The sequence below is a fragment of the Phocoena phocoena genome, chromosome 12, assembly GCF_963924675.1.
Source record: "Phocoena phocoena chromosome 12, mPhoPho1.1, whole genome shotgun sequence".
NCBI classification, from domain to species: domain Eukaryota; kingdom Metazoa; phylum Chordata; class Mammalia; order Artiodactyla; family Phocoenidae; genus Phocoena; species Phocoena phocoena.
The window spans coordinates 27,099,916-27,388,273 of NC_089230.1; the positions used below are offsets into that span (position 1 = coordinate 27,099,916).

The following is a 288,358-nucleotide window of genomic DNA, read 5'->3' on the forward strand; positions in this document are numbered from 1 at the left end:
ATGATGAAGGGAACATGATCGGGTAGGAGATACTTGAAACAGGAGCTGGAGTTACAATTCTGCTCCCAAGTGTTGGTTTACAGGTTGCTCTGCCCACTCCTTGGTTGGCCGCTCCTGGATATTTCCTTTTTTTTTTTTTTTGCACCCTTTCTCCTTTTGATAGCCTAAGTCTTCTATGACTATTTTGTCTGAGGTTCCATTTAGCTGAACAATCATTCTTGGAGGACCTATTATCTGCTAGACATTTTGATCTATTCTGGGTTTGAAGAGATCAATCAGACAGTTTCAGGGAAGACAGGTATCTGGAAGCATCGACCCCAAAGTTAAGACAGTAATCTTGCAACCTCTACCATGGAAGCAAAAACTGAAATATATACTGAAAACATTGCATACAGTAACCCTCCCTCCTTAAGCTCCGATCAAGGTGAGAAGGTCAGGAGAGCATGTTTTCATGTTTCCTGTTCATGTGACCATTTAACAATGAAAAAACTTACTAAGCTGCTGGTATGTGATCCACACTCCCTTGATCCTTGTAACAAACCCATGTGTGGTACTGTTATTACCCCATTGATGTAACAGGGACACAGAGGGATTAAGAAACCCTTCAAGGGGTAAACAGCTAGTAAGTGGCTGAGCCAGAATTCCAGTTCAGGCAATCTGCCTGTAACCCCTCCTCTATGCTGCGTCTCCACTGATCACCACTAGAAATCACTGGAGTGGTACACAACTGCTCATTAATCATTAATCATGGGGGGATGGGGGAAGGGAAGAGTTACATCTCAAATGTTGCATTCTTTGGGTGCGTGAGAAACGGTAGTAGCCATCTAAAGCCATCCTCTATTTTTCTACCAACGCTTTTTTGGACTAATCCAACGTCCTAGTATAACTTCAATACATTGTATTTCAGTGTAATGATTACCGACTTGGGTCTTGATTTGGAAATTACACTGTAGTTGAAATTGGTGCTTGTTGTTGGTAGTAGAATTACCATATAACCTTTTCATTTCTAGAGAATATTGGATTATAGACCCTGTGATTCTAGGAGGAAGAGGGCCTCTGCACATAATGTTAGCAGAAGATGTGGTTGCATTGGAAAATCTTGACTGAACTCTCTGGGATTCTAAATAAAAATTCCAGGAAGGCTTGAAGGCTTCTGGGCAGCAAGATCACTTCCAGGGAAAAAGAGATATTTTCTAGCAAGTTCTCAAATTTCAAGAATGGCCTCTTTCTTAAATTAAATGTTAATAAGAAATCACTGTACACGGGGTTGCTGTCTAAGCAATCTCTTTCTCTTCATGTTCTCCATTGCTTTTTGAGAGCCAACTCTGATTAAACGTAAGAGGGCTTGGGTGGAGCCATTTTTTCCTAGCTATGAGCTGGGGCTCTTTTTCTCCCTGAACTGAATGTGGCCGGGCACAGGACCCTGAACTTAGATTAAAATATGGATGTTGCTTGATTTATACTTTACAAAGGGATTACATGCATTTCCAATGTAAGTATTTATCAAAAATCATTTACTTATTAGTATCCTCTTTAGTCTTTGCTGCTACATGATGTTCTCCATCATTAAAGAGTGGCCCACTTGCTTGGTCAGGGGTAAATTTCTTTCAATTTTTCAGACTTACTATACCTTTCCATTTCATCCAGAAAACTGACAGGTCTGATGACCCTTCCTATTACAGCAAGCTGCCTGGGCTCACAGTTGATCTCTGGAGACACAGTACAAAGGAGACTTAAAAAGTGTTAGCTACAGACCCTATCTCTGCCTCCAGACTACACACAGAATCTATAACAGTAGTATTGCTGGGCTTGGAGTCCCCAGAGAAGAAGCAGAGCTGGTTGTATGCCAAGATCTCCAGGTCATTGCTGTTTCTTAAAGAGCCTGATCCCACCACCCCTGCCTAGCCTAGGTTCTCTGGGTTTGGAGCCCCTAACCACTCTCTGGGTAACTGCATGTAAATTGCTGATGCCCAGAACCTCCCTGGGACCATCACAGTCAATCCAGACCATAAGTCACCTCGTCCAAGAGCTCCGGGCTCCCCTTTCCCCTAAGGCTTGGAAGTGGATCTAGGAGGACTCTGTAAATCCCTGAGGGTCTCCTTTCAGCCACAGAGGGAATGTTTGGACCAGTTCTCTGGGCAGTTGAATGTCTGGCTTAACCCACCCTCCCCCACCTGTTTTACCACCTAAGAATAATGCTTCCTCCATTCATTATCTTCTTCCATTGCCTCATACCCCATGTTATTCTGATCTAACCTTCTTTTACCAGAGTCCTCCTTCCTGACCCTTATATTATGTTCTCTGGAGCTCCCAGAATAGGATAAACACACAATTATGCACTCTATCTCTGCACCTGACATTCCTTTATCCTTTATGCTTCAATGGGAAAACTGTCCCACCCCCAAGACTCTGCTTTCAAGATGCCTCTCAAATGGAGGCCATTCGTTGCCAACTGTCCTTCATGTCAGTGTTGGGAAATAGGATCAGTTCCCCCTTACATCTTACTGCCACTTCTCGACCATTAGTTCTCTACCCTCATCAAGGGATCAAAAACTCTAAAACTCTTCCTCCTGGGGTTCTTGACATGTAGCAGTACCACCCCCTTGTCTCTGCCATCACTGATGTTCCATATTCTCTATTTCAGTTACTGGAGAGGTCCCAGGCTTCTCACCCCAAGTCCTGCCATCATCCTGTGTGTCACGATTTTATTACCAAGTCGATAACTCATCTGCCACCAGGTCCTTTTTTTTCTTATCTACATTAACTTTCTCCTCCATGTCCTGAAGCTACCCACTCCTGTGGCCAACGCTCCTGGATCTGTCCTTACATCTAATTGCTTTGCTTCCAAAAGAATAAATGAATAAATAGATTGGAGTATCTGGAACATTAATGATGTTGAGAGTGAAGAAGCTGAAATGTGGAATAAGAATAACATTGTCATCTCCAGATGGCAGACGCTAGAGGGATTTTCAAGACTTTTTTTTTTTTTCTAAGACAGATCTGAATTAGTAAGGGAAGAATATAGGAGAAAGAAACAAAGATGTGCTTTCGATCTTCCTTCCTGTAAGACTTCTCCAGACTTTCCCCCCAAATATGCAAAAACAACCATATCTCAAACCTGAAGCAATCTGTCCCAGTAGCCTCACTCAGGGGAAATCTGGAAGACGTGTAGGTGCTGTGTGTGTGTTGGGGACGATGCCATGGGAGGTAAAGCACAGGGTGGATGGGTGAGGAGTGTCAAGGCTGAGCAGCAGCCCCCTTCCCCACAACATTCATGTCCACCTAGAACCTCAGAATGTGACCTTCCTTGGAAATAAGGGCTTGTAGATGTAATTGGTTAAGATGAGGTCAGACTAGATTAGGGTGGATCCTGATCCCATGACTGGTTTCCCAAGGAACACCTGGAAACCACCAGAAGCTAGAAGAGACAAGAAAGGATTCTTTTCTGGAGCCTTTAGAGCACGCAGGCTCCGACAACACCTTGGTTTCAGGCTTCGGCCTCCAGATCTGTGAGAGAATAAATTTCTGTTGTATTAAGCCACCCGGCTTGTGGTAATTTGCTACAGCAGCCCTAGGACACTGATACAGCAGGGGAGTAGTAATTTTGTTTCTGCTTGGTTATTCTTCCTTAAATGCTTATTTTCCTTCACATGTTAAAGAACAGTCAATACAAGCTCACTCAACTTGCCATTTCTCCTCCTTGCCTCCTGTCTCCATCGACAGCCTCATTTGAGTTAAAAGAATTGAATAACCTCTTGCAGCAAACGGAGCATAGCTCCACCAGTGTTTTTAGTTGATAAAAGCTACTAAGTGGCAATAGTATACAAAATAGTGTGCAAAGCACTCCGAGTACATTAGCTCTAATTCTCCAAAGCTGCAAAATTCTCCAAAGCTGCAAAATAGGCTCTATTATTATTGTTTCTGAAGCGAAATTAAGCCTCAAAGATCACTTTTTACAAGTGATTTGTTTTATATGGACAAAGTTGAATGATATACTTGCCATCTGGTCAGAGCCTTTGCCAACCATGTGTAAAAATTTGTGTCCCTAAAACAGCTCTAAATATAACAAGGAAGAAACAAGGACTATGTCCAGTCATTGCTTGCTCCGTGCTTTGTTTTCTGGCCCCAATAAAACTTTATTAACATATTCAAGTCAGGTGTCCTCCCCTTCCCCCTTAATCCCAAGGCAATTTTCCATGACACTCGCACAGACCCAAACTCTCCGCAGACTGAGGCCGGCACACAGCCCTTGCTCTGTGGGCTGCTTCCCCCATTGGAGGCTCTTCTCATCTCATCTTGCTCAGAGGCTGGTACTGGGGCCTCCGGGATTCACTGTGTAGAGACTGCGATCACCATCAGGGCAATGGCCTTTGGCTGTCTGCCTGGCTCTTATGTAGGTGGTTGGTAGAGTTAAATGTTCCCTCAATCATGCTAAGAACTGGAAACCTGCTGTTAAAGTGAAAGTTGACCAGAGTGAAAAAAAAATCTCAGCCTTCCCATTAGAGTTTAAGATCAAGAAAGCTTCAGTTGCAAAAAGTTATTTTTTGGTAAACTTTTAGTGGGATGATTGATACATTTTTAGTAACTAAAGTCAGTAGAAGCATCTAAGAACTATTTCACATCATGTTACATAACCTGAGAATTGAAAGATCTATCAGAACTTTTTGTTCTTCCCCAAGTCAGTCAGGTTAACACTTGAAAATTCGTCTGTAATTCTAGAATATATTTCTCACTTATGCTAGTATGTGATACCGTTGGTATTTTGTTTGCATTTATAAGTTATTTTTCTTCAAGTGTGGATGAAAGTCCATTGATATGTTAAGTCTGACTCTGGTTAGAAAGGTCCAAACAAACATGTAACAGTGGGAAGTGGAAAGGGATAAATAACCCCAAGAACTGACCCTTCATTTTGATCCCTTAGGCATACTTTGCTGACAACTTAAAAAATGCACATGTAGTTGCTTCCTGGGAAAAAAAAAAAGCAGGAGTCAGTTATGTGTGATTGCAAGTGCTTGAAACAAAGATAAAATAGGAGATTCATCTGCTGCTCTCATGTTCCTTTGTAAAGATGAGGGTTGGGATTTATCTCTGTCTTTTCTTGGATTGTGTATTACTTTTATTAGCTCTGCAAAGCTTATTAGCTCTGCAAAGGAAGTAATTTAGTGGTCCTTCTGTAGGTTTTTTTCTATTTGGATGGGAAAAAACTAGAAATCTTTGGGCATCAAGTTTTTTCAGGGGAATTATCTTTGCCCTCACCACTCAGAAGAGTAGGCTCATAAACTGGGAGGAGAAAACCTGTTGTCTTCCTAAATCATGTTCCTAGAAACAAAGCAAGTCTACTGGATAGAAATCAGCAAAATCAAAAAACATCTGCATTCAAATTATCGGGACATTTATTGTTACAATAGGAGCTTGTTTGTTTGGATTTAAATGTTAACATATTTTTCTGATATGATTTTCAATTTATCAGTCAAAAATGTGTTTTTTCATTTAAGAAACATTTGTACTTTCTGTACTACACTGTGGCGAGTATATTAAAAAGGATAGTTATTCCTGTTATCAAGGAACTTGTAGATCAGGGGGCGAGGGAGATGTTGGGTTTTGCTAATACTTAATTGAGTGCTTTCTGTGTGCCAGGCACTGTTCCAAGTGCTTTATATGCATGAAATCTTTCAATCTTCAGAAACTCTATGAAATAGGTATTATTTTTTATCATCATTTTACTGATAAAGAAACTGAGGCACAAAAAGTTTGGAAGCTTGCCCAAGGTCAGACACCTAGTAAGTGGTAAATTCAAGCCACAAACTCAAGCAAGTTAACCACAATGTTATATTAAATCTCAAGTTGGGCAGAAAATACACACACATATCAATAATAAATAACTAATAATCACTGACAAAACTAAAGCAAATGATAAACAGGGAGATCATTGTGGGTTGTGGTCAAGGAATCCTTCATGATATGAAACCGAAATTAGATCCAAACAATATCATTTATATTGTCTTCTTGGAACTGTGCATTAGCATATGGGAGGTTCAGAGAAGCATGCTGGAGAGGAGCCTGGGTGTTTAATCCATTGTTTCTCAAATATCTTTGGCTATGAAGCCATTTTTTTTCAAGGAATACTTAGCATCTTTTAGCATATGCATTATCAAGCATAGTTTGGGAGAAGAGAATCTATTTTAGGATCATCTATTTACAGAGACTCCCCTGGATTCTCCACCTCTGCTGTCAGTGGCCAGAATCTAATACTACAAGAGGAAGGGCCACTGGAAATTTCTATGGATAGAATTTATAGGATATAAATGGAATTCATGAAAAACTTGACAGTGTATCAAGTTTTGTTTGTTAACTAAATAACCGGGTTGTATTATCATTACCTCTAGGAAAGGCTTGACAGACTGTTTCTCTCTGGTTGGGCTGAGGAGTACTTACTTTACAGTCAGAAAAGACAGTTCCTTATTTGTCCCTGGTCTTATTAGTGTATCCTTAGCACCCAAGGGACACTGTCTTCCTCTATAATCATTTTTTACAATATTTTGTCCATATTATAAGGATTTTTTTTTAAAGGATTGTTTTATAGTCAAACTGGTCAGCTGTATATATAATCATGCTCAATGTCTAGTAATGGGTCTTGTGTTTTCTTTTGTACAAAAAAGTACAACCTAGAGAAAGCAAAAGTCATATCCCAACTCCCACTTTGTAGATTTTTGTTCTTTAAATGATGTAAGAATTTATATTTGCTGAGTACCCTCTTTCTGCTAGAACCCATGCTATATGTTTATCTATGTCCTCTAATTTTGACCTCACACTGCCCTGGGAGGTAGGTGTTCCTCTCGATTTATACATTTGGAAATGGAGGCACAGAGAAGTTAAACTGACTGCCTGGGGTTAAACAGCATGTGATAATGAGGGATTTGAATTCTGGTCTGTCTGACTCCAAAGCCTTCATTTTTGAAACTCTACCGTACCACTTCCTTAAAAGGAAAAAATTATTGGAGATTAAATCAGCACTTGCAATACTAGAATTTAAAGTATTTCAGGCAATTGAATCCAAAAATACACTGTTGCTTAGATGACTAACTAAGCAAGGCAATCACGCATCTGCAAACCATATCAGCTAAAACTTAAAATTTGTCTAATAATCTCTCTGGTTTACTTAAAAAAAATATCATGGACTGTTTCACAGCTAAAAGCTCCCCATTTAGTCATTATTCAAATGTTTGTCTATTACATTCCCACGGAGGCAGGACGGAGTCTTCTCCCTCCTCGGACACGTTGTTAGGAAATGCCTCTGCATTCCGTCCTGCTCTAGGGCAGGCAGTAAGCTTTAGCTGAGAACACATTTGGAGATGTGTGAATGACTGAACCAAGTGTATCCTGGAAGCACCAGCCCATGCCTGCTCCTGCAGAGCCTGTGAAAGCCCAGCAAACTTTTTGGGGACTGACGCAGAGGACCAGAGCTATCACCAGCTGGATTTGGGGCTTTGGTGGCATAGATGAAAGGGAGATAAATGCCTCATATTTTGTTCTTAGGAGCTGTTTCCTTCACAGAAATTTCTGACAAAACTGATAACAAAAGATACACTATCTTCTACTCTAAAATATAGAGGACTAAACAGAAAAGTAGGCTGTAGTTGAGGCAAGAGTTTTCATTGAGTAATCTTTTTACCCAGTCTTGCCAATAAATGAGTACATAAACTAATCAATCTGTTTTAAAAAAATATATAGAACTGAGTTTGTCTTCCCAGTGTAAGATCACTAGCATCTCTTTACTACATTATTCTCCATATATTCTCCACATTCTTACCACGTGTGAATGGCTATTTGTAAAGCATCTTATAATTTACCAGGAGGGAACTTGTGTCTCTGAAAAGCCTACCATGTACCGGACAGAGTGCTAGGTGCTTTTTGTATGCAATCTCCTTTAATTGCCGTAACAAAACCAGAAACAACACCAAAACCATAACAAAACCATTACTGTCTAGAAATAATTTTGTAGAGGTTCAGTAACTTGCCTGAAGTCACAGAATATATTAGTGACAGAACCAAGACTGGGACCACTTTTGTCTCCACATCTTATCTGCACTATATTACATTGTTCTCCAGGAGGTAAGCCCTCACAGATGTCCTCATGAAATCTCTAAGAAGAGTTCACTGGTAGTGCCAATCTCTGACACAAGTCTGAACACTGTGGAGGGATTGGGTCTTTTTATATCCCAAGTATCTAGCCCAACCTCTGGCACATAGTAGATCCTCAATCAGTATTTGTTGATTTACATTATTCCAATTTCCAATGCGGAAAAGGCAATTGTGGCTTGCTGATCTCACAAGGTTACTGACTTTGGTTGTGATAGTCCTAATTTTTCCAATCCTGTTTTCATTGGGGTAAGGCTACACAGTTATGGAATCACTCTGACTGCCCAGATGGCATTTGCTTTTACTTATCCCTGTATAGTTCATGTGTGTGTTACAATCCTAGGTCAACACCTTTTACACAATAAATAGATTCTTTTTTCCCTTGAATTTCCTACTTTATGGCAGTGACCAATATTGCAACCATGACAAAGTTTAAATCAAGCAATGTTGCAGTAAGCTGAAAGGAATATAGACTCTTGACTTGAAAGACCATGGTCTCATAAGAGTCCACAGGAGTTAACAATTGTCAAACAGAAATTTCTTTTTAGTGAATTCTGTTTTCCAAATTTTTGACTGTGTGACGTAGCAAAACAGCTTGTACAAATACACTTACTTGCTTACGTTTCTACATGTAAATAAAAAGGTATTTTGTGAGAGACTGAGAGCAACAAATATTGTTTGTTGAAATTTATAGTTTTACACAAATGAACATACATTACCAAAGGGAAGAACGAATGCCAGTGTTTTTCTGTATTATGGAAATTCACACACACACACACACATACATACACACAAGACAGATTAAAGGACACTACAAAATATTTTGCTTATTGGCACCACGTAGATTTTCACACTTAAGACATTTTCTGTCATTTTTAATATTAATATTTGATTAGATAATAAAAATTTGCCAATTGAACTATTCTTTAAAAATATACTTTAAATATAAATACGAATAAATAGCTCTATTTTGCCTCTTTGGTATGAAACAGCATATACTATATTGCAATAAAAGATTTTTCTTTAAAAAAAATTCATTGATTTAAATTCAGTTGCTTACATAGGCTTGGCCTATTTGACGATGTGTCTGCTTAGGTTCCTGGGTACATTTGAAAGTCATGTCTGACCTTTACTTGGGAAACCACTGGGGGGGGGTCCCACTTTTTTTTTTTTTTTTTTTTTTTTGCAGTACGCGGGCCTCTCACTGCTGTGGCTTCTCCCGTTGCGGAGCACGGGCTCCGGACGCGCAGGTTCAGTGGCCATGGCTCACGGGCCCAGCCACTCCGCGGGCATGTGGGATCCTCCCGGACCGGGGCACGAACCCGTGTCTCCCGCATCGGCAGGCGACCTCAACCACTGCGCCACCAGGGAAGCCCTGGGGTCCCACTTTTGATTTTGATTGGATGATATGGAGTGTGGACAAATGAAAAAAGTGACTTTGCATTCAGACATGGAGAAGCATTAGGGTATCAGTGAGATTCTGAATACAAATCTTAACAAAATGAACATGGGGAGACTATGTAAAGATATAAGACTGTTCCTGGGAACCATGGGTGGTGGTTTTTTTTTTTTTTCTCCTCTATTTCCAGATAGATTTAGACACTCAGTTGTCCTGCCTAAACTATTCTATTGTTCTTGCTGGCTTTCAATCCTGAAATGCAAGACCATAGTTTTCACAAGTAAGTCCACTATGTTTCCACAACCTAAAACATTGTACCTCATTCTCATTCATATATGAATTTGACAAATGTGGATCAGAAAAATATCAGAACTCAGGGGAAATGCAGAGCTGAATGGTGGCCCTTTTTCCCTATCTTGGTACTAACTGGCAAATGATGGCTTCACGGACATGGCTGTTTCTGCAGCCCCTGGTGGAATGAGTCCCGTGGATCATGGCTGCATCTGTGCTCTTGACCTTGACCTTGAATCTGATTGGTTGGCTGGTAACATGTTACCTGGTGAGAATCAGAATATTTTCATATTGCAGTATTTTTAAGAAATTATCTTTATTTTTAATTGTTTATCTAGACATGCCAATGGATATTTCGGCCACATTTTGAGCAAAAATTCACAAGGTGTGTTTTTTTTCCCCAAACCTCACGTGTGTACACAAAACAACACAATTGTAAGGGTTTGCGTAAAAGAACAAAGCATAAGAAATACAGTGAGATACAAGCTCATAACCAATGTTCAAATCAGTGAGCAGATCTGATTCAACATGAGAAAAGGTTACAAAACAAGTCTGTGGCTTGTAGGAAGCACTACCTGGTGACAGCTTTGCAGGACACGCTCCACATCCCATTGCGGGAAGCCTTAGGCAGGTAGAAACAGAGCAGGATTTTCACTCAGCCTAGCAGGGAGTTATGGGGAGGTCAGCGTTCCAGGAACAAGGTTCTGACTGTTCACAGGTGCTGTAAAAAGAAAAAGGCTTTGCCTATCAGGCCTGGCAGTGATATCTATTCTCTCTCTCTTAATTTGATTTTAACTTTAGCTTTCACTTACTAAAAATAGCTTTTTGATTCCTTTCTTCTCAAGCATTGAAGGAATTAAACTCGGAAATTCAGCTCGTAATGGTCCAGGGACTAAGAGAAAAAGAATGTGAAGATAAAGCCCACGGATAATCCAACAGCTGTGTCTTAACTAGTAATTGGAAACTGGACACCTTCTATTGAAATATTGCTAGAGAGCCACCAGTAGGCAGGAAAAAAAAGAGTTTTCATATTCTTTTCCTTTTTTTTTTTTTTTTGGTCAAAAAGTGAGAAACTCAAGAAATCTCCAGATGGTTGAAAGAAGGAGACAAATGTATCTAGTTTATGCATCACATCTCATTTTACTTCAAATTTGTATTGTACTAGTAGCTGCTTCATAGGCTCAACTGTTAGATAGTTGGTAGTTTTCTCTGTGAGCTCTTCTTCAAGACCTAATACACTTTTGTCCTATAAATTTGGAACTACTAAAACCACGTCCAGTCTTATTTATTTAAATTATTATATAAATATAGTTTAAACAAAGTCCATTTCCTAAACTCAAAGTAGAGGCTCCATTAGCTAAAATAGCATCTTCTTTCTTATCTCTACTGTATCTTCCCCAGTAATTGCTTTCCTTGATTTGATCTCATGTACATTAAAAATAGACTACTCAAAAGCCCAAACCAAACCAAAATAAGAGAGGTTTGGAAGCAGAAATACATTCAATACATTCTCTTCCGGGGCTTCACCAAGCTGAGAGCTTCAGAGTATTAAAGCAATAAAAAATCATGTGTCAGTTCATAGTTATTACAGGAAAAAACCCAAAGTTAGTGTTAAGTTTTCACAACTTCCTTTCTTACCCATATCAATAATTTCAACTTATCATCCACCCATTTCATGAAGTTTTCACACTTTCTTTAGTACCATCTGACAATCTCTTCTGCTTTAATGAAAGTACGACTAACTTTCCAAATTTCCTCTAAACCTTTATTCTGCAAGCCTCAGTCTTTCTGCAGGAACTTAATGCAATCCAGTCAAGTTTCTAACATTTCATTTGTACGTTAGGAGGAAAGGAAAAAAAAAAAAGAGTTGCACTTAGGAAATGAGAGTTAGCTGACATTCTATCAGCTTGCGAAACACCTTGATAGTGGCAGAAACAATCATAGTATCATTCTCCCACTACCACATTGTTTAAGGTAAAAAGAAAGGGGGCATTGCCAATTTTCATCTAACATTAGTTATGCTAGAACTTATAAAGAAAATGTTCAATGCACAGAGTTTAGCTGACTAGAGAAGAATGCTGTAATAAATTGATTTTCCGTCCAAGTATATGCAGAAAAAATGGCAACAAAAACCTACCCAGGAAGGTAAATTCTATCAGACAACTGAAATATTTTCTTTCCTTAAGTTATGTTAACGTCTGCTAAACAGTTGCGTAGTTGTTCACATGAAATGAAGGAAAAAGGAAAATCCAGTTACTATTGACACCAAAGAAATGCACGCCAACCATAAACCAAAGAAATGCACGCCAACCATAAACCAGAGATGCTTTGGTACTGTAGCCAGAACAGACGACAGCATGCTAGGGGAGCAGGGAAGTCCCTGATGGATAGATGACGGGGTCACGGAAGGTTTGTGAGACCTGCTACGTGTCCCGCGAGGCTGACACACTGCCATGTCCATGACAAGAGTCGTATAAACACAAGCTTATCAGCTGGCTTGTTAAAACAGAGTGCAACATCGCTGTGTTGAAAGTGACTTCAGGCTTGCTGAAGGGTCTCGTTCATCTGAGGAAACAATGCTTGGTGCCACAGATTAAACACTATGGTCTCAAGCGGAATGCATGTGAAGTTTCCAAAATATTTCCTCAAAGACTTTATTCAGTTTTGCTTTGTGACCTTAGCTGGAAAGCATAAAGATGGACATGGGAAGGCAGTTCAGAAGGACATCTGTGAGGATTTAAGTTGGGCAGCTTTCAGAAGATGAAAGATGTTTAAAGTTAAGGCCTTTATCTGCAAACAATAGTATATTAATAAACTCTATACCATATTTACAAATGCATTCTCTTGTATTAAAACTAACAGTATTCTGTTCACAGTGCCATTGTTTATACAGGTAGCAATCCCATAATACTCATGTATTTTGGCATGGGAATCAGTAGCGCTTGATATTTACAGAGAATGTACAGGTGTGAATATAAACATGTCACTGAATCTGAGTTATCAATAAAAGACAGATTGGCAAATGGTGCAAAGGAATGAACTGTACAGCACCTTCCCCTTGGATCGGATAGGAAACGTGGTTTCTTAATTGAGAAGATGCCAAATCTCTGACCCAAAGTGGCATAAAGTCCGTAAGAAAACAGTGAACCCCCTGTTCGAGTTTGGGTACATTGAGTAATGTTTGCCCATAGTCTTAGATCCATTGTCTAGTGCATAAAATAGAAAAGTTAAAAAGATTTATTATTATTTTTATAATAATAATTATTATTAAAATAGAAGGTACTTTCTCTCACGCTCGCATCTGTGCTCTTGCACCTGAAACCAATATCCTTGGAGTTCCAAATATGCTGGTGTTTTTGTCATGCAGATCAGCAGTCCGAGGGCCAACGCTAAAAATGCTCTGGACTTAGGAAGTGCCGCCTGTCTCAGTGTGACCCCGAGGGGCCCACGGCAGGAGCACCTCTTTCTTACTCCCCAGTCTTCACCTCGAGGGCCAAGCCGGCCCCTGGAATCAGCTCCCTCATGGCGGAATGGAGCTGCTTATTTCGGCAGCTAATGCTGAGGTGACGGATGGCTTCTGTACACTTGGAAAAAGGAGGGAGGCAGGAGAGCGGGAGGAGGGTGGCGTTCCAAAGAGCCCCAGGACGACACCCAGAGAGGGGCTGGGTTTACCGGCAAGAGCCCCTCAGAGCATCTGCCCTCCCAGAGGCCTCTGCGCGAGGAGGCTGGCACTCTCAGTGTGCAGAGCAGGGGGCAGGCCTGGCTGGCACTACGGGGCGTCGCCTTCGGTCACGGTCTGCCCCTCAGCCTCGGTCCCTGGGCCGGTGTGGTCTGGGCCGCCGCTGCCACCGCCACTGCTGCTGCTTCTGCGCTGGTTGGGCAACAGCCTCTTCCACTGGGCTTTGTTGTGTGCCAGGTGGCTTAGCATGCTCTCAGACAGGGCGCTGTGTCCCGTGAAACGGGCCCATTCACGGAAGAGGGGCTCCACGATGTAGGTCATGAAACCTGGAACAGGCAAGGCCAAGCTCATCACCAGCAGGGCAGTAAGACCTACTTCTTCCTCCCTAACAAATATGACTGGGCCCACGATGTGCTGGGCCCGTGCGTAGGAAGGCCACCAAGATGCAGTCCTTGCCCTCAGTGTCGAAGCATAAGATATGTCACCTTGGGCTTGGCATCTAACCTCTCAGTGCCTCAGTTTCTGCAGTTGTAAAAAGGCGTTAAGAAGGGTACCAGACCCATAGGGTTGTTATGACAATCAAATGACTTAACACATGTGAAGATGCTTAGAAAGCTCCTGGCACATAATAAACACTCAATAAATATTGGCTATTATTATTTGAAGAAGGGAGAAGACATATAAAGAAAAGTGTAAAAAAAAGTTTGTGCTAGAACTAAGGAGGGTGGGTGGGGGATGGGAGGAAAGATCAAATGATACCAGGAAGGGGCACCTCGTTGATTTAGACCATCTGAAGAATTGATACATCTACTCCGTAGGGTATTTTTTCAGGATTATCATTTCACAGTTTTGTCTTACTTTCAGTTATGTTAAACAACTAGGTGTAGGTAACAGAAGTTCATTCGTCTTCACTACAGATTTTTACCTGCATAAATGTTCTGCTTGAATGACTAGATAAGATGGATTGATATGAGACTTCTTTGTTTGCATGTCTGTTCTCTTAATTATTTTAGCCTTGTTGCTTTCTAACCATGTTTCACTGTTAATGTGCCTTCCATATTAAACATGATTTATTAAAGGCAAAGATAACTTCCAGTCTAGGCTGGAATAACTGGACTCATCACAAATTTGGATATATTTAGGTTTTATTGTATTTCCCTGAAATGTAGGTATGGGGAGAAAAGGCAAGTGTTTTTCAGCTAATGAAATCTTCCAACAACTAACCCTGTATGTTTACAGGCATGTGAATTATAAGGCTTGATTTGATTATCCTTTTATTGGACGAACAGCAGATACTTGGCCTTTGAGGATGCTATAGAGATGAAAAAAGAATGCAGCAAAGCAAAATGTTATTGTACATGCCTGCATCATCTCATCAGATGTGAAATACGATTTGAGTAGTATAAGATTATTTTAGATTACCTGAACCTGAGGAGGAAGGTTAAGCCAGTGACTTACTGTCTACATCTTGATAAGGTCATACAGGGAGTCAGCAAGAAAGGATTTCATTTTGGAATGTCCTTGCTTGCTATTCTTGAATTTTCTTCACCTCCTTCACAATCTCCATATCTAATTTTGATATCTTTCATCTTAAGAGAGATTAGATATTAGGTATCTAAAAAGACAGTGTGTAATATTATACTATTCTAAAGTTTAAGTTGTGAATATTTATCAGGTTTACCTTAAGTATAAAAAAAGTTACAAATCCCACATTTAAAAATCCAGTACTTAAAAATCAACTCATTTTCTTCCTGAAATTACTCTGGAATTACACCTCTGTATTTCTACTCGTCAGATATAAAGACGTCTTATAGGAGATAGAAGAGTGATTTTAAAATCTGAAGAAACACCATGAGGCAGTTTTTCACATGAAGCAAGGCTTCTGCACTTGGGCGCCTGCCCCATAGGTTCCTTGTGTATTTGTGCAAACCTCCCTCTTCTATTCAAGTGATGTAGAGCCTGACTTTGCGGGGATATTGTCTTCCTGGAGTGGTGGCAGTGGGGCAGGGGAGAAATGATGGCTTCAGAGTACACAGGGATTGAAGGAAAGCCTCTTTCTCCTCATCTTTCTATAGGCTGCACCAATTAGAGATTCATTTGATTTAATGCCTTCTCTTTTTTTTTGCGGTACGCGGGCCTCTCACTGCTGTGGCCTCTCCCGTTGCGGAGCACAGGCTCCGGACGCGCAGGCTCAGCGGCCATGGCTCACGGGCCCAGCCGCTCCGCGGCATGTGCGATCTTCCCGGACCGGGGCACAAACCCGCGCCCCCTGCATCGGCAGGCGGACTTCCAACCACTGCGCCCTGATTTAATGCCTTCTTTTTAAAATGTAGAGTTTGATGGGGAGAGGGGAGGAATATGGGTGTGTGTGGGGGGTGGATATTAAATCGCTGTCTCACTTGGGTAAATATGAATTACTTAAACAGAAAATCAGGTCTAAGCCTGAGATGGCTCTCAGGAAATCCTCACTGTGGATTGGGAAAGGAAAAAGAGAGGGGACATTTTCAATCCCAGGGTAATCAGAACGGAGGAACTAGCTGCATTATTTAGCACCCACTGGAAAAATCCTTGTCTGGGAGCCTGGAGCCCACAGTTCCCATTAGATTCTGTTGATCTGGTTGGGTTTTTCCAGTTTAGTCTGATCTACCTATGGACACCACACCTCCCAGCCTTGAACCTTCAGAGCTGGGAGATGTAGAACAGAGACAGAAAGAATTATCTACTAAGGGTTGTTTTATAATCACTTCTTTCTCTTTATTGGTGTGCTGGTGTAGCATCCATGGGATTTTCCTTTTCATTCAATCCCCATCCCATTTTAAAAACAGGTATCTATGGTAACCACATTTTCCTGAGCTGAAAATCAGGACATATGATCTGACAAAATAAGTGTGTTCTCATGACAACAAGAGAATAGAATCTCCGAAATCAAGTCTGTCTTGCAAATCTAGGTTGTGTGCTTAATAATGTGAACGCTTTTCTCTGGGGGCTCAAAATGTCTTTAACAGGTGCCTGGCAAATTTCTTTCTAGCCAGAATTTAGCAAGCTGGGTCCCAGGATTAGGATTTTGGTTGGGGGCCTATTCCTTTTGAATCGCATCTGCAGAATTTCCTACTTGATAGGGCATTGGATCCAAAGAGGCTGAGGCTGCATTTCTGTTGATGTTGATGCCCTTCCCCCTCCCCTTCAATTCTGTAGCTTCATCTGCTCTGGATTCTTGCAGGCTTCTATTTTTTATAACAACACCCCTCTCCCTTTTTCAGGTGGATGAATCGGTTTAATTGTAAAAAGAACGTAACGATATTAAGGGCATTTTGGAAAAAAAAAATCACCAGTAATCTCAGAGTTCCAACACATCTATTTTAACATTTGTATATTCCCTTCAAATTTTTTAAACTAGATAAATTTTATTCCCATTTCCTTAGGTTGACTTTGTGACTCTTTTGTGGGACTGTGGGTTCAACTTGACCCTCAGTAATTGGAAGCATATCTTTCTAACTGGCTCTGGTTTTCTCAGTTTTCAACTGATGTTTTCAGGTGACCCTTTCACTCCCAATCTCCAGGCATTAAGCCTTGAGCTTGCAGAGGTTTGCAACACTGTGAATGTGTTAAGCTGTCTGAGGTCTATGGGAACTGGTGAAAAACATGAAATGGTACATGTCAGGGCCATAGTTTATAAGTAAAGAGTTAAAGTTCTGAGTTTTTTTTTTTTTTTGTAAGTTTATTATCTCTGCTCTAACAAATCTTGAAATTAACATGCAGCCTTTAACAGCTATATTTCACTTATGTGGCAACATGTTTTTATTTTTTAAATTTTATTTATTTTTTATACAGCAGGTTCTTATTAGTTATCTATTTCATTTATTTATTTTTTTACATTACCCAAAGCAATCTATAGATTCAATGGAATCCCTGTCAAACTATCAATGGTATTTTTCACAGAACTATAACAAAAAATTTTACAATTTGTATGCAAACACAAAAGACCCCGAATAGCCAAAGCAATCTTGAGAAAGAAAAACGGAGCTGGAGGAATCAGGCTCCTGGACTTCAGACTATACTACAAAGATACAGTAATCAAGACAGTATGGTACTGGCACAAAAACAGAAATATAGATCAATGGAACAGGACAGAAAGCCCAGAGATAAACCCACACACATATGGCCACCTTATCTTTGATAAAGGAGGCAAGAATATACAACGGAGAAAAGACAGCCTCTTCAATAAGTGGTGCTGGGAAAACTGGATAGCTACATGTAAAAGAATGAAATTAGAACACTCCCTAACACCATACACAAAAATAAACTCAAAATGGATTAAAGACCTAAATGGAAGGCCAGACACTATAAAACTCTTAGAGGAAAACATAGGCAGAACACTCTATGACATAAATCACAGCAAGATCTTTCTGACCCACCTCCTAGAGAAATGGAAATAAAAACAAAAAGAAACAAATGGGACCTAATGAAACTTAAAAACTTTTGCACAGCAAAGGAAACTACAAACAAGACGAAAAGACAACCCTCAGAATGGGAGAAAATGTTTGTAAATGAAGCAACTGATAAAGGATTAATCTCCAAAATATACAAGCAGCTCATGCAGCTCAGTGTCAAAAAAACAACCCAATCCAAAAATGGGCATAATACCTAAACAGACGTTTCTCCAAAGAAGATATACAGATTGCCAACAAACACATGAAAGGATGCTCAACATCACTAATCATTAGAGAAATGCAACTCAGAACTACAATGAGGTATTACCTCACACTGGTCAGAATGGCCATCATCAAAAATCTACAAACAATAAATGTTGGAGAGGGTATGGAGAAAAGGGAACCCTCTTGCATTGTTGGTGGGAATGTAAATTGATACAACCACTATGGAAAACAGTATGGAGGTTCCTTCAAAAACTAAAAATAGAGCTACCATATGACCCAGCAATCCCACTACTGGGCATATACCCTGAGAAAACCATAATTCAAAAAGAGTCATGTACCACAATGTTCATTGCAGCTCTATTTACAATAGCCAGGACATGGAAGCAACCTAAGTGTCCATCAACTGAGTTTGGTTTTAATTGGAGGGAACTGCAAGGAACAGAAACACTTGCTTTAAACGTAGATGGAATTGGTAGAGTGTTTCAAGGAGTGATAGAAACAAACAATTACTTTAGAGGCATTAACATCACCGTTTAACATTTTAGTGCAATTGACACTTGAGAGTGTGGTCCTAAGAGAATGAGACTGAAAATCCATTTTGAAGTGAAGACTAGAGAAGCATGGGATCCCATGTCACATGGCTGGTGGGGCCTGGGCCTGGGGACCAAGCCCCTAGTATTGAGCATTGAGGATGAAGGGTAATGACCAAATTGGAAGGATCCTGAACTGCAGATTTCCCACCCTTCATGTCCTAAAGAGAGTGCGAGCTAATCCGATCTTCAGCAGCCAATAGTTGATTCTTGTTACTTTCCTCTACTCATTTGGTTTTGATTCAATTCTGAACTACAAAGTTAATACAGGTTAGTTATTAAGGGTCTGTAACAAAGCCTTTACCCTATTTTTCATCTCAGTTGGTAATTAGTCATGACTAGAGTGTTCATTTGGACTCAGCCATTCAAAGGGCCATTGATTAAACCTCTCGTTTGGATCTTGAGAAAGCTGTGTGTAGATCTTCTTAGTGACTCTTAGCAGAGGTGCTGAAACTGTTGATTTAAAATTAAAATTGAATTCGACTCACCAATTTGTATACTAGGGATTGAATCTTTCTGTTGATTGCAAAGAGGACTGATTTCCAGTTCAAATTTCTGTTCAAGGTCACCTAAGAAGAAAAAAGAAGAAACACATTGGTAATCGAGAACCTATAAGAATGAGTGTTGATAGTTTTAATGATCTAGTTGGAAGAAGTTATCTGGGAATTACTGTTCCCTGCCTTATCACTAGGAACCCTTTAGCAACAACTGGCTCTGCCCTGCTCTGGTAGCTTCTGCGAAAATTTAAAATATCAGAGTATCGACGATCATTTACAATAGGCTCATTGTAAATAGGTATGCTCTGGGATTAGAATAAGCTTTTGAACAAAAATCTATAAAAACAAGAAAACGAATGGCCAGTTTCCTAATATGAGATGGAAGTTCTGGTTTTAAGTTGCAGATGAAGAAAACAGGTTTTATGCTTTTTCCCTCCTTTCACTCTGCCTGACCCTCATCTGGTTTCACCTGAACAACCGGGAATAATTAGTAGGCAGGAAATCGGGAAGAGGAAGTAGAAAGATCTCATTTGAAGAGCATCTCTGTAGCTACAAAATGAATCCAAAATAAGGGTCTGGTATCTTTCATTCTTACTCCTTAGAGTTTTACTTAGTGTAAATGAAGGTTAAAGAAAGTATAAAGCTCAGGATGATCTTTCTTTTTAATGTCTCCATCAGCCAGAGCAAAAAAGAAATACATCATGCAAAGCTTTATCAGAGTATTTTATCAATTCTTCCTGAAGGTGAAAAATTGTGAATAATTACTTCATTGGGAAAAACAATCTGGTTAATCAGTACAGAAGCTGGGTCTCAGAAACACTTAGCTGAGTTCAGTTGTGAGTGCACTCCTCTAAACTAGAGGAGAGAAACACATAACATTTATATCATGCTTACTGTGTGTCAGGCACGTTCTAAGCATTTTACCTATTTAATTAATTTAATCCTCATAACAACCTCACTATAACCCCCATTTTACAGATGCGGAAATTGAGATGAAGCGTAGGGAAATATGTTGACCTGAGGTCCTTCTGCCAGTGAAGAGGGGAGCCTGGATTCCAACCCAGAAAGTCTGGCTTCAGAGGGTCTGCACTTAACCATTAAGCTAGGATCTTTTGAGATGCCACATGTCTGTCATTTTCCCTAAGACTTTAGCCATGGCTCCCATGGTCTCTCGGGCCCTCGTGATTCTCAAAACTGATGTGAGGAAATCACTTTGGCTTAACTGAGGAGTTCAGGGAAGTCAGATGATAATAGCCTTCTGAGGACAGAGCATGACACCATTTAATATTAAAATGAATTCTCCTAAAGTTGGTTTTACTCCTCACCTCCATAGTTCTGTTAATAGTGATTTTTCAGTTAAGTCTGACACTTTGGAGGAGTTGTCTTTGATTTTTCCCTTCCCTCTACCCTCTGTATTGAGGAAGCAAATCCTGTTTACTCCTTTGTTGAAACATCTATTTTCCCTACTTTCACTCTGCCTGACTCTGGTCTGGTTTCTTTCTTTCTTTTTTTTAATTGAAAAATAGTTGATTTACAATATTATATTCATTTTAGGTGTACAACACAGTGATTCAATATTTTTATAGATTATACTCCATTTAAAGTTATTATAAAATATTGGCTATATTCCCTGTGCTGTACATTACATCCTTGTACCTTTTTTAAAAAATTTAATATTTATCTTTATTTTATTGTTTTTTTTGGCTGCACGGCATGTGGGATCTCAGTTCCCTGACCAGGGATCAAACCTGCGCCCCCTGCAGTGGAAGCACGGAGTCTTAACCACTGGACCACCAGGGAAGTCCCACATCCTTGTACCTTATTTATTTTATACCTAGAAGTTTGTACCTCTTAATCCCCTATCCCTATCTTGCCCCTCCCCCTTCCCTCTCCCCGCTAGTAGCCTCTAGTTTGTTCTCTGTACCTGTGAGTCTGTTTCTGTTTTGTTATATTCATTCATTTGTTTTACTTTTTAGATTCTACAGATAAGTGAAAACATACAGTGTTTGTCTCTCTCTGTCTGACTTATTTCACTAAGAATAACACCCTCCAGGTCTATCCATGTTGTTGCAAATGGCAAAATTTCATTCTTTTTTATGGCTGAGTAGTATTCCATTGTACACATACACCACATTTTCTTTATCTGGTTTCTTTATAACTCATTCCGATTTTTGCTTCATAGCTAGTTTCTTTCGTACTTCTTCTGCTTCAGTTATACATGTTGCCCTAATTGTACTTTCTAAGATGACTCCCACTGCCATGTTCTCTACTTTTAGCATGGTGTACAGGGGCCTCAACGGATCCTCATATTCTCACCTTCTATGGGATCAAGCTGGTCTATGAGGCAGGGGGATGGTCTGCAGTGCTTCTGTCCATTTCTGCTCCTCTCTATCTAGACCACTGGGACTGTCTGCAATGATGGAAATGTTCTCTGCACTGCCCACTATAGTAGCCCCTTGAAATCAGATCAAGAAAACTGAGGAACTAAATTTTCCATTTTATTTAACCTAATTAATTTAAATTTAACTAGCTACATGTGCCTCATGTTTATCCTGTTGGAAAGTGCAGTCACTACACATCCTTGAATACCCAGCTCAGATTCTGCCATCCTCAGCACTAGGTCTTCTCCTGTGACCTCTACCACAATTGGTCTTCCAATTGGATCATTTAGTCATTCACTTATTTCAACATATATTTACAAAGCACTGCACATTTCAGACACTTTGTTAATCAATGTAGAGAATACAAAGAGGAAGATTGGAGTTTCTCTCCTCTAGGAACTCTACTGGTTAGTATTTTGAGCTTATGAAACATTAACTATAATTCTTTGCCTCCTTCATGACACCCCCAGTGGGTCTTTGCACATAGGAAAATCACAGCTTTGCTGAGGATTAGACAAGGCTGGAAGCAGATGTTCGATGAAAACTTCTGGGAATCTTGGTTCATTGAGAAATACCAATCTGCAGTTACAATAGGACAGAAATTCTACTTTTTTAAGGCACTGAGGGGACGAGGGTGAATGATGTTTGAATCCTAATGTCTGTTCTGAGGATTTAACACTGTCTTCCTAATTCATGGGATCTCATCTTCCTTTCCCCTTCTGTCCCTGACCTTGATTTTAGGGTTTTTCCTTTGCTCAACATCACAAATCATTAAATATACTTTGGCTGGGACTGTTAGCAGTCTGTGGAAGCCCAAATCCTAAACTGAAAGCCAGAAGAAGATTAATCAAAGTGATTACAGAATTTCTAAAAAAATAATTCAGTATGGAGGACAAGAAGTTTGGATAACCCGAGAGTCTGGTCTCCTCTTAAATAAGCTGAACTTCTGCTAGACCATAAGGCTATTAAATAAAAAGGACCCGACATACCCTCTGAATTCTCCTTTCTCTGCTAGGAAACATGCCACAGCAGTGTTTGAAAGCTCACCTTTAGTGATCAGAGTTACAGATATTCTAGGTTGTTCTGTCTTATGATGCTGCACATGCATATTATTATGAGGACAAGTTTTTGCCAAGACGTCTTACAGATTACCTTTATTGGTAGACCCCACCGATTCCACTTAGTTAACAACTGCCCAGGGGACATGGTCCAGGCCCCAAACTGCTCATAATCCAAATAGGGCTCAAGATAAGCAAATGAAAGGGTTAAACTTCAATCAATGCCAACAAGAACGCATGACTGAGTCAAAACCAAGAGGGACAGAGTAGAATCACTGCTTGATCAGGGATGAAGATCCCAGCCCTTTTCTCGCTATGCTATTTCCATATTTTCTGTATCTTATAGTAAAGAAAGTATTTATCTTATCTAACCTGAAACCTCCTTGCTCTAAGTTCATCATATTTCCTTTTGTTTTTCTCTCAGTGGAGATTTTATATCATGGGCAAGTAGAACTGGCCTTTTGTTTTCTAACCACTCACACTCATTTGAAGTGAAAGTACACAGAGAGGGAGCTCCATGCGTGCTTTTTACTCAAAGAAAAGAGATGCAGAGCACAGCCTGCTGGTCCCACATGAACCCTATCCGTTCTGCTTTGTCTTCTGTCTTTGGGACCATCTCAGTGTCACTGACACATCTTTCTACGGAGGCTTCTCCAAAAGGCTCACTGTTGCTACTTGACCTCCCCACAGAACTGGTATGTGGGACACTTCAGGCTTTATTTGTTCTCAGCCTCTCAGGCCTGATCCTGTCACTAACATCAGGGCACTGTTGTGCCTGAAAAAACATCCCGAGCACTGAAACCGGGCCTGAAGAAACAAGCTGTGTTTAAAGGCCAAGATCCCACCCGACATCAAGATCCTGCTGTTAATTCACTGCTTTACTTCTGAATGAGGTTAATCTCTTAAAATTTATACCCTAACTTGGGGCCACTTGTCTTTTCACTGTATATATTTGAGAGGACGAACACTGGCCAGCTGTGCTCTATTTCATTATTCACTTTATTTAAGAAAGTGAGGGAAAGGAATACAAAAAAAAAGTCTAAGTCCTTCTGTCAGAGTGGAAAACATTGATCCCAAATGGCATTTAGCCTTTAGGCTGTGCTCAGCTCATAAAAATGGAGGTCAGAGTAAAAATCAAACAGTCCTGCACATTCTTATATCCACAGAGAAAAACCATTAACAAATTATATATATATAAATGTATCCCCCTTTTGCTCATTTTTACTGTACCTCATTATTACCTGTTTCCATGGTAAATCAGTGTTATTTATTAATATTTTCAAATTATTTCCAGAAAAGGGCTGGATGGTTCGCAAGAGGGTTAAAAGAGAAAGGCTGGGATAATACGAGTTGATGAAAGAACAAATGTCATGATAGATGATCCATTCCCTGTTTTCTTAGGATAAATGCCTGAAAGGAGAAGGGGCAATGAAAAGTCAGCTGTCGGGTCACTACTAACCTTGCCTGTAGAATTCTTCACAGACCCTTTCACTCCATTGCTTGCTCATCTCCCAGATTCTACAAGGATTGCAAATGTCAGCACACTTCAAGGCAATCTGAGAAATGACAGGGCAGGGAGAGAGGGTCAGAGGATGATCTTTGAGCAGCAAATGCACCCCAAGCCCAAGGGGCCATCAGACCTGCCAGTCGGCCTCATGGTACCAGGCCTGTATTTATAGAGGCTTCCCTGACGTGCCTCTTCAGGAAAACAGCACTTATTCATCACGGCACAAAACCTTCATTCAGAACTCCCACTTTATAGCAGCGAGAAGGAGAGAAGAGCCATCGTCCAAGGACACGGAGCTACCTGGAGGAGACTTGGGGCAGGCAGGCCAAGGAAAGCCGTGGCCTGCCCTGTTCCTGCTGCTCCACTCCTTGTGGGCAGGGAGGCCGCAGGGGCCCCAGCCAGGCTCAAGTGAGATCACTGGGACCTCACTCACTCTCACAGTGGCCACACTGACCGACTCCATACATTAAATTATTTGTGTTTGCATTTATATGCCCGTGTCTGTGTGAACAAGCTCAGACTGCCAGCCAGGGAGCTGAGTCATATCAAGCCTAGGAGTGTTTGGTTTGCAGAGATACATCTGGGCCTTCTTGGCTTTGCTCACACTGTTCTGCATCTGGGATACCAGCTTTTGTCAGAGATGCTGACCCTAGGAGGGTTTCCTTGGATTTCCAGAGAAATAAGTTCTCCCCCTTAACTACCAACTGCCAAGAGCCCACTGCCCAGATGGGCTTTTGGTGGCATGCCCGTCCATCAGCAAGGTCTGTTGGTTTGGACCGAGTTCTTTGGGATCATAGAACTGCTAGCAGCGCTGGGGTCTGGGAGAGCCTGAATCATATTAAGTTGCAAACCTGGTTGGTTCTTTATTTCCTGGTGAATGGGGACACCAGTACATGTTGGAGTAGGTCAGGGGCAGACTTCCTCTCCAGGTTCCGCCCTTGAGGGATTCGTGTGTGTTAGCAAGTTTTCCTTTTGAAGTGCAAGTGTACAGGCCAAATCTTTCAGCTAGTCACAACTAGGCTTGAGTCTCTAAAATCAGGCGTCTGTGGCACTCAGGGACGAGAAGACTAGTTTGGGAAGAAAGAAGGAGGGAGATACAGTTTTACAGCTGGGAGGAGGGTATTTCCTTAAAAGGATGGAGCAGTTGGACAGCTTCCGAAGGCAGCCTGAAGGCATGGAAGGGAAGAAACAGTATGGTTCAGTCTCCCACGTGCAGGTCCACGTACGTGGTTAAAGCTGGCCTATCTACATGCATCCAGGATTCACCCATTCAGTCTTTTGTGCCAGAAGGAAAGAAGGAAAATGAGAGAAAATGAAAGATCAAGCAAAAGGCTCTGGTTTGGATACAGCAGGTCAGACTTCTGCTTCCAAGGTCCACTTCCCATCTTGTTCTTTCTTAACTTTCACAAATGGCTTTTTGCCATGGAAGGAAGCAGAAAGGGTTGGGCTTGATATGATTCAATTCATTCAATTAAACTTAAAATCATTTATTTATTGGTGCCTAAAAATGGTAAGACTAGGTAAACACGTCTGAGCCTCAGATGAAAATATGAGTTAAGGTAGTAAAAGGAAGGAAAGCAGGGTTTAATTAAATAGGCTTTAGGTAAAGGAAGGATACTCGTTTTTCAATTTTCGTTAGTACTATAGTTAACATAATATACTTTTGTATTAAAGAAACAGTTTTCTACATTGCACAGGTATGATAGTGATCAGCTTTATATCAAGGCAGAAAATGTGGTAGATTCTTACTGCATGCAACTACACAGCAGGGCTACGTTGTGGTGAAGCAGTTACCAAACAAGGAAAAATGAGATATTATCAACTTACTGACGTGAAACCCAGATTTTACTTGCTTGGAAACCACTTAAAAATTTCATGTCTCAAAGTTTTTAATAAAGTAGGTCACCGCTCTAGCTTATACCATTGGGAGACATTTCTTCTCAGATGCGTTAAAATGATGGATCGTGTCCTTAAGTGTTATTCCCAGTGAGGGTAATGACTTCTTTTTGTTGTTGTTGTTTACCTGAAGCATAAAGTGCCTGTCGTGTACATCCTCCAGGCTTAAGTCTTTATTGTGGAGGTGAGCTTTCAATCTGGTCAAAAATTCATTCTGTCTGTTGATGTCTGTTGCCAAGATCAAGGAGCCCAGCTGCTGTTCAATATCCTGTCTGCATCCACAAGAATGAAAGAGAAAACACACACACAAAGCAAATTCCTTTGAGGGGGGTGATGGACTCTGTCATCATCAGGTGGCTTGTACTCTCATTTCTGCCTCTGATTCTGTTTATTACACAGAATCCCAGTCCTTGCAGCCCGAGAGTGATTCTTTCACCCACCATCATTTCTGTCCTTGGATGGGATGTATGTCAAGGACTGGACAAGAGATTGAAACCATGGGTGAACAGAGTTGTGGCAGTTTATACATTCCCATGGTTCCTATGGGTGGGAAGATCGAAAGCCAACGAGAAATGTATGCTTTAAGGAGGACCCAGAAAGACTCACAGAATCACAGGCATTTGAATTGTGCTTTTTATAGAGTTCAAACCAACTCAAACTTTAAGATTTGCATGGGGAGAGAAATGGGCATGATGATAGTAACAGTAATGAAGACAATAATAGTGACTGATTCTGTGGAATGGAAAGACCCATCAAGGGAACAAAACTGATAGGTTGGAAAGAGATACTGGAACTTAAAAAAGAATCACAGTTGATTAAGGCACCATTAAAAAGCAGTGGTCAAGCAATATATTGGTCAACAGATGATATATGGAAAATGGGATATTTTGGAAAAATAAAACAAATCAGAGCTTATCCTCACATATGGAAAGTAATCAATGGGAGGAATATCCGTACCTATTTTTAAAATTCACCTTTAAAAGTGAAGTATACTTAAGTAGAGAGCATAGAGTACACATATACAATTTAATGAATAAATATCAAATAAACATCTTACAATCACCATCCAGGTCAAGATCGTTGCCTGCCAGTACCCCAGAAGGTCCTCATTGTGTCTCTCATCCAACCCCACCTCCCCTCAACCCCTGAAGTAACCACTCTCTTGACCTTTGTTTTAATAATTTCCTTGCTACTTATAACAATTTTACCACCTGTGTATGCATGTTTAAATAATACGGTTTAACTTTAACTGCTTTTGCACGTTAAGTTATGTGATAAGTATCAGTTTGTGACTTGCTTCTTTAGCCTGACATGTTTTTGAAAGTCACCTAAGTTGATGTGTGAGCTGTCGTTCATCCATTTTCTTGATTATATTGTATCCTATTGTAGGACTATACTTCAATGTATTTATCTGTTCTACTTTTGATGGTAACTTGAGTAGTTTCTAGCTTTTGACTACTATGGAAAAAATGACACAATAAACACCCTCATGTACCTCCAGTTACACATGTGCAAAGTTTCTCTAGGGACTATATCCAGGAATAAAACTTTTGGATCACAGAGATGTTCATCTTCAATTTCTTAGATATTGCTGATTATTTCCAAAACAGTTGTATAAATTTACACTCCACAGTAATAGATGAGGTTCTCATTGCTTTATAGTCTTACACTTTACATTTTTTTTGCCCATTTACCAATGTCGCGCAACTCATTATAATCTTACTATGAATTTCCTTGATAACTCATGAGGTTGGACATATTTTCATGTGTTTATTGGCCATTTCTATTTTTTTGGTGAAGTTTCTATTCTAGTCGTTACCTACTATTCTATAGGGTGGTTTCTGTTTTGTTTATTGCTTCTAAGAGTTTTTAATATATTTTCAATAATGGTCTTTTGTCACTTATGTGTTGCAAATATCTTCTCTCACTCTGTGGCTGGTCTTTCTGTTTTATTTATGATGTCTTTTGATGAAAGGAAGTCTTAATTTTTAATATAGCTTAACCTATAAATATTTTAATTTAGGTTAATGTTTTTCTCCTATTTAAGAAATCCTTCCTACCTCTGATGATCCCCTACATTATATTCTAAAAGCTTTATAGTTTCATCATTAACATTTTTGTTTTTAAGCCACATACACATCTTTAATCTACTCCTGGACATTAGAAATAATCTCAGAAAACAGGCAATTCACAAAAGAAATTTAAAATGTTCCCAAAATATGGAAAGATATTAAATATTCTTAGTATAACAAAAAATATTAAAACAGCGATGTGATACTATTTCCCACACTTTTATTGGCGCGGATTAAAAGTAACTGCTAAATAATATGATGAATTAATTAATGATTGTGATACTTAATGCTGTTGACGATATGGGGAAATCTTCCTTCTTATTCTCTGTTAGCCAGAGTGTAAACTGGTGCAGTGTTCCTGAAGGGTAGTTTAGGAATTAGTGTTAAAAGCAATAAATATAAATAATTTGACCAACAGTTCATCTACAAATTTACTATGAACATGTTAGTAAAGATACAGTTAGTAAATATATATAAGAATGTTTATCCTATTGTTGTTTAAATAATGAAACATTCTAGGGAGAAAAATATCACAAGAATTCATGAATAGGAGATTGGTTAAATGAACCATGTTACAGGCATACTATGCAGTTATTTCATATGATGATGTATAACTATATTTATTGACATGGAAAAATACCATGTTTTATTGTTATGTTAAAAAACAGGATACAAAGTATGTAAGACATGATCTCTATGGTCATAGAGAAGAATTTGGAAAGACATATAATAGGGGAATTATGAATGATTTTCACTTAAAAATAGTTTTCAATATTGTATGAATTCTTTTAAAATATGAATTAAATTTATAACCAGGAAACATAACTATTTTAGTTAGGTGAAATGTTTCATGAACCAGGTTAAAAGGCAAACTAAAAGCTTCAAATAATATTTACAACATATAACAAATGGTTACTGTAGTTAAAATACAAAAACTTCTTACAAATGAATAACAACACTCATAAGAAAATAAGAAAAGAACAAATGCAAAATTTTGTTCTCTAAAGAAATAACAGTGGCCAGTAAATGCATGAAAAATTTTTAGTTTCATTTGTTATCAATGAATCTCTCTCTCTCTCTCTCCTTCTCTTTCTTTCTCTCTCTCTCTCTGTCAAATCTGCAAATATTTTAAAAAGGTAATGGAGATAAAACTCAATTTTGGTGATGGTACATTGGTAGATTTTCTCATAATCTACCAGTGGGAATACAGGTAGATGCAGCTTTTTGTAAAAGCAATTTGATAGTATACAACAAGAACCTTAAAAATTCACACCTTTCTTTCTGATCAATAACTCCTAACCACAAACAGTTTCTGAGAAAATAGAATATCGTAGTTTGGGATAAAAATATATGTTTAAGGATGCTTGTTAAGCATTATTTGTAATGACATAAATTTGGAAATCATCTAAATTCCCAACAATAGGCAATAGTCAATACAATTTGATGCAATGGAATGCAGTACTTTATTTTAGCAGCAGGTTTAATGATATGGAAAAAGACCTTTACAGTAAGTGAAAAATAACAGGACATACACTGTATGAGATAACTTCCCCATTTCTTTAAAATATAGTTGTACTGAAAAAAAGACTAAAAGGAAACAAACCAGCCAGGTTAACATTTGCTATTCCTGGACTGCCGGATTACCAGTAATCTCATTTTTCTTCTTCCTGTTAGGTTGAATCATATGAAACTGCCAATATTCTACTGTTCTGGGCTCTCAAAAACAGCAACTTCATATGGTGCAAACTAATACTTTTCTGGTTTTTTCCTTAGTGTGTATGATTAACCTGTCTTTCAGAATCAGAAAAATGATTTGAAGGCATTTACATGAGGATAGGATACTCTCTATGAGTAGGATGACCGTAAATTTCATTATAAAGTCCTTTCACGTATATTATTGCATAACAGTTTTTCTTCTAGCAAAAGCAATTTATAACACTATGTTCCACAAAACGTATAAAAATATAGTATTTTTATTTGGAATCCATAGGGATGAGTAGAAGTATCTTAGGAAATGAATATTAATTGAGCAACGAGCAGGATTAAGGAGGGCGTTACAGGGACAAATCTGGTCCCAGGTTCCTCCTCCCTTTTTCCTGTTGTTTTATTCCTTCCTGTCTCCTTCTCCTTCCTTCCCTTCTTCTCTCTTTCTTTGGCTTCCTTACCATTCACCTCTTCCTTCCTCCTCCTTCTTACTTGATTTTTTGCTCTAGTTTTTAGTTCTTTTTGCACTTAATTCTTTCGATCTTTGCAATGTATTGTTTCAGTAAGAGGCACGGGTTTTTATTCCATGTGTGAGGATTGGTTTTATTTGGTTTTGGGGGTAAAATTTTATCAGAATTGAAGTTCCTTCCACAAATTCCACTTTCTTCTGGGTGCTAGGGAACAGCCTGAGATAGAATCAGCGTGCCAGGGGTAAACGTGCGAGCCCAGAGCATCCTGCCTGCTTTACCGAGAGACCCCACGTGGTCCTTGACCTTAAGTTGTGTGCCCTTCAGAAAGATGGTACAGGGATCTATTTACTTTTTCCCTCCTAGCTACCCTGGGTTCTGTGCATTTGAATTAAACAGATAGGAATTAGCGGTGACCTTGGAAGACACTGCAGCAGCTAAATTAAGGCCAATATGGTACAGCAGCTAAACTGAGGCCAGGTGGAAATGAGGCCATGGTCTTGGATTTAGTAGGACTCGACCTAAATACCCGGGCTAACGAACAGTGGACCAGGAAACTAGTATTTCCCTTTCTGTTTAAAATGCAAGAGATATAGGTAAATTCCTGGTGAAAAAAATTGCTGGGGCCAATTCAGTTACTTAACAAAAGACATTTTAGAAAAGAATTCCTGACTTCTCCTTTTGCTAAGACTGGCAATAACAAAACACGCTTTATTGAACTAGGCTTCAATCTAGCTTGGGAACTCCTGTGTTCCTTCTTGATAAATATTTATTATTTGGATCTACACAGGAGGACAATTTTGCTAACATAAAAGACAGGAATTTGGCAAAGCACAGCGTTGATGCTGAAGAGTGTGAAAGCTGAGAGCTGTTTATTATCTCTTTTCCTGACGTTAGGTCCTACACTCTCCAGGCCCTTTCAGAGTTCACAGAGGGATTCTGGTTTCTGGGTTGCTGTAACTGACACTGCATCTCCTCTGATAGGCAACCAAGGCAGCACGGGCCGGAAGCACAGCGGGCTGGCTCCCTGCCATTAACCCTGGCGGTCTCAAGCCCAAGAGAAAGTGGCTTATCTCTAATGTGTGGACATCGGTATGTTTCATCTCTACGCCACTTACGTCATTTCCTTTGGCAAGTGAGCCAGAAGTCTTGATTCTCGAAGCATGCCGATCGTAGATCGCCAGTGGTGATTCTCCAGCACAGACATATTCTAGAAGGAAAGAAAATTAAAACTATAAATGGGGGAGAAGCCAGATACCGATCTCTCACTGAACACAGCTCCGTGGAGGCCAGTATTTTCCCTCTGGCCAGTTGGTACCTGATGACATAGAGGCAGAGCAGAAATACAAAATAAAACAACCGCAGGCCTATTCTCAAGGCTATAATAATAGTGTGTGTGTGGGTCAAGGCCCCGCTGACCTTCCACCAGAGGGCTGAATGCGGGTCTATTTCTAGCAGCCGCAGTCCTGTCTCTGTCTGGTTTTGAAAGCTCATTCAGGTAACAGTGTAGAAGAAAGAAAGTGAGGCAGTAAAAGTAGGTAGTAATGGATACCGTAGGGCTATGTGCATAATATAATCCAAAATCACACTACTCGACAGAACAGAGGCAGGCCTCACAACCTCTGGTGTGATATGTGCCCCAGTCAATGCAGTCTTGTTTTGGTGGCTTTGTGGTGATTTATTATTGTGGACACTAAAGTCTGAGAACCACTGTCAATAATCTTCGTGATCAGTATATCGGCACTTAGCCCATTAGGTCTGGGTTTGAATCTACAGTTGCTTCCTTGTTCAACTGTCTTGATATTTCTTCCTTTGTGGAAACCTCTACTACATCCAATCTCTCCTTTGACCTTAAGTATGCTGCCTGTCTGAACATTAGCTAACCATTTAAATAATGAATATTTCTTACAACCTATTGTGTTTTGTTCTATATTAGCAAACATTATGGCCTTACCACTGACTTCATTTACAGAGAATAGAACTCTTCTAGTCCCCAAGAAATCTTTTCCCTTTATTTTCTTATTTATTTATTCACTCTCCATTTTGTTTCAAGAGGTGTTATAAACTTACAAAAAATACGGGAAGATAGCATTTATTAAAAGTGAGGCTAAATTGTCAAGGCATGGAAGCAGCCTAAGTTTCCATCGACAGATGAATGGACAAAGAAGATGTGGTGTATATACATACATATATATGTGGTGTATACACACACACACACACACACACACACACACAATGGAATACTACTCAGCCACAGAAAATAATGAAATTGTGCCATTTTCAGCAACATGGATGGACTTGGAGGGCATTATGCTAAGTGAAATTAGTCAGACAGAGAAAGACAAGGACAGAGATATCACTTTTATGTGGAATCTAAAAAAAAATACAACAAACTGGTGAATAAAACGAAAAAGAAACAGACTCACAGATGTAGAGAATAAACTAGTGGTTACCAATGGGGAGAGGGAAGCGGGGAGGGGAAATGTAAGGGAAAGGGATTAAGAGGTACAAACTGTTATGTCTAAAATAAGCTACAAGATATATTGTACAGCACAGGGAATATAGCCAGTATTTTGTAATTGGCTATACTGGAGTATAACCTTTAAAAACTGTGAATCACTATAGTGTACACCTGTAACATACAATATTGTATATCAACTATACTTAAGTTGAAAAAAGTAGGGGGCAATTGTGGGATTCTGCTTATATGAGGTACCTGAAATAGTCAGATTCAGATTCATGTAGACAGAAACAATGGAAGTTCCCAGGGGAGCTGAGTGAATAGGGAGTTATTGGGTTGGCCAAAAGGTTCGTTCGGGTTGTTCCACACCATCTTCCGGACAAACCCGAACGAATATTTTGGCCAACACAACATGGTTTTGTGGGTACAGAGTTTCCGCTTTGCAAGATGAATTCTAGAGCTTGATTGGGGTGATGATTGCACAACAGTGCGAATGTACTTAGTACACTGAATTGTACACTGAAAAAGGGTTAAGATGGTAAATTTTATATTATGTGTATTTTGCCACAATTAAAAAAAAGTGAGGGGGCTTCCCTGGTGGAGCAGTGGTTGAGAGTCCGCGTGCCGATGCAGGGGACACGGGTTCGTGACCCGGTCCGGAAAGATCCCACATGCCGTGGAGCGGCTGGGCCCGTGAGCCATGGCCACTGAGCCTGTGCGGCCGGAGCCTGTGCTCCACAACGGGAGAGGCAACAACAGTGAGAGGCCTGCGTACCGCAAAAAAATTAAAAAAAAAAAAGTGAGGGGAAAGAAGCAAGGAAAATAATACGGAGACTGATGGAGCCAGGACAGACACTGAAAACTACTCCATCATTATGCAACCCCACTCTTCTTGCCACTATATCTGTGCCATCTGTGTAATGCTCAACTTCTTCAGCAAATGGGAAAAGAGAATCCCCCAGGAGTGACACAAGCTAGGGTCTATTAGGAAAAAAGAAGTTCAAGAAAACTGCAACTATTCTTGGTTCTAAAACCAGGTTATGATTTCTCCCCAGGACTTTGTAGAATGAGTTTCACGAGGTGGAGTCTTATTCCAACTCTCTGTACAGGCTGCTCTATTGCCATTCATTTCTCTTTGCCAAGGAGTCATTATTCCTTACGCACCACTTGACCAGGTTTGAACCTGTGATGAGATTTTGTTACTTTTATCAACCAGTCTATCATCTCCTTTTGGGCATGAGCTACACACAGCAAAAGACAATGTTTATGAGAAATAACATACTAGACTAATTTGTTTTGATTGTAAAGATTTATGAGAGCAGAGAGTGATAGGTTAGTGTGATGTAACAGATGTTCTATCCCTGCTGTGACCTTTAATTCAGTCACTCATGAGCGTTCACTTGCAAGACTAATTCAAGTGGATGTGACATGAGTGCCCTCACGTGAGTTTTTCAAGGGGCCGGAAAACTGTAACAAGACTTAATGATAAATGACGCCATATCCCTGTTGAGTGGAACAAAAGCGTCTGGAGAATTGCCTTAAGCATTGTTATTTATGCCAGCCTGACTTAATATCTTCATTAATAATCTTCCTGAAGACAGAATAAACGGATACTTGGGAAATTTGCCGGTGAAACCATATTTGGAGGTTAGCACCAGAAAAATGGGAGGAAATGGAGGGGGCCTGGACGCTGGCACAGAATAAAAGAAAATAGCATACATATTACAAACACAACCTTTCATGGAGCTGTCATTATAAATAAAGTATGTTTTGGCCAGAATTGTGTTGGAGGTAGGGGTACTCCACTGGATGCAGAAGAAGAAAAGAAGAGAAGTTTAGGGAGGGGGGATTAACATTTCTGAAGCACCCACTGTGTGCCAGGCCCTTTACATGATCTCATTGAATTCTCACATAACTGTCTACTGTTTTAATCATTAACTCACAGCAAATGAAACCCCAGGTTTCTCTGACAGGCCACATAGCTTAGTCAGTAACTGAGAAAGGCCTTCAACCCAGGTCTGCCAGGCATCAAGACCTAAGCTTTGCACACCTCCACTTGCTGTCTCCTAAGAATTACCTCTGTTCACCCACATCCAAGCATTCAGAGGCCTGACATTTATAAACTGATGAATGCCTACAGTTATACTTAATTTTTCCCCAAATCATCTATAGTTGCTGCTTTAAAAGTCAATGGTTGATTGTTTTAATTAGATGTTAGTTTCTAACTCCACACTGGAATCTTTGCACATACCTCCAAATTTGGTGTCACTTCAAAAAATCTTGTAGTTTGTGTGTGTTATGAGTTGAGGAGATTTAGATTGTCTTGGGGGAGATTTCATCCTTCAGCCACTCTCGACCCTCACATCTGACCAGTCTCCGAGTTCTGTTGGTTCTTCCTTCATGGCGTCTCTTATACCCATCCCTTCCTTTCACTGAAGTGACCATATTTTAGTGCTTTATTATCCTTAATTATCCTTCCTTCTATTCATCCTCCCTACAACTTCCAGAATGTGACTTGTTTATTTGACAAAATTTTTTACCATCTCCCTAATCATTGGTTGGAATGTAAACTAATATTTTTTTGAACACCTCCTAATATGCCAGGTGCCATGGCAGGCACTGGGGGTCTAAAGGTGAGTAAGACAAAATTGCAGCCCTCAAGGAGCTCCCCTAAATTCAATATGATTGTGCCATCTGCCTTCTCCCATGCCCTGCTCCAAACTCTACCTTGGTGTCCTATCAGATAAATTAAGCTTAACTCCTTAGCTCAGCATTCAATGCTCCCTAAAAATTGTCCCAACTATCATTCTGCTCCTATATGTTGGAGATAATTGAATACCTTTACCTTTCCTTTCCTACAAAGGTCTTATAGTCCAAGTAAATGACACCATATTAATAAAACTATAACTTATTATTGACATTATTAAATTATTAATACATGAAAATGTCCTTTCCTTTTGCCACTTTCATGCCTTTCAAGGTAGTTTATGTTCCTCAAACTCCTCTATGTTTCCTTATCAAACTAAAACCGGTCTTCCAAAGTCCAATTCAAACACTCCATCCACAAAGCCACCTGGAATGAGTCCAGTTAGAGGCGAACTTGCTCTCCTCTGAGTCCTATAGCTCTTTTTCTCGGCATTCCTCAAGTCCTGAGGCCAGTTGGTCTCAGTCCCGTTGATGTGTGTGTCAGTTGTGTATGTACTTCCTGTTCTTCTTACTAGATTATAAACTGTATGTGAGCAGGAACCCTGCCTCGTTCCTTTTGTATCCACTCAACTGTGTGCCTTCCACGGAGAAAGTGCTTTCTATTAATTTGCTAAGTATATAACTGAACAAATTACTTGATTTCATTCGGCAAACATATTGAACACTTACTATGTTCCAGGCACTGTAATATGTGCTTGGAATATATCAGTGAACAAAAGAGACAGAGAACTAGAGGTAGCAGGGATAGAGAGAGGTAGATAGTAAACAATAAGCACAAGAAATACTTTGGGAAAAAAAGTATAGCATCCAGAAGACAGCAAATGCATGGAAAGAAGGAAAAGTAGAGCAGAATAATGGGGATTTGAGAGTCTTTGGAGGGGTGGGATGGGGAAGGTAAAGTAGTCAGGGTAAGAGGTGAGATTAGAGCGAAAACTTGAAGGTAGGAGGAAGCTCACCATGCTGATGAGGGAAGACTGTTCCAGAGAAAACAGCTGAAGTAAAGGCCCCCAAAGGGGAGCAAACAGCTGTGAGGTCCATGTGCAGCGAGGGAAGAGAAGTATCGGTACAAGGAGTTAGAGAGGTAATTCGATACCAGATCATGTGAGGTCTTCCGGCCATTGTAAGGATTCTGATATTTACTCTGAGAGAAATAAGGATCCACTGCAGAAGTCTGGGAGGAATGAAATTATATGACTTAACCGTAAGTAAGATCACTTTGGTTGCTATGTTGAAAATAGACTTTGGTAGGGGATAAGGGTAGAAATAGGTGTAGAAGGTGGGGGGAGGGCAGTTATCCAGGCAAAAGCTGATAAAGGCTTGGACGAGGAAAGTGGAGGTGGTGAGATGGTTGATTTCTAGATCTGCTAGGATGGCTCAGTGTTTAGAGGAGTCTCATCATTGTCCAGAATAAAGATAACATTTCCCAATCTCCTTTACAGCTAAGTGGAATCATCAGGCTAAATTCTGACCTATTAAATGTAAGCAGAAATGTTGTGTGGGATTTTAAGGAAAGTTGTTTGAAGGGAACTGTTTCATCTGGGAGAGGCTTCTTTTGCTTTATCCCTTCCTTCCTTCTCACTGTCTGGAATGCAGCAGGAATGGCTAGAGCTCCAGCAGCTAGCTGGGCAATGAGGACAAGTGTCATACCCCAGTGATAGCAGATTGAAGAACTGAAAGGATCTTGGGTCACTCATTCTTAATTTTGTGAAGCCACCACGCCTGCCCTGGACTGCCAGTATCCAAACTTCTTTTATAAAGGATAGAAACAAACTTCTACCCTTGTTTAAGTCACTAACACACCAAATTATTTAAAGTTGCTTTATTATCTTCCATATCATCCCAAAAGAGTTGATAAAAAGACCTTTTCAAGGTCTTAATCTAGAATAATGCTTGGTTTTTACATAAGAATCTTAATAAAGAATTTTATAACTCTAAAAAAGAGTGAGGTGAAATCACCTTAGTAAAGTCTGAAACGCACGCGTGGGCTCATGCGCGTCTGTGCAAGGGCACACGCACACAAACACACACTTCTTATTTCTGAGATCAAACATTGCCATCTACTAGGAAAGACTTTCCTGGCTCTCCAAACAGAACCGACAGCTCCCTCTTCTAGCTCCCCATTCCCAACCCAAGCTTCTATCCTACTGTCCAAAACACCTTATAACAACTTTGTTCACTGGCCTTGCTCCTACATACAAGTAATTTTCACATGTTTTGTTCATTTACTCTTAAAATAGTCTTGAAAAATTATGGTTTCCCTATGCTTTTAAAAATTGATATCTGAAATCCCAAATTTCTATGGTAACAAAAGATGTAATAATGTCTTGCATTTTTGTGAATATCGGTGTTTTAATATAAAATCATTACGTAACTCTTTTATGCATTAAATGTATCTAAGGGAATCAAAATACCAATGGCATTTAATACCTATTAATCACATGTTTAAGAAAACACATGAATAATTTATTTTTTAAGTCAAAAATTTTAAATTGATGTTTTTCCCTCTAGAACTTACATTTCCATTCTATTTCCCCATAGAATTTTATTTTAATGTAATATATTTTGATGTGTGAAATTCTTTCATCATCACCCTATCATATCTCTCCGAAACAAAAATAAGTATTGATATATAAATTGAATCTTTAACAAATTTACTTAACATCAGGCTCTAAGTAGTAAATATTTTTCCAGCTTGGGTTTACAATGCAATTGCTATTGGTAACTAATTGATGAAAATACACGTATACTGCAAATTTGGAAAACATTATGCTTAAGAATAAAAATGTTTTGGGACTTCCCTGGCGGCGCAGTGGTTAAGAATCTGCCTGCCAATGCAGGAGACACGGGTTCAAGCCCAGGTTTGGGAAGATCCCACATGCCGCAGAGCAACTAAGCCTGTGTGCCACAACTACTGAGCCTGAGCTCTAGAGCCCGCCCACCACAACTACTGAAGCCCGTGTGCCTAGAACCTGTGCTCCACAGCAAGAGAAGCCACCGTAATGCACACTGCAACGAACAGTAGTCAGAAATAAATAAATAAATAAAAAGAATAAAAATGTTCTGACAATGCATTTATTCATGAGATGGCTGGGAGCATTATAGTACCTCAGTTATAGGAGATTTCCTTGAATATTTTTAGTTGTTCCTTTGGTATTTTTTCACACTGGGGCAATATACAATATTAGTGCAATTGGAGCAAGATGCAATACGCAGAATGGATAAGAGATATGTCTTTCTTTTGTACGGTGGGAACAGGGTAACTGTGAAAGAGGAGTGGAAAGTAGAACTGGCTTGACTGTCCTGCAAGCACATTCCAGGTAGTTCAGTTTGAGGAGCTGAAAATGAATTCTGTTAGCACTATTCATGCCTGTGTACTCCTGGGAAAGTCTTCGCGTATCCTCATGGGCACACATGCCTGGTTTGAAGCTGCTGCCATACATGATTGCCACTGAGAACAAGGAGCATATCTTATTCATCTTTGTGCACCAGTATGTGGCACAGTGCCATCTAAATAAATATTTGTTGAATGGATACTAAGTCATTAACCTCCAAACCCCCAAAGTTCCGTAACTGCATGCAAAAGTTTAAGTAATTGTATAAGTAACAGAGTCCTGTTAACTTTTTGGTCAACAGCTGATAATAGCCAGATTTGGAATCTTCTGCTGTGAAATCCTTAGACTCAGGTAAAAGTCAAAGAGCTTTTACAATTATTATAGCAATGGGCTCTCTCACTATTCCCTCACAGATGACCAGGATCAGGTAAACGACTCCAGAAATAACATATATCAGATAGCATTTGTCAATTGCAAGATAAACAAATAGGAAGATCATTATAAAGAATTTTCCACGATGCTTCTCAGTCTGCATGGTGTACTGTTGATGTAGGGAAGTAATAATGCAATAATTAGCACAAGTACCTACTAAGTGGACAGTACGGGGATATGCTTTCTCATCTGTGTGCTGCTGTCTCTCAGATTTCCCCTCTGGGTCCCTGTGTGTGCTCACTGTGGCCAATATTCCTCATTTTTCAGTGTTACTCAGGTTCTGTCTTTCTTGCTGCATGGGTCCAAACTGTGCATCCATCCGTCTCTCCATCCATCTATCCATCCACTTACTCATCCAGCAAACGTCCCACCACCCAACGAATATTCACTAAACGCGAGGACTGTGCCAGATGCTGAGGATACAGCAGCGGACGAGGTAGATGCCTAGAAGCTTGCAGGCTATGGGGGATATGGACGTCTAATCAGGAAATGGCAGTTTAGAGAGATAAACGCCGTGATAGGGGAAGTAAGAGAGGGCTGTGAAATCATATAGCAGGGGCGTGGAAGATGGATTTTTAAAGGAAAAGAGGGCTTTCAGGAGGAAGATCTGTCCAAGTTGGGATCAAAAGGATGAGTAAGTTAGAGAGGAGTCCGAGAATGCAGGCAGTACAGAAACTATAGCACTGCCATGGTTACATTTCATTAAAACAGGCGGAAGGAAGAAGAGCACGTATGTGAAGACCTGGAGCGTGAGGGACACTTTATACCTTCCCTCCCTGTTTTATTTATTTTTTAATCATCAGAAATGATCACTTTCAAACATACTACATATTTCACTTATTTTCTGATTCCCCTAGTAGAAAGCAGGGATTTCTATTTGTTTTGTTTATCTTCTGTACTGCCAGCACTTGGCACATATGTCGGCTCTGGGATTCTGAAAGCGGTTCAGACTGGATGATGCATAGAGCCTGGGAGAGTAACGGTGGGAAGTGGAACTGGAAAGCGTAGTGAGGGTCAGATCATAACGAGGCTTGTAAACTGGGTTAAGATATTTGGACTTAACCCTGAGGGCAATGGGATTTTAAGCGGGCATCTAAGTGTCACAGTTGAGTTTCAGGAAACTCATTCTGGCTGCACAGTGGCGGAAGGGTTGGAGACAGGCAAGGCTGAGTGTAGGTGACAGGATGAAAGATGTTGGTGCCCTGCTCTAGGGGAGGATCTGGCATGAGCAGGCTGGGAGGTACTGGTATTTCATAGGCAATGGCCAGATTATCTTTGTCTTTCTTAAGAGGGAGGTGGCTCTGCTCCTACAGACTCACTGGCTTTCACAGCAGCTCAAAGACCAATGTCAGCAAAAGGTAGATTGAAAAAAAGAAGATGCTCATCAGAAATGCTCATGGAGATCTGAACATAGGATGAGATGATATTGCTTTAATAGCCATTTAAATCCCAGCACTGTTTTGGAATCCCACAGTAGGTACAACATCCCTCTACCTTCAGAAGCAGCAGCTCAGCAATCTCACATCATTCCAATGAGAATGTGTTCTAGTGTCACAAACTCTTCATACCTGTAGTTTTATTAATAAGAACAATCTTCACTGTAAAGTTGAGAGAGTAAGCATCCACCTTTGTAGCAACAAAACCTACCAGAATTTATATTGAACAAAATAAAACTCTTCAAATCGCTGCTGCAAAACCTTTATTTCCCCTTTTATCTGAATAATCAAGTATTATCCACCCTAAGAAAAAAACAATCTCTTTGTTCTAGAATAACAACACATGTGGCATTTAAGAAACCACCAACACAGGTTTTCAAGTTAAACCGAGAGTCTCTTTGTCAAAGAGAATCTGGCAGAGCAGATCTGCTATCATACAGAGCAGCTTTAAACTGTTGTTGTATTTTTCTCCTATTTACTGGACACTTTCTTTGATTAAAATACATAGAATGACGTTGATAAACTGAGTCTGGGGTACAACAAGACTCAGAGTCAATTATACCTTTTAAACCAGTGGAGGCAGGAAGAAAAACAACAACAGGAACATAGTCTGTGTTTTCATTTTTAATTGCTCACGAAACCGGGAGGCAAGACTCCAGAAGATAATGAAGTCACTGAGTTCTTCCCTAACAAGCCCAGTGGTCTCCTTGGTAACGCTGCAAGGGCCCCAGCCCAGGAGGTCTCAGAGGAACAGAAGCTCCTTGAGTCCTAAACAAGAGCTTGGCCCTTGAAGAAACTATAGCACTGCCATGTTTCCTGCCTGTTGGAAGATGTCTTTCTCTTGTTTGATCTGCATCTGCCGAAGACACTGCTCTCACAGGGAGCCCGAACACTGATTGCTGTCCACGGAGCGGGCCTGTGTTCAGATCAGGGCCATGGATGTGCCACATGCCAGCTACCTCACTATGAACAGTGGAAACTTTATGAAACAGAAAATCAAATTTGAACCTCCTTTTTACAATTTTCACTCCACCTTTCATGAGACAGAAATCATGAGGTTACATATAATCTTTGCAATTGCTTGTTTGAGTAGAGGTTATAGGACCATATGGAAGGAACATGTCTTCTGGCTCTAACTTCATATTTATGGTGCAGAGTCATTAAGAATAAAAAGTGGTTTAAAATGCTGGCCTCTTCTAAGTGCTTGTGATAAGTGACCAAGAAAAATGATTATAAACTTCTGCAAGACAAATAGAGAATGTAATAAATACAATGTTTCATGGAACAACTAATTATTAATTATTTTATTCATTAGGTTGTTCTGTCACTAGTTAATATGTAGTTGGACTCTATCAAAAGGAATTAACTTTTTTATATGGTTTATTACAAGATATTGAATATAGTTCCCTGTGCTATACAGTAGGTCCTTGTTTATCTGTTTTATATATAATAGTTTGTATCTGCTAATCCCAAACTCCTAATTTATCCGTTCCACCCGGTTCCTCTTTGGTAACCATAAGTTTGTTTTCTATGTCTGTGAGTCTGTTTCTGTTTTGTAAATAAGTTCATTTGTGTCATATTCTAGACTTTAAATTGAACTGAAAGCAGTTCCTTTTGCAATTGTAATAAGCAATATCATGTCTGATTTAACGGTTACTTTGCAAAACTGCTGAACCCACATGTTGGAGGATTGGAGGGTGGAGGGACAGAAAATAAATTCTCAGCTGTATCTCTCACATCCTGTTAGGTACCCTCAGTCCACCACGGACACCTGGACTGCTTCCAGTCTGATGAGAGTGGTGCCAGGTGGAAATGCCTTTATGGTCTTCATGTTGAACTTGGGTTGGCAGTTCAGCTAGTGAGTCTGGCCCAGACAGAGGACAATGGGAGAGAGCCCTTTAACTTGGCCTTCACTTCAGCTGCCCTGGCTCTCTCTTTATCTCAGGGCAGAAGCACAGGCTGGGTCTTATGCAATGATCTTATTTATTAGAACTAAAAGAGCACAGCCAACAAAAGGAGGGAGAGGAAGCCCTCTTCCATTTTATCTCATTTAGAGTAAGTCTGGATTGTACAAAGTCACGCACAGGGTGTTCTCAAAGCCCCATAATTCCTGGCACATCTTCTTGGCTATTCTCGACCAAATGTGTGTTCATGTGCCTGTACAGTTTTTGTGTATATACACACACACATATATTACACAATATATGTATATGTATTGTGTAATATATATGTATATATATGATGTATATATATTTTTTCACTCATTATCACAGTTCTTAATATATTCTGGATCTATAACTCATTTTAAAATATAAGTCATGGATCCTCTCCCTAGAAAAATGTGTAAAGGTACGTCGTCTGAAAATCTGCATATAGTTTCCTGAAAGCTTATTTATGTCTCAACCAACAGGCCCTTGGTAGGCTAAAAGGCTGTATTTCCAAAGATTTTAAAGCATCATGTGTTGTTAGTGATCTTGCTGAGTTGATATTTTATGTAACACGATTTTTTTTTCTTGAAATTGAAAACCTAAAGAGTTATGCCAGTTCTTCAGTGACAATGCGAAATGATTTTCTGACCCAGATCACATTCTGTACAGCTAATCTACAGTGTCTACAAAAGGGAGAATATACACTTCATCATAACATGCCCAAGTCATTGAACAGAGAGCAGGGGCCATTCATGACAGGACTATATTCAGCTCAAGGACACAGAAACAGTCCATTTGCAGTTACTCTGGAGTTGTGGGTTTTCATCCCCAAAGTACACCAGTTTATGCTGCCTTTGGTGTCACACTCTCTGCCCTGCTACTCAAAATGTTACTCACACTTCAAGGCCCAGTTTATATTGCTCTCCCTCCATGAGGTTTATTTTTGTTTTAATTTTTTTTATTTCCAGAAACCATCTGCAGAATCAATTTCTCTTTCGGCTCTGTTTTCCCATCACATTTTGTTTGTAGCTAACTACCGTAGAGCACTTAGCAAAGGCTCTCCCACCTTAAGCTATTGATACATGTCTACAACCCTCCTGTCTCCCTCACTGCGATAGGAGAACCTGGAGGAGAGCTCTTACTTTCCTGCACAGCACAGGTGATCAATATGAATTTCAGAGGCAGTATGTACGGTGCTTAGGCACATTTGGCTCTGGAGATAAAAGTCTTGAGTTCTAATCCACCTCTGCCATTAATTAGCTGTTTATTTTCAGGAAAACCCACTTGGATTTCCTAATAACAATTTTCCTCTTTCTGGAAAATAGGTATGATGATAGTACCCACCTAACTGGGCTATTGTGAAGATTAAATAATATAATAGATAAAATCACTTAGCCCAGTGTTTAAATCATAGTTAAGTGTTGAATAAAGGTTAGTTATACAATTCATTGAACTGAATTTTAAAGGGAATTTTCTTTATCTTTTTGGAGCTCCTTCATATAGTTAATAAGAACGGTATATAGCCAAATGTAAAAGCCATCATATATATATTTTTGGACAAAATTAAAATCTCATATTATTTTTAGGTCCTCTTAACAATTTTTACTTTAATATGTAAAGTCCCAAGTTGGCTGATAAAATTTCATCTTTTATACTAGCCAGCTCTAGGATATTAGAAGTATCTTTATGACATTAAGTGATACTGGTTTGCCCTCAACACTGTTCCTAAAACTTAGAGACATGGATCTCTAGCCTCCAAGAGAGCCTAAGACCATTTGAGCAGGGGACTGATGAAGATAGTCTCTTCAATGCGGTTTTGAGTCCTATATGCCAACTTCTGTCTAGTCATTATCAAGAGGATCCTTCTCTTTCCTATCGAGCATCAGGCCAGACAATTCAGATGGATAAAGTCACTGCTAGAAAAAAAATAATAGCTCACTTTATTGTTGTAACATCTTTGGATACAAAGAACAGCATGGGTAAATTTTGTCTTCAGAGGCTTTAAAGAAAAGTTGTTTCTAGGTATGTATACAGAGATACACATGCATATCTTTGGCTAACTCCTCTAAACTTTTTTAAACTGGGATTAAGTTTTCTTGGATTTTGCACATTTTGAGCATCTGAGTTTGAACCAATGTCCAAGGGCTGGGATTATATTTTATTTATCTTTGTACTCCTAGATCCTAGTATATCATCTGATGCATGCAATCAATAGTTGCTAGTTCAAAATATACAAGACTGTATGTTGTGTTGAAAAGGCTGCAGAATTTGGTTATATAGGAATGTTTACTTTTAACAAAGAGATTAAATATTATCAAAAATTATCTGTACTTCAAAAGTTTGAGTAAGGAATCCATTTATTTGAGAACATTTTTAGTATATGAAAAAGTAATTGCAGTATGTTTCTTTTGAGAATCAATTTTTGTTAATTAGCAGTGAGTAGTTAATGAAATTCTACATTCTTCGTTTTTACATCTTTAACATCTGGCATATTTCTTTCTGACTTTCTGTCTAAATGTGCAGTCATTACGTGTTTTATATACACTACATGTCAAAGCACAGCTTTATGATCCTTATTTTCATGTACAAATCAGTCAGTAGCAGTACATACTCTCTTAAACTCCATTGATGTGATCTATTTGATGATAAGAAATTAGAATTAGGTAAGCATTTACATTATATGGAAGCAGATCAAGTAGCCAGTCTTGTTGCTTGATTTTCTTTATTTAATTAAAGACATTTGAAAAGTCAGAATTAAAATATGACAGGAATAGAAAATCTATTTGGGAGCTCTCAGTTCAGTCATTCATTTTTTTTCCCCTGGTCAAATTTTTAATGTTTTCCCCAAGCAATAAATTTAGCTTCTGAGACTGTTTAGAAAGTTTAGTTTTCATTTTATTTGTTTAGTTTTCAGCTCATCATCAAAAGTTTTTCTAAATTATGTCACCCTGTCCCCTCATTATGGTCATTTCTATCCCAGCTCCAGGTGCTGGCTGACAGACCAAGAGAGCCGAGTGCTGAATTATGTCCCAGGGGATCCATAAACCTTGGAATGACAATTCCTACCTGGACCAAAAGCTAATCAACTGGATGGAAAAAAGCTCTGTTTCATGTTTCAGTTGTACTTTATCCTCAAGCTGCACTGTTTTGTATAACGCAACTGTTTTACGGGAATCCTTTAGAAATTCTTCTCATACTGAATTTTTTCAAAAGATGCACTAAAATTGAGATCAATGACTCCTTTGAATGCAATGATTTTGTTAATGACAACCAAAGGTCTCCCCCAAACCATGTTGAAAATTCTGGGAATAATTCATTTATGATATAGGGTTATAATATCTGAAGTAATATCATAGATAAGAGTTCTTTGGGCCAATCTACTCGTGCTGTTGAACAATTTTATAACAACAAAGTACGCCTATTGTCTTCGATAACATACCTCTGACTCAGAGGCCAAAATGTTCAGAAATGGCCCTGGAGAATATAGCCAATATTTTATAATAACTATAAATGAAGTATAATCTGTAAAATCTCTGAATCACTATATTGTATACCTGAGACTAGCATAATATTGTAAGTCAACTATACTTCAATAAAAAAATAAAAACATGATTAAAAAAAGAAATGGCCCTAGAGACGTAAATCTGAATTAGGATTGCACCTGGTAGTATCATTTATAGAAGTTCTACAAGGACTGGCTTCAACTGGCCATTATATACTAGATGGTTCCTATGGAGACAGATAGTCTCAGACCATGAGACAGTAGACTCAGGAATCCTGTTTGACTTAGAACAATTTCAGACCTGCTTCAGAGCAAATTGAATTCCTTGGATATCCTTGTAAACCAATTTAATCTTCCCTGGGGGACACTCTGAACCTATTTCAAACCCATGCTCTTTGGCTGTGGTCATCATTGAGGCTGACCCTGAATGAAGGCTATCTCCAAGGGTGAGATTCAGGCTACAGCACTGGGCCTAAAGCAGTTAACCATACTGTATCATGTTGGCTCCCTTACCTGATATAGGTTGGCAAGGTGGTGGTTTGTTTTGATCAAAAATGGCTGGTTTACCCCTGGATGGTCAACATCGTGGGCTGCGGCAGCCAGCAGTCCAAGCATGATGTCCAGAGGTGTGAGGGAGCTGGCGAGCTGTTAAAGAGTTGAATGGGGAGATTGACTGGTGTGTTTCCAAAAATAGGTTAGCATTTGTTTTGGCTAAATCGCACTGAATGAATCATCATAGTATCGTTCAGGCCTTTCATCCAGACCTTAACCTTCTGAAGCTGTCAATAAGGTAATAAACCCATGGAATCGCAGCAATAAAGAAAGGGCTGTGAGGAAAGGAATTAAGCAACTCAAATTGTGTAGCTCATCCAGGTGGCCTCCCCTTCCTGCTGCTACTGTCTTGTTTTGTTGTTGTAGTAGTATTACCTGTTGGCAACACTGCTCTATAGTGGGCGGGGAGAAGGCAGAGTCTAAAATCAGCCTTGCTCCTAGGAAAGCTGTAAGTGAAGGAAAAAGCTGAAGCCAAAGCGATGGAAAAAATCTCTTGTGTATTTCAACCATCCAATATATCATTGCCACTTCTTCGAATATGAAATCCACAGTGGGCTGAATTGCAAAATTTGCATATTTCTTCAATGTGTAATAAATAAAGTGGGGGAATGTGTGAGAATCTGTCTTTTTTTTTTTGGCTAGCTAGGAAAACAAGCAGGAAAATGGGAATCTAGTGTTAGCTTTAAATATACAACTGTGCAATCTATACAATTTTCAAATTACTTAGGGAATAAATAACAAAACCTTTAATGTCTTTGGGATATTTTATAAGGATGAGGCATACCAGTTTTGTCTTGGGAATGCCTATCTGGCATCTGTATATTTAGTGGTTGATGTTAAAACTGATTGAGCTAAACAGAGTCTTGGACTGAGATATCATTTTCCTTGGATATCCAGGGTTGGATAACCCTAAGAAAACCTCATCCTGTATGTTTTAAGAGCTAGGTTTTATACGGCTAAGAGAGGCCTAGGTTTTGAGTAGCGAGCATTACTATCGTTTTAAATTTTGGATTAATACATTGCATCTAGGCATATTTTTAAAGAGGCTTTTGATGTTCACAATTTCTCTTGGGCCCGAATCAGGATGCCTAGTTGCCTCAGTAGGAAATGCAGCTGAGTCTTGAGGAGTTTTAATTCTATTTGTTGATCAAAAACCACGAGGTGGGAGACTTCCTAGAAAAGTTCAGTTCTGGTACTGTTTGTGGCAAAGGTTCAAGGCAAAAGCAGCTAACTTTTGTGATGGTTGAAGATATCTAGGACGTAGATTGTCATAGAGAGGGTTGTTTTCATCCTAACGCAGCCTTGAAAATATATAAATTATGAAACAGAACCTCTGAAAACTTACATCCTCTTTCATGACTATTATACAGTTTTCAGAGCTGATACTGAAACCTTAATATAAGCAATTTGTATTCATGCTATAAATTGGCCCATAACCCAGTCGCTCTGATATGTCAGGTGATTTGGGACCCGGCAGGTAGTTTACATGGCATTTCCAGATGGCCGAGGAGGCAGCGGGTCTTGCCTTACCTTTGACTCCTTTAGGTAGCAGTGCATGGCCTGGGTGACGTCGGCCGCGTGAACAGCATTGTGATAAGGGTTTTGGCTGTGGTAATCTTCTTGAACCATGACTAGGAGGTAAACAGATAACTCAATCAGCTAAAAACAAAACACAAAGGACATACTAGCTCAGACTTATTGAGGGTCCCTTTTGCTTAAAAATCAGTGTCTCCAAAATGTGCAGCCTGGGGATGCTTTAGAAATGGACACGATTTGCCAGCTTGGCAGTTCTACTGGGTTGATTTCAGTGGAGAAGGAGGGGGAGGGAAGAGGGAAGAAAGGCTAAAAGGATTTGTGAGGCCCTTGGGATTCCTCACCACCTTCATAAATCACCCCTCTCTGGCATTCATGAAGGCTCTCATTCATTGGAAAAATAAATATGTAGGAAAAGGGCAACTTTATTTAATTATTTAAGTTTGCTGCCATTTAAGAATAATGTGCCAATAAAAGAGGTTTCCTTTTAAAGAGACCTACTCTCATCCAAAGGTTGCTTTATCACTTAAGTAACAAATACTGACCAAAGCAAATCTGGGGATTCTTCAGGCAGAAATTCATAGATCCAGCTGAGGAATCCTTGGATTTATTTCTATCTTATTCAGATTAAATGATCATCTTTCTTGCCCTTCCAATCTAGGGACCAGAGTGTTCTTGGAACCAAATAGAGACACAAGGAAGGCAATTTGAATTTGCTATTTACAGACGCTACCTGCCTGCTTCAGCTAATAACTAAGGCAATGTCTAGGATGCAATATATTCAGTGTGTATAGATGTCCTGGCTTTCAAGTGTGGCTTTGTTCTCTCAGCCCAGCTATGACTCTGGCTCTGGATTCCAGTGTTATTTCTGTCACTGAATCTTTGCCTTTCCCCCATGTACTCTGGGTGCATACACACGTCCAGAGTATCTGTGCTCTCCCTCTTCAGACAAATCAAGATTATTTGGCTCTATTCACGGCCATTACTTTGCTCAATCAATCTGAACACAATTAGCTTGAGGTTATCTGTGTTTCTGGAATGAGCCATGCTCTGGCTTGTTTCCAGTATTTCTGTTGTGCCACATGTACCTTTTAATCAGCAGGTTTATTTGACTATTATATGAACCCTGGCTCTATTACTTATCTGTATTGGGCAAGTTACTTAACCGAAAGATTCCTCCCTTTCCTTCTCTATAAAATAGGGATAACAACAGCTCTGATCTCAAAGAGGTGCTGTAAGGATTAGATGTGTTAATATATGCAAGTTCTTAGAAGACTTTCCAGCATATGTAAACACTATATAAGCCTGGTGGTTGCTGCTTCTGTTGTTATCACCATCACCATTATTTTATCCTTGATGCATGAAGTCAGCTTCCAAATGCAAAGCACTGCCATGTGCCAAGTCAAAGAAGCCAGGAACACACTAAGAGGCAGAGGAAAGTCATTTGATGACTAGAAATGTGCCCTGGATAATTCACTGGAAGATAAATAAGAATACGCATGAAGTCAGATGAGATCTGGGGCTGCTGCTTGATGCGGAGAGATGGTGGAGTTGAGTGGGAAGACGGTAGGCTTTCAAATCAGACAGACCTGGGCTTGGACTGCAGCTCTGCCAATTATATGTTGTTGACATTGAGCAAGTTACAAAACCTCTTTGTACTTCTCCTTACTTATGGGCCAAATGGTGATAATGGCCAACTTGCAGGGTTGTTGACGCTGTTAGAAATAACATACCAAAAGCCCCCTGCATACAGTGGGTGCTACACACGTGGTAGTTCTTATCATTAAAAAAAAGCCTGTTGAATATTTCAACAACTCATATCCAGAGTGGCATTATTTGAGGAATATTTTCCGGGATTTTGTTCATACGTGAGCAGATCAGTAACTTCTGTGACAGTTATTTGCTCTTGAAGGTTGTCTTTACATAGCCTTTATCTCTTTTAAACATAACTAATCAGGTAAGCATTTTTTCCAGTGATTTAAATAAGTAAACTTATTTTAAAATTAAGATGAGATAATTTAAGACTAATATGAGGTCTTCATCTACCAGGCTATGGCTCTTGCCAATTTATGTTAAAGAATATTGTAGACTGCCATTTTTCAGGGGCAAGGGGGTAGAAATAAGGAAAAACGGACTTACCTAAAAACCTGTGTAAGGTCACCATATCTAACTTGAAGTGGTGAATGAGCCCATGCGCGTTGAAGAGGTGGCACAGCAGTGTTACCAGGCTGTTTCCTATAGGGGAACAGCCACCTGTTTTAATCCATTTTCATCACCATTAAAATATCAAGACTAGCAATAGGAGCCAAAGTTTCTGTAATGAAAGTTCTCTGATAGGATCATTTCTTTTCCCCTTTAGATTTAAAATTATTCAAGTATAAAAATACTATTACTATGATCTGGTCCCATATTTTCTCTTACTGTACAAGTAAAATTAACTCAGACCTTCTCCCTATACCAAAGGCAATGAAAACATTAAGAGTTAAAAGGAGTCTGCCTACTGCAGTATCAGGGACACGTACACGTGTGTGTGTGTGTGTGTGTGTGTGTGTGTGTGTGTGTATGGTTATTTTTTTAAAGACATAGTTTAATGGTCACTTGAAATGTGTCTTAAGTTGCTTCCAATTGACTCTTACATTTACAGGGGTATCTAAGCCACCACAGTGCCTATTCTTCTTTTGGAAAATCACCCAAGATGAAATTTGACTGTGAGATATTTTATAACTCAAGCCAACAGAGGCACAAAATTGAAGCTACAATAACTTGTAAGCATTCAAGAAATACTGTTCATTAGAGATAAGGATTTTAAATATTAAAAGCATTACAAAGTTTATGAAAGACTTTGAAATGTACCAAGAAGATGACTGGCTGTCTCAATTGGAAAACTAGGTGTTGCCCAAGCACACTCTTCCAGGGTACCTGGTTCTATGTGTTTCTGTAGATTTCATCATCTTTGAGCTATTTCACAACAATCAAAGTTGTAGATAACTTATATTATTGCAGATGATTCTTGGCTGTATACATGCAAATGAAATTAGTGAGGTGGAAATACAATTGATTTCCCCCTCCCAGTTTCTCACCTATTTACAAATTCATTTTGGCATTTCTTACTGCTTTTATATGTATGGCTCTTTGAATATTCCTTTGGACTAGCTGTAACATTTTACTGGATCTCTAATTAATTGAGTTTAATAAAATCATTGATGTGATCACTTCATATCTTTATGAGAGTCGTGATTATACTCTCTTTTTAACAAATACCGTTGAACAAATTCTTTTGTTCATGGTTAATTTCATATACTGGTCCCCATCTCTCAACTGATTTGAGCAAAGTGAAATGCAAGATTATGAGATACAGCCCTATATGGTCTAGTTATCTTTCCACAGTGTAAAGCCCAGTTTCATGGTCTTAGGCCGTATCTCCACTGTGTGTTGTTTGTCAAGAAACAGAATGGTGAGAAAACCATCTGTAATGACTTAAAACACAAGCCTGTAGATGATAGGACATGTGACGGTCAGCATTAAACGTGACGTCTTTCATTGGCTCCCTATTAGCAGCATTCGTTTAATGGGCAGATGAAAATATTATAGGATTTTGTTGTTTTCTTAAGGGAAGCCTCTATAGGCACAAAAATTTAAAAAGTGGAAACAATAAGAAGGTCTACTTTTCCCTTCAGCTGCAGCCTAAGTGTTGACACTCTATCCTCAGGAGTTGTTTTCTTCTCATGATGCCAAACATATCTGAACAATACCTGTAATGGGGCAGACTCGCTCACTTAATAAACCATTGGCCCAGTAAGAGTCAGGACTGATCAGATGTGTTTTTATGTTTCTAGTTTTCATTGACTCACAACAAACTCCTTCCTTTTGCATGTGGCCAAAGTATTCTGCAAGGAAGGAATCTAATCTGTGGTTTCTAAATTGCTTTGGAAACAGCAAGACCAGAAGGAAACTGTCTTAAGATTTGAGGTCCAAATTCAACCCTTCTTCTTCATTTGAACTAATTTTCCCTTGCCCTGGTCCTTCTTGAGTGGCTGTAGATTTATGAATGTGGGAAAAGAAAGAAAAAAGAATAACAGTGTTTAAAAATATATTTTGTTTTTCACAAAATTAATCCCACTTTAATGGTGTGTACTTTAGTGAGAATTCTTTTGGGTGACTTACCATTTGTCAAGCGATCAAACAAGAAAATGTCAAAATCCCACATTCCCACTTTGGAGAGCATATGCTGAAAAGACAAACAAAAGCCAGCACTCTCATGAATCATATCGGAGACTCAAATATTTACTTTGAGACATCGTGAATTAAACAATTAAACAGTTGAAAATAGCATACTACTATCTATGTACAACTGGTTTGTAGTAAGACAGATCTTACTCTGCAGCCTAATAACAACAGTGTTAAAGGGACAGGCTCCGGAATCAGACCGCCACATCCTATGTCGGCTGCATCGCTTACTGGCTGTGATACCTTGGGCAAGTTCCTTAACTCTCTGTACCTCGGTTTCCTAATTTGAAAAATGTAGCTGATAATGCTATTGCTTCAGAGGGTTGTCGTGAAGATTAAATAAGGTAAAACACGTAAAAGTGCCTAGAGCGGTGCGAGTACATAGTAAGCACACGATAGATACCTTTTAAAATTGTAGTTCCGTTAAGTCTCTACATCACAAACTACAATGCACTTAGGGGAGGCGGTTTACAGTGAACTTAAAAAAAAAGAAACCTAGACGATGATGAGCACACCACTCTGCTCCATGTGGACGAAATGTGAAATTAACCCCTGTAACAGACAGGAAACTGAAGTGTGGGCAATTGAAAATACTGGGTACTTTAAAGACCTACTGTTCAATGTAGACTTACTGTGCTATTTTTCTTTTTAGTAATGCCCCCTGATTGGAATTAGATGGTGTTAACTCTCGGACACAAAGTTGCAGTTGCTGATTCTATCCTCACTGTAGCTCCTGCGACTGCTTTCCTCTCCTCTCACAGGCCCTGCTTCCCGTAAGGACCAGCTCACTCTCCTCTACCTGCCCTTGAATGGCCTCCCTGTGTCTTTTGATAAAATCCAACGGCCTCATCATGGCACACAAAGGCCTTCAGAGCAGCATCAGAAAAATGAAGGGATAGTAGGGTTTTGGTGAAGTCTAGTTTGAGTGAGTTTTTATCCAAAAGTCACACAATTCTAAAGGCGGAGCCCAAATTTGATCTCTGATATCCTGACCTCCTGGTCTGTTGTTCTTTCTACATCTCACCGTTGTCTTTCTTGAGAGGTCCCCACAGAGAGTGCTCTGTCATGGATGCTCCAGCACTGGGAGCTTAGCCTTGCTTTCTCCTCCTCTCACCAAATGAAACAACCAACCAACCAACCGTTCACTCAATCTCAGACCTTGGGCTGTTAGGAGGAGTGATATTTGCTTCCTTTTTGTAGACCTAATGTGGGGAATTAGTTCTTCTAACATTACTTGCTGCTTATTTCTTAATAGTATATACCGTTAGAATGTATTTCTTAATTGCATATAGACAGCGTAATATTCCTTATCATAGGAACTATAAGATATTACCTTTGACTTCTGTTTAAACTGAGGTGGTTTATTCCTGAAATTTAAATTCCTTTGGGAGTTTGGGCTAGCGATAACCTCTGAACTTTCTTTAGATTGTCACACATTAGATTTCTACCCTCTGTTGGATCAATGCTTTGCAAAAATAGTTGTCAAATTAGTAAAATTTCTTTGAATAAATGAAAAATTATAAAAAGGACAGTGCACTGTATTGATAGCCTGAAGCGGAATTAAGAGCTGGCAATTACTGGGTTAATCTCAGGGTAGCTGTTATGGTGAGATAATTCAACGGGTTAAAAAATATATTCCTTCACTGGTAATCGGCCAGTCCAAAACTTCGTTTTATTTAGTGTTGTGCAAATGTGTTTTGCACATTTATAAAAATCAAAATAGCTAGCATGTGCTAGACATGAGTATATTAAGCATACAAACAAGCTTTACCTTGTTTAATCCTTGTACCACCCCTATGAGGTGAGCGTTTCTATTACTTCACTTTATACTTAAGGAAAAAGTCCAGATGTGTTGAATAACTGTCCAGAGGCACGGAGCTCTTCAGTGACAGAAGTAAAGACTCAAACCTAGGTGCTATTGGGGGGTAGGGGTGGGAGGGATGGGGAGTAGAGGGGGGCATGCTCTCAGCCACTGGCCTGGTATGAGGCGACAGAGGGGTAACTAGCTCACCCTTGCTTGTCCAAGGTAGTCTTCATCCAGCAGGTGGAGCGGGGCTTGCGGTATAATTCCACGGAGCAGCCTTGATGCATGGAAGTATCTTTGAAAGCTTAACAGTCTTTTCACCTTTTTCTTGGTGCCAATTTCCCCTGAGTGTGTTGTATCTGTGGAAAGTAATCAAATCCAGAAGTTATATATTTAAAAAGCCCCATTTTTCTCCACTATGTAAAACTACAATGTACTATATAAAGGAGAGAAATCCAAGAGATGCTCTCACAGTGCTTTCTTAATACAGACCATTTAACTCTGCATTTGCAATTTTTCTAGAAAAAATGATATTTCGGATATGTTACATTCATTAAAATGAGATATTTCTGACTAATTTTGGAAGACATGAAATACATGAATTAAAAACTTCATTTTCTTGTTAATGATGCTGGTAAACTTAGTGAGTGAATTCACATACTTCTGCATGCATTTAGGGAACAGTTATGCTTTTTTTCTGCTATACTGGAGCTGAGGTTCCAAAATTTAGAACACGTTCTCATCCTATCCTCTCTCTAGTCTGATGAAATCCTTCACCTGAATTAGAAGAGTTGAGAATACAGTAGCTAAGACATGAGGAGATGTTTCCTAATGTCCCAGGAACATCAGCGGTAAAGGAATTAAAAATCTCAGCCCAAGAGTGACCTAGATTGCCATGACATGAAGCAGAGTGGGTGTTTATTTCTTGATGGAGTATATTCTCTTTTACTGGTGGCCATAAAAATCTGATCCTGTCAGTACAGATATTTTAATACTCCTGTCACATGTGCCTTTTAAAACTTGACTGTTGATTGTCCAGAAATACCCCAAGCACATTATTTGAATGTCTGTCAAGGTATGTCTCATCTCAGCTGAAATTCTATGAATCATTCAGCTACATAAGTGACGTCTGCTGCCAATTTTAGATCTGGAGTCAACCGAACAGTCCTAGTAGGAAAACGTACAGTTCATATACAAAGAAATTTGGGGTTCTCTCGTGCCTCCTCCCATGTCTCCTTTTCCCTTATAGAACTCAAAATCACAGTGGATATTAGAAGCCCAGGAATCAATGGGCAAGGGTCTCCTTAGCAATGTGGCACTCCCCAAGGGCAGGGAATGACCAAACTCAGTTCGTTACTTGGATTAATTATGCACGCAAGGACTTAATTCAGGGCAGACAACACCTACTACTTTCTGAAAATGCCACCTGATTAAAATTCTTTTTATTTTAAAATGGTTCTAGATTTCATGTGTGGGGAGATGTAAACAAAAACATAAGGAGATAAGAGGCGTAAACTGAAGTTGGGTGCTTAGGCTCACATCAATATTAAAAATGGCATATATAGACTCAATTCTACTGATGGATTCTCACTCATTTCTATTTGTTTATCAAGTTAAGGTACAGGATAAAGTGGTTCATTCATTAAAAAAATGTTTTGAGGGGGGACTTCCCTGGTGGTGCAGTGGTTAAGAATCTGCCTGCCAATGCAGGGGACACGGGTTTGATCTCTGGTCCAGGAAGATCCCACAGGCCACAGAGCAACTAAGCCCGTGCGCCACAACTACTGAGCCTGTGTTCTAGAGCCCCTGAGCCACAACTACTGAAGCCCGCGTGCCTAGAGCCCATGCTCCACAACAAGAGAAGCCACCACAATGAGAAGCCCGTGCATGACAACGAAGACTAGCCCCCGCTCGCTGCAAGGAGAGAAAGCCCGTGCACAGCAAGGAAGACCCAATGCAGCCAAAAAAAAAATGTTTGAGGGAATTCCCTGATGGTCCAGTGGTTAGGACTCGGCACTTTCACTGCTGGGGCCCAGGTTTAAACCCTTGTCGGGGAACTAAGATCCTGCAAGCCGCATGCCATGGCCAAAAAAAAAAAAAAAAAAAAAGTTTTGAGTGCTACTAAGGAACAGGCACTGTTCTGATGCTTGGTGAGATCCCTCAGTTCTAGATCCTCCAGTGAGCAAAACAAAGATCCCTGTCCTCAAGAAGCTTGCATTCTAACATAGAGAGATAGACAATAAACAACAAAAAAGAAGTAATGTATAAAAACGTATTAGAAGCTGGTATGTGCAAAGGGTGAAGGAAGAAACGCAGGGAATGAGGGATCCAGGGTTCTGTGTTAGGGTAGTCAGGGTTGGCCTCATTAGAGGCTACGATTTGATCAAAATTGAAGGAGATGAAGGAGCTGGCCGAGCAGATATCTGGGGAAATGCCTTCCTTACAGAGGGACCAGCTTGAATACCCCTAGAGTGGGAACGTGCTTGGTTGGCTGGCATGTGGGGTGAACAGCAGTTCAGTGTGGATGGCGAGGAAAGGAAAAGGAAGGAGGAAGAGATGTGGTCATAGAGCAAAGTGGGTGTGTGTGTGAGGATTATGCCCTGAAAGCTATTGTGATGGCTTGGGCTCTACTGTCAGTGAAATGTGAAACCACCACAAAGTTTTGAGAGGAAGAGTAATATGGAAACACTTAACATTTAAAAAGGGTCACTGTGGGGTTTCTGTGTTGAGAAGAGATTGTAGCAGCAAGCTTTGACGCAGTGAGATCTGTTATGAAGCTATTGGAATAATCCAGGCAAGAAACGACGGCTGGTTAGATCATGGGGGGAACAGTGGAGAGTAGAAGTGGAGGGATTCTGAATATACTTTGAGTGCCTTCAAGTTTTTGGCCTAAATAACTGGGGGAATGGAGCTACCATCACCTGAGATGGGGAAGGCTACGGGTGGAGCAGGTGTGGGGTGGATTTCAGTTTTGTACATGTTGCATTTGGATGTCAATTGGAGATTCAGTTGAAGATGTCAAGTAGAAATAAGTGGATATAAAAATCCAGGGCTTGGGGGAGAAGACTGGGTTTGAGATACAAATTTGGGAGTTGTCAGATGAGATTAACCTAGGGAGGGAGTGTAACTACAGATGAGAAAAGCATCAGAATCTGAGTTCTGGAGTACTTCAACTTAAAAGGGTGTGGAGAAGAGTAGAGAGAACCAAAGGAGACTGAGAAGAAGTTATCCTGCGGGGATGGATGAAAACCAAGAGTATCACTTCCTGGAGGCCTAGTGAAGACAATATTGCAAGGAGGCAATATTTGATCCTCAGTTTCAAATGCTGCTAATAGAGCAAGTATAATGAAGACTGAGAATTGACCATGGGTGTACACATCTGTCAAAATTCATTGAACTATGCCCTTAAAAGAGCACGTTTCACTGTGTTTAGAAGCAACGACACCCAGTAGCTACAGGCACATCTACCACTCAAATTTTGTTATTTAAATACAAGTTATCACTAAAATGAACCAGATAACCTTGGAGAAATGGCCAAGTCTAGGACTCGGGCAGGCAGAATCAAGATGAACTGTAACTTCTTGTAATGCCAGAAAATAAGGGAGAGCTCAAAAAATGGTGGGCTCATAGAAAAATGACAGAGGAGACAATGTGAAGGGGGTCTCTCTGAACAAATATGGGAAAAGCTGAAACAACATGGATAATAGAAGAGTGGATTATAAACCATCGGCTGAAAGAAGACTCCAGCAGTCCATACTGTTAGTAAGCAAGCGAGTAAATAAATAAGGGAAAGCTCTTCCTTGCAGTGAGTGCTGACCAATAAGGTAGAAGAAACAATAAGAGTTAGTTACCACTTTGCAACCTTTATAGTAATAACTGATTCAGGCCAAGATCATTAATGGACAATAAAATTGTTAAGTGAAAGCTTAAAAAGCAACAGGATAATTACATAGCATCAAAGTATCTCTTCACAGATAACTTATTAATCGGAAAAGAAAAAATGGACAAATATAGAGGCGGCACCATCTTCACTAACTATTCAAAGTTAACATCACCGGTCATAGGAAAATCTGGCATCTTACTCTTCCTGATGTAATTCACTGAGGACACAACATCACCTGTTCAGTGTTCCTGCCCCAAATGCACATCCCATCCCCCAAAAGAGAAAACATTAGAAAAACCCAAGCTGAAGCATACTCTGTAAGTAAACAATCGGCCTGTACTCTTAAAAAAAAGTCAATGTCATAAAAGGCAAAGAGAACCTCAGGTATTGTTTCATAATAATGGATACCGGATATAGTGCGCTAAATGCAATGCACGGCTCCAAACTGGATCCTGGATCAGAAAAAAATTTCCATAAATGACATTATTAGGACAATTTGTAAAATTTGGATATGGACTTGTGTATGAGATAATAATATCCTATCTATAAATGTCTTGAATTGGATAGCTGAACTGTGGTTACATGAAAGAATCCCTTGTTCTTAGAAAATACATGCTGAAATATTTAGGGATAAAGGGGCATGCTGTGTACAACAAACTCTCAAGTGGTTACGAAGAAAGTAGCAGCAAGGCAAATTGGGCAAAATACAATAATTGGTGCATCTGGGTAAAGGGTATATGAATGTTCTTCGCTCCGTTTTTGCAAATTTTCTATAAATCTGAAGTTATTTTGTAATAAAGAGTCTAAGAAGAGAGGGAATGGGAAGGGAGAAATCTGAGGCAATGACATGGAGTATATTCAGCTCTCAAGGAGTTTTGCTACGTAGGGGAGCAAAGAAACTTGGCGATATTTCTGTATAGAACTATATAGAATGAAATCAAGTGTGTCAGTAAAGAAATGAAATTAATTATTCCTGTGTTATGTAAACCTAAAAGGAAATATCCATACAATGATTTATTCCTTTTTTTTTTATAGTCTATGAAAATCGCCCAATTTTAAAATACTAAAAGAGAATCTCCTATGTGGCTGAGAGCATGCTGTGTTTACATAATAGAATGTAAAGCAAGCAACTTAAGACTGGATTATGGAAATATGCCACGAACATAGCAAATTGAAATTATGGATTATTTCTTTGTCAACTTCCATTCAGCTTTGCAGGTGGTATAATATTTTAAGCAGAGTCATAGTTAAGATAATGACACTTGTCATATACAGTAAGTATAGCTGATAGGAAACAATGGTTTTTAGCCACTAAAATTATCATTTTGACTCAAATATTGCTAATCTAATGATGCTGTGAGCTGGAGATATCAAGTTGAGAGCCATTTTTTTTCCTTAATCAAAGAGGAAAACAGCAAGATTCTCTCCTTCCCTACTTATTATTTTCACCTTGTCAAATAGATGATAGTCTACCAACATGATAATGTACATCTCTTTCAATCTTTATTTCATTTTTTGATATTTTTTGTCCTAATTTTTATTTTTAAAATATTATGTTAAAAAATGAAATATTTTAATTACTGAATTATTTGGTACCTTCTAAAATTTTGAGCCTGAGACAAGTGCCTCACTTCTCCCAACCTAGTTTTGGCCCTGTCTTGCATCTTTGCAGCAGAAGCTCAGATAATGTAAAATATATTTAATATTGAAATAAATCTATGTATAGATAGATTTATTTATAAAAACTTCTCATACTTAATTTTTTATGGTAGTGTGTAGGTTAAAAAAATGTAGCATATAATGTCATTCACCGTGAGAGTTTCGGAACCAATTAGCTGTAATGATGTGTATTGTTATTTGTACAATTTCAAACTTACTGTCTGAGATGAGCAGGTAGATATCTGCCAAGTTACAGTATTCACGGGTGGCCAATATTTTCTAAAATACCAAGGCAAGTCATGACTATGCCATTTAGTCCTGCTATCTGGGTTATTCCTTAATACACAAGAAAATAATTCAGAAGTGATGCTGGGTGACCATTTATAAAAACAATAGGGCTTAATTTTCTTATGTGAGGACGTTCATAAAGCTAAATGAAAAATAAAATCCTCAAGGGTAGCTCTCTAAGAAGAAGAGCATTCCATAATGAAAGAAAAATAAATTCATTTGAAAACAATACTGATAACTAATTTATCAACTGTCATTTAGGGAGCATTTTGTGCTGTGAGATAACGGAAAAGTAGGATATAAACTGAAGGTATAGTTGGGAGAAAAAATCCATATAAAGAACAAATTGTGAATAAATCACCGTGCTGTATAATAATCCTAAGTATTACTTTTCGAAGTGCCAAAATGTTTTATACAGTTATTGAATAAGACCTAACACATTTGTTTCCAAAAGGACTTTCAGTGAATAACTAGCATATTTTTGCTTTTATTATTAGGGGTAAGTGATAGGCATTTCTGGAAAGAAATTTAAATGATTAGCTAAGCTAAATTTTGCAGATAGCTCAGTTAAAATCAGCTTGCAAAAATTTAAAGAATCTTAACAGTGTGCGTAATAATAAAATACTGGTTTATTTAATACTTTTATATAATTAAAAACTTATTATTTGAAGGCATTCACAGCTATCTTAATGGTGTTTTTTGTTTGGATTTTGTTGTTTTATAGGCTATGGGTCTCCATAGTCTCATTTGGAACAGTTATAAAATGGTGCTCCAGAATGTTTCATTGCCTAATCTATATGCACATGGATCCTGATTGTGAAATTCATTTTCTGTTTACTTGTTCTTTTACAGATTTCACAAATTGTGCATATTAACACATTTCTGCACTATTTAGAAACTAATTTTAGGGTTATGAAGTTTATATTGGCACTGCTGATATGGTAAGTTTTAAGTTTCACAAGTTGGGGTCGGCTTAAATGCAAAAAATGTTAATAAAAATTATTTTCATTTTGAGTATCTTCTCTATGGCATATTCTCTATACGGGGGGCTGATAAATTTTGGTACTTGGAGAAATCTTAAACCTAGAATAAGTATCTGGGATAAAAAAAGTTATAAGCACACTTATATGATGAGGCTGTTCCTGTCGACTGTATACATAGTTCTCCAGCAATGTCTATATCTACTGTTCCCAGAATTTGAATAGTTAGTAATTGGTGCAGAAGTAGCTCAGGTGATAGTAAAAACAAAAAGCGCTTTTAGGTTGAAATGAGCAGAATTTGCTTCAAGCAAACATGGAGACCCAACTCCACAAACCTAATATCAATACTTTCAGAGCATTAATTCTACTGAATACTTAAAATAATGTTATTAATAAATGCCCCAGGGCTTCCCTGGTGGTGCAGTGGTTGAGAGTCCGCCTGCCGATGCAGGGGACACGGGTTCGTGCCCCGGTCCGGGAAGGTCCCACATGCCGCGGAGCGGCTAGGCCTGTGAGCCATGGCCGCTGAGCCTGCGCGTCCGGAGCCTGTGCTCCGCAACGGGAGAGACCACAACAGTGAGAGGCCCGCGTACCGCAAAATAAATAAATAAATGCCCTAATCTGATAATTATTGTACTAATAATTATAATACTTATATATTATGTATTATATAATTATATATAATTATTATATCATAATAATTATAATGAAATTCCTTGCTGGGTTAGTGGCTATTCATATGCTTTCTATATTCTTACAGGATTTTAAATATGTCGTACTATAGAGATACTGGTATAAATAACTTATTACTCCTCTAGGTCAGAAACCATCTTATCAAACTTTGTAACCCTTTGTATCTAGTGCATAATCTTGCTCATAATGGAAGCTCCATACAAAATTTGTTTCTTTAATCTGAATCAGTTCTCTTAATTAGTTTATAGAAAAATCATTATTGAATGTCATTTTAAAATAATAAGCCAATTTGTAAAGTGTGATTCTAAAACTTACACTTGTACGTTAGATTTTTTTGGATAAATTTATTTATTTATTTATTTTTGGCTGCATTGGGTCTTCATTGTTGGGTCTTAGTTGCTTAGTTGCTGTGCGCGGATTTTCTCTAGCTGCCGCGAGCGGGGGCAGTGCGCGGGCTTCTAATTGCGGTGGCTTCTCTTGTTGCAGAGCTTGGGCTCTGGGTGCGTGGGCTTCAGTAGTTGTGGCTCGAGGGCTCTAGAGCGCAGGCTCAATAGTTGTGGCGCACGGGTTTAGTTGCTCCGCGGCATGTGGGATCTTCCCTGACCAGGGCTCAAACCCGTGTTCCCTGCATTGGCAGGCAGATTCTCAACCACTGTGACACCAGGGAAGTCCCTGTACCTTAGTTTTTAAAATCATTTTCTCAATCCCCCTAACGGAGTTCCAGGGACCATGTCCTCCTGCTACTGCCATTTCCTGTGAGTGACCTCCACTATAACATTGTGCCCCGTGTGACTGCAAATTTACTCTTATTTACACATCTTACTTTCTTATTAGGCTGTAAGCTCTCAGAGGCCAGATTCCTGCTAGTTTTCTTTGAATTTCCACAACATACTGCAAGATATAGGTGTTAAATATATGATGATGGAATTAAATAACTTTCCTGTGTCTGTGCTCCAGTTTTAAGTTCAAGAATGATGAGTCTTGGAGAAATCAGGTTGAGATTCTAGTTTTAAATACGTAGTTTTAAAAAAAGATGAAAAAAGTTAGTTAGTGTGATTTTAGGGGCCCTGAAGCACAAATAGCAGATTTACAGTATAGCTCTTTCTCTTTTATTGCCAATTCTACTAGTTTAGGATTCAGGATTCCTGCAAAGTTGGAAGGTTAGTGGAGTTATCCAGGATGGCAGTTTTCTTGAAAACATTCATGAGGGTTTTAAGATTGAAACAACCACATGCTAAGATGCAGTTTCCCTGTAGATATAACTTTTAAGTAGACTACTTTAAAAAAAATGAAAAAAAAACCTAGTAAAGAGGTTATGTGTAGAAAACAACATCAGTGGATTGCAAAGGTGTATAGTGTGGACTTCTAGTTTTTTTGACGAGGCGCTGAATGAGACTAGTGCTCATTTCAACATGTATTAAAGACTTCAGTTTCATGTGCTTCAGTCAAATCCCAGCTTTCACAGATTAGTATCTCTAGACAATAAAGTCTCCATTTCTTCCTAAAATAACCAGATGCTTTAAAATATAGAAATGATATTATGATTTTGATACATGATATATATAGAAAGCCCTAAAGACTCCATCAGAAAACTCTTAGAATAATTGAATTCAGTAAAGTTGCCAGATAAAAAATCAATACACAGAGATCTGTTGCCATTCTGTACGCTAATAACAAACTATCAGAATGAGAAATTAAGGAAACAATCCCATATACAATTGCATTAAAAAGAATAAAATGCCGAGCAATAGATTTAACGAGGGAGGTGAAAAATCTGTATACTAAAAATTGCAAGACGTTAATAAAGAAATTTGGAGACAAATAAATGGAAGGATATTCTGTGCTCATCAACTGGAAGAATTAATAGTGTTACAATTTACATACTACCTAAAGCATCCTACAGATTCAATGCAATTCCTATCAAAATTCTAATGACATCCTTCACAGAAATAGAACAAACAATCTGAAAACCATAAAAGATCCTGGATAGGAAAAAACAACCTTGAGAAAGAAGAACAAAGCTGGGGGCATCACACTTGCTGATTTCAAACTATTTTACAAAGCTATAGTAATTACACAGTATGGTATTGGCATAAAAACAGACAAATAGACCAATGGAACATAACAGAGAACCTAGAAATAAACCCTTAACATATATGGTCAATTAATTTATGACAAAGGAGCCAAAGTTATACAATGGGGAAAAGATTCTCTTCAATAAATGGTGTTGCCATTTGTGACAGTATGGATGGACCTCGGGGGCATTATGCTAAGTGGAACAAATCAGTCAGAGAAAGACAAAGCCGTGTAATCTCCCTTATATGTGGAATCCAAAAAAAAATCAAGCTCATAAATATAAGGAACAGATTGGTGGTTGCCAGAGGTGGTGGGTGGGGGTGAGAGAAATGGGTGAAGGGGGTATTAAATGTTAAAAAGAAAAGAAAAGAAAATACTATGTCTAGCCCGATCTTTCAAAAATCATCAGTGCTCATAAATGACCATATTTGTTTATTTTTCCTGTACATATTGCCAGCAGTCAGAAAATGGTGCATAGAAACTAATAATGACCAAAGATATTATTTGTCCTGTAACATCAAGTGTGGAGACTGTTCTCACGTGGGTCAACATATATTTAAGACAAAGTCAGTACAAGTGACCTTTGAGATCCTGGAGTAATTGGATTGAGATAAAATGTAAATTAAATTCCTTCTGGAGAATTTAATCTGGAGCATTTTCTAAGGTCTTTAATAGAAATGTAAGAAAATCAGTTGTGATATCAAAAAACAAACAAAAATACACAAAACTATAATAAACAATAATAAACACACACACACACACACAAAAGGAATAACACACACACAATAATAAACACACACACACACACACAAAAGGAAAGAAACGAAAGGAAAACAAACCCAAACCAAAAGAAAACTCATCATTACCTTAAAATTTAACTTGAAGTTGGAAAATCAATTTGGGTTAAAAGGAGCTAAGTTATTTTAAGTTTTCTAAACTCAGGTCTTGAACAGAGATGTATTAAAGCCGCACGTCATTAGCTCTTCTACGTATGACAAATACTCACGACTTCTTGATGGCTGTCACTAGAAGAAGAGTTTTGCTTCAACACTGCCACAGAGTGGGAAGAGGTGGAGGAAGAGGAGTCTTCTTTAAGGCAAAAGGAGAATTGTTTCTCTAGCTCTACTTTCTAACTTGTTTATTTATTTTATTTTTAAAAATTTTTATTGGGGTATAATTGCTTTACAATGGTGTGTTAGTTTCTGCTTTATAACAAAGTGAATCAGTTGTACATATACATATGTTCCCATATCTCTTACCTCTTGCATCTCCCTCCCTCTCACCCTCCCTGTCTCACCCCTCTAGGTGGTCACAAAACACCAAGCTGATCTCCCTGTGCTATGCGGCTGCTTCCCACTAGCTATCTACTTTACATTTAGTAGTGTATATATGTCCATGCCACTCTCTCACTTTGTCACAGCTTACCCTTCCCCCTCCCCATATCTTCAAGTCCATTCTCTAGTAGGTCTGTGTCTTTATTCCCGTCTTGCCCCTAGGTTCTTCATGACCTTTTTTTTTTTTTTCCTTAGATTCCACATATACATGTTAGCATACCATATTTGTTTTTCTCTTTCTGACTTACTTCACGCTGTATGACAGACTCTAGGTCCATCCACCTCACTACAAATAACTCAATTTCGTTTCTTTTCATGGCTGAGTAACATTCCATTGTATATATGTGCCACATCTTCTTTATCCATTCATCTGTCGATGGACACTTAGGTTGCTTCCATGTCCTGCCTATTGTAAATAGAGCTGCAATGAACATTGTGGTACATGACTCTTTTTGAATTATGGTTTTCTCAGGGTATACGCCCAGTAGTGGGATTGCTGGGTCGTATGGTAGTTCTATTTTTAGTTTTTTAAGGAACCTCCATACTGTTCTCCATAGTGGCTGTATCAATTTACCTTCCCACCAACAGTGCAAGAGTGTTCCCTGCAAGAGTGTTCCCTTTTCTCCACACCCTCTCCAGCATTTATTGTCTCTAGATTTTTTGATGATGGCCATTCTGACCGGTGTGAGATGATATCTCATTGTAGTTTTGATTTGCATTTCTCTAATGATTAATGATGTTGAGCATTCTTTCATGTGTTTGCTGGCAATCTGTATATCTTCTTTGGAGAAATGTCTATTTAGGTCTTCTGCCCATTTGTGGATTGGGTTGTTTGTTTTTTTGATATTGAGCTGCATGAGCTGCTTGTAAATTTTGGAGATTGTCAGTTGCTGCATTTGCAAGTATTTTCTCCCATTCTGAGGGTTGTCTTTTCCTCTTTATGGTTTCCTTTGCTGTCCAAAAGCTTTTAAGTTTCATTAGGTCCCATTTGTTTATTTTTGTTTTTATTTCCATTTCTCTAGGAGGTGGGTCAAAAGGATCTTGCTGTGGTTTATGTCATAGAGTGTTCTGCCTATGTTTTCCTCTAAGAGTTTGAGAGTGTCTGGCCTTACATTTAGGTCTTTAATCCATTTTGAGTTTATTTTTGTGTACGGTGTTAGGGAGTGATCTAATCTCATACTTTTACATGTAGCTGTCCAGTTTTCCCAGCACCACTTATAGAAGAGGCTGTCTTTTCTGCACTGTATATTCTTGCCTCCTTTATCGAAGATAAGGTGACCATATGTGCGTGGGTTTATCTCTGGGCTCTATCCTGTGCCATTGATCTATATTTCCCATGTTTATTTTTTAAAACTGCCATTTCTCAAACCAAGCTATGGTGACAGGTTGAGAACAGTGGTTATTTTTGGAAGGTAAATACCTGAAAGGAGACACTAGGGGAGTCTTGGGTGCTGTAGCTTATCCGTGTGCTCGTTGCACTGGTGTGATCGGCTTGTGGAAATTTATCAGGCTGCAGTCTCATGGTATGTGCACTTTTCTGTGTGTGTATTATATTTTCACTTAAAAAGCTTTTTTAGGGCTTCCCTGGTGGCGCAGTGGTTGAGAGTCCGCCTGCCGATGCAGGGGACGCGGGTTCGTGCCCCTGTCCGGGAGGATCCCACATGCCGCGGAGCGGCTGGGCCCATGAGCCATAGCCGCTGAGCCTGCGCATCTGGAGCCTGTGCTCCACAACGGGAGAGGCCACAACAGTGAGGGGCCCGAGTACCGCAAAAAAAAAAAAAAAAAAAGCTTTTTTAATGAACAAAAGTGAAGGGTCAACTGCAGATGTCCAGCCAGGACCAAATCACCCAGCTGGCCCTCAGACTCTTAAGCAATAATAAATTGTTGTTTTAAGATTAAAAAAAAATTGCCATTTCTCTTTTATGTTTTTGACAGTGAAGAGAAGACCAATATGGCTGATATGAGTCATAGAATAAACTCCCCCAGTTCACTGTACCCACACCTGCTGCTTCATTTCTAGAAAACGTGCTCAGAAAGTATTCAAGAGGGTCAAAATCCTTGTCCTCCTCAACCATCCAATGCACTGGGTTTTGGCAAAATGTGCTGGTTTTAGTCTATTGTTTTGCCTACCAAAAATTCCATTCCAACCCATGGATTACGAATCTCTAACTTCTGGGGTTCAGGGATAGTTGGAAAACTATTATTTCCTTTTTGTAAGGAGGGAAAAAGTCTTTAAAAATAAGCTCTTAAGATTTCTCTGGGCAATAGAGAGGTTTTTCAAAATCCCAGTTTGAATGAAATTTAAATGAATTAGTAAGCAGATCAAATTTCCTCAGTTTTAAAGGAGAAATATGTGCCAGGCACAATGTGGTTTTATTGAACCCTCTGCTTCTCAGCGTTTGAAATGTTTAGCAAATCCCAAATTTTGAGGGCGATGGTTTGTGGTGAGCAAATTGAGGTGACCAAACTTTCAGTTGATTCTAAGTCTCCAGAGGTTAAAAACTGCTGCATTAACTCCCTAGTTCTCAGCATATATTTAAAGTAAGCGTGGTCTTTTATCTGGTGATATGTGTTTGGATTGTTGTATTTCACTACAGAAATTCCAGATGTGTGTTGTAATGTACGTCTGCTCCTCGCCTTTCACTCTGTCTGCCGGTTCTACACTCCCCGCCCCAGGAGAGTAGACTAACCCTCTGATTGTCTCCAGTTGTCCCCTCCAATCTCTCTCACCTACCACTGACAGATTTATTCCCCAAGCTCAACTCCTACCATGTCAGCAGCCCCCACCCCACTCCAAATTCTTCACTGGCTCCCCAATGTCTACTTAGTTATATTTATAATATTTATTCTGGTATTCATGGTCCTCCACGATGTGATGCCAACTTAGTTTTCCATTTTTGTCTCCCACCAGTCCCCTTGCAGATAGATAGGTCTCTGTTTTTGCTGTTTTTTCCCCTGCCAGGTCCCTCAAATTTCTGTATGATTCCCATACTCCTTCTCAGTTGAATACTATCTCCATCTATTGAAATGCCATCAGCCTTTCGAAAGCCCACCTCAAGTAATTCCTTCTCACTTCCCAGTCAGATGCATTCAGATCCTCTGTGAGTCCCCCTAATGCTTTACAGTTGGTATTGGAGTAACCTGCGTTCTTAGCTCTCCTGCTATGTAGCAGCTGCTGCATACACTACTGTGAGCCCTGTCAGGCTAGGCTCATGTCTTGTACAGTATGGTGGCTGGCTTAAAAGGTGTTCATTGGATGAGGGGATGAAGGAATAGGTGATTATTTATTATTAATTTTTAACCATCAAAAAAAATGGAAGTATAGTTGATCTACAATGTTGTGTTAGTTTCAGGTGTACAGCAAAGTGATTTAGTTATACACATATATACATCTATTCTTTTTTCAGAATCTTTTCCATTATAGATTACAAGATACTGGATATAGCTCCCTGTGCTATACAGTCGGTACTTGCTGTTTATCTATTTTATATATAGTAGTGTGTATATGTTAATCCCAAACTCCTAATTTATCTGTCCCCTTCCACCCCATCCCTGTTGGTAACCATAAATTTTCTTTCTGTATCTGTGAGTCTATTTCTGTTTTGTAAACAAGTTCATTTGTATCATTTTTTTAAGATTCCACATATAAGTGATATCATATGGCATTTGTCTTTCTCTTTCTGATTTACTTCACTTAACATGACAATCTCTAGGTCTATCCATGTTGCTGCAAATGGCATTGTTTCATCCTTTTTTATGGCTGAGTAATATTCCATTGTGCATATCTGTCTATCTCTATATATATCTCACATATTCTTTATGGAATAAGGTGATTACTGGTTGAGATATAAACTTTTTATTTTTCTTTTCTCCTGTGGCACATTATCTTTCTCATGATAGATACCACCACAGAGTTGTTGAATTGAATGAATTGTCCAGAGCAGGGAAGATTCATTCATCTTACACGACAAATAACAGGGTGATCTCCTGTGCAGAAGAACTTGAACTTCTATTTCTTTTCTGAATTTGTTGGGTTTTCTGAAATGATGTTAAGTATATCTTTAGAATAGTGGTAGATTAGCACTAAGTGTATCCATCAGTAGAGGCCTGGATCTCCAAAAGCTTTCAGAAGAGGATCATTTATATTTTATTCTTTGGAAAGGAAGTTCATCTAAGTGAATTCCTTTCTCTTTATGGGTTACGATAGCTGCTTGAATTATAGTTCACTTGAGTGGATCCTCTGATTTAATGGATTGAATCAAGTGGGTATTATATGAAGGTGGAATATAACTCTTTAAATGCAAACATCCACTCTGGTTTAGTAGAGCTTGAGATTTTTACTTGTACATCGAGATTTGTCTCTTATGGCACATGGCTGTCTATGGGTTACAGTGGATCTTAGTTGTAATCACATCGGCAGCTCTTGGTGTAGGACACTGTTAAGGAAACGCTCCCGCTAAGACTCACACCATTAACAGGCCATGGAAAGCTATAGATTTTCATATTGAGTTAGATCAGAGAGAAGAAGGAATTGTTTTAGATGGTTATTCCAGTGTCCACTTGCATGGGTACCTGAACTGTCCCCAAAGGTATAACTGATATACTTAATCTAGAACAAGCACCCCTGGCCTCCTATTCCAAGCAAAAACAGGGCTTGGGGAAAGGGGGTGATGGGACTAAGAAATATTGAGCACCTACTAGTTAGTTTACATATGTCATCCTACTTAATTCTCAGAAAAGTGGGTATTGTGAAGTTGGTATTACTAGGTATATTCTACAGATGAAGCAATGGACTTGGAAAAGTTTACTAATTTATCCAAAGTTGCACAACTGATAAGTAGCAGAGCAGGGACTGGAACCCTGGTCTATCTGACCTTTCAAGATGCTCTGTTCATTATATTCTGCTCTTTATAGGAAAGGACAAAGGACAGGGGACATGTGGCAGTCCAGCACGGGATCGTAGTTTCCCTGAGGCACAGTGATGCATCAATACTCAAGGAATCTCAGATTTCCTTCCTTTTTTAAAAACATAGTAAAACAAAAGCAAAAGACGGACATTTCAATGTAATTCATAAATACAAGTGTTTTAAAAACAAAGATTTAAACGTTGAAGATTAAAATCGGTATCATTGAACAGGAATGTCAGAGTGAGAAATACTGTAGGGCTAATATTGAAAGACAACCTGTAAAATAACTAGAGAACAACCAGAGAAATAAATTCACAGCAAAACTTGGAAGTGATTCTTTGTATGTAACTTCCCTGTTTCTCTCACTAAATGTACAAATGGAATATTGGGAGGTAAATAATAAATCACTTGTGGGTTTTAAAATTGAAAACACATGTATTACTGACACTGACTTAAATGTGATTTGATTATTATGTTATTACACAAAGAAATTCACAGACATTGGTTAGTACCTCAAGCTTTGGAAAAGACAAACATTTTTGTTGTGTACATAGAACAGAGCGGCAGTTTCTGGGGAAGGGAAAGAGTGGGAGGTACTTGGGCAAACAGGCTGCTCAAAATAAAACTGTGACAGGATGCACACAGGCCTCGTGTTTAACCATTTCTGAGCCGGGCCTTAAAGTCTCCTAGGATTTTTACCTGAAGGGCGTCTGCTGATTCCGACGTGGTCTGAGAGTGTAATCTTACACTTGTTTCACATGGCCCGTGGGCTTTCTCTCCTTTTCTCCTGTCTTCTTCCCTCTAGAAGACACATCTACCTTTTATGTGTTTTCTAAATATTTCTGATTACCTCTATAACGTTAAATAATATTCTAACCAGGAATGGTTATTTAATAAATACCTAATATCCTTTGGTAGGTGTCAGTGAATGAAAATGAAGTCCTTTAGGCATGAATTGGCTGGTTTTTTTCTGAGTCTCTCTTGGTGCTTAGATCTAAGCAGTGTGGCAAACACTGGGAAAGCTCCACCCACACATATTCATTGAGCACTTACTCTGTGCAAGCCACTGTGCACTTGAATCCACAGAATTTTCAAGACAGTGTTTCTGCCCTCAACTACTCAGAGGAAGGCGGTGGGATGCCTCGTCATCACCTTCATTACTTTGTTTCTACTTCAGCTGTGGTGGGTAAGGGGTACTTCAATATAAAAATGCCTCGAAATTATCATATAAAGTGGAAAATACGAGCAAGAGAAAGATTATTCGTCTAGTGGGCTCTACGCTCAAGAATACGATGATTCACTTTGCCCCTTGCCCTGGATGGAGTCAGAAGCCTATCTTTCCACAAGGGATAGAGGCTAGATGGTGCCTGGGATGTACGTAGGGGACGTGGCAGGGTGGAGAGGGTGAGAGGACAGAGCAGGAGAAAAGGAACGAGGAAGGGAGGTCAAAAGAGGAGGGACAGGGCTTCCCTGGTGGCGCAGTGGTTGAGAGTCCACCGGCAGGTGCGGGGGGGGGGGGGGCGCGGGTTCGTGCCCCGGTCCGGGAAGATCCCACATGCCGTGGAGCGGCTGGGCCCGTGAGCCGTGGCCGCTGGGCCTGCGCGTCCGGAGCCTGTGCTCCGCGGCGGGAGAGGCCACAGCGGTGAGGGGCCCGCGTAGCGCAAAAAAAAAAAAAAGAGGAGGGACATACAAGCACCTGTTGGAGGTGGTCTCTGTACTAACGAAAGCCAATCTGAGAAGAAATGTAAGGAATTTGTTGTAGCACCCTCTGAGTCCCACATGGGTTTGCGATTTCCTACCAATGAGGTCATGTTTTTCCTGGCAATGGACTGGGTCTTGCATGTTCTTCCAGATGAGGTGAAGCCTAACTGCAGGGGTAGAGTAGTCAGTAAGAAATACGTTCTTATTCTTAGGACTATAGAGTCCATAGAGCTCTAAAAACAAGCTTATAGCAGCCTGTGTTTTAAAAAAAGTGAATATACGTACAACCTGGTAAAGCTGTAGAAAAACCCACTCAAGTAGGAGCTGTGGAGATGCAAATGGCAAGGAGTGAAAGTGGTGACAAAGAAATGCACGAAGAAGTATATGAAGTGTCTGTGCTGAGGTTTCTCTTGCCTTCCCTATCGTCGCTCATTAGCAGTGGATTGCTCAGAGCAAAGAGTTTAATTATGCGCCTGAAGGAAGGGCAGAGAGGGAGGGAAGGCAGAGACATGACAGCTGTGGAATCAGTTCAGCTAAAGGACTTGTGGAGAGACCCAGAGGAGGACTGTCCGTGATTGTCTCAAAAGCTCATCTCTCCTTTTCCTTCCCTCCCCTTCCTTTCCCTTTCCTTCTTTCTTCCTTCCTTTCCTTCTCCAAACATTAAATAAGGGTTTACTTTGGTCCAGACGCTGGGTGGTGTTGGGGGTGAGGGATGATGATGACATGGCCTCTTCCCTCAGAGAGTTCCCTGTCAAGAGGGGAGCCCACTCCTGTCCCTCCACGGCAGTAATAGTCGAAAACCGGAATCCTGGCTTTGGAGGGTGATATCTCTACTCTCTTGGGACCTCCAACTGCCCTTCTAGCAGGCAGCTAGTGTCGCTGGATAACTAAGCAGTGCCCTCAGGGTGTCTGGGTCTCCAGGAGCGGCTATGACGCCATGATGGTGCTTGTGCCAGCGTTTGTCCCTTCTTCACGTAGGTGAGCCGTGTTAGCACGGTCCTACCGCTCTACTTGGAGTCTCAGCCAGTGGGGCTATCTAGCTAGGCAGAGCCAAGAGACTGTGATAAAAGAGTGTAATTCCAAGGAAAGAGCCTTTGGTCTATAGTGAGCTTACCAGGCTCAAGCCCTGGTTTTCCCATTCATCAGTCTTCTGGGTAAAGAATTGAAATTAATCCACACAGTGCATGCACAATAAAGATTAGCGGAATGGGTAAGGACAGCCCTAGTCAGAATGCAACGATCAGCTGGGAAGAGTCACTTAACCAATCAATGAATACCTTAGCTTGACTTAGTTCACAATTAGATAGGCAACATCAAACAGATAGATTCTGATGGAAGGGGCAGAAGGAACAGTCTCAAGCTTGGGGTTCTATCTCAGAAGGGCAGCCTCTGCTTTGGGGAGAGCTGGAAGTTGGGGTGGAGAGGCTGAGAGAGGAGATAGAGGATGTTGGAAAGTCTTCTCCATCCTTCCCAGTGGTGGCTGGTGTTCTGCACTGGATTCCCATAGCAACCCCACCTCTATGTTCAGCAAAGCAGTTATTCACGCAAGGCAGAATTGTCATATTTACTTGTTTTCTCAGCCACTAAAATGTTAGTTCCTTGAGGGCAGGAGCTATGCCTTAATGACCTTTTAATCCCCAGCATTTAGCACAATGGAATGAGTTAAGGTGTGAAAGTCGAAGAAAAACTTCATCGATTTGGTAATTTTGCCCAGAGTTCCCAGTTCTCCAACAACAACAACAAAACCCTGAACTAATAATAGCTATCCTCATTCCAAGTTTATAAGCAGAGAAACAGAGTACCGAAAGGTTAAAGAACTCAGTTAAAAAAAACCAAAACAACAAAAACCTAGAACAAGTAGAAGAAGAGGCATCAAGAGTTCCCACCTCTCAGTAACTGATATTGTTTCTTTGTCTCCCACAATAGAATTAATAATTTTAAAAAATCAGGTTCTGCTTCAGCTGAGGTGTTTTAAACTTTCCATTTTCTGCAACTAAAGCTCTGTTAGTTGTTTTCAATGATCAGCTTTCTGATAAGAATTAAGAGGATGGATGTCAAATGTCACTTTGGTAGCTTGTGTTTGATTCAAGTGTACGTGCTAAGCCAGCTTTCCCACTGTATAGAAATCAGTCCCTTTCTCAAAAAGCCAGGGTCTCTCTCTTGGTAAAAAGCAAAATCTGCCCAGCTTCTTCAGTGTCCTAGAGAACATCTCTCTCTGTATGACAAGTCACAGTCTGCCCTCTTGATGACCTGATTGGGTTGACAGATTTCACACTGTTTAAGAATGAAGAGTGAGGAGTGTGCTCTCTGGAGACTCTCCAGAACGATTCTTCAAAGTGTCAGAAAGATCACAACAGGGCGTAAAGTTCAGAAGTTCAGTTAAGTTTAAGGTCCCTCACCCTGGAAAGTTTTCATTAATTTTTTTTTTCTCCTTCTTGTACATCCCAATGAATGCTGCAGTTGCAAATTTCTCAGCATGACTTGGTCAAAACCCACTCAAAATTATGCCAAGAATCTGCTTTTAAAGCTATGCTGTCAAAATTTGCAGCCCTAGGAGGCTTAGATAATTCAGAAAGTATCCGATTTTCAGTAACCAGATTTCTAGCTATACTGAATTTCAGATTCTTTCAGGAGCCCCAACTCTGAAATATTTTTCGTAAAAGCAACCAAACTCTCTGAAATTTACGTTAAGAGTACTTATTCTTTACCAACTGTAAGCCAACAAACTTTACAGTTAACAAGCTGTAAACAATAAAACTCCTGTAATAATAACAAAATAGAATATTTTTATAGTTGCTTTAGAAGCCATAGAGCTAATGTTTTATATTTAAGATACTTTAGAACCAAATGCTATCACTGATAAATAGAAAGCTCAAAGTGGATTAATGACTACCCATTAGTTAGCAGTGAAGAGCTTAAACAACGAAACCCAGGAGTGCTACTGGATTTATGAGATCAGCGTGGGAGGCACTTGGGAAATGTTGGGGGCATTTTTGGTCACCACAACGACAGAAAGAGCCTGAACGGAATTCAGTGGAAGGGAGCCAGGAACACTGGATGTGCTGAAGGGTGTGGGATAGTTCCACACATCAAAGAGTTGTCCTGTATCTTGTTCCAGCTTTTCAACGGCCACTCAGGTATTCATGTAGGTGAAAAGTCTGTTTATAATTATCTGAACCTGGAACCTACTCCTGTTTCCTTGTTTTACATATAAGCACAAAATATTCTTTTGCAAAGTTTAATATTCCTTTTTCAGGAATGCAACTACTATGCAAATTAAGGGAGGAATGTAATTTTGGCAGGGAGGGGTGGTGGGCAGGACTTTATCAGAAGTTGTTCTCCATCTTGGGAAATCACCAGTGGCAAAACTGCTTATGATGTTGGATTGCGTTACCTACGTAACACCCTTGCACCAGTCTGTAGTAGTAGCTGTCATTCACAGCGATTCTGCATGGAGATGCAGTATTTGACTACATCATTGTGCCTTCTAAGGTGGTTATCCCCAAGGATTTACATATTGAAAACATTATTTAAGTCACACGTTGCCTGTATTGTATTTTTGCTTTCTAATACAGCCAGGACCTTAGATTGATTTTTTTTCGAACTTACGTGAACAAGTAGGTTACAGATTTCGTTTCAAGATAGTATAGGAGGACATTATAAATTATGTGCTATAAAATGGAAGCACTGAGTCTGAGAAGGTTAAAAGCCATTCTGCCATACAAAAACTTAGCTGGTGAAGGTGGTAAAGCAACAGACTTCAGTCTTGTAAGACGGTCCTCATAAGGATGCAGGATGTGTCTTGCTCCAAGCAAGAACTAAAGTCAGAGTCTCCCCCAGTTTCATTCATCCACCAGCCATTATTATGGTCTTTACCATATCTACTTACACCGCTGTGTACCTAGTACCTTTCTTTAAATCAAGTGAGTTCATTTTTACTTAAGTGTATCTTGTATTAATTTGGTATCAATAAAAAATAGATTTGATGTGCTAGTTACATTTTCCCTAGTACATTAAAATAAATATGTAACTATTAAAGGAAAAGATCTTCCTGTAACAAGATCTTCTTGTGTATCCTTTGGTATGTACATCACACTTTGGGAAATGGTGCTATAAATGATACATACTAATGAAGGCTATAGGCTCGAAAATACAGCTTAAGGGCAAAGGATGATGCAGTCATATGTTTGTGGGTTTTCTGTGGTGCGCGGGCCTCTCACTGTTGTGGCCTCTCTCATTGCGGAGCACAGGCTCTGGACGCGCAGGCTCAGCGGCCATGGCTCACGGGCCCAGCCGCTCCGTGGCATGTGGGATCCTCCCGGACCGGGGCACGAACCCGTGTCCCCTGCATCGGCAGGCGGACTCTCAACCACTGCGCCACCAGGGAAGCCCCAGTCATATGTTTTAATTTTCTTTGTTCCTTACAAAGAACATATGTTCCTTTTGCTAAAATATATCCTATATATTGCATTTCAAGTATTAATGCTGTGTCACAAATACGAATACTTTAGAATGGAATATATGTAATATGGTAGCTGTACCACATAATGTTGCTAGTCTTCACGTAAATACTCTTTACTGAACTCTTATTTGAAAAACTTCTTGTAACAAAGCAAACCTTCAGCCACTGTTGTCAGCATATTATGTACAAATTAACTTTAGTAAAAATAGAATATGCCATCCATAGTAACAAGTCTTTTTGAGTAAACACTTTAAATAATATATTTATTCATTCAACAAATATTTGTCAAGCCCCTACCAGGTGCAAAGCATTGTTCTGGGCACTAGGATACAGCAGTGAACAAGATAAAGTTTCTTTCCTTGTGTAGCTTATATTTTATTGACATAAGATGGGAATAAAAGCAAAATTGATTTTCATTAGTTCCGAGAAGGAAGACTAAGTTTGGCATCAGGGGATGTGCACACATGATACTGTCATTTGGCATTTAATTTTATACAGCAAAGTGATTTTAATGTTCTTTTGTTTAATGTTTAATGTTCTTTTAACAATATACTATTTTGTTGAACTCATACAGTTCAGTACCAAAAAAACAAACAACCCAATCAAAACATGGGCAAAAGATCTAAGTAGACATTTCTCCAAAGAAGACATACAGATGGCCAATAGGCACATGAAAAAATGCTCAACCTCGCTAATTATTAGAGAAATGCAAATCCAAACTACAAGGAAGTATCGCTTTTTGATGATGGTCAGATTGGCCATCAGCAAAAAGTCTACAAACAATAAATGCTGGAGAGGGTGTGGAGAAAAAGGAACCCTCTTGCACTGTTGGTGGGAATGTAAGTTGGCGCAGTCACTATGGAGAACAGTATGGAGGTTCCTTAAAAAACTAAAAATAGAGTTACCATATGACCCTGCAATCCCACTTCTGGTCATATACCCAGAGAAAACGATAATTTGAAAAAATACATGCACCCCAATGTTCACTGCAGCACTATTTACAACAGCCAAGACATAAAAGCAACCTAAATGTCCATCAACAGATGAATGGATAAAGAAGATGTGGTACACACACACACACACACACACACACACACACACACACACACACTGGAATATTACTCAGCCATAAAAAAGAATGAAATAATGCCATTTGCAGAAACATGGATGGACCTAGAGATTATCATATTAAGTGAAGTAAACCAGACAGAGAAAGACAAATGTCATATGATACTGCTTATATGTGGAATCTAAAAAAAAGATACAAATGAACTTATTTACAAAACAAAAATAGACCCACAGACATAGAAAACAAACTTATGGTTACCAAAGGGGAAAGTGGGGGAGGGATAAATTAGGAGTTTGGAATTAACATACACACACTACTATATAGAAAAGAGGTAACCAACAAGGATCTACTGTATAGCACAAGGAACTATACTTGATAATTTGTAATAACCTTTAAGGAGAAAGAATCTGAAAAAGAATATTATATATATCTGAATTACTGTGCTATATACCTGAAATTAACGTGACATTGTAAATCAACTATACTTCAATTAAAAAATATATATATTATTTTGTTGATGCTTTGCACATGTCTCATCCTGATTTAAAATTCCACTCCACAATGTAAGAAGTAGAATTTAAGAATTCCTTAATACTTCAGCTCAAGTTTTCATCTTTCATATGCAATTTAAATTGTCCTTAAATCACCTTGAGTCACCCTTCCTTAATATTCATGCCATTAATATCATTGGTAAATGGTTATCAGAGCCTCTTAATTATCATTTAAAGGAGTATAATGTGCCTTCTCTTCATCTTCTCTATTTAAAACACTTAAAACATAATACCAATGGGTGATTTAAGGTGGTAAGAGCTGTTAAATAGGTAGCTCAAAAATACTCTAAGAGAACATTCCTGTCATAAGACTATAGTGACATGTCTTACTAATTTCCATATAGTGGGTGCTTTTTACTTACCCAACTATTAATTGTTAGATGAAATTCATCCATTGTATTACTCTGTTAGTCATTTCCAAACAGCTGAAATAAAAATCCACTGCTTTAGATTATTTTCAAAGTCTCAGGTAGTACCACTGGCCTGTGCAAGTTCAGCAAATGGGAAGTTTACACATAAGAAAGCTAAAGTCTTCACAAAGATTGTTTTGAAGTTCCAGGTAATAATTGCTATTAAAAATAATTGACTCTGAAGAATTCTAAGATTCTGAGAAGTCATGAGTCACTGAAGAAAAACTAAAAGTTACGTCTCAAATAGCTTTTGTTTTAGGAATTTTTGGTTCTATTATAATTCTTTCAAAACAGGTTATTTGTGTTTGGCAATTCCCAATTTAGAGAATATTCAACTGACTAGAACATGCTTGTCTTTCAATATATTGATCAACACTTATCTTTTAAGACATTTCCCTCTGAGGTATTATCATTTATTTGTCTTTGAAATTAATTTTTTACATGAAGATTAAGATGCTTTGGCAGTGGTATCAAGAATAGTGTTTACATTTTGGAGACCTAATATTTCCCCTTAAATAATTGTTGCTATAATCAAGAGGGACAAATGTGGTAGAGAAAATACTCTAAGAGAAGAGGTCCTTTAAAAGAAGGAAGTTTGTTTCCTTTCCACTGTCAGAGCTAAGCCCTTAGAACACTGCCTGACAGAGTAGGTGCTCAATACATATCTATTTAGTGAATAAATCAGTGAAAAAGAGGATCCCAGCAGCCTTAGTGTGTCTGGAGACCTGCCTAAGGAGGATGCCATCGTCATCAGGGTGCGTGGTGGGGAGCCTTCCAGCAGAGGGTTATGGGGGATGATCCCTAGAATCTACTGTGTGGATTTGCAACCTGTGTCCCATACAGCTATGTGGACTTCTGCATCTTCTTGGTGCCTCCACTGCCTCGTGTCAATTGAAGATAATAATAATTAACAGAACCTACCACATTGTTAAGAGGGATAAATAAGGTTATACATAAAAAGTGTTTAGGGGCTTCCCTGGTGGCGCAGTGGTTGAGAGTCCGCCTGCCGATGCAGGGGACGCGGGTTCGTGCCCCGGTCCGGGAGGATCCCACGTGCCGCGGAGCGGCTGCGCCCGTGGGCCATGGCCACTGAGCCTGCGCGTCCGGAGCCTGTGCTCCGCAGCGGGAGAGGCCACAGCAGTGAGAGGCCCGCGAACCGAAAACAAAAACAAAGTGCTTAGCACATTGAACCCTCTCAATAAATATCAGCTAATTTGAGTTATAATGATACATTTTATATTGATATCGGACTGAGATCCTAGACTTTCTATGTAACAATTTGAAATAGAATTGGACATCAAGAGCAGTATATGGGGTTTTTATAAAGCATGTCATTAAAGGAGTCTTGCTCTTAGGCATAGGAGACTGGACTAAAGGTGCTGAAGTGGTACAGAATGCACTTTCATTGTACAGCCAGGAATCACTGGCCATTCCTTTGTAACTTAGTTTTAATATTAAAAAGAAGCAACCACTTGCTGTGCGAGGAACAAGGGAGGAGAAAACGTATTTTTCTTTACACACAAGCCTTCAGTGAGTCTCCATTTTATTTTTTACAGAGTAAATGACAAAACTGATATTCAAGACAGCCCCTGGTGTAGTTCTAAACAATCCCCATGGTTTAGTAAAAGTTCTGCCTAGTTTTACATCAATTCTGATTACATTCTCTCCAACTGTGCAGCTCTCTCCCTTCAACACTGCACATTCACTCTAGGATTTGAAGGCACTCAGCTTTTGAATGAACCCAGCTTTTCCCCACCTCTGGTCTTTCTTTTGAATGCACTTTAAAGAATTTCTACTTATAAAAATCCAACTGCTGTCCAAGTACCAGTGCCAACCCCTCCACGAGGTCCTTCACTAGAATGAGCAATGCTCTCTCCATGGGAACCTCCTTGGCACCTGTCAGTTTATCTGGTGTTAATTTTGCTGGTGTTTGTCTGAGTTGTGTACCAGCCTTTCCCCAAACTTTCTATCTTTCATCTCCTGTAGCTCATATCCTGGCACTCAGTATATTCTCGATAAATATGAATTGTTTAGTTTACCTTTTCTTCTTAAAAAAAAAAAGAGAGAGAGAGAGAGATTTACTCCAGGTCTTCCAAGGAGAAGGTGTTTTGGGTGGATTTTTAGTTTCCTGGTCTTTACCAAGAATTGTCTCCAAAGTAGAAAGCAAAGTGAATCTGCTAAGGCACAAAAGGAAAGAATGAGAAAAGAAGAAGAGAGGAGATGGGGGGACTTTGCTTTTTCACTTGGCAAGGATTGTCAGAAAATGGTAGGTGGGAGAGGGAAGGGGGGTACTAGGGCTTGCAATCTACACTAAGGTTAAGTTTGTTCTACTTGACTGATTCTTGGTGACTCTTGGGAGAGAAGGTGCTAGAAATCTTCACATTGCCACAGAATGCATAGCCACTGGGGGAAGAAGAGCAAGGAGGAAACGTCTCCCAACCCCCGCCTAGACATAAACTAGCTGCTGCCACAGCTGTCTTCATGTGATGAATTGGCTCCTGGGGGTGGTCACGGGGTGGGTGTGCAGGGCAGAGACACTGGAGACAGAAGTAAAACTTATTTTCATCGCTGGACATTCCTTACAGATTATATTACCCACAGAGCACAAGTAAGCCCAAGAAAGAAGAGAGGAGTCTTTGACAGGAGGTTATCATTTTCTTTGTTTTCAGTTTTGCACTGTGGGAGATGTGGGAGAGCAGGGCGGGGCAGGAATGGTGACAAGCTTATCTATACTGTGACAAGCTTATCTATAATGGTCCACACTGTGAGAAAACGGGAAAGCAATGACACAGACTTAGCTGTCCCAGGTGGGGCCAGGCCACCATGTTGTTGCTGGAATTTTCCTTTTAGTGGCACCACAGCTGTGGTCCAACAGACGCTGAGTGCTGGTGGCCAGGTGGAGCACAGAACTCTCTCTCTGGGCCACAAATGCATGGCCGTCAAGCTCAGAGGGTCCTCCAGTGCCCTGTCTCTACCACCCTCCACCTTGCTTCCTACTTCATGGAGAGATTGAAAGTCACTAGGTGGGACATTCCTTACCATTTTGCTACAAAACCTGTAAAACCTCCTACTCTGCAGACATTCTTGTCTTCGTTCTATCCATTCTATTAGATGAGCTGCTTCCTTTTCTAAGGCCAGTCCCCCTACTATGTTTCCAGGACATTTTGCTCTGTTGGGGCCCCAGGCAGGTCACCCCAAAATATGCCTCAATGGCATATTGATTATTTTGAATTAAAATTACTTAAGAAACGGCCAATGTAAGAGGGATGCTCTGATTTTCCTCTCTGTCACCCTGAAAGCAGGAAATCAACCTCTCACGTGAAAGGTGCACTCCTTGTATCTGGAGGTAGAAGGACACCCTGATCATGGACGACTGGGAATTTGGGCTGAGATGCTTGCATAAACAAACCTTATTTCTTCTTCTAATTTACAAGCCCAAACTCTGTTTAGTTTCTTCACTAACTGGGCACCTCAAACCTAAGTTTCTTCATCCTGTCAATTCTTCACAAATTTATTTTGTGTAAAAAAGTATAAAAGTAGCCTGCTTTGGCCACTTCTTAGGTTCCATTTCTATGAGTCCTTCATGCACATGAATTAAAATTTGTTTCTTTTTCTCCTTTTCATCTGTCTTGTGTCCATGTTACTATTTGTCTCTCCACAAGAACTCAAGAGGGGTAGAGGGGGAACTTCCCCCTCCCTAACAACTCCCAGTTATGACTTTTCTCTCTCATATATTCCATTGTTTTTTCTCAACTAGATCTTTCTCACCATAATTTCAGCATGCTTAAATGTCTTGCAAAAACAAAACCAAAATACTTCCAATCCCATGTTTCCAGCTACCATTTTCTCTCTACCACTTTATTTAGAAACGGACTTGGGAAAGAGATGTGTCTGGCATTGCAGGGGGAAGCTCCATAAATATTTGTTGAAAGAACGAATAAGTGAAAGAATGAAAAACTGAAAAGGGTTAATGAATCACTGCCTTCAGTATAAGTCAAATGTGTTATGTATTGTATACTCTTCCCACAAAGCACTTCTACATACGGTCATAGAGAAATAGAAATATGAATAACCGTAATAATAAAAGCTCACAGTTATTGAGGACCTGTACTGGGATGGCTACTGCACTAGCACTTTACACATATTTACCCATTACTTTTCACAATAAGCCTATGAGGTCTGTACTCTTCAATCCTTTTCCGGCCCAGGAAGTTGGAGCACAGAGAGGTCTGGGCAGCCGCTGCTGCCAGAATCAAAACCCAGGCAGCTGGCTCCCACCAGCTTCAGGGAGAATCCTTGTTTTATCTTTCCTCTCATCACAAGTGGTAAAAGTTATTTTATATCTTTAAGTTGACGTTTAAATAAGGAAGGCCGTGTGACTGTGTGGAAAAACAATGTCAGAAGGCCTGAATCCTTACTCTTTCATTACCTTGCAGTGAGTCACTTGGCCTCTCTGTTGTTTTGCTGGTTGTTTTTTTTTGCTTGTAAAACTGAAAAACAGGGCTGAAACATCTCGAGTGCCTTCATTTAAAAGCTTTGTCAAATGTAAAGTGCTGTTTAAATGTGAATTAGGAGTTTGGTTTCATGTTCTTTGGAATAAACTTCATCTTCAAAGGACAAGCCATCATTGTGAAGTACCATACGTGGCTTCGATAACTACCCAACCTCACAACTTCCAATCAGTTTTCCAAGATAGCCCAGTAAATAATGTTTTCTGGACCATGGCTGCAACTTCATTTTCTGTGTGCTGATATTACTTTATTTAGGAAAAAAGGTAAAGATTCTATTTCTGGTCAACATTGAGTTTTTTTCTTTTCAATAAAATTTCATTTTTTTTCTGAATATAAGAGGAATAAATGCTTATGATATAACAAATAGAAAAAAAGAAAAGAGGGAAATAATAATCATCTAGAAATAATCCCTGTTAAAATTCTGGTGTATTTTTAAAAACATAACTGAGATCTTCTTTTAAGTTACGCGATTTGTATCCTGCTTCTTTTTACTTCATGTATTATAAACATTTTGAGAAACTGTCTTTCAACGATGCAGTTTGCATGACAGGAAATAACCAACTCCCCCTGGAGAAAAATTAAAGCAACCAGTGGCAGCCTCAAATCTGACTTAAATTTGTCACAATAGTGATTCCATTTCCTTCTTCTTGGGGACAGTTGACAAGTGTCCTCAGCTGTCACCACCACACCCTTCTCTTTCTTATCAAAGAACACAAGGTCAGGTGATGAAATGAGCAATTTGTCACTCGGCACCGTCTGCCAGAACAGTAGGAATTTTGAAAAACAGAGTTGAAAAGTTGCAAAATCTCATATTTAGGTGTATAATTACACATTTCTTGTTAAGTTATAGAAACATTTGTTCAATGATATTGAAGCATTTCATACCAAAAAGGGAATTGTCTAAATGTACTATAAAAAGAAAATAATGAGTATAATGTAAGAAAAATACTTCATATGAGTAACTGGCACTTAAAAGGAATGTATGGCATACATGTATTGCCTTTGAATATTAAAATCTATATATAGAGAAGAATTATAGTCCAGGATGGTTAAGAACTTGTGCTCTGGCATTGTATTTTTGAGGTCTGAATTCTGACTAACAAGTTATTTCCTGGGAGAGTTATTTCTCCTCTTTGGGCTTCAGTTTCCTCATTTTAAATAGCAGTGCCTACTTCATAGGGATCGTGTGGGGATTAAATGAGTCGATCTGTGCAAAGTGTGTAATACAATGTCTGGAACCTAAAGGCTCCACACATCTTAGCTATTATTATTATCATTTGATATGATATGTGTGTGGCATAACTGACCTATGTCAGTGGTTTCCAAATACTCATAGAAGGTCCAGGTTTGCTGCATCAGATCACCTCAGGATGTTTTGAGAATATACTATCTGGAGATTCAGGTTCAAAGAGTTTGCAGTTACAGTGTGATGGATACTTTCTTGGAGATATGGTGGGAGCACAGAAGCGGGAATAATTAGTTAGCTGGGAGGGTTGAGGGAGTCTTCATAAAGGTCATAATGCTGGGCCAGAGCTCGAGCGGTGAAGACAGACAGACAGCTCTCCCTATCCGCAGGTTTCGTATCCGCGAGTTCCGCATCCGCGGATGAGGAGGACGGATTGTAAGGGATTTGATCATTCGCCGATTTTGGTATCCGCGTGGCCCAGGGCTCCTGAAACCAATCCCTTGTGGATACGGAGGGACGAATGTAGATGTCTCCTAGGAGGAGGTGGCCAGGTAGGCGTATACTCAGCAGAGGCAGTAGGTACATCCAAAGTTAAACTACATCTATTGAGGACCTATTAGGAGCCAGACGGGCTGCTGGACACTGATCTCATTTACCTCTCACCGTGACCCAATGAGTCTGATGTTACAATGTCCTTCCATATGTGTGGACATTAAGTAGTTTGAGCATCTTTCCCACACTCACAAAAGATGTAAGATTGAAACTCAGGTCTGACTTGCAAGTTCATCGTCTTTTTGCCAGTCTCCTTTGCTGACTGCGGTTCAGTGGGTGCAGGGATCTAGGTGGGCAGCCATGGTGGACCCGGCAGAGAAGCAGCCTGCGGGGGTGTGAAGGCCTCTTATTTCTAGTGCTCGCAGCAGCCCTCCTGTGCTTCTTGGCCTTGGGGAGCCTTGCCTGAGAGGGCTCCACCGCCAGCCACCGGCATCCTGGACCTGGGGTTAAGCACCTCCTAGGTTAAGGCTGTTGTGGTGACCGTTGTTAGGTGCAGTGACACTGGCCACCTTCCCTTGGGATTTTCCTCTGTAATTGCTGCCACTTTCCTCCGCATGTGTTCTATGCCCTCCCTCCTAAGGTTACTTATCAGTAATAAACCACCCAGGTGTCCCAAGGCAATCTGGTTTGCTAGTTAGAAAGAAATCAAGATCTTGATCTTGTGTGTTACCGTGAGATCTCAGTTTGGAAACACACAAAAGATTTTAAGGATGGAAACACTGTATTTTTCCATATATAGTTCAATGGGGACCATGGTGAGTCTTTTAGATCTTCTGAAACTTTGAGAGTAGGGTGGCAATCAGAGGACATAACCCCTCATTTTGTTTATTTAATGAAGCCACAAGAGATCGGCTGTGACTGCTTCTGGGTAGGTTGAATTTAATTTTATTTAACAAATAAGTCATTCTAGCTCAGTGACTCAGAGGGAAAGTTCAGTCAAAAAAACTCGACTTACTCTTGCTTCCCTCTATATTTTACTGTCTCCAGAAATCCAAAGACACCACTATGCCAGAAATACTCTAGGTGGGTTAGGGTTTTATTCAAGGAAATGCCGCAGTAGAAAATTGCCATTTCTGTGTGCTGTGTTCAGGTGAGTTAGCAAACCCTCTGGGCTCTGATATAAGCAGCCACGTTTGTACCAAATAGAATCCATGAGGGGAGGGTTGGGGAGAGGTGTCTGAACTGTGATGTCTAAATTATTTCTCACAGAGGAAAAGAAATTGCTGGTGAAACTTCCTTCCTTGTGGGCTTTCTTGTCAGCTGTCTTGTGCTTTGCTAAATCAAGCTTATTCTAAACTAATACTCTAGGAGCATTTGAACAAAGTAGTCGTTGATTTTGTGATACCTATTCTGGCCATATGGCTCATGGATGGATGTGACTCCCAAGTGGCACTTCCAAAACAGGCCTCTTTGCCCTGCACTGCAATCCCGTATTTCCAGCTTTCTCCTGGACATTTCCACTTGACTCTCCGGCAAACAACTTGTCCTGACTGAGCTCACTATACTTTCCCCACCACCCTCCACTTTCCTCACTGCTGACCTCACCTCCGGATATTCAGATGACCAGACCAACCCCTGGAACGCCCAGTCTTCAGTATCAGCATTTTATCTCCTTTTCTCCACATCATGTCTGGATTTATACTTTATTTCTACTGCCATCATAGTCTGCCACCTGACTATATTCCTTTTGATTCATTGGGTCTGTTCCCCTAACATACGGATGTGACTTAATTTTCTGAAACACTACTTAATTCACGTTTTTCTTAAAATTCTCTAGCGATCCTCTTTGCTTTATGAATCAAGTTCAAATCCTTTATCTTGGCATTCCAAGCCTTTTCATTTTCTCTCTAGTCAACGTATTTTACTACTTTTTGGACCTTCTTCCTACTCAGTGCTTAATATCTCCCATATGTCAGCTTCTAGGCAACTCCTGAACCAGCCAACACTCTGCCTTATCTTCTAGATTTCAGCATGAGACCATAAAGTCCTGTTCTCCTGCTCAGGGCAATTCAGTAATCTCTGCCTTCTCTTGTCTCTGATTTACTGTCCAGTATCATTTACTTAAGAACTAGTTCATTTATGCTCTTGTATGGTCCTTGGTATAATGTGTATTTGTCTTATCCATCTAATAAGGTTGTTAGTTCTTTGAGGGTAGAGGAATATCTCAAAGTTTCCTTTTAAGCACTCGGAATCTTCAGCCCAGGGATGTAGTAGGTGCCATCCCACCCACCCCCCAGTCCTTGTTGCCTGGAAAGGAATTATTTGGATATTTGTGTTTGGTGCATCTGGCAGACTCCAGTCCATTGTCATCGGAGACAGGAGCTAGCCATCATGTAAAACGCTGTCTCAGCCCGGTGGTTATTGGTGTGGCCCATGGCACCTTGGCCTCACGGCCTGCTGGGCATAGAGCGAATGTTTGTTGAATGAGTGGATAACAGCCCAGAGGAAATACTGGGCTCACGGATTCAATTTTCTGTTTTTCATCACTCAGATAAAAAATCAATTTGTTAAATGATGTCAGCCAGGTTAATAGAAGGCAAGGGCTATTTTCAGTTCTGGCTTTAGAGGGTGAAAACTCTTCCTTTTTGAATATGGTTTTCCTCAGACAGTCAGGGCTACGGCATGATCTCTCCTGCCTTCTCTGGCTCCTCCTTGAATATTGCATCCCCCAATAACATTTACAGCTAGTTGAGTAGAAGGGTAGACGACTCTTTCCTGGTTCCTTAGGTCCTGAAGCCCTAAACACTGGCCTCTGTGTGCAGCCCTCCTTCACATCATCGTTGTTTCAGAGCTGCTCATGTTTTAGTTCCTCCAGAAAGCCTTCTTTCATTTCCCAAGATAGAGTTAACTCTTCCTTTCTTTAACTTCCCCCAAGTTGATCACTCTCTCCTCCGAACCTTGTTTACACATGTTTCTCGTATTATGTGTACTCTTATTCTAGACACATGTAGTATTAGATGTATCAGTCATATCAAAACGTATTTGCTTATGTCTCTGTAAATTCCTTGAAGGCAGTGGTTATGTCTCACGTATATTCGTGTCTTTGGGGCCTGGCATACTGCTTATCCTGAGAAGTAGTCCGCTGATGGCCAGCGATAAACAGTGACAGGGAACGAGGGAAACAGTGCAGACACCATCAAGCCTGTCTTCTGCAGTGCAGTGGCATTTCGGTGGCTAACCATCCTACTGGTCTGGCACTTCCGCATCTGAAGTGCTGGGGAGCCTGCAGCCAGAAACCCTGAGTGCCCATCACGGAGTACGTTCCAGGTGAGTCAGAAGGCATCACAACCACAACCACAACCAATGCCTTGCCTTTCTCCCAGAGGAAGGCAAATATTGAACTTTGAAATTGTGGGGCGTTAACCTTGGAGAAGTCTGAGCTGATCCCAGCCAGCACCTCCCTTCTCTGTTTGGGGAGCACAGGGCTGGGGGCCGGGGTTTGTGGCTGGTGGGATATCATCCTCTGAGCATGACGCCTTTCAAATCGCAGTAACATTTTTTAAAGGATGTTTGTATTTTATTTTCTGTTTTTAATATAGATATATTTTTGGCTGTGCTGTGCAGCATGTGGGATCTTAGTTCCCCGACCCGGGAGCGAACCCGTGCCCCCTGCAATGGAAGCACAGAGTCTTAACCACTGGGCCGCCAGGGAAGTGTCTATTTTCTGTTTTTAAATTTTTATTTTTCACAACAATTTGAGATATAACGACACAGAACATTGTGTAAGTCTAAGGTGTACAAACGTGTTGATTTGATACCTTTATGTATTACAATATGATTACCACTGTAGCGATAGTTAACACCTCTATTCCTTCACCTAGTTATGATTTCTTTTTTGTGGTGAGAACAGTTAAGAGCTCTTGGCAACTTTGAAGTATCTAATACAGTACTGTTGACTAAAATCACTATGCTGTGCATTAGATCTTCAGAACGTATGCATCTATTACTTGCAAGTTTGCACCCTAAACAATATCTCAGCTGTCACATTTTAGTTTAGGTTCTTTACATTTTGTGTGGCTCTCACAGGTAACATTAGAAGTTTTCATTCAAGGGATAAATTAGGAGGTTGGGATTAACATATACACACGACTATATATAAAATAGATAACCAACCAGAACCTTCTGTGTACCACAGGGAACTATACTCAGAATTTTGTAATAACCTATAATGGAAGAGAATCTGAAGATGATATGTATATTTATATTTATATCTATATCTGAATCGCTGTGCTATACACCTGAAACTAACATGACGTTGTAAATCAACTATACTTCAATTTAAAAAAAGTTATCTTTTAGAAGATTACCGAAAGGCTGTTACCATCTGCTACGAATTCTCTCTTAGAAAATGGAGTTTATGATCAAATTGCCGCCCCTCCCTCTTTAAGATGGGGATATCACTTAGCACCAGATGGTTTGTAACATGCAGGGTGGCTTGTGGGTGACTATCGTTTTGTGAATGTATTTTATATTTCTGCAGGGTGTAATGTGTTTAGATGAAAGCTTTTCAAAAAGCATTAACAAACAAAAAAAAGCATTTGAGTCTCTGGGTCAATTCTTCATAGAAAGGTCAATATATATATGTTCGCAGATATTCTATGTTGGAAATAACGATCAAAGGAAAATATTTTGGTAGTGCCACTAAAATTACCTCATGCTCGTGCAGCTAAAATGGCCCTGCCTGGAGAGGCAGATCTGGAGGAACAGAACTTTAAACATCAAGATTAGCAAATTAACTGACAGGAAAAGCCAAATAGCCAATTAACCTACTATTGCACAGCCCCGGGGGCTGGTCTCGAGCTCCAGGCTCTCTGTGGCAGCTGATATCTGGTGCCCTAAAACCTCAGCTGATGCTCCTTCTTTCTCTCAAGCTCCACAGTCACTGGGCATGTTTGATTTGTATGTCACTTCCTTCGCTGAGCCAGTGTGGAAATCACATCGTGTTGCTCTGAAGTGGTTGCCACGGGAACATCTCCACCTAGTCATTATCTACTCAGGCTCCTGATTACATTAAGCCAGGAGACAGAGATGTAGCAGGGGTCACTGGAGCCACCTGTTCTGCAGAAACTGTAATTGCTTCTGCGACGTTCATCTCTGGCCACCCGTCTCTCCGAACACTCCTCTACATTTTCCCCTCTCTTGTTTCCCCCCAAAGAAAGTCAGTAAATGAAGTCAGTATGTAGGAAATCAGCATGGGGATAAGATGAGCCATTACATTCCCATCCCTCCTGCCCTCCTCCAGTTCTCTGTTTTAGAACCTCATGTGGATTAAAAATAACTGTCACCCTTTTTTCACATTCTGTTCTGCCCCTCCATGCTTAGAGATAAAGATGACTCTCTTCTTTAAAAGTCTATAATTCCTGTGCCCCACACAATGGTGCTGAAGTCACAGTTTCCTGCTACTTATCCAGAGAAGCTTCTAGAAATTCACACAGATGCCTCTTTTCTAAATTGTATGAAATATCAATAGGACATGAAACTGGCTATTAACAAGTAATTTTATCCCACATGTTTCTATTGATCTGGATGAATTTCTTATGAGGAGGATTTTCTGATCTTTATTCTCAGATTGCATGTGACATAGGAGGGGTGTGTTGTCTCAGAGTACTTTTTGGGGGAAAAACCATACAATCCATTGGCCTTGTAATTTATTGTCCAAATAAGGATGTTTTGGGAGTTGAAAAGTGGCATTATTAATAGGTATGCCTAGACAACAGGTGTAAATTAGGACTATCTCCGGCAAACCAGGTATATATTGTCACCTTAAATGTAGATGACAGGTACATGGGCATGGTAGTACTATGCCCTCACAGAATATGGGAAAGGAGCACCTCTTGCAAGAAAAATTTGTGCATTTAGAAATTATACTTGCGGAGTTTAAAATCTGGATCAGCAAGAGTTTCCCTTTTTGTTTATACTTCTACTGCATGTAAATTTTGTTAATGTGAGACCATTCTAAATGTAACGTGATGGCACTGGGAATTGAAAAGAAAAATAATATGACATTAACAAAGGAAAACAGACTGGACTAAATGTGCCTATATTGATGTCATAAACTCTTTTACCCTGATTAAAAATCTAACTTAAACGTTGGTAACTTTTTTCTGTAAAGGGCCATATACTAAGTATTTGGGGCTTTGTGGGCCATATGGTCTTTGTTGCAACTACTCTGCTGTTGTAGGGTGAAAGTAGCTGTAGACAATATATAAATGGATAGGCATGGCTGTATTCCAATAAAATCTTGTTGACAAAAACAGGCAGGGTAGGGACACAGATGTGGTGCATTAGCTGTCGTTTGCCCATCCTTGTTCTAGTTCTCTGTTTGAATATCTAGAGACTGTTCTGATAGAAGGAAAGTTATTTGAGATATGAATTCTGATGTCTCCTGTCCTGTTGTGACAGGTTGGGGGCTGTGGCTAATGGGGCCCGCGGAGAAGTACAATGGGTCTTACTACTTAGTGTACATTTTTGCTCAGGCATGTTTCAGCCATTCAAGGCATAGCTGAGGTGGGTGGTAGAGGGTAAGCCATCAGGGACACTTTGGACAGGGAATGGCAGCCATGCAGGTTTCAAAAAGCCTTTTAGGAAGAATGCTGTAGGGATGCAGACACAGGGAAGAGAGGCTACGGTGATTCAGTTTTTCGTACAAACGTTTTTTTAAAAAAGTCCTAGATGAGATTCTACCTTGGGAGAGTGTGCAGAACTGCAAGCACCTGAGGAAAATGTGTCTGTGCCTATTCTTGGGAAAAACTGACTCAAAATTAAGGTAAATTACATTTAAAAATCACTTTAGTTTGGCACTTATCACGTTGAATTGGAATCAGCTGGTACAACTAAAAGCTTTAGGAGGAAGTCTCAAAATATTCTCAGCGGTTTATTTCAAATTTTTTATAAAGTTATATTTAAAATGTTTCCCTTTAGGCAGAAAGCACACACTAACAACTCAGGCAAACCACAGCAAGGAAGTGAAAGAGATCAAAGAGAATTAAGTAGACTGTATATGATAAGGCAGTAGGAGATGTGACACATGTATTATATCTTATGTGACTCTATATAACATAGATATGCACACATCTGCTGCCACTTGGTGACAATCTGCTTTAACTGTAGACTAAGGAAACTGTGGAGAGTGACCACAGTAATGTCATTGGTTCTAGAATATGGAACGGGTAGTATCACAAATAAGGAAAAATCTCAGAGGGCTTCAGTTCTATCTGATTTGTTTGGTTAAATGAAGAGGATGATTGACATTTATAATTATTTAATATAATCTTTTCAAGGGGACCTTTTAATTGGTCAGTTAACAGGAGTTACTAAGATGTCAATAACTCTAAAGAGAATATCCTTTCAGATCTTGTAGTCTATCTTGGGATGTGGTTTTCTGTATAGAGGAAAAAAAATTGAGACCACTTAGAAAACAAAGTACAGTGAAGGCAAATTATTATTGCCTTAGCATATGTTACTGATAAAGAAATACGAGTGAAAGAGTTATCCAGAGTGGAGAGCTGAGCAGAGGAGAAAGGGAATTGCAGGATGGATGGCCAACACTGTCACTTGGCGGGTGGGAGGTCATGAGCAACAGGCAAGGTGAAATGGGGATGGAGGGCAGAGAGTCAGGGGAAGGAGGCTAGGGTTGAGTCCAGGTACCAGGAAGTTCCTGGAGGACCTACGGCAGAGGGATGACAGGATGGCACCTGCTTACAGATGGTCTGATATTATGCTGTGAATAATATAACAGCGAAGTATTATCTGCATTGAGTTTCTCTTCAAATTTTTATAATTTCCAGCTTTTTTCAGCTTAAAAAGTGAAACAAAGTATTAAAAAAAAATCCAAGTGTTACAGAAACCTAAGATGTAGACAGTTAAATATTCCATGATCCCACCTGCAAGGATAACTATCATTAGTGGTTGATGTTGCTCATTAACACTAAGATAGACAAAAAAAGTTTATCATTTGGAACCTTGGAATTTTAAGGAGAAATGTCTCCTATTTTCCTAATTTGTTCATGGCGTATATTAGGACCCATGATATAACATCTCATTTACTATTGAAAAGAGGCTTTTTGGTTACTTTCTGCCTCTGACCCTAGGTATGTGATGCCGTTGAGAGTCCTGGTCTATATGAGACAGTGAATTGGACCCTTGCTTATCCCCGCACTGCTTGGTGGGACCATATGGCTGGCACCTGGAAATCCATACAGGCTAGGGGCTGTCAAAAGGATAACTTCCATGGGTAGCTGGAACAACGCGTTCAGGGTTATAAGGCGGGGTAAGAGACACCATCAGAGCTCCCCATAGGCTGTAACCAATATTGCATTAGTCTAGGAACTCGACTGTATCCTCTAAAATGCATTTTTTTGGGTCTGGGTGGGGGAAGTTGTCTCTAGTATGAAAAGAGTTACTCCGAATCCCTGTGTCTCTGAAAGAGCTGAAAAAACAGATACCGCACAGTGATATGGGAAGTGGACAAACCGGGAGAAATACACACGTCCATCTTTCACTGGCCTTTGGCAGATCTAAGGATCAGAAATAGCAAGTTCCAATTTCTCCTAGTAATTTTCAGGGGTCAAGGTAAATCAAATTACCTCTTGAGTTGAACTCATTTATGCCAAAGGAATGTAATATTTTGTGGGTACAACCCAGCATTTTGAAATTTATGGATGGGAAGTGCTATGAGAACCACATACCGAAAACCTTGGAGCAAGTTGTGAAATTTATCCATTTTCTTCATTCCCCACCCCCAAGTCCCAAGTGAAGGATGATTGTGATAGTTAGAAGACATGAAATCTGGAGGGGTGACTGGTACTGGTTTGGGTGTCCAAAGGAACCTGAAATTAAGAGAATTATGAACCAGAGGTTGAGCAGATCTCCAAAGGAGGAATAGTATATGAAGGGGAAAGTTAGAAATAAATGAGCTTCTGAAGCAGTCATGCTGGAGGAAGCAGCGGCACGTGCAGACTGAAAGGACGTCGCCATGGTGAAGCGTTTTACCAGGGATGCAAGAACACACCTCAGGACTTAGATTAGACAAAGAAAGTAAAATTAGATAATGGATGGTTACTAAGGGCAGCTGTACAATAGGTTACCCTGTGGGGTTTTAAAAATAAAATAGAATCTCCTCTAGTCTAGTCCCGGCTGAAGGTGGAGAGAATGTCCTGGATAATGAAAGGAATAGCTTCCTCGTGTCATTTCTAAAGCTGGCGTGATTTCACTGGACCCTCATTGAAGCTCTGTGAGGTAGGGCAGGGCCCGAATGACTTCACTACTAAGGAAATCTAAAGACCAAGGGTTAATTTGCAACTGGGCAGGGAGAGATGGAGGAAGGAAGGCGGACCTCCAAGGGTTTTGAAGTTCAGAGGGAAATGAGAATTTTTTTTTTTTCAAGGAAACATTTGTTCCTTTCCAGGTACACTTGATTACTCACTGTTAAGGAGGCGGAAGTCAATGAATGGGTAGGAGCCGCGGCGTTCAGCAGGAACCCCCGTCTGACCCCTCAGTCGTACATCTCCTAGAAAACAAAATCCAAGCAAATGTTTGAAAACGTTGCCAAGTGTATTCACTTTTCCTCTGTAAATCCTCTTACCAACTTATGTCACTGGAACCTACACCAAATAACAGGGGAAAAATGATTCCATTCACCTTGTTTAAGAGAGCACTGTGTGGGAAGGGATATTTAATGAATGCTGAGTGTAATGAACTTGGCAATATTCTAACAAATGAAGCAGCACTCCTTTATATTTGCCGGGAAGATAGGTCTGTGAACATTTTGGTAACTTACAAGGTTTCCATAGTCCTTTTTATTCTTCCTAGTGCCATAAAGATGAAGCATCTTAATCTGGAGGGTGTGCTGGGATTATAGTTTTTATTCTAATTAGAAGTTTTAATTGCCCACAGTGCTATTTTTCTTGGTTCCAGCACAGTTGTTTTTTTTTTTTTTCCTGGCTGGCATCCACCTTACTTGTTTCTCAGGTTGTATCATTCATTGACCTGCTTGAGAATCTGCTCAGATCAGGGCCAGTCTAGCTCCGGGTACTTTAGACCCTCAGTCTCCCTTGCACTTATGAGTCTGTAGAATTTCTAGTCCTTATTCATTTGTAGGTTTCCTTTAATGTCTGTGTTCACTTTCCCTGATTAAGGAAAGTAGTGAAGTTGAGTGGAAAGGTTTCACGTGGACTTCAGAACAAGGTAGACCTTGGATAAACCTGGCTCAGACCCTTGCTAGCTGTGTGATCTTAGAAAATGTATTTCTCTGGGCCTCAGTTGCTTCACTTCAAGGTGTCATTGGTTGGAGAATCTAAAATAACACTTGCTGCCTGGACATAAATGCTGGTTTTACTTCCTTCTACAATCCTGCAAGGCAGGGATCATGCATATTATGTGTTTTGCATTTCTCTGTAGTGCTTTGTGTGTTGTCTGGTACTTAGCAAACTCTAAGTGAATGTCTTCTATTAACAAGAATAGATATAATGACCAGATTCACCAATTAGTACATATAATACGGAATCAGAGGAGAGGTAAAAATATAGTAGACCTAATATATTTCCAGAAGACTTGAATTGGGGAAGGTTTCAGTTCCAAGAGTGATGCCTCCACTTCCATAAACCACTCTTTTCCAGACAAGAGGTGGTACTAGGGCCTCAGCCTACGAGTACAGAGCAGGAACAGTCTTCTCTCATTAACTCCTGGAGTTAACCAGAGCCTGGATGAGATCTCCATCAGCTATAACCCATGCAATTGACAGTGTTTAAAATACCCCTCACAGATGGGCCTTGTGTACACATGGGCTTGTAAACTGTAAGCTGTGAGCCCTTGGGCTATTCTTTGCTTTGAATTTTACACTGATGCTTTATTTAATGTTTTGTATAATCTGATACTGTAGTGCCATATTGATATTAAAGAACATTATAATTTATGGAACACAGTAAAGTGGGAGGAGGAGAGAAGAGATGGAAAAGTACATTTAAAAACATGAATATAAAAATATGAATATAATCTAACATTTAAGAAGAGAATGCTAGTATTTGATAAATTCGTGGGGCTGGATGGTCAATAGTTATAGGAAAGCCACCAGAAAAAGCTGTAGAGTTTTCCTCTCCTCGAGTTGTCTTCAACACCTTATGTTTATAACTCTCTAAAGAGTTTACAAAGCACTTTCACAAACATCACTGTATATTTATTTTCTTGTTTTTCTCACTGGATCTTCACAATAGCCTTGTGAGGAGAGTCATATTATTACCCTTACTTTATAGGTGAGAAAATAGAGGCTCGGAAAAGAGGGTGAACGATTGCTATTCACCCTACTGGCCCCAGCTCAGGACTCAGACCCCTTAAAGGCACTCAGTAGACTGACTTTATGTATGTTTAAACTTTTTAAATTTTTTATTGAAGTATTGTTGATTTACAATATTTTATTAGTTTCAGGTGTATAGCATAGTGATTCAGTGTTTTTACAGATTATATTCTTTTAAATGTTATTACAAGATAATGACAGCAATTCCTAGTGCTATACAGTATATCCTTGTTGCTTATCTATTTTATACATAGTATTTTGCATCTCTTAATCTGATAACCCTATCTTTCCCCTCCCCTCTTCTTTCTCCCCTCTGGTAACCACTGATTTGTTTTCTGTATCTGTCTCTTTCTGTTTTGCTATATACATTCATTTGTATTAATTTTTAGATTCCACATATAACATCATACAGTTTTTGTCTTTTTCTGTCTGACTAATGTCACTAGGCATAGTATTCTCTAGGCCCACGCACGTTGCTGCAGTGGCAGAATTTCATTCTTTTTTATGACTGAGTAATATTCCATTGTGTATCTATACCATATCTTCTTTATACATTTGTCTATTGACTTTAATTGACTGCCTGAGTTTATGGTGCTTTAAGCTTATAATTAGCAGGGCCAGTCCTTAAATCTAGGTTGTTAAACTTCATAGGCAAAGATCTCTCCTCTCAATACCATTGATTTTTGGCTATGAAGTGTGCGCACCTGGTTTTTAAAGTTAAAAAAAGTCATAGACCTCCACATGATAGAAGCTGTGCTTTTAGTATTTATCAAGAAAATACAGCATGTTAAAAATGATACAACAAATGCAGCACTGCCTTTGAATGAATTCATATTTTATGAGTGACAGTAAGATAGACACACACTTGAAAACCTAGGCAGACTGGGACTTCCCTGGTGGTGTAGCAGTTAAGACTCCACACTCCCAATGCAGGGGGCCCGGGTTCGATCTCTGGTCAGGAAAATAGATCCCACATGCATGCCACAACTAAGAGTTTGCATGCCACAACTAGGGAGCCAGCAAGCCACAGCTAAAGAGCCAGCCTGCTGCAACTAAGACCTGGCTCAACCATATAAATAAATAAATAATAATAAAAGAAAACCTATGCAGAGATGAGACTGTCTTCATTTGGTCTAAAGCTGGCTCGGCTTGTGGATTTGTTCACCTGTTGTGTCATCCCTTTGGGCTTCTCCTATGGGTTTCAAGCTCACTAATTGGAACTCACTTCCTCACTAGTATTTGCTTCTCAGTGTTACCAAAGAGTTCATCCTGACTTTGTAGTTCTGAAGATACTATTTTCCCAGAAAATGTCTGTCTAATATCAATGTGAGTTTTAAAGCCTCTTCCAGAGTTTATTCCATTTATCCATCTGAGGGTCTAAGGCAGAGGTTGGCCCGTCATCATGACTTTAGATTTAGACTTCAGATTTAGAGAAATCGTGAGGAGACAGCACCGGGTGGCGGAACGGGTAAAGGGGGCGGGGGCGGTGGTGATACGCTGAGAGTCAGGAAACTCTTGTTACTGAGAGGATCAGAATTTTGCCACCTTGGTGACCTTGGGCAAATCAATAACTACTTCGAGGTCCAGTTTTCTAATATTTAAATTTGCATTATATAGCATTCCCCCCCGCCGCCTCCCCACAGGATTGTTGTGAGGAAATTATCAGGTGCCTGAAAAATAACATGATGATTAACATTATTGAATACTTATGCTGTGCTGAGCGTTTTACGTGTGTTATCTCATATCATCTACCCAACAACCCAATGAAGGAGGTATTATTATTATACCATTCACAGATGAGGAAACTGAAGCTAATGGAAATTTGATATTTTGTCTGTGCTCAGAGCTAATGAGTGGGGAGCTCGTGCTCAAACTCAGAACTGGCTCCAAACCCCATGTTCTTAACCAACCATTCTCCTATAGCATCAGGATAAAAAAACTGTATAAACAGTTAAGCATTAACTTTTTATTGCATAATGTATGCTCTGATTGCTAGTTGCCCATAAACCAAATATATATTCATCATGATTCCAGGAAACTAAATACCAGGGGACTCTACCCCCTTGATGAATTTGAGATTCAATCAGATAGATGCTGTTTATTCAAACAGCAGTTCAGTGGAAATGGGCTGCATGAATAAGACAACCAAATCCTGCTCTGGATCAACAAGGCATCTCTTATTTTCAAGTGAGAAATGGAAAGCGATTATTAAAAATATTATTCAGCAGAACTCAAACGACCTGGCACCTAATTTACTGAAGCTCTTAATTAAGATAATTTTTTTATGATGCCAGCCCACTTTTGAGAAAAAGAGACAAGTTAACAGTGAAGCATGTTGATAGAAAAGATACCTAAACAAACAAGCAAAACAAATCAACAGCAACAACAACAAACTACAAAACCCGAAAGGTTCCATTGCAGTGTTTATTCTTTCTGTAACTATTATTATCGTCTTGGAAGCAGACACTCATAAACCTAACGATGGCCTTTAGGTGTGGCAGCTAATTGCTTTGAAGAAGGATGAAATCATATTAAAAATACTAATGAGGCAGGAGGCAGGACAACTGTAAGTGGGCTAACAATGCATTTTAGAAATTCTTCAACATGAAAAGTTAAATACAAACAAACCAAAGATTCCGTATCTTCAGTGTTCTATTGAATCAAAGCTTGAATGGGGTAAAACGAATGTTTTCAGTATATATTTCTCATATAGAAAGTTCTTGCTCCTTCTCCCTGCTTTCATGAGCCCCTTCTGATATTAAATTGCTTCAATATGCTCGTGGGAAGAGAGAAATCATTCAGTAACCATGGTCCCTGGAGGAGCAGAGGCCACTGGTCCGAAGAACAGAACGAGTGGCGTCCTACTGCACTGCTTTTACTGGCCCACGGTCTCAAGCAATCATCTGTTTACCTAAGGCCTTATATCCAAGCTAAACAATTACTTTGACTATTCATTAGACCCTTGTATAACTGAAGCAAATTTTTTTTCTGGCAAACGGAAGGTGCAGTGTAAGCAGGGAGGAAGCGTTGACAGCTCAGAATCGTGTCCTCGCTCTGTTCTTATTGTGTGCCAAAAGGAAACAAACAGCGGGGGAATTCTTATTTTGAAAGGGCTGCTTCTCTTTTGCCCTTCCAGGCCGAAAACATAACATGTCGTCCTCGGGTATTTAAAGCTGCCAACACAGGCAGAGAGCTGAGACAGCCACTCACCCTCCCGGGGGACGAGGTTCCAGGATGGACCTCTTGCCCACTTGGCCTCTCAGGCCGTCTCTGCTTAATAAAAGCTTGGGAGGGAGCAGACATTATGTGGCCTCTTATGTAACTGGCAAAGAGGGTGGAGACGCTGACAGCGATGACAACTTACAGTGGCTGAAACACGGGCCACATGACGAGAACCAGACTTTGGCCCCAGTCATGGTGTCAAGGTCATTTCAGGGTGGGGAAAAGAAGCAGAAAAGGAACAGAGCAGTAGCTACTGTGCTCTGATCGCCTCTGAGACGAAGGAAGAAGATAACGAGAACAGCTGCAGGGACCACGGGATAGACATTCATAGGGCACCACAATGAACGAGGAAGATGGTCGTAGAGTCAGAAAGGTGCTATTGAGCCACCATTCTGGCAGGAGAGAAGACGCTCCCGTGAAAGGTATTCCTTTGAGCTTCCTTAGACATTTCTAATTCATGTCACTGCCACAAACTTGCAAAATGAAGGCAGGGAGAAGTCAGATCCCCAAATCTCACACTGGAACTTTCAACAGGCTGCACTGCCCCCGAGCTGGCGGCTGTGAATATTTCAGATGACTACTCTCGGTTAGCAAAGTGAATTATTTCTCCTAAGACGTTTATCTAGCCAAATAAAAAGGAGGAGGTTTGTGCAATTTAACCACTCCACAGATTTATGGGATAGAACGGGCAGCCAGTGTAGATGAGTCAGGCAGAGAGGGCTGTTCTGAGGACCGTGAGCCCACATGAGATCCAAGATGGCTGATGGGACCCCAGCTTCCCACCCAGAGGTTCAGTCTTCTGCTTTACTTTCCTGAGTGGGGCTGGGCCTGTCTCGTTACTAAGAACCTCTCCAGTGGTCTGTTGCCCTAATTGTGTCTTTCTGGGCTGTCGCTGAGAGAGCTCTGTGTGTTGGAAAGAGAGGAACCAGGAGTTATTTGTCCAGAAACCATGCTTTTGGCAAAAGGAACAATAGAAAGTTTTCCTTGCATGTGCAAAAAGTCCTTTTTTTTCTTCTCTTTGAAAAAACCTTGCACTTTCTGTCAAAATCAGAGAAAGGGAAATTTCACCAAGTTAGAGTTAATATTGTATTGCCTATACTGTATTACCTTGCAACTTTAGAATTATTAAATACTTTGTGACAAATGCACATTTGGGGACTTAAATGCTGCAAAAGTGAATATATAAATAGCAGTGATTTTATTTTTTAAGGCGGGTATGGTATGTTTTAACTCAGACTAGACATTCTTTAGCTTGATGGTTTTACAGGGGGAAATGAGAAAAAAAGTTACAATCACTAGGAACACAGAAGACTAATAAAAAAAGATATTGAACAAGAAGCAGCAGGAATGCCTAAAGAGAATTCCAAGAAGCTGTAAAAGAACTTAAAAGGACACCAAGCACATGTCTTCTTGCAAAGATTTGAGAATAAGGGGAATAATCTGAGGAGTCAGTTTAGGGAATACGTGATCTGGATCTGCCTTAAGTAATGAAAACACCAGTGTAAGCTTGCACATCATTCACTTATTTCTGGGGTAATGCTTTTTACCTCCAGAATCTCACCGAAGCAAAGCTTGCTATTTTTTAATAAATGTATAATACACACACACAATACCTGGCACGTCATAGGCACTCAAAAAAAACTACAAAAAACCAGTAGCTATTATTATTATTTTGTTGCTGTTCTGAGATTCCTGTGCCCTCCCCCACCACAGTAGGTATTATTTAGGAGAATTTCAAAGTCAGGAACTGTTTTAAGGACTGTACATGTATGAGCTGGTTTAGTCCTCATGACCGTCCGCCTGAGGTAGGTATGTGTAACATCCGTGTTGTGCTGAGGAATACAGAGTTTGTAAGTCACTGAATTGGGATCAGAAACCAGGTGGCCTCGGGAGCCACTGCTCTCTAAACCACTGCTGTGCAGAGCCAATGTCTCCATTCTTTACAACAGTGACCAGTCAGATCACCCATGACGTTTTTCATGGCTTTCTTGACCTTCCAAGGCTGTGTTTTTCCTCCCTCTGCCGGGCAGGTCAGGGTTAATGAAAGTCAGTACCAAAGCTATGTCCTGAGGAAATCTTGATGCTTCATGTCAGTACTATAAGCCCAGGACCACAGGGGGTGCCACAGCTCATGACACTAGAAGCCACGAGTCTCAGATGATGCAGGTTAGACTACAGGGAGTCTAGACTCCACTGGAGAGCTAGGTGTCTTGTAGGGAAGTAGAACTTTTGGGTAAGTGTGTGAGCAAAGGGGCCAATTCTAGAGCAGGCTCTGAGGAGGCCCTAGACTAATTCAGTTCATTTTGATAAACTGTCATGCAAAACATTATACAAAGTGTTGGAAAGTAGGTGGGGAAAGGGAAACACAAATGAACAGAAGATGTCATCTTGGCACTAAGATCATTAATAATCTAGAAGAGATTCACAGAAATGAGTAAATATGGTATAAAGCCAGAAGGAATCTAACTTTTAGTGGTACTGGGATATTTGGGTTTGGATCCCTGTCTCAGAAGTGCTGTGAGGTTTTATGATTTTATATGGATAAATAACTTGGACATTTCTGGGTCTAAAATAACTTCCTAGTAATCTACAAAACTGTTGCAGTTAGTAGAACTGAAAGAGAATCATTTAACGTTCAATTAAACAATTCAATATAATTTTACATTTAAAAGGACTTCACATTTTAGAACAATGATTGAAGGTGTGATTTAGACTCTCATACCAGGTCTTCAGTAAGCAAATTTCTGTGGGTACAGGCAAATAATTTGAATTAGAACACTCTTTCTGAAACCACTTGTCACTAGGAAGAGACGTCCTTTGGATTTCATGAGTATGTTAGCTTTCTGGAAAAAAAATATACATACAGCAGAAGAGGTGGGGGAGGAAGAAGCACAGAATGAAGAGGAAGAGAGAGAGAAGAGGCTACAAAGGAAATGGACACAGGGAGGGACCGAATCCTGCGGCTGAGGGAAAGGGAGGCATCAGAGATAATTTGTAGATTTTTGTCTTGCATAACTGGATGGTTGGTTGTAGCCATCACAGAAAAAGGAAATTCTCAAAGAGGAGTCATTTCATGTCCTTCATTTGATAAATGATAATTAATATAAATGATATTTATGAGACATGATATTTTTGGCAGGCAATACAATGGTGAAGAACCTTGGGAACAGTCTTTGCCTCATGGAGTTTACATTCTCTTGGAGGGGACAGCATAGAAGAATTATATGCATAAATGTGAAGTTGCAACTTCGGGTACTGGAACAAAAGAGAGGTCTATTGATGTTAAGAAAGTTACAATGAACTTCACTTTGCTAGGGAGGTTGTTGTGAGCCTCCCCGAGAAGGTGACATTTGATCTGAGAGCTTGGGAATGAACAGGAGTTAATTTAAGGTGAACATATGTCCCGATTTGCCCTGGAAAGTCTTGATTTAGGCCTATTGTCTCTCCTGGTGTAATTAGTAATAGTGCCCCTTTCACACTTGGAAGTATTCTGATTGGATCATACATTACATGATTACCCCGAGTGCGGCAATCCAGGCAGACAGGCGTGCATGTCCGAAGGTTTTATTGCATCCTTATTGCAGAAGGATAGTGTGTCTGAGCTCCTGTAATAAGACCTACCGTGTATCATAGGGAAGAACAAAGTGATGTGGTGGGGCATGATGCACGATGAGGCTGGACAGGTGTCAGGGATTTGCAGGACAGGCTGAGGAGTTTGACCTTATTCCAAAAGAACTAGGAAGCCATGTGATGGTGTTAAGGGGGAGATGATGTAACTGGATTCGCATGTTGAAAAAAACAACTTTGGGTGCACAATAGAGAAGGATTGGAAGGGGCAAGAAGGACTAGTTAGGGGATCATTGTATTGACAGTAGTCCAGGTGAGAAAAAGTGGTGGCTTGGAGTATGGTAGTGGTCCTGGCAGAGAAGTGAATAGACTTTAGACATATTTAGTAGGTAGAAATGACATGTGGAATTGCCTGGGAGGTCTGAGGGAGAGGGAAATATCAAGGATAATTCCTAGATTTCTGGCTTTTCGTAACTGGATGATTGATTATGCTAACCACAGAAAAAGGGAATTTTAAAAGGACCAGATATGGGAGAAGTTCATGTGATCAACTTTGGCTACACTGAGTTTGAGTGTTACTGTTATTTCAAAGCAAAAATGTCAAGTAGGCGGTTGGACATATGGGTCTGGACCCATAGGGAATGTCTGGGATGAATATATAAATTTATAAATCAAATAAAACTACAGGCATGTATAAATTTGCCTAGGAAATGAAGTGATAAGTGAATAGGGCCTGGCATCCAGGGTTAAGCAACTCTAACATTTAATATCTTGCTGGAGGAGGAGTCTGTAAAGGAGAAGAGGCAGCCATAAGATAGGAAGAAATCCAGAAGCTCATTTTGTCATGGAAGAGAGTAATTCAAGAGGGAGGGAATGGCTTTCAGATAGATCTTGCTGAAAGCGTAAGTGAAAGGAGGATTGAAAAAAGTCCATTGTGTTTAGCTGAGTGACAGTAGTGTGAAATAGAAGCAGAGTCCTTTGGGCGTCACATGGAGTTGGGAAATTGGGAAGGTTTTATTAAGGAGCCAATATTTAGATGATCTTAAAAGATATGTAAAATTTTGAAATTTTACAGTGTTGACTTGCAGTTGATCCAGCTCTGATGATTGAAATGAAGGGAAGAGATTTTAAGGAAAAAATCATGCTGATCTTAAGAACGTTGGTAATCCATAAGATTGATATTAATAACAAAATATAATTTGAAAATTGCACAGAGGATAAAACAGCCCTGGTCATGAAAATGCCTGCAGATTTTTGCAAAATATAGTGATACCCCGTCTAATCACTTCCTATACCTAAATATACTTCAAGAAAAAATAAATAGTCTCCTGGAAATCAGTGTCAAGGAGAGTATTTGTTGGGAAGAAAAGGATGGGCACATTAACGAGAAGAAATATAATTAATAAGATAAAATACCAAGTCCTAATATTGTTGAATAATTTCTTGTTTTCTTGAACTTTGAATAATTTGAGAGAAGTGTTTCAATGTATTGTTTGTTTTCATGTGCTTCTGAACTTCCTGATTCTGGCCGGGAACAAGGACAGACCTGCCAAAATACTGCAAGAAAAGATGTTGCTGATCACGGGCAGGAAATACTCAAAGTCCCACGAGATAGCCTGTTCTTAGGAGACTTCCACATGAAGTCTGCTGACCTCAGAAGGACCATCAGGCCACCACACTCACTGCTGGAGCCTGCTCAGGGTTAGGAGGTGTTTGGGAGTTCTTCATTCCAGGCATCCGTGCCAACATGGCACTGGAGATTCTTTTAAACTCCAAGTGTTGTTCATTTTTTGTTTTTCAGAAGGGAAACAGATGGCAAAAACTGGACTGAGTTGGGAAATGGTTGAATCTATTATGTTACATCCATGTTATAGGATGTTATCTTGCTATTAAAACCTGTCACTTATATTTCTATAGTAATTGCTAACATTTATTGAGCATATAGTATGTGCTAGGTAATGTTTGAAGTACTTTTCATGAATTAACTCATTTCATCCTCTCAGTAGCCCCCTTAAATAAGTACTGTTGTCTATGTCGTACCTGGAAGACAGAGGTGTTAAATTACTTTTCCAAGATGATGTAGTCAGTGAGTGTGAAGGCAGATTTGCAACCAGGATGACTGGCTCCACAGCCTGTGTTTTCAACTAATATGTTACAATATGTCTGTTCAAATATGTCTTGATCTGAAGTGAGAGCCGTGGTATATTGTTAAGGGAGGGTGGGTATTATGTAGTATTGAAAAACTATCACAAAGAAGAAACCAATAATATGAGAAGCTATTTACTACCTCTATGAACTTGGGTAACTATTAGCCATTCTGGGTTTCATTCAGTCTTCTGTTTTGTTAAATAGGGATAATAATATCTGCTCTGTATACCTCATAGAAGGTAGGAATCAAATCATGTGGATAAAAGTGCTTTGTCAATCGTCTTGTAATAAAGTTTATTATTAAGAATATTCTTATTGATATTGCTATATAAAAGTTAAACATACATAATATACTACACATTATATAAATTCTATATTGAATTATATTTTATATATTGTATAAATAATATTATTGATATTGCTATATAAATCTAGGTCATTGTTAAAATAGATTCAAACAGAGTAACATTACTGTTTGATATATAATTAAATGTGAATTGGGGCTTCCCTGGTGGCGCAGCGGTTGAGAATCTGCCTGCTAATGCAGGGGACACGGGTTCGAGCCCTGGTTTGGGAGGATTCCCACATGCCGCGGAGCAACTAGGCCCATGAGCCACAACTACTGAGCCAACACAGCAAAAATAAATTAATTAATTAATAAACTCCTACCCACAACATCTAAAAAAAAAATGTGAATTAAGGGTGCTGTAGTCAAATGTGCTTGTGAAATGTAGAGGTTTAATAAAATTAAACTTTTAAAAGTTGCAGTATTATGGGCTAAATTGTGTCCTCCATTCATATATTGAACGTGTAACCCCCTTAGTACCTCAGAATGTGACTATATTTTGTGATCGGGCCTTTAAAGAGGTGATTACGTTAAAATGAGGCCATTATGATGGGTCCTAATCCAATCTGACTTGTGTTTTTATAAAAAGAGGACATTGGACACACAAGGAGACACCAGTTTTGTGTGAGCCCAGAGAAAAGGCCATGTGGGGACATAGCGAGAAGGTGGCCATCCGAAAGCCAAGGACAGAGGCTTCAGAAGAAACCAGACATGTTGATACCTTGATCTTGGACTAACCTCTAGAACTGTGAGAAAACAAATTTCTGATATTTAAGACACTCAGTCTATGGTATTTTGCTAGGTAGAGAGGCTGCTTCTACTGTCAAAGAAGACTCATCGGAATTTGGGGGTTCAATGTCCCCAGCTTCATCAGGGCCTTCTCATATGTCTCCATTCCAATTTTCAGGGTCCCATTCCTTCCCACTCAAGGCCCTCACTTTAATAGTAAACACCCTCCAATGTTGGAAATTCAATTTGTTTTGTAATTCAGCCATTAGCCGGATGAGATTCTGGGCTTGGCTTTCAGGAATCTCAGCTTTGCAGCTACAGGAAATGAGTCTCTTTCAAGGCAGACATAGAAGCTTTCAGGGTCATTTATACAGCACTTGAGCTGGAAATTTGAATCCCTGAAGTCATTCTTTTCTTTACCCACTTTGTCCAGCAACGTTAGGAGTAACCAGCCAATCTCATTATTCTTGTTAGTTTGACAAAAAATTTGAAGGGGTTACATACATGCGTACCCAGAAACTTGCCTCTTATACATGTTTGGCTAAGAGAATCTATTGTTGATATTTTGCATATCTCTATTGCCACATCACACTATGAACTCATCAGTGTTCCCTTTACTAATGGGAATAATTAGCATTCTTAAATCTAATCATATTAGACAGCCAATCCCAGACAGCCCAGACCAATTGAGAAAACCCATCCTTAAGATTCTGTTCCTCTCGAACCACTCTTGTTACCAAAATCTGTTATTAGTCAGGGTTTTATTTCTCTGAAGAACCCTGACTAATACGTGTGAGATTTTTTGGATTCTTCCAATTATTGAGCTTCACTGTGAAGGTGAGATCATACAGAATTTCTCAAACACCTTTGTCCACAAAACATGTTTTTCAAGTATCTTCTAAGATGACTATTTTGAGGAAAATAATTGGGTATATACTGTTCTACATGGAGCGTGTGTGTGTGCGTGTGTGTGTGTGTGTGTAATACTTAGGTCAAAATCTCAGCACTGGAAGGAGCTTAGAGGTCCCCTGGTGCCCTTCTCTGGTACCATCACTCTTTGCATTCTTGTCCTGTATGACTAAGTCTACACATCTGGTTCTAACTGCTTTTTTGGGGTACAGACCAACTGGATATTTATTCATTTATTCCTCAAATTGTTTTGAGTGCCTACTATGTGCCAGGCCCTATTCTAGACTCTGAGAATATGGCAGTGAAGAGAACAGACAACATGCCTGCTCAGGTTCCAGTGGAGGCAAGACAGATAATAGACAAAATTAACAAATACATTGCTGATGGGACCTGATGTAAGTGCTCTGGGGTGAATAAAGCAGGGAAGGCGTGAGGGAGTTCTGGGTGGGCCGGGTGGGAGGTGGGACTGAGGTTTAAATAGAGGAGGGTGTGGGAGGGCTGCTCGGAGGTGCCTTGGAGCAAAGACCTGAATGAAATGTGAGAGGAGCCATGGGGCCATCTGGGAGGAGCATTTCAGGCTCAGGGAAGAGCAAGTACAAGCCTGATATGTTCTAGAAATAGCAAGGAGGCCAGCATGCTGGAGCAGAGAGAGTGTGGGGAGGAGATAAGGGCAGAGAGATGACAAGTGGGGAGGGGTGGGCAAGGAGGGGAGTCAGAAATATCAGTAGCTTAGAGACTCAGAGAGAAACGGAGACACAAGAAGGTTTTGAATAGAGAGTGACATGATCTGACTAATGTTTTTAAAGGATGGCCCTGGCAGCTCTGTTGCTGATCTCGGGTGGCCTCTGTCTGCAGTGGCTTGAAGCAGGATTTCGGTTCCCGGCCAGAGGCCAGACATTGAAGTCAGGCCGTAGCAGTGAGAGCGCTGAATCTTAGCCACTAGACTATGATGGCCAGTGGCCAGTGACAAGGCCCTGGCCCATCAGCTTTGTAGAAATAAATTTCCACAAAGAGAGGGAAAGAAGTGAATCAAGTAAAGTGTTTATTAGGAGGAATAAAAGGGTATGTGTGGACAGACACACGGGCGGACTCAGAGAAGGAGTCACTTGTGGTAGTTTGAATCACTTATATGGGGCCATTTCTTGTGGTTTCCTTTGGCCAGTCATCTTTCTTTGCCTGGTTCTGAGTCCGTATTTGGTTTATCTCAGGGTCCTCCTATGTTGGTGTGCGCATCTCTTAGCCAAGATGGATTTTAGCGAAGAGGGCTTCGGGTAGGTTGACATCACTCCCTTTTTGATCTCCAAGGAGCCCTTCTGTGCGTGTGTAGTCGGGAAGGTCTCCTTGAGCTTGAGAATGAGAAATATGTGGTCTCTATCTCTTACCTGGGCGGGGCTCAGCTCTTCTCTCCCTCCTGCTATTTTGGAATATCTGTCCACAGGGGACAAACTCCAGCTGCTCAGCCAGGGGCCCATCTATCTCCTGCCTCATTGGGAATAGACCGTTGGGGAGTTCATACATTTAGTAGATTCCCAAACAAATGTGGTATCTTTTCCTATAACCCAGGTGCTGTCTCGTGTCCTAGTTATGACAAGTCCAGTCAGCCACCAAGGCCTGTTACTGTGTGCCGCTCCCCAACCCCCAGAGTTGGTCTTACCACTTAGCAGGGTAGGCGCTCTAGTAAAGCCTCTATATGCAGGGCCCTCTCTAGGAAAGGGGCCTAAGGCCCAATCAACATTCTTCTGGCATCGTGGAAAAGGCAGGAAATTGGTCAAGTCACATGATCATGTGGCTACTTCATTCATACAAGTTCCCATCAAACTTATAAGTATGTAGGATACAAATACATCTATTTAAGGGAGAGGTGTATTTTAGAATATTTTATTACCTGTAAAATTAATTAAACTGGTCCTAGCAGAATATATACTTGGAAGAAAGACCTTGCAGCATACTGACTTGGAATAAGAACTATTTAAGAAGCAGATAAAATATAAAACTCAAGAAACACTGGCTCCTCTAGAAACGGTCCCTGAAACCTGCCCTTCTGTGCCTGGACTTTACTTACGATAGGGTTGATTGGAACATACATTAATTCGCCCACTCAGGACTCTGCTCCCTTGCTTGTTTACACAGCCATCATAATTACCCTTGGCGACTAAGCTCTCTTTATAAACAGAGATCGTTTGATTTTTTTTTTAACCAAATAATATTCAGACAGCTTTTGCCTTTTTTCTCGTTTTCTGACACTTTCCAACTCTCCATAATTCCACCAGGATTATTGACAGGAGTTTAGCAAATATATCTGCGAATAGTTGGGCTTATAATTCACTAGACCCAGAAACTTGAATTTTTGCAAAATGGCCCTTGTTTTTGTCTATTGGCCCTTTGTTTTTTTGCTTTCTTGGGCTTCCATTCCAACCCTCTACACTGACCCTGTTTAAAACAAAGCTATACCTTTTCTACTTTGAACTCATTCTTTTGGACAAAAAGAAAGAAAACCATAGGCTAGTTCTTTTCCATCCTTGTTCTTTAAAAAGCATTTTAAGAACTTCTTTAAAAAATCCTTTCTCATTGGTTTGCATCATGCATTTGTGTTTGCCTTTGGTTACATGAATCTTCCTCTGTCTTTTGTGCATGTTATTAATAGTTTAAAAAATATTTGAACTCATCAGAGAACTTTTTATACACCTTCATTGACTTCTTCAGGTAAATCTCTCTATTCTTGCTTACTGAGATACCTTGTGATCTCCATATAATGTGATTTCTACGTTTCTTTCCTACAAACCCAGAAGTCCGAGAATACATCTTAGCTATCACTGGGAAAATTATGCCTGAATTAAATGAATAAATACACATTCTAATAAGTCTGTATTTTAGATTTTTCTGTCCTTATCAAGTCTTACAGCCTTTTAGAATCTATTTTGATGGCAATATACATTTCCCTTTATGAAATTAAAGGCTAACAATGTCCCGAATTCCTTTCACTACATCGTTTTCCTCTTGTGATAATTAAACCCAGAGAAACAGTTCTTCATGTCCAAACCCAATTATGTGATTTTAATCTGTTTGAATTTGAGAACTGGAACTGAAAAACAGATCCAAATATATGAACTCATTCTTTTGGAGATGATAAATGAATAAACAGTAATATTTGTTTTCAATCAATGTTCACTACCAATTATTAATCTGTTGTACTCGTGTATTATTATATTAGGAATTTGTGAGCAATATAATATAATGTTCCCCTCAAGTGATATTGGGGGACAAGTCTTTTAGTATTAATTGCTTACTTTTTCATATCTGATATGCTGCTGCTTATGGCTTTACTCTTAGTATGATTGTAACTGATGGATGGATTTTGGCACAGTATGTAATTCCTTCCGCACTGAGTGAAACTTGGTGCTCTGTATTGCTTCTCCCTTTAGACACTCGAGATTCTACCATCTGTATTTCTCCAGGACTTCCCTGCTTTTTCACTTCATATCATACATAGAACATAACATTTGATTCCCACTGGGTTGAATGTATCTGGTTGCTCAAGTTGAGAGCCTTCAGAACTGGGATCTTGGCTGCCCCAGGCTTGCCTGGATACCCCAGGGACTGAGGGTGATCAACATCTCAGCACACTGGAAACCCATTCACAGCACATTGGTTGGGGAACACTGATCTGTACAACTAAGATGAAGCTACCTGGATACAGCCCTCAGAATAGCTTATCATATGTTTGATTTATTAGAATATATACTTCTTGAGGTCAACAGACTTCACAGAATCATAGGATCAGTCTTCAGAAAACTATTCATCAGCAGGGGTTGGGCAGGGTGGGGTGAGGGTCATGGAAGATTGGAGTAGAAGGAGTGGACTGTCATTGAAAGCAAATGTTTTATTTCTCTGAACTGACATGGCAGTGACCTGGAAAAAGATAAGCTCTTGCCTACCTTTAATTTTCTAGTCATATGATTCAGTAGGCTACTTAAAATTATTTTTCCCATTATACTTTCAAACTGGTCAGAATTTTCCCTCTGCATCCCAGGATGGGAACAAAAAAGAAATTAGACTAACATTCTACTCTGTTTCACAACCATCAAAGATCAGTTGTTTTCAATCACATCTTCTGATTTAATTGGTCTGGGGTGAGTCTGGGCATAGGTATTTTTACAAAGCTTCCCCAGTGACTCCAATGGGAAGACATGGGTAGGAACTACTAATGGGTATCCCATTTTGTAGCTGAGCACATATGTGAAAGGACACATCCCAAAGCACAATCATCCAGCAAAATAGAGATGAGACATGAGGTAAAAGCAAATAGTACAGGAAGCAAATATTTATATTAAGCATCATCTTTGGGCATTTCTGAGTTGTGTCTCGTGGGATTTGGGCACCTTAGTTGGGGAAATGGATTGTCACTGCTCTGGTGAGCTAGGAGAGGTTTTGTGGAACAAATCAACTTAAAGAACATTTTGAAAGAAAAAGGTAGTGAAAATTTGGGGTATGAATTCACAGACCAGGAAAAAGAAGGGCCAGAGCAGCAAATGGAGAAATAGATGGAGGAGTGGTTTGCTTAGTGAAAGAGAATTTGCAGTAGAGAAATGGGAGATAAAGACTCTTGGCCTTCCAACGAGGAGCTCAGTCACTGAGCAAAAACTAGGGTGCTCCACAGGTGGCCTGGTTCAGATTTAGAAGGGTAACTGGCACATTTTTTCTTGGATTGGGCAATCAGAGCTGAGGAAGGACTTTATCAACAATAATCTGTACTCACACTCAAAGAAAAACTACATCAAAAATAATACAGAATACTACCATGGAAAATGTTTACTGACAAGATTAAGAGTGCAATAAGGTACAGGTATATTTCATATTATATAGTATAAGGAAGTTACAATTCAAGTTCTGAAGAAAAATACAGGTAACGATCCAAAGCCTAACTTTGGATTCACAGCTTCTGTGAAGCCATCTCATATCTCTATAATCCCTCCAAAGAGAAGCACAAATTCTCCAAATTCCTAAACAAAGAACTTTAGCAACGACTTATTACCAGCTTTATTGAGGATTTACTTTTGGATCTTTTCTAGAGTTTTCAGTGTCACTTTTTTCTCTAAACCTTAATGCTCCACACATGTTCGGGCTTTCTCATAGCTAAGTGAATGGCCCCATGCTCCCCTGTCAATGGAAGGATATTATTCCTGAGGGTACAAAATGGACAGTCATTTCTGGGTTTTCAAGGTTAGCGCTGATAGAGCACTCTTTGGATTAGTTTAAAAACCTCATTTGGTGTCTTGCGGTTATCTCAGAGGGTCTACACAATCACTAGCCATCACTGTATGTATCACTAAGACAGACAGTTCAGAAAGATGCACAGTTCCAGGGGGATTATATGCCTGTGACTGGGCAGAATATTCGTAACTCCAAATAGCTAAAAGTGCCTTCTGAGCACTAGAAATAGAAAATAAGGAAGAGAGAAAAAGACACACAAAGAAGGAAATGTTTAGAACGTTAAGTCCCCGAGGGTGAGAGTTCTGCCTAAATGTGACAAATATATGTCATAAATTTAAAATGTTCAATAAATATTATGTTATTTTATTTTATTCAAATGCATTTTTTTCCACTTGGGAATATGTCCTATATAAAGATGCATAAAATGTTCATTTTGGCAAACCCATTTCCATTCATTTCTTGTTTTTCAGCATTCGGAAAATCTACAACGGTGTCAATATAATATTCTGATTTTGTTTTTCAACTTCCCCATTCATTTACTTGGCTTTATACAAAAATAATATTCAAAAGATGGCCCCAAAGAAAATATGCTGGGTACCAGGGTCATCAAATGAACAACTGCATCTTTCTCTGAGAAGGGAGCCGGGGAAATGGACCAAATTGCAGGAGGTAGAAGCACATGTTTGTAGTCTTCTCTTTTCTCCATTTTTAATAGCACGGAACCATTTATTTATTGACTGCTTGAAATAAATTCAAATAGAAGAACTTTGTAAATGCTGCAGTCTCTGGTAAGACCTACCTGGTGCCAATCTTTTTTGTTATTTATGAGAGGGCTTCAGAGAGCTTGAATGTCTACTCTTTTCATCCAAGAGCTGGTGTTGTTGTCAGCTAAAGCACTTTTGTCTGGAAAAGATGCTGGACGATAATTCACAGGCTCACAATTCTCCTAGGACTGAATTGGGACCCCATCGAGCCTTACACTTAAGTGGGTTCTCTGAAGAGTATTTCACTGTTTCTAAGCAAGCAAGAGTATTTCACAGCTTCCTCTGTTTTGTTCCCTGTGGTTAGGTGAGAAAAGAGGGCAGGCTGTGGGGTCAGGGTCCTGACAGGGAAGACTCCATCCCTGGAGTTCTTATGGCTCCTTTCATTTACTTGGCTTTTCTTTCTCCAATTTTTAAATTACCTTAGATTTTTAAATAATGGCTTTGTTAAGATACAATTTACATACCACACAATTCACCCATTTAAAGTGTACAATTCAATAGTTTTTAGTACATTCACAGATATGTCCAACCATCATGACAGGGGACGTTCAACTTTAGAACATTTTCATCACCTCAAAAAGAAACCCCGTACCCTTCAGTTATTACCCCCGTAGTCCTCTATCCCCGCCCTCCTTGGCCTCGAGCAGCCACTCATCTACTTCTGTCTCCACAGATTTCCCTGTTCTGGACATTTCATATAAATGGAATCATATAATATGTGGTCTTTTGTTCACCTGGCTTTTTTTTTTTTTAAGAAATTTCATCTTTTTTTTTTTTTTTAAGAAGATGTTGGGGGTAGGGGTTTATTAATTAATTTTTGCTGTGTAGGGTCTTTGTTTCTGTGCGAGGGCTTTCTCTAGTTGTGGCAAGCGGGGGCCACTCTTGATCGCAGTGCGCGGGCCTCTCACTGTCGCGGCCTCTCTTGTTGCGGAGCACAGGCTCCAGAAGCGCAGGCTCAGTAGTTGTGGCTCTCGGGCCTAGTTGCTCCGCGACATGTGGGATCCTCCCAGACCAGGGCTCGAACCCGTGTCCCCTGCATTAGCAGGCAGATTCTCAACCACTGCGCCACCAGGGAAGCCCCTGTTCACCTGGCTTTTAATCCCATTTTGTCTTATGACATTTGTAGTCATGTTGTCTTGCATCATTGTGCTTTGAAAACTTTCAGTGTGTCCCTGCCTTTTCGCCTCAAGTAGCTTATGGTCTCCCTGAGCGAGGGCCACCTGGCAGAGATGGCACACCTTCAATCAGTGTTTGTGAAATTTTGAACCAGCTTCTCTTGTTTCCCCTCCTAATACACAAAGAGCAGTTCTCTGCAATCTCTCTCTAAAGAAGGTCGTCCCGCTTCACTCCCGCATCATGAAGCAGTCTCTTCTCCCTCCAGCACGATGAGACTTCATAACACCTATAGTGCATGTACAGTACGTGTGACAACATGCTAAAAACCCAGGTCTTCATCTCCTGTCCTAAGCTTTCACTACACCTATCTCCGTCTGCTCCCATCTCTATTCTGTCCAATTTTCAGGAGTGTTCCTTAGCAGCCTACTTGCTTGGTTTGAAGCTAGCCTGGTAAAAGAAATCAGAATAACACTGAACTTCAAGTTGTGTGGATACTGGTATGGTGGCAATAGGATGGATTACTCCATAGGAATGCTACTGATGGTCTACTCTTCCTTATGTGATTCAGAGAAAAGACTTCCTCCCACCGGGAGTGACTTGTTGAAACCGTGGAAAGTATGATCGTTTTACTTATTTATTTATTTGATTTTCTGAGATAGTTCTAAGAGCAAAAGATTTACCAATTTCAGTTGCAGAACATAACTCCGCTTGCTGCACATCCACACTACACGACAATCTAAACAGGCCTGAGAACAAATTGCCCTCAGACTAGGAGTACGCATATGTATATATTTCTCAAAGGGACATATGCATGTATGAGCATTCTTTTCTACCGCCCTTTTGGAGAAGACTCTGCTATTTAATTAGGAAGCTTTGCATGCCTTAGACATATTGGAAAGGAGGGACACGAGGTTATTACTTTCTTATTGTTTGTCTAAGTTAATGCTTCGGATCTCAAAGAACTGCTTACGTAGAGCCAAAGTGAAAGTTAACTAGGCCTCATTTTTACAGAATTGACTTAAATTCCAAGCCTGAATAAAATTTGGGGAAAATATCTTTTGCTCTTCCTACTTTGTGGTAAACAAACTTCAAGGAAAATGTACTTTGTCCTCTCTGCTTGGAGGTAAAAAAGAAGTTTCTTAGGGAAATTTCGAAGCACTGCTTTTTGTTAGCCAAAATTTCTGGTTCCCAGCTAGCGAGCTTGAGAAAATGGATTGACCCATATGGGCTGGTGCATTAGTCACCCTTTGAAGTTCGCTTGTGTTTGTTTATATCTGCACCCTTCATCAACCAAAGATGCCAGCCAGGCTATAATCAATATTTAAACCATAATATTATTTGTTATAACAATGTAAAATGAAAGAGAAAGATGTTTCCCTCTTCAGTATCCTCTCTTTCTCCTTCCAACCTGTGAAGGGAGAATGCGTGATTAAAGAAAGGAAAGGACATAAGTAACTGCTATAATTTTGACACACAGAAACGATAGGGCCCCTTTCTAGTTGGCATGGGAAGGCGCTCCTTCCCCCAGAACTTGGCCCAGCCTTCCTGCAGCTTGGATGGTGATTGGCGCATTCCCTTGCCAATGGGAATAACAGCTGGCTTCTCAATATTCTCCTAAAGCAGCTGCCGCATCCACCTTGGCGCTGGTTGCACACAGCTTTAGCCGCTGATGTTCTCAAGCTGTTGCTAAGTGTCTCTAATAACAGTACTTTCCATTTTACGCTTTTTCTTCTGAGCAAAATACATGCATCTTCAACCCTTAGTCAAAGGGGATGCAATGAAAAATAACCCTAGGGTGAAAGGCACGCTCAGAGTCAGGTCAGTGTCAAGCTTTCTGTAAATTACTGTGGTCGGGAAAAGAGAAATTGGATTTCTATACTTACGAATATTGTGATACGTGCCTTTTGGAAAAGTTTCAACTTGAGGCCGAAGTGGAATAAAAGAAGAGTGAAGGAGAAAAGCAGAAGTGTATGAGAATATTTAAGAGTCATTAAGAAATGAATTAGAATACTGAAAGTGTAAGTTGCATGTAGACAGGGAAAGGAATACTAGCATAGGAGGAGATGCAAGACAGGTCCAGACTACGCAGAGTGGTGCAGAGTACTAGAATATTCTCCAAGTGCAGGAGTTATAACTCCAGTTACCCAGATACACAATCCAAACAGAGAAAATAAGATAATTGGAAAAGGTCTCTTCTGACACAGACACATCTTGATGGGGCCTATCGGGAAGTGCTGCAAAAGAACTGTCTGTTGGACAATAATTAAAAATACCCATGTAAGAAAGAGAGCAATCACAGCCTAGCAGGGGATTGCAAAACTTGGCCGATAAAGCAACACCATAAAGGTATCTGGGGTAAACATTCTGTGGATAATACTCCAAAAATCTTACAAAGCTCAGAGTTTCATAATCACCAGCAGGTGACATGAATTCTGTGGACACTGGAGCTCAGGCAGACTCTGTCATCTCTGCCCAGTGAGGTAGAGTACAGTGAAACCAGGGATTAAAGTGGGCAAAGACACGCAGTAAATACAACACCTAACATTCACTTCCCAGTATTACATGGGGAGCTGTTCTGGGAAAAGGGTGAGAGCTTCATAAATTCATTTTACTTTTCAATATTGACTTTTCTTTCCACCACTTTGCCTCAGTTCTTTGCCTTTAGCCCTGCATCCCCTGGATAACCAGCGGCCTCCTGATGAAAGTCAAGATTTCCAGATCTGCCTGGGGATGTTAATTGAGTCCAGCAGCCAAAAGTCAGCCTGGCAGGGAGCTGTTTATCTGAACACCCAGCCGCCCCATGCATCACAGAAACAAGACCAACTGGGCTACCAGCTTAGAAGTTTCTGTCTTTGCTTTTCACAAATCCCCATAAATTTCAAAACAGACTAGTACCAGGACAGCACTTTTGGCATAAGAATGCAAAGTCAAGACACAAAAAAGAATTTCCTGACTTATTCTCTATGTGTAGTTTCTATGAAAAGAAAAATTCCTTTTTTTTTTTTTTTCCTCCTGCTTCTGAGAAGTGAATGGAGTGGCAGGAAAGAGTGGTAGAATTTTTCTTTTCCTGTTTCAGAGTTGGGAAGCGAAGTCAGACTGTGACATAAAAGGCTCACCAACAAAAAGGTCCTATATCTTTGGTGCCTCAGTTACTGCTTTAAGACCCTATGAAACGTGTCTCAATACAATAGTGCACTTTTGAAAAGATTTGTCGTCAGGCTTAACTGGGGTGGGACAAATGCCGGAACGATCATCTCCAGGATGTGCCCTGCCCATTCCACCTGGCTTTCCTGCAAATGCTAGAACTAAGCCATAGTGACCGGCCATCAGCCGGCCTGGAGCTGAGACCCGGAAGGTAAAGGAGGGTGGAGAGAAAGGGAGGTGGTGACGGGTGTTTTGGAGAGAAGAGGAGGGCATGGAGAACTTGTGGAGTGTTTCTTCCACTCCTTGAAATGAAATGAAATTAGTGTCTCCTTGCCCCCAGATTATATGGAACCAGTATTATTCCTAGGCTTTGATTTACTAAAGCATAACAAAAAATTCTCCCTAAAGGGAGAACATAAATACTTGTACATTTTAGATGCCCTGGCCTGCAAAAAGATTCCCTAAACCAGCTGAAATACGATAGATTTCACAGTTTTGAGGCAGTGTCTGGCACTTGCTTTTTACCCCTAATACTTATACAACACTTTATACTTACAAAATGTTTCACAACCACCTATATCAGCTAAGCCATAATTAACCATTCTGACAGAGACTACTGTTGTTTATCTTAAATCTCAGAAACATGAAATTGCCCCCAACTATGAGGTAATTAATCATTGAGGCAATAGTGTTGATCTTTCAGGCTGTGAAATTTCTCTTTCTTGTTCTTTCCTTCCCTTCTTGGAGATCTTATCTCTAGAGTTCAAGCTGAAGGTACATTTCTGGTACAGTTCTCTTGATATTTCATATGTAAGTGCATTTCAATCCATATTAAGTAATTTCCTATGGTATTAATTGATTTGAGATAGCATAGATTTGGCCAGTAAAAGCTTCTGTGTCAGGAAGACCACTCAACTTCACTGAGGTTGATCTAACTTTTTTTTTTTTTTTTTTTTTTGCGGTACGCGGGCCTCTCACTGTTGTGGCCTCTCCCGTTGCGGAGCACAGGCTCCGGACGCGCAGGCTCAGCGACCATGGCTCACGGGCCCAGCCGCTCCACGGCATGTGGGATCTTCCCGGACCGGGGAACGAACCCGTGTCCCCTGCATCGGCAGGCGGACTCTCAACCACTGCGCCACCAGGGAAGCCCTCATCTAACTTTTAATGAACTGGGATATTTGGGTTTGACACTCTTTCTCAGAAGGTTGTGAGGCTTCACGACTTTATATGAATAAATAACTTTAAAATTTTATGGGGCTTCCCTGGTGGCGCAGTGGTTGAGAGTCCGCCTGCCGATGCAGGGGACACGGGTTCGTGCCCCGGTCCGGGAAGATCCCACATGCCGTGGAGCGGCTGGGCCCGTGAGCCATGGTCGCTGAGCCTGCGCGTCCGGAGCCTGTGCTCCGCAACGGGAGAGGCCACAACAGTGAGAGGCCCGCGTACCGCAAAAAAAAAAAAAAAAAAAAAATTTTATGGATCGAAGTGACTTCCTAGAGACTCTATAAAATGTCCCAATGTCCCAGTCAGTACTATTGAAAGAGAAATATTTTAATGTTTAATTTTTAAGTCACACAAAATTGTACATAGAAAAGTCCTTCACATTAAGAACTATGATTTGAGGTGTGATTCAGATTCTCACACCAGGTTTCCAGTAAGCAAGTTTTTATGAGCACAGGCAAACAATTTAAATTCACCAACTCTATTTTCAGAAACCGTTTGATATTTGGGAGATGTGTCTCCTGCGTCTGATTCAGAGTTTATGGCTGTCTGAAAACCAGATAGAGCAGGGGAGCTGAGGAAGGGAGAGAAAGACAGAGGAGGAGGGCAAGAAGGGAGAAAGGAGGAGGAGAAGGACATGAGGAGGCTCCAAAGAAAATGGTTAGTGAAGGAGAGCCAATCATAATCCAGCTCTTCCAAGCCAACCAAAGCATCTGGTTTCTTTAATTCAGTACACTTCATACTAAAAGGCCGGCTTGTTTACACTGTATATTTTGAGTTATTTAAACACTCTCTTCCAAACCATGGGTTTGCAACTTCAGGGGAGGCTTTTCAAATGTGGCTGAAAAGTATCCCCACATCAATATCACATGGCATGAACGATATGGAAAATAAGAGAAAAGTTATAGACATTTTAATAGTCGTTAGCATGCCATTTCAGACTATTTTTATTATCATTTTCTGAGAGGACTGAAAACGTCCCCAAGTCAGCCTCTATACCATGCAAATGAAGCCCTGTTCTCTATACAGGTGGGCACAAATGCAAGTGGGCATGTGCACGCCCTCAGATGTATGGGGTATCTATCCATAGGCTACCCTAGCCTGTGTTCCAGAAATACTATTTACATTTTAACCAAAACATGAACCGAAAATACACAAAGGTATCAAATCCAAGAAGAACCTATTTGGAACCCTATGGAAGGACTGTTTGGGGTTCAGTCCTCAATCCTCTCACTGTTTGTTCACAGACCCTCTCTCAGTGAACTCCTCATTGACAGGGCTTCAGTTTTTCACTTCTAAGTAGGGGTGACCCAGCAGGACCCTCCAAGCCACTGTTCTTACCCAAACTCTAGTCCTAGATTTCCAACGATTTCCAAACACTTCCACTTCATTGCCCCACTATCACCAAGATGTCCAAGACAGAACTCAGCATTGTACCTACACCAATCCTTCCTCGATCTTTATATTTATGTAACTGATGCCATCCTTCTCCTGGTCAAAAGAGCTGGAAACCTGAGAGTCCATTTCAACTACCTTGTCTCATCCCATATAGCCCCCATGTCAAAGAAGCCAAGCCTTTTACCATTTTCTTTATAATATTCTTTAAATTTGTCCCTTCTTTCCACTCCCATTGCTCTCTCTTCACTTGATACCCAAATTACTCGATAATTTCTTGCTTGATTTTCCTGTATGACAGACTGAAAGATATATACCTGAAAGGCAAAGACCAGAAAAACTTCTGAATATCACGAGTAAACGGAAGGAGCTTAACTCTGCCTAGAAGCGATCCACAATTCGAAACCACTCACAAGAAAACAAATTCATAGTGAGGCATCTGGCAAGCCATTACGTTCACAGTGTACCGTGAGACAGGTTCTTACCCATTTATCTTTTTTGTGGTCTCGGCCAACTGCATGACTGGACCTGAGCTGATCACTGCAGCCCTTCCAGTGTCTGGCAATATTTGGCAAACCTTGCCACTTTCTCCAGGTTTACTGATCTTTGACTTTTAAACTCAGGTAGGATAGAAGTTCAGACAGAGGAACGTTTGCTGCCATTTCTCAAGTCTCTCCAGCTGGGACTGTTTGATCTCATCAAGAGCCGTAACTGCAGCAACTTACAGACCAATAGCGACAGCAGTGCCCAAGGGGGAATACGGCTGATAAACAGGAGATGAGAGCTGGGTGGTGAGGGGATAGCCATAAACACTTAAGTCCTCAGTGTGACAACTTTGTGGCCTATGTAATTCCCATTGACGTCAATTCCATGTTATGGATATGGAATTGTTTAGGACCACAGGAAGAAAACCTTACATTGCTTCACGGATCAGAGTTACTCTCACTCAATCAAAGCTCAGAGTGTGGTCCTTAGACCAGCAATATTGGTAGCGACTATAAAGTTGCTAGGAATGCACATTTACGGACCCTACACAGACTGACCTCCTGAATCATAATCTCTGGGATTAAGGCCCAGGAAATTAGTTTAACAAACTCTCCACCTGATTCTTATTCATGCTATAGTTTGAGAACCACTGTGCCAATGTATGATGATAATAACTAGATAATAGCAAACAATCAAATAACTACGCAAATAAAAATGAGATAAAGAACCATTTGAATAAAGGGTCTATTTTCTCTTGTACTTACAATTCTTAGCACAGAATAAATTTCAGTAAACGTTGTTGACTAAATGACTGAGAGGGTCTTATATAGGTTGACGCCAAAATTAAAAATATTGCACATAGCAAATGATGTCTTAGATTTCTCTGTTTTGAGAGTCACTGAAGTCTAGAAAACAGAACACTAATCTGAGAGGCAAGCCTTTCAAGGATAATGAGAATCAGTTGTGATGTTCATAGAACATCCAAAATGTGCCCTTCTTCTGTTTCTTGCCTTAAGAATGTGTCAATATTTCATATTTCAGATGCCAGTGTAGATGTTCTGATAATAGCCACCCCTCCCTCAAAGCAACTCTTAAAAGACTAGTTTATTTTATAATCACTCAGTTATCCTTGAAACTATGCTAGTTCCCTTCCATTTGCCCAACGGGTTATCAGATCCTGAAAATTTTACCTCCTAACGTTGAAATCGTATCACTGGGCACTTTCTAGACCTTCAATACCCCCTTAATTTAAGCATTAGTCTCTCGTTTGAGGCACTGCAGTCACAATCAGGATGGTGTCTCTCTCTCTCTCCTCATGTGTGTCCCCTTTCAGTCCAACCCCTACAAACACACCACATAAATCTCTCTGAAATTATGAGTCTCTCTTGTCATTGCCATGCTTAAAAGCCTTCAATGGCTTTATATCACTTTCAGAATGAAATACAGGGTCTCTCATCATCTGACCCTGTCTGACCTCCAGCCTTATTGGTTTATCGTACCAAGCTCACCACGTTATCTGCCCTTCTACAAACATTGTGCCATTCTCCTTTTTCACTGTGCTGGAACAGTCCTTCCCACCTTCACTGTTTGGCTAATTCTTAGCTATCCTTTAAGACTCAGTTCAAGCATCCCCTCCTGGAGGAAGCTTTCTTAGACCCCCTCCCCCTCCCCCATTTTTCAGTGGGTGCCTCTCCTCTGTGCAGTATTCCCTCTTAGCATTCATCACATCTTACTTCTCTTTTTCCTTAGAGCTTCTTAAGGATAGGAGCCATTTCTTATTAATGTTTGTAAAAATGACACGGCTCTCTCCCTGGTGCATAGCAACTGCTCAATAAATGTTTATTAAGCAAAGGAATGAACAAATTAATAAGTAAAGACAAGAGCCCTTCCAAAGACTGCTCCTTAGGATGCAGAGATGAGAAAGACCTCCATGTCACATGGGTATCACTGAACACAAATGGCTCATAAGCAGAGATAAGACAGTTCATATCAAATGAGAAATGACTCCAAGTCTTCCTACAGACCTCAAACTGGGCCATTTTGGGAACCTATAGAAATTGAAAATCGCTTTTCATGCTAATATTTTCTTCTCATATTTCCATACTCCTATTAGGACTGGGGGAAGACGTGTTGAAATGAAATCCCAAAGGCCATTTGGAGGAAGATAAAATTTAAGTGGAAGGAGGAAGGATAAGAAACCTTCTGTGAGAATGTTTGTTCTCACTGCCAAACTTTTAGTCTCCAGAGATTTAAGAAGGGAGCTTGTGTGAGACTGGAGAGCATGTAACTTTAGGTGCTTATTCAAGCTGAACATAAATTTTGAAAATTTGAAAGTTTATCTTCTCAAATTATTGGAACAAGCCTGTGTATTATGTTCCCGAGAGACACAGGGACCAAGAAGGGGGAGGGGTTATTTGCTCAGCCTGAGAACATGATACTGAACACATGTTTTTTTTCCCTTCTATTCTTTTCCTCATCGTTATAGCATAAGATCTAGAGGAACTTCAGATGGATAGTTGGTTTGGATCCAGTTCCCAGACCCTGCTGCTCATTAATTGTCCTTGTTTTATTTATATTCTGAAATTTGGAGTGATTTTCCCACGCTGAAGTAGGATGGGACCCAATCTACCAGGCAGCACCTGCCCTCAAACTCTCATACTCATTCTGAGTGAACAAGAGCCATGATATCTCAATCAATGGAGCCGAGTGCTATGAAGAGCGTTATTCTGATCACGAGAACATCTGGAAGTCAGGATCTTTGAGAAATCACTGGAAATGGTGGGAAAGGCTTCCTCTTTGCCTTCTTTATCCAAATGGCTGGTTGCTGAGTTGTGACTTCTGGCTTCTACAGTGGGATTTAACCCTGCATTATGTTGACAAGAGTCAAAAGTCAGAGCCCTTGGAAAATTCAGGTGTTTCAATAAAACCTCAGCCCTTAAGTGGTCTGTGTCTGAGAAACATCTGGTTCCAACACAGTACTGTCCAATAGGATGTTCTGCAATGACGAAACTATTCAGTCTTGTCCTACAGTGTAGCCATATGTGGCCACTGAGCCCTCGAAGTGTGCTTAGTGTAACTCAGAAACTGAATTCTAAACTTTAGTGAATTTTCAATAATTTAAATTTAAGTAGTCACACATGGCTAGTGACTACTGTATTGGACAACGCAGTTTCAAGATATGGTATTAATGTGTAAAACAGATACCCTGAGCGTGCAAAAGGACGGTTTTTAAAAAGGAGAACACATCTTCTTTATCCATTCATCTGTCGATGGACAAGATATGGTACATATATACAATGGAATATTACTCAGCCATTAAAAAGAATGAAATAATGCCATTTGCAGCACCATGGATGGACCTGGAGATTATCATATTGAGTGAAATAAGCAGACAGAGAAAGACAAATATCACATGATATTGTTGATATGCGGAAGCTAAAAAAAATGCTACAAATGAACTTATTTATAAAACAGAAAGAGACTCACAGACTTAGAGAATGAACTTACGGTTACCAGCGTGGAAGGGTGTGGGGGAGGGATAGATTGGGAGTTTGGGATTGACATGTACACACTGCTATATTTAAAACAGATAACCAACAAGGACCTACCATAAAAAAACGTCAAAAAATAAAATGTGCAGGAGACTGAGAGAAGTACCCTCACCCCAGAAAAAAAATAAAAAAAAATAAAAAGGAGAAAAAAGCCAGGGTACTACCACGCTTGATGGAAGTTTATCTACCTGTTAAGAGTATAGAAGTCTCCCAGTTAGACAACAGTATGAAGGGCATGGCCCAATTTGTATAAAATTGCATGTGTGTTCATATAGAGATGTCTGGAAAGGTATTAACAAAATAGGTTTTCCTGGGTGATAGCATTTGGGCTATTTTTTACTTCGTACTTTTCTGTTTTTTAAAAAATATCTGCAATAAACATGTATAATTTTAAAAAAATTTAAGGCTGTTTTATAAGAATGTATAGTGTACATCTTTCAACATTATTTAGTCTAAAATGTATATGTACTTTTAAAACATAAATTCAGCTACCTCTTATGATATGATTTAAACTGACCAAAAGAAGGCTATTGGGCTTCCCTGGTGGCGCAGTGGTTGAGAGTCCGCCTGCCGATGCAGGGAACATGGGTTCGTGCCCCGGTCCGGGAAGATCCCACATGCCGCGGAGCGGCTGGGCCCGTGAGCCATGGCCGCTGAGCCTGCGCGTCCGGAGCCTGTGCTCCGCAACGGGAGAGGCCACAACAGTGAGAGGCCCGCGTACCGCGAAAAAAAAAAAAAAAAGAAGGCTATTTAGGAGTTGGGGTAGGTTTTCGCACACAAAGTTGGGGTGTCCCTCTTGCTAATCAAAACACCAAAGAGATTCTTTTTCCTCTTGTCTCCTTCAGATACTAGCTTTTTTTTTTCAGGGTATTTAAAGTTTTTCACCATCATTGGAATTCTGGGATACCCTTGCAGTATCGTCACTCATCTGGAGCTGGGATGCTCAGATACCCAAGACTACTCTAACATTGAGGTTTTTCAGGGAATCAGTTAGGTGTGTACTAAATAGGATCTTTCTGGGGTGGGTACAGGAGGCGTTAATGTCTGATCCTAAGAGTTGTCAGGTGGGCACTCGTCTCTTTTCCTTAAGTCAAAGGTGTTGTGAAGGATGAGTGGTCTTAGCTAAATGTTGGAAAGGCATTCTAAGAATACAATCTTCATCAGACACCTATCCAAAGACGAGTATAGCCTGTATTCAGCCCTCACTGGCATAGGGAGTTTTTTCCAGATGAGTTAGTCCTTTGAAGTCCTGCTAAGCCGTATATATCCACTTTGTACCTAACTTACAGCTCTGCTCAGTATTCTTGCAGAAGAGGACCTATGCTAAAACATCAACCTCATGTGATCTTTCTTTCTTCGATTTATCACCTGGCTTCCTGAAGCACTCAGCTCACACGGAGCTCAGCACCAGGCTCACAGTCAACTGAACTGAACATTCCATCTAGTAGCTAACCTCAATTCACCCTGGGATGAGATTAGAATCACGCAGCCTGGCCAGGTTTGAATTAGTGATGCATGACGACATAGGATTTCAAATAATCATGGAAACCATTGTGCATGTGTGTGAGCCAGACTGGACCTTCAATGTTCATGTTCATGATCAAGGAACTCAGCTTTTCAATAAACAGCAAAAGAAAATATGCCTTACATGAAAAACATAAAAATCCAGGATTGATGGAACCTCTTTACAGGCATAATTAGAGGAACATTATACAATGCGATGATAATTTTAAAGACTCACATTTATAAAATTCTGCTTTTTGGAATCTTTAATATTTATTAAAAATACTTTTTCATTTAAAAACATGTTGAAATATGTACTTCATATGGGCTAATTAACCTAATATTTTAAATTTAATTTAAACTTTTATATAAGTAATATGGCACATAGTTTAAAAAATCAAGTAATACTAAGAAGCTTACGACAATCAAAAAGCCATCCCCTTTCTCACCATCCCCTCCCAGTCCCCAGTCAGACACGCTGCTGGTGGTTACTTTTAAGAGTTTCAGTTTTTTAAATGATAGTTACCTCCATATTTCTAAATAATATTTTTATATTTCTGTATCTTGATTTTCAGTTTTAGACAATTAGGAATTAGCACTCTTATACATCCTTCTCCCCCACGCTTTCTGTTCTTTAATCATTCCAATTTGAGTTAAATCATATGCATTATTATAGTCTTAATATTTCACAGCTGAGCCACACTGGGTACTATGCTGACATTTTCTTTACTGTATACTTCTTTTTAGTTTGCTTAGTTTTCTGTGTATCCTAAATAATGATAAAACACATTAATATTGTCCAGCACAACAGGTGTGATATTTCTCTTATCTTGTTCATTCTGTTTTAGACCTCCTTCCTATAGCTCTTTGTCACTGTTCTCCTGGTCATTCTCTCCTTCTCTCCTGTGTTGGATTTTCTAATTTTTGCTTGCGCTCTCTTTCTCTCTCTCTCACACACATTCATCTCTGTCTCCATCATCTATCTCTATGTTTGTTTATATCCTGATTTGATGGAACACATTCTCTTCAAGCTCCCTGACAAAGTACATGAGAAGAAAAAAGTTGACATCTTGCATATCTACATATGGTTTGTTGCATCTTTATTCATTGTCAGGGATTCAGAGGGACTTAGCCATTTTTTTCCCAGGGACTCGCAATTATGAATAACTTGAGATCTTTTTCCTGGCTGGACCACTTTCCACAGTGAACTGATTTCAGTGCTGCCAGTTAGTAGACGTATTTTGACTTCATTCCTGTGACTTTAGAACGCTGACCCACTCTCTCCCCAGGTGTCCCCATGTTCCATTGTCCAGAACCTTGCTGGCTCAACCTCCCCAGAGAGTACACCCCAGTATTATGCCAGGGTAGAAGGGGAGGATTTGCTTGGGTGTGTGTGTGGGGTGTGTGTGTGTAGGGAAGAGATCTGGGGATCTAACTGCAACCCACATAGACTTTGTACCAATTCTTTTATTTTTAGCACTCTCATATCTCCTTTGCCCCTTTTTGATGGCTTCAATTCCTGAGGGTTTTAAGGTTTGAGACACAAACCTTCTTAGTTTGCCCAGGTTTCCCCCTTCTGCACTTAGTGGTACTAAGAAGTAAACATAACTCAGGCATCACCCTCCCATCCAATTTCCATCCTCCAAATGTATCTCTTGCTGATTGGTGTCTCCTTCTACACTCTTATGTCTTTGGGGGTTTATTCATTTCTTTTTACTGTTGCCCCATCATGGGCTTTTTGGGATAAACAGGTGTGTTCAATCTACCACATTTATCTTCCCTATTAAAAAGTAAAGACAAAACATGTTGTCACTGCATAGATGCAGAAATTGAGACACAGAACATAAGATACATAATCAACACCCTAAATAAATGAGTGATGTAGTTAGGGCCAAGGTTTGCTTTCTTTGCCTCTGAGCAGTCCTGCCTTTTCTTGAGGCACTGTCTGTCCTTGAGGGTTTGTTATGTAACCCAGGTAGCTCTTCTGAACGGTGAGTACCATTCCCAGGGATCACTCTAACAAGAGGGGTTCCTAGAAGAGGGAAAGGATGAAAGGGAAGGGGCAGTTAGGGAGAAAAGGCCATCAATCCATACGTATTGTAGGCATTCTGAATTGTAATCTGCAACCACACCTCACCCAGTATTAGGTCTTCAAATGGTAAAATGGTGCCCCTGCAAATCAGAACACACAAAACCCCATACAGCTGGTGGAGAGATGGCACAGCTCTCATCCTTGTTATAATGTGGGACAGTGAGAGCATCGTGGTCATGAGTGTGTCACAGCTTTGTGCCAGCTCTAAAATATCTCATTTATTATGTACAAAAAGGAGAAGTCGTCAACAGATCTAAGCAATACAGTTCAACACACCTTCCTTTTTGTGAGAATCTCAAGGGGGTGGGTCTTTCACTTTGCCTAATGCTTTGTGATCCTGGCACATTAGTAATAATTTACATGACACTGCAGCTGTCAGAGAACACCAAGATAATTTTCTGATTCCTCCAGTGCTTTAATGTTTTGAACAATTCAAGTTTAAAAGAGTCTAAAATATGCTTTTGCTGTGGCTAAAGAGAAGCACTCAGGAGAGGAGAATCAGAGACATTAGACTGAGGGAGACCGTGGCTTGAAAACATTTATTCATTAACAAAAATGTCGATCAAAGTCTTTGATTTGTGAAGTTGTTTCAGAACTTTTCCCTCGTTACAGTTAACAACTGAATGATCTCACGTAGAGGAAAGAAACCTAGTTTTCCCAAATTTCTTTTTGTCATTGGAATGGGGTGGGAATGGATTCTCTACCGAGGAATTAGGTCTATTGGGTAGCATGTGGGGAGTAAAAGTTTTCATTTGATTCACATATGGAATTTCTGGTGAAATTTCATTTTTTTCTGTTTGCATTTTACTTTCATAACAAGTTTTTAGAAAATAGGTTGAGATTCTTAGCTAGAAAGATTTAAATGATCATCACCCATGGCCACTTATACTCTGATACACTTTGGTGATTTACGTCTAGATTTATACCATATGTGGCTATAAAGATACTGATATGGGCTGAATTGTGCCCCCCCCCTTCAATTTCATATATTAAAATACTAATTCCCAGTACCACAGAATGTGACTGTATTTGGAGATACGGTCTTTAAAACGGTAATTAAGTTAAAGTAAGAACCTTAGGGTGGATCCTAATCCAATATGACTGGTGTCCCTATAAGAAGAGAAAATTTGGACACAGACAGGCACAGAGGAATGATCATGTGGAGAGAATGACCATCTACCAGCGAAGGAGAGAGGCCTCAGGAGACACCAACCCTGCAGATACTTTGGACTTCTAGCCTCCAGAACTGTGAGAAAATAAATTCCTATGGTTTAAGCTACCTGGTCTGTGGTACTTTGTTAGGGCAGCCCTAGCAAGCTAATACAGATGCCCTTATTTTGGGACTCAGGAAAGAAAATTTTCACCTTTATTTAACCCAATCACATTCTTCACACAAAAGGGGGGATGTCTTTAATATATGTTGTCCCAAGACCTACCACAATGCCTGGTATAGAGAGGCACTCAGCAACACACTTTGAGTTATGTACGCCCTCCTCAACATCATTCAGATGGAGACCCTCGGTTGTGGCCCTAGTTGTGTGATATTGCGGGACAGGAACAGGGCCACAGTGACCTGGATTGTGAAACGGAAGGCAGATTTAAGGGCAGCTGCCCCTATTGACACTGCCACTTCAGATATTCCGTTAACACACTTTAACCAGGAGAGTAGGCCTAAGTGACGTAAGAGCCAACACTGTTCTCAGAGCAGACCAGCCACAAGCAACACTACTCCCTGGGACTTCTTCAAAAAGAGGAGGGTGAGCTGAGTGGCTCTTAGCTGTTCCTATCAGAATGTACAGGTGAGCCAATAAAAACCACATGACCAGCTTTATCGAGAGCTGCTGACAAGCCCGAAGGTCCAAAATGGACACCTGACCCATGTCTGTTGTCAAGACATTATCCACCATGGCAACCGGGCCAGTTTCCACTGCACATGCTGCCCTACAGCTCAACTGAAAAGGATCAAGAAAGTCAGGATTCCAAATATCAATAGCATCACCCTGTCAAAACCCCTCCTGTGACCTTTCTCAGAAGAGGAAATGTAATGACAAAGTGAAAGCTAGCCGGACTATCCATGTCCAGAAAAGTCTTCAGTGGTCTAGCTTCTGTCTGAAATACTCTGTCCTACCAGTCGGTCACAGTCTTTCCAAAGGGTAACGTGGCACTGTGAAACTTATGCTAAAACTGATAAGTTTTTGGAAGACATGTTTTTTCTTTCTTAAGATCAGTGGAAAAATAAAGCAACAAAATTCAAGCATCAGCTAATGCTTTGAGCTATCTAATCAGGTCCCCTCCTCCCCTGCTATTTCCTATCTGTGAACCTTGTTCAATCCCTTCATAGCACTGACGACAATTTCGATCTGTCTCTCGCCCACCCTCCCCCTTCCTTACTTATTTTGTTTTCCTCATTAGATTGTGGCTTCCGCGAGGGCGGGAACTATATTTGTTGTGTTCGCCAATGTGTATTCAGAACCAATTACAGTGCTTGCTGCATAATCGTTGTTCAAAAGATATTTGTTGAGTGACTGGAAATTAATGAAAAATATCAATATCAGTGGAAACTAAGGAAAGAAACTGATATCTATTTAGTTCTTACTGTGCTGTGTACCTTATAAGGCACTGTCCTAAACTCATCTCATTTAATCTTAAAATATGAAAATGATGTATTCTGAACACCATTTTTCTGATGAGAAAACTGAGGCCCAGAGAAGTATCATTTCTTGGTGCTCCTGTAATTAAAGTGGAATGAACTATCTCTCGTTTCCTCTCTAGTACTTTGAAAATAAAATGCCTAATACTTTGGAATTCAGCTTTATTTTATATGCATATGTGTGGCTTCCCCCTACCTGCCCCATCTTTTCCTCTTGTCCAAGCTTTCTGATGCTTTAGTGATTCTAAACTTAGAGAGATGCTGAGGTGAAGGTGAAGGTTGGCTGCAGAGACCATGGCAGCTCAGCTACAAAACAGCCTGTGTGATTTTGTTTGCATTGGTTATTTTCAATATATTTATTGGTTGGTAAACTGAACCATGTTGACTTCCTCAGCCAAGTTTCTTACATTGCAAACGGCACATTAACTATGCAGGTATAGTGAAAGGAGTTAGTACTCTTAGGTGAGTGCCTGAATCTGAAATACAGCTGGGTAAGCCATGAGTGGGTCGAAGGTTCAAGGCAGTCTTTTCCAAACCTCTCTGGTTTGGAAATCTAACTAGAAACCTCCTGGGGTCAAGGTTTCTGATGAGATTCCTGGAGCTTCTTGGTCCAGGCGTGGGTTTGGAATACTTGGGAAACAGTCGACCACAGGGATCTCAGGGCTCCTCATTCTGGCTCGGTTGGGAAGTGCTGAGCTGCATGAAAAGTAGGACACTTGAGGGGGTTGTGGAGACTTTTTCAAACCTCAACAGGAATTTCAATTGTTCATTTTGGGTAGGAGTTTGGGTTTGGTTCCTACTAAGCCCAAATAACTTGTTTTCTACTGACTTTAGATTTTTTGATTTGAGTCGTAAGTGTTCAAGTAATATTACGGTATTTTAGTTTGCTGATAATAAAAAAGTCAATATGCTGCAAATTAAAAAAAAAGTCAGAGTGCCATTCTAAATGATCAGAGAGTTTTTTTTTTTCTTTTGTGTTCTAAAGTATACAAAAATATGGCATAAATGAATGTCTAAAATGCTCTTCCAGCTGGATCAATTACTGACCTTTTTAAATAAAGGAGATTAGAGTACACTTAATATTTTTTTCCTTTGAACAATATTGTCATTAATGAGATCCAATTATGCCAGTATTAATATTTGAGAACCACATATTAATATAATCATACAAAATGTGAAAAATGTAGGTCTGAAAGCAAACTGTGTGGGTATTCATAGAGTTTAGTAAATATTCTACCTGGACACCATTGTGAAATGATACATAATTTGCCTTAACCTACTGAATCTCATCCAAAGGAACTCAGGTGTGATGGATTTCTTTCTCCTGCTCAATTGGAATTTGAAGACTCAATCCACTTCTAATTAAACTTTTCTTAGTATGTTATGTTACCACCTGTTTTTGAGTATAAGTAGCTGTTTCTTCAAATTGGTTTTAAATCTTGCTTCTGCTTTTTTAGCCTTTGATTCTTTAAAATACAGCACACTATATTTTAAATTGTCTGTAGTGTAATATGTATGCTCAGGAAGAGTTGACCAGTGGTGGTAATGGGGAATTTCTAATTTTTGATATTTATCAATCTAATATTCTTCAAATTTTGGTAACTTTTGTGCTCAGTTTAGCTTAGATTTGCTGTCTGAATAACACTTTTCCTTAATGGTGAATCAGACTGGAGATAGAGAAAGGACATACCACCTCTTTAACTTTAAACCTTATATGTACAATTCTGAATTTATTTATTTTTGCGGTACGCGGGCCTCTCACCGCTGTGGCCTCTCCCGTGGTGGAGCACAGGCTCCGGACGCGCAGGCCCAGCGGCCATGGCTCACGGGCCCAGCCGCTCCGCGGCATGTGGGATCTTCCCGGACCGGAGTACGAACCCGTGTCCCCTGCATCGGCAGGCGGATCCTCAACCACTGCGCCACCAGGAAAGCCCTGAATTTATTTTTTTAACATTCATTTTTGTGATATTTTTACCAAGGCAATTTATCTCTGAGTTATTTCCTGATGGAGATACTGTGATTTTAACACGGTAATAAAAACAGAGAAATAAACGAAATTTTAAGATTATTTTTCATATTTCATGATGGTATATTATAGAAAAACGTTTTCCAAAATGTTGGAAGCAATTCATTCATGAGACCCAGTTTAATTTAATTGGCCAGATATCAATCTAAAACATTTAAGATAGACAGTACATTACTAACTGCACTCTTGAATGCCCTCAAAACTGCACATTTATACAACCAAACGCTTTGCGAGATACCGTCATGCATTGTTGGGGACAGGTTTAAACTGGTTTATTTCAAGGATTTAAGTTGAAGGGAAAAATCATGACTTTCTGTTTGAGGACACGTTCACTGCCGATTACTTTCAAATTCCTCCTTGAGTGTGATCTAACATGACCTCACGTGTCCGTATTTACACACACGCGTGCGGTCACACGCAGTCTTTCAAATGGTTTAAAGATTGATTCACAGTGCGCAGAGAGCATTTTCTCTCTTATGATTTGTCCCTGTTTGCTTACTGCTTCCAGCTCCTCTGCCTTTAAAGTTTCATAGAGAGCACATTTTCAAGTTATTTCAAGATTGTTTTTCCTTTGCTATGAGGATTAATGCAATGTGGGGCAGCTAACCATTGAACTGTTTGTAGGATGAAAACATAAATCACGAACTTTCCTTTCAGACTGAATTTCTGTTTCTTCTTCTCCTGAAGAAAATCAAGAACGAGAATTTCAGTTCCTTCTACATTAATTAGAAGATCATTGTTTTCTGCTTTTCCTCTTCCTGACCTTCTCTTTTCATTGACTCTGAAAGGGAAGTGTGTGCAGCACTCGTTTCAAAGGAATGATTGCAATTTGGCGGTAAATTATGCAAACTCCAATTAGTGATCCACAAGTTGTTGAAAAAACAGGGTCCGATGTGTGGGAAATACTGGGCGGCTCACTTCCAGCAACTTGAAAAACACCTTCCTTGCTTAGATGTGAAGCCACATCTATATCAACGTGAAATGCTGGTCAAAGTCACATCTGCAATAGTTGAAATGGAAAACCAAACCAAACCCAAAAAAGAAAAAGTAGGCACTTTTTAGAATGAAGTTTTAGAATGAAGAACACCTTCATTCTAATGTTTGGTGCACAGAAGTCCTTACACATTGCTATTCAGGTCTTAATTAGAATGTCCTATATAGTTTTCAGTTTTAAAATTTATTTTTTAAATTAAAAAGTTTTTTATTGAAGTACAGCTGATTTACAATATCATGTTCGTTTCAGGTGCACAGCACAGTGATTCAGTTATACTGAATATATATCTATTCTTTCTCAGATTCTTTTCCCATGTAAGTTATTACAAAATATTGAGTATGGTTCCCTGTGCTATACAGCAGGTCCTTGTTGGCTATCTATTTTAAATAACAGTAGTGTGTATATGTTAATCCTAAACTCCTAATTTATCTTCAGTTTTATAATTTAAATACTGTTCACTTCTCATTCACTCATTTTGATTAAAAATATTTATGTTAAAAAATATTTATGCTCAGTTATGGGTGTACAGCTCTTCACAGAGTGTGGAGTCCAGTGAGACGGGGGTGAAAGTGGACAGTAGAAAACAACAAATGCAGATGGTTAGAGTTGAGAAACAGAAATTTCATGCCGTCTCACTTAGAATTGGGATTATTTAGTCTGGAGAAAAGTGGGTAAACTGTTACTATAAAGATGTCTTGGGCTGAAACATTTTATATGCATACCTTATCTTTTTATCTGAAACGTTTCTGAGAATGAGGGAGAAAAACATTATTTCTAATGTGTGAAGGAATTTTCCTACAGAGATAAGAAGTGGGTGTCCAGAGGGATACTCCGGGAGTCATGGACAAAGATGCAGCCAGAACTGGCTGCTTTGTGCTCTATCTCCCCGTCTCTCCTGCTTTGGTTGCTATGTGACGTGGTACAACTTTATTTTTCTTTTTAAAGAATATTTACCATGATACTGTATGTAACAGAATATACTGCATACCTGACAATTTTTTTTAAAAATTCCCTTTTATTTTAGATGTCTTTTTCCATAATTGGATTGCATTTGCATAGTGAGGGCTGATTAACTATTTTTTCTGTTGCCTAGGCCATGCCTGTTCCATTAATTTGTCCAAAGCATCAGATTCTCTAAGGGCTTTGCATTTCTCGTAATTTAAGGAGGCTCTAATAAGAAAACGATGGCTTTGTATGTGAGCATCAACGAGGTGTCATTTCTGTTCAGGGTTTAGTTCAGAATCATCCCACATTCTCTGACCATACAGCTGCCTTCTAGAAGTACCAAATCAAACCCAAATGGCAAACAAGACATCCAGGGTGCACCTTTGTTCTCAGGGCTCACTGAGTCATCCTGGGGTGGGAGGGCAGGTTGCCCTGCCTCAAGGACAAAAACGGGCACAGCACTCAGTGCTGCTGTGTAAGGAGGATGCGGACGACTGCACTGCCTCCCTGGTACTTCCTTCTGGACTGCGACTACGTCAGACTGACTGAAAATAAGAAAAGAGCCACATGTGGACATGCCTGGATAGCACTTAAAAAAAAAAAAGAAAGAAAGAAAAACTTTTATGGAAACCATTGGAATGTAAGACGCTTTGAGGAAGCCCTGTGGCAGTGGTGTGTGAAACTGATGACCTGATCGTAAACCACCGGTTAGAATTCTGAAAATCATAGGGGGAAATACTATTTTTGTATTATTACTAAGAACTGATAAAAATAAAGAGCATAGCTTAGTGCTTAACTGTTCAATGACAGCTGTTACTCTAGAAAATGGGTTTTCTGAGATTTATGAAAATCCTACTCAAACATTTTTTTTATCTAGAACAAAATATTTAGATGAACACATCACAGAACCACCTTTCCTCCTGATCAGATATACTGAATTGTGTAATTTAATAACATTATTGCATATACAGCCATGCACCGTGGATTCCTTGTCTCCTTCTTGGGTTGGGTTGGGTGTACCCAACCCAAAGGAAGGCAACACCTTTGGCCTCAGGGTATTTGGAAGTGGTGGGAAGATTCTGAACAGAGTCCTTCAATGCTTCCTAAACTGGAGGTAAGGGAACAATGCTCCCGGCACCTGGGATCAAATTAGATGCTTGTTGAAGATCATTAGACTATCATTAATTACAATAGAAGCAGTGGACTTACAAAATAGTCAAATCAAGTCTAAGGTCTCTTCATAAATTAGGCTGACGCTCACAAGCATTCGCATGGCTTCTCATATGAGGGAAAAAGGATGTCGATTTCAGTTTTTTCTCATGTCATTTTACTCCTGGGACTTCGCCTCAAAGGTAGTTTTGTGAAGCGAATGTTTAATTTGATAAGTTTATTTGTAGGAGAAATGGTTATTAACATAATGATGTGACATCTTCAAGGTGAACTGAGAAAACCCTGCAAGCCCAGGTTTCAGCAGCATTCCCAGGGAGCTGCTGCTAAATTCTCCCGTCCCCAGCTGAGTCTAAGTAGGTGTCTCCTCCATGGACTTCTAGGCACATGTGAAATTGTGCTCTGTGGTACCTGGGCTATGGGTTGTCTATAAAGGCTAAGTGTAAATGTCACACAGACACATACACATGCCACCCTCATAAACCTACAAACATTTGGACTCTGTTACTTGCACTGTTTACTCATTATTCACAACCAATATTTACTGAGACTCTACCATGTGCCAGGTACAAAGCAGTGACAAATCCTGTTTTCGTCCCTAAGGGGCTTACAGTGTTTTGGGGAAAGGTAGAAATTAAACATATAATTACCGGCTTCATAAAGGAGAATGGAGGGTGCAACAGGAACATGTCCTAGAGACCTAAGCTATCAGGGGCATCAGGGAAGATCTTCTGGAAAGAGTGACAATTAAACTAAAGACAAGGAAAGCAATGCTTTATGGGCTGTGAGATGGACTCCCTTTTAGAAGGAGGGGAAGTAAATGGAGCTGATTGTCTCACCTCATTTCCAAGTTCTTGGTCGAGGTTCCAGACATGAAGGTAGAGACAACTATTCGAGACAGCTGAGAAGGGGTCAGATCAGGCCAGGGAACCAAGTAGGACTCAATCTGAGACCCTCAGAGCTTCAAGAGAAGAATGGTATCCACTCAGGCCCCACGTTTGAGGGAAGAAGTGGCCTGTTGTCGGTTCCTCCTCTTGAGCCCCTTGTCCCCAGCCTCGTTATCCAATGAACTTGCCACCAACAGAGAAGCAGGCGGGTAGCTTTTGCATTTACGAGAATTTTTTTTTTTTTTTTTTGCCTACTGTTGGGTGATTTGGGGCTCCTCTCACGCACAGACAGAAAGTCATTAGAGGTAATTTGGTTTTTCTTCTTTTAAAAGCATTGGTTCGACCTGTTTGTGCTTTTCCTTTATAGCAGCAATGTTAATACAGCTGCACTTTCAGAAAAATTTTAGCTACTAATAGTCTTCTGTTGTACACGAAAACAAATCCCCGGGTAAAAAGATGTACAGTTAAGAAGTTGTGAATATTTTGACAGTTTTATCACATGGTAATAGAATCCTAAACCAGATGCTATTCCACACGTTGTATTAAAAAAAAGATTGTGTTCTTCGTTCAACCTTATTAATTAATTAAATAAACGTTAATGGGTACCTGCCTTGCCTGGGACAAATGGGTGTTGGAGGGAAATTTATTATGTAGCCAGGGAAATATAAAATATACAGTAATAACTATAGCACAAGCTAGAAGGTAGAAAAGACAATGTGATGGGTCACAGGTGTGAGGTGTTTATTACTGAGATAGTAGGGAAGGCGACATGAAGGTGGTGATTGGGCTGACCATTGAACAATAAGGGCATCTGGAAATCAGAGGTTTGGGGATGAGGCATGAACGTCCACGGGAGATAACTTTGAGTAAATGTTCAGAGGGAGGAAATAACAGTGAGTATGTGAAATAAAAGTATTCTGTTTTGCTGGTGCAAAGGGGAGGTGAGGCAGAAGAGTGGAGTAAGGAGTGGGGCCAGCTCATGGTTTGTCTCGGATGTCAGGTGAATGGGAAGCCGCTGGAAGACTCTGCGGCGGAGCGGTATAAGCAGAACTCTGCCTTGGATGGGGTAACCTGTGTTTAGGATGGATTCGTCTTTAGGACGTACTGAAAGCAGGGAACTCAGATAGAGGATTAGGGCAGCAATCTATGTATGAAATAAAGAGGTCCTGACTTCCCAGGGTGGTGGGAGTCATGGGCTGGAGTGTGTGGGTGGGAAAGATATTAATGGTTGTATACAGTTCCTTTGACTTTGTAAGATATTTCGGGTTTACTTTTTAATCTCAAAATATCCAGTTGTGGTTTTCAAGTGCTATCTGTGAGCTTTATCAGCTACTGGGCCAGATTCTCTATGTGCCTACATTAATCAGATGCTGTTAACTCAGGCAAACTCTGCTTACTCTTCCAAGCCACTGGCTACGATTTTGTAATTCCTTGCATTATTTTTTCCCTGTATTTACTTGAAATTCATTTTCACATATATTGTCCCTTATAGAGCCTTGTTTATGTAGGCAGGGTAATTAATATTAGTCTCATTTTACTGAAAACCTGCCCAAGGTTATAACAAATATTCGATTAAAGGTTCTTTTTCACTGTTTCTTATTGTCTTCTCAATCTGCCTCAATTTTGAGGGTTCAAGCTGATCTTGAGACTCTGGAGTGGCCACAGGAAATCTACTCCAAACTCAGATCAGTGTGGTCGGTTCCTGCTTCCCTTGTTTCTCCTCCCCATACCTTCTGCCCCGCAAGAATGCAGGATGGCCTAGAATCAACTGATAGATTCTAGTGCATTCCTAGGACTATCTCAGCCTTCAGTTCAATCTGGGGCCTTGGAAATGACTGCAGATCCACTCTCGAGAGGGGTTTGGACTTTGAGGTTGGGCTAGAGCCTAGCTGGGCATTGGAGGTGGAGAGGAGGGGGTGGTGGGAGGGAAGGGATCTTTTCAGGACCCCAGAGCTGCTGTTCTCAGGCCTAAAATGGTCTTCTTCTATTTTGTTTACTTGGCAGCTCTCTGATCCTCTGAAAATCCTCCATGGAAAGAGGCTTTGTGCCATCCTGGTTAAGTGTGGGCTCTAGAGACCCCAAATGTGAGTTCAAATTCTGCTTCACTAGCTGTGTGGCTTGAAGACAACTATCCTAACCTCTTGGTGGCTTCATTTCCCTATCCACAGAATAGGATAATAGGATTTACCTCATGAGGGTGGTGAAAGGATGTAAAACATTAGAACACAGTTTAGTTCATCACCACACTGCACCCTCCAAGGCCATTAAGCTTTCACTCTGTTTTCTCACAGACCCTTGCCTTCTATCACAACAAGCATCACATAGTATTTTATTATTTCCATTTCTGTCTTTTCACTAGACCATGAGCTCCTTAAGGGTTCAGTAATGCTAATAACCCATGTTTGAGGTCTGGCAATGTACCAGGAACTGTGCTAACTTACACACTAGAAGACTGAGGACGAAGAGGTTAGATGGTTTGCCAAGAATCACATACGTAGTAAGCAACAGACCAGGATTCAAAGCTGGGTAATGTTGAGCGGCCTTCTCAATCGCTGGCCTGCTGTATCCTAGTCTTAGTCATTTTTGTACCCCCTGGGGCCTGGTGCAATGCCCAACATGGATTAGATGCTCATTTAATGCTTAATGCTTGATGAACGAGTTTGATGGCTTCTACCCTATGGGTGGTCGAGTTTGAATACATCTCATGTGACCTCTGTGGGGTGTTGCTATAAGTAGCTGAAAACATTGAGAGGTACTGTTGTCCTGGTTTTCACAACCTCTCTGACTTTCAGATTTGGCAGGCAAGCCCCTTTTTCCTTAGATGGGGGAGGGAGAGAGGAAGAAGAGTCATTAAAGGTTAAGTTCATTGCCTAAGAATTCCTGATTTTAGACTAGTTCTCAGGCCTCTCTAATCTAAAACAACTATCCTCGAACTGGTGCAGAATTTCTTATTCTCTTGATGAGACTCCCCTGTAAACAATGCTGTTAACACTAACATTGATTCATTCGGAAGTAAAGCTGTTTGTTATGCTACTAGCTAAGAACCGAATTTATTTAAGAGTCAAATAAAACAGAGGGTGGCAGTCATTTGTCTCATTCATTTACATTCATGAATTCAAGAAATCGTTATTGAGCATCTATTACATGGCAGCCACCACGCACAGCGTCATGTTCTAGGAAACAGTATGACAAATCCTCCCGCTGGGGTTTGCCCTGAAAGAGCAACCAAAACAACTCAAAGGACTTTACTTTTCTTATAGAAGTAGAATGTGTCAGAGAAGTGAAAAGAACCCTAGATTTGGAATCTGATGCAGAGGATTACAGTCCCTGCTCTGCTGTAGAGTGATAAAACCTGGAGTTTACTGAGCACCTACTCAGTGGCAGGTATTATTCAAAGCCTTTTCATTTACTATTATTATTATTAAATGTAAAAAACAGCTTTATTGAGATTCGTTGACACATAAAAATTGTATACATTTAACATATACAACTTGATGTTTTGTTGTATGTATACATCGTGAAATGATCACCATAATCAGGCTAATTATCATATCCATCACCTCCATGTAGCTATCATCGTGCGCACGTGTGTGTACTGAGAAGATTTAACTTAAGATCTATCCTCTTAGCAAATTCCAGGATACACTACAGTATACTGTTGGCACCATGTTGTGCATTAGATCTCCAGAATTTCTTCACCGCGTGTAACTGAAACGTTGTACCCCTTGACCAACATCACCCCATTTTCCTCTCCCCACAGGTGCTGCCAACCACCATCCTAACTCTCTACTTCTACGAATTTGACTATTTTAGATTCTACATATAAGTAAGATCATGCAGTACTTCTCTTTTTGTGTTTTGCTTAGTTTGCTTAGCGTAATGTCCTCCAGGTTCATCCATGTTGTTGCAAATGGCAGGCTTTCCTTGTTTTTTTAAGACTGAATAATTTCATATATATTTTTATGTATATATGTTAAAAATAAATATATATGTATCACATTTAAAAAAAATCCATTCATCCATCGAAAGACATTATATGTTGTCTCCATATCCAAAGACTTATTTCTCATTTATCCTTTCATCAGCTATGTGCTTCGGTTTCCCGTTCATGAAGTGGAGTAATAATTCTGTATCTACCTCACTGGTTGTTATGAGGATTAAAGGAGTTGCTACAAATGTGAAAGCTCCTTGCACACACTAAATCTCTATCTCAAGGAATCCATTATAATAAACTTTTTTTTTTAACCACAATTTATATTTTCTTACAATTCATTCTTTTTCTCTAATTTATTGCCTTTCTTATTCTGTTAATAAAGTGATTTTAGGTTCTTGTTTGTAAGCTTCTTTTTAAAAAAAATTTATTGAAGTACAGTTGATTTACAATGTTGTGTTTAATTTCTGCTGTACAGCAAAGTGACTCAGTTATACATATATATAGTCTTTTTCATATTCTTTTCCATTATGGTTTATCACAGCATATTGTACGTAGTTCCCTGTGCTATACAGTAGGACTTTGTTGTTTATCCATCCTATTTATAATAGTTAGCTTCTGCTGATCCCAAACTCCCCATCCTTCCCTCCCCCACCTCCCCTCCCCCTTGGCAACCACAAGTCTGTTCTCTATGTCTGTGAGTCTGTTTTTCTTTCGTAGGTATGTTCATTTGTATCATATTTTAGATTCTACATGTAAGTGATGTCATATGGTATTTGTCTTTCTCTCTCTTTCTCTCTCTGAGTCAGAGAGAGAAAGATAATCTCTAGGTCCATCCATGTTGCTGCAAATGGCATTATTTTGTTCTTTTTTATGGCTGAGTAATATTCCATTATATATGTATACACCACACCTTTTTATCCATTCATCTGTCATGTTAGCTTCTTACATAAAGCCACTATCTATCCTAATTTGGCTGTTTATTTATAAATATGACTTTTAATATATTAAGTTTTCTTAAGATGGGCAGTGAAGAAGAGAGGGCAGAGGAGACAGGTGGAGAAGAAAACACAGGGAGAGAAAAAAATGACATAAATCAAGTGGAAGCAAAAAGAATCACCCCTTCCTCCATCAAAATTAGGGGCAGGATGAAGGTCTGGGATTATGACCCAGATTTAGAAATAACCCTTATTCAGGAAAAAAGCTCTGCAAAATGGTAATTAGCTAAGGAAGAAGGAGGGATTAATTAGATATTCATTTTTATCAATTAAATTTAAAATAATGATTCATTTTGATTCTGATGCATTCTAATTTTTCAAACTAATATTCTACATCAGAACACAAGGGTTTGAATTGCTACTTAATGTTTCATGCTCAATTTCTTGATTCCAAACTGCACTGTAAATTCTCAAGAGGAGGGGGTTGTCATCTGTATTTCTTTGTATCCCTCTCCAAGTCTGGCAGACGTCTAAGTTTCGGTAGATGGGGAATGATCAATTGATAGCAAATACTTTCAGTAAAGTGATGTTCAATGTCCCTAATAGCATCATCACTATTTTCTTAATTGAAAAATAAGATTTTAGCCTGTTATCTATGGAAGCAGTTCATTTATTTCAACTGTGAGGGGGTGAGAGCTAAAATCCTGAATGTGAAATAGTTATGAAAACTGAGAAGCATGATTTGGGGAGATTAATCAAGTGGACTTTAGGATAGTATTCAAACAGCCATTACGTTCTTGGAGTTTGCATAATTAAAACAGAGAAATTTATGCCCAGTGCCTTGGTTTTTCTTGATCAAATGCGGCAAAACACCCCCTCACCCCTACCCCAGCCCTTGCCAGAGTTGTCATTCCGAGCTTAAATCAAACGTGGGCTCGGTTTCAAGTGACTGTGCCCTCCTGGCACGATTCCACCAGAGTTCCGATCTCCACGGTTCACACTTTGGCTGGCTGTGATGCAGAGAGAGGAACGTTTACATCTGCATAGCAAGTAGGAAGGTGCCTTTTGATTCCACATCCAGGGATTTGATTAATTCTGCATAATTGCATTGAGGAACTACAGAGCGATCGGAGCCAGGGATGGAGTCTGCATACATTCTTCTACCTTCTCTCTGCCTCAACAATGAGTCACTTCTAATTCCTACCCTGTAAAGTTACTATTACACCACCTCTGGTCCAAAGCACAGGTCAACCTGACATGTCAACACCGCTCAGGCTGAACAAGTGCTCAGGGTGGCTCATTCATAATTCATGCATCTGAAAAGTAGATTATGTGTATTTAGGTTGCTGACTTCCCAATCCTATTTCTGATACTTTCATAGAAGAACCTAAAAGCCTACATTCTATTAAACGACTTTTTATGTAAATCACTTTTTTCTTTCAAATGGAATTCATTTTGGTTTAGTAGACATTGAAAGTAAATAAACATGGTATAGTATGTTTTCCTCTGCATTCCATTAAATACCACCTATGAAAATTCCTCTTCCCTCTGCCCCTCCCTTTCATCTTTCCCAAATCCACGTTTTACAGCACGAGCGAATACCAACCAAGACTTGAGCTGATAAGAGGTGAGGTATATAAGCTTCCTGAAACTAATATTGCTCAAGATGTTGGAATATCGTATACTAGGGCTACAAATGAGTTGTTCTTTCTGAACAACTGGGATAATTTTTACTAGTCCTATTCCCCTAAAAGCAATTAACCAGATATTCTTTTTCTTACTTCCCTTTGATTGTTATTTCTACCCTGCTGCTGAGTTCCCAGGAAATAGATCTTGGAGGTGGGATGGAGGCACAGTCTTTGTTCAACAAACATGTTGGTAGTTCTGAATATTTTCAGGTGTCCTTGGACATTCTGGGGAGAGCAGATGTTATATGGTTTCACGGTGTCCTTTGTCTCCAGTTGAAGATCGTCCAACCTCTGAAATCTCATGAGGAAATCTAATGGTTTTTCTTCGACATAACTAGAAGACATCAACTCCTGCCAGTTTCATTAGGAAATGAGCTATTATGTTGATCTCCTTACAAAACCCCTGGTCTCTGAGAAGTTTCTCTCCCTGTGGTAATTTGGATAGGTCTGCTGCTTGTCAAAAGTGATCAGTCTTGATTCCTAAAAAGCTGTGGCTGGAATTCTAAGGGCAACCTGTTATGAATTGGCTTTTTGCATTAATAAGTCTTAAGTACATATTGTCCCAACAAAATGGTAATCTAGAGGCTAGATTCAAGTAAAAAACTCTTTGTGATTAAATAGGTTTTTGATGTTAAGTGGCCATTCATGCCATAAATAATTGACTACTCAAAAATAAGAACACAAGCCTCTCACATTTTACCTCATTTTAGCTAAGGATTTAGTCGACAAATGAATACTGGCAAATTCAGTGTGCTTTTAGAAATTACTTTTGCATGCACGTACTTTGACCCAACCAAAACTTAAATTCCATTTCTTCACCCCAAATCAATCACAACGTTTTGGCAACTGCATGATTAGAAGTATTAGTTTTCATTGTATATGCTGATGTATAATGGATGAAAGTTTGATTAAGAATGATAAGTAAAGGGTACTTTCAAGATTGTATCACTGGAATTGCAAGTATAATTAAGCCAAAATTCTGTTCTATGACTTTTCTTCCCACTTTATTTATGACTCAGAGTAATGCACCTTAGATGAGGGAATGTTAATTAAGTGCTCCCTGCTTTTTCAATGATAAACTAAAAAGCTACCTTAATACTTCTGGGTAATTATTAGAAATAAGAACAGTGTGGGATAATAATCATTAACACTTACAGAGTACTTACTATGTACTAGGAGTATGCTAGTTTCTTTACAGAGATCATCTGACTTAATCCTGCACCTAAATCAGTTTCTATTGTTATTTCCATTTTACAGATGAGAAAACTGAGGTCCAAAGACTTTAGTAAAGATACAAAGCAGTCTGACTCCAGAGCCCATCTTTTAACCATGATAATGAAGTAAAGAGAAGTATCCCCAATGACAAGGCTAAAGGGGAGTGTAGGGTAGTAGGCAGTTATTAATTTTTCATAAGATTAAAAGAAAAGAACATAAACCAGAAGCACAAACCCTATAAAAATGGAGTCTATTCCCCAAGGAGTTGAGAACTGAAGCCTCTCTGAGAAGTGCAGTTCTTTATAGTCTTTAAATTTCAGCTTCGTGGGGGCAATAGCAAGTATCAACAATGACTACAGAAAGAACTCAGCACCCTCACAGGTGGGTCCAGAATTATCCTGATCTAAAGTAATCTTACAGTAGTGAGTATACCGCACACATGGTCTGCATGCATGCTGGTCGGTCCTTAGTTTAAGTTTGGTTTTCAATTAAAGTGCAAGGTTATTCAACTTGGTTAGTCTGGCAAAGACCGATAATACAAATGTATAGCAACTGTTGATAATAAAGGGCTCACCTTGACCTTGGCGAGCTGTGAGGAAGAGCAGCTCAGCTCTAAGAAGTTAGAAGATATAGTATATGTAACAAGTCTTTCTAGTGCATCCAGACTCCACCTCCTCTATTTTCTGTGCCACCTTTGGCATTATCTAGCTCAGGCCTCTTTCTTCCTTTCTAAACCCCATTGTTCTTTCCAGAAAGCAGGTGTTACCCTGCTCAGTTATGCTTCCTCTCATCTTTCAGTCTTCTATTCTTTTCCTTACTTATTTTGCAAGATCATCGTCTGGTATATTATACTTGGACAAAGCAAAAGCCTGTTTTCTAAGACTGACATGAATCTGCCCCAACACACACTGGTAACCCTCCTCGATAAGTTTATTTGGAAGTGGTCTCAGAAAAGATGTCTGGACTACACCTCTCAATACACTCAATACCCAGCTGCTCATCACTTTTGCACTGAGTAGGAATAAATCCACTTTTTGTTTTTTTGCGGTACGCGGGCCTCTCACTGTTGTGGCCTCTCCCGTTGTGGAGCACAGGCTCCGGATGCACAGGCTCAGCGGCCATGGCTCACGGACCCAGCCGCTCCGCGGCATGTGGGATCTTCCCGGACCGGGGCACGAACCCGCGTCCCCTGCATCGGCAGGTGGACTCTCAACCACTGCGCCACCAGGGAAGCCCAATCCACTTGTTTTCAATACTTACTGTGCTTCCTTGAATACAGTATTTATCTTTTAATCTAGACACATACATTCTTTCCAGTTGTCTGAATCCTCGGGAAGTATTAAAAGGATTTTGACTGAGCAGAATGTTAGGTGAAGTGTGGGAAGTCGGTTCAAATAAAATGAAATATGCATTCAGATATTATTAATTCTGAACTTTTAATACAACATGTATGTTTTGAGTGTCTACATGGGTTCATACACTGTAGAAACACTGATGAAATAAAGGGCTTAGTTGTGGTACTCAAAGTAAAGCATATCAGGTAAAAAACCTGGTAAAGACTCAAGACTCACCTATGAGTTAATTAGGACCCCTTATCGATGTGTATTTAATTAGAGCCAAATGTCCGGCACAACCAGAGACAAATATAAAAACACTTCTACCATCTAAGAGGAGGAATTTGCTTCTTAATTTTTCTCTTTCCATTTTAATGATTATAATGGCAGGTATGACCGTTAGGAGACTGGCAGAACTGTTTGACATTCCAGGGGCTATGACCTAACTTTATACATTCAGAAGAGCTGAACCCTTTGCTGAAGCTACATGCTTTCATTCTCACTCCTCACAGTTTTACACATGTTCTTGACCCTGTTTTATGTCTGACCCCTTATTATGTCAGACCACCCCAAAGCCACAATGAGGCCACCTCACTTTTGGCTCCCAACGAATGGTCTAGAGCTATGGAACCATCTTTCACTGAGAAAGTCTGTAAAACTCCCTCGTGGTCAGCCACCTCTTCACAGCCGCATATCAAACTCCTTGGAAGGACATCCTCCATTATTATACAGAGAGCTCTTGTCAAAACTTGCTCCACATACCCAAAGCCAGGAAAAACTTTTTTTTCCCCAGCTACAATGAATGCTGTAACCATCCTGTTTCCCATTTTACCTTGCCTGCTGGTAAGTTCAGATCTCAGTTTTGCTCAATTACTTTGCATATTTGTTCTCTTTCCCTCCTACTTTACTGTATGGTTCTTGTTTTCTATCAGGACAGGATGGTTTTATGTCTTTGGGTCCTTATGTTTTATTATAACCTTCTTAGAAGCTTACAAATCTTTTTAGAAATAGATGTTATATAAATAAGTTCTTATTCTCAACCTTTTTTATTTTAAATTTACATGTAATGCAATATTGATTTAAATCCTGATTTAATCTCTTACCTCATCCTCTGAGCAGCCCATACATGTACCTCTGCTTATGATCTAATGGTTGAGTTCCATAGTTTTGGTTCTGAACTTATGAAAACTTTTCATAGGGGAATTTATTCCCCATGTCATTTATATCTAACCAACCCATACATATTTTATTGCTGTGGAATGGAGGTGGTGGTGCCCAAAGAAAGGTGATAGTGATGATGACTGGAGTTACTGAATACTTTGGCATATTTGGGGTACGGTAATGTATCTTTTAGCATATTATCAGAGACATTTCATAGCCAAGGCTTAGTTGTCAAGATTGGAAACGTTAAACTTTGGGAAGCAAACTCATTTTGAGACAAACCAGAGTTAGTTTCCTACATCTTAACTAACCGTCAGCTTCATCCAAGATTTACAATGCACCAAGCAAGCTGAATTGACTATAGGACCAATGTAGAGGCTCTGTGTCATATCTTTGAATGCCTTAATGTTGACATTCATTCATAATTCACAATTTCAGGATATGCTTCTTGGGGGGAAAGAGAAGAGGGCAGGGGCAAAACAACAATGCGAGAGTTCAAAAGGGTTGAAGATGCACTTGGGGTATTTGGATTGGCACTCTAGCGCTCACAGATGCTTGTGATTGCTTATCTGACTTATCTAAACTGCTGACGTCAAGAGAATTAGGCTAGAAATCTTATGATTACAGCTTTTCTTGTGATCTTTTCTGGTATTTCCTGTTTCCTGTCAGGCCAAATATACTTCGAGAGAGGGTTATTTTATGGCATCTCACCGTTTCTGTCTCAGGGAGAGCCAGAGGTACAGGGAGCACCAAGTAAAAATAATGAACGACATCACAAAGCTCTATCCGCCACCACTCCCCCATAGTCACTGACATTTCTTCTTAAACATCAACAAAAAAAGTTTCTGTAATGGTTCAGAGTAGGGTCTTATTTTTAATGGAACAAGGTCTATTATTCATTAAAAAGAAGCCACTTCAATTGTGTTTCTAACTATTACCTTATTTGGGTGACAAGAAGCCGGCAGGCTGTGCCTGGTAAGATGCAGACAGCCAAGAAGGCTGCTGAGAGAAGGCAGACAGTTTCAGAGGAAAAAGGAGGAAGAACAGCCTCGAAAGCCTACACTTTTCCTCTGGAAACACAAACACCTTCTAGAAGCAGGAAAGAAAAAAAAGGGCGGTTGGGGATGAGCTTCATCAAATCTTGCCTAAACGTTGCTAAATCTTCAACTTGCTTTCTGAGCTCGGCACCGTGTTTGCAAAGACAGCCCAAGGGATTGAGAGGTTAACCCTCAATGGTTTATGGGCAAATGCACTGCAGACCCAAGCTTCCAACAGCCACACGTACTGGCTCTGTCTGGCCCACACCCCCCTGCAACTCTATCTCCAAGCGACAGGCGGAAAGAAGAACCATGGAAAAGGATCACAGAAGCGTCTCATTTATGATGGTTTTAGCAACCAGCAGCTACCATCTCTATCTATCTCATATGTAACTTCCTTTAACCCCACGATCCTGTTTAAATTCTCAGCTCTAGTATTCTTTCCTGGTGAACAACTCACCTTTCAGTGCACCGCAGGCCCTCTAGATGGGGAAATTCACAAAGAGAGGGCTTGGGATATGCCCCCCACCACAATTCACAGTCAAAGTATGAAAACAAGAAAAAGATGTGTATACATACACGCGTAAGTATGCGTTTACGGGTACGTATATAACGAACTCTTGTTCGTGTAAGATGAACACCACACGCTATAGAACGCAATCACAGAGATGTTGGCGCTCGGCAGTGAAAAGGACAGAAAATTAGAATTAGAGAGATTATCACGTAGAGAGGCATTTTTGGAGTGGGGAGACTTAAAGTTTAGACCACGGCAGAAAGCATGACTGAGTCAACAGCACGGCTGTACATCAAGGAACCTCGAATTGTCTCCAAGCATGTTGTGTAACCTCCAAGTACATTTAATTTTCTTACTTAAGAAAATGCAGTGGTTTAACTAGAAGATCTTAAAGGCACTTTCTATTATACAATGCAAAGAATTCTCTACTTTCCACTTAACAATTTTCAACGGTTCTGCAAAAATTAACATTTCTTGTTCAGGGGCAACCTGGTCTTATTAATGTCATGTCTTTCTATTTTTCTGTATTCTTTATGCCAAACATCAGACCAACTTAACTTGACTAATCGCCATTTCTCCATCATTTCTTGTGATTTTCTGCTTCTGTACCTACATTCATGTTAATTCACCAAGAAAGTCACGTTGTTACATCTTGTTGAGATCTTAACCACTTTAAAGACATAGTTGTAATGACCAGTCCACGCAAAGCCTTTGTAGGTCACTCTAGAGAGGGATGAGTTAACATCCAGTCCTCATGGATTATCTGTCACACCTGGTTTATATTTGAGGAAGTAGTTTTACCTAACTCAATACATTATAAGCTACATAAGAATTGTGTTTTTCTTATACGTTTTCTCGTCCATCCTGTGGCATTTAGCCTTGAAAGAACAGTTTGCTTAAAAAAAATGGCAACCTGAATTCAGGGAGAAACGTGACTTGACAAATTAGGAGGGATAGGCTGTTCTGAGATTGTGAGGATAAATTGTGTCAGGTTTTGAATTTGGGGAAAAGGTGAGCACGACTTTGAATGGGAGGTCTGGATGAAAGAACATTAAGGATGTAAATCCTTCAGGACAGGCTGGTATCAGGTGGTACAGGGTGTTGGCTTGATGATTTGTGTATTATTTCCTGTAAAATGCTATAGCACTTGGGAAAGTTGGTTTGTAAGTTAAAGAAAAAATATTCATCATCTCAAAATTCTCAATATCTACCTAATACGGTCAATGAACACCAAACTGATGGTTAAAAATCCATTGGTATCCTTACCCCAAGTCCAGCTCTCCACCAGCCATTGTTGCTAGAGCAACCTTTCGAAACTAAAATTTATCACTTCCCACTTACATTATTTGAAGCCTTCTCACTGCCTGGAGGAAGTACTCCTTAGAAAGGCAGATGAAGCCCTTGATAACCTGTCCCCCAGTTTGCTTCTAGTCTCATCCCTAGCCATCTTCCTCATATACTTCATATCTCACGACTTGGCATTGCCCAGAATTTCTTGCATTTGGTCCTACTATTTCTTTTTCCTGAAACGTCCTCCATTTCTTCTTCATTTGGAGAAATATAACTTACTTTGAATGGTACCTCAAAATAACCTCCTCTCTGAAAACTTCTTTACCATCCATAATACAGACAGAATTAATCGCTCCCTTGTGTGTTGGCACAGACTTTGTGTAGCTACCTCCAGTGTAACATATGTCACCTACCTAGCTTGCCCTATCTATCTATCTGCGACTGTCTGTCTGTCCAACCATTCATTCGTCCATTTACCTCAATTTTCTTGGTTCATGAATTTTTATTTTTTTAAGGAACCAAAACGGTGTCTGGTACGTGATAATCACTAAAAATCTTAGTTGAATAAGCAGTCTTAATCTTTCTTCAGTGTTCCCAGAGAGTATTATTTCTACTGTATGTTAAAACATATGCCATTCTGCCTCGGTATCAGTAAGTTGCTTATAGATCCGTGTGTTCTAACAGGTCGTAATCGCTCTTCCTTCTGCCTTCCTCCCTGGTACATTAACAATGCTACACACTGAGTAGACACTCAAAAGATAATTATTCAATTGAATAATTGAATAAACCTAGAAATTTGAATTACTTCCTTTTCTAAGTTTCTTGAATAAACAACCAGTAAATATAGGTCTCAATTTCTTCTATTTCTAAATGGGGAATAAATTCCCATTCAACTGATACTTACTGTACAGTAGAATAAGCTAAATACTTGTATGTAACATCAAAACATCATTTTCTATTCTGTGACCTAGAATGTTCCTAATTATTTTTGGAGTGTTGGAGACATTTTCAAAGCAAGATTTGTTTTAGTCCAATTTTGTCTATTCACATTCTAGGTGCATTTATCACCAAATCAAAGAATAGGGCATTTAGGATGAGAGAGGGCAGAAATCATCTGCTTTAGAGTTTATAAAGTCCAGTGAATTCACAATTCTTGATTTTATATACCAATTTAATTGACGAGGAAATATTTTCTTTTGTTCTACTGTAGAATTAGGGATTGATCCAAGAAAAACAGTGCAGAACTCAACTAATATTCAAGAGAGATAACAAGGGCAAAAAAGATAGGTGTACCTAAACCTCAGGTGAGTTACAGAGAGGATAGGGAAGGAGACAGCAGTTTCTGTGTACCAGCTACCACGAAGGAGGCAATAATGGCTCCTATGACGACACTTGAAAAGAAAATTGATCCCTGTTATCATATGTAAGGCTACTGTTCTTTCTACCAGTACACGCCTCCCACCCCATCTTCTCCCTAGGGGCCAAGGCGCAGAGAAAGGAGAAGAACTCTAGAAATTTCCAGTTAGCACAGTTAAGCGATGATAATGTAGCAGACCTGACCAGAGTACAATGCACTGTACGATTATGACGACAATCCTAATTTGCTTTAGATAGAAAACCTCAGCGTTCAATGTGGAACCTGATCATAAAGGTGTGACTTGTACACATCCTGCTTTGTGCATTACGATCACTCAGCTGAACTCTTCAGTGTCAGAGTCCTGAGACGGTAACTGAAATGCACACACATATTTTTGGAAAACGAGAAAGAGGGAGTAGAAAGCGGAGAATGATTGGGTTCGGCACATGCATGGGAATGTAACTAAAATAAATAATATTGAGCGTGCGGTACTCAAGTACAGGGCTCAGCACATGGTAGCACAACCAGTGGATAACGGAGAGCATGTTTTTGGAAATACATCCATGGGATTTTTCTTTTGCCCTCTCTTGTGTGTATCTTCCCCATCCGTCCCACCAGAGGCAACCATTAGGGATGATTAGGAACGCTATAGCAAGAAGGAAAAGAGAGTGAGTCAATATTCATAATTTCATCTTCAGAGTAAGGGTTTTCGTTTTTGTTTGTTTTCATTTATGTGTGTGTGTGTGTGTGTGTGTGTGTGTGTGTGTGTGACAGAGAGAGAGAGAGAGAGAGAGAGAGAGAGAGAGAGAGAGAGAGAGAGAGAGAGAGAGAGAGAGAGAGAGAGTTTGTAGCAGAACAATGATCTTAATAACTGGTCTTTGTGGAAAGATAAAGAGACTCTCTACAGTCATTTATCAGGTCTCATTAACATTGAGAGGTAGGCTGTGGATATGGTTTCTTGTCCCTTCCGCATTGAGGCTTCTTTCTGGAAAAGAGGATATGGCACAGAGTAAGGCCATCTACTCCTGACACCCTGAAGAATTGTGGGAAGAGAAGCAAAGGCAGAGCCCAGTGGTCAGATGGACATGCTTCCCCGTCTCAGACCGGCACTTTATGTTGCGTGTGGTCGAAACATTCAGATGAGTGCGCGGGAGCCCAAGACACATTCACCAGATAGTACCTCGGAGAGGAGCAAGGGGAAGGAAAGTATTTATCCAAAAGAAGTCATTTAATCCAGAAGAGACTGACCACCACCTCGTTAACTAGCAAGTTCAAATTTTCTTACCCCTCATTAGGGTGGGTTCAAGGAAGATTTGATTAGTTGAAGAAAAAGAAACAGGCTACATGTATTGTACATTTGCGTGTGGAAATTTGAGATCCCTGTGACAGATGTTTTTAACAGTGACTGTTTCCTCTTCATTTCTGTATGTGTTTTTGATTCCTCTTCTTACCCTTGGATCCACTTTCTTCGCAGTGTCCTCACCTCACTTCCTTCTCCTTGGTGCTCTATGCTTGGCCCCACCTGTCTCCTTCTCTTTTCTTTCTCAATCATTTTCTTCAGCAAATTCTATTTACTTTTCTGAATACATTTTTTTGTCGCAGATCCTCTAAATGAGCGTGTCTTTGGGTTTTCCTAAGTGCTCATCAAGTCTGTAGATTTCTGTGAGATAGCTGTGTGCCATCCAAAAAAGAGATGGAGAAGGAAGCAAGAAAGAGAATCTTGTGCTTTGGCTTTAATTCCAGAGGTCGAGGAACATCTGGAGATTTAATGGGAAAAGTTCTAACGATTACATTATATGTCCTATTACCCTTGGTTATTGAATTTTCTTTTAAAATACCCTGACTAAAGTTTTACATTCATTCCCATTATGTCTCTCACCATGATTTTACTTTACAATTTTCTGGATTCTTCACCTTTCAATTTCTACTACCGGGTGCGTGCAACCGTATCCTACTCAATCTCTCTTGAAATCTGTCCTTTTCTTTCTAGGGATTTTGTTTTTCTGGAGTAGCCCTGGACCCCTGGACTCCTTTTAAGGCCATACAGAGCTAAACCCTGCTTTGCCTTTGTCAAGTATGCCTTCCAGTTGCATACAAGGTTGACTTTTAGGTTTTATCTTGTTACGAATGATACAGACTGTCGTGTTCCCTTAGCACTGTGTGAGAGCCCAAGAATAACAAAATGTTCAGGACAGGAGCTTGCTTTCTAATCTATAAAATATCATGCCGTGTGGATATTTTAGGTGAGGAGAAGTACTCTGAAGGAAGGGTCTCTGATAATTTTGTATTTTGAGGAAATCTGAGACAAGTGCACAGATACAAATCCAAACTCTTGGGGTGATCTCTTAACATTTTAGAGATGGAAGTCAATTCTAAATAGAAATCCACGGAAAGGCAGAGAGAGATAAATAGAAAAACAAAGAATAAGGTCTACATTGTGTGTACATCTAGGCTAGGGCATTGTATTAAATCACAAGTACTTTGAACTTTGCTCCCTATCATATTTTTGATATGGTGATACGCACTACTATGTACTATGAAGTAGACTGATAATTAAAGAGAGAAAATATCAGATAACAGGAGAGGGCACACACTTTGAGCTGCTTTTGGTCTTTTAACAATGAAGCTTCTAATGTTTTCCTTTTAGAAATTAGATGCAAAAGTCAATGCTTTGCTGCTCAGTGAAACCAGTCTTGTTAAAAAACATAAGAAAAAAGAAAAGAGAAGCTGTTTCCAGGCAAAGAGCAGAGGACATGGGAATAACATCCTCTATTCAGCTCCATCCCCTCAAAAGCTCATTTGTAGAACCGGGTAAACACACACCTTCCGCATTCTATTTTTGAAATTACATTGAGGAATATACAGACTGTTATCTGTAAAAGAAGCAACTTTTGAAACTTTAGTTGATGTAAAATGTTCCAAGATTTATGAACAGAGTAATTATTTTAAAAGTATATAAAAGCAGGCATAATTTACATGCACTACTCTAAAATTTGGTAATTATCAGTAAATGACAACTCTTCTATATGAAGAGAGAACTGTCTCATATTAGTTTTGCACATACTTTATACCTTTTAAATGGTTCTGACATCCACTCTTGTGTATTCTTTTCTTTTACTTTAAAAGCCGTAATGACTAATACTGATCTTCTGCCAGAATATAAGTTTAAAATGACTCCATTAAAAGCAAGAAATAGAATTCATATTTCTTAAGTAATCGTGCCTAGAAAAGAATGTTCATTCATGCATTTAATGGCAACTCATAAGCTATTTTATTCCTTCTGATAATTTCCTTTTTTTCACTTATCAAAGTGTATTGAGTGGCTGACATGTGAAAGACGATAGGGAGAACACAAAGAAAATAGAATGTTCTCCAGATTCTCAAAAAGCTGAAAGTCTAGAAGGGGAGGAAGAAAACGTACATTAATTATAATACAATAAAGTGGTTTGCCTGTGAAATAAATACAAAGAAAGTTCTGTAAGACTTCAGAAGAGAAAGGCACACCCTTCCTCGGTAATCTCAGAAGGGCTTTGTGTGGGGAACGGCGTGTGAGTGAGGTCTTAAAAGATGGCAGAAGTTGGGGACATGGAGGGAAGTAATTTTAGGCATTGGCAACAATGAGCAGAAAGCACGTAGGAAGCTGTGGGATGCTTGTCCTATCCGGGTGGAATATAAGTGACAAGTCAGATGGGAAAAGTGAGCTAGTTTCAGAGTGTGGAGTGCTTTGAATGCAGGATGGTAGAATTTGGATTTTCTCTACAGACAATGGAAAAATCATTGAAGGATTCTGACGAGGGGGGAGATCTATTCTGATTTTTCTTTTGATGTTATTGATCTAAATGATGGAGGAGAAAGAAGAGGCGTGGAGAGAGTACTGGAGTTGGAGGCTATTGGAAGATAATAGACCAAACAACATGAGGTTTGGCTAAGGGCCATGTAACTGAATAGAAAGAAAGCAATGAATGTGAGTGAGTTGTTGAGGAAATAGCAGCGATATCAGTAATTATGCTAGTGAGCACTTGCTGAGCATGTGGTAGGATGTAGGCTCTCTTTTAGGCACTGTTTTGTATTATCTCACTTAATCCTCACCTTTTGCAAAGGTGCTGCTGTTATTCCCCTGTTTTTTAAAAGAAGGGGAAACAGAGGCACAGAGAGGTGAAGTAATTTGCACAGTTCACACAGTCCATAAGAGAGAGGCAGGACTTAAAATTTAAAAAATCTCAACTCCGCAACGACACTCTTAACCTATTCTGTGGAATTGGAGAACTGGTGGGAGCGGTTTTTTGTTTTTGTTTTTTTTTAAATGAACAAGTGAAGGTTTATGTAATCCACATGAACTGGGAAGTACAAGGCAGCAGTTTTGAATCTGGGTTTCTGCAGGAGTGATGCCATTTATGAAAACTAGGAGGTCTGGTGAAGCACAGGTTTAGTTCAAGGCGTGATGACGTGTCCAGTTTTCACTCAAATTTGCATTCACATTTAAAGAATGGATTGACTTGTCAATGGTTATTATCTAGTATAGCTACGGGATGAGTGGAGGCTAATGTCTACAAGAACATAGAAAAATGCTTTGAATTAATGTCAAGTTACCTACTGTTAAGACTAACTGATTCTTTGATCAAAGCAATTTGTTCTGCTTTGAATGAAATCATTAATATTGAGGAGTACTTGAAAGTGCGCTTGAAGTTTTTACTAGTGTTTTTGAATTTTACTGGCCAATTTTTATAGCCAGTACTTTCAGTTGACATAGAGATTGAAACTAACAAATGCTTGTTTTCACACTGAAGTTCTAGATAGAATTCTGATTCATAAATTCATAATTGTTCTCTTCTTATTAAGTTTGATTGCTCCCCGAATCTTTGGTGCCTACCACAGTCCGTGGTACACACTACACGTCTAATAAATGCTCCTTGATTTATAATAATAAAAGTGTTCAGTCTTCAACATATTTAATTTATATCATGCTTGACACTTGAGATATTTAAAAATAGCCTCTTTGTCAATCTGAATTGTACAGTTCTGGAATCAGTGAATTGTTTCAGAGATTTTCCCTTCCGAAGCTGTTTGGTTTTTAGGGTTCAGTATAAAGCAAATTTCTGAGATTTTTATTCTTCTTGAAGACAGGACGAGTTACAATGGCTATGGGGAAAATGAATGCTTTTTTCTTTTGAGAGAGGTGTGTGTTTTATACATTTCTGTAACCAAAGGCTATTGAAATGGAAACAAGCTTAATAAATAAGTAAAACATAATGTAAAATTTAGACCAGAGATACCAAAATGAATGGTAAGTTCCACAGCTGCAGAGTTTGCAGGTATTTGGTTGAATTCTGAAGTCAAATTATTTATTCAACTAAGACCAAGTCCTGCTAGGGGATGTCTAGTCTTAGGTTGCTGACTAGAATCACAATTAGAATAATATTTGCACTCAGAGCATTTAAGAAACCGTTTATTTATTCCCCATCCTTCTTCCCTCCCCTCACTCCCCACTTCTGGGCACGCTCTGACCACCATGCTTTGAAGCTTATTTTCTATTGGTAATAGATGGATAACCTCCCCCTGGGAATCTTCTCAGCACTGGAAACTTGGACCTAAAACTAAAGCCCACAGAATGAGTTTAAAAATGTAAAGGAGGCACAATCCTTTGACTTATTTTCCATGGTAATACTATTTTCTGCTTTGACCAAGGCTTATATTGCATCCACAGCCTCCGTGTTTGTCCAGCTACATGTAATCAGTAAAACAATACCTTGGTTTAAATTGAAATTACCCAGCTTGTGCCTCCATCATGTCAGTTCTGTGGATTAGACTTGGATGACTGAGATGGTCTGGTTCTGACACAATGTCAAGGTCCGGACGAGTTGTTTAGTCTCTAGCTCATTATTCACCTCGTTTGTGTTAACTAGACAGTTAGACCATCCTTTGTTTGCTTCATGGAGGGAAAATGATGTGAGTATTAATACAATTAAATACTTGGGTAAGGGGTAATGAACTGAGCTGACACTCCAACTTTGGGCATGCCGATACGTTCCAGAGTCCCTCTCCAGGGCAAACAGTGCCTCTGCCCATGTCCAGCTCCTGGGGGCACGCTTAGAAGCATGCACCCGGAGGTGTGACTTTGAAGAGCCTCTCTTCCTCCTATCATCCCCCATTCCCTCCTCCAACCTATTGCTTTAAAAGTCGCTTTAGTCTCCAGCAAAGATGTTCCCACTTCCTTCTCCCTAGCTCGTCCTTGCTCTCTTCAGGGGACTCTGTTCCTGTCTGTCTTCCATCACTCACAGTTCAGTATATTTCATCTTAAACATCTCTCATGAATACATATGTATGCATTTAGTTTTCCATAAATCCTTTTGCTCTCTCCCTTTATTACCTAAGCAAAACCTCAGAACACTTTTCTATTTCCCTTATGAGAAACAAAGTTCCAGTCTTGACTAAGGAGTATGAGTACAAATAATGATGCCCTTCACTAAGGAAAAAAAAAAAGCTGGAACTTTTAAAGTTAAATTCAACTTATTAAGAACGGTGACATCCGTCTCTAAAGTTCTCTGGACTGTTGGTTCTCTTCAGAAGTTCTGCAAGTTCATGGTTTTTAGAAATGTAAACTCATTTATCTGTTATCACAAGCAGTTGAAGTACACATAGAATGTTATAGTATTTAATTTTCCTGTTTTTAGTTACTAGCATGGCAACAAATTGTGTGCTGTAAGTGTAAGATGTTAAGTTCCTACAGGCAAAGAGAGTAAAGGAGAGGGAATAAATGACTGTGGGAGAAGATTTGGGGGTGGGGATGGAGATCAGAAAAGTCATTACAGAGAAAGGGATGCCTGAGCTGGACTTTGTATTTGAATAAAAATTTTCAATGGCCAAAGCCAAAAAAAGACATTCTAAGCATAAGGCAAGGCTCAGAGGTAGGGCACCACCTGATGCACACTGATGAACAGTAAACTGCCCCATGTCGTCAAAGCGTAAATTGTTTGAGGATTCTGAGGCAAGGGTCAGATTCCAGAAAGAGAGGGAGGGAGGGAAAGAGAGAGAGACCACCATGTGTCTTGGTGTTTTCTACTTAAACCCCCGTACTCAAAATGAAGACAGTTTAAACCATCTCCTTCTAAAAGTGGAAAGATTCCAGGCTTTTGGAAATATTCTACCCTCACCATCACGCTGTTACGGTGAGAATGGCACAGAAACTTGATGTGAGGAGGAAATGCAGCCTCAGCAACAAGATGAGAGGAACAATAAGACAATTTGGAAAGTGAAGCAACTTGCCTTTGGGGTTTCAACATATGGCCCCATGCTGCGTATATGAACGATAATGGCTTTATGTCCATGTCAGAAAGTGTGAGCCCCTCATCTCCTTGAGGCTGGGGAGGCAGGGAAGGAAGAAGAGAAGGTAAACAGATAGCTTGTGGGGAGGTGTTGAAATAGAGCTTGGCCTCCTGGCAGGCAGGATGAAGGGACCAACAAAGCAGGGGCAGTCTCCCTGGGAAGCAGCATGGCTGCTGAGATATATTCCACAAAGGGTGAGGCAGGGGTCCAGGGGCACATTAAGACTCAGTTAGCTCAACTTCATAACATCCAGAAAAACGTAGCTTTTAAGTGACAAAAAGTTAGAGGGGTTTTGTTTTCTCTCTGTAGTATTGCTTTTTCAGGAATTAGACACCTGCTAGTATATAATATAAAGAATAATACACACATATCTCTACAGACATGCTAACATCTGTTAAATTAAGTAGTTTTACCAAAAGTGTAATTTGAAACATGCATTTTAATCATTTAATATACTGAAACAAACCAGAGCAGTAGAAGTTGAAGTGTCACAGTTAAGTTTTCTGCCCAGGTGGGTTTTTCCATTTTTCTTGTACTCACATGAAATATGGGATGGCTTTAGCATTACCTCATTTTTTCTGACCAGGACCCATTTCCCTGGGCATCCATCTCCCAAATGCCACATAAACGTCAGTCTCATTGGTTTCCTTCTCTTTCCTAAGTATTCATTGTTTACTAGAGACCAATACTGTTGTTTTTTAAATTCCTTTCCAATCTTTTTTTTCTTGCCCAGAGCATTATTTTTTAATAATGTTCATTTTAGATCATTAGGCAACTTAAAAAAGGTTTCTGCATAAATGATTAAAAACAAGATTAGCCGAGTTTTGATTTCCTAGTCTTTTTCCACGAGAAAAAAAGAGAGGTACTTTTTGGTATTGCTTTTCCATCTAGGCCCCCATCTCTCACCAACAATGGCATGTCAGGATTCCGTGCACAGGGCTAGCCAAAACTTCAAATGCATAAACACATGCTCACATTCGTTCTTCTAAAGCAAACCATCACTTTCCAAATATCTACCAACATATTCCCCTAAGGAAGAGTGCATCCTGTATTCTTAGTGTACGGAGTTATCTGAGTCCCATCCTCCACAGGGATCCTAGGTATGTTTGTGGTGTGGTACCCCCTGTTAAAAACACAGCAAAGTGCTCCTCAACCGTCCCAAGCACAGCACATTCTTATAACATAACAAAGCTCCTATGAACCATCATTTCCAAATCTGTGAGTTGATTTTTCCTGATATCAACGGAGAAATTTGTATTATTATCATTTGTCAAAAGGGAAAACTGAGGCAAGGAAGTTTATCAACTCTCTCATGACATAAAAAACTACCAGGCCAAACTCAGTCCTGGGAAGATTTATACATGCTGTAGTTCCACAGTTTAAAATGAGAAAATATATTTTACTTTCTATAAAGCATTACAAAAAAGCAACCCAAGAAGAATATTCTCTCAGAGGTAACTGTCTTGTCAATAAGAAATTGCAGAGGCAGGATAGACACCCAATTTAAAGAGCACGCAATTTCATCCCCTCCCTATGGAGACTGAAACTTAGGAAATTTCACCTGTTTAAGCCACAGGGCAAACAAGTGACAAGCTAAGCCCAGATCCCAGGTTTCTTGATTGTCCGTCTGTTCACGCTCCTAACTCCCACATCACTCTTAATTTTAAGATGCATTTCTGTAACAGAGCAAACGTTCATTAACCACAGCCCTCGGGCCCTATGCTACAGTTTTGTCTTCCTTCCTTTTCCCATTTTTATTTCGTGGGCTCTCCAAGGAAGGGACTGAAAGTCATGAGACTTGGCCCTGGTACCTTTCACACCTCCCACAGCTGATTTACCTGGAAAGCTGTGGAGAGCATCTTCATTCTCCAGAATGCCTCTCTGTTTGGTCGCCTGCAGCTCACTTTTGGATTTCCAAACCAGCTTTACCATCCTGATCATCTCTGACAAGTCCCAGGGCAGCGGCCCCTGCTGGCACACCGGCCGGCTGCCCAGGCAGGAGGGCAGCACACCTTCTGGGGCCGTCCACCTTCTGCCCAGCTCTGCCGAGTGGAAATAGCGCTCGAGCACAGGCATTCTGCCCTGGTCTCCAGAAGAGGAGGTCGCGCTGCTGCTGCGGCTGCTACCAGAGGGGAAATTCTTCCCAGGCAGGGGAAGGCGAACCCCCGGAAAATCCTCTCCAGCTTCGGAAAGGCAAGCCTCCTCCAGCCTGGCAAAGCTCTGTCCCTCCAGTCCCTCCACAAACACTGACGATGAGAGCGACTCACTTCCCAAGGTTTCTCAGTGGTGAGAACGGTTCCTGTCCTCCTGCCTTAGAGAGAGAAAGCATTTTTTTCCCCCTTCTCTCTCAGGCACTGACTTTGCAGCACTTAATTAAGCCCAGGCTACAGCTGGAACGACAGCAGGGGGGAAAAAGGCCATGGAGGCTTTAGCCTTCGCTTTTTCCCTCTTCTGATTTATTTGTTCTCGAGTCTTTTCTGGTGCTTGTCAAAGTTTGTCAAGTGGCTTGTTTAGCCCTCAAGGACTCAGGCAAAGATGTGGGGCGGCGCCCCTTTGCCAGCCTCCCAGGGGGTCCTCCAGAGACCAGTTACCTGAAGGTGTCAGGTAAGGAGTCACCCCTGTGGTGCAGGAAACCTAGACGCTTCCCTGGCTCCAGCCCTGCAAGCATCAAGGAGAAAACAGGGGAAGCTCAGCATCGCAGCTGCTTCTCTCCGGAAGGTCTGGCTGGGGGCCACCTTACCCTCTCACCACAGTGTGCGCTGGACTGGGGCTCTTCAGAAGGCTCTTGGGTTGGTCCTGGGCACCACGGTTCACACACTCCCCTCCTCCACACCCCTCCCCCTTCGCTGTCACTTGCTTTTCAGCAAACTTAACTGGGTTTTGGCCTATTAGTCAAATCCCTTTGTAACCTCAGCTGCCCTTCAGCTGGAAGGGAAATAACATTGAATCACATTCCAAAGCTAACTGTGAAAGAAGTGAATTGGGGAAGCATCAAGGTCCTCATGCAAACGTGCGGTGCGGTTGCAGAGTCTGGACAAATAGCTGGGCATGGTTAAAAACTCATTTCAAAGGACTAGTAATTTCCTTTAATAATAATTTTAAACTAGATTTGTTGGGGGCATAAATGACAGTGAAAAGAAAGTGTTGAAGGTTCACTTTCCAGAGACAGAGCGCTGTGGACATGGTATTTTGGCCACAAACTGCTCCCCCCACCTGACAGTGGTTCAGTTGAGGACGATCACGGGCCATGTGTCTTGGATCCTGAGGCTCAGAGCTGGAGGCACTTACCCTAGGAGTCAGAACCCGTGCAACAGAAAGGGATGGCCCCTGGAGCTAGTGTGAAAAGCCCTGGACACAAACAAAAGTGGGATGGTATTATATTCGGTACTTTTGCCAGCAAATTGGGTTTGTAGGAACAATTTGAACTTGTGCATTCACGTGAATAGCTCCTATTTTCTTGGGGAGGCCATTGTAACAATCCCATCTTTCTCTCCTTTTCATGTCTCTGTATTTCAAAGTGCATTATTTTGCTTGGCATTTTATTTTGCTGATGTACAATCTGTTGCTTCTGCTCTACGTTCTTTTTGGGGCTGTTTTATCACGCAATCATCTGATGTTTCTTTAGGGGAGAGCAGAGGGGACTTGGAGGAGAGGAGAAAGACCATTGTAGGGTGTGTATTATTTTCATCGCCCTTACCTCATCAAACCTACTATCTTTCCTAATAGGCGAAGAAGGGTCAACATCCTTTAAGGATAAAAAACAACAATAAAAGACATTTAAGACACTGCTTCTTGTGAGTTTCATGATTAAAATATCGATCAAACAGCTCTTCCTATTAACAACCAGATATTCATACAACCCAACTAGGGAATAATCAATGATCCACTTATGAGAAAGATGTGCCTTTTTAAACTTCCCTCTTTATAAGGGATGAAGGGATTTAAGCCTCAGTCTGACAGTTTCACCACTTTTCACAGCCCTCCCAATTCTTATCTTACCCTTCCATCAGACTGGAGGCATTCAGGCTCTCTAGAATTGAGACACTTTTATTTAATAAGCACATGTAGGCTGTTGTACTCTATTAGCATATTTCCTGAATAATGTCTTATACTCACTCCTCAGTCACAAACTTCCTTGACATAACAACCGAAGAGTTTCCTAAGTGTTTGACTATTTTTATTTTTGTTCAGTTATTTTGCAATAGTACTTTGCATCAGGATATCCTGACCCTCAGAACAAAGGGGTTAAGAACAAAGAAAACAAGTATATGGTATAATACGTCACATACGCTAATGTATTAAGAATATAACTCTTCCTAGCACATATTCCTTCAAGAATGGCTTTCTTAAAAAATCCAAGGATATGAGTTTCCACTGTATCTTCTATATTGTCTTACATATTTCCTCGTAAAAATATCTTAGAGAAGTCGCAAAATGTTGAATCACTGAACATGAATACTTCCTAGTGGAAATGAATTAGGGCCAAGCAAATACCATCTCACATTTTCATTCTCAAAGAGGAATCTCCTTCATCTGGATATTTGAAAATTAAAAATATTGCACAATTAAAACCAAAAATTCTCCCCAACATGGGATTATCTTCACTCCAGGGTAGAAGTGCAGAAATACCACAAGGAAGGTCATTCTCATGGTATTTCTGGCTCACATAGAAACAGGAAGTACAGGAAATCTTGCGAGAAAGCTTGGCTCAGGAGAATTTTGGCTCAACTGCAGGTTCAAGAGAGTGGGATAAACCGATGAGATGCTAGCACTTGTTGGACTAATATTACTATCCCTCACAAGTTCTCTGAAAGGTGGCTTTGTTCCATTCTGTAGGCTGGCGTCTCTTTTGTCTTAAAGACAGTTACTTTAGAAGAGCATGTCTGTAAACCTATGATTTTTCCCTTACTCGGTGAACATCATTCACCTATTATTATACTAGGGATGGGGAGAAGGGGCTGATGGGGAAGTTCTGTGCCCTGAGGACTCATGGAGCAAAGAGGTCTATGTGACTCTGTGACTTGTAAGATTCTTATAAGTCTTAGCATTTGTAACTAATGTGCTACAAATAGGAAATTTAAAATGGACTTTCAAAATAATTGCATTTATTTTCAGGCATTGTGAGTCAACCTAACATCCCGGTAAGAGGGAAATAGCGTAGTTCTCTTCTTGTGTGAAGGAAATGTAATGAGAACTAACAAAGTCAAAACCACCAAAAGATACCTAATTCTATCAAAAATACTTTGCTGTGTGTTTGCAGCTATAAAGGAAGGAATTGATAACCACAATGCTGAAGTATATGACCAAGAAAAAAGATTTGAAGACATAATGTTTTAGAACCTGGATTATCTTGAAGAATTTCTAGTGTTCTGGGGGCTATGTAAAAATCTTGTGGACTTATGGCTAGGCAGATAAGCCGTTATTATATATGATTTTTAAAAGAAAATATTAACAATATTAAATATTTCTAAGCATTTTAGAGAATGTACATTTTTTAAAAATGGACACTTAGAAATAAATACACATTCATTTCAATTTTAGATTATTTTGAGTCTAGCAATAGATTTTCACAAAACGTCATTTTAATTAATTAAAGTATTCTCACTCAGATATTTTGCAAGTATTCCAAATACTTATTTTTTTGCGGTACTAGGGCCTCTCACTGTTGTGGCCTCTCCCATTGCGGAGCACAGGCTCCGGACGCGCAGGCCCAGCGGCCATGGCTCACGGGCCCAGCTGCTCTGTGGCACGTGGGGTCTTCCCTGACCGGGGCACGAACCTGTGTCCCCTGCATCGGCAGGCGGACTCTCAACCGCTGTGCCACCAGGGAAGCCCTTAAATGCTTATTAACCCTCATCCTGCTTCTATATTTAAAGATTTCAAACTATTGTGGGAGTTTATTCATTTTGTCCTGGCCTATTCTCTCCATCAGTTCAAATACGGATGTGTAAACACACACACACACACACACACACACACACACACACACACACACACGACCACCTGAGGTTTCACAAATGCAATTCAAATGAAATTCAAAACGAGCAAGGGAGGAAAAACCGGTCTTTCAACTTTGTTTAAGGTAGTCTAAGTAGAAGAAGCTCAAACAATTTAGTGTCCTTCAGGAGAAATAGAAATGTAATAACTGTGGCCTTAACTAATCTCAAGGAGTCATGCCAGCAAGCAGGGAAAAGGACTTGGTCTACAGACCGACCGTAGAAGGCAGCACACATTTCCCTTGTCACGTGGAAAGGGAGGAGAGCGGTGGGGCAAGATGAGGAAAGGCGAGGTGGGGGGAAGTAGAAGGGGGCTGAGCTGACAGATTCATAGTTTGATTTCACAACAGGTTTCTAAACTACAACCAATTATTCCCTTATTCACTCTGCAAATATGTATTAACAGCTAGAGCAACAGCAGAGGAGAGAACCTCTTGTACCAGCCCTTGGGTCCTTTCTCAGGCACCTGGGACCTGTCTGGCCTCCCTCACCTCGATTCTGACTTTCACTGTGGGTTAGGTCTTCTATTACTTTTCTTTGGACATTTAAAGAGAGAAATCAGGGTTTGAGCTGGCATCAGATCTCTATCCTGGCTCTCAGATATCTAACTAATGCTGTTTACTGTCTCTGACAGTTAACCCACAACAAATGAGTCCAATAACACAAGGGTTGAGAACAAAATGGCTGGAAGGGGCTTCCCTGGTGGTGCAGGGGTTGAGAGTCCATCTGCCAATGCAGGGGACACGGGTTCGTGCCCCGGACCGGGAAGATCCCACATACCGCGGAGCGGCTGAGCCCGTGAGCCATTGAGCCTGCGCATCCGGAGCCTGTGCTCCGCACCGGGAGAGGCCACAACAGTGAGAGGCCCGCGTACCGGGGGCGGGGGGGGGGGGGGGGGGGGGGAATGGCTGGAAGAGTTGATTTTCTCCATCTGGCTCCTCATCCCTGCTGTTCTTTCCAGGACTAAACACCTGATGCTTTGCTGTGTGATGATGGCATCCTCTGGCTGAAACCTTCCTGGGATTTCAGAAATATTTCTGATTGTCAAAGATTGTAAGTGGTGGTAGAGTACATTTTTCATAATTTCATGTTTGAGGGCATGTCACCTTCTTAAAAAATAGCTACAATGATGAAATCTCCAAGAAGTCCTTCAAGACTACTTATCTTAGGGTTATAAAAACTGTACTTCAGTCTCAGTTCACCACTGAGCTTTGCCTCAAACTTAAGAGATTTATTTATAAATGGGTATGATAGCAGTAACGACCTCATCTATCACATGGGGATCTTCTAAGAGTAAAATAAGATTAAAATGTGAGTGATTCGTAAGCACTAGTGTGCTGTAAAATTTTTGAGTGATTGTTTTTAAGCTAAGAAATCATAATTGACAATTTATCTAAACTCAAATTTTGGCTCTACTTTCCTGGGATCTATAAGAAAACTGACAAGTCAAACCCCCCATCCCTGAGTTAGGTCCCGCTTTGGAAATTCATGTTCCCATGAGGATGCAGGAGTAGAGGAAATCAGAGACAGGGGTATTGGAGAGAGTATTGGAGAGTGGCCCCATGGGAGAGATAGTGAGGGATTTAATGGTACAAAGGTGAGGAAAGGTGGACAAAGCGATTGACGCGTGAATGAGAGTAGATAGATAAAGGACAAAGTACGTGTTAAAAGAAGGGTCCCAGTAGGATAAATATTCACTGTAACTGCATTTTGGAGGTGTGATAACGGCCATGAATCCTGTCTAGGGTGTAAGCCTGCAACCCTGCTTTATCATGGGTTATTTAGTGTTCTGTATCGATTCCCTTGATTGGGAATTTCAATTTCAGACCACAGTGACTAATGGGTATGTTTGATGTTCATGAGCTGTGCAGCTTTGTGTCGTGTGCTGTGGTAGTGAACATGCGTCTTGGGCCTCCCCCGGCCTCATTTCTCTAAACAAGTTATGTGGGCCTCCAATTTTTTGCTTGGGGTCTATATTCCTCAAACATTTTAATAATTTTGACAGCTCCTAGCTCATCTCCGTTTAATTGACAAGTGTTTTTCAAGGTAGTATAGTATGTAAAACCAAATACAGTGTTTCAAAAGTGGCTTAACAACAGTCTGACATATGCTTTACTTCTTCTTTTTTTTTTTTGTGGTACGCAGGCCTCTCACTGTTGTGGCCTCTCCTGTTGCGGAGCACAGGGTCGCAGGCTCAGCGGCCATGGCTCACGAGCCCAGCCGCTCCGCGGCATGTGGGATCTTCCCGGACCGGGGCACGAACCCGCGTCCCCTGCATCGGCAGGCAGACTCTCAAGCACTGCGCCACCAGGGAAGCCCAATGCTTTACTTCTTTTTTAAAAAAAATGTTTATTGGAGTACAGTTGCTTTACAATGTTGTGCTAGTTTCTGTTGCACAGCAAAGTGAATCAGCCACATGTATACATAGATCCCCTCCTTTTTGGAGTTCCTTCCCATTTAGGTCACCACAGAGCATTGAGTAGAGTTCCCTGAGCTATACAGTAGGTTCTCATTAGTTATGTATTTTGTACATAGTATCAGTAGTGTATATATGTCAATCCCAGTCTCCCAGTTCATCCCCCCCTTCCCCCTTGGTTCTCTATGTCTGTGTCTCTATTTCTGCTTTGTAAATAAGATTGTCTATACCATTTATTTTGCAAGTGAGATACTCGGATTCTGGAAGCTCTCAAGAATTAGCCCAGGCTGAGAAGACCTCAAGGAGGCAGGAGGGGAGACTGCCCAGACATCTTCAAAGACCTGCTGGGAAATGCCCGAGTGAGGATTTTTCCCTCTTAATATAATCAAAATAAACTAGTAAGATAGAAAAATATTATTAGTATAAACAACATAAAAGGAAAGTGAGAAAATGGTAAGGAATAAAACCTTCTAACAGTACCAGTTTTCCCCCCTTGGCATTCATTTATGTTTATGTTTACGGAGTTCAAAGTCAATTTGGAAGAAGGAAGTTTCAACTATATGTGTATGAAGTGTAATCCTACTGCCTCTTCAAATTATGATTTATTTTTCCCTCTTTCTTTCACTTATTACCTCCTGGTGACTATGAATTACATAAAACATCTATGCCAAAAGGTGTCTCTCAGATGCTGTTTTGAGCAATGCTTTTCAGATGTTAGTGTGCAAACAGATCACCCGGAGATCCTATTAAAATGCAGATTCTGTTTGGGCAGATCTGGCTGGGGACCTGAGACCCTGCATTTCCATGAAGTTCTCTGGGGATGACAAGGCTGCTAGTCTGCGGTCCACACTCTGAGTAGCAAGGCTAGAGGATTACTATGTGGCAGGTATTTTCTGCCTCTTCCATGTTAGTTATTTATGAAAGAAAATGCAGCAAAAGTGCCTACCTTTACGGGAACATGTGTTAAGACTTTTTTTTTTTTAACATCTTTATTGGAGTATAATTGCTTTACAATGGCATGTTAGTTTCTGCTTCATAACAAAGTGAATCAGCTATACATATACATATATCCCCATATCTCCTCCCTCTTGCGTCTCCCTCCCACCTTCCCTATCCCACCCCTCTAGGTGGCCACAGGTGTGTTAAGACTTTTGAAAACAATCAATAGTGGCTCAGGATAAGTACTCTCAACTGGAAATAAGCAACCAGGACTGCAATATAAGAGCAAGGGCTATATGTGCAGGGACATTCATGATATTGAACCACTGCTTGGCTTTTGAATTTTGTTTCATTAATTTCTTTCCCTTAGAAATTAACTTTAAAGATAAGGTTGAACATCCAGTATTGGCCACTGTGATGAAGAATATATATACAATGGAGTCAACTTCAAAACCAAATGGCCATTTTTGAAAGTCTTTCCTCACCAAACGTCAAACAAAATTTACTTAGGCCAATTTTGCCAACCCTCTGTCTTTCCAGCATTTTGTTGGGCTACTACTATTGCTATTTTCAGAATGACTGAAATACAGGCAAGGCTCTGAGTCTTTGATCTTCTTCATCATCAGGGATATTCTCATCAAGACCTACTCCTTCATTTGATTTATTAAAGTCTATGTAAAGCGGTCTTTGGATGAAGCCTGGTAATCTTTCCCACTGTAATATTCCATGCATGAAAGAATGGTGACCAGATGATTCCACAAAGCAAAGACGGAAGAAAAGAAAGTAGGCATTCATGGCACTATAACCAGCGAGTGGCCCACGGTGCTGCTGACTCAGAGAGATGTACTGTAATTTCACAGCCTCAGCGAAATACGAAACAAAACACAAAAGATAAATAAACTCTGCAATGAGCTGCGCTCTTTACCATGTATCACCTGGAATTCATGCAGCTCCTGGCATGGTATTCGTGGGAAAGTGATGCCAGAAGCAAAAGGCATGTGAAATCAACTGGAAGACAAGAGTAAATCCAGAGCACAAGGCTCGAACACTACCAGGTTTATATGATTAAAAATTTGTACAGTTAACTGAATAAGAACGCTTAGAATAAATGGAAGCATCTGCTGGTAATTGGAAACAGTTTGCTGTATTTTTTTCCCGTTGTTTTCCCTGGTTCTTTCTAAGGCTAAGCGCTTTGCTACAGTGATGAACACCTATTTTCCTGTCATCTACAGGAGTAACTAAAAAAAAAAAAAAAAAGGGAAAGCTGGAAGATAATGGATTAAAAATGAATATATATCATGGTTATTTTTAAGGTAATTTTAGAACCCGTTTTCCTCTGTGATGGCAGGAGAATCAAGGGTGAAAAGTAAAGGTGAAGCTTTTTAATGTATAATGTATAGACAATATATACTACTCTCTGTGTAGTATGGTACAGGGGATCCAACTGAACCCCCTCCCCCACCCCGCTTTTTTTTTAAACATCTTTACTGGGGTATAATTGCTTTACAATGGTGTGTTAGTTTCTGCTTTACAATAAAGTGGATCAGTTATACATATACATATGTTCCCATATCTCTTCCCTCTTGCATCTCCCTCCCTCCCACCCTCCCTATCCCACCCCCCCAGGCGGTCACAAAGCACCGAGCTGATCTCCCTGTGCTATGCGGCTGCTTCCCACTAGCTATCTACCTTACGTTTGCCCCACCCCGCTTTTTTGACATGTAGCGTTGCTAGAAGAATAACAGCAGTATCATCAATGAAAGAAAGCCTAGCACACTGGAGTAATCGACATTGATGCACGTATGAGATCTTAACCGTCTAAAGATTCTCTAAGAGTTTCATTGTGGTAACTTTCTTTTCCATCCCACAGTTAAATTCTAAGATTTGCTCCTTCTATTGCATAAAATATCTAAAATGATTGCAAATCTTTCTGTCTCTAAGATATCGTTACCATGGGTCTCACTCTATTTTCTCATCTGGACCTCTGGGCCCTCCTACTCTCTGTCTTCCATGACCTTCTCCCTGAATCCATTCTGCAGTCTGATCGTGAGACTTCTTGCATTCTTTGTCCTCTTATACATCTTTGTTTTTGACATTCATGTTCTGTTGCCTGTTTAGCGCAAGGTAAAAATACCTACCTTTGACTTGCATGTGTTCACATACCTTGCGGCTCTTAGGTTTGTGTGTCTGGATTAGAGTATACGGGGTCAACTCCAGAACCACCTATAACTAGGTTTTTAATAAATACCTTTTTAATGTTGTTATTACTTCTTTGCTTTCAAAGTTTGAGGAGTAAATTGATTGAGCTACTTCTAAAACGTGTTTTTCAAGTCTCTCATAAACCATTAAAAAAGTTCAGTGAAGTCTTATTTACCTTTAAAAGTTTTGGTATCGTGAATTAGACATACCTTATAATCATGTCATTTTCTAATGTGTAACAAGTAAAAAGTGATGGCAGATATTAGTACTAATTCGACACAAAGAGAACTATTACTTAAAGAAACAGTACAAATCCCTTTGCTGGGCATTCAATGTTTTCAAAAATAAGTTGCCACTGACCTAGTCCTGTAAACTCACTCAAATTTACATTAAACACTCAAAATTCCTATGGAAATCACACTGTTGCCCATACATGCTAGATGCACTGTGACATTTTGTGTGGTAGGCAGAATAATGGCCTCCCAAAGATGTCCACATCTTAATCCCTAGAACCTGTGAATATGTTAGTTTACATGGCAAAGAGGAGTTAAGGTAGCAGATGGCATTAAAGTTGCTAATCAGCTGATGATAAAATAGGGAGACTCTTCTGGATTACCTGTATGGGCCCAGTGTAATCACAAGGGTTTTAAAATGTGGATTCTGGGGGCAGGAGAGTCAGTGTCAGAGTGATAGGATGCGAGAAAGACTCAACTAGCCAGTGCTGGCTTTGAAGACAGAAAGGAACCCCCAAGCCAAGGAATGAGGGCAGCCTTTCAAAGAAAAAAAAGGCAAAAGCTGGATTCTCTTTAGAGCCATCAGAAAGGAATGTAGACCTTCAGACACTGTGATTTTGGCCTAATGCACCCATTGTAGACTCCTAATCTCCAAAACTACAAGATAAAACATTTGTGCTTGTTTTAAGCCACTGAGTTTGTGGTAATTTGCTACAGCAGCAATAGAAAACTAATATGTTATTGCTCACATTATCCTTCTCTTTACTGGGAAAGAGTTTCCCATTCATCTAATCTGAAAAAAGTCCCACTTTCTTTATGAAGTCTTTGTGCCCCACTTCAAATTTCCTCTTTTGTTTAAATAAAGCAGCACCTCATCCATTTTATTTATCTGTAAGATAATTTTACTTGTATCACTATTTGCCTTTGATGCTCTGGCTTGTCTTTCAATTTAGACTGCATTGTTTCATACTTTGTAACATAAAATCCTGGCGATGTATCCTTCCTTCCTTCATTCATTCTGCATTTACTGAGTGGTTAATAATTTACTGAGTGTCCCATGCTAAGTGCTTTATATACCAAACCATAGTCCCTGTCTTTAAAATTATTTACAAATTTAGTGGAGAAACAAACATATATAAAACTAACCATAAAGCACAGTGAACTGTAGTGTTAACATATAATTGTGGACAGAACAGGTCTCAATTAGTGTTTGTTATTAATAACGATGAAAACCAACTTTCTTCATTAAATTTTTTCTCATTATCTTGACAATTAAGACAATGTCTAGAACTCCTTTTAAAACAAACAAAAAATCATGAACTATATTATACAGAGTTTGTATATCTCCAGGATAACATGGATAGTTGATTATGTTTTTGTTATTTTTTACGTGCTGATAGGATTTCTTTAAAGTTTAGCTGTAATGACTTCTAAAACTTCAAGAATCTTCTCACCACTTTTCTCCGGTGGGGTGACACCGTGTTCCTAGTGAATTGGCAGCTTAGGAAAAGTTTTTGCTCCTAGATAGCCAAGAAAGACAAATCATGTAATGCCAGGGTTTTAAGGGACTTTAGAGATAAATTAACCATTTCAATTAGATCATGCCTTAGCTCAGGCTGACGACAGGCTGGGTGGCTTAAACAACAGAAATTTATTTCTCACAGCTCTGGCGTCTGAAAGTCTGAAATCAGGGTGTCAGCATGGTCGGGGGCAGGTGAGGCCCCTTATCCCAAGGCTGCCTTCTTGCTATATCCTCATGTGGTGGAGAGAGATCATCTCTCTCAGGTCTTTTCTTATAATCTCATTATGAGGGCTCCACTCTCATGACCCAGTTACTCGCCACATTTGGATTAGGGTTTCGAGATAGGATTTTTTGGGAGGACACAAACATTCAATCCATAGAAGATCACTTTCTAATTTTACCAATAATGACAGCATAAGCCCTGGATTCTCACAGACCTGACCTTAAGTGTTTCCTTTGAGTGCTTATGTACCCAATACGGTACTAAGCATTTTGTATGAAATGCCTTATTTTATCCTTACAAGAACCAGGATGAGGCAGGTATAATCGTGATCCCCTGCGAAAGTAATCTGCTCAAGATTCAAATGCTATGAAGCTTTAGAAAAGTGACTTGAGCCAGGGCAGGCTGATTCTAGAGAATGCTCTCTTGACACTACGCTACGCTATCTGTGTGGCTGGGTGTTGTACAAAGCAGTAGGAACTCTGTTGGATTCATAGACTGCAACCATATCTGGCTGTATCATAAACATTTACGTGAGGCAAGTCAGAAGGAAAGAAAGAAAAATTATGACACCCCAGCACCTATTTCTATAACTGTTCCACATGGCAGGATTATGTCTTGTGTTCCTCAAGCCATATTCACTCTGGTTATGACTGTAGCCATCAGGTTGGACTTTAGATTTCTGCCACAACCTTCATCCAGGAAGTGCTGAAGAAGGTCTCCCTCTCTCAGGATGATTGGAGAGAAAGAACGTGGTGCACATAGACATTTTTTTAAAATTAGATGAACGTCTGGTCTCCCTTCAGTAATGGGATGGTTTCCTCAAACCAGACTGTACACTCCTAAAATTACCTTATCCCTTATGAAAAGTGACTTGATTTACCCATACCATCCCTTGTGATTGCCAATGCCTTGCACTGGAACTATTCGGGGTAGTGATGGAAGAGTATCAGAGTAGTTTCTATGTGATTTAAACATAACTGCAGCAGCAACTCTGCCGTCTCGGACCTAAATCTTGGATCTGAAGAACCAGAGAACAATGATGTGAAATTGGTAAATGGAGACGACTAGATTTACTCAAGACATTGGAGGGATATTTTCCTTTTGGAGTCACTTAGCAAGGCTGCTTACAATATCACAGTGCCAGCTGCATCTGTGCTTTCTAAACAGCTTGGCTAGAAACGGGGGAAAAAAGAGCCTTAAAGTGTTTCCAAGTGTTAAGGAAATGACTTGGGTCACTTTTTGTATGTACGATACATGTGGGGAAATCCAAATCTGGTCCCCAGCTGATTTCTGTCCTGGGGTAATAGATCAGAGATGAAGTTGAGGACAGCTACGTTTCCAGTGGGCCAGGCATCTTCTGTTTTCTGCCTCAGCTCCTTTCTTTGGCTTTACTTCCACATGGTAGATTTGGTTACCTAGTCATTTATATTCACAGTCCTTCTACTAAGGAAATATAAACCTATAAATTTCACAACATCTTTATATAGGACCTTCTTTATAAGTTGTTGCAAAGTGACAGAACTCTTCAGAAATGTCCCTAAAGAAAGGAAAGTTCAAACCCTGGGGCAAATCATTCCGATGTTCAGAATGCTCAGCTTCTTTTGGTATTCACCTAGTCCTGTCCCCAGTAATACTTTATTAATAAATTAATTCACTTATTTGAAATAACAGTAAATACTCTAAATCTTTGCCTGACAAGACCCAATTAAGTCTAACTATTCCATTTGTCCTTCTACACATTTGTCCCTCTATCAATTATAACCGATGCCTTGTTTTATTTAACAGTTGTCTCTGTGTTCATCTTGCATGTAAATTCTGTATTTCATTTTTGTGATGTTACATTGAGTACAGGTACTCGTTTCTTTGATAGCTTCCTTAGAGCACCTCTCAAGTGGTCAAGGTTACAATGAATGCTGAAATAGCACTATTGTTTCTGTGGTAAAAATAGGAAGAAAATTCTGTGGGGCATAGCCACTGCATTTCTGGGAATCCTCAGAAGGGATACTTGGTGTTGCAAAATCAAGTACTCTTTTTGACCTAAACCATATACTGGTTTTCCTGAAATTATTGAAGGGTCAGAACTTTTCCCCACTAACATGGTTGGTAAAGTCACGTTTTCCCTCCAAAAGCACAAATGTGCAAATAAAAGATTGGTTATAGAAATCTACTTGAGATTTCTTACAGGCCCTACCCAGTTGTTTCTTATCTCTAACCTATTGGTCAAATGTGCCTCTTACATTGATTTTCTTCAAGTTGGCATGTCTTGGGAACTTTTCCTTTACAATCTTCGGAAATAGAGTTTTCAGAAACAAAACAAAAACCAAAATAGCCTCTATCTTTCAGTAGAACCAGGATGTTGGAAAAATTAGACTGAGCTCTTGGGACAACTGAGAGGACTAAGTGAGAGCATTCGCGCAGAGTATGTAGAGCAAGGCCAGGCGCAAAGTAGGCATTCAGTAAAAGCCAGCTATGATCATCTCCTCCAAATTATCTGCTCTCTTCTGCATGGAGCTGGCACCAATAGCCCCTTTAGCTCTGGGTGTTATTGGTAGAACCAGAAAGTGATATACAGAGGGTAAAAGATAGAAAAGGTTAAAGTGGAGGTGGGGGGATAAACTAGGGGTTTGGGATTAGCACATACACACTACTATATATAAAATACATAAACAGCAAGGACCAACAGTATAGCACAGGGAACTGTATTAAATATCTTGTAATAACCTATAATGGAAAAGAATCTGAAAAAGAATATACCTATATGTATAAATGAATCACTCTGCTGTACATCTGAAATTAACACACCACTGTAAATAAACTATACCTTAATAAAAGATTTTTTAAAAAGAGGTAAAACTAAGGGAAAAAAGGGGTGTGTGTGTTTGGTATGGAATGGTCAAGGAGATGGGGGAAAAGAAGACAAATAAAAAAAAAGAAACTACAGAGAAAGGAAAAAAGAGTACGGCTTTTCACTACCAATGATCATAAAGGTTACTCCAGGACCCTGGAGAACATCAGTTGCTGGGCCCTTCTGTTCAATAGTGGTCTGTTTCTATCTCTTTTTCTCATGTTCTAACTTCTAACATGAGTTTCTGATCATCTGGAAGGTTCTCCAGATCCAGTTCTATAAAACATGGGTTAAAATTATTTTTTTCTAGTGTGGTCTAAATAGACAGCCATAGACATTGAGTACTGAACTAGTTTCTCTTTAACTCTCTAGAAACCCATTACAATGTAATTATTCCTAGAGAAGAATTTTTTTTTAAAGTCATTATTTCCTCACTTTCCATCAAAGGATGCAGTTACTGAAGTATCACATCTTTCTTGGTAAGGCACAGTCATCTGTAAATCAGTCCCTTAGGACTTTGCAAGAAGCATGCTCCTGGCTGGTAATTAAAGCACTCTGGGAAACTCCTTTACCTCTTCAGGCCTTAAGAACATCATTTAGGGCATTAAAGTACCAATTTTCTAAACAATACCCCTGTGGTCTGAAAAAGGTAAAGCAACTTCAAAAAGACTTCTTCTTTTTTTTTTTTTTTTTTTTGCCATAGGATGGTTCCTATAATAAGAGAACTCAGAGCTTTCTTATGAGAGTGTGAACTGACTTTTGCTCTAGAAGAGATTGTAGAAACTGACTGCGTTAAAACAAACTAAGAGAATGGCTTTCTTCTCCACCACCAGGGGATCAGGATGGTGAAGGAAAGGTGCTCTGTTCAAGGAGCTTTGGGGAGCTGTAATTATAGAACCACTCTGAACTGTCCTTTCCTCAGCCCCTCTACTGAAGACTGGAGAAGGGTTGTTGGTGAGACTAGTGTGGTGTGGGACCAGGGGACAACTCGGGAGATTTGGGGGCCTCAGTCCTACATCAAAGATTCAAATGGAATAGTTCTAAGCATGAACTTTTCTTTAGGGTTCTGTTCAACCTACTTTAGGGGTTGAAGAATATCTTTGAGCTTGTCAGACCTGGCAATACCCTGCTGTTCTGGGGTCTTCTGCACTGAGAGATGAGGCTGGACCAAGAGTGACATTACTACCATACCATCGATCAGAGCAGACTGTTTTCATCAGGTGTAGTAGATACCTGTTCAGTGAATGAATGACCATGTACCCCCAAGGGGCCTCATGGGCAACTAAAAACAGTTCCATAATTTGGGAAAAAAGCAGGAGTGTCACAGTGGCCTGATGGTAACTCAGGCAGTGTAGGACTGTATTAGCAAACAGTTGGAAAGAAAGGTTTCAGGGTTTCCTGGCAGTGGGGTAAAATGGATGGGTCAGCTGATTTTTCTTTTTCTGAGACCACCCTGTTTCTCTCTGTCCCTTTCTCTCTCTTTCTGGTTTCCACCTGTAACCTCTGAGACTTAACAGAAATAGTGTTCTGTAGTTTCTCCCACCCTCTCTGCCAGCACTCTCTAGTGGGACAAGTAAATCTGATCTCAGAAGGAGCTCAGTCACGACCCACCCAAGGTCTCAGGCCAACTCTGGGAAAAGGTCAGGATTTTGTGCGTGGCACACACAGGCTCTGCACTCAGCCCCCACCAAGCTGCTGGCGCCGGGCAGGGAGGTCAGCCCTTCTGATACCTGAAGAGCGGTGGCTTCCACCTCCTGCACTGCGGGTATCACTGCACATGGTCAGGGCAATGGGACAAAAGGGATCACTCTGGCTCTACAGGCGCCAAGATGAGGAAAATCAACGACAGGGCCCAAAGAATGCAACTGCTGGAGACAAAAGGTTACTACACATTAACAATCAGTCTTCACAGAAACATTGAGTAGGTGCTCGAGGGTGGAAAAGAGATGAGATCTTTTGACCCTAGATGACAAATCGTTTTCAGGTAGACTCTGAGGCACAGGACTTCATTCATCTTGCACTTGTCAACAGCCAAGGCAGGAAGATAAACTGAACAGCGCTGAGCAACAACTATTTATGAAGCACCTTATGAGCCTGCGCTAGTCTAGGCAGGAAGCCAAGCTTTAAACAAGTCAGACTTTACATTCCAGTGAGGAGAGCCACAAAGTAAACACATAAACACGCACACAAATACATTAACAAGACTATATTCGGTCCCTATAAGAGCCATCATTAACACAATTAATTAATTAATTAATAGACGCTAAGCGGGTATTTTCATTGTATGGTCAGTAGAGGCCTCTTGAACTAAGTGATGTTCAGGCTGAAAATTAATGACAAGGAAAAGCCGTCCAGGCAGAGATCTGGGGAAGAAGATTTTAGGCAGAAGGAACAACCGAGGGAAAGACCCTAAAGCAAGAACTAGCTGGTTGTGACTGAGAAACGAAGAGTGGGTGACAGGGAATCAGTGAGTGAGGGAGAAGGTGGTGTGAGATGAGGTTCTGAGCAGACAATGTTGGGCTGCGTAGACGAGAGATGATCTTGGATGTCATTTCAAGTGGGATGATAAACCGTTAGAAGCTTTCCAGACGAGTGGCATGATCAAATGTAGTCTGTATAAGATCATGCTGGTAGCTCTGCTGGGAAGGGGTTTTACAGGATCAAGAGTAGAAGCAGAAATTCACTAGCAGGCTAATAAAATTCAGGAAAGAAAGAACAATGGCTTGCCTAGGGTAAGGCTGAAGGAAAAATGCTTTTAGGAAATATTTTGGAGGTAGGTCTATAGAATATACCCATGGATCGGCATGTGAGGGAAAGAGGGCGGCTGAGTTCTAGTATCCTAGTTATTTGTTGGAATGGGAAGAATTATATTTAGATGTGGTGCTGATCAAGCATTTAGCTGGATATTGGGAGTATGGGATGCCTTTCGGATACCCTAGTCAACGTTAAGTAGATAGTCCCAGTATAGAGGATAGGGGGAAAGTCAGTCCTTACATATTAATTTGGGAATTATTGGCATATGAAGGGATTTAAAGAAAAGAAAACAAAACACTTTGTCCAGTTCAGTCCAACTGCTTCCATCCCAAGTCAACACTTACGGAACTAAGTACAGTAAGTGCTGAAGGTAAAGAGATCAGAAAGCCCATAACCCCAGAGGGAGGGGCAGAACAAAGTGTATATGATTGGCATAATGCAATGGTAAAATGGAGGAAGGAATAGATACAAAGCAAGCTATACTATGGGACAAATAATTATTCCTGGAATGGCCAGGGACAGCAGAGACAAGAGGTGATCTGAAAGACAGTCATTTGATAGGAACAATTTTCTTGTGAGTCCCTTGCTTTTAAAATAAGAGCTTATTTAGAGACCATAGACAGTAGATGGGATTGGTTGCAGAAGTTTTATGGACAAAGGAAAATTCCATTTTTAATGGCTGTTTGATTTTGGAGAAGGCAGTAATCACTCTAGGACTTATTCTCCTCTGTGAAAAGAGAAGATTGAGTTGAAAGCAGTTTCTTGCCCCAGAGAGATGGTAAGATAGGGAATCATGGTCTGTAAGTTATTTTTCTGATATATTTAAAAGCTATCTTATATTATCATACATATTTCAATATAGTAAATGGCTTAATATATAGATATGTATATATTTATAAGCCCATTATACATATGTCTAGTAGAAATAAAATATTTAGCCTTGATATACTAATAAATTAATAAAATAAATTGCCTTATGCAGATTGCCAAAAATGTCAAATTTTTAGTTTTAACTTTAGTTATATCAGCTCAGTGAAATAAAATTGTTAACACCTTGTTGAAAATAAGGTATAAGTGATTGTGTTAATAAAGAAGGAAAAGGAAAAATGAAATAATTATTGCCAAATTAAAACAGTTTCATAGACAAAATATTTCAAACCGTGGAGTACTTTGGGGGAAAATGAGAAAAGGCATATTTGGAGGTGCCCATTTTGAGCCTCTTGTGGCTGGGTGATAAAAGTATCAATGTCAGCCCTGACAGCTATACTAGATGCTTGACTTCTTTGTCACTTAATTTCACTCTTTGTGAAATTTAAAAATTTGTTTTCTGGGAATTAATTTCTTAATCGTATAAAACAATGCAATTCTCTCAAGGCACCCTGTAATTTACCAGAAGAACGTTGGTTACAGAGTCCTGGAATGTCCTTTACTTTATTCATCTTACAGGGTTGAACCATTTATTCCCAGAGAGTCATTTACTAACCTCAGAAGCCGGTCAATTTTAAGAACAATACTTGGCATTTCTGTAGTATTTATTTCCAGGATTGTATTTAAAAAAAAAAAAATCCACTTAGTAGTACGCATATTGACTCCATGAAGTGGATACAAGAGGAGACTACATTTTTATAAAAACAGAGAGTAAGCTGGATGGGTGGCCATGAGACAGTATTGGGCCCCTGGGGGGAAGGGGGGGAACCAGGCATACATCACCGAAGGTGAGAGGTGCTTGGCCACCAAGATCAGTTAATACATAGGCTAAATCCATATTTAGGGGATTAATGAAGCAGGGTCACCAAAATTTTCTTATAATAAAGATTTGTTTTTTGATATATATATTTTTAAAGTATGGAAATAAATATCTTAAGAAACATCAGAACTTTGCTGGACTTCTTTTTTTTGCGGTACGTGGGCCTCTCACTGTTGTGGCCTCTCCCGTTGCGGAGCACAGAGCGCAGGCTCAGCGGCCATGGCTCACGGGCCCAGCCGCTCCGCCGCATGTGGGATCTTCCCGGACTGGGGCACGAACCCGTGTCCCCTGCATCGGCAGGCGGACTCTCAACCACTGCGCCACCAGGGAAGCCCTGCTGGACTTCTTTAAGGAGATGAAGATTTCTTTATTGTTTTGTTTTGAATTACTTAGATGAGGGGGCGCCGTGTTCTCTTCGTTGCTTAAAGGGTTCAAAGGTTTTCATTTGACTTTAAATGTCATGATGGTCCAGATACATGCTAAGTGTTGGCCTCCTTTTTCTTGACTGGGTTGGGATCAGGATTGTTCATGATGCTGAGGGGCTGATCACATTTAGTCAGGTTGGCCATAATGCTCAGGTGCTAAGTCCACTGTATGATTTTTCCATGTCTGTCTAAGACCACCTAGGATAAGGACCAAAGGTCTTCAGGGGAAGAATGTAGTCCCAGAGTGATCACCTATTGATCTAATCAGCCTGGAGCTACCAGGAAATTGGGATATATAATAGGAGTCTGAGACTAAACAGGGAACGTGTTGGAGTAATGCTCTAAACAAAGAGACAGGTGAAAGGAAAATCAGTCCATCTCTCAGGTGATGTTTTGTCCGGTCCTCATTTATGAGTTTCCCAAGGACTCTGGTTGGGTGGGGGGAGGTGTGTCTTGCTGATTTATGCTGGATTCAGTAATCTGCATTCTGAGGCTGAATATATTATGTCTGCCTATCATACTGAGATTGGAATTCTTCTGGGGATCAAATGATTTGTTCCCAAACGCATGAAAAGCTACAGATAAAAGTCAGAAGACAACTGTGCTTTAAAAAATCCTGTTACTATTTAATAATTAACAAAATTTTAATTAATTGAAATTTGCCCTGGTTACCTTATCCACAGACATCATATTCCCTAACTTCTCAGGGCTGTCAGCTAATGTTGTCAAAGTATGTTGAAAGAACCTCTTCAGTCAAAAATGCTCAAGGTAGGTGGGAGGGAGGGAGACTCAAGAGGGAAGAGATATGGGAACATATGTATATATATAACTGATTCACTTTGTTATACAGCAGAAACTAACACACCATTGTAAAGCAATTATACCCCAGTAAAGATGTTAAAAAAAAATGCTCAAGGTAAAAATTCTTAGGAGTTTCCTTGTTTCCAGACAATGTGCTCATTTTCTTCCTGACCATACTTTATGATAAAAGTTGCCAATTCCTTCTTAAATGGTGCAAGAACCCATTTCCCATGCTAGTCAGTGAATGCTTGAATACTGCCTGATGTAAGAATTGCCTTTGGTACAACTTTGATCAACCAATTCAAAAAATTATACACAGTGAAATAAAGTCCCGCAAGCCAGAAATTAGCTTATGTGGTCAAATTTTCAGGATTAATAATGAAAAAATTAATTTTGTCAAAATCCTTTAGTTAGCTAATACTACCAGCAGAGGAAGTGTATTTAAGTGATTTTTTTTTTCCTGCTGATACTTCTTATTTAAGTCCCTGACCCAAAAAGAATAATATTTGGATGGAATTTGTTTTTTATATGAACTGTGTAACACATTTCTCTTCTAACAATTTAACAGTTTAAATGACTTTATTATGACAATTACTTCAAGGACTCCTATGCTAAATGGATCCAGGCTACTATGGTTTTCAAAAATTTTGGGTCAGCATTTGGCAGGATTTTGGAAGTCATTTTTCTTGCTTTCAAGGCAATTGGCTGTAGAAACCTGTCCCTACCTTCTATTGCTTCAAATCTTTTAGAGGTGAAGGAGATCTAGAGATATAAACTCCTCATTATAAAATAAATATGTCATAGGGATGTAATGTACACTATGGTTACTATAGTCAATGATATTGTATTGCAAATTTAAATGTTGCTCTCATTATAAGAAAAACAACCTTTAACATTTTATGGTGACAAATGTTAACTAAACATTGTGGTGATAATTTTCACTGTATACAAGTATTGAATCATTATGTTGTACACCTGAATGGAATGTCATATATCAATTATACCTCAATTAAAAAACAAATCTTCTAGAGGCTGTGAGACGAGATAACCAAGCTGGTTAAGTATACTTGAAGCGCATTATGCTTGTGAATAAGTAGGCTTAGAGATAGCTGCTGGGACTTTCTCTTAGAACGCACAGGTGAGAATGCCAGCTACCTTGTCTTTTATTTTATTTTGGTTTACTTCTGATTTCCCTGTTCTGTTCCAGATGATTGAATTCACCCAAGGCCTGCCTGACCAATACTTCATATACTTCAGTAGGTGTGGCGTGTGCAGGGTAAGGCCAGGAGCTCTGGAAAGGATCTCAGTTGAAATTCTGGCTCTGTTATAAACCTGCTGTATGACATTGGGCAAGTTACTTTACCTCCCAAGCCTTAGTTTCATCGACTGGAAAATGAGAATGAAAATAAACATTCTTCTGAGTTATTGTGAGGACAAAACGAGGTGTGTGGTATGATAATAGCTAACATTTATAGAGCATTTATTATGTGCCAGGTATGCAGTTAGCACTCATAAATGGTAGCTCCTTTAGACATAACTGGCTTTGTGCCCTTACCAGTTGGACTTAACACAATTAATCCACTGAAATCCTCACACACTTTTTTCAAATGCCATAGAAAATAACAAGAAGATAGTAAGGAATGCATCAGAAAGAATCTACTGTGTACATTCACCAGGTTAGAAATTTTACTTATATTGTATCATCTAATCATCTCCACAGCCCTTTGAAATGGGACCTATTATCTCCATTGTACAGATGAGAAAAGTAAAGGCCCAGAGAGGTTGTTTTATATTTTCTTTTACATGATAACAGAGAAAGCAGCCATATAAACAGAACACATACAGTACAACTGAGAACTTAATTCTGTAAGAGTAAATTACAACACTCACATTAATAATCTAGTTAATTTCTTCTTGTTTATTGGCAAATCATCACATTTTCTCTTATGGAGTTAAAATAATAAAATGTAGAGCATCTGTCCACATATCAAAAATAGAGATCAGATTCATTTTATTCTGCTTAACATAGATGTTCTCATAGATCCTTGCATGAGTAAAAGGCTAAATTCCTTTGTTTCAATCATAATACACACTGAGGCTTGCTTTTGCTGCCAAAACTGTTCTCTGGTTTAGAAAATTTCCCCTAGGTCACTTAGAAGTATTCCCAGAAAAGATGAAAATGCCAAAAACCTGGTCAAAAAGTTTTTCAAGTATTGCACCAAGTATGGAAGGAATCCGAGAATCAAGAATGTATATTTATCTGGTCACAAGGAGAATAGGGGTTATCTGAGCGCCACCGACTCAGTGTTTGTCACTGTCATAGTTGGCAATTTCCCCCTCATTCTCTTGCTAATTTCATGTGCCGTGTGGTCAATCATCCTACCTTTCTCTTATTTTCAATTTTATTACTTATTCTCAGGAGAAAAGGCACTTGAGAAAAATTTCTTCTGGGGGCTCCACCTTTTCAAAGGAAGATGCAAATTCGATATAGTAAATTTGTAATTCTATTTCCATCTTTAAAAAGAAATAGCATTCAGGCATTGGTCTGCTCTGTCACCTTGAGTCAGAAAACAGCTCCATCTGGTTTATTTAGTTTTTGATAGCTCACACTTCAAAGAAAGGCAAGGGTTATATCCTCTGACAACTGTGCAAGCCTGCGCAAGCAAAAAAAAAAAAAAAAAAAAATCTTCCCCAACCCCTGCAGTGATCAGTATGTATATCCTGAAGCACCAGAGATCTGATGACGTCTGTTGTGGTTTGCTGACTCCCAACAGACTTGATTCTGCAGGCTTAACTCAGGAAAAAAAAATCCCACTAGCTTCAAGTGAAATTGTGCCCAAGTAAAGATTACTAATAAAAATATCGTGGAATTGGGCCCTGGTGCTACTTTTGGTCTTAAAATTCTGTGTGTGTAGCTTTATGTTTGCACATGGGCACACCTATGTGTATTTTAAATTCATCATACATATTCAACGTAATCTTTTAGCATTCCCTGTAGCTCTAACACACCATTTAAGCTTTCAGGCAAGAGTCTGGCAGCAACTCTTCATATGCAACTGGCTTAACTTTCCATTGATACCCATGTGGACTCCCCAAGGTCAGATTTGTTTCTTAATTCATGGAAAAGTAACAGAGGGCCGGTATGATTTATGCATTATCATTTCAAAGAGATGAGGCTTTTGAATAGAAATATAAATCACCAACTTTTAATTTCACCTATAATTTATATTCTACCTACTTTCACAATAACCCCAGTATATTTCTAGCTTTGCCTTGGTTATGCAATCGCTGTCTGCTTTGGATACCCCATCTGCAATACAGTGATAATAATACTTGCCACCTACGTCATTTCACAGTGGTGTCTTAAAACTAATGAATAGAGGCCGGCGTGAGCCCAAGGCTCTTTGAAATACAACAGCTTTATAGCTTACGAATTATTTTCAACTGGGCTGAAAGTTACACACTAGATATAGTTCTACAAAAAACTGCAAAATAAGAATATACTTGTAAATTATGTAATTAAAATTGGTTTAAAAATAAATGGTATATTACATTGCTAAAATTTTAAATTGCTAAAAAACTTATTATGAAATATTTCTATAGAAAACCTGAGAAAATAATATAATGAATATTCTATGCAAATTAATACTGACAATGGTTATCAGCATTGGTGGTGTTGTAGGTAATTTTATTTTCTTCTATATAGGTTTCCTCTATATTCCAAGTTTCCTAAAATGAATATGTAGTTTGTCCAAAATCAAGAAAATAATCTCAAATATTTTTATAAAATTTAACTGGACAAGATAGAAAGCAAATGTCAGAGCTTTTAAGAAAAAATCCTGGGCTTCCCTGGTGGCGTAGGGGACACGGGTTTGAGCCGTGGTCCAGGAAGATCCCACGTGTCGCAGAGCAACTTAAGCCCGTGCGCCACAACCACTGAGCCTGCACTCTAGAGCCCGTGAGCCACAGCTACTGAGCCCACGTGCCACAACTACTGAAGCCTGTGCCCCTAGAGCCCGTGTTCCGCAACAAGAGAAGCCACCGCAGTGAGAAGCCCGCGTACCGTAACAAAGAGTAGCCCCTGCTCGCTGCAACTAGAGAAAGCCCAGGCACAGCAACAAACACCCAATGCAGCCATAAATAAATAAAATTTATTTTAAAAAAGTTCCTTTGAATTTTTTGGGATTCAACATTAATGACATAAATGCCAGTCCTATAGGACTTGAGTTTGAACCCAGTTTATAATAGGAAGCTCAGAGAAAACCTATCATTTAAGGAAAATATTCAAAGTCTTTGTCCATATCCATATCTAGTTTTTCTTTTTATTCACAAGTTTGTATGGTGTGCCAGCAGTTAAAATTAGTCTTATCTATTTAACTAGCACACGACTGAGTGTTCATAAATTTAATGTATTCAAAAAGTGCAAAAGGGAGACTCTAACAGGTAAGTTATTACTGCTCCCCACCACGCCTGTCACACTGGATTTCTCTGGATTCTAACCAATATGCTGCCAGCTCTCTCATCTCCAGGTCTTCTCACATCCTGTTCCACCCTTCTGGAACATTACCCACACTCCTTCACCGGGCTCATTCCTACACATATTTTAGTTAGTTTGGTCCTCACCTCTTCCACAAATTGTACCCTGATCCTTAGACCAAGTTTGATGGCCTCCCATATGCTCCCCAACATGGATGGCCGTCCATGTTCACTCCTAAGAGCACGCTTATCTTACCTATAACCTCTGATCTGAAAACCACTTGAAGGCAGAGACCTCTGTACCTGGCACACAGTAAGTCTGACTCACTAGATAAGAACTGCTGTGACTCCTCCAGTGCAACAACTCTTTCTCTCTACTGGATTTGGGAAGAAAGAGAAAGACTTTAGTCTTGGTCGTTGTCATCATGCCTTGTGTTTTTCTCCCATAAAAGAAGAGAGTGAACGAAACTTTTTTTATTACAAGGAAATTTTAATTTAACTTGTTGCATAAGTTATTTAGTTAAATTTTTTATTCATAAAAAACACCTTGGCTTTGTCTTAGAGAAATGACTACATACACAGAGGAATTTTAAAATAAAAAAGATGAAAAAGATTTTTTTCCCCTCTGACTATTGTAAGTCTCAAAGGCAGGCATTTTGTTAGTTCTACACATGTTACATCAAAGATAACATGATTTGTGCTTCTTCTTTGAAAAATATCCTACATCTGTAAGTCATTAGCTTTTGTCTGGCTCTTTTGTTATACTGGATGAAATCCTTGAATGCTCTGTGTCTCCATTTTTCTAACTGTAGAATGGGGCTAATTTCACTCTCCATAGTGAAGATAATGTTAGAAAAAAGTTCATGCCGGAATACAGATGTTAGCTGGCTACTAATTAAAATGGAGAAAATTACTTTCACATTAGAGTTTTTTTGGTTAGAGTATTCTCTTTAACCAAAGGAGTTATAACCTTCTTTTCCTTATAGGTTTAACTAGCTCTTTCTGCATATAGACTTTCACACTTCCCTTCTTCAGTTCCTAGCTAAAATGACGGAATTGCTGAGAAACCACAGTATGGTTGAAACGTGGCTCCGTAAGCACCCACAAGAAAAGGGAAAAGACATTAAACACATATTCCTCACTCCTTAACTTTTCCATATCACAACTCTGAAACCATTTGTGAACAGACGTATTCATAAAATGAGTAAGTTAGGTCAAAGTAAGCAGTTACTTAAGCCAGTCTGGTTCTGTCTCTCTAGGTTACGTCTGCATGTCTGTCCCTGAAGGAGTCTTGATTTCTCCCATTCTCTAGACGTTGCTGATAATGTGTAGGAGCCATAGTTCACAGTGCACGGGGCCGAAACCAGACCAGAAGAGTGCAAAGAGAGTCACAGGAAAAAGTGAGCCCCGAAGGCCTCATTTTGTTCACAGTGGCTCCTCCTGAGCAAAGAGAAGGTGAGAAGGTGACTGTGGGCCGTGGGCCGGGAAGGGAGTGGGCCCCCAGTGGAAGGTACTGAGTTGAGGGAGAAGCTGGTAAATCAGGGAAGTGAAGGGGTTGCTTGAGTGCTTTTCTTAGTTTATTTTTCTTTTCTTCAATTGTCACAAATATGTTATTGGCTTGGAATTGGATTTGCCATCTCATGAGACAGGCACACACAGAACAAAGACACTAAAGTCTTAACCAAGGGAGACACATAAACCATATTCTAAACCATTATCATTTCCTAAAAACGTCAATTCCCCCCATCCAATAAAAGCTACACTCTTAAACTTCTTCCTCTTCTTCTTCTTTTCCTTTTTTTGAAAACAAGAATCTAACAACAGATGCCTACACAGCCTATGAATCCAAGCCCAACAACCCTGGATAACATCAGAGATGAAGACCTAACAGGCTACTTCACCAAGTTAGCCACTATCCATATGGCTTGTCCCATGTTAGTTCAGGCACTTAGAAATATACACACACCTTAATGCTTCCCAACTCTGATCCGTCCACAGTAAGCCTCTGGTTAGCCAAGACAGACAAGTTCGGGTAAAAAAGGAGAATATTATTCAAAAGGCCAAGATCCACATTTGGACACAGGGATACTGCAGTCAGGCAAAAGAGTGATTGCAAGGTCAGGCTGCACGGCGACTGTTAATAATAAAGGATCTATTATGAAATGATAATTATATTTTCCATTACTTTTTCTATATGATTCAGATCCTGTAATATTTCAAATAAATAGTGATAACTGAGCCTTTCGTGACCTCAAGTTAGTCTTACTCTGAGAGGAAAGATGCTCCATGTTTAAGATTCACTCGAGAAGGGAGATGACTAAATACTGGGAGTCATTGAGTATAGCCAACTCTGTAACAGAGTGGCTTGGGAATTCAGGGCAAATTGTACACATATTTCTGCTATAAAGAAGAAAAAGGAAAGTAAAAACTATATATATATATATATATATATATATATTTTTTTTTTTTTTTTTTTTTTTTTTTTACTGTTAGAAGTGAAAAATCACTATTAGGATGAATTTCTTTCCCCATCAACCATGTGCAAAAGTAAAGCAAACAAACCCCAGTTTGTGATTAGGCCTGAGATGTGAGTAAAATGTAAATTCAACTGCAAAGTGGTCCATTCAGCACATGACATGGACTAGAATTCTGGGTGAATGAACCTCCCCTGCAGGAAATCTGGGAGCGCACGTGCAACCTCACCAGGCCTTCAGGGGCTGGACTCTCAGACTTGTTTCTCTGGCCTGACCTTGTTCTAGTCCTAGAACTTGGACTGTGATGGTTTCCCCCTAACCTTCTGACCCTGACCTCCTATGCTCCCAGTTCTGGAATCCATTTCTCATTGCTGTGTTTCTGATCTTTCTTACTTTCCATTTAGAGCTCCTTGCTCTCTTTGATTCAGCTAACAAACCAGAAGCTGACTTCAAATCTTATTAACTTTGTCAAATTATTGGCTAAGCCTAAAATATTTCTTTTAGGAGATAAGAAAAAAGCTAGAATGTGAATTGAAAGAAGGGCAGGGTCTAGGAATGGAATTAGGTCCAATGCCTACCCTTGCCCCTGTGGGTTAGAAGTTCCTAAATCCTGGTATAGACTGTTGAAGTGTTGACCTCAAAAGGCAAACAAAGATTTATGAACTCTGTGATTTTTTTTTTAATGTCACCTGGTGGTTTGTGAAAGTTTCCAGAAATATCTCTCAGGATATACACTATCTACTCCCTCCCCAAACTAGACTGAACCCCAGGCAACTTAGTTGCCAAAATCCTTTGATTTTTCTAGTTCCGAAGAGTCGTTACTTGCCTCTTCACCTAGGAGTCTGTGGCACAGAAAAGGTCATTCTGTTTCCTCTTCCTTAGCATATAGGAAAATTATATTTCCCAACCTCCCTTGTAGTAGATTTGGGACCCATATTTCTGAGTTCCTTCTATTTCTTCATAGTTTTTGCAGTCAGCCTTATAGTAAACGTTCTCCATCATTCCTTCTTCCTACCAGTTGTAATTCTGACCACAGTGAAGGAAGGACTGTGATGTACTGTTGTGAGTCCTGGTTAAGCTGTGGCAGTCATTAAGGAAAGGTGAAAACTAAGTGCAAATTATTATCTTAATAAATGAAAGTGTTTCCATTTATTTTAAATAAATGGAAACATTTCATTTATTAAGATAACTAATTTGCATTAGTTTTTTACTTAGTCTACAGGAACCAGGCTCACCACAGTCATCACAGTTTCCTTCACTGTGGTCAGAATTCCAACTGGTGGCAGAAGGAATGATGGCCAAACCGTCTTCACTATACAGGCTGACCTGCAAAAACTATGAAAGGCCCTCTTCCTCTACCTCCAAGAAATACGGTTATATAATCATATGGGATTTTTTTTTTTTTTTTGCGGTCCGCGGGCCTCTCACTGTTGTGGCCTCTCCCGTTGTGGAGCACAGGCTCCGGACGCGCAGGCTCAGTGGCCATGGCTCACGGGCCTAGTCGCTCCGCGGCATGTGGGATCTTCCTGGACCGGGGCACGAACCCGTGTCCCCTACAACGGCAGGCGGACTCTCAACCACTGCGCCACCAGGCAAGCCCTGGGATTTTTAAATTAAAATGATTTCAAAATACATGATATCAGCTAATTCTAGCACAGTCTTATGAGATAAAATTACCATAGCGTATGAATAGAGCATTGATTAGAGATTTTCCTAACATCATGCAATTTACAATGGTAGGATAACTTGGAAAATAAGTTTTCTGACTTCATTTCTAGTGGTTGCATGCCTGTGTGTGTGTATTTGTTCGTTTTGTAAAATGTGAGAAATGCTTCGTGTAATAAGTGGGAAATAAAAAGGACAATATTAAGACGGGAAGAATCATGTATAATCCCCCGCCCACCAACTATTGTTAACATTTCCTGTTTTCTTTCTAGTCTTATCCTGACACATGCATAATATATATTTTATATTATGCATATATAATAGTTGGCATGATATCATGTATACCATTCTGTGTTCTTTTTCACTTAACATTGTAAGAAAACAGTTCTCTTTGTCATTAAAACTTTTCACAAATGTAGTGTTTAATGGCTTCATAATGTTTCAACATATGCTTCTATGATAATTAAATTCATCTCTTCCCTATTCCTAGGCATGTGGATTGTCATTAAATTTTTGGTTCTTATAAATAACTCTGCTGAAACATCTCTGTACAAAAACCTTTTATGTATTTTAGATTATTTTCTTAGGATAAATTCTTAGTAGTGGAATTACAGAAAAAGAACAAACGCGTATGTTATCTTTCCCAAATGAACTACTTCCTCTGCTTCTTGAAATTATTACACAGTCAGTAAACAACAGCAACAGTAACAGTCTAGCTCAGAAGCACAGGCTTGAAGCGAACAATGATTCCCAGCTTCCTTCTGGACCGGGAAGATGGACCTGAGTGATGTGCCTGAGTGTTTCTTATCAGCCTTAATATTTGGCCACAGTATTGTATTTCTAAAGAACTGTAATTGGAATTTATTGTGACTGACCCTCACAGCACCCCTGTGCTCTAAGTGGGGATTGTTATTTTTTAGGGAGGGAGAACGCCAAACAATATATTCCCTGTACTCTGCTCTGGGCCCTTCAGATTTACTCATACAACTGCTGTGCACACTGGAAAAGAATTAGGGTAACTAGCTGGATTTTTCTTCTCTGTATTGGATCAAAACAACCAGGTCAAGATAAAAGACTACATTTGGGGTCAAATGGGTATATTTCTGCTGTTTAGCATTCCACAATGGGACAGAGAATGAGTTAAAAGAGAGGATAGGACACGTCTCTTCTCTGCAACAAAGCTAGATTGTTTAAATGGGTTAAATCAACAGTGAACAAAGTCACAAAACACTCCGCCTTGTCCTATATTGATAAAAATCTGCACTTTTGTCTCTGTCATTTTCCTGTCCTTTGTAATGGTAGAATACTAATATATTACGTTCTCTATTAGCTTTTGGGAGTCTACACAAATATATAATTTAAAGGAAATCTAAATATATCATATAAAGTAGTTGGTGGCTGGATCATTTGGTAAATCAACGGGTTTCTGAGTGAGGTTAATTTTTGCTCAAAAATATTTATGACCTAAATAAGAGTGAGTATCATTGCTTGATTTATTTGAATAAGTAAAGCTAGAACTCTAGAAAAATCAGTTTGAAAGACAGGCTTGTTTATAAATGAGCCAATAATCATGTCAAAATGTAAAGTCATGATTTTGAAATTAGAAAATTCTACGCTATTATTCTCAACATATTAATTTATGTTTGCATATTTGACACTAAGGAATCTATGTCTTCTGGGAAAGGTTCTTACATCTAAACATATATCAGCAACAAGTAGAGATGTTTTTCTCAGTTAAGGGTGAACTTTAAATGAGATTTAATGAACTTGGAGGAACAATTTTTTAAATCAATCTCTCTGTGTGTGTGTGTGTGTGTGTGTGTCCCTTTAAAGAAAACTGAGAAATTAAGTGGTAATTAACAATTAAATTAAAAAATAATTCCTATATAACAGGATTTTAAAGAAAACAAACTTTTAAGTTTATTTTCATTCCTTTTCCACTAATTTTTATTTTCATGTATACCCAATTATTCCGCTGACAAATGTTAACTAGAATATTTATTTATAACTCATTAAAATTATGTTATAGTAAAAAGCCTTTATATGTAATAGATAATGGCCAAGGCTTTGAACTGGTGTCGCTGGGCTGGTAAGATTATCTGTTTCAGGCCAGTCAGCCACTCAGGACAGAAGGTACCTTGTTCTGTACATGGCAGAGATAGTAGGTATGTTAGTCAGCTTTAAGAAGTTTGCCATGGCTATCTTTTTCTAACAGCAGGGAATACTTTTCTGTTCTCCTCAGAAAAGACCAAATTTCCATTTGTACACATGGCTTTCCTTGCCCACTGTCACCCCTGAACTAGCTCACAAGAAGGATTCTTACTGGCTCTGGTTCCAACAAAAAATAGTATTTGTATCTCTTTCAGAAGTGGACCTTTTAAAAAATAGCTCTTTTAGAATCTTTAATGTTTTCAAGATCCTGGGATTCAGGCACATTTCTAGGGACACGCTCTGCTTCCTTTTCTTGGGAACTGAGTAGGTCTAAGCATGTGTGTGGCTGGGGGGTTAACATTTGCAAGGTGGAGGTGGGGGCTAGAGGACCCTGAGGCCTGAAGGAGCCGCGTGGTAAAGTCCAGGGCAGAGGCGGCTGTGAAGGGGCTTGGTCTCATTGACTATAAACTGCGGAGTTGGGGGGCGGGGGGAACACACGACAAATCACAATGAATGGGTCTAATTCTGAATAATCTGATTCTGGGGTGAGGAAGCTCGACTTGATTTGATGGTAATGGGCAGCCAGTACTTACTACCGATGAGAGCGCTGTTTTATAAAAGTTTGCTAGAATGAGCAAAGAGTGAAACTGAGCCCTAGGGCTCTCGACCAGCTTTGTTTTCTGTCCTTCCAACTGCTGACAGTACTCACTGTTTCTATTCCACATTTCTTCTTCAGTAATGGCATAGATTTAAATGAGAACTTTAGTATCTGCTGTCTTATATAATATGTCTATTATATTGTGTAGCATTCTCTGCTTATTCAGTATGTGTTTTGTAGTTATTATGAGGAGTTCCTATGTTATTTTTTACTCTCAGCAACGTCAAAACCATGATGGATCCTCAAGAAGCACGTGTTGAATACAACTAAAAACATGAGCCTCTTTCCCCTTCTAATGTAATAAAGGCAAGTTCTTGACTTTAGAAAGTCTACTCCAGTTGCTTGTTTTTGGTGTATTGCGGGTTCGTCTTCTATAAATAGTGGAGACATTTCAGTTGATTTTGAATGAGTCAATGGTTTTCTGATTATGAATCCATTTATATAAGGGCTTAGCTGCAAAAGGTTAATTAGTAATTAGATATCTCCTTACTCCAGGTAGGGTGCGGTCAAATATATCTTTGGTGAAATAGAAACTTCAGATGCAATTTGTATATTCAACCCTATTAAGGAGTACCATCTAATTTTTTCCTCTAGTACTGTAACTTTGTATGATACATTCATCTCCTCATTTTTATATGAAATGAATTATTTCTTTCTACTCATCCACTTTAGTAAACTTATTTGCTCTTAGGTGTTTCCTTAATGGGACTCTCTCACACATATGTACATGTAATCCAATATAGGGAGAGGAAAGAGCTATTGATAAAATTTCTAGGGGTTTCCTTGTGCAGGGGATTAATAAAGGAAGGGGTAGTTTAAGGACAGACCCTAGGTCCCTCTTAGATTTCTAGAAGTTGTTTTTCAGGCTGCTGTTTATTACTTTGCTTACTCAAGTTAATTATAGCTCTCCCCCTATGTCTATCTGGATAGACCCAAGTTTTTATAAGGGCTGGTCCATGCACATTTGACTGGCAAAGGAAAGAAAGCATCCTTTTTATTACCACCAGTGCTTGTCTTGTGAGAGATAGGAAACTCAAAGTTAAACTTGAAATCTGTACCTCCACATTGGTCACTTTGTTAATCTGCCCGAATTTTGAGGTTCAATCTGCCTTAATGCTCACCATTAATTCAGCCCATCAGTTAACCATAAGCCCTTTAATAATAGCCCACAGGAATTCCCTGGTAGACACAACTTTCTGGCTTGTTTGGAAATTATACAAGGCCTCCACATAGAAATGGCTGGGACTGTCAACAGACATGCTCTTTTTACCTAGTTTGAGGAGGAAAAAAGGTGTCTTCTGTGCCAGTTTATAACAGCCTCGCTTCCATTTCAGCTGTATCAGTGGATCTCAATCCTGGCTGTACATTCGTCACCTGGGGAGCTTTAAAAAATATCAATGTTTGTGCCCCATCTTAGATGCACAGGGGGCGAGGCTAGAGCATCTGAATTAAAAAAAACTTCCCAGGTGATTCTAAGGGTTAGTCAGGATTGAAAAATCACTGAGTTTAGGACCAAGAAGATATACTCCTCTGAAAGAGGACATAGGTGATACTTTCAGTGTTACTGTGGCGTGCTGAGATGTTGATGAAGACTAGACTTTCCATGTCTACTTTTAGAGTCAGATACAGGATAGCCTCCATCTCCCTCCAACCAAGAGTCGACCTATCAGAGAGCTCTCTCCTTTCCTTTTAGGCCACCTACTGAAATGTGACCTGGCCCAACACTGTGGAGGTTGACCAGACTTGGGGGAGTGGGGCTGGGAGGAGCTCAGCTCACGGTGACAATGGATGAGGTAACTGAGCACGGGTGACACAAGCATCTGGGCCAATAATTGGTTTCATAACTCATTGTGTGACGTTGGGCAAACCACTGAACCCTCCTAGACTCTTTTTTTCCAGTCAAGTACATAAGAGGTAATAACCCCATGCCTACTTCACAGGGCTGTTGGGAGCATCACATGAAATGGTGTCCCTGAAAGCACTTTATAAACTCTGAAGTTTCATATTTCATTGAAGGTAATATTCCCACTTGTGTAACAGAGTTACTTTGAAGTGTCTTGTGTGTTCTTTCTATGGACCAAACACTGGAAAATAATATTTTAATATCTGTAGATGAAACATGAACAGACATGTAGCTCATATCTTGCATCATGTTTTCCTACATTTGTTATCATTTATCCTGATGGTAAACCATTCACGAAATCTAGCTACAGGGAACAATTAAGTAAAAAAGAAAAGCCAATCTGTTTATTCTGATATTTCAAAGCTAGAACAGAGAAAACCTAAAGTGTTATATTATCACAAATGCTACTGAATATTTATTGCCCATGACTATGTGTTAGGCATTGTACAATGCAGGCTTAATTTGAATTTAAAGAGATTATAAACTAAAAATAAACTGAAGTACAAATAAATGATACATATTTGAAATCTAAAACGATCTGGAGTTGTCACCTAAAACAGACTACTTATGAAGTGGAATTTTTTAAAGAGACCACTTTGGTGAAAATTTCTAGACTAACGTAAGTGGGAAGGAATGGAGAGGCAGCCACCTTCAATCTTTTCTTTGCTTTATCACAGTAATGACGAAGATGGATAAACTACGGATTACAGTGACAATTTTGATTGACATATTCTTCGGCAAGGAAGTTCTTTTGTGGATCCAACAACAATAAAAATAAAAACAAACTAAAAATCCTCAAGAATCACAGAAACAAAACAGTTCGATTTTGTAGCTACAGGGGGGAAAAGAATCCGTTTTCATGGAGGTCTTCAAATGAATACACTTGCTGAAGGTAATTCAAGACTTGGCTGTAAAGTCTTGAAAGTTCACACCCTCTTTTTTCTTATAGCTCCCTGATCACTGCCATCATTGGAACCCCTCTCTTTCTGCCTTCAGCTAGTATTCTCCTGTTTGTCATCACACTTAGAAAATGATTTGTTATGCATGACTAAGAAGCATCCACAGAAAATACTACCTTAACCATGAGCTGTTTTAATCTATTATTATAGTACCTGTAAAGCCCTCACCATCGGTTTCCAAGAGAACACAAAGCTCATCGTTCTCAAAAGTGAGTGTGCATCAGAATCACAAGGAGTGATGTCGAAACAGATTACCCTGCCCCAATTCCAGAGTTTCAGATTTAATGGGTCCCATGTTGGGCCAAAGAATTTGCATTTTTAACAAAATCTCCAGTGATGCTGAAGGAAAACACTTTAAGCACCATCACTTTAGACTGACCGTCTGTGACTTTGTCTTGTCTCCCATTTTATGGATGAGCTACCTGGGGTCCAGGATGCTAAATGACACCCAAAGTGTTGATAAAAACCTAGGCTTCCTATTCCCAGGCCAAAGTTTTTTCTTACTGAGTTCTCTACCTTCATATAATGAGAATGTGTGTTCTATTCTCTCACTTCAAGGCATTCAAATGCATATTTTTTCGTTTCAATTTCTTTTTCATACTGTAACCATAGTCTGCAACAATGCACTCCCTATATAATCTGTATTATCCATGCTTTTGCCTTTTATAACCTTTGTTTCTGACCCACAAGCATTTCAATGAAGCAAACTTTCTTCCGTTAATGGAATCTGTTAGTAAATTTCCCCCTAAATCTAACTGAACTTTTCAGAAGAGGCATAACCAATATTCAAATCTAATTTGAATTTCACATCTTATTAAACATCTGCTGCTCATGCAATAATGCAACAGCAAACAGGAGGAAGAAAACAGAAAGAAACAAAAGGCCTGGATGATGCACTAAGTGGGTAGTTCTTGAAAAACCAACATGGACCACTGTAATTGAAGCAACTTTCTAGTGTGAATTTGATTGATATGTTTTTAAATACCTCATCAGTTGAATCATTAGCGCTCTGAAAATAATTTTTCATTAATTTGATAAATTTGTATTGAGCTCCTGGTAGCGGGCACCACAAAACACAAGAAGGAATACAGTGAGGGATAAAACAGATACTGTCCTGTCTTCATTATTTCAAATTCTAGTAAGTTTACTCAGTCATTGGAACCACACACATTTTATCAAGGTCTAATCGATATCCATTAGGTTGGTTGGATTTTCAGTTGGTTTAAACAGAACTGAATTTTTCAGAAGAGAGAGTAAATTAATTTGTACCTTGTTAGAAGAAAGTGAACTCATATATTTCCAATACAAAAAAAGAAAGACCGGGTGCTTTATTCTAGAACTCCGATTATTTAAAAGTAGGCAAGATTACATAAGGGATACATTTCCTTAGTACTGGCAGATAACTGATAAGACAGACCAATCTTAGCTTAGATTGAGATTAATTTTTCCTACAACAGGCTTAGTTACTATTTTTTGGGTCATGAACCTCCATCCGTCCGTCCTCTCCATAGAAAATACACAGTTCATGAAATAAACAAAACGTATGCCCTTAAAACAAAATAAAAAAAACAACGACAATAAAACTCTTATCTCATGATTCACTTGAGATGAGATTTTTCCTAATTATCAACCAATTCCTTGGTTTATAATTCTTTTCAACCACTTGGTCTGAAAATTATATTTCCTTTGAATGCTTTATCCTAAGCGCATCCCTAAAAGGAAGAGCACAATTTGGATCCCCTCTCCTACCCTTCATTTAACACAAAATAATATTGTATATTTGGCCCTTATATTCTTTCTCCTACTCATATTTGGATCATTTAAAGACTATCATTAGAGGCTGGGCTCTTGAAACATAGCATCTTAGGGTCAGAATGGACTGTGGAGAGATCTGGTCCCAAGTTCTGCCTGATTCAAACTCTGCCGCTAGAATGTCTCTGAAAGAACATTGTCAGTCTGAATGAGTTCAGCGCTGAAGACCTTACTATCTAATTTGGGGGCAGTAGTAAGTGCTGTAGTAGAAAGTTCTGTCTTATACTTTTCCAAAATCTACCTCCTTCTAATTTCCACTTATTCCACTCTGAAACTATAAAGAAGTCAAGTCCTTCTTCAACATGCAAGTCTTCAAATATTTTCAACAAATACTTGTGGGCTGTGTCCTCTCAGATTTTCCTTCTTAGCTTCAAAGAGCTCTGGTTCCTTCAACATCAATACCGCTTATGATATGATTTCTAGTACTTTGGCTGGTTAATCTCTTTTCTCTAGATGCAGTTCTCCTTTTCATCAATCCACATGATCTAGAGTGCTTAGATCGGTCATAATATTACAGGGAATAGTACCTCTTTAAGACTTTGTGTAATTCGCAAATGTGATGAGCATGTGTTATGGACTGATTGATCGGGTCCCCTGACCCCCAAATCCATACGTTGAAGCCCTAACCCCCACTGCAATGGGATGTGGAGATGGGGGGTTTGGGAGGTAACTGGATTAGATGAGGTCGTGAAGATAAGGCCCTCATAATGGGATTACTGCCCGTATAAGAAGAGACCCCACAAAGCTTGCTCTTTCCCCTTCTCTGCCACAGCAAGAGGGGGTCCTTCTGCAGACAGGCTCTCACCAGGACCTGACCATGCTGGCACCACAATCCCAGACTTCTAGCCTCCAGAACTGTAGGAAAATAAATTTCTGTGGTTTAAGCTACCCAGTCCATGTTATGGCAGCCCAGACAGACTAAGACAGTTAAAAAGAGAGGGAAAATATAATTTTGACTGCTTGGTGAAATTACTGTGATTTACTCAATAGATTATTTGAATTTTAAAAATACACAGATATCTTGAAAATCTTGCTTATGACTTTTAATTTTCACTTTGAAGTTCTATGACCGTTCTGAAAATAGACAGCTTTGATATATAGTTTCCTTCCCTTTTATCACTTACATAATAAATGTGTGTGTGCATATGTGTGTGTGTATGTATACACACACACACACATATGTCTTTATTGTTCGTTTCCTGCTTGGCAAATGTTCACCTTCTTATGTATTATTAGCGAATCAAAGCATAAAGATTTCTCCACCCTATGTGGAGAAATGCACCTTGTTCAGTTGAAGTGTCTTATTCTTTCTCCTTTGGAAGAAAGAAGTGGGAGTAGTTTTTGCAACCAGGTTACTAGCTGTCATCACTGTGATCATGAACACAGCCTACCTTGGGAGCAGATAAACATCTCCAGTAACAAGTGGGATCTGTCATATGCAAGTTAACTCAACTACCACTGTCTGCGGGCGTCCAAGGAGGGAAGGCTCAGGTCTGGTTGCCTCTACACACTGCAGTTACAGATACAATGCACGTGTACGTAGTGTTGGACTCTAATATTAACTGTACAGGGAAATCCCCAATAATCTAATCCGGGAGCCACACCATTCATCTCACAAGTCGGAGGCCTGGTACTCACACTCAGTACAGATTCCAGAGGGATTGTGCCCCCAATTCCTGTGAATTGGCATCACCTTATCCTTGCCGTTAACTCAGAGGCACTCCTTGCAATTCTGACCAACTTTCACCTGAGCTGAGACTATGATCCTGAGTCATTTAAAAATGGCTAAACTCTGTTCATGATTGTTCCTCTAAATGTGTCAGCCATTATAGATCTGTTACAAGGTTAAGGATCACTTTTGTTACTGCGGGGCAAGTTTCAGTTACTAGTAAAGATAACCTATTCTGGACAGAGTTATTACTTCAAAGATATTAGGTCTACACACACCCTCCTTTAGTAAGGTAGAGCAGCAAGTTTACAGGATTATCATAGCTCCCTCCTAGAAGTTTCCAGAGTAAACTTATTTGGAGGTAAATGTACCAACAACAATCTTGTTTCCTCTTCTCACCCCTTCTGCTCCACATGTAACAACACTGTCCCTAAGATAAGGCAGATCATAGAATGGGGATATTTTATTCTCTTCTCCCCCAAACTGTGGTCAGCCTCATCAGATTCTTGGTCTGAGACAGACTGGAACTTTGGGAGGAAAAAATAGGCTATCCTAATGATTAGAACTCTGACGAATAATATAAAGCATTTTATTGGAACATCAACATTCAGAATTTGTCTCCTTCATAACACCCCTTTCTGAAAGAAGCTTCTTCAAGAAACTGACATGAATACAGGCTCACCACATAAAGGAGATTTGGGAAAAATAAGCAGGTAAAGAATTGTGATTGTATTGTTCTCGTTTCTCCTGTGTTCTTCAGACCTGGCAGATGGAGCTGTCCAGGGCATATTTAGCATCAAATATGAATAGAGTACCTGTGTCATCCTGCTTGGAGCCATCAAGTGAGGATGCCGACACTGAAAACATAACTGTATTTTAACTTCCTAAACACTAGCCTGGTCCTGTTCTGTAAGCAAAGCTTGATCGAGTTTCTTTAGTATCCAGTTTGTAAAATGCTTGCTTAACTTGGTTGCCATTACACTTTTCTAACTGTTTTCCCTTAAATAAACTATATTAATAAATTGACCCAAAGTCTACCATTTTGCAGTGTTCAGGAAGAGCATTTTGGTTTGGACATTTTCACACAATGCACTCAGAGGAGAGGGCGAAAAGGAAAATGTCATCATCTCAGTTACTGAAATTACTCTCATTTTAGAGATATTTTGGTAAACGAGTCAAGGCAGCTCATACAGCCATCAGCCAGTCTTCCCCGCACATATTCAGAACAAGCTAGGTTTGTCTTCTCCGCAGATTCAGTAATTCGAAAGCTTCAGCGACGACGAGGAAGCAGACACTGAACAGAGCTTTGATTCCAGGGTCTCTGGTGAGCAGCATGGGTACCTTCTAAAACGTGCAAGGCTGAAATCTCTGCTAGAGAAGTGACTGCATTGTAATTGGATCCCAGGAGTTTTATGAGCGACAAGCCTTGCAAACACCCTGCTCTACGGGATCCGGAGATGGAAAAGCTGTTCTCCAGGGATCAGTGGCCCCTGTGTGCTGCTGCCCTGATCAGGACTATCAACAAGGGTGCTTCTCTGACCCATAAACTTGCCAGTGCATTGAGGAAGTCTTCAGTTGCTCTGAATATGAAATGCTTAGGATTAAGCCAGGCTTGACTTGAGCTAGCTAAAAGATCACTGGTTCTATCTTTCCTACATTCCAAATCCATCCAGGGGATAGAAATACTTTTGGGCACTCCAAACTATGTTCATCTGTCTTATCTTTTGTGTGGATGCAAGAAGTGTGGTTAGATGAACTAAACTTGTCCAGAGCAACTTTACTTTTTTATTTTGATGCAGCAACTTTACCAAAGTGGAGTCTATGTCCAAAGAAATCGTTCCCTTTCGAGATGTGAAAGAGAATCTTTGGACTAATCTTTTTGCTCCTTCCCAGCCCCCTCTTCCCCATCCATTTTCATTTCTCCACCAATCTAGAAAAATGGTAGAATACTTTGGATCCCCCAGAGTAGTGACATTTTTCGGACTGTCTGAAGACTTCTAGTTTTCTCTCCTACCCAACTGCAGAAAGCTGCAGCCTGGGGGTCTTTGGGGCCCCCAACAGCTTGGTTCAGCTCAGCCAGGAGGGCAGATGGCACCATAGGACAGTTGTGGCTGAATAGGGGAAACCAAACTATTTGGAGGGTTTTGTTAATTTCCCAGTGGGGTTTCCCCTCTGAATTTGTGGCAAATACAGTAACATGACACTCTCTTTCCTTTCAAGAACAGTCACAGAGAGAGGAATGCAAATGATCAAAGTGTAAAGTCTGGTGCTTAAGCAGGGTTAGCCTGGTAGCAAAAGGGCAGGTGAAACGGGTGGTGGTGTCCAGTTTGCTTACGGAAGACTTTAATTTCATTCCATGGCTTCTAAGGGGATGACAGTGTCTAGAAATTTCTCCAAAGCTCCTCCCATCTTCCCTTCCATGTAACCTTTGAATTTTTATTTGTTTGTTTCTGTTCTGTTTTCCTTAGGATTGGTGAAGATTGGGTGGAGCTAGGCAGGTGGGATCAGAGCTGTGTAGCACCAGCCTTAGTGCTCTGAGCTCTCCCCAAGTGCCCACTCTGTACTTCACCCACGTGATCTCAGCGTACCCTCACAGTGACTGTTTCCATAATTGCAGGCGACGAACCCAGCATGTTACAAGCAAGGAACTTTGTTATCAGAATTCAAGCTCATGTTTGATTCCAGAGCCCAGGTTTGTAACAACTGCAATAAGGAATCATCTTTGCTCTTCTCATTTTTCTTACATTAAACCCCAGTCTAAATCTTACTTTCTATATGAAAATTCAATACTCTTTTTTTGGCCTGGAATGGCCCTGGATTGGGTCTGTACAAAAGCCACCACATGTCATGTGAGACACCACTGGTCATTCATCCCATGGGCCCCTTTAACTGGTAAATTAATATAAGCATTTGTCAACCAATTTCTGTAATCAGGGGAATTAACTGTTCAAACTGAAAATGTCTGTATGTCTTAGATTAGATGAAGATATTTTGAAAGAGAATAGAAATATGGTCTGGGAGGTTCTAAGTTAGCAGTAGCCAGGAGCTATCATTTCTGAATGTGTGCTAGCATCTGAATGACCTGAAGCTTTTTTTAAAAAAATTGGGAGATTACAATCTGCTTCCAGGTCTTCTGATGAATAACCTTGATGTCTTAGGCAGGGACTCCAATATGCGTCACTCCTTACCTCAAGCAGACTGTTTTATCAACAACGCTGGCTGATGAAAAATCTTCCTGCAATTGTTTTATTCTTATTCAAAGCATGCCACTTTCCCCCATTCCGGCTGGTCTAATAGGTGGATAAAAGAATTGCTAAAAACACACTGCAGGAGCATCTGCTTCTGAAGAAAAACACACCAAGCTTATCTGCTTCGTCCCTGTTCCTTCAGAATTTGTAGTATATTGAGGAAGTCTATTTTGCAAGAGGTTACTAACGACGGGAGTAAATGCTCTTGGCTTGGCATGCAAGCACACACGTATGGGAAATGAAGAAACTTGAGTAAACACTGAGTCTTGATGGCAGCAACTGATACCTTCCAAGATTTTCAGGCCCCTGGGTGCAAGAGGCAACGGATGCCTGGAGCGTTTTGCAGTGGATTCCCGGTGTTTATACTGAAGATCAATACATTTTTATCTTTAGGAATCAATGAAATCTTACAGAGTCTGCAGAGAATTTGGGAAGGCTTAGAGAAATGCCTATAGGATAGTTGGGAAGTATTTTCATTAAAATGCTCAGATATGAGACAGGAAAAAGAAGGCAGTTCTTATTTAGAAAAGTTGAATGCCATGACCAAAGTATTTAAGTTGGCTTAAACATTTTTTTAACAGGCTTTAAGACAAATTCAGCAGTTACTTAAGACACATATTAAACCCTGCAATGACCAAGAATTCAGGTGCACAGCCTTGCCCCTCCTTATTCTTCTGCTGGCAGAGTGTTTATATAACGTGGGTAGTTTTCCTCCTGAAAATGCTCAGCTGCTATTATGCACATCAAAATGTAGTTTTGAATGTAGGAGACAGATTCTGCCTAAATTACCTGGATAATTTCAGCTGGGACGTAGCCAGGTCTCTTTGGCTACCATCCGTGGTTCTGATGCTGGTTCAGAACCCCGTAGGTATTGCTGAGCCAGCCAGAATCCATGGCTTCTGTAGACCCCAACTGAAATTTGTGCACCTTTACCCGTGATATTTTGAGACAATGGGTTACACTGTGCCTATCTTGTCTCATGGTTTTTCTTTATCTACTTGCCACAGTGACTGAAATGGCTCCATTAGATAGTCATTCCTTTGGGGATATAGCATATTCCCTTAAAGAAAAAAAGCAAATATCCAAATATTTCTTAAATATTTTGATTTAATCAATATTTGCCAATTAAATTACCATTAATGATGTGGATTGGTTCATCAAATCTCTTTTCTCCATGAAAACTAGGTGAGAACCAACACTTAGGGATTAGGAGTTTTGATGAGGTGAGTTGTTAGAGGATGGTGAGAAACTAATTATTTAGAGAACATAAGGGTCTTCTCAGAGAGGACAGGCACCCCTGAATAAACTCCACTCCATGACAAGGGGAGATGAGCACCCAGGGGCCAGAAGGCCATGAAGTTACGTGCTACACTTTGCAGGGAAAAAAAATGGAGCCACTGTATTGGGAGACGCTCCAACCCACATTCCATAACTGCTATATGGGAATCACAGACCAGCAGCAGCAGTATTACCTGGGGGCTTGTTAAAAATGCAGAATCTCTGGCCTTATTCCAGACTTAATCAGAATTTACATTTAAACAAGATGACCATGTGATCTGTATGCACGTTGAAGTTTGAGAAGCACGGGTCTCTAAGACTGGATTCCTCTGAGTTTTGGTGTCATACGTGAACCACCCCCTAGTGGGTCCTGATTGGGCAAGAGATGTACACCGGATCCAAGCTGGGCCAATCAAATTCTCACTCTGTATTTATATATTAAGACAAAAGCAAATAAGAGACAGGGAGAGACAGAGAAGCTAACATGTGGACCTCAGAGTCAGAGAAAGCTGGTCTGCAGAAAGAGAAAAAAAACGAAGCAGAGGTTCAGAGAAGCAGACACAGGCTCTCTAATTCCTATTTCCAGTTCCTTCCAAGTCTGGCCAAAAGATTTACTAACCGTGAGTTCCGCAAAGCCCCCCTGGGTCCTTATAATAACCCCTGCTTACTTTGTGCTTAAGCCAGCTTGGCATTATGTTTGATACTTGGGGCCAAGAGTCCTAATAAATAAAGCTGGCATGAGTCTGAGTTGGGTCTAGAAAGGGGAGGCAGGTAGGGGCCAAAATATAACTACAGGTTTGTCTGATTTAGCCCAGGTAGGCACAAGCGATAATATACTCATTATGTGTGAGTGCTCCACAGACCTTCTGAAGTAATGAACTGAGGTATTGTTCTCAATCTTTTGAAGTGCATTTTTATGCTAATCTCAAGCAATCCCACTTCAAATTCGGAGTGCTTGAGAGATGGTCATCTGAGTTGGCCAGTGTTTTTTAAACTACCCACCACTTCCTTCTCCGTTTCTCTCATTTCTTACCTCATCCTATTCACTGCTCCTGTTCTTGGCCTCACTAGCTCTTAGTGATAATAAATTGGTCTCTGTCCCCAGTGTGGCCCAATGAGAGCTCTGTCAATCACGTTAGAAGACCCATCTCACCTTTGACTAGGGTCTGGAAGCTACTCTGTTGCTACTTTCTCTTTGATGAGCATAAACTTTAGGGTCTGGGTGAGTGAGAGGTGGCATCCTTTAATGTCAAGAGAAGCAAGCCTGTTTGACTAGTTTTCTGCTTGGGTCTTTGGATATTTGAGTCTATTCAAGTTTTCTTGGTGGAGCTATATGTAACCAAATCTGAATCCCAGCAGAGGGCAAAAGGATTCTGGCCCCTCATCAAATTCCTTCAAGCCTATTTCTTTGGTGCTGGGTGATGTGTCCACCCATCTTCACATGACCAGGGCTGGATCCCCAGACCTATGATCCCATAGTCATCACTGATACTATGAACCTCCCAGAAGTCCCTCCCCCATACTCCAGACTGTTCATCTGCTCCAATGGGTTGGCTATTGCCATTGGATTAACCAGAAGCAGGATGACTCTGTCTCTCTGGACTACACAATGTAGACTCTTGGCTTCTTGCAGGGGTCTGTCCTTGCGCCCTAGCTGATCTCAGCTCCTTTTCTCCCCCTTGTTAACCATAATACTGATAGTTGTGACAAGCTGACCTTAAGCTCTATTAGAATACACAGATTTCAGAGGATGGATTTCTCTTCCTCCGTATCTGAACATGCTCATAGAGGTCTAATGCTAGGTAAAGTCACCAATGCCCATTATGTAGTGCTTATATGTAAGGACTTCTAGATAATGAATGGGTAGAGAGTACATGATTTCAGGACCTAATATAGCCTGGGTGAACCAGCAAGAAGCCCAAACCAAGGGAATGTTAATGCTGATATCGCCAAAGTCATTACTGTATATTCTTTGGATATCACAGACTATTTGAGAATCATGAGGAATTGACTGCCAAAGCAGAAAAAAAAAAGCCCAAGAACTGAACTCCAGGTAAAGAAATCACACAGGACCTCTGAAACATTTCCTGACATTTGCTGCTGTTTAAAAGATGACTGAAGAAACCTTCCCATTTCACTGTTTAAGCTGTCTAGATGCCTTTTCAGAGATCCAGAGAAAGGTATAACAAATGAAGTCTAGAGATCTAAAATGATCCAGGGAAAAGTATAACAAATGAATTCCAGAGACCAAAAAAAAAAAAGACAAAAAGAATCCTGCATCTTCCTGGAGCTCTGTTGCACCTGCTTCCTCTCTGCCCTGCTAATAGGTGTCTTATCACTGTAGAGTCTCCCCTGTGAGAGGTGTAGAACGGAGCTCCCAGAAGCAGTCATCAGAGAAACAGTGAAATTGGCCCCTAAGGACCACTATAAGAGCTGAGAGACTATGGTGATGACCAGAGGACCCTCAAAGCCCCCCCTTTTCCCTCTTCTCCCCAAGTGGTCCAGGAAAGCAAAAGTTGAACTGTGGAGAACACTAGCTAAGGAATAAAGAGTAAAAGTTCAGAAAGAATTAATTTTCAGTTCATTCCTTCTTGATAAAAATCGTTCTAAGGGATTACATAGTTCCCTGGCTTCTATGAGTATGCCAAACTCATTTTAAAATACTCAAGGTCCCTGACTGATGATGGTTTGGCTAACGATTTTTCGACTTTACAGTGGTGTAAAAGCATTATGCATTTAGTAGAAACCATACTTCAAATATTGAAGTTTGATCTTGTCTTGGGCTAGCAATATGCTTGAAGATCCTCTCTTATGATGCTGGGCAGTGGCAGCGAGTGGCAGCTCCCAGTCAGCCATGCAATCAGGAGGGGAAACAACTGATACACTTACAACCATTCTGTACCCAGACAGCTATTCTGTTTTCACTATCAGTGCAGTGTTCAATAGATTACGTGAGATATTTAACACTTTATTATAAAACAGGCTTTGTGTTAAATAATTTTTGCCCAACTGTAGGCTAACGTAAGTGTTCTGAGCACATTTCCGGTAGGCTGAGCTAAAGCTATAACGTTCAGTAGATTAGGTGCCTTAAATGCACTTTGATTTAGAACATGTCCTACTTAGGATGGGTTTATTGGGACATAACCTCATTGTAAGTTGAGAAAGATCTGTAATTTGATTATCTGTGATTTAATAAATGGGTTGTTTTCAGGGCCCCGTATAAATAGATTTCTCCGATGTCTGCCGTGGTTTGGATACTAGAACATTACCATTTCTGACTTCTCTGAGCCTTGCTTTTCAGTAAAAAATCTTCATATAGGGTTTCCCAACGTTACCAAATCCTGCTTTCTGTTGCCATTCACTCCTCTGCCTGGTTGGAGACATCCTCTGTAGGTTACTGTAATATCTCACCACTGTGAGTGAGTCTAGGTCAGGTCCATTTCTTTACCATCCCAGTCCTGGCGATGATGCCATATTTGTTATGGGAATTATATCGGTTCTCTTGATTTAATAGTTTTCTCTACTCTCACAGCTCCCAAATCTGTAATTTTGAGACTTACATTTCATTTAAAATCTACCCTAAATTTCTTAAACTTAATTTGGAAGGCTTGCTTTTCCCTTGAGCCCGATACATTGAAAATAGAGATCTTGTTTTCATTCTCCTGACTTTCTTGTCTCTGTCAGAGGCCCCACAGTGATCTGTTAAGGGCATGTGAACACTGTAAGGCTCTCCCTCCTTGGAGAAATTCAAACCTGCACTCATTCTTGTCTGTGATGGTGTTAAGTTACATATGGCTCTATCCAAAGGCAGGAGGGAAGGGGCTGGATTTGGGTCTTTAAAGGACCTACTTTTCACTTTCTCCAAAGCTCATACCCTTCCCAGTGGAAGGGAGGTGCTTCTTGTGATGCCCCTCTGGGTGTGAGAGAGCAGAGAGGAAAAGCCCTTGAGGGGAGTGGGGTAGAAACATTTTGGAACATCTCTCTTTCCCCCTGAGAATCCCTAAAGCAGAAGTTGCAAAAATCCCTAAAGCAGAAGTGAACTTGGCTGCATTGTATTTAAAAGAAAGGAAAATGACATGACCTGCCATCATTTACAAATCAGGGTATTTGCACAGATATCTGAATTTCCAGATCTTCTTGGAAAACTCGTAGACTTGGCTACGTGAAGTTGGCATTCCCTCCTGGCACCGTGGGCAGGAGCTGAGCTGCGTGCTGCAGGCGGGACACTTACTCTCCAGGTGGCCTCAGCGCTGCCACTGTGCCTTGTATGGAAGCCACTCAGTTTCACTCTTATACATCACGCCCCTGGCCTGGAGGCATGTGAGTGTGTGACCTCCAGGAGCATCCCTGGAGAGGGACATTTGGAGGTTTGCAAATCCACTCATAGAATCAGCAGCACCATATTTGGAAACAATAAGAACTTGACGCATGCTTATTGAATTGATGTGATTTTGAATCTTTGGACGAGAAAAGGTTACACGAGGAGGACTCTAGACTTGAATGATAACAGTGATTATATAGCTGTAGTTAAAGAACTATAAATCTTGATTTTGTTCAAGTACAAGAAATGTCTGTCGCATATTCCTGACATATTGAGAATACACTTTCTGGGATTTAAGTGCCTTGTTATTTTATCAAGCGTCCTGCTAAGAAGTGACACACGTTTCCCAACCACCCAGCCTATAGAAGAGAGCCAGACCGGTGCATATACAATGCTGACTATTTCCCAGTTTGTTCAATCTGAGCCACTGGGGAGAAATAGTCTACTTTCATTTCTTTCACCTTAACCAGCAACATCTTTGAATATAAATCACTAAAATTTTCAGCAGTAATTGCCTGGTATCTCAGGGTCAGTGTCTTAGGGGACAAAGTGAACATCCATAGAATGAAAATAAGAAAATCTAGTATTTGGAAGATAAAGAGGATGAGATAAAAAATATATATATATACATTTCGTTCAATTTGAATGAGAGGAAATTGATAGCATTTAAAATATTCCAGGTTTATTTTGAGGATTGATGAAAAATAATGCATGGAAAGCACACTGCACAGTCTGGCAACCAGAAGAGACCAGTAATTGTTAGCTATTGTTAGTTAGTTTACAGATTAGCCTTGCTCTAAGTATCTGAAAAGAACCTATCTTGAACACTATATTGTTAAGATGTTAGGGGTGATTTAGTCTTGGTCATTGATTGGTGTCACTCTCCAGTTTGGAATTTCCAAGTCTCCGCACGGGGGCTGAGGACCCCTTGGACATGGAGACTGAATCGTCTTCCTGCTCCTGTAAGTGGGGCTCAAAGAGCCAGGTAGCAAAAGTAGCTGGTGGTGCCTCAGTCTGGTAATTGTTCTCCATGAGGTGACTAAACTGTCAAAATTCTAACGGTCATCTTCTAACAAAACATAATTTATTACAGAAGATGAAAGACAATATTAAAGGGATTAAAATAAGCCCCCAAGACCTTGGGCGGAGTGGACAATTGTTTTAATTGCAGTTTCTGGGCCTTCCTCTCCCCATACTCTCCCCCTTCCCACCTTAACTGTGCCAAGAGCAGCATAGCTGTCATCTATCTGCCTTGGGTTTCCTTTCTATTCAGTCCATCACCAAAGCTCAGGAAAACCTCATGGCTTATTTCAATGAGCTGCATAATTTGATGCAACAGTGGTAGCTAAAATGGTTCACTTTCAACCAACAGAGTACTGATTTATAGAATTGACACGGAACTTATTATTTTTTAAATAAGAGTTCCTACAAAAAATAATACTTCCCATCCAAACAGTTCTGAGAAACATAATGTGATTTTTTGCTCTCGTTTTTGTTTTGTTTTGTTTTGTTTTTGAGGGGGAGTGATTTAGCAAATAAACACACTAACTTCAAAGATTTCCATCTTGTTTTCATGTAACCTAAATGAGATTAGATGACTAGTGATTTATGCTACCACAATCTTCTGTTGCTCCCCACTTTAAATAAAAGTATGGTTATAATTAAAATCACATGAACTTGATTTTTTAGCTTCTAAAGAACAAGATGGATGACTTGATGATCGCCAAGAGAGGCTCTGGAGTGTCCTCATAACATCAAGGCACGTGGCTCTTGAGCTGCATGTCTGGGGTGTGCGTATTGTCCATTCACTAAGGCATTAGAGCACAGTCTCTATTAGAGCGGAAACAATAACCACAGCAGCGGCAACAACCAAACAATCACCACAACTCACACTTACATAAGGCTTTGTACTTTGTGAACTACTTTCACTTGTATTTTTATTTGCTTTGGACCTCTCAGCAGCCTGGTAGGGTACGTGCCATGGGTACTCTTGTTTCCATTTCTGATGAGAAAACAAAGGCTCAGAGAGTCGAAGGGACTCCCTCAACATCGTGCAAAAAATAAGTGGCAGACTTAGAACATACTATGTCTTTTGAATTCTGATCCAAGGATCTTTGTACTCTAACCCTGCAACTCAATCATGTCACTACTTTCTGGGGTTTAAAATAAAATTTTCCTGTCATACAGAGTGAAGTAAGTCAGAAAGAGGAAAACAAATAGCATATGCTAACACATATATATGGAATCTAAAAAACAAAACAAAACAAAATGGTCATGAAGAACCTAGGGGCAAGACGGGAATAAAGACGCAGACCTACTAGAGAATGGACTTGAGGACACGGGGAGGGGGAAGGGTAAGCTGGGACGAAGTGAGAGAGTGGCATGGACATACATACACTACCAAATGTAAAACAGATAGCTAGTGGGAAGCAGCTGCATAGCACAGGGAGATCAGCTCGGTGCTTTGTGACCACCTAGAGGGGTGGGATAGGGAGGGTGGGAGGGATGGAGACACAAGAGGGAGGGGATATGGGGACATATGTGTATGTATAACAGATTCACTTTGTTATAAAGCAGAAACTAACACACCATTGTAAAGCAATTATACTCCAATAAAGATGTTAAAAGAATAGATAAATAAAATAAAATTTACCTTTGGACACCACCCATTCCCATGTCAGGGCTTTCACACATGTTCATGTGCTGTTCTCTCTTCCTGGAATGTTCCTTCCCCAGTCATTAAAGTCGACTCCTGCCCAGATAGGGTCTGCCTCAAACAGTGCCTCCTCTACTGTTTTAGTTTGCTGCTATGGCAACATAACACAAACTGGGTGGCTTAACCAACAGACATTTACTGTCTTACAGTTCTGGAGGCTAAAGTCCAAAATCAAAGGGTTGATTCCTTTGTGGGCTATAGGGAAGGGTCTGTTTTAGGCCTCTCTCCTTGCTTTGTGGATGGCCATCATCATGTTCATATGGCATTATCCCTACAGACACATATCTGTGTGTCCAAATTTCTTTCTTTTTTTTTTTTTTCAGTACACGGGCCTCTCACTGTTGTGGCCTCTCCCGTTGCAGAGCACAGGCTCTGGACGCGCAGGCTCAGAGGCCATGGCTCACGGGCCCAGCCTCTCCGTGGCATGTGGGATCCTCCCGGACCGGGGCACGAACCCGTGTCCCCTGCATCGGCAGGCGGACTCTCAACCACTGCGCCACCAGGGAAGCCCCAAATTTCTTTTTGTATAAGGACACCAGTGATACTGGATTAGGGCCTACCCTAATAATCTCATTTTACCTTAATTATCCCTTTAAAAACCCTGTTTCCAAATACAGTCACATTCTGAGGCACTGGCGGTTAGGACTTCAACATACGAATTTGCGGGGGGGGGGGGGGGGACACAATTCAGTCCTGAACACCTGCCTCCTCAACGCATGTCTCTCTCGACCCTTCAACCTCCTGCTCCCATCTCAGTCAATGGCATCACCGTTTAGCCAGTTGCTTTGGCCAACTCTTCACAATTCTCTCTTTTCTTCTGTTTCCTACATCCCATTCATCAGTTAAGTTTTATCAGCTCAACCTTCAAAATATTGCCTGATTCCAAACTTCTCACTACCCCACTACAGCTTTCCTAGCCCAAACTACTAATCTGCTTGAACTAACGTCATCATTTGTTTCCAGCGGTCACGTAGAATCTATTTTCTGCACAGAAGCAAGTGTGACCTCTTTAAAACACAGGTTATATCGTGCCAGTCCCTGTTCAAAACACTGCATTTCGAACAAAATCTGAACTTTTTGTCATGGATGAAAGACCTGCTACTTAAAATGTGTTCCTGAGATCAGCTCTATCAGTATCACTTGGGAGCTTGTCAGATACATGGAATCCTGGGCCCCGTTGAAGACTTACAGACACAAAATCAGCATTTAGCAATATTCACAGGCGATAGGTGTACATTTTAAAGTTTGAGAAGCACCGGCCTAGAGAAGCCTGCAGGACCTCCCATGTGTGTCTTCCAGCTCAACTCCTTCCCACCACTCTTACTCTTGTTCTTCCCATTCCAGACTCTGGCCTTGCTGTTCCCACCCCTTCCTGGCTCCCTCTCTCTGCCTGGAATGCGTTCTTAGAGATGACCCTATCTCCACCTCTCCTATCTCTAAGGCTACCTCCTCCATGTCACTCTGTATCCTCCTTATCCTGCTTTGCTTTTCCTGCATAGTCTCTATTACTACCTGAAATTGAGTAAGTATGTGTTTACGTAATTTTTATTTATTTCCACCAATCAAATGTAAACTTCACGAGATCAGAGATCTGGCTTACTTTACTCATGGCTATTTTCTCCTAGGCAGAGAAGAATGGTTGGCACGTCGTAGGTACTCAATAAACATTTGCTGAAACAATAAATATCTAGACTTTTGGTACAAGATAGGTCGTTGTTTTGGTGCTGATTCAATTAATTATTTTCTTCAGTAAACACTCAGGCTACTGCTGACTACAGCATGGCCTTTTACTAATTTACCACTCTTCATAATTATCCCACTTGGGTTATTTTTCTTCTCTTCTCATCCCATCTCCCCTCCTTCCTCATTGGAAGAGCCATGGGGTTATTTTCCATTATACAGTACATTAAGAATGGCTAGGAATGATAAAACAGGCAGCTTCTACTAAACTTTCCAAAACAACGTGAAATAATATAGGCTTAATATTGATTTTATTGTACGGTAGTTACTGGCTAGAACTTCTGAACTTGAAGTTTTGAAATCTAAGAAACTTTTAAAACTCCGATCTTACTATAAGATCTTGGCAGTAAACTCAGCACAGATGGTAGCAACATTTCAAGCTGTGCTTACAAACTAGTGACCTTATCTTTTGATCTGTGAGACCCCTTTGCTCTTTAATGAGCCAAGGAAGATTCCGAAATACCATTAAGTACCAGTGAGCTCTGATTAGTTCTTCCTTACAGAGAAGATTCTTTTTAAAGCTAACCCTAGAAAAATACATATTTTAATACATGTATATGATGCGTAGGAAGAGGCCATTTTAAATTGAGATTCTTGAGTCATTTGTTTCAATATGAATTTAAATCTGCTTCAGTGTGGTCAAAAGCAGGCCTTTCTTCAAAAGCCATAGTATTCTTGCCAAGTCTTCTGAACAGACTATTTCTTCAGAAGTCACTGACTTTCTCTTTTCTCAGCTACCTTGGCTTGGGGGCTTGGGGACTTGCAGTCTCAGGGGGCCTTCAGGTCCAGCCCAAGTGGCCTTGGGTCTCTTTTGTTCTCACTTATGTCTTTTCTCACGTGATCTCTTGCTGTTACCTCTTTATCCCAGTGTTCATTCTGCCAAAAGCTTTCCTACAGCATCAATGTGTATTTTTGGAAACAGAGATAAGCCAAACCATTCAATTGAATACAAATTAAGCATCGGTGATTTTTAAAAAGGACAAATATGGACATAGACCCTAAAAAGTTAATCAGGAAATTTATTCCAGGGATATTCGCTGGCCAAGTCTGCTAGTGGCAGTGCCCGATGGCAGAAATGTTGTCACTTCTGATCCCAGATTCAAGACAGCCTCCTTCAGATCACTGTCTCAGCTTTTTGAAAGTTGAAATATTGGTGATGGCAAGTCTGTTCAATCAGTTATCTTGCACTGAAGGTAAACTACAGCGAAAGCTAGTTCACTCAACGACCTTACCTGGGTCTAGACAATTGATTTTTCCCATGTGCTTTACTCATACCACTTTATCTTCAAACTCATAAGCAATGTAGTTAAAGTAGGAGTTGGTTAGGGGGTTGTTCGGAACATTTGAAGGACAAGGCATTTGAGACAGAGAGACATTGTGACGTAGTTCTTAGGGGAAGAGGCAGGACATGAAATCAGGTCTCTGGACTCTCAATTTAACACATCCATTAGAGTTTTCTGGGCCCATCAGTGCTTCACCAGGATTAGCATGAAACAACTCAGAGGGGATGGCCAGGTCCTGGGCTGATGTGTGTCCATGAATAGCCACACATTTTTAAGAAAAATGCCACTGCAGGGAAGGGACCAATCATGTCCCATTCTCTGCTACTACAGCCTTTAGCTTTAGAGCTGAAGGGGCGGATGGTATAATGCTAGAAAATAAGAAGGTTGGGGAAGGGGGACATCACTATTTCTTCCTATCTCTGCTACGAAGCATTAGTTCTAGGATTACAGTAGATGCTCAATTATTGTTGGCTAAACTGAACAGACAACTGTATATTGTGTTTTGGGACTCTTTCTCTGAGTTACGTTATATTGTTTTCTCTTAAGAAATTCTCACACATCTTTCTTTTGAGGTAAAATTCAAGTGAATGGGAGCGGAAGAATGATGGTATTCTCATTTTCTAACTGAATAAGTCAAAGAACACACTGGCATCTGTCCATGGCTCTCAGACAAAGTGGGCTTCAGAGAAGCCAAGTCCGTTAACGACGTACTTTATCCTCCTTCTCAGGGCCCACGTTGCAACTCCAGGGGGCGCCATTCACATTCCAGTCTAGGTCAAGGGCACGGTGGGGCTTGTGGGTGCACCGCCTTCCAAGAACCCGGTGTCTCCACCCTTTGCCATAAGACTCTCGGGCCTTGCTTAACTCTGTTAGTATTTGTAGACACTTATTTTATTTTTTTAATTTATTTTTTTAACATCTTGACTGGAGTATAATTGCTTTACAATGGTGTGTTAGTTTCTGCTGTACAACAAAGTGAATCAGCTACATGTATACATATATCCCCATATCCCCCCCTCTTGCGTCCCCCTCCCACCCTCCCTATCCCACCCCTCTAGGTTGTCACAAGCACCGAGCTGATCTCCCTGTGCTATGCGGCTGCTTCCCACTAGCTATCTATTTTGCATTTGGTAGTGTATATATGTCCATGCCACTCTCTCACTTTGTCCCAGCTTACCCTTCCCCCTCCCCGTGTCCTCAAGTCCATTCTCTACGTCTGTGTCTTTATTCCTGTCCTGCCCCTAGGTTCTTCAGAACCTTTTTTTTTTTTTTAGATTCCATACATATGTGTTAGCATACGGTATTTGTTTTTCTCTCTCTGACTTACTTCACTCTGTGTGACAGACTCTAGGTCCATCCACCTCACTACAAATAACTCAATTTCGTTTCTTTTTATGGCTGAGTAATATTCCATCGTATATATGTGCCACATCTTCTTTATCCATTCATCTGTCGATGGACACTCAGGTTGCTTCCGTGTCCTGGCTATTGTAAATAGTGCTGCAATGAACATTGTGGTACATGACTTTTTGAATTATGCAAACACTTTTAAAGATAATAGAAAAAGGAGAGTTTTCCCTTTCCTTTGGTTTTTAATGAAACTGGTTTCCTAGGTAGACCATTAACTATGATTCTAAGCTACTATTTAGGAAAGTAAAGAGTCTAAGAGGGAAACAAAACAGAGATGGGTTCTTCCATTAAAAAAAAAAAAAAGCCACTCTAAGGATAAGTTAAATAAAGAAAGAACTCCCTTAAGGAGGGAAAATTTTCTAGAGGTGAGATTGCCAATTACCTTTCTTTTCTAAATCCTAATCACTTTAAAGTGGTAGTTCCTCTAGTTGAACTTTCTAAGTTAGATAAACATTACCCATTTCACGTATCTGGAGCACGTATATAACATACGGTGTTAAATCTGTTCATCGTTATTTTCCTAAATACATCCTTTCAAGTACCTATTTCAGGATAATGGGAATATACTTCTCCAAAACCATAATGCAAGCACTCTTTCCTTACTTTGTTATTTTTTAAAACGAACATAATATATCCAGTACTTTAAAACGGAAGTCAGCTCATGTGACACCAGTGCTCAAAAATTTCTGATGGTTCCTCCTCTCCGGCTGAATAAACCCAGAGGCCTCACAATGACTCACAAAGACCTGGCTCCCAGGACCTCTCAGCTCTCTTCCTTGTCCCTGGGCCTCTGCGCACTCCTCTCCCTCTGCTCCTTGGGTTGTCCAGGCTGCCTGCTGCTTCAGGACACTCTTCTGCAGAACCTGGCTATGCTCACCTCGGGGGAAACTTTGTCAGCTCTAGTTAAAATCTGCACCACCGCTTCCACCCTTACCATCTTTACCCTACCCCTCATAGGCACCCTGCCTTATTTCTTCCTTAGTAGAATTTCTTCCATTGTCATCTTTAAAATTCAATATAAGATTTATATTATTTACAGCCCATCCCCCACCCTCATATGCCCCTAGAATCTAAGTTCTGGTAGGTAAGGAGTTTTGTCTGTTTTACTCACTGCTGTTTTTCTAGTGCACAGCAGAGTATACACACTTGCTAGGTACTCAATACCTACTTTTGTTGGACAAATCAGCATTATCAGATCATATAGTTATACAATATTATGTTTTATAAACTCTGGATTAATCAGGTTCATATTATAAGCAAAATGTCACACCATTTTTTCTTCCCTAATCATTAACTATAAATGTAGATTAGAAATCTTAGTATAGTGCTACTGTTTAACTCTGCTCTTTGTTAAGACAACGGTTATGGGTGCGATTTAGAAGCTGTGTATTTTTAGGGAAGTCACTGAATTTCCTTCCAGTGGATGGTTTACTTTAAAAATGAACCCAGAAAACCCTTTTTATTTGAAAAACAGATGGATTGCTAAAGGGGTCACAACACATTTTAAAAATGAACCCAGAAAACCCTTTTTATTTGAAAAACAGATGGATTGTTAAAGGGGTCACAACACATTTTAAGCTGCCTGTGAGAAGACAGTAAATGATAGAGCCTGAACAAAGGCTCGCCTGTCTCTTAGTTCTCAGAAAAGCTTGACACCAAGGTCCTGTCCCTGGACAGTCTCTGAGAGCCTCTGCGGAGCTCACCGAAGCACCACTACACACTGCTTTCAGCCTCCCCCCATGTATTTTTACCCCTCTTTAATGTTTTTAAAGTTACCAGCAGCCCCCCTCCCCCCCTCCCCGGATATACATAACTTCCACCATAATCAATATCCCCCATAGAGGGGTACATTTGCTACAATCAATGAACCAACATTGACACACCATCATCACCCAAAGTTCCAAGTTTACATGAGACTCACTCCTAGTGTGGCACATTCTGACTTTGGGCAAATTTATAATGACATGTATCCACCATTATACAGAGTATCTTCACTGCCCTAAGGTCCTTCTTTTATGTTTATGTTTTTCTATTATAAGAGTAATACACACTTGACATACACACGCACACACACACACTTCCAAAAAAATACAAATAAATAAAAGTAACACATGCTGATGGTAGGAAAGCTGTGAAATACAGAAAAATATGATGAACCAAGTAAACTTTTTCCCTACCACTAAAAATTATACACGCACGTATGCAACCTTTCACATTTGGAAAACCATAGTATATATGTAGTTCTTTAAATAGCTTTACATCAGCAGAATGTTCTTTTATTTGAGACAGACTTTAGGACACTCAGAGCCATTAAACATTTCTCCTTGTCTTTTCTCCAAATACTGCAAGTAAACTAACTGGTGGTGCAAAATAACTACCTATACACCTTTATTCCCTTAGACAAAAACCTTGTGGTTTTTGGGTCCCAGCTGAGAAGACAGGAACAAAATAGAGATCTTGAACTTGGAAACGGGCAATTGCCTTTGTGCGTTTTTAGCCTAATGAAAGCTGCACTCTCTTGAAATAACTGAAACACTTCTTGGTACCACCTCGAGGGGATCTCTGGGGTGAAGGCAGACTACGTGTGTGTGTGTGTGTGTGTGCGTGTGCGTGCGTGTGTGTGTATGTTTCTGCATGCACGTGTATCTGTGTGTATGTTACATCTTATAATTCTGAGAACCTAAGGAAGTTCCACAATGTTTTGTTCTGCATTGTTCTATAGCATCTGTGCAATGAGCTCTCTCCCATCCCTGATGCAATGGGCTCTTTAGTGTGTTTGTTCTGGAAGGCTTCCATTTGCCACAGAACCACAAACCTCAGTTACTTGACTTTCATATTGTTTGGCGACTTCTGCGCTATTTCATGGGCTGTGTTTCAAGGGATGGCACTTTATTTTTTATTATTAGTTAAAAATTTTTTTATTGGAGTATACTTGATTTACAATGTTGCATTAGTTTCAGGTGTACAGCAAAGTGATTCAGTTATACATATACCTATATCCACTCTTTTTTAGATTCTTTTCCCATATGCGCCATTACAGAGTATGGAGCAGAGTTCCCTGTGCTGTACAGTAGGTTGGATGGCACTTTAATCTGTGACACAAGGCACAGGATTGCCGGGATGACATGCATTCTGCAAAGGGAATGGCTGATCTCAGAAAGTCCATCTGTTTGGGAGAAGGTGACTCTGTGAGAGAGAATTCAGTAAGAGCCCAACTCATCTCCAAGATGTAGCAAACGGAGTAGTGGTTACCCCAAGGCACAGTTCATGTTACAAACACCTCTTCATCTATGTCTAGCTCGCCACCAGAATAAGTTTGGCACTTGTCAGGTGTAGGTTTTAGTAAAGGAAACAACAATAAAAAACAATCTTTGTATCCTTAGAAATCAGAAAAACTGCCTAAAATCTCTCTTATTACAAAATGAATGCTTAATTTTTGTTGAACACTTGAAAAATATAGAGAGACAAAAAGAAGGAAATAAAAATCATCCATTATCCCAACATCCAGGTAGCCAAAAACACTTCTTGAGTATTGGGAAATTCTAATTCTCTCATTCGACTCAATTCTGATATTGACCAATGGTGATTTTCCTATCTCCACCTGGACATACCCAATACTGAGAGAAACTCATAAAAAGAGCAAAATGGGGCTTCCCTGGTGGCGCAGTGGTTGAGAGTCCGCCTGCCAATGCAGGGGACACAGGTTCGCGCCCCAGTCCAGGAAGATCCCACATGCCGCGGAGTGGCTGGGCCTGTGAGCCATGGCCACTGAGCCTGCGCGTCCGGAGCCTGTGCTCCGCAACGGGAGAGGCCACAACAGTGAGAGGCCCACGTACCGCAAAACAAACAAACAAACAAAAAGAGCAAAATGAAAATGATCTGTTGCTTCATTCCTAAAGCAAGTGTGAATAAAACCCACGAAAACAACATATGAGGGTTAAACTTCCAATCACTATGGCCATGTGATTTCATAGTGAGGGACTAGCCTCTTGATTTTTCAGAATTAGATGCTGTAATTATAATTTTCTAGTATAACTTCTATTTTATAACTTTAGATCTGTAAAAATGATAGTTGTGTATTTTTTAGCAAAAGAAAAAAAAAGGAAATTATTTATCTCAACAAAAAAGAATTTTTATTTATGAACTGGGCTTTTGCTGTGGGCGGGGAAGGACTTATTAGGATCATTTGTGGGATATTTAATTCCAAGTGGTCAACAAAGAATAACTGTTCGTTTGGTTTAAGCAACAAACTCCATCATCTCATTAATGTTCATTGATAATCAAAAAATTAAATGTACCTGTTTTATTGCTACTATTATCAACGTGATGATTTGTTTACATAAATGCTAATCGTGATCTTCATTAAAGGCTATTACATGAAATGTTGTTTGTGTTGAGTTGAACGATGATTTATGTATTCTAACTTTTACTCAATGATAATTATCGAGTGTTAAATTGTTTATGGGACTTTCATACACAGCTGGTGGGAGGGTAAGTGGGTACAGCCACTTTGGAAAACTGTTTGGCAGAATCAGTCTAAGTTGAATATGGACATGCCCTATGACCCAACAGTTGCAATTCTAGGTAAGTACTCAAGAGACAATGTGTAATTTTGTGCACAAAAAGACTTGTACAAGAATGTTCACAGCAATATTATTTGTAACAGTCCCAAACTAGGGAGAGCCAAATGTTCATTACCACTAGCATTAATAAATAGTCACATGCACATACACATACATACACATACACTGGAACAGTCTACAGCTGTGGTCAGAAATCTTTTTCTGTAATATGTTAGACTTTGGAAATCATGTGGTCTCTAACACAGCTACTCAACTCTACCAATGCAGTGCGAAAACAGTCTTAGACAGTATATAAATGAATGGCAATGGTTATATTCTAATAAAACTTTATTTACAGAAACAAGCGACAGGCCAATTTTAGCCCATAGGTCATTATTTGCTGATCTCTATTCTGTAACAAAAGAAAACAGAGAAAGAATGAACTATAACTATGTGCAACAGCATGGATGAATCTCATAGACAATGTTGAGTTAAAGAAGGTAGACAGAAAAAATATATATACTTTTTGATTCCATTTATAAAAATTTCAAAGTTAGGGGATAGTGATAGAAGCCAGTGAATTAGTATAGATCTTTGGGAGGTGATGTCTGGGAGGAGGTATGTGTGAAGCTGTCTACACTGATCTGTGTGGTTTTACATGCATGTGTTAACTTTGCAAGACTTAATGAGGTGTACACCTAAAAATTGGATATTTATCATAATTTAAGCTATATTGCAATAAAATGTAAGAAAAAATTTTCTATCTAAATATATCAGTAGCTAAACAAACTAATAGCAGGGGAGTTAGAAGTGCCAATAAATATGCAAACTACAATTTCAATTGTTGAGGGATATCAGGCTATTGATAAATATAAGCTTGGACACATGTACACATATTAGTTCATATATACCAATGTTAAATACATTAATTGAAAACTTGCTCTTTTAAAGATGCTAACATTTGAAATGCATCTTCCAAGAAGTTTTCCCTAAAAGAAAGTAAAGAAAATTGACACGCATAGTCAAACTTTCTTTTTTTAAAAAAAATCAGACACTTCTCCATTTCCAACAGTACAATTGCTACAGGGAAAAAATTCTTTATTTATTGTAATGGCCTAAAATTTACACAACTCTGTGTGGTTACAAGTCTGAGCCCTGACCCTGAACTTCTGGAGTCCAGGCAGGTGGATTAGGTTGAGACAAATGACTGGCTCCTTCTGCTACTTGACTCTCAAAGCTGCTTTCAATCTTAAACGCCTATGAAAGCAACATCTCAAAAAACTAAGCTCCTTCAAATATTGAGAGATTTGCTTTAGCCTCTGTGATGACCAAGTTCCAAATGTCTTTGCTAAATTACCCACAACGTGATCATAGTCATTCATATACTGCTTCCCAGAATCATCTTGGCATTTCATTATCGACCATGTTGTACGCATGATCCATGAAAGAAGACTCCTTGACACAAAAAGTGAGACAGCAGACAGAGGACAATACCTTTTCCCACTGACTGCTTGGTAGAATCAATTATTAACAAACCTGTTCTATAAAGAAAGTAGTAATTCAGGAATAAGATGTTGTACTTTTCCTGAGAAATGTGGAAAATGTATTTTTGAATTCAATATCTACTTCCAAAACGTTCAACTACATTTTTCCAAGTATTTGATTTTCTAAAAGAAGACAAAATATTGAAATGCATTCTCTTGACACTGCAGTATAATTTTATGGTTTAAAAAATTTTTTCCAGCTCTACTAAGGTACAATTTAAAGAATGTATATATTTAGGTTGCACAAGGTAATCTGTTAAAGATTTATGACCTGGTGGTTTAACATATACATATATAGCAAATGATTACTACAGTGAAGTTAATTAGCACATCCATCACTTCACATAGTTACCACTTTTCTTTTGTGGTAAGAATACAAGATTTACTGTCGTAGGAAATTTCAAGTACACAGTAGTCTTATTAACTATACTCACTATGCTGTACATTAGAACACTGTAACTTATTCATCTCATAACTGGAAGTTTGTATTGATGGAAGAAATTTTCACATATTGAGGTATGGGGAAGTCATTCTGGCTTATACATGATTTAACTTGAACTTTTGGCTAACCAAAACAGCCTGTCTGTGGCCTGTTAAACATGCATTGTGCATCTGTTTGAACCATTAAAGAAAAGAATGCATTTAAAAATCAAAATGGAGTAACTGTGGTTCAGGCACCCAAAATGGAAGGAGGTGGCCATGGTGGATGTGGTTTCAGACACGTTCCTGTATTACTGAGAACTTGAATATTTTGAACTGTATCAGACTCAAGGACATCACCAGCTGTTCTCAAAACAATATCTGCTAGCAGATGCCAGCTGCAACCTCAGAGTCTCAAGGTCTACCCTTGTAACTATGCAATCATTTCCAACCCCAATCCTTGCTTAATAAACACTCTTACTTCTTGCCAGCTCCAATCCTAATTCTTGACAAATGACTTATATAATTTTGTGGGTTTTACCTTTATAATCTCCCCCGCATTTTGTAGTCTAGCAGAACACAATTCAAGTACTTCTTGAATCTGTGCAATATGATTTTAGAAAGAAGCTTGGTATGGGAAATATTTTTATAAACTTACTATACATATTGCAGAAACTCTCAGATTTGTGGTTTATGATGATCACTGAACAATGAAGATACTCATGTTCTCCAATCTTATGGAATTCTATATCCTATTAACATTTCTGGCATTATTTTCTTACACTTATGAATGTGAGGGTCTCTTTCGGAATGAAGTTTTCTGCTGTGCCAAATAGAATTAGAACCCTCAGAGTCCAGAATTTAGTTAAAGATAAAATGACAAATATACAAGATTTCATAATGTTAACTACCTCATTAGGTTACACGCCATAAAACCTTTTAAATGTTGACTAGACACCAAATGTAGTAAACTCATATGTGGTTGACTACCCAAACGTAGGCAAAAGCAAATTCTTTGCATTTGCTTATTGTTATATATAACATACCTTTACATTTGCTTTTAAGATTTTTGCAGTAAAAACTCAGTAATTAATTTTGATAGTGTCCAAGCTAGCCCCACAAAAGTTGAAAACTTGCATTAATCTGTCAGTGTAAAAGCTTTGGGCTTATGGAAACTGAGCTTTTCTTTATCACCAGTTAGCTGTCTCGTTGGAACTGATATCCTGGCAAGTTAATAAAATATCTTTTGACATTTAGATATTACAAAATCTTATAGCTCAAAGACAGCAATTGATATAATGGGAGCAGAAATTTATTTCATCTAAAATTATCTTTTGGTGTATCTTTGATAATACACATTACATTGTCTCATTCTTTGAAAATTTCTATATTTGTGAACGTTTATAATCTAGACACATTAGAAAATATTATATGCTTACAGCTGGCAAGGCAGGTGGTTTGAGATTGACAAGTTGGGACCTCTTAAGCCATGCTGAATAGCTAGCTATCATGTATAATTTGTCTGTTAAAAAGATTTAACTATTACAGGGAGATACAATTATAATCTGTATTCCTTCCAGTAAAAAGCCCAACATTGTTTTGGGGTCAAAACAGAGATAACATTGTCTCTGGAACATTATAAAAAATGCAGTTTGATGTATACAAGGATTCCTAGGGGGACTCATCCTGAGATCAAAAAGCCTTTGAATGAAATTTGTGAGAGGGAAAAGTGAATCGGAGAAAGAGTAGCTGAGGAGGAAGAGGGAGTTTGGATGTGATTGGCCAGCGGTGGGCACAGCTCAGGAGACATTGGTACTGTCAGAGCTCAAATGGCTTAGCACCTTTGGTCTCCTTGACAACTGAGAAGTACAGGTAGAGGCATCCCCTTTATGAAAGGCAAGTCAGAAAAGAGAGTTCTTGACGCACCACGAGGTCAGAGGAGGACTTAAGAGGAGAATACATAACCTTACACTTTTCTTCTATCTTCATTCTGAATTTTTTTGGTGCTTCTTTGGAGTTTTAGGCCAATTCTGGGTGCTAGGGATACAAAGATATTTAAATAAAATGGACACCTGCTCCCTTGAAATATGTAGGCTAGATGGAGGAATGGAGAAATAATTCAATATTTGCAGTATGAGAGAGAGGGCCTTGTGAATTAGGGTCAAGGAAGGCAGTCCCCTGACCATTGCAGAAGGAGCAGGCATCAAAAGGAGAAAAGGGTAGGGTGTCCGTGAACAGGGAGCATCTGAAATGCGTGTTGGAACACATAGCTTGCGTTTTACATTTTATTTTTAGTGACTGGACATTAGTTCATAAATTCTAACCTTAGAACTACTTCAAATAATTACCCATTTACCCCTCTTTATTTGGTTCTTTCTCATTTCCTTCATTAATTTCAGACCTTCACCTACCACTTTCTGCTTGCCTCCGCTACTCTCCTTACTCTCAGCAGAATATCATGCTTTCTTCTTAGAAAGAAGGGAAACAATTAGATGGATTAGTCTCAGTTTCTGCCCTCAGATATGTGTCACTCCGAGAGATGTGTCTCTATCCTTACACTTCCTTGTCCACCATCACCACCTTTTCCCAGTCACAGTGTGAGGGGGGTTTAAGGCTCACAATTACTCTCTTTCTCTTCAGAAATATCCAACCACTTCCTCTACTTGCTCTTTCCTCTCTGCATCAAAATATCCTCAACCCTTTCCCATCTTGAGAACTCCTTCCAGGCACTGTCAGATTACCCACCTTCCTTTCTAAGACAAATTTCCTGAGAGAGTAGAACACCTCCTCGGTTCTCTTTTTTTTTTTTTTTTTTTGCGGTACGCGGGCCTCTCACTGTTGTGGCCTCTCCCGTTGCGGAGCACAGGCTCCGCGGCCATGGCTCACGGGCCCAGCCACTCCGCGGCATGTGGGATCCTCCCGGACCGGGGCACGAACCCGTGTCCCCTGCATCGGCAGGCGGACTCTCAACCACTGCGCCACCAGGGAAGCCCTCGGTTCTCTTTATTTAGCTCCATACCACCCTCCTGACCCTTCGCCCTTCCACTAGCTATGCTCTTGCTGATACTATATTACCTTCAGGTTGCTCAGTCCAAGAACACCTTTTAGGCTTGATCTCATTTGCCCTCTATGGTGTTTCACATTTTTAGCATGACCTTCCTTTGGAAGTCTTTCGTCTTGACCAAGATGATAGCATTCTGTTTTTCCTTCTGTTTCTCTTAACTACCTACTTAATCTACCTATTTAGGCTTCTTTAGACTCCTCTTGAACCTGCCCAACTCTCTAGTGATGTTTCCAAGTGTTCTAAGGTGCATCTCCATCTCACTCCTCGCCTTCCCTGGGGTGTCATCACCGTTGATATGTAGTCACCACTGCCTACCAGCAGATCACTCCCCTGAGCTCCAGACTCCCTTCTGCGCCTGAGAAGTCCTTGGGCATCTCAGTGTATTATGCCCAAATTTAACTCATCATTTTCCCCAATTGCAAATCTGATTCTCGAATGCTCTCCACTGGGAGTAGGTGGGGGGGAAACACATCTCTATCTGTTCTCTATCTACTCAGCTATATTTCCTACATTCACTCCATTGTAAAGTCCTATCATCCTCTCTCAAAGTCCGCTGGATCTCATACCTTCCGTCCTCCCTGACACTGTCTTAGTTCAGGCACAGACTCGCCATTTCCTTCCTAATTATTGCTGCAGTTCCTTAAGCTGGTTTCTTTCTTCAGTCTTGTCCTCCTCCAGTGCATTCTCTATTCTGACCAGGTGATCCCTCTAAAAACTGTATTTCACATTGTAGCTCCCCTGCTTAAACATCCCTAAATGGTCTTTACCGTGTTATAAGACCCCTGATAATCTGCCCCACCTTCCTCTCCACGCTGATTATCTTATCATTTCTTTCCTCTTATTCTGTTCTCCAGGTATAATGACTTCCAGTTTCTCTAACTGGTCACATTAAGCATCCTGTACCCGCTGCTCCTGTTACCTAGAATTGCCAATGCCTTTCACAGCAGGCTGCCCTCTTCCAGCCTCACAGGGCTGTGAGCTGCTTCTCTTTGACACTCACCTCCTTATCACCACTTGCACAGACCTGTCCTGACACCCTTCTCCCTCCCATAACACCCTGGCCCATCCTTATGATGGTTTCTCATGCTATGTTGTCATTGCCTGTGTCGTCGTCCATGCCCCACTGGATTGGGAGCTTCTTGAGGGTAGGAACCAGAACTTCAATGTCTTCGTATCCCTACACTGGCACACAGTATGTACCTATAAATGTTGGTTGACTGAATAAGTTTTTTGAAGTGTAGCTTTGTGCGAAGGATGATAGGTCTCATTTTCTCTTCCTTCAGACCGAAAATGAAGCTAATACAAGACTGGCACATTTATATTTTAGGGGTTTGATAACTTCAGTTCTGATAGTTTGACCTTTGCTTGTGTTGTAGTTCTGCAGCTAGCTCTTATCTGAGTTCTGGTTTTCAGCTGCAAACAAAAGTGTGGTGTTTGGTTGCTATGGAAATGCTGACACATTCCTCGGAAAACAACTGCGAAACTAGCAAACTTATTTTCCTTATGCAAGACAATATTGATTTCCAAATAAAAATTTTTGAAAGGCAGCAGGGGAATGTAAAAGCCTTTTAAATGATAAACCTCAGGGTGAAATAATACTTTGTATGTTCTTGTAAATATAGAGAAGACGAAATAATAAGCCTCCTCCTGTTTTCTTAACCCAGTGTTCCAGCTGCAGAATAAAGGGTGGTGACAGGGATTCTACCTAGCTCACTATCACATCAACTTTCAGAGTAACACTAGTAGAGGGGTAGGCATAGAGTAGTGCTCAAGAAATAATTGATAATCACCTATATTTTTAGGATATGTTCTAATTGTCTATTTGTAGAGAACTATGTATTTCTCATCCTGTAACCCAGAGTAGTATGCTTGGGAAACTCCCACTTAGTTCAATTAGGAGCTGACCCGTTCCTTAGCTGAGTTAGCAGAGGGTTTTAAATGCTATACCCATCAGTCTTTGGCACATCTGGGCCATGCTTTACAGACAATTGTGCTGTTTTGACAAATGTATCAGCATGTATCTCTTCAGCAAATATTAAGCTCCAGTGAGGGGCTAGGTGGCTGGACCCTCTTCCAGATGCTGGACACTTAGCAGTAAATAAACTAATTCCCTGTTTTCATGATATTTACATTTTCATTCTGTATAGATGGGTGTGTGGTGCAGTGAGACTGGGAGAGAGTGATGAACAAACAAATGAATATAAAAGACATCATTTGGTGATGAGTGCATTGAAAAGTAAAACAAGGCCAGGCCCTGGGTGAGAGATGAGGATAATGCCGTCTCTGCCTTCCCTTGGGAATGTCCAGGTTTCAATTTGTTCTCTTTTAGAGTTAGAAAATATCATCCTTGGACATGCATAAAGGAGTGAAATGATGTACTCACATGATAAGAATGAAGTGCTTCGTAAATGTAAGACAAAATTAATTAGTGGGAATGTAAATTGATACAGCCACTATGGAGAACAGAATGGAGGTTCCTTAAAAAACTAAAAATAGAACTACCATGTGACCTAGCAATCCCATTCCTGGGCATATACCTGGAGAAAACCATAATTCCAAAAGATACATGCACCCCAATGTTCATTGCAGCACTATTTACAGTAGCCAGGACATGGAAGCAAACTAATGTCCATCAACAGAGGAATGGATAAAGAAGATGTGGTACATATATATACAATGGAGTGTTACTCAGCCATAAGAAGGAATGAAATTGTGCCATTTGCAGAGATGTGGATGGAACTAGAGACTGTCATACAGAATGAAGTAGTCAGAAAAAGGAAAACAAATATCATATATTAACACATATACCTGGAATCTAGAAAAATGATACAGATGAACCTATCTGCAAAGCAGAAATAAAGACACGGACATAGGGAGAAAACGTATGGACACCAAGGGGGGAAAGGGGGCGGTGGGATGAATTGGGAGATTGGGATTGACAATATATACACTACTATGTATAAAATAGATAACTAATGAGAACCTACTGTACAGCACAGGGAACTCCACTCAATGCTCTGTGGTGACCTAAATGGGAAGGAGGGGATATATGTATACGTATAGCTGATTCACTTTGCTGTACAGCAGAAACTAACACAACATCGTAAAGCAACTATACTCCAATAAAAATTTTAAAAAATTAATTCAAATTCCCAAGGCATTTTAATCTCAGTAAATCAAAGTTAAGCAACTTGAAAGCTTTTGTCTTTGAACACAGACCTTCACTTTTGTAAAGTTAAGTGCACATAAAATAGTCCTTACAATAATCTTTCTTTAATAACCTATGATGATAATATGCTTATTTCTAGATTGCAAACATGTACTTGAAAATATCTATTCACTTGAAGCAAACTGAAACAGTTTAATATTGAAGGTATATCAAAGCTGTCAGTCTGCATAAAAATACTACTAATATTAAATTAAATGCAAGAACTTAGAACATTTTAGTTATTAGTATCAATAAAATAATATTTATATTTCTAGGCCTTCTAACAGTTTACTGAATGCTTTAATATTTGTTGTGTTATCTGATCCTCAACAAACCTAATAAGGTAGATAATAATATTGTTATTATTACTTCTTATTCCATTTTAGGGAGGAATAAACTGAGATCTATAACTCTTAAGTGACTTTCCTATGACCACACAGTTTTTAGCTGGTCCAGATATTTAAATGCCCTGTTCTTTCCACTATGCCATCAAAGTAGTGACCTACTTTGATAACAGATATTATGTTGCATTCAAACAGACTGCGTATTAATTTCTAAGAAAAAATGTATAGACCTCAAAATTGTCCACATACAAAAATCACAGGCAGATGCCAGTGATAAGAGCAAAATTTTGAAATAAAACAATCTCCCAATTTTATTAGATGAAAAAGTGAAAAAATATCAATTTTTTCCAGTATAAAAGATGACAATATTGTACTTCTTAAATAAAATACTATGATATCTGATATCAAAGAGAAAAGATAAAAGTAATATTCATTAAAATAATCAAGCCTAGAATTCAGGCCATCAGTTTCAAATATACATTGGGTTAAAATTATTTAATTTCACAAGTATTTGGTGAACAGCTGTACTCAATACTGCCCCGCAGAAACTAGTTTATAGAATAATACCCTCTATGTAAATTAAAAAATGCTCTCTAACTGATTAAATAAAAGAGACCAGAACGCTCTTTCATTTGGTACTTCTGTCCTTTTTATAGCCAGTGGTAACAGTCAAACTGTCTATAATAAGGCCTCAAATTCCTTTCCAATTTATCCTTTTATACTCCTTGTGGCCTGAAACACTTACTTCCTTCTCCACTCCTCAGTTTTCTTGTATTTGGGCTTTAAAAAATGGTCATGTATCTACCTAGAATGCTGCCTCCTTCTTGGTCTTTGCATATCAATCCACGTGTCTTCATATCCCAATTGTACACACTCTTTTCATCTTCTGAAGTTCCAACACACTCTATTTCTTTTCTATCATTTGTCACTCTCAAGCTAGCATTGCAGATTTTGGGATTTGGGGCTTGAATCTCTGCCTGGAATGTAAACCCTCTGAGTGCAGGGCCTGTGCTCCACTGGTCTTTGCATTCCCAGTGCCTAGCATAGTACCTTGCATATAGTAGATGCTCAATGAATATCCTTTGAATGAATATTAGATGATGCCTTTGAGGTATGACAAAATTTTGAAGAACATATTTAATATTTTTTAAAATTGCTCTCACATTTGCATAGTTTTGTCTTTTCAATTGCTTTTCTAAACACTGTTAATGTCATAAATAATTTACTATTTGTTTATTATTGCTTATCATCAATTTGCTTATTTTCAGTTGTTATTATTTATTTACTAATTTATTGATGCATAAACCGTATCTAGGGCATCATAGCAGGCAACGTCTCCTCACAGAACATCACATTCTGTATTACCAGGACAACCCCTGGGCTGGAAGGGACAGACATTTTTATTACCACTTTGCAGAAAAACTATAACTTGAAGTCTGAAAGATGAAGCAGCTTCTCAAAGTACACAGTTAATTTTTCAGAGGTTGGACTACAAAGCAAGTCTCTCTGTGCTCATGTTAAATGTTAATAAAATATTGATCTTATGGTATTCTATTTCTTTGAAAACTGACGATCTCTTGAAATGATTTATAAAAAATTTCAACCAGAAACCTGACAATATGATCACCCCTTTCTAAGCCATGGCAGATAAGAAAGTACAACCTTACATTCTAATGATATGACACCAATCAGCATGAAAGGAATCACACATGAAACAAAAGCAGGGCCACTGAAAATTTCAAATTGTAAAATTACAAGGGAAAGAAGGGCACCAAGTCTGATCGGGAACTCTTTTTAGAAAGTTTCTTTTCCCAGGATTTAGCATTTCCCAGACAGAAGTTAGCAAATGAACTAAGTGAATTAACATTGATCATTTTATGTAGTTTCTTTAAATACTCTTGGCTCTTTGTAGGAACCGGCCACACCTCATACGTTAATTGTGTAATGAGAGAGAATTTCTCTTTCACTTCCTTCTTCCCTTGGTTATCAATTCATTACACCTAATTAAGGTACACATGTTACTATACAGCTGAGTACCCTTTGATATAGTTCTGTAAACTTTGAGGTCTACCTTAATTTGAGAGAAATCTTATGGCTGAATTGAGAAAAAGGGGGGGGGTGGGAATTAGCAGTTTTGAACTCCTTAAGGGTGAAGGAAAGAACAAAGCAGCATTTATTACAATTTGGTACTTAACATTGCCTACATTTTACCCCTCTGACAGAATTTTAAGGAATAAATAGTAAATACTCAGTGTAGCCAGCTCTGCACTACATCTTTATTTACCTTCATATCCAACATGAACTATTCCCCTGAACATAGAAATGATTGCCTGTAAGGCCCACATATGACAAGAGTTTGCTCTCACTTAAAACTGCTTTGATTTCAGTACTTCAGAGTAACTTCAGATGAATTTTACACTTATGTCTCGTTGAATGTAATGAGCCAGAAGTATGAGTTTAATGAGGATGACTTCTTCATGGATGTCATGAGGTAAACAACTCAAAGCATAAAAATTGTATTTTTCAGAAAGATCTGGGGAGACACCGGTGGGACAGAAGACAAGTGCAAATGGTGTGCCTGGCTAGTGACCCTCTTCCCTGTTCCATCTCAAATGTGCTGAAGCATAGCTGGGGCCAAGGCAGGGGCCCCAGACCCGGCGTGTGACTGGGTAGAGAGGGAATGCCGGAGGGGGTGAGCCAAGAACTTGACACTTCAAAGCTCTGAATGTCTTAGGTTGGCCTCCATTAGGGATCTCAATATTGGGGTGGTATAAAGATCAGAGTGAAGTTTTGGAAATGCAGACTTTATATATTTGGTTTTCTTGTTTCAAAATTTTGACTTATTCATAAAAAGGTTATAATGTGATCTGCAAAAACACAAACTACATTCATGACTTAGAAACACTTAGAAAACTTAACAGTCCCTTTAAACAGCAGAGACTCCTTATCCTTTACTGTTGAAGATATAAAGTTTTCTCAAGAAATGCTTCGGGAAGTCATAAGGGCACGATCACGGGTTCCTCTCAAAGGAAGCAACAAACTAACTCAGATAAGACCTCAGACAGTGGTGAAGCGGAGCTTTGTTGTTATTTTTCTGTTATGTAGATGCCCCTTCTTGATAAAATATGTGGCCTAAGATGTGGTCTCAGTTTTAGTGAGTTCCACGTTCATGCCTTGAGTTTCTCTTGTTTCTTTTAAGGGAATAAATCATTCAACTTTTTTCATTATCTCGCACACTATTGCTGTGAAATGGTAGCCTTTGGCTTCAGGTGGACACATGCTAATGGCGAGTTGATCCATCTGTATTGATACCCATAATAGTTTTATTTTGGTATTCTCTTTCATCTAAGATTTCTCTTTCATCTAAGATTTCAAAGGACTCTGTAAATGTTTCAGTTAAATTTTGTAGCAAACCTCTTAAAAAGAGAAGTAGGAAAAAGTCTAAGCCTTCTTATGTGTAAGCTCCTTGAGGGCATAATTTTCATTATCGGAGTATCTCCAGATCACTAGACATAGTAATATCTTCAACATTCAATAAATATTTACCATCTACTTTAAAGGTAAAATGTACAAGTGTTCTTCCTATTCCATCTTTAATTATCCCATGCCCTTAAACTAATAAAAACTTCCATTTTCATGGTTCCTTTATATTATTTAGTTCTATGTCCCTAAGAAAATAGAAATCTAATAAACTAATAAAACCTACAAGCTTAATAATATACTGCTATTGCCAAAGATATCTATATTTTGAAGGAGAGGCTATGTCTTAATTTACTTAGAATAAATGATCTAACTATGTAAGGTACTCTGGATGGACTTCATCTGTGACATATTTAAGTACTCAGTTAATTGTAAATCTTATGACAGTGGTAGTAATAGAAAGCTGATTTATATAAATATTCTTCTAATTTGGGGAATTTGTATAATTTGGCAGATTCATTGGGGAAATGCATTTGGTGGCCAGGAGTGTCTTCTGGTTAGGGTTATAAACCACATCATATTATCCAGAAGAGATGGAAAGATGATTGACTTGAAGTGAATTCAAGTCTATAGGCAGTAGTAGACAGTCTATTGCTGTCCTTGTCCTAGCTATAAACTAATCAAGCCACTCACATGAGAGCTAGTACAAGGAAAAATTCATCAAAATAAGTTATGTGTTCATGTGCTTAAAGTCATCATGAATTAAAACTGATTCATGTTAGTAGATCATGTAGAAGCTATAATCAAATAATATTTTAGTGGGATTAAGGTCCTATAGTATTCGATCATTTGTCACAAATTTCCTTCTGTAAAATGAGGATTATAATAGCACCAAGCCATACTGCTATTGTGAAAGTTAAATGAGTGAGTTGATGAATAGATTTGATGTGGTGATGAGATGGTCTCCCACATCCAAAGCTGGGATATATGGCTGGACAAAGGCAGTTTTTTTGCTTCCATCTCTCTCTCTCTCTCTCTCTCTCTCTGTCTCTGTCTCTGTCTCTTTCTGTGGCTTGTACCCTGCACTTAGCATTCTGAGGCATTTTCATGGTTAAGGGAAAGGAATACTGGACATTTGAAATGGATTTATGGATGCTATGCTATATTCACTGTTCACGTGCTTCCAACAGAATGTTCATTTTCCAGTGGCTGTGTTACTATATAGCTCCATCTTAATTAAAATAAAGACATATAAGAACTGCATCAGAAAGGTTTAAAATACTAGCACAAGAAAATAAGAAAGATCAGAAGACCAGGAAAACACAGTGTTTGTGTCTGGTTTCTGTTTTTGGTTTGTTTTTAGGTAATGAGCAACTTTTGATTATTTATTACCTGCTTATCTTGAATTATAAATTACCAAGATGTTCCCCTGCCTCTATCTTGCTGTCTGCTTTTGAGCCATCTTACCAATAACCTAGGCTGCCAACATATGAGGTAGCCAGAGAAAACAGAAGGAGCTAAAATGAATAATTTTTTTCTTTGCTTATGAGTATGGTTCAAAGTTGGAATGGATTAGGGTGAAATTTTGGTGAAAGTCAAATTTAAGGATTATTTTTATTTATTCATGCTACTGCTTTGTTCTATTACTATAATTACTTAATTAAAAGTTCATTGAACATAGTTTAGTGGCTCAAATAAGATCTAAACACTAGACCTAAAGTTTTACAGATTAGAAACTTTCATGTCATGATTTGGCTCATTTCTCATTTTGAGGTTAAGTGCATCACTTATATTCTCTGTACTAGTTTTCTACTCTATAAAATGAGGAAAATAATATCAACTTCATCTTTTAACGGAATATTATATATTAAAGAGTTTGTGAAAGGCACTGATGATATATCATCCCACAAGAACAAATGATTATTCATTATGATGCTGCAATTTTTATTACAAATGCAGTGTGGGTAACTGCGGTGCTGACTTCAGTTTAGTTCAAATGTATATTCCTCCCAGGCATTGTAAGTAAGGGCTTTGTGCTGTGGTGTAAATACTTAATAGTTTACTTGCCTAGCATATGATCTCTAGTTTAGGAATTACAATGTGATTCTTCTTACTTTCTCATCACAGCTGCCTGAATACAAAGCACCCAATACTATGTTATGTTGATGATCCAAGAAAAAATTTGAAAGACTCAGAAGCATGGTTCCTGACTTACTGACAGTTATTAAAATCAAACCCTTTCTTTATCATCAAGTGTTCCACATATAAATATGTTATAGCTGCCTATAAAATAACCTATTAGCCTCTGCAATATGGAACAAGAGCCAATCAGTAAGGCAACAGAACAACAGTAAGCTCACATGACATCAGCATGCTTAATAGATTTTAAATGAGAAGTCTTCTTACCTAGCATGCAAACACATTTGACATTCTGATCAGGGTTTTCAAACAAGATTTCGCCACACCTCTGAAAGAGAAAGAAAGCCATCATTATTTTAAGATTTCCTATCAGGGTTCTCAAAGCAACACGTCCATGCAACCTGACATCACCATGACATTATTCTGCTCTTCATGTTTTCTTTAGTTGCCTGAGTCTAGGGACTTATGTCATGAGCAGAGACTTTCCTCGTAGTAAAATATTTGAGAGGTAAATTGGGGACAGACTGTTCCTGCATGCCTCATGCCCCTGCCTCAAGCTGATCTGTGTGTTCCTATGAGGGGTCATGGCCAGAGACGCACCCAGTGTCCAACAGTTTCTATTTCAATAGAAGATACACAGTCTATTAGATCTAGTAATCTGAAGTTAATGACTCTCAAAATTGGCTCTTATTCAGTACTGAAATTATCCTAAGCTACCTACTCTGCAATCAAGCAGACATTTTCAAGTACAAACCTAGGTGGCCTACACTTAACTCTCTGAACTTGGGAACTCTGAACTCTCTGCACAAATAAGGAAATGATGAAAAAGTGGCATTCATAATCCTTTTCCAGAAGCATCGACTCATGGAAATATCAACTCTCTTATCTACATCTCAGTTTTAACTTGCTTCTTAACATTTCTGTACGGGGCAAACTCCAGAGATACAATCAGTTATTTAAGAACAGACCACATTTATGTATATGATTGACAAATGGTTAGTATCTGAATGTATAAATAAACCCTCCAAATCAATAAGAAAATAACAAATAATCCAATGGAAAAGTGGATAAAGGACATAAGCAATTCATGGAAGAGGAAATCTGAATGGTCACTAACAGAGAGGATATATTCAACCATACTAATAATCAGGAACCAGCAAATGAAAGATAAAATGAAGCCTATTTTGAGCCCATTGATTTGGCAAAACTTAGAAATCTGGCAAAAACAAGTTTATCAAAAATGTAAAGAAGTGGATTTTCTCACACACTGTGGGTTGCAGTATAAAATGATGGAACCATTTTGGAGAAAAACTGGCAAAATCTTACTAGGTTTCTATGTATTACTTACTAGATTTCATTCTTACTAAGTTGAAATGTGCATACACTATGACATAGCAGGTCATCTTCTAGACTGTTTACTGTTCAGCTACAAAACAGATAAATGTTATTCATACATTGGAGTGCTACATGGCAGTTAAAAGTGAAAATGGGAGGAACACTCCCAAACTCATTCTATGAGGCCACCATCATGCTGATACCAAGACAAAGATGTCACAAAAAATGGAAACTACAGACCAATATCACTGATGAACATAGATGCAAAAATCCTCAACAAAATACTAGCAAACAGAATCCAACAGCACATTAAAAGGATAATACACCATGATCAAGTGGGGTTTACCCCAGGAATGCAAGGATTCTTCAATACATGCAAATCAATCAACGTGATACACCATATTAACAAATTGAAGGAGGAAAACTATATGATCATCTCAATAGATGCAGAGAAAGCTTTTGACAAAATTCAACACCCATTTACGATAAAAACCCTCCAGAAAGCAGGCATAGAGGGAATTTTCCTCAACATAATAAAGGCCATATATGACAAACGCACAGCCAACATGGTGGAAAACTGAAACCATTTCCACTAAGATCAGGAACAAGACAAGGTTGCCCACTCTCACCGCTATTATTCAACATAGTTTTGGAAGTTTTAGCCACAGCAATCAGAGAAGAAAAAGAAATAAAAGGAATCCAAATCGGAAAAGAAGAAGTAAAGCTGTCACTGTTTGCAGATGACTTGATACTATACATAGACAATCCTAAAGATGCTACCAGAAAACTACTAGAGCTAATCAATGAATTGGGTAAAGTAGCGGTATACAAAATTAATGCACAGAAATCTCTTGCATTCCTATACACTAATGATGAAAAATCTGAAAGTGAAATTAAGAAAACACTCCCATTTACCATTGCAACAAAAAGAATAAAATATCTAGGAATAAACCTACCTAAGGAGACAAAAGACCTGTATGCAAAAAATTATAAGACACTGATGAAAGAAATTAAAGATGATACAAATAGATGGAGAGATACATCATGTTCTTGGACTGCAAGAATCAACATTGTGAAAATGACTCTACTACCCAAAGCAATCTACAGATTCAATGCAATCCCTATCAAACTACCAATGGCATTTTTCACAAAACTAGAACAAAAAACTTCACAATTTGTATGGAAACACAAAAGACCCCGAATACCAAAGCAATCTTGAGAAAGAAAAACAGAGCTGCAGGAATCAGGCTCCCAGACTTCAGACTATACTACAAAGCTACAGTAATCAAGACAATATGGTACTGGAACAAAAACAGAAACATAGATCAATGGAACAGGATAGAAAGCCCAGAGATAAACCCACGTACATATGGTCACCTTATCTTTGATAAAGGAGGCAAGAATATACAATGGAGAAAAGACAGCCCCTTCAATAAGTGATGCTGGGAAAATGGGAGAGGTACATGTAAAAGAATGAAATTAGACCACTCCATAACACCATACACAAAAATAAACTCAAAATGGATTAAAGACCTAAATGGAAGGCCAGACACTATCAAACTTTTAGAGGAAAACATAGGCAGAACACTCTATGACATAAATCACAGCAAGATCCTTTTTGACCCACCTCCTAGAGAAATGGAAATAAAAATAAACAAATGGGACCTAATGAAACTTCAAAGCTTTTGCACAGCAAAGGAAACCATAAACAAGACGAAAAGACAACCCTCAGAATGGGAGAAAATATTTGCAAATGAAGCAACTGACAAAGGATTAATCTCCAAAATTTACAAGCAGCTCATGCAGCTCAATATCAAAAAAACAAACAACCCAATCCAAAAATGGGCAGAAGACCTAAATAGATATTTCTCCAAAGAAGATATACAGATTGCCAACAAACACATGAAAGAATGCTCAACATCATTAATCATTAGAGAAATGCAAATCAAAACTACAATGCAATATCATTTCACACTGGTTAGAATGGCCACCATCAAAAAATCTACAAACAAGAAATGCTGGAGAGGGTGTGGAGAAAAGGGAACACTCTTGCACTGTTGGTGGGAAGGTAAATTGATACAGCCACTATGGAGAACAGTATGGAGGTTCTTTAAAAAACTAAAAATAGAACTACCATATGACCCAGCAATCCCATCACTGGGCATATACCCTGAGAAAACCATAATTCAAAAAGAGTCATGTACCACGATGTTCATTGCAGCCTATTTACAATAGGCAGGACATGGAAGCAACCTAAGTGTCATCAATAGATGAATGGATAAAGAAGACGTGGCACATGTGTACAATGGAATATTACTCAGCCATAAAAAGGAACAAAATTGAGTTATTTGCAGTGAGGTGGACAGACCTAGAGTCTGTCATACAGAGTGAAGTAAGTCAGAAAGAGAAAGACAAATGCCGTATGCTAACATATATATATGGAATCTAAAAAAGAAAGTCATGAAGAACCTAGGGGCAAGACAGGAAAAAAGACACAGACCTACTAGAAAATGGACTTGAGGACACGGGAAGGGGGAAGTGTAAGCTGGGACAAAGTGAGAGAGTGGTAGTGTATATATGGACATATATACACTACCAAATGTAAGATAGATAGCTGGTGGGAAGCAGTTGCATAGCACAGGGAGATCAGCTCGGTGCTCTATGACCAGCTGGAAGGGTGGGATAGGGAGGGAGATGCAAGAGGGAAGAGATATGGGGATACATGTATGTATATAACTGACTTACTTCGTTATAAAGCAGAAATTAACACACCATTGTAAAGCAATTATACTCCAATAAAAAAGTTTGAAAAAATAAAAAGTGAAAATGAATTAGGGCTACGTATAGTGTAAAAACATGTTATATGTATAATATACACACATAAATATATAATATTCAAATTGTAAAATATTTAAATCTTATAAAATATATAATGTTCAAATTATGTAAAATATATAATATTCAAATCATATAAAACATATATAATGTTTAGGGACTTCCCTGTTGGCGCAGTGTTTAAGAATCCGTCTGCCAATGCAGGGGACACGGGTTCGATCCCTGGTCCAGGAAGACCCCACATGACGCGGAGCAACTAAGCCTGTGTGCCACAACTACTGAGCCTGTGCTCTAGAGCCCGGGAGCCACAACTACTGTATCCGTGTACCACAGCTACTGAAGCCCATGTGCCTAGAGCCCGTGCTCCGCAACAAGAAAAGCCACTGCAATGAGAAGCCCGCGCACAGCAATGAAGATCCAACGCAGCCAGAAGTAAAATAAATTAATAAAAAACCCCAAACATATAATGTTTATATCATGTAAAGTATCATGCTAGGTAAAAAAAACTGTCTCCATGTTTTAATGAAGTTGAAAATATCTAAAAATAGCACATGTTGTTTATGGATACATTAATTTATAGAAAAAGCATAAAAACAGGCAATGAATAAGGAACATCAAATTCAGGGTAGGGGGAAGATATACAGAGTAATGAAATGTTGGAGGGCATACAGGGGTTATCAACCTTTTCTATAATGATTTGTTCCTTATTCTCTGTTTTCTGTGCTTGAAATATTTCATAATAGGAAAGAATTGTCCCCATTTGCAACACTGTGAATATAAAAATGGCCCTTCATATTCTGCCTCTCTACACCCATCTCCCATGGGCTTATGGATGTCATTTAGTACCAGGCTGGACTTGTTTTTACCATTTATTTCCTTGTCCTTAGAAAGACTGAGGGCATCTATTTTGGTCCATTTTCCTCTTTCTTTCACTGTTCACAACTTGGTTAATTCCACTCCCGTCAATCTTTATTGTACTTACACTTAAAATATTATAAGACAAAGTAATTTCTGGGCAAAACGATCCCCAGATGAAAGAATTCATATTCTTCACACCTAATGATGCAACCTCCTGATACACAGAGGCACAGGTTGAGAGGAGAAAGGATGACCCAACTACATTCAAATCAACCCATTTCCTGAGATGACCTACACTGTGCACAGAGATGGACAGTTGGTTCAGGACCATGAAAAGGAAGGAAGCTGCTGGCTTGTTAGACTCCCTTTGGCAGGTCAAGCGAATGGACTGTGGAGGAGGAAGGCTGGGTGCACCCGAAGGTTGCAAAAGTGCACTGAATACTAAACAGAAAGTACATAGCATGAACTTTTACCCTGGCTACTCTGCTGAACTAAATATCATGTGATATTTATCATGCTATTTAATCTCTTCAGACTTCATTTCTCTGTAAATAACATGGGGATGCTAACAGATGCCACAAAGTCAGATCAGAGAGCAAATGTGAGGATTAATGATCCGTGGAGTCTGATCTGACTGTTGCTGTTTTGTTTGTGTTTTGGCAGAGTTTAAACCCTTTCGAATTGCTAAGATCCATTTCCTGTATTACCTGCTTTTTAAAGTGGTATTTTTTTTATGACCTGAGTTAATAATTATTTTTAATTGAAAGATCAGATGTTTCTAAAGTGTTTTCAGCCTCTTGGTGAAACAAAGTGCTAGGAAGCTCTATCAGTCCATATTCTGGGTCCTACAGGGAAATAACTCTGGAGTGATTGCTTGCCCTTTGTTAAGGATGAAAGCCCACGCATGTGCTAGGATGGAAGATCTTTCCTTCTTTAATTGCAGGGGCTTGCAGTGGATGGTGGCTAACTTCCCACAGCTACCCAAGTCCAAGGGCAGCCTTACATATACCCCCTCTAGATGCAGGTGGTGTGGGTGTGGGTGTTCCATGGGGGTCTTACTCCCTTTCCTGGATGCTAACAAATCCAGGAGAAGTTTGTAAAATTCCCATGAAACTTGCATTCATTAAAAGCCATGGCCTGCCTGGATTCAGTGACCACACAAGTTAATGACCAAGCAGCAACAGTGGGTGCGGTGGCCCTTCCAATGATCACAGGACAGTCCTTTTCCTTGTCTTCATCTCCTTGGCTATCTGGGAAATGGCGGAGGCACCTCTAACTAATTCTGTAATTGCCCTGCTTTGTAAAGTTACCTGATGATGGTACCAGATTTTAAAGCTACGCCCAGAAGGGAATCTGATTGTTCTCAGTTCTCAGGACTTGAAAGAAACCAGATTTTTTCCAGTGCTTTTACTCATTGATACCAGTGTTTACAGGGCCTTTGCTGCCAGGTTCCTGCTTGCTGCGCAACCCAGGGTGATGACCCAGTTTAGGAGATTAATTGGGCTAAACCACAGGCTTCAAGTCTCAGAAAACCACAGGATCTGCCGTGGGGGAAGGTCCCATGCCTTCCTGGGTTCTCAGGGCTGCAGCCCTCCTCGCTTGCGGCTCTTCCTGGTCATGCACACTGGGACTCCCCAACCCAGCACCTTGCTGCTGGATGACCCTGACTTTGATCTGGTTCTGATTACCAGGCTTCTGCCTGATTCTCAGAATCCCATCTCTCTAAAGAATCACCATCTTTGTTTTGTCTTCTGTGCCTAAAATAATGAGACCACCTTGCCTTGCTTGTTTCCATCACTCCCAGCTAGCAACGCCCCAAAATAACGACATGGTTACTGAAATTCCCATCCAGGGGGCTGGAGCCCTGCTAGCAACAGAGTCTCCTGGCACACACTCTCCTCCCATAGCACAAAGGCTAGGCTACATATGAGCTCAGGTGTTCGCATGCTTATTTTCCTCATAGACCGTGAAGAATCAAACCACTTTCATTGTTAGTATTTTTAACATGTCTCATTATTATAACCTTTGTGCCTTATATATACCAGACCCTTAATAAATATTTGTGAACTAGCTAAAACTTCTTTAGCCCATACTGTGGGCTAAGCATTGTTCTATGGGCTAAGCTATGCATCTACCATCTTGTTCTCTGATCATACCCTTTTAAGAGTAGAAAATTGAGGCACAGAGAGTACTACTCACTATAGAATACACCCCGCCCCCTCCTCACCACCCCCCCCCCCCAATGAGTGAGAGAATGAAAGCTGACAGCTTACTTAATGCTTGACCAGATTCCCAAATACTGGCTACTGCAGGCTTCGATATTGCCTTGGCCAAGTACACCAGGTCTATTTACAGCCCCTCCTCTCACTCATTAGTCACTGCTGTTTGCACGAGTTGCCACCTATTAGAATACAGGCTTTGGATTAGACTGACCCAAGTTCAAATCCTGTTGCTTCATGCATGTACTTACTATACCGTCATGGGCAATTTATTTAGTTTTGCTAAACTTGCTCTCTCATGTGTAAAGTAGGGTAATATTATCTACATCATAGTATCATTGCAAGTTTACTTTTTAATTATAAGCAAGAATGTACCAATTTAAATTACTGTAGATGACATAATAATACAAAAATATGAATTAATAAATTGAACTCATTCATTATAATTTTATTTTAATACCCATATTATTATTTAAGATTAAAAATGAAGAAATACTTCTAATTTTAAAAGTCAGAATATTTCACAAGTTGGTTGCTAATTTTATTTACTAAGAATTTTCTATATTAAATCTTAAATTTACCTTTAAGTCAGGAAGAACAAGATGGATGTTATAAAATACTGCATCTATTCTAGTACATTAAAAATTTATATCAAAAATACTTAATTTTCATTAGTTTAATTATGTGTTCCAGCAAAATGTACAATAAAGTATATTTCTCTTAAGTAGACTGTATATTTTCCATTACTTTCATCATAAAATTAGTTGTGAAAAATTAAGTGTGATTCAAAAAAATCACATTTAAGTACTCGGCAAACCTGTTTTCTTAAGGGGAAGTTATATCTGAAGTGAAAATAATATTCAAATATTAATAATAGTACCAGATTATACTCTAAAGAAAAAAATTTAAAGACAGTGAAAAGTTTACATATTGTTCAATTGGCAGCACTCCTAACTTTCTTAAATCAGTTAATGTTTTTTTTTTGCTTCACATAAGATTTCATACTCTTTTTTTTCTGAATATTTGTTAGCACTTGAATGTACAGGCATACCTCATTTTACTGTGCATCGCTTTATTGTGTGTTTTACAAATTGAAGGTTTGTGGCAACCCTGTGTCAGGCAAATTTACTGATGCCATTTCCCAACAGCATTTCCTCACTTTGTGTCTCTGTGTCACATTTTGGTAATTCTCACAATATTTCAAACCCTCCACCAGCAAAAACATTACAACTCACTGAAGGCTCAGATGATGGTTAGCATTTTTTACAATAAAGTATTGTAAAATTAAGGTATGTACATTGTTTTTAAAGACATAATGCTGTTGCACACTTAATAAATGATAGTATAGTGTAAACCTAACTTTCATATGCACTGGGAAACCAAAAAATTCATGACTCGCTCTATGGCGATATTCACTTTATTGCAGTGGTCTAGAACTGAACCCCTGATATCTCTGAGGTATGCCCATGTTGTTCTCTCAGCAGGCCTGCAGCAACTAGTCTTTTCAGGTCAGGTATCTTGATATTTTTGGATGGGAGGAAACATTAGCAAACAAATAAAACCCAAGACAGAAATCTTTTTGGCTTGGAGGTTTTCTCCAGTATCAGCTGAAGCAATAACTGTTTTCTACAAGCAGGTAATGTTAAATGTTATCAGCAAATAATTAATAGGCTGTGATTCTTTGATTATTTCCTTCCCACACTTATAGCTTTTTTTTTTTTTTTTTTTTAAGCAGAAAGGAAATTAGGTGTTTATAAAATCATTGGACCAGCAGGCTATAGGCTGGGCCTCCAGGAATGACTCAGACTAAAATGCAGAATTGATTTGTGAGGGGAGCTGATAGTGGGCCACAACTGGGACAGTGGACAAACAGAAGGCATTGCTGGAATTGTTGGTCCAAGGTCACATCACCATGGCAGTGATCCAGGGATTAGATAGCTCTGGGCACAATTGCCTCTTGACACCCATGGAGCTAGTGACTGAATGTTGGATGTTACTGTCGATTTCAGAAAACCCAACATCTCCATGACTGTACTTGATGGAGCATTCAACCAAACAGAGCAAAAAGAGCCTCTGACATATGATTAGACCTTTTTTAAGAAAAAAAATAAAAAGAAAACTGAGTTTCCTGATCTGAAGACGTGCTAATCATGGTCACTGGTGGAAAGGGAAGCCTATCTCATCTGCCCCCAGAGGCAACCGAGACAACCTGGAAGAGGCACGTCCTCAGCACAAGTTACCTTCATTCTACCCTCACCCCATCTTTAAGTACTTGGATTCTGCAAGTTTGCCATTCAATATAAGAATTTCTCTAGTGAGGTTTTTACTAAAGAAGGCCAATGCCTGTATGCTGATGCATCTGTTTTCTTTGATCATCCCTTACGTGTCTAGCACAATGATTAATGCGTAACGGCACTCTCAATGCTAATTAAATAAGTGAATAAATAAATTTTTACTGCAATTCTGTGGGATATATTTGAGATTTGGGATTATCTGGGGCAGCATGAGAGGAGATTTTTTCTGGTTATTTATGTACACACACCAGTGAGTGCTGCCATTAGATGCAGCCATGTGATGTGGAGCTGCAAAGGGGTGATGAAGGGGAAACTTGACATTGAGAAGACATCTCAAAACATCTAGGTCACTTCCCATCTCACATTTTCCTCAACAAAGAACTGAATGGTACTAATTAAAGACAGACTCCTGGAAGATCAGCCTGGAGAGAACATGGCTTAGGTCTGCAGATCATAAAAAGATAGGTTCTGTTAAGGGACTGCACTCCCTAAAGTCTAACAGGGCCTGGAAGCTTGGGACTACATTACTATCTGTCAAATGAATGAATGAATGAATATTCAAAAAGACACCATTATCAAGTGCCTACTCTATGTAGGCATTATATTGTGAGGATGGCCAAAAAAAAAAAAAAAAATCAAATGAGATTTAGGCTAGATCCTGTCCTCAGGAAGTTTAGAGCCTGGTCTGAAGTCAGAACATGAAAGGCTATGGGCACCCTCAACGGTGTGCACCCAGCACTGCCTGGGGCTACCAGAAGGCTTCTAAAAAGAGATGACAACAGCAAGAAGTTGGGTGGCAAAAGAGAGGGCTCCTCCTGGCAGAGACAGCTGGCTGTGCAAAGCCCAGAAGCCCTGTTAGAATCCTTCAGTAGCCTCCCAGGATGGGAGCAAAACTGTGATGGGTCAGGGTGAAGGGCTTAATCAAAGTGGCCATCACTGGTAGATGGGAGGAAAGTAGAGGATAACAGTGACTGTAAAAAATATATATATATACATATATATTTCTTGGCTGGGATAGTGAGGCTGGGTTTGCTTTAGAAGAGCCAAGATGCTCAATGAATTCTTTTAGCAAGGTGACAAATAATTACAATACTGTGGTACCAGATATCACTCACCAACAGTATTGGCTGCAATCTTTTTGTCCATTTCTACCTCAGAAAAGGTACCAAGCCTGACGTGTTTTTTAATTCCTTTTTCTTGGATCACATGCCTACGGCCAAAAGAACAACCCCTAACTACCCAGCTGAAACCTCACGAGAGGCCGACTTCTGCTACTGATGGAGCCATTAGCACCCAGTGTTGATCCCCATCTCCCAGAGGTGCATCTTCAGAGGCTCCAACTTCACAGTGGCCGAGTCCCTTCTACCCTGTGGGTGGCATAGCCAGGCCTTGATCTCTAACGACTGTGCAGCCCTTGGCACTCTGGTGCCAGAGGACGGCGGATTTGGACCTGGGGATGATTCCAGCTCAAGCTCATGTTTTCCTTTCTAAGTTTTTCCAGTGAAAGAGCAGATTTCCACCCCATTGCAGGCTGTTAAAACGTCAGACTAACAAGTTTTCAACAATCTGTCAGTGCAGATCTCCAGCAACGACCTGGCACTGTCTGTGAATCGGGGCCTCATCGTCCAATCCAACCTCAGCCAGTCAAAATAAGAGACACACCAGCAGAAGAAAAAAAAAAAGATAATCACCTCGAGCTGAGCAGAAATTCTTCACAAAGCCATTGTTGCCAACAGTCAATAGCAAATCTGTGGGCTGCCTAACCTGAGGTGACCCCTCAGGAAGGGCCATCCCTCATAAACCTCTAATTAGCTATGGTTAGGAGTGACTTGAAAGATATTAATGCTATTGCTATTGGAAAAGGAGCCCACCAGCTTTTAACAGCTCTGTTTTTTTCTTCAGTCAAATGTTAGCTCAATGCGTATGCTTTCTATTAGAGCAGTGCCAGCAGCAGCAACCTCCAGAGAGTCTCTCAGCATTTTATTACACACCCCTGTTTTTAAATGTTTAAAAACTACTTATTATGAACCAAAACTTGGAAAACCCGATTTCAGCCCAAGAGTAAATTTTTTTTTTTTAAGTTATTAAACTAACATCCAGAATACAGAACTGTTTCCTGTCATGTCGTCCCTGGACAGTAGAGGGCACCAGGAAGGCTGTATCTCTAACATGCAGTTGGACCCCCTCAAGGGAGACCCCGGGATTAGATGGCTCACAGGTTCAGCATCACTGTGTCAGGTTATTTTACGCCCTTCGGTTCCTGCAGACCTTCTCCTCGTACCACTTTTAGTCTTGAACTCCACTGCACACATCAAAATGCACATTGAAAACCACATTTTTCATCGTGCAAAACAGTGGCAATAGCCTCTGGGTAAGCCCAATTTTAGCAGAACCTGTACCTGTGAGGGCTGATGGCATGTGGAATATAACTGGGGTATCTCTCTAACGCACCCAGTTATAGGAACTGAGTGGGGATCTTGGTCCAAGGCACTTTGGGTTTCTGATATGAACTCTGAGAATTCTCCTCCATCAGGCACAAATAACTATGCCACAAATCGTGATAAACAGAGCAAAAATTGTGTCAGAATTTTGCAATATAATTTCATCTTTCATCCTCTCAGAGCCCCAAGTGTTGATAACAAGCTACAGCTAGTTTTCAGTGAGAAAGACAGACACTTCTGTGAAAGCAAACAACTAAAGCCATAACCATTTCACTCTACACAGGGACTTCTGAAAGGTGAAGTCCATAGACGCTTTGTGTTAGAGCAAACAGAAAGCAGTACAGAGAGAGGACAGATTGGTACATATAGTGGAAAGAACTTAGAATATCTGGATTCAAATCCCAACCCTATCCCTCACTAGCTGTGTGATCTTAGGCATGCCTTATCTTTTTGAACCTCCTTGTAGAAAAGACAGAGTAACAATGCTCACCCTTCTACTGAAATAACGTAATATGTGCGAAAGCATCTGTGTACTCTGAAACCCATCATGGGGCCTGGTGTGTTCGGTGTTTTGTGGAATTTCTTCCACAAAACAGGTGGAAGTAGGAGAGGGCCGTTTGGTGGTACTGTGTACAAGAGAGAGAACATGGGATTTTATGAGGAGAAAACGTTTGCTCCTCCCATAATGGAGAGCACTGGTCCTTCAGAGGGTAACCTGCAAAACCAGAGGTCTAGAGAACAGAGGTCCGTGGGGCAGGATAGAAGCAGTAAGCTCTGGCTGGGTACGAGTAGCAGCCTTTGAGAAAGTATTTGAGAAAAAGCAAAGTCTAGTGTGAGGTGCAGATCTGAAAGAATGCAGGAAAAGGAAGAGGGCCTGTGTGAGGATTTGCACATTGGACAGGGCAGCTCCAGTACCATAAACAAACACTGTTAATCTGGGAGGGATCTGGGAGACCATTGTGGCCAACTAAGCCACTTTATAGATGCAGCAAACAAACAAGTCCCTGTGGGGTCAGGTGACTTTCCATTCCAAGGTGTTAGGATGATCAGAGTATGGGCTCTTGAGTTCAAATCAAGACTTCAGTATTTACTAGATGCATCACCTTGGGCAAGTTACTCAGTAATTCTTTGCCTCAATTTCCTCATATGTAATATGGAGATAACACTACTGCCTACATCCTGGGCTCCTCACGTGGATCAAATGAGGATTAATAAACACCTAGAATAGTGTCTGGTAGAAATAAGTACCCAATAAATTATTATTTTTAAGAGTATACAATTATTTAGAAGCAGAGAAGCCATGAAAACCATAGCTTTTTCAACTGCCATTCAGTGATGTTCCATGTTACCTCCTTATTTTGGACATTGAGCCATTGTCCTGGGCTCAGGCCCTCTGAAGCATGCATAAAGGGACAGAAGCCCACGGTACCTGTTAGACGGGAGTGCCCAACAAGTATTTATTTAATGAATGAATGGGAAATCAGAGGGCAAAGAGCAGATTGAAAACTGGACCAATCCTTACTAGACAACCAGCTCCAGTTCCTGCAAGGGAAGTGTTTGAAGGTCTAAAGTCAGGTCTCATTTTTTTTTACTGAATATTTCATTCAAAATATCCATTCATCAAAACTTTATTGGGGGCTTTCCAATTCAGTAAAGATGCTGACGTATCTGTAATCAGCTGCTTACGCTGAACTTATTAAGTTCAGTAGAACCTATCTCCATTTTGATTACATTATTTTCAAATAATTCTTGTGTGTGTCTGAAGTCCTAATTAAGGAGGAGTAAGCAGACTTTTTGTGTAGTGGAGCTGCTGACTGTAGGAGGTTCCTATAGACCATTTGGTTACTGGACTAATGCCCAGGGACTATCTAGCCCTGCCCGATGCACCCTTATCCTTGGCATCAAGGAAGAAGGAAGAACCCAAATAAGTTTGGGGAAGCGGAGATTTCTCATAGGTGATCAGGTACACTGGCTACATCCTGATGGGTGTGGAAAAGCTTCTGAATAGCGTATTCTGATTGGATAGGGGAGAGAGGAACTTGTTATTAATCAGGTCCTCAGTGGGCGGGGGGAGGTGTTGAAGATCACGAGATAAGCTGGAAGGGTGTCTCTTCCAGGTACCATAAACTGTAGGTGCAAAAGCCTAAAGGCGATTGAAGAATTGAAGGAAGTTAAGAATGGCTAGAAGGGGTCTTCCCTGGTGGCTCAGTGGTTGAGAATCTGCCTGCCAATGAAGGGGACACGGGTTCGAGCCCTGGTCTGGGAAGATCCCACATGCCACGGGGCAACTGGGCCCATGAGCCACAACTACTGAGACTGCGCGTCTGGAGCCTGTGCTCCGCAACAAGAGAGGCGGCTACAGTGAGAGTCCCGCGCACCGCAATGAAGAGCGGCCCCCGCTCGCCGCAACTAGAGAAAGCCCTCGCACAGAAACGAAGACCCAACACAGCCAAAAATAAATAAACAAAAAAATAAATAAATTAAAAAAAAAAAGAATGGCTAGAAGGAGATGAGGTTCAGAGAATGAGGAGAACTGGGGAGTGGAGAGACGGGAGGCTGGGGAAGTTGGCAGGGACTACATCATGCACAGCCCTGTGGGACTCCATTTAGTGATTGGACAGCAGCCTGGATTCTGTAGACCCTGGATCTGAAAGAAGTCACTGCAGGTCATGAGCCATCTGTTCAAGGCAGTAGAGAAATCCCAACAGTGTTTAGAAAGCTTTTGTAACAGGAATACACGTTTGCTGACCCGTGTTGTTCTTCACAACTCTTGGCAGTACCTTTCGGTGGCGAGAGAGTTCTGCTACGTGAGGGAAGCACCATCTTATAATTGAGTGTTTAATGACATTATCCCAATTATCCCTAATACTTCTGGCACTCAACGAAAGCAGGGAATTCCACAGAACTGCTCACCCATTCTCACTCTGCAGTATTACCTCACACAGGGTGTTTGCAATCAGATAGATTTCTCTAGATTTAGTGCATTCCATATGACCCTTACGAAGGGCAGATCATGGAAATGAGACTGTGACTTGCTATATTTCCGAGTCTGGCAAGAATATATTATGGAGACCAGGGCCTTTCAACTCCTGAGTATGGTGAGGGCTGGGAAGGCATGGAAAGGGGTGATTAGCAGTCAAGACCCTGGATGCCAGGAGGTAGAGGAACTAGGCACCTGGAGCGAAAGTCCTTCCCTAACACTTGAAAAGAAATCTCCTCAGAAACGACTGGGAAAGCACGCTGTACTTCAAGAAAATCGTTCCTTTACTGGACTGTCACCTTCAGAGTGAAATTGAACCAGAACAGGACTCCACGTTCCTGCCCTTCAGGCCGACGCAACGTGCAGCAATGCCCCGCTCTGTCCTCCCGCTGCCCCTGGAAGGCTGACGCTGAGCGCCTGGAACAACAGCCTTTTTGTCTGACCTGTGTGCTGCCAACAATATGTACTCACAATGGCTCAACTCCAGCCATCTGGTCGAAGGGTCCAAGCTTTAGACATTGTTTTTCTTGATTTACACTGTAATTTCCAAGCTACTTTATATGACCCTATAGACAGCAAAACCTTAATAGATAATATCAACAGTATCTCCAAATCCTCGCACAGACGTCATGATTCAGAGATTCATGGGACCTCATCCAGCCTGTAACTGAATGAATATTTACTCAGGACAAAGGAGTACTTATAATGCGCTCCCTGCAGCTCAGGGCAGTAATGCTCCTGTACGTAAACCAACAATTAAATGTAATCCTATACACTTATAGTTTTAAAAGAAATTCAAACCAGTCCTTGGAATTAAATAACCCCAGTGCTAGAGAAAATGACTTCCAGAACATCAAGCCTAACATGCAAACACAGGGCCTCTGAGCCACAAAGGAACAAACACTTTTCCACAGGGATAAGGGCCTGTTGTATAACTACTTGTGAGGTCAAAGATCCAGATGTTCCCGTAGACAATCAAAAAACTATTGCTGGTCAAACCGTATATTGACCGTCTCCATGTGGACAGCTCTGAGACATGGATCTGGCCTCAGAAAGGAGATTTCTGTAAATTCTACTGGCAATCAGTGGCAACCCCAGGCTAGAGCTGGAAAATCCAGTATCTTGGAGAAGTAACCTGACAGGTTTTATAAGCTGCAAGTGAAAATGAAAATCCATGAAAAGAAGTGTTTATTTTGCTAACAGTTATATTCTGCTTCGGTATCGTTTACTCATTCTCACAACCTGTTTTGAAAAGAGCAATATTAGACAGTCATCTCCTCTTGGGTCTCTCTCGCTTCATGAAGGTCAAGACTTTTGGTCTAGATCACTGCTGTCCCCCAGCTAGATCAAGGTCTGTTACATCCTAGGCTCTCAATAAATATTGCTTGAAAAAAGAATGAACAAATGAGTTGGGACACAAATATACCCAATCCCTTCATTACTATATAGCAGTCAAGTTAAAAATCTGTGATATGGTGTAAATTTAAATTGAAAGACAAGAATAGAGGACTAAAGTTATACTTACAATTTAAATAAGCTCATTTGCAAGTTTTGATGCCGTTACTCCATTAAGAAGTTGGCATCTGGGGTTGTGCAGTGAATCTATATACTATGAATTCGTTTAAGTGGAGTCCAACCCGAAGGCAAAGATTTCTCCAAGTATTATAGCTTTGAAAGATAATTGTACCTGGGGAAAGCAAGAATCATAAATGCTTCTATTCTTTAACCAGCCGCCCTTTCCACTAACAAATATTACTAAAATTAAACAATGAAACAAAATTTCTCTTAACTCTCCTTGTCAGAGTCCATGTCAGGAAAATAGAGGTAATACCTATATTTTATCTCCTTAGTATATGCTGAAGGGTTAAACCAGCAAAATGCTTCCAATGTCTGAGAAGAAGAATTGTATAAAAGTCACTTGGGGATTACGTGGACGGGCTGTATTGTTGATAGGTTATGGCTCTCATTTTAATCACTTTATTGCCTCAAGATCCTCTGCAGCCTTCTTACAAGTAGAGATGATCACTGATTTAAGATTTAATTCTTAATGGTGTCAGTGAACTCGAGGAATACTGAAGATCATGCTTTGTTAGCTTCCCAGCAAATCTCCCTGTGAAACTGACATTGCAGTATGACATCCATTCATCAAATAATGCTGTTCATTAATTAACTAATGCTCGGCAAACTAGTAGGTTTTGGCTTATACTGAATCTTTTTAACCTAATGACATAAAACTGTTTTCTCTATGTATTTTTAGCAAAGCAAGAGAGAACTTGAAACAATGATAGCAAATAACCTTAGAAATAAAGTAATGCTTATAGACCCATTGTATTAATTTAGCAACCTTGAATTTCAAAAGGGTAGGCTATTTAATTTCAGAGGCTGTGTCTTAGCTTTGAATTTTGGTATCCAGCAGAATGTTTGACATAAAGCTAGTGTCCAATAAATGCTCTTTAATGCATGGCAGAATGCAGAAAATAACACAAACCAAGGAGTGTGATCAGCACTTACGTTCTACTAAACTCAAGACATGTCAACACAAGCATTTCTGGATATCACTGTTAGGTATGAAACACGTGTTTGTGTGTGTGTGTGTGTGTGTGTGTGTGTGTGTGCGCACGCATATACACATATGTATACACACATATACTATATATATCATATTCATACACATACACGATGTATATCACATAACTCTGCTTTCTAGGGCATTGTAGTTTAGCAGTTAAGAGTCCAGGCTCTTGTCTGGAGTCTCATGACAGTGAGTTTGAACCCTAGCTTCACCACTTCCTAGCACTTTGACCTTGGAAATTGGCTTACTCTTTCTCTCTAAGCCTGTTTCCTTACCTAAAAAACTGAGACAATACAGAATTGTTAGGAGATTAAATGAGATAACACACATAATATTCTTAGCGCAGTGCCCGGTACACAGGAAGTGGACAACATATGCCATCTATGACTATGATACCCTTACCCTCTGGCCTTCATCAGGTCAAATAAACAAAGAAGGAAAAGGCTTCCTTTTCACTCTGGATATTGTGAAATTCACCTTGCCCTCCAATCAAAGTGCATATTTGCTGTTTCCTGAGTTTGTCTTGCAAGTTCATGTCTGCAAATCTTTGAGGAAGTGTAAAGAAGTGGCAACAGAGAGCTTGGGCTTTGGAGTCCAGTGGCTGGTGGGTGATGTCTACCAGCCATGTGACCTCAAGAAACCCTCTGAACTTGCTTCATTCTCTCTAAGTTAATGTGATAAAATCTACCTCACAGGGTTGTCCTGAGCATTAGACGTTATCAGTAAAATTATTGGATCCACAGTATTATGACATATATGAACACATCTATGTAGTTATCTATCTCTGCTCTAGTTTTTAACTTCAGTATCTTTCCTTCTCCATATGTTCAAATTATCCCTATTTTTCATGGTCTGAATAAAATGGTGATCATTTATGAAGCTTTCTAGATTTTTTTGGAGCCTAAGTTAACGTTTTTCTCTTCTGAATTTCCTGTAATTCTTGTAGCTACCTTCCACTTTTTTTTTTTGTTGGAGTAAAATTACTTTACAGTGTTGTGTTAGTTTCTGCTGTACAATGAAGTGAATCAGCTATATGTATACATATATCCCCTCCCTCTTGGACTTCCCTCCCACCCCCTGCACATCCCACCTATCTAGGTCATCACAGGGCGCCACCTTCCACTTTCTACTTGACATTTTCGTTACTTTGTCTATTAGGCCATCTGGATTAAGACCTAAATCCAGATCTACTTTAGTTACTTATTCCATTTATTTCCCATTCAGCCTCTGGAATAGTGTATATATCTCTCTCCGTGAGTGTGCGCGCACGTGTGTGTATGTATATGGTAATGAAAAATATTTAACAAGCATCTGTTTTTAAAATCTTGTTACTACTCTGCCTTAGTCTACAAAGATGTTGAGGTAGATGTTTGTTTCTCTTTGTGCGCATATGTGCGTGTTTATACACCGATCATCACCCCCATACACACACCTACACGCATGTATATTTCAATGGGCTTAAAGTCTGGAATTAAAACCTCAAAATGTTCCAAAAAAGAATATGTAGTACACAGTGTTAAACTCATTGTGAAATTCTGTTCTTCATGTTGAAATCTCCTATTTATTTTGAAGTGATTAAGAGAGGACACATTCTCTTGTAACACTTCCTGTAATGTATTTTGTTATTATTCCAGGAAAATTTTTGATCACTGTTACTCACTTATTACAAATGAAAATACTAAACTTTTGGAATCAAGGAAGTAATAGTCAGTTGCTTTCTTGGCCTGCCACCGTTCATACCTTTCACTTTTACCGCTGCCAACATTCTTTTAGAGCCCTTTGTTCCCGAAACATTTCTTCATCTAAACCCCAAGCGTAATTCTTTTTATTTTCAAAATGAACGATCTTGATGTTGGATAACACTTTCAATGTCATCTCTACAAATAGGTCATCAGTACTTCATATGCTATTATCTACATCAGATAAAGAATATTCTTTTAAAGAGAGCACTTAGTTGAAATTGATGAACAAAGGAATAAAATTATGAAATTTGGTTAAAAATAAAGTTCTAAAATCAAGATCTGATTTTGAGTATTTTTAAGTTAACTACTCATTGGGTATATATGTTAGTTTCATGAAATAATTACTAGTCTTTATTTTATTTTCAAATTTTAGACCTTTATGTGGCTTCTACTCCCTGAAAAGGAAAATTAACATCTTTTCTGACCTTTAATGTGCGAAACCTTTAATGTAAGGCAACTTTTAAGGAAGACAAAGTATCAGCCAACCTATTAACAACTGATGTTTCAAATAAGTGGTTAGGTGAGTTGGCAAGAATGATTCCTCATAAGGAAACTATTTCGATGGTCAGAATAATAAAGCCAAAGAGTTCTGGCAAATGATACTTTGAAAAAATGAACTATAACAGACTTTCAATTGCCCATATAACTCCAAGTAGCCCAGAAATCTTATGGTGAGTAATAAAGTAAATGTACATTAAAGTTTTTGTCGTGAATACACCACTAAAATATTTGGAATCTGGGAAATAATTTTATAACATATTTGATTTCTCCCTTATTTGCTAGCTCAGTTGCACAAGCCAGAGTCCTAGGTGTCTTCCTTGATTTCTTCTCCTGCTGCTTCCCACTCTTATCTCCTTCAGCCTCAAAACAATTTAATGAATTTTCAAGTGCTTTTGTTTCTACTTCCCAAATCCATCTACGTTTCCCTATCCCACCTCCAGCACTTCAGTTCCCATAGCACTCTCACCCTGTGCTTAGATTTCTGCACAAATGCCTCATAAATCTTTTCTTCGTGTCACCTCCCTCCATTCTAATTGTCACACAGCAGCTAGAATGGTCTCTGAGTCTGAGTCCATCACTTCTCTGCTTAAAAGTCTTCCATGGCTACTTTTCTTATCATCATAACCTAGAATTCTTAGTCTGGCACACAAGGCCCTTCATCCACAGGCTCTTGCTCCCCAATTGTACACTTGCTCTAGGCTTACTAAGCTACTTTTCCAAAGCCTTACTGTTTTGCCTCACTTGCACCTTCACCAAGGTGAAGCTCCTCCTTATCTATCTTTCAGGTTACAGCTTTGACATCACCTGCTCCTCCTACGGGCCTTCTTCAACCTCAAGGTTCTACTGAGTGCCTCTTCCTAGTGTCCTGGTAGCACCCAGGATAGACATCTATGGACCCATTAATCACACTGATGTCATTTCCTAGAGCAAAAGTCAGGTAAGGCTCCTAGCTTTTTTCCAGTTACTTTCTTGGTGCCTCCTACTTAAATGTTTGCTGAATGAAAGAAGAAAGGAAGGAAGCAGGGGTAGAAGGACATGTGATACAAAAGGGAATACAAACAGAAGTCTACCTAGTAATCCAAGAGTGTGTCCAAAGTATGAGAAAATTTGGATTCAAAACAACAGCCAAATAAACAATAAAAACCCTTGACACTTTTTTGATACCAGAGTTTTTGTCTTGCTGAAGAACAAAGACTTTTGGGACTGAGAGTAACGTAGGCTAGGTGCATCACATACTTATTATTTGTTAACAGCCCCCAAAAATATCATTAAAAAAGAGCAGAATCCAGTGTAGGGGGATTGGTTTTAGTTTTGGACCTCTGCTTATCGTGTAAGTACAGAGACATAACTTGCATGATCTGTTGGCATTTTAAAGTTTAGATTTATTAAAGAAAAACCGTCACGATCAGAAATTTCAAGACTAAGTACCTCCTTTCTCCATATCAGCACACACTAATATATTTGGGGACCAATCTTATATATGACTAAACATAGAGCTAAAAAATTATACAAGCAGTTACAAATTTTTATGAGAGGCAAATATCTAATCATTTGCAAGTTTTAAAATACGTATAATTATCATGTTAATTTTATGGTCTTGCCACTTTTAGTTTTTGAACTAGACTCTGTCTTTTTGCTTACTCTCAACCCAAAAGAGATAAGGAAATTTTATATCTTTTTGAAAAATAAATTCAATTAAGAAAAAGACACACTTTCTGTTCGAGGCGACTTCATTTAAAATGGCTGAAATTTAAAACACAAATTCAGTATTAAGCAGCGACAGTGGCCTTTTTAGGTGACCAATACCGATACATCATTGCATGTGAATAAATTTCACCTGTCCACAAGATCCAGCTTCAAGACCACCTTCCTGGTCTATCACCCCACCCCTCATGTCACACTGCTGTATTAGCCATATGTGATTTCTCTTTTCTCCAGATCTTCATGCCAACTTTCATCTTTCTCTGATCTGCATTGTCTGTATTATAAGCAACATCTTTATGCTGGGATTCATGACTCCTATTTAGATTTTAAGCTCATTAAAGGGTGGAAATACTTCTTCTCTTTGGATCCACAACATGACCTAGATAACACAATTAATTGTTGAATTAAATCTCTGAAAAATAAAAATAACAAACATTTATTTGTTTTTGTTATTGTGTTTCTCATTTCATTACTAATAACACTAATAAAATTCCAAGGCTTCTAGTAGCATGAAAACTCGGCAGTTACACAGTAACGCTTATCTCTTGAGAATCCCCTTCTATGTAATCTCTTTTTTTCTCGCTTCCCAGAATGATTCCTAGATCCTACTGATACAATATTCTGCATATATATATGTATATATATATATGACTTATTCATAACCACTTCTGTGCATTCATCCAAGATGAACTCTTACCTCATCTAACCTCAATAATTTGGGACCATGGCACAGTTCACTGGCTCACATACCTTCCTCCAAGAAGGCTCTTATAATTAATCTCTCTTAATTTGGATCAGTTTTCCAAATTGCCTACTTCAATATATATTTTATTTAATATACTTTTTGTATTTAAAGAAAATATTCTGCGTGATATGTAAGATGTGTTGATTCTCAAACTCTATTTGGCATAAAAGTTATCTGATGTGTTTGCTAAAATGGGTGGTCCTGGGCTGTACCATGAGAGAGAAAAAGAGGACCCAGGAATTTAAACATCTAAGAAGCACTCCTGGTGATGCTGATGATAGTATCCTTTGATGTTACCTTGGGAGATGCTGGCAAAGCAGAACACATTTCTAAGAGTGAGGAGATCTGGGTTCTAGAGCCAGCTCTGATCCTGGGCAAATTCCATGGCTTTTGCGAGCCTTAGCTTCCTCACTGGGAAAACAGGAGAGTTAGGCTAGATGTTTCTCAACTCCTTCTGATCCTAATTTTTTTTTTTCTTTTGTGATTTTCTTCCAAACATAGTCTAGTAATAAGCAAGGAGCAGACCTTCAAACTGCCCCCAAGTCCCAGAATTATAGAAATCCTGAGTCCCAGGTCCAGCTCTGTGACCTTAGGCAGGTTTCTTACCACTCATGGTACATGGTACAAGCAAGGTACAGCAAGTACGTAGAAAAGCAGTCTGACTAGAAGTATACTGTTTTGTAAGCAGTAAGCCCTTTAGTGACTACATATTCTGATTTTTTTCCCAAAAGAATCATTTTTAATTCAAGGAAAATGATTGAAATTAGCTAGGAAAATGAATTTGAATATTATATTGCAATGACCAGACTTAAAATTGGCAGAGTTCATATATTTTTAACAAAAAGGGAATTTCCCAGTAATTCTGTAAAACATCACTCATCTTGCCAACTTTTACACCTCAGAAAAATATTCAAAATATACTATCAACTAAATTTTCTCCTCCCAAGATCAGTATTAACAAATATAACTAACCTTATGAACTACAGGAATTACTGTACTTTTATAAATGTGCTGAAAAGAGTGGTTTAAAAATATAATGTGACTCTTTGTAGCACTCTGTATTGTAGACTGTAGCCTAGAGAAACAGTCTAGAACTGAAATTTCATTCTACCTTAGCAAGATAGGAACTATTAAAAATATACTCTATTTAAAATTGATGGATACACACAAATCACTGAAGTCAAGAAAAGTTTAAGAAAGGCCTGTTTTACCATCTGGATGGAATATAATCCAGTGGAATGATAACAAAATATTGGTTTTGGTTTATATTTTTTGTGTGTTTTATGTGATATTTCACTGCCTTATGGGAACTCTTCTGTTAGTCTATTAAGAAACACCTAGTGTTGACATTCAATTCACTATTTCAGAAAACATCTTACTAATAGCTTGCTTCTTGCGAATAGAAATTTGCTTCTTTTGGCAATTTTGTTTTTAGTCATTGACAGAAGTTAAATGGCATGTAGCAATAGGATTTAGAAACCCCAGAAAGACAAAAAGACTGTTTTGATAGTCACATTTAAATAACCATAACCTGTGTTCACGATTAAACAACTTCTTAGTTTCTATACATATCTATACATCAGAGAAATGCACATCAAAACCACAATGAGATACTACCTCACACCTGTCAGAATGGCTATAACCAAAAATTCTAAAAAATAACAAATGTTGGCAAGAATGTAGAGAAAAGGGAAACCTGGTACACTGTTGGTGGGAATGTAAATTAGTGCAACCACTATGGGAAAACAGTATGGAGGATCTTCAAAAACTAAAAATAGAACTACCATATGATCCAGCAATTCCACTTCTGGGTATATATCCAAAGAAAAAGGAAAACACTAATTCAAAATGATACAGGACCCCAATGTTCATGGCAGCATTATTTACAATAGCCAAGATATGGAAGCAGCCTAAGTGTCCATCAACATATGAATGGATAAAGAAGATGTGGTATGTATCTACAATGGAATATTACTAGGCTATAAAAAAAGAATAAAGTGTTGCCATTTGCAACAATATGGGTGGACGTGGAGGGTATGATAGTTAGTGAAATAAGTTAGAGAAATATAAACACTATATATTTTCACTTATATGTGGAATCTAAAAAAAAAAGAACGTAACAAAACAGAAACAGACTCACAGATATAAAGAAAAAACTAGATATTACTGTGGGGAGAGGAAGGGAGGAGTGGCAAGATAGGGGTAGGGGATAAGAGGTACAAAATTACTATGCGTAAAATAAGCTACAAGGATATATTGCACAACACAGAGAATATAGCTAATATTTTATAATAACTTTAAATGGAGTATAATCTATACAATATTGAATCACTATGCTATACGCCTGAAACTAATATAATATTGTAAACCAACTATAATTTTAAAATAAATAAATAAATAAATAATTTACTTAGAAAAAAACTACAGTGAAGAAAAGCAGTTAAAGTCTATAAAACACTCAGAAAATTTGCCTGTCACATAGTATATGTATAATGAATTTTAATTACTGAATGAATACATGCATTTAAAAAATTATTTTAGAGTTTCTGAGACTTTTGCACTTTTTAATATCTCAAGAGCCTTCTCTCTTGTCATTTTTATTAAGAATATTTCATCCTATGGATAGACTTTAATATCTATATTTCCATATAACACAACAATTAAGCTGTTCCCAGTTTTTTAAATAATAAAGAGCACTGTGATTAATGTATTTTCTTGAACTTTTTATCTTTTGCTCATAATGTATTTATTTACTTATTTTTTTAACATCTTTATTGGAGTATAATTGCTTTACAATGTTGTGTTAGTTTCTGCTGTATAACAAAGAGAATCAGCTATATATATACATATACCCCCAATATCCCCTCCCTCGTGCATCTCCCTCCCACCCTCCCATCCCACACCTCTAGGTGGTCACAAAGCACTGAGCTGATCTCCCCGTGCGATGCAGCTGCTTCCCACTAGCTATCTATTTTACATTTGGTAGGGTAGATATGTCAAAGCTACTCTATCACTTTGTCCCACCTTACCATTCCACCTCCCCGTGTCCCCAAGTCCATTCTCTACATCTGTGTCTTTACTCCTGTCCTGCCCATAGGCTCATCGGGACCATTAAAAATTTTTTTATTACATTCCATATATATGTGTTAGCATACAGTATTTGTTTTTCTCTTCCTGACTTACTCCACTCTGTATGACAGACTCTAGGTCCATCCACCTCACTACAAATAACTCAATTTCGTTTCTTTTTATAGCTGAGTAATATTCCATTGTATATATGTGCTACATGTTCTTTATCCATTCATCTGTCCCTGGACACTTAGGTTGCTTCCATGTCCTGGCCATTGTAAATAGAGCTGCAATGAACATTTTGGTACAAGACTTTTTTTTTTTTGCTGTACGTGGGACTCTCACTGTTGTGGCCTCTCCCATTGCAGAGCACAGGCTCCAGACGCGCAGGCTCAGTGGCCATGGCTCACGGGCCCAGCCGCTCCGCGGCATGTGCAATCTTCCCGGACCGGGGCACGAACCCGTGTCCCCTGCATCGGCAGGCAGACTCTCAACCACTGCGCCACCAGGGAAGCCCAAGACTCTTTTTGAATTATGGTTTTCTCGGGGTATATGCCCAGTAGTGGGATTGCTGGGTCATATGGTACTTCTATTTTTAGTTTTTTAAGGAACCTCCATACTGTTCTCCATAGTGGCTGTATCAATTTACATTCCCACCAACACGGCAAGAGGGTTCCCTTTTCTTCACACCCTCTCTACCATCTATTGTTTGTAGATCTTTTGATGATGGCCATTCTGACTGGTGTGAGGTGATACCTCATTGTAGTTTTGATTTGCTTTTCTCTAATGATTAGTGACGTTGAGCATCCTTTCACGTGTTTGTTGGCAATCTGAATATCTTCTTTGGAGAAATGTCTATTTAGGTCTTCTGCCCATTTTTGGATTGGGTTGTTTGTTTTTTTTGATACTGAGCTGCATGAACTGCTTGTAAATTTTGGAGATTAATCCTTTGTCAGTTGCTTCATTTGCAAATATTTTCTCCCATTCTGAGGGTTGTCTTTTCGTCTTGTTTATGGTTTCCTTTGCTGTGCAAAAGCTTTTAGGTTTCGTTAGGTCCCATTTGTTTATTTTTATTTCCATTTCTCTAGGAGGTGGGTCAAAAAGGATCTTGCTGTGATTTATGTCATAGAGTGTTCTGCCTATGTTTTCCTCTAGGAGTTTGATAGTGTCTGGCCTTCCATTTAGGTCTTTAATCCATTTTGAGTTTATTTTTGTGTATGGTGTTACAGAGTGGTCTAATTTCATTCTTTTACATGTACCTCTCCCATTTTCCCAGCATCACTTATTGAAGGGGCTGTCTTTTCTCCATTGTATATTCTTGCCTCCTTTATAAAAGATAAGGTGACCATATGTGCGTGGGTTTATCTCTGGGCTTTCATCCTGTTCCATTGATCTATATTTCTGTGTTTGTGCCAGTACCATACTGTCTTGATTACTGTAGCTTTGGAGTATAGTCTGAAGCCAGGGAACTGATTCCTCCAGCTCCGTTTCTCAAGATTGCTTTGGCTACTCGGGGTCTTTTGTGTTTCAATACAAACTGCGAAATTTTTTGTTCTAGTTCTGTGAAAAATGCCAGTAGTGTTTGATAGGGATTGCATTGAATCTGTAGATTCCTTTGGGTAGTAGAGTCATTTCACAATGTTGATTCTTCCAATCCAAGGACATGGTGTATCTCTCCATCTGTTTGTATCATCTTTAATTTCTTTCATCAGTGTCTTATAGTTTTCTGCATACAGGACTTTTGTCTCCTTAGGTAGGTTTATTCCTAGGTATTTTATTCTTTTTGTTGCAATGGTAAATGGCAGTGTTTCCTTAATTTCTCTTTCAGAGTTTTCATCATCAGTGTGTAGGAATGCAAGAGATTTCTGTGCATTAATTTTGTATCCTGCTACTCTACCCAATTCATTGATTAGCTCTAGTAGTTTTCTGGTAGCATCTTTAGGATTCTCTCTATATAGTACTATGTCATCTGCAAACAGTGACAGTTTCACATCTTCTTTTCCAATTTGGATTGCTGTTATTTCTTTTTCTTCTTATTGCTGTGGCTAAAACATCCAGTGCTATGTTGAATGATAGTGCTGAGAGTGGGTACCCTTGTCTTGTTCCTGATTTTCGAGGAAATGATTTCATTTTTTCATCATTGAGAATGATGTTGGCTGTGGGTTTGTCATATATGGCCTTTATTATGTTGAGGTAAGTTCCCTCTATGCCTATTTTCTGGAGAGTTTTTATCATAAATGGGTGTTGAATTTTGTCAAAAGCTTCTTCTGCATCTATTGAGATGATCATATGTTTTTTCTCCTTCAGTTTGTTAATATGGTGTATCACATTGATTGATTTGCATGTATTGAAGAATCCTTGCGTTCCTGGGATAACCCCCACTTTATCATGGCAGGTGATCCTTTTAATGCTCTGTTGGATTCTGTTTGCTAGTATTTTGTTGAGGACTTTTGCATCTATGTTCATCAGTGATATTGGCCTGTCATTTTCTTTTTTTGTTATATCTTTGTCTGGTTCTGGTATCAGGGTGATGGTGGCCTCGTAGAATGAGTTTGGGAGTGTCCCTCCCTCTGCTATATTTTGGAAGAGTTTAAGAAGGATAGCTGTTAGCTCTTTTCTAAATGTTTGATAGAATTTGCCTGTGAAGCCACCTCGTTCTGGGCTTTTGCTTGTTGTAAGATTTTAATCACAGTTTCAATTTCAGTGCTTGTGATTGGTCTGTTTATATTTTCTATTTCATTCGGGTTCAGTCTCAGAAGGTTATGCTTTCTAAGAATTTGTCCATTTCTTCCAGGTTGTCCATTTTATTGGCACATAGTTGCTTGTAGTAATCTCTCATGATCCTTTGTATTTCTGCAGTGTCAGTTGTTACTTCTCCATTTTCATTTCTAATTCCGTTGATTTGAGTCTTCTCACTTTTTTTCTTGCTGAGTCTGTCTATTGGTTTATCAATTTTGTTTTTCTTCTAAAAGAACAAGTTTTTAATTTTATTGATCTTTGCTATTGTTTCCTTCATTTCTTTTTTATTTTTTCCTGATCTGATCTTTATGATTTCTTTCCTTCTGCTAACTTTGGGTTTTGTTTGTTCTTCTTTCTCTAATTGCTTTAGGTGTAAGGTTAGGTTGTTTATTTGAGATGTTTCTTGTTTCTTGAGGTAGGATTTTATTTCTATAAACTTCCTGCTTAGAACTGCTTTTGCTGCATCCCATAGGTTTTGAGTCATCATGATTTTATTGTCATTTGTTTCTAGGTATTTTTTAATTTCCTCTTTGATTTCTTTAGTGATCTCTTGGTTATTTAGTAGTGTATTGTTTAGCCTCCATGTGTTTGTATATTTTATAGGCTTTTTTTCCTGTAATTGATATCTAGTCTCATAGCATTGTAGTTGGAAAAGATACTTGACACAATTTCAATTTTCTTAAATTTACCATGGCTTGATTTGTGACCCAAGATATGATCTACCCTGGAGAATGTTCCATGAACACTTGAGAAGAAAGTGTATTCTGTTTTTGGATGGAATGCCCTATAAATATCAATTAAGTCCACCTTGTTTAATGTGTCATTTAAAGCTTGTGTTTCCTTATTTATTTTCATTTTGGATGATCTGTTCATTGGTGAAAGTGTAGTGTTAAAGTCCCCTACTATTACTGTGTTACTGTCATTTCCCCTTTTATGGCTGTTAGCATTTGCCTTATGTATTGAGGTGCTCCTATGTTGGGTGCATAAATATTTACAACTGTTATATCTTCTTCTTGGATCGATCCTTTGATCATTATGTAGTGTCCTTCTTTGTCTCTTATAATAGTCTTTATTTTAAAGTCTATTTTGACTGATGAGAATTGCTACTCCAGTTTTCTTTTGATTTCCATTTGCATGGAATATCTTTTTCCATCCCCTCACTTTCAGTCTGTATGTGTCCCTAGGTCTGAAGTGGGTCTTTTGTAGACAGCATATATATGGGTCTTGTTTTTGCATCCATTCAGCCAGTCTATGTCTTGTGATTGGAGCATTTAATCCATTTATATTTAAGGTAATTATCGATGTATATGTTCCTATTACCGTTTTCTCAATTGTTTTGGATTTGTTATTGTAGGTCTTTTCCTTCTCTTGTGCTTCCTGCCTAGAGAAGTTTCTGTAGCATTTGTTGTATAGCTGGTTTGGTGGTGCTGAATTCTCTTAGCTTTTGGTTGTCTGTAAAGGTTTTAATTTTTCCGTCGAATCTGAATGAGATCCTTGTTGTGTAGAGTAATCTTGGTTGTTGGTTTTTCCCTTTCATCACTTTAAATATGTCTTGCCACTCCCTTCTGGCTTGCAGAGCTCTCCTGAAAGATCAGCTGTTAACCTTATGGGGATTCCCTTATATGTTATTTGTTGTTTTTCCCTTGCTGCTTTTCATATTTTTTCTTTGTATTTAATTTTTGATAGTTTGTATAACATGTGTCTTGGTGTTTTTCTCCTTGGATTTATCCTGTATGGGACTCTCTTCCCTTCCTGGAGTTGATTGACTATTTCCTTTCCCACGTTAGGAAAGTTTTCAACTATCATCTCTTCAAATATTTTCTCAGACCCCTTATTTATCTCATCTTCTTCTGGGACCCCTATAATTCGAATGTTGGTACAGTTAATATTGTCCCAGAGGTCTCTGAGATTGTCCTCAATTCTTTTCATTATTTTTTCTTTATTATGTTCTGTGGTAGTTATTTCCACTATTTTATCTTCCAGGTCACTTATCTATCCTTCTGCTATTGATTCCTTATAGAGAATTTTTAATTTCATTTATTGTGTTGTTCTTCATTGTTTGTTTGCTCTTTAGTTCTTCTAGGTCCTTGTGAAACATTTCTTTTATTTTCTCCATTCTATTTCCAAGATTTTGGATTATCTTTACTATCATAACTCTGAATTCTTTTTCATGTAGACTGCCTATTTCCTCTTCATTTGTTTGGTCTGGTGGGTTTTTACCTTGCTCCTTCATCTGCTGCATATTTCTCTGTCTTCCCATTTTGCTTAACTTACTGTGTTTGGGGTCTCCTTTTCACAGGCTGCATGTTCGTAGTTCCCATTGTTTTTGGTGTCTGCCCCCAGTGGGTAAGTTGGTTCAGTGGGCTGTGCAGGCTTCCTGGTGGAGGGGACTGGTGCCTGTGTTCTGGTGGGTGGGGCTGGATCTTGTCTTTCTGGTGGGCAGGCGTGCGTCTGGTGGTGTGTTTTGGAGTGTCTGTGAACTTAGTATGATTTTAGGCAGCCTCTCTGCTTATGGGTGTGGTTGTGTTCCTGTCTTGCTAGTTGCTTGGCATGAGGCATCTAGCACTGGAGTTTGCTGCCCGTTGGGTAGATCTGCATCTTTGTGCTGAAATGAGATCTCTGGGAGAGCTCTTGTCAATTGGTATTAAATATTAAATATTATAATTTAAAAATTTTCTTAATACTTACTGTCGAACAGATTTCCAGAAAATGTATTTTAGTGTCAACTAGAATTGAATGAGGTTGACTGTGCACCTTCGTAATATTAATCACTATGTATCTTAAAAAACTGTCAATTTGATAAGCAAAAAATTATTATTGTTGCCTTAATTAGATTTCTTTGATTACTAGTGAAGTTTAATGTATTCACCATGTATTCCTAACTGCTATTTTTTTCTACTACATGATTAGTAGTATTAGTTGATTCATATCAAATCTTCACTTATTAAGGATATTAATTTGTTGTCATATTTTGCAAGTATTTTATCAAGTTTGCATTTCTGTTTTAGTTTTACAAAATTTCTACATACAACTTCTACATTTTTATACTGTCAAATTTGACATTTGGTCTCTCCTCCATGACTTTTATACCTAGAAATTCCTTCCCTATTCTAAGACCATTTCATATATACAATAGTTTCTTCCACTTTATATGGTTCTTAATATGTACAATCGACTATTAATCTGCTTTTTTTGGTGTTCTGCTTGGGGCTGGTATAATTTACATTTTTTTCTAAATAGTCAGTTTTTGCTATACCATTTATCGAATGATCCACCACTTTCTCATTGCTTGTGAAGCTTTGCTCACCACATATTAGGTAATTTCCCATGTAATAAAGTCATCTAGCCTCAATTTTATATACCTTTAAATACTCTACCAAATATGACGTTATACAGATATCTCCACACATCTCATAAATTACTTTTGATTATTTGATTCAGTTTTTTCTGTGTAGCTCCTCCAAAACAGGTCAGACATCTTCTTGGTGTCTGCCATACCTAGTGCAGAGTTTGGCACACAGTAGGCACTCAACATACAGTTGTGGAATTGCATGAACTTTTTTCATGAGAAATGTTCTATTCTGTGCAACAAAAGGAGGAGCACAAAGCAGGCTACATAGACTGTGTTAGCTACTTTAGTTTCTTTTCCTTCTTTCATTTTAAAATAAACACTAATAAAACAGGATTGATATCTCTTGAGAGTTCTAGTAAAGCAAGGAGATTTTCCAGAAGGTGGTTTCATCCTTTTATTAAAAGCATCTGTGTCACAGCCCCTGGCATAGACCCAAACAACCTGAAGTGGCTGGCTCTGGGAAATCACAGAGATAGAACACAGCCAAATTCTGAGATGGAACAACGTGTAAAATCATACTGCATCTTAAATTGATGACCAAGAGGAAAGATCTTTCTGCCTCATCAAATCTTATAAAGCAAGGTGATTTATGATGTCCTTGTGAGCCTAGTAGGTAACAAGAAAAATATATAATAATGCTATTTTGTAGACCTGGCATAAGACTCTGTTACGGTATTTTGTGATTAATTTTTCTACTTTCATTTTCTCTCTCTCTGTTTGGTTTCATATTCGGTGTTTTATAATAGATATCCATTTTCCGTGAAACACTCTTAAAGCATGAAAAGAAATCCTCTGCGAATATCATCTTAGTGAATAGTCACAGCAATGAAGTTATATATCTCAGAAGATGAAAATGCCACATACTTCCTCTCCAATACGATAAATAATTACTGAGAGTCAACTCTAGATGATCTGTATAGTAGGGTGGTAGACAGCATTTGAAATCATAGCTGAACTCCGACTGATTTATTAATTTATTTATTTTGGAATGGTTCCTGTACTTACATATGAAGAAGAGAGTGACCTATCCCCTTGGGAATTCACAGCACATCAAACCAAATTAGGAAGCCAGGCAGCTGTGACCTGCTTTTGTAAGGGCCAAGAAAGCTATAGAGTTTCACTATTGAACCCTGCAACTCAAAATGATTCCCTGGTTCCCATGCCATTTGGGACCCAGAAGCAACTCACTGACCCCTAAAAAACACCACTCTGGCCCTGTGTTTTCTCTTACAGTATCCAGAATTGTACACGAGGAAATAAAGACTTTGATGTGAGAGGTCTTGAGAGTGGCAGTCTGCAGAAGAAATGGACACAGGAATTAGAATGAACAATGTTAGCTAAGAAGAACTTGGATTCAAATTTTACCTTACACAGTGGAAAGATTTACCTCATGTGGTGAAAATAACCCTCGTGAACTGAGTTCTAATGCCAATGCTCATTTCATGGATGTTGAACTGCAGGAGGCAGAGTCAGTCAGCTGCCTGTTCTGCTGAGTCTGAGTCAGTACATTTTATTTTTCGTTGTTTTAGGGATGATCTTGGGAAGGATAGGAGAGGGAATGAGTATTGAAATGAGAGGTTGTCATGAGAATACAAGGGAGAGTTGAAGCTTTCTTTGGTAGTCGGAAGGGAAATGGAGAACAGGTTAGAAAGAGACTCTAGTTTTTTGTTATTTGGGGTTTGATAATATTCCTCCAAATTCTGAAGCCCTCACAACCTACAAGTAAGTGTAGCTTTTGGAACCTAGTTTAACATTCTCTGAAGGCACTGAATAAAATTGTGAGCTATATTTTATTCATCTTTATTAGCATGTCAGCCTTGTTTCTTGAAGAAAATGAAAATCCCTTCCTACAAACAACAATTCCTCAGGTAGTTTTCCTTGAAAAAATAAAAATACCAACACTTGGAGTATCCAATATGTATTCTGTTATGAAAATTTTTAATATAAGGGAACCTATCATAATGGAAACGGTTTAATAAGCAGGGAATTTTCATGTGCTCATTTCTATAAAAACTCTACTATTATTTTTCTTCCTAGTTTGGTGACAAGCAATATGTTCTCTTGGCTTTTGTTCAGGGATAAAGCTTGCAAAACCGCCTGTTGGTTTCTTTCATTGTTATTGTTGCCACTGGAGGAGCTTTCACCACCACCATGTCACCCCATCAGCCTCCTGAATACTCCCATTCATCTAAGAAAAGCGTTCATTCCAAGATAACCTTTGCCATCTGGATTCTACCACAGAGTGTTAGGATGGAGACTGAAACAGGAGACAAGCGGTGGTTAGTTGGAAATAGCTTATTTTCCAAGAAACTCCATTTCTTTACTGATGTTGTACTCAAAGAGGAGTGAAACCAAACCAAAATACTGTCCTCAGCGCTCCCTGATTATAATAGGTGATTTAATTGGTGGCGTCTGACCACTCCCAAGCTCTTTGTCTTACTCTCAGTTGCTCTTTAAACAAAGCTTAAAAATGAATTAGGAACTTTGCTGGTTCCTCCTAAGAGAAAAAGAATTCACCAGTGGCAACTACCAGCACCACAATGTTTATCAGAACATAAAGTTCGGTAGAAATCCCACAGTGATGTCATCCCCCAGCACTTGCTGATGAAGCTGGAGACGTTTCCAAGACATTTTCAACTGGATTGGGCACTCTTTGCAGGAAATGGTCAACCAGCTCACACTTCAAAGGCCTTTCCTTTACTAGGTTACTCATAAAAGAAGTGGAAAGTAACCTAAATCATAGACTCAGTCTAAATCGGTATTAGAAGGATTCCAAGAAACTTCATGTGCTGGGATTATTTTTCCATGGGTCAATAAGTTAACTATAATTACTGATATTTAGGTGAATCTCCTTCTGAAACATCGTTAAACTAGTAGAGCCTTGCTATGGGAATGGAAAAATGCTTAAGAAGACATACATGGATAACACACAAAATCAGTCCTAGAGAGAGATTTATCTTGCCAGAGGTCAAGCCATAAATGGTTTGAAAGGAAAATTATCCACATCGGTAGAGGGGACCATGTGTAGCTGGGAGCTGAAACCTAGGATCAAAGGAATAACTTTTCAGAAGATTAAGAAATCAAAAATTTGTATATATTTATTTAGAAGGAAGAAGGTGCATGGAGAGGAATTGACATGCTATATGCCAGCTAAGGTGCTACACCTTTAACTTGTTTTTCATCTATATGGTAAGCTGTTCTATATTCTAATTGTAAAGGATGTTATAGGGGACTAAACAGATACGGCCACATTGTCTATTAGTAGAAATACATCATAATCTTGGACTCTCTTCTATGAAGGAAATTTTTGGTTGACACTAAAAATATCCTTATTAAATTATTATTTAAGTTAAGTAGATGACCAAGTTACACTTAGCAAAGGCTCATCACCAGCATGAAGAATGTCTGAGTGTTTTAATATTCAGAGGAAAGCTGAGACAAAAATACAGCCTTTTAGAGTTAGAAGACCTACAGCTAAGTTTGGTTTTCTTATTATAAAGTAAGGATAACAATATCTACTTGAAAAATCTATTGTAAGGACAAAATAATCTAATTTTAAAGAGCTTTCTAAATGGTAATAGTAATGATGATGATAAAAGCAATAGGTTAAGTTTTACTGAGTGCTTGCAGTAATGCCAGGCAGTATTGCCACCTGAATTAGTTCCTTTAATTTTCACAACTCTCTTGTGAAGCATGTACTATCCTAATAACCATTTAACATATAAAGTGAGTCAAAGAAAGGTTAAATAGTTTGCTCAAGGTCATTTAGCTATTAAATGGCAGAGTCTGAATTTAAACTTGGGTCTTGTGTTTCTGGAGTTACTTCCCACTGTAAGGTTCATATTGAAATATTAAGAAAAACAAAATACAGCGTGTTTTGCCTAAAGACCGCCTGTGTAGTAATCACAAGTGCTCTAATGGGGCTTGTGCAATCACAGCAGGAATGTACTATTGTCATGTTGAGAAAAGAATATATCTAAAAGTGGTTGTAGGGAGAGATAGAGCAATTTGCGGCAAGGACATGATTACTTAAGTGTATAATTTACATAATCTGTAATAACATTTTATTAGGTGGCTGTATCTTAGATTTTTTTCTCTTAGCAAGATTCAGGAAGTCATAACAAGACAAAGTTACAGACGTAACATCCGGAAGACTGGATCCTTAGGTGAGCCTCCTGAAAGGCTCCTTGTTAGATCAAAAGGCATGGAATGTTCATTATCTGCTGCCCTTAATTTTCAATTGAAACTGAAGTAAGAGGCTTTCAAAAAAGGAGGCGTACGGTAGCACAGGTGGAAAGATTGGCTTGGAATGTTACCCTCTCATATTATAGCCGGAGGAGTTCTTTTATTTTGAGAAGGCATTTGTGATTCTTTCTACAAGCTGAACACACATTCACCCTGGAGAATGACTCCCACATGTGGTTGACCTGAGAACGTGGTATGATATCTTGATGCTTTCATATTTCCCCCTATTAGGAATAATAATTCGCGGAGTGTTTTAGATTAGTACACAAGGCAGTTAGCTTTAAAAAGTTCCCATAAGACCACAGAGGAAATAAACACAACCAAAACATTCCCCATGTTAAAACATAACAGCAGACTTATAGTGATGATCTGATTGGGAACGTTTCATTCATTATAAAATGTTAGATGCTTTATTTCAAACATGATAGGACTCTGTACTTACTCTCTGCCCAAGCAGAAATGGAATGCCTTAAAAGCCATAGATATTGTATGTCTACTTTAAACAAACACCTTTGTGACATCTCTATTAATCATACGTAAGCACTGTCTATTATAAAAAAGTAAATTTGCTTCAAATAAAATTGAAATTTCAAATATTTTTCAAAGTTCCCTCATAAAATACATTCTAACATAGAATCGCATCCTACAGGAATATAAACTTTAGCAGGACATATGCTATCCTAGAAAATACTTTCACTCTGCTTTATAGTTGCATATATATAAGTAGCAGTAAAGAAACAAAATCGGAATTCTGGTTTCAGAGATGACATCAAATGTGAAAGATGAAGAAACTGTCTGAGGCCTAAGGCTTAATATGCTTTTTTTCATATTCATAAAAAATGACAATGGGTAGCTTCCCTTCCCAGCCACAATGAAGGAACCAATAGTGATGAGCTCATCTGGCCATAAACAATGGAAAGATGGCAACTGCTCTTGGATATTGGAAGATACTTAGCACAGAACCATGGTCGCTGAGAGGGAGGAATCACATGATGAGAGCTCCTTGATTATCCCAGATATATGCATAGACACAGGGAGGTGGAGCCAAAGCAGCACACAGTGGTCTTGCCAAGCTAAGGAGGCAGATACTCCTTGGGGCTGATGGAGTGGCTAGAATTTTGGAGGAGGCTCTTGGAGAGAAGAGAACTGGGAAGTGCATAAAGAAGAAACAACAGAAACATCCGGGAAGGTCGCTTTAAGTCTTCGGAAAAATACTAATCTGCTCATGCCCAGGGCAAGACCTGTGAGGTACAGCAGGGTGGAGCTACTAGGGAGCTGGGAGCAGAAGGAAGATGCCAGGGGTACCTTGGGCTGGGAGTTGTAGGAGGTTTCACCAGCTAGAGTAGAGAGGCCTCACTGACACTCTTGATGAGCAGTTGAGATCTGAAAATCACCACACTTTAGGAGGAAGGCCATTCTTTTCCTAGAGTAAGGGTTATAGAAAACCTACCCTAATGAATCTTAATAACAAGCCTTAATAGAGTTAATTGATTCATAAATAACTTAACCTTCTAGAGAACAGAATTTGATAATTATTAAAGGAAGACAACAAAATTCAGATTCACAGCAAGTCAGAATTCAAAAGATCCAGCATACCCCCCCAACAAAACAAATTAAAAAACCCCCAAAACACTAAATGTACAAAGGAATAGAAAAATTTAACCTGCAACCAGAAAATATGTCAACAGAGGCAAACCTGAAATAACAAAGATGCTGGAATCCGCAGAAAAGCTAACACTCCAAAACGCCTCTTTTTTATACCTAAATCTTACTCAGCCTTGAAGGCTCTGGCCTTGACGAGATGGTTTGCACAATAAACCTTCCATATTGGGCAAAACAGTATTATTCACTTAAATGAACAGGAAGTTTTTGAAGGCAGGGGCCATAATTGTCTCTAGCAGAAAAGCCAGTCTATTTCCAGCAAAAGCCATTAGAAGCCTAGCATAAGAGTTTACCATGTTAAAAAAAAAAAAAAAAGAAAGAATATAATAACTATTATCAACATGCTAAAGGATTCAAAGGAAAAAGATCAATATAATGAATAAATAGATGATAAATCTCAGTGGAAAACTGAAAAAGACTACTAAATGAAACTTTTAGAACTGAAAAATTCAATATCCTAAATTAAAGACTTGCTTGGTGGAACTTGGCAACAGATTCGATATAGCAAAAGAAAAAAACAAGTGACACTGAAAACTGGAAAATAAAAACTACACAAAGTTGAAGCACAAAAAGAAAAAAAAGTTTAAAAATTCCCTGCAGACTTTTGTAAAATTTAAAAGTTAATTCTAAAACATATATGAAAATGCAAAGGATCAGACCAACCACAAGCACTGAAATTGAGACTGTGATTAAAAATCTTCCAACAAACAGAAGCCCAGGACAAGATGGCTTCACAGGCGAATTCTATCAAACATTTAGAGAAGAGCTAACACCTATCCTTCTCAAACTCTTCCAAAATATAGCAGAGGGAGGAACACTCCCAAACTCATTCTACGCGGCCCATCACCCTGATACCAAAAACAGACAAAGATGTCACAAACAAAGAAAACTACAGGCCAATATCACTGATAAACATAGATGCAAAAATCCTCAACAAAATGCTAGCAAATAGAATCCAACAGCACATTAAAAGGATCATGCACCATGATCAAGTGGGGTTTATCCCAGGGATGCACAGATTCTTCACTATATGCAAATCAATGTGATACACCATATTAACAAATTGAAGGACAAAAACCATATGATCATCTCAATAGATGCAGAAAAGGCTTTCGACAAAATTCAACACCTATTTATGATAAAAACCCTCCAGAAAGTAGGCACAGAGGGAGAACTTACCTCAACATAATAAAGGCCACATATGACAAACCCACAGCCAACATCATTCTTAATGGTGAAAAACTGAAACCATTTCCTCTAAGATCAGGAACAAGACAAGGTTGTCCACACTCATCACTATTATTCAACATAGTTTTGGAAGTCCTAGCCACAGCAATCAGAGTAGAAAAAGAAATAAAAGGAATCTAAATTGGAAAAGAAGAAGTAAAGCTGTCACTGTTTGCAGATGACATGATACTATACATAGACAATCCTAAAGATGCTACCAGAAAACTACTTGAGCTAATCAATGAATTGGGTAAAGCAGCAGGATACAAAATTCATGCACAGAATTCTCTTGCATTCCTATACACTAATGCTGAAAACTCTGAAAGAGAAATTAAGGAAACACTGCCATTTACCACTGCAACAAAAAGAATAAAATACCTAGGAATAAACCTACCTAAGGAGACAAAACACCTGTAGGCAGAAAACTATAAGACACTAATGAAAGAAATTAAAGATGTTACAAACAGATGGAGAGATAAACCATGATCTTTGATTGGAAGAATCAACATTGTGAAATGACTATAATACCCAAAGCAAACTACAGATTCAATGCAATCCCTATCAAACTACCAGTGGCATTTTTCACAGAACTTAAACAAAAAATTTTGCAGTTTGTATTGAAACACAAAAGATCCCGAATAGCCAAAGCAATCTTGACAAAGAAAAACAGAGCTGGAGGAATAGGCTCCCAGACTTCAGACTATACTACAAAGCTACAGTAATCAAGACAGTATGGTACTGGCATAAAAACAGAACTATAGATCAATGGAACACGATAGAAAGCCCAGAGATAAACCCATGCACATATGGTCACCTTATCTTTGATAAAAGAGGCAAGAATATACAATGGAGAAAAGACAGCCTCTTTAACAAGAGGAAAAACTGTACAGCTACATGTAAAAGAATGAAATTAGAACACTCCCTAACACCATACACAAAAATAAACTCAAAATGGATTAAAGACCTAAATGGAAGGGCAGACACTATAAAACTCTTAGAGGAAAACATAGGCAGAATGCTCTATGATGGAAATCACAGCAAGATCCTTTTTGGCCCACTTCCTAGAGAACTGGAAAAAAAAAGAAAAATAAACAAATGGGACCTAATGAAACTTAAAAGCTTTTGCACAGCAAAGGAAACCATAAACAAGACGAAAAGACAACCGTCAGAATGGGAGAAAATATTTGCAAACGAATCAACTGGCAAAGGATTAATCTCCAAATTTACAAGCAGCTCATGCAGCTCAATTTCAAAAAAAACAAACAACCCAATCCCAAAATGGGCAAAGACCTAAATAGACATTTCTCCAAAGAACATGTACAGATTGCCAAGAAACACGTGAAAGGATGGTCAATATCACTAATCATTAGAGAAATGCAAATCAAAACTACAAGGCGGTATCACTTCACACCAGTCAGAATGGCCCTCATCAAAAAATCTACAAACAATAAATGTGGAGAGGGTGTGGAGAAAAGGGAACCCTCTTGCATTGTTGGTGGGAATGTAAATTGATACAGCCACTATGGAGAACAGTATGGAGGTTCCTTAAAAAACTAAAAATAGAAGTACCGTATGACCCAGCAATCCCACTACTGGGCATATACCCTGAGAAAACCATAATTCAAAAAGAATCATGTACCACAATGTTCACTGCAGCTTTATTTACAATAGCCAGGACATGGAAGCAACCTAAGTGTCCACTGACAGATGAATGGATAAAGAAGATGTGGCACATATATACAATGGAATATTACTCAGCCATAAAAAGAAACGAAATTGAGTTATTTGTAGTGAGGTGGATTGACCTAGAGTCTGTCATACAGAGTTAAGTAAATCAGAAGGAGAAAAACAAATACTGTATGCTAACATATATATATGAAATCTAAAAATAAAATTTAAAAAAATGGTTCTGAAGAACCTAGGAGCAGGACAGGAATAAAGATGCAGACATAGAGAAGGGACTTGAGGACATGAGAAGGGGGAATGGTAAGATGGGACGAAGTGAGAGAGTGGCATGGACATATATACACTACCAAATGTAAAACAGATAGCTAGTCGGAAGCAGCCACATAGAACAGGAAGATCAGCTCAGTGCTTTGTGACCACTTAGAGGGGTGGGATAGGGAGGGTGGGAGGGAGACGCATGAGGGAAGAGATATGGGGATATATGTATATGTGTGGCTGATTCACTTTGTTATAAAGCAGAAAGTAACACACCATTGTAGAGCAATTATACTCCAATAAAGATGTTAAAAAAAAAAAAGATGATATGAAAGATAGCTATGACACTTGGTAAGAGGAAAGAGCAAGGCCCTAACAGTATGTAAAGGATTAAATTAAATAAAATCATATTTAAAAATAAAAAAGAAAATGCAAAGTTTCTAGAATTGCAAAAACAATCTTGAAAAAGAAAAATGTTGGGGGATATTTGATTTTAACTTTTACTATAAAGCTTCAATAATCACGATAGTGTAGTATTGCTCTACCATACATACACACAAAATAATTTTATGTATCTCAGACCTAATGTAAAAGTGAAAACTACAAAGTTTCTGGAAGAAAACATAGACTATCTTTGCAACCTTGGCATAGGCAAAGATTTCTTACATAGAATATTGAAAAGACTAACTTAAAAACATTTTTGATAAATTAGACTTCATCAAATTGAAACATTTGCTCATGAAACATATATTTGTATTTTATAAAATATATTTATTAATGTATATTATAAATTACATTAATATATTATAAATACATTATGTAGATATACAAGTAATATATAATATTATATTATTAATATATCATATATTACGTTATATTTATTTATATTTTATTATGCTTTTTCCAAGCCACACACACACAGAGAAACATATATCTGACAAAGGAATTGTATACAAAAATATGTAAAAAAACCAACTACAACTCAGTCAATGAATTACAGTTCAGCAATAAACAGATAACCCAGTAAAAAAAGACAAAATACCTGAGCAGATACTTCATGAAGGAGAAGATACAAACGGGCAAATAGCACAGGATTAGTCATCAGGGAAATGCAGTACCACCACCACGAGATATCACCACACACCCATTAGAAGGGCTAAACTTTAAAAAAAAAAAAAAGGAAAACAATTTGGCAAGGATGTGGAACAACTGAAACTTAATACTTTGTGGGTGGAATGCAAAGTGGGAAAGCCACTTTGGAAAACAGATTGGCAACGTCTTCTAAAGGTAAACACATACCTACTCTATGACCCAGTAATTCTAGGGCTAGCTATTTGTTCAAGAGAAATAAAAATGTGTCTTCACAAAAATGCTTGAACAAAAATATCTGTAAGCGTTTTAGTCATAGTAGACAAAACCAGGGAACAACTGAAATGTCTACCAACAAGAGAATGGATAAACAAATTGTAATTTATCTGTATGAAGGAATGCTAGTCAGCAATAAGAGGAAATGTCCAACAGATACTCGTTGCAACTTGGATGACGTTCTGAACACATCAGGCTGGGTGAAAGAAGCTGGCCATTGATGGCTTCTGGAGGAGGAACCAAGACGGCAGAGTAGAAGGACGTGCTCTCACTCCCTCCTGCGAGAACACCAGAATCACAACTAGCTGCTGAACAATCATCAACAGGAAGACACTGGAACTCACCAAAAAGGACACCCCACATCCAAAAACAAAGGAGAAGCCACAATGAGAAGGTACGAGGGGCGCAATCACAGTAAAATCAAATCCCATAACTGGTGGGTGGGTGACTCACAGACTGGTGAACACTTATACCCCAGAAGTCCACCCACTGGAGTGAAGGTTCTGAGCCCCACGTCAGGCTTCCGGCAATGGGAGGAGGAATTCCTAGAGAAACAGACTTTGAAAGCTAGTGGGAATTGACTGCAGGACTTTGACAGGACTGGGGGAAACAGAGATTCCACTCTTGGAGGGCACACACAAAATAGTGTGAGCATCGGGACCCAGGGGAAGGAGCAGTGACCCCAGGGTAGACGGAACCAGAACTACCTGCTAGTGTTGGAGGGTCTCCTGCAGAGGCGGGGGGTGGCTCTATTATACCGTGGGGACAAGGACACTGGAAGCAGAAGTTCTGGAAATTACTCCCTGGTGTGAACCCTCCCAGAGTCTGTCATTAGCCCCAGCAAAGAGCCCAGGTAGGCTCCAGTGTTGCATTGCCTCAGGCCAAACAACCAACAGGGAGGGCACTGAGCCCCACCCATCAGCAGACAAGCAGATTAAAGTTTTACTGAGCTCTGCCCACCAGAGCAACACCCAGCTCTACCCAACATGAGTCCTTCCCATCAGGAAACTTGCTGAAGCCTCTTACATAGCCTCATCCACCAGAGGGAAGACAGCAGAAGCAAGAAGAACTACAATCTTACAGCCTGTGGAACAAAAACCACATGAACAGAGAGATAGACAAGATGAAAAGTCAGAAGGCTATGCATCAGATGAAGGAACAAGATAAAGCCCCAGAAAAACAATTAAATAAAGTGGAGATAGGCCACCTTCCAGAAAAAGAATTCAGAAAAATGATAGTGAAGATGATCCAGGACCTCGGAAAAAGAATGGAGGCAAAGATCGAGAAGATGCAAGAATTGTTTAACAAAGACCTAGAAAAATTAAAGAACAAACAAACAGAGATGAACAATACAATAACTGAAATGAAAACTACACTAGAAGGAATCAATAGCAGAATAACTGAGGCAGAAGAATGGATAAGTGACCTGGAAGTCAGAATGGTGGAATTCACTGCTGCGGAACAGAATAAAGAAAAAAGAATGGAAAGAAATGAAGACAGCCTAAGAGACCTCTGGGACAACATTAAACACAACAACATTTGCATTATATGGGTCCCAGAAGGAGAAGAGAGAGAGAAAGGACCACAGAAAATATTTGAAGAGATTATAGTCAAAAACTTCCCTAACATGGGAAAGGAAATAGCCACCCAAGTCCAGGGAGAGCAGTGAATCCCATACATGATAAACCCAAGGAGAAACACGCTGAGACACACAGTAATCAAATTGGCAAAAATTAAAGACAAAGAAATATTATTGAAAGCAGAAAGGGAAAGACGACAAATAACATACAAGGGAACTCCCATAAGGTTAACAGCTGATTTCTCAGCAGAAACTCTACAAGCCAGAAGGGAGTGGCATGATATACTTAAAGTGATGAAAGGGAAGAACCTACAACCAAGATTACTCTACCAGGCAAGGATCTCATTCAGATTCGATGGAGAAAGCAAAAGCTTTACAGACAAGCAAAAGCTAAGAGAATTCAGCACCACCAAACCAGCTCTACAACAAATGCTAAAGGAACTTCTCTAAGTGGGAAACACAAGAGGAGAAAAGGACCTACAAAAACAAACCCAAAACAATTAAGATAATGGTCATAGGAACATACATATTGATAATTACCTTAAACGTGAATGGATTAAATGCTCCAACCAAAAGACACAGGCTTGCTGAATGGATACAAAAACCAGACCCATATATATGCTGCCTACAAGAGACCCACTTCAGACCTAGGGACACATACAGACTGAAAGTGAGGGGATGGAAAAAGATATTCCATGCAAATGGAAATCAAAAGAAAGCTGGAGTAGCTATACTCATATCAGATAAAATAGACTTTAAAATAAAGAATGTTACAAGAGACAAGGAAGGACACTACATAATGATCAAGGGATCAATCCAAGAAGAAGATATAACAATTATAAATATATATGCACCCAACATAGGAGCACCTCAATATATAAGGCAACGGCTAACAGCTCTAAAAGAGGAAATTGACAGTAACACAATAATAGTGGGGGACTTTAACACCTCACTTACACCAGTGAACAGATCATCCAAAATGAAAATAAATAAGGAAACAGAAGATTTAAATGACACATAGACCAGAGAGTTTTAATTGATATTTATAGGACATTCCATCCAAAACCAGCAGATTACACCCTCTTCTCAAGTGCGCACGGAACATTCTCCAGGATAGATCACATCTTGGGTCACAAATCAAGCCTCAGTAAATTTAAGAAAACTGAAATCATATCAAGCATCTTTTCTGACCACAACACTATGAGATTAGAAATCAATTACAGGGAGAAAAATGTAAAACACAAACACATGGAAGCTAAACAATACGTTACTAAATAACCAAGAGATCACTGAAGAAATCAAAGAGGAAATCAAAAAATACCTACAGACAAATGACAATGAAAACACGACGATCCAAAACCTATGGGATACAGCAAAAGCAGTTCTAAGAGGGAAGTTTATAGCTATACAAGCCTACCTCAAGAAACAAGAAAAATCGCAAGTAAACAATCTAACCTTTCACCTAAAGGAACTAAAGAAGAACAAACAAAACCCAAAGTTAGCAGAAGGAAAGAAATCATAAAGGTCAGAGCAGAAATAAATGAAATAGAAACAAAGAAAACAATAGCAAAGATCAATAAAATTAAAAGCTGGTTGTTTGAGAAGATAAACAAAATTGATAAACCATTAGCAAGAGTCATCAAGAAAAAGAGGGAGAGGACTCAAATCAATAAAATTAGAAATGAAAAAGGAGAAGTTACAACAGACACCACAGAAATACAAAGCATCCTAAGAGACTACTACAAGCAACTCTATGCTAATAAAATGGACAACCTGGAAGAAATGGACAAATTCTTACAAAGGTATGACCTTCCAAGAATGAACCAGGAAGAAACAGAAAATATGAACAGACCAATCACAAGTAATGAAATTGAAACTGTGATTAAAAATCTTCCAACCAACAAAAGTGCAGGACCAGATGGCTTCACAGGTGAATTATATCAAAAATTCAGAGAAGAGCTAACACACATCCTTCTCAAACTCTTTCAAAAAACTGCAGAGGGAGGAACACTCCCAAATTCATTCTCTGAGGCCACCATCACCCTGATACCAAAACCAGACAAAGATACTACAAAAAAAGAAAATTACAGACCAATATCACTGATGAATATAGATGCAGAAATCTCAACAAACTACTAGCAAACAGAATCCAACAGCACGTTGAAAGGATCATACACCACAATCAAGTGGGATTTATCCCTGGGATGCAAGGATTCTTCAATATACACAAATCAATCAACGTGATACACCATATTAACAAACTGAAGGAGAAAAAAACATATGATCATCTCAATAGATGCAGAAAAAGGTTTTGACAAAATTCAACACCCATTTATGATAAAAACTCTCCAGAAAGTGGGCACAGAGGGAACCTACCTCAACACGATAAAGGCCATATACGACAAACCCACAGCAAACATCATTCTCAATGGTGAAAAACTGAAACCATTTCCTCTAAGATCAGGAAGGAGACAAGGATGTCCACTCCTACCCCTATTATTTAACATAGTTTTGGAAGTCCTAGCCATGGCAGAGAAGAAAAAGAAATCAAAGGAATACAAATTGGAAAAGAAGAAGTAAACCTGTCACTGTTTGCAGATGACATGATACTATACATAGAGAATCCTAAAGATGCCACCAGAAAACTACTAGAGATAATCAATGAATTGGGAAAAGTTGCAGGATACAAAATTAACGCATAGAAATCTCTTGCATTCCTATACACTAATGATGAAAAATCTGAAAGAGAAATTATGGACACACTCCCATTTACCATTGCAACAAAAAGAATAATATACCTAGGAATAAACCTACCTAAGGAGACAAAAGATCTGTATGCAGAAAAATATAAGACACTGATGAAAGAAATTAAAGATGATACCAACAGATGGAGAGATATACCATGTTCTTGGATTGGAAGAATCAATATTGTGAAAATGACTCTACTACCCAAAGGAATCTACAGATTCAATGCAATTCCTATCAAATTACCAATGGCATTTTTTACAGAACTAGAACAAATCATCTTAAAATTTGTATGGAGACACAAAAGACCCCAAATAGCCAAAGCAGTCTTGGGGGAAAAAAAAACGGAGCTGGAGGAATCAGACTCCCTGACTTCAGACTATACTACAAAGCTACAGTAATCAAGACAATATGGTACTGGCACAAAAACAGAAACATAGATCAATGGAACAAGATATAAAGCCCAGAGATAAACCCATGCACATCTGGTCAAGTAATCTATGACAAAGGAGGCAAAGATATACAATGGAGAAAAGACAGTCTCTTCAATAAGTGATGCTGGGAAAACTGGACAGCTACATGTCAAAGAATGAAATCAGAACTCTCCCTAACACCATACACAAAAATAAACTCGAAACAGAATGTAAGGCCAGACACCATCAAACTCTTAGAGGAAAACATAGGCAGAACATTCTATGACATAAATCACAGCAAGATCCTTTTTGACCCGTCTCCTAGAGACATGGAAATAAAAACAAAAATAAACAAATGGGACCTAATGAAAGTTCAAAGCTTTTGCACAGCAAAGGAAACCATAAACAAGATGAAAAGACAACCCTCAGAATGGGAGACAATATTTGCAAACAAATCAATGGACAAAGGATTAATCTCCAAAATATATAAACAGCTCAAAAAATAAATAAATAAAATAAAATAAACAGCTCATGCAGCTCAATATTAAAGAAACAAACAACCCAATCCAAAAATGGGCAGAAGACCTAAATAGACATTTCTCCAAAGAAGACATACAGATGGCCAAGAAGCACATGAAAAGCTGCTCAACATCACTAATTATTAGAGACATGCAAATCAAAACTACAATGAGGTATCACCTCACACCAGTTAGAATGGGCATCATCAGAAAATCTACAAACAACAAATGCTGGAGAGTGTGTGGAGAAAAGGAACCCTCTTGCACTGCTGGTGTAAATGTAAATTGATACAGCCACTATGCAGAACAGTATGGAAGTTCCTTAAAAAACTAAAAATAGAATTACCATATGATCCAGCAATCCCACTACTGGGCATTACCCAGAGAAAACCATAATTCAAAAAGACACATGCACCCCAATGTTCATTGCAGCACTATTTACAATAGCCAGGTCATGGAAGCAACCTAAATGCCCATCGACGGATGAATGGATAAAGATGTTGTGGTATATATATACAATGGAATATTACTCAGCCATAAAAAGGAACAAAAGTGTGTCATTTGTTGAGACATGGACAGATCCAGAGACTGTCATACAGAGTGAAGTAAGTCAGAAAGAGAAAAACAAATATCGTATATTAACGCATGTATGTGGAACCTAGCAAAATGGTACAGATGAGCCAGTTTTCAGGGCAGAATTTCAGACACAGATGTAGAGAACAAACATATGGACACTAAGGGGGGAAAACCACGGTGGGGTGGGGATAGTGCTGTGCTGAATTGGGAGATTGGGATTGACATGTATACACTGATGTGTATAAAATTGATGACTAATAAGAACCTGCTGTATAAACAAACAAACAAACCAAATAAACAACTAATACTAAACTTTCTTTGGGTTATTTGTATGGAAATATGTTAATATAAATGTTTTAGACATTACATGAAATTTCTAAAGATCTTGTATGTTCTGGTATAATGTTATGTCATAATTCTAGTTATTACTTTAAAATGTATATCTCAGAAATAACTAAATTTCCTTGTCAATTGCATTATTATGAACTTTCATCAAATCTTTAACCGTGGTCATTTTTAAGTCTTTTGTCATTTACAGATAGTTCTGGGTGTACTCTGATGCTCTTGCAAATACGTTCCTATAAAAGGGTTTCGTCTTCAAGGAATTCATGGAAAAGACTCTGACAAGTACAGGTTTCTGGTAACTGACTATACTGCCGAACTGAATGAATAAGCCTTTTCAGAACTCTAATGGAAAACCGATGAACTCATAAAAGTGCTAACAAAAGATCAAGATGAAAAAAAAATTAATTACATGGCACTGAGTGAACTGATGAGGATGATTATAATTTTTGTGACTTTCTGTTTGAATAATAATAATAAAAATCCCACAAGGACTCAGAGGCAAAAAATATACAAATCAATTTTCACTGCAAAGTAAAGGAGCTGTTACAGTGGAGCATTACTGGACTAAGTGGGAAACACAACATAATATGTCAATATTATGACCTAGTATGAGTGTGTTCCATGTTTGGTAATTGCAATCATTGTTGCTTTTGTTGTGGTCATCCATTTACAATGTTTGGTGTCAGTCTATTTATCTCTTGTAAAAATAAAATACAGTGTGTGTGTGTGAAAAGAAAAAAAGGAGCCGGCCATAAAAAAGTATACTCTGCCTAATTCCATATATATGAAGTTCTACAACAGGCAAAAATAATCTATGGTGGAAACAATTCACAACAGTGGTTTGTGTGGTGGGGGGAGACTGACAAGGGTACGAGGGATTCCTGGTGGGTTGGCGGTTGTTTATACCTTGATCTGGTGTGGGTTACATAAGGGGTGTGCATTTGTCAACTCACCCAACTGTATCATGTGAGACCATTGTACTGTATACAAATTATGCCCAAAAAAGAGACCTAGTAGTGACATTTCCAAGGGAATGCAAATTAAAACCACAATGAAATACACCTACCAGACACATCTACAACAATGGTTAAAATTAAAAAGACAGATGCCGAGTATTGGCAAGGATATGGAGAACCTGGAATTTGCCCATACTGCTGCTGGGAATGCAAAGTGTTATAGCGACTTTGGAAAACGGTTTGGCAGCTTCTTATAAAGGTAAACATACACCCACCCTATGACCATTCCTAGGTATTTTTTCAAGAGAAGGGAAAACATACATCGACGCCAAGACCTGTTCACTGCAGTTTTATTTGTAACAGACAAAATTCCAAATGTCCATCACCTGGGGAATGGATGATTAAATTTTGGTATATCCATACATTGGAATAATAATCAGCACTAAAAAGAAGTAAATGCTGAGAGATGCAACAATAGGGATGGATCTTAAAAACATTATACAGAATGAAAGAAATCAGTTCAAAAGGCTACCCACTGCATGATTCCATGTCTCAGAAAAGCAGATCGATAGGGACAGAAAGCAGATCACTGGTACCAGGGGCTCAGAGTGATGAATGGGATTGACAATAAGGGAGCACAGGGAATTTTTTGGAGTGATGGAAATGTATATTTTGATTGTGTTCTATATGCAGTTGTGTGCAGTTTTCAAACTCAATGAATTCAAAAGGGTGAATTTTAGTGGATGTAGTTATACCTCAATAAAAAGGTGAACAATTTGAATATTCAACGTAAGTATTTTTTCCCTCTGAAGTGGCAACTACATGGCAACACTGCTTAGAATATGCAACTACGGAAGACTGAGGTGTGAGGAGAAAGAAGCGACAGGGCTTAAAGCCATAGGTAATAAGGGAATCAAATAAATCCTCTGGCCTCAGCCATGGGCCAGCAAGATCTCTGGGGAACACTATTGTCCACTCAATTCTGCATTTCTGGAAAACTTTATGTTAATCACTGTGCCAGTGATGAATGGGTTACAGAGAAAAGAAAGTGACACAGACACTGTCATCCAGGAATTTACAGTTTCAAGAAACCGACAAGCTTGCCGACAAGCTTGTCATTCATATAATGATAACAGGAACATGGAGTAAGCTTACATATCTGTTCATACCTCAAATGGCACCAAGAAGTTCTGTTCTGTGAATAATGCATATTCCTTCAAGGAACACTTTTTTAAAAAAGCAAACTATATCAGAGAGGATAACAAAAAGTAGGCTTTTATTAAAGCAAGCATAATTGTTTATAATTTTAAAAACAAGTTGTGTGGCAACTCTTGCTGGTACATGTCAAATGAGAAAGGGTACTTTTTTTTTTTATGTACCTTTGAAGAACTCTTTTTGAATCAGAACACCTACTAGAAGGTAGGACAGGCATCGGCAGGATTTCAATAAGAGAGGTTATTTCAAATGGAGACCGGCAGGATAAAAGCCAGGGGGAATGTTTCATGCAGTAAAGAGTAGCTGCAGTAGAAGCTGGGTGCTGGAGATGAAACCTATGAATTCCAGTTAAGCTGGGTTTTCATACTAACATGACGGAACAATAAATGGATGAGGCAGAAGGCCCAGTGGGGACTGTGGTCCTGTGCCAGTGTATGAGACGGCAGCTCGCATGGTGGGTAGCAGTGCTGGCCCTGCACTGGGATGGCCTGAGTTTGAATCAAGTTTGAACCAGGCACTTACCAGCTGTGTGACTGGGTAAGTTACCAATGACCTGGGAGACTTAATTTTTTTTTTGTCCAGGTTTTTTGGAGAGAAAAATTAGGTAAACTTATGAGATTGTTTTGCAGATTTAAAAGATAATTATGTGAGGTCCTTACTATAGAGTTTGTGGCACACAGAAAATATTCAATAAATATTTGTAATTATTAGTAATGCAAAGAGAATGGGACTTAAGAGTCAGAAGATATAGGTTCAATGGAGGGTGACCAGCCGCCCTGGTTTGCCTTGAACATTCCTTCTTCTAGCACTGAAGCTCTGGTGTGCTGGGAAAACCCAGTCCTGGGCAAATTGGACCATTGGTCTCCCAAGTTCTGGACCCACCATTAACTGACTTTGACCTTAGGTAACTCTTAAATTTGGGCCTCAATTTCTTATCTGTAAAATGGGAATAATAAAAACAGATTTCTATGATGATGAAATAAAACAATGCCTGAGACGAAATCTTCATAATCTAAAAGCTATTTAAAAATATTAATTGTTGTTATCAATAGCACATTTGTCACTATTCCTCCTAAAGACCCAAGATTATGTTTTTCTTTCAGCTTTTGCTCAATTTATTTTTCTTATCCAGAATGCCCTTCTACCTTCCCTCCTATTTTCCCTCAATGATCTCGCTTGCCTGTCCTCTCAATTTCTTCTTTCAGTTATGCTCTTCTTCTAAGTCTCCAACTTATGTCTCATAGAACACTAAGAAACACTAGGTAGGAGATTCTTCCCAATAATGTCAAACCCTTTTATATCAGTTCTCCACTGAGACTGCTCATAGATGCATGGAAATTTGTGTGAGTGTGTATGGTGGAAAATGGGGGCTAAGGTGAGAACATATAAGAACTTTTACATCATTCACTTTTGAAAGTCTCTTCTAGTTGGAAATTCTATAGCTCTAAGACTCTGACTTCTTTTTAAAAATACTTCCACATGTGCTTTTGGCCCACAAATCCAAAAGGCCGTCTAACATAAATATATGCAAACTACAAATACAAGCCACATATGAAATTTAAAAATTTCTAGTAGCCAAATATTTCTAGCGGTCAAAAAAAATTATCATTTCAACATAGAATTAATATAAAATTATTCATGAAATATTTTCCTTTTCTTAATTCCAACTCGATGTGTATGACCTGTGGTGGACGAGACCATCCAATAGCAGAAAAATTCACTACCTGTCTAAAATCAGAGCACATGTTGGGTTTGCTTATATTTTCCCCTGAACAGCTGTGGGTATGGAGATTTAATAGACCACCTAGAATTTTCCTGCCACAGTTAATTACTCATAGGGACAACTTACGACTTAATTAGACCTCTCCAGCCTTCTTGCAAATAAAGACTATGTTTAATGAGGTGTTCACTGTAATTACTGAATCCTTTTTCATAGTCAAATGTTTTTGCTTTTTTCTGTTATTCTAACATTTCAAATATTTTTCCTTCTGTACTCTTTATTTATATATACAGGCCTGGTAGAACCTTGTGCTATCAACTATATAATTACTCTTATGTAATTATATACTAACTTGTTAGTTAGTAACTTATTTTTTAACTCTTTCTTAGTCATGCTTCTGACACAAGAACGTAGGTTAATTATGCAGCGTAATACTCTGACATGTTTTAACACTATGTGGTCACTCTTAGAGAAATTTTCTTCAGATCATAAAATAATATCCTTGGCTGTGTAGCAACCATGTAATCAAAGAAAGATTAAAAATACAGTTAGTGAGGATTTGAGTGTAACCATAGGCGGTACCTATATTCCTCAAGTAGTGACTGTGATCTTGGTTTGTAGAGGAGTGGGACACGTGGATACCAAGACTGCCCCAATGTCATCTCAGCACAAGGTACTGGCAGATGAGAAGCTGGACGCATGCTGGATGTTGCAGTGAGTTCTCTTCGGAACTTATGCTTCACACTCCCTGGTGTGAACTCATCTGTAGTCTTAGTTTCGACTGCATATTGATAACATCTATGTGTCAAGCTCAGGCATCATTCCTAAATTTCAAGCTTGTATTTCTAATGGCGATATTGAACATCCTCACCCGTTTCACAGACACCTCAAAAGCAATACGTCAATCAGGGATCCCGGTCGCAAGCAACAGGAACTCACTCTGGCTTATGTAAGCAGTTAAGTACGTTACTACCGTGATAACTGGTAGCTTCTGGTATATGTAAGCAGGACAGAGTGCTAGATGTGGTCTACTCATCCTAGAACCACTCCCAAGATCACATCTGCATGTTTGTTGAGGATCCCAATGCTGCAGCTGCAGGCTTTTAGATGCTGACCCTTACATTCTTCTCCCCAGCAGCCCTGGGCTCTGTACCCTACCTTACCACTGGCCCTTGTTGCCCAGACACTTCATTTTCCATAGCAACTCCAGAGAGCACTTAAAAAAATTATATAGATAAAATAAAAATATAAATATGGAAAATAACATATATTATTGTGAAATCTGTATATATATATACCCAGAGAAGAGGGTATACATATTTATGCACAATTTAAAGAATATGGTAATAAAGCACCCAGGTACCCTCTGTAAGCATAGAAAACAGAACATCACAGCACCACATTTTTGAGATCCCTTCTGTTTTCTTCTACACTCATATCCCCCTCATTCCCTTCCATCCATCCAGAGGAAACACCCATTATAAAATTTATATTATAATTATCTCCCTTTTCTTCTTCACTAGACCCATCCGTATAGATGTCCCCCAAATAACCTGTTACTTCGTGGTGCTTGGTCTTGAACTTAATGCAAATGGAAACGAACAGTGTGAATACTCGTGCTTCCTTCTTCCAAACATATACATTTCCAAGCTTCCTCTGTGGAAGCAGCTGTATTTTTTTTTCATTTTTACTGTGGTATGGTACTCTGATGCGTGAACATGCTACAACACATTTATCCTTTCTGCTGTTGACAGACATTTGGGTTGCTTCTAGTTTGTTTGTTTGTTTGTTTTTTTTTAACTATTAGCCATGATAGTCTTATGAACATTTTCACCCACATATGTGTAACAGTTTCTCCAGGTAAATACTTAGGAATAAAATCGCTGGCTTGTAAACTAGATGATGACTTAATATTTTCTAAGGAAACTGAACTAATATATATTCCTATAAGCAGCTGATGAGCCTTTTTGCTTCTCCACAGTACTTGACGTTATCTGATTTTTAAATTTTTGATTTGGTAAGTGTAAAATAATATCTCCTATGAACTAGACTTTGCATTTCCTGATTTCTGGTGCAATTGAGCATCTTTGCAAATGTTTATGGGCCATTTTCTATTTCCTTTGCTGTGACACGCCTTTTCAATCTTTTGCCCATGTTTCCCCTATGGGGGAATTAATTTTTTTCATCTAAGAACATGACACGTATCTTTTTAGTTAAATTCTTCCAAAACTGTTTATTCAATAAATTTCATCATTTTCTCTGTAAAATTCTTATACATCTTCTGTAGTATTGTTAGGCGCTTTACACCCTTCTATTAAATTATAAGTGTAAATTAAATTACACTGTCTAACCGCTTTTTTCCGGGTATATAGAAATGGAGTTGATGTTATATATTCAATTTTTTAGCCAGCATATTGTGAATACTCTCTTGTTAATTACAATAATTCAGGAATTCCAGGCCTGAGCATGGTAGAGTAGCTCGTATTGGACAAAACTTCCTTCTGATAATAGCTAGATAATCCGAGTTAAAATGCAAACGATCGACTGAAGGCACTGCACAGCAATGAGAGCAAGCAGCAAATGGAATGAGAATGATCCTTGAAAGAAGGGGGCTCCATATTTCTCTGGGGTGCCAGGGAAGAAGTTCAAGTGGAAAGGCACAATTTTACTGGTTTAAGGAAACAAGAGGTCAGAGTTAAGGGCTTCAAGAAGAGATGGAAATAGAAGGGAACTCCAAAAAAGAAAAAGCCATATGGGAGGAACCCTAAAAACTCTGCACAGATTCCTCTTAAGTTATTGGCTGACTCGTAAATTGTGCGCGTGCAGGCAGGGTCTCCAAGAATCCTACAGGAAGCAGCACAAAGCTGTAGGCAGGAGTTAAACCAAAACTAGGCAAGGATTTCAGCAGAGATGTCCTGGTATGAGGAGTTCACCAACTGCGAGGCTACATCAGTTATTTGCCTCTTGACTTACCAAGTCATTCTTCTCTTACCAAGCTTTTCATGAGCTGGCAAGAGCAGGTGGGATGGGCAATTAGGAGTCATTTTAGCTGGTTCAGTTGGGTTACCCTACCAATTGTAATGTGGAAGTTAAAAACGCACATGGGCTCTAGAGACACCTCATTAGCCACATTGGCAAAATGACATCCTGAGAAAAGCCTAGAGGATTCAAAACAAAGCCTCGTTAAAATCCAAGTTAAAATAAGAAATGTAAATATTCACGTCATTGAAAATATTTGTGTGATTCATTATGTGAGGACACTGTGTAAGTACGTTCATACTGTTTTTTGCAGTATATGCTTACAGAGAAAATGATACATACTCCAGAACTTCAACTCTCTCTTAAACCGAAGAATAAAAATCCAACAAAAACTAGCAAAATAGGGAAGATATAAGGAACCTCTTTCTCAGGGAAGGTTTTATATATAAGGTCAGTTCTCAGCAGAGGAGACTGTGTGGGCAGGAGTTGAGTTTTGGTGGCAGGATGGGGGAGTGTAGCATGCTGAATGTTCAGAGGACTGAGACCCAGACTGACCAAGTGTTGGCCAAATACCAAGCAGCAGGATAAAAGCAGAGCTTGGCATTTCTCCAACAGTGTAACACTGTAGCCAGTGGATCTATGAGCAGACCAATAGGTAAACATTTTGATTACTGTTTTGCAAAGAATTTTGAATATTTTTTGATAAACTTTAAGATACCTTGAAAAAAATTCTGAATTTTTCTCTTGCGATTCTGTACAAGAAGTTCTCTAAAACGTTATTTGTTACAGGGCTTTTTACTCTCCCACTTCAGGCTTCGTCATACGACTGACTGAAATGCCCCGTGAGTCTCTACAGGGCCCTGTTCTGCTGGGTCCTCTATCATGTCATTCTGAGCACACTTACTGAACCGTCTACATCCAAGCAGCCAGAAAGGGAGGGCTGCACTTTCGAAATAACAGCATCCAATTGAGAAAACTGGGTTGAAGAATTCTGAATGTATGGGATTCCTGTTTATAATCTGAACAAAGAAGAGGAGGAGAATTACAGGGCCGCAGAAGTACAGAGAGGGAGGCTTGCTTTCTGTCCTTGTTCTGCCACTCCTTGAACGATCCAGCAAAACGATGTCCGCTAACACCGCTCCAAAAAGTGACCGGCGTGCATTCCAGCGGCTCGGCACACAATCAGTCCTTTCTCTGCACATGAAGGCCTGGGATTCATGCTGGCTTTTGCACAGTGCATTGAGTGTCATGTCGGCCCACTCCC

The 288,358-nt window shown here is 39.5% G+C and overlaps 1 protein-coding gene across 2 annotated transcripts; it reads right to left on the reverse strand.

Annotated features, from left to right (window-relative positions):
• Nucleotides 1–13,598: 13,598 nt before the first annotated feature.
• PDE7B (phosphodiesterase 7B) lies at nucleotides 13,599–232,571 on the reverse strand. Of its 2 annotated transcripts, XM_065888732.1 has the most exons (12): nucleotides 232,490–232,571; nucleotides 93,935–94,018; nucleotides 54,456–54,607; nucleotides 52,382–52,445; nucleotides 50,357–50,452; nucleotides 48,215–48,315; nucleotides 46,646–46,777; nucleotides 31,454–31,545; nucleotides 26,220–26,364; nucleotides 24,149–24,245; nucleotides 19,242–19,322; nucleotides 13,599–13,834 (listed from the first exon to the last, which is right to left on the reverse strand). In XM_065888732.1, exons 1-12 carry the CDS (start codon nucleotides 232,569–232,571, stop codon nucleotides 13,599–13,601), a joined length of 1,362 nt encoding a protein of 453 aa, XP_065744804.1. The 2 variants fall into 2 exon arrangements, with proteins under 2 accessions (XP_065744804.1, XP_065744805.1); XM_065888733.1 differs by lacking the exons at nucleotides 13,599–13,834; nucleotides 232,490–232,571 and adding an exon at nucleotides 159,497–160,011 and having other exon boundaries at nucleotides 19,014–19,322.
• Between the last annotated feature and the right edge of the window lie 55,787 nt (nucleotides 232,572–288,358).

Excerpts from the sequence above, each read along its gene's own strand:
- PDE7B (XM_065888732.1), bottom strand. The coding sequence starts at position 232,571 with ATGGCTTTCTTTCTCTTTCAGAGGTGTGGCGAAATCTTGTTTGAAAAC. Across the intron at positions 94,019-232,489 it reads CAAATGTGTTTGCATGCTAG|GAGATGTACGACTGAGGGGT; the intron begins GTAAGAAGACTT and ends TTTGTTTTCTAG. Across the intron at positions 48,316-50,356 it reads GACCTTACACAGGTTTTTAG|TCATGGTTCAAGAAGATTAC; the intron begins GTAAGTCCGTTT and ends TTTACCTCCTAG.